The sequence below is a fragment of the Schistocerca americana genome, chromosome 6, assembly GCF_021461395.2.
Source record: "Schistocerca americana isolate TAMUIC-IGC-003095 chromosome 6, iqSchAmer2.1, whole genome shotgun sequence".
In the NCBI taxonomy this organism is placed as follows: Eukaryota; Metazoa; Arthropoda; class Insecta; order Orthoptera; family Acrididae; genus Schistocerca; species Schistocerca americana.
In genome coordinates this window covers 113,065,064-113,353,421 of record NC_060124.1, presented here as the reverse complement: position 1 = coordinate 113,353,421, position 288,358 = coordinate 113,065,064, and the positions used below count along the sequence as shown (strand labels likewise).

The following is a 288,358-nucleotide window of genomic DNA, read 5'->3' as shown; positions in this document are numbered from 1 at the left end:
TCATGCACTAGTAGCGACAAAAGCGCGCTTCGTGAGTAAATGTTTAACTCTGCCAGAACACCTTGCAAAACAAAAATTAATCTTTGCCAAACAAGAAACACTGTTGTAGTAGAATATTTAGTGACGAGATACGAAAAGAGGTGGATCCCTGAAACCCAGCCGCTCCTATTTCTGAAGACTGGCAGAAGATAAAATCGCTTCTTACCGTTACGGCTGGACATGTGTTCTGTAATCCGGAAGCGAAGTACCAGGATTGGTTCATCGAGAACGTAGATGTCCTGAAACCTCTCCTTGAGGCTAAGCGTCAGACCACTGTCATCTGATATAAAAACCTATGCAATTCTCCACGAAAGGAGCTAAGCGAAGCAAAGGCAGCTGTTCAACGCAGTGTCGGCAACTGCATCAATTCCTATTGGGAGCAACTTCGCAGTGGCATGCAGGAGTGTTTCAACGCTGACGACCCTGGTGGTCGTACTCGGGCATCAAACGGTCCATTGGACGCATTCCAAAAAAGACCGTACCACTCAAGGAAATAGGTGGAAAAGACAACACAGATCGATATCGCCAATCGCACCGCTGGGTAGAACATTACTCCAACCTCTACTCACATCCCATCAACACTAGTCAAAACGCAATAAATGAAATTCCTCAGATGGCGCCCTACTATGACTTGGATGTCACGCCTAATATGGAGCATCTTCAAAGAGCAATTGCACAGCTTAAATGTGGGAAATGCTCTGGCAAAGAGAACATCTCCACAGAAATTGTAAAACTTAAGCCAGTTTTTCCACTGCTTTTCACCCTCTTACTGGAATTTTGGGCTGAGGGTACCGTGCCGCAAGACATGCGCGATACCAATATTGTTACTTTATACTAAGATAAAGGTGATCGAGGAGATTGCAACTGTCACCGTGGAATCTCACTTCTGAGTATACCTGGAAAAACATTTGTCCGTGTGGTATTGGGCAGACTTCAGAAGCTTGCAGAGTACATACGCCCTGAGGAACAATGTGGGTTTCATTCCCAACGATCTTCAGTTGATATGATATTCACATTCTGGCAAATTCAGGAAAAGTGCCGCGAGCCCTCTGTTCATTGCCTTTGCCGTCCTAAACTAGGCTTTCCACACAGTAAATAAAGAAGAACTTTATGCAGTAATTGTGAAGATAGGGTGTTCTCAAAAGCTCTTAAAGATGATTATGGCCTTTCACGAAGATATGGATGATGCTGTGGTCTTCGACGAAACCACATCTGACCGGCTTGCTGTGAAAAGAGGGGTTCGTGAAGGATGCACATTGGCACCCATTCTGTTGACTATTTCTTTCGCAGCATTTCTCAAAGTTGCTTTTGGTGAGGCTAATCTGGGCATTCGTCTGTGTACAACAGGTGATTGGAAGCTCTACAACATTTCTCTACTGAGATCCAAGCGCTTCCGAGAAGACTTGCTGGTAAATAGCCTTTTACTTGCTGACGATGCTGCATTTTTAGAGCGTACTCAAGACGATCTCCAAGAGCTCGTGGATAAATCCTCTACTGCATGCATGCTGTTCTCCATGTCTATAAAGGCAAAGGAGACGGTTGTAATGGCACAACGATACATAGATCCTCCCTTCATCAAACTGGACGGCTCCTTGTTGAAGGTAGTCGATAAATTCTGCTGTCTTGGTTCAAAAGTGACAGATCTCTTCCTGGATGATGAGATAAATGCACGAATAGGAAAGGCTTCCAGTAGTTTCGGAAAGTTCCGCACACGAGCGTGGGACAATAAATATCTTACATTGTCGAGAAATATACTTGTGTATCAGTCATGTGTGTTGAGTACTCTCACGTGTGGAGCTGAGACTTGGACGTCGATGACAATTAGGAACAAAGGCTCAACGCCTTTCACCTGCGGTGCTCTCGGAAATATCATGGAAGGATCATGTGACAAAACTGGAAAACTACAGAGCATGACTGCCACGCGCAAGCAACGTTGCCAGCGGCGGTTAGGACATCTGCATCGTATAGACCACTTCCGGCTGCCACGGCGCACATTACTCAATGAAAGACCTTCACTACGCTTTAAAGATTGCGTCAAGCGTGATATGTGTTCATTTAATATTGACAGTGGCAAGTAAGGGCAACTCGCTGACGATTGCAGCAACTGGAGGAAGCTGATTGCAGATGGAAGCAAGATGCACGACCAAGTATGGCTTAACAACTTAGCTGCAAAACAATCGCGCAGAAATGAGCTTATGACTAATTCTCCTCATGGAGTGACTCATATTTGACTCGTTTGTGGGGGCCAAGTCGGCCCTCGCATTGGAATTCTGAGATACCTGCGAAAATGTCTCCAGGATGCCACTTGAATCTTCCGACAGAATGCACCAGGCCATTTTTTACTATCTGAAATCACCTGCACCAACTTGTTCCAGTGCCACACTGCCGTTCCGGTGCGTTCCGCACGAAATTATGCCCTGAATGGTGCACATCTGGGACCCTGTCGGATGCCACATCTATGCATACAAACTCCGCTATCATCAGTTCTTTTCTTCCCAATTAGCAAAACGCATTTATTAGATTAAGTATCTCATTTGGTAATTCACTTCCCTCAGCATCACCTGATTTAATTCGACTACATTCCATTATCCTGGTTTTGCTTTTGTTGATGCTCGTCTTATACCCTCTCTTCAACACACTGTCCATTCCGTTCAAATGTTTTTCCAAGTGCTTTACCGTCTCTGAAAGAATCTCAACGTCATTGGCAACCCTTAAAGTTTTTAATTCTTCTCCTTGGACTTTAATTTCTACTCCAAATTTACTTTTGTTTCCTTTACTGCTTGCTCAATATACACGTTTAATAACATCGGAGATGGGCTGCAACCCTGTCTCATCCCACTATTCAACCACTGATTATCTTTCGTGCCCCTCGACTCTTATAACTGCCATCTGGTTTCTCTACGAACTATAAATAGCCTTTCGCTCCCTGCATTTTGCCCCTGCCACATTTAGAATTTGAAAGAGAGTATTCCAGTCAATATTTTCAGTAGCTTTCTCTAAGTGCACAAATGCAATAAACGTAGGTTTGCTTTTTATTTACCTATATTCTATGAGACGTCATAGGGTCAGTATTGACTCGCGTGTTCCTACATTTCTCCGGAATACAAACTGATCTTCCCCGAGGTCCACTTCTGCCATTTTTTTTCCATTCTTCTGAAAAGGATTCGTGATAGTATGTTGCGGCTGTGGCGTACTGAACTGATACTTCGGTGATATTCACACCAGTCAGCACCTGCTTTCTTTGAAATTGAAATTATTATATTCTTCCGACGTCTAAGGGTATTTCACCTGTCTCATGCATCTTGCTCACCAGATGGAAGAGTTTAGTCATGGTTGGCTCTCCCAAGGCTATCAGTACCTCAAACGGATGTTGTCTACTTCCGGGGCCTTGTTTCGACTTACGTCTTTCAGTGCTTTGTCAAATTCTTGACGCGGTATCATATCTCCTTTCTCATCTCCATCTATATCCTCTTCCATTTCCATAATATTGCCCTCCAGTACATCTCCGTTGTATAGAACCTCTTTGTACTCCTTCCACGTTTCTTCTTTCCCTTCTTTTATTTGGTTAAATCCTAGAAAATTACAGCTACGAGTTATAATTTTTTAAAGATATAATTATTTTTCTATCATGTAGCAAAGGTATTTAAACTGCATACAAATCATATTTGAGTCAGGGAGCTAGAAATGTTCGAAAATCTTAGAGGTGGATGCAAATAATGTGCATAGTTGGTTGTGTTAAGATGGATGTTCTGGTGCTGTAACGTTCATTTAAGCGAGGTGCTCAAAGCATTTCCTGAATGCACAAACTCAATACACCTCATAAACCAGCCATTTTCGAGGTTAGTGCAAGAGTGTGCTTATCATCCGACACTGATTACAGTATGAAATCATGTCCCGATTATTGTTGTTGTTGTGGTCTTCAGTCCTGACACTGGTTTGATGCAGCTCTCCATGCTAATCTATCCTGCGCAAGCTTCTTCATCTCCCAGTACCTACTGCAACCTACATCCTTCTCAATCTACTTACTGTATTCATCTCTTGGTCTCCCTCTACGATTTATACCCTCCACACTGCCCTCCAATACTAAATTGGTGATTCCTTGATGCCTCAGAACATGTCCAACCAACCGATCCCTTCTTCTAGTCAAGTTGTGCCACAAACTTCTCTTGCCCCCAATCGTATTGAATACCTCCTCATTAGTTACGTGATCTACTCACCTAATCTTCAACATTCTTCTGTAGCAACACATTTCAAAAGCTTCTATTCTCTTCTTGTCCAAACTATTTATTGTCCATATTTCACTTCCATACATGGCTACACTCCATACAAATACTTTCAGCAACGACTTCCTGACACTTAAACCCATACTTGATGTCAACAAATTTCTCTTCTCCAGTAGCGCTTTCCTTGCCATTGCCAGTCTACATTTTATATCCTCTCTACTTCGACCATCATCAGTTATTTTGCTCCCCAAATAGCAAAACTCCTTTACTACTTTAAGTGTCTCATTTCCTAATCTAATTCCCTCAGCATCACCCGACTTAATTCGACTATGTTCCATTATTCTTGTTTTGCTTTTGTTGCTGTTCGTTTTATATCCTCCTTTCAAGACACTGTCCATTCCGTTCAACTGCTCTTCCAAGTCCTTACAATGTCATCGGCGAACCTCAAAGTTTTTATTTCTTCTCCCTGGATTTTAATACCTACTCCGAATTTTTCTTTTGTTTCCTTTACTGCTTGCTCAATATACAGATTTAATAACATCGGGGAGAGGCTACAACCCTGTCTCACTCCCTTTCCAACCAGTGCTTCCCTTTCATGCCCCTCGACTCTTATAACTGCCATCTGGTTTCTGTACAAATTGGAAATAGCCTTTCGCTCCCTGTATTTTACCCCTGCCGCTTTTAGAATTTGAAGATGTCCCGGTTAGTACAAATGTATTTCAAATCTAAACTTTTCGGAGTAAGTCCTCATGTTATTAGGCTTAAAGTCCGCTCATGTCCCATGATTGGAATTTCGTAGAAGGATGATGGGGCATCGGTAAATTTTACTGTTGATGCCAGACGACATGTGACGTGCCAGTATGGTGCAGGACAGAAAGGTCGCGCTGGGCTTTCCTTTGGCCTCCAGTAGTCAGTACGGTGCATTCTTGTGTCAGGGACCGTGTCAAAAATGGTGTACAGTAACTCCCGTGGAAGAAATGGAGTAGCGAACTGTTCAGTCTTGTCAAGATTTAGTGACCTAGTTATTTTGCAGGAAATTCACAACTCATTCCAGAGATGAGTTGAATATTAAAGTCAAAACCGAGAACGGAACGTGGGAGAACTTCTGCAAAAGATACGACAGTGCAATATAATATACGTATACTTTGCTGAAGCAAAACTGTATTTATTCTTAATGTAGGCTATCGTAGAAATTAGACCGCAGCTTTATCGTAAAGTTGACATTCCAAAACCATTTGTACTAACCAGGACGATAATGCATATCGTTGACGGGAACGTTACTTCTTCTATTATCGTATGCTTTCACGTCTGTTAGTTTTCGCCAATAATTATTAATCACGCTGTGTACATCACATTTTAGAAAAGCGGCAGTACGTAGCAGTAGAAGTTAGAGATCATTTATTGTCATACGGACAACGCAGTCTAGACCACTTTCTGTTGTTACCGGTAGTAAGGGAGTTAGGTCATTTTCAGATACAAAATTAAAAGAACAGGACGTTTCTGTGTGTGCGTGTCAGTACAATTATATCTGAAGATGGAATAATATGACATAAACCAGAAACAACTGTTAACGCATTGACATTTGGACTGGTCTGTTCATACAATTTCCGTATCGCTTAAGAGTCTTGAATAGATAATTTAACGTTATTTAACTTAGTTCTTTTCATATAGTGTGAGACATGATATGGACCGTGAACAAAGAAGATGCTATCTTGGAAAGCCATCAAAGTACCACACTTATGTTTCCCAGAAAGAGCTGGAGAGTTAGTTACTTAGTAAAGTTTCATAACTGGTAAAGCTACCAACTTTTTACAACAAATATTATAGTGCAACATTATCCTGAAGCCACGCCCCCTTGTCTATCATGTCAGTCACAATCCTAGAAGCTACGCCACATTGACGAAGTTCAAAAATTTTGCATCACTTTTAAGAGCATTTATCCAAAAAAATTATGTAAAGGGTGTCAACTTGAAGAGTAAGCGGCACTTGTGAACGTCCATAGATCGATCTCTGTTTCTTCACGTCATGTAAAGTACAACGGACCCTACAGTGAAATATTTCCACATTTAAATTGTACTACGAAACACATGCTGCTTGTTCACTTGTAACGTAGTTACTTATTCTAGGATTAGGAACAACTGTGTAAGGTGAAATGACATGTTTAATGTCGCAATTTTTAGCACAAAAATACATGCTCTTACACAGTTTTCAATTTAACAACATAATAAACGTTGTCAGGACAAAGCATCTCGCCAACATTAAAACGTTAAGGAGTCCTATACACCACAATATTAAATATTAAGTCTCAGAAAGAATATTAATCCTAAACACAACAATATAAATGTTTTTCCAAGTTTCTTCACAAAATTGCTCCTACACATACGTTATGATGTTGGTCACTGCTACTAAAATCGTCCGATTCCAGTTCAATATTCGGTACTATTTAGGATGACAATCAAGTCTACAGTGGACGGTTAGCTATATGAGAAATTGAGCGAAAGATTACCCAAGGCCTCTCTAGTTTACTGTAGGACGCAAGCTGGTGAACCAACAAAGTTAACGCCACTGCACGCGGTATTTACCTTAAGCTGTGACGAGCTGCCTTTCACTAGGCCACTCTCTTCAGCTGAAATTCCTATAAAACTAGTCAGACCTTTGCTAAACTTTCCAGCAGAAACTTTGCCTATATTTATCGTTATGCAAGAAAACGTGTACTCAGCCCTAGTCTCTGTAGGTGGCGATATACACTCGCATCTTTGGAGCAGCATGCATTATATAGTGCCCTCTCAGTTCTCACAAGAACAATTAACTAATTGTCTGGTTCGGTTCTCTACAGTTGAAGCTAAGCGTTGCTACAGCTAATTTCTAGCTGGATTTCAGCCTCTGTGAACGCAGTGTTCACATAAATTTCTTCTCTGTGTCGTACAGAGCGTTAAGCGCTCCGTTCTGCACTTGACGCCAGCTCAGAGTAGAGTCCCCAAATATTTCTCTCTTGTCTTACTCATGGATGAACTGCATCCCCCATCTGGGTTCATTCGTTCTTCACGCCACGGCCTTTTTCCGTCAATAGGAGCGTTCCTCTTATTTTGTGGAAACTCTCTCTACCAATCGCAATGTCCCTTCAATTAAACTGCGTCGAAACTTCAGTATTTCTCTCTTTCCTAGTACGTTTCCGCCAATCGGACGTTTTGCGCCCATTCTAGACGTCTAAATTACATTGACATTCATGTGTGTCACACTCACTGGACACGTGATCGAAATGCGTCACTGGTTTTGTTCATATCCCCCTGGAATTCCTAAACGCAGCTTTCTAAGGCTTTTTTTCTGTCCCTCTGCAGATGTGACACAACATACGCTTCTCCTGCTGAATCACCTGGTTGAGTCGTTGACTTTTCACCTGCCACCCCTTTAAGTGGTTTCTGAGGTAACCCCTGTGGCGCACCTTTGCTTCTGCCCAAGTACCTCTGGTTTCAAACTATATCACCTCGCACTGCTTGTTCAACCTTCCACTCCATTATATAGGAACGGTGTGTTAATTACCACTGATTGACTGTCATCCCTTTTTGCATTACATACCGATTGGCAAATTTGCTTGTAACTACCAAATTATGTTAGACATCGTACTCACCTTCTCATTGTGATGTATAAAGCTCTCATGTATTGTGCAGATCTGACCTTCATTTATTCTACCACTTTACATTTCCTCCTCCTTCCATCTTCAATTTTTTGCTGGGTCAGTCAATGGTTGAGAAATTGATTGAAGTCAGTGTAAAATTTGTTGCAACTGCTGACTGTAGCAACTGACTTAGTTAGTGACAACTTCCTATTTTAATGTTTTGTATAATTTAAACAGTGTTTTGATTCAGTCTGCTTCTACACATCACACTTGATTTTCTGATCTTTTGCACAATTCTATTGAACTAATCTAGGGATTTTTTTTTTTCAAATATGTTTGATTACATTTTAAAATTGCATTGAAATTCAGACAATGTGAGTATATATTTGAAAATTTGTATCATATCAAAAATTCCATTTTTTGTTTAGCCAATTTATATTAAATGATGATGGATATGTATTGAAGTTGAGGAAACCTTAATTTAATATTATCCTACCCTTTTATAATAAATGTTGCTTTGTATAGCTTTCGTCTTACTCATAATCGAAAACATGTTTAATTCTCACAATTAAGCTTTATAAGCTGTTAATCAACCTTTATCATGATCTTACAGGCATAATCCTATTTCTGAACCTATTTGTATTCTCCAAAAATATTAATTCTATGCATCATGACTTTACAAATATTATTTCACAAACACTGAATTTCTAATCCTAATTCTACTTCAAAAAATTTACACTGACATCATGGAATAGCTAAACCCATTCATATTTATCTGTCCTAAATATTTTAATGAACACATTACACTAGAATCTTAACCCTCCAAAATGATAATATTAGGTTTTCATTAACTGAAACATGTTGAAAAAATTAAATATAATAAAATATTATTGTCCTGTCACTATAAACTACCAAAAACATCGTTAATCAAGATCTATAGCTAACACATCTATAGGTAACACATATTTTTTAACACAATAAAATTTTAAATGGCTTCCCTTTTGTTCAGGTAGTAGTCTGTCACAGACGGTTCTTTCTCCTATCATTAACATGGTTCACTTTTTTCTTCAAGTGTTTCGACGTGTTCCCGTCGAACGTTGAATGATGGTCTCGCCGTGTGTCCGTTGAGCGTGGTATGACGCTTGGTACGCGTCTCGCCGCGTTTCCGTTGAGTATGGCACGACCGTCGGTACGTGCCTCGTCGTGTTCCCGTTGAGTGCGGAATGACAGTCTGTCTGTGCCTCGCCGTGTTCCCGTTGAGTATGGAATGGTGGTCGGCAGAGAGAAAGGTTTCTGAAGGTCTGAGCGTGTCGTGAATGGGCGGTAGCCTTTGTTCTACGATGCCTGTGGTCCTGTTGTGTTGGAGATCCATTTTTGGCAGCCTAAACTTTTCCGCTTCAACAATCGTCGAATCCTTATGCCGGTTCACTGTTGGTCATTTCATCTGTAAATTTCCATACGAGTCGTTCTCTCCCATTTTTGGTATGCCATCTGAAGGTGTTGCAATTTGCCATAATGAATATCGAATATTTATGCTGTTAGAACAGTTAAATTGTATTCTCGTTGGTAGTTAAATGCAATAATGGTCTTTTTGGGAAGGGATTTGAAAAGGTTTATTGATTTCTTCTGGTCCAGGCTCTTCTTTCTTCCAAATCTTCTGCGTTGTATCATTTGCTCTTGGTGCTTCTTGTTATCTTCTTACTTGTGTCTTCGTTTTTCTCTGGACCGGGAATTAGGATTGAAGATCTGTTTAACATCGTTATGATTCATCCGTTCTATGGCGTCTTCCTCGCAGTTGTTGTGTACTCTTCATTGTAGTCGGTTGTTCATCTAGATAAGTTGAGCAGCCTTCTAGCTTTTTCTTGCTTCGTCCCTTGTATGTTCGGGGATCGTTAGGCAGTTGTTGAATTTCGTATTGTCTGATGACAGTTTCCGCTATTCTGCACATTGAATTACAGAAAAGCGTTTCTTCTTCTGCCTGTGGTGAATCTAAGCCTCCGTTTGTACTCGCCGCAATAAGTCCGTCTCTGTCCCGGTTCGGTGGACATTCTTTATCTTTTCATATACTGCTTTGAATAGTTGGCAATAGAAGTGCCAAGTGTCGAACACTTTCGCAAAACCATTGTTATTACGCTTGTGTGTGGCTTTCGTATGAATAAAGCTCACGTCAGGGTACATGTTGATTGTATTCAGGCTGCGTTGTATCTCTCCAAACTTATATACAGAGGAGTTATCCACTGGGAACGTTGTTTCCACCAAGGCCTCTTCTTTTATTATCTCGTAAACTGACGTACCAGGCATTCGCACTCAGTGTTCCTTCCTCTCACGCCTAACCGCTCTCCTCAGTCTCGTCGTCGACCTGGCCGCAATGATGCTGCAGCTTGGCTGCTGGCTTCATATCTAATACAGAATCTCTCCCTTATGTGATAATTTTACTGTCCTTACATCCTTATCTATTTTCTGCTTTTTCTATTATTTTTCTTATTTATTTTAACTCTTACTCCCTCATATTATGCTATCAGCTTTACAAATATTAAACAACTTTTCTACATGACTTTACAAAAAGTATCATTAATTTTATCAAAAACGTTTTCCTATTATTAGCTTCCTCCTTTTTTCTCATGTAACGTAATTCTACTATAAGATAATAAGATAATATCCTCATCTTCATCACGATGGAGTGAGACTGATGATGATGACGGTTAGTACGTTAGTGAATATCAAATTATTTACTTCCTTTCTAGTTTTCTAATTACGAGTATATTATGTTGTTTTGAAAACTTTGTACCTTGACTTCGACTCCAGAGTATTTTTCTCTGTAATCTCTTCTTTTTGTCCTTAGCTGTAACAGAACTTCAAAATACACACTATCCCTACTATTGCCTTGTCTTTCAAAAGTCATCTCTATTGATCTGTTGTATTGTTTCGAAAGCCTTGCTGATGTTGTACTTGTCCCTTCCTCCTTTTTTCTTGATAGCAAACTTTTACATTCCTATCTTCCCTCATCGTACTCTTCCATATAGAAATCATTTCTGGGTTAACCTGACATCCTACTGCTTTACCTCCTTCCACAAAACAACATGTTTCTTGTTTAGCTTAATATTTCAATTCTCTTTCCTAATAATTACGTCTTAACGACTTCTTATACCTATTTCCCTCGTATTTCTATTTCAATTTAATATCGTGGTACCTTCCACAAATCCTGTATACTTCTCATATTCCCCAAAATATCTCTTCAATTATTTGTTCACTGCCCTCGTCGGAACAAAATTAAAATGCCTATCTCCTTATCCCCTAATCATCCATTTCCTACCTAATTCTTCACTTTTTTTCTCCTATGCAAATCAACTTCCTCCTCCTTCACACTACGTCTTTAAAAGAGAATCTACTGCTATTTCGTTAAACTACTCACATCTCTGTTTTTCTCTTTACGTTCAACTCTTTCTTCAGAACACATTTCACTTGCGGAACAGTTACTTTCGTTGTTACTTTCCCGTATTTTCATCATTATTATTCTTTCACCTTCTTCCGAAATTTATGTTATTTCACTAACTGAGATAAGTACAAGTTAAAAGTTTTATCTGTGCATATTTTGCTCTCTTTCCTACTCTTTGATTTCAGGAGATTCAATACAACTAAATTCTCTAGTGGACTCAATCTTTTTTTTCGTCTAACCTTTGTATAATTTTAAATGACTCACATGGTGCAACCCTAGGGCTTTTCCTGTCTTTGGGTTAATCAATTCGACAGCATTATCACGGTCTACTTTACTCACTTCCATGGGGCCTTCGTATACAGAAAAGAATTTATGGCTCTGGTGTTTTTTGTTGTTAGAGAGATGGTGTGTTTTTACTAGCACCTTTTGTCCCGGTAAAAATATTCTTGCGTTTGCCGTTCTGTCCGCTCGGTTCTTTCTCTTTAGCGGAGCAGCTTTCAGATTGCTCAATGCTAATTTTACTACATGGTGATGCTATACACGGGGTACCGGATGGAATTTAATTGTTTCATCTGATGCTGGTTTATTTATAAGAACAGTAATTGTGGGTAATAACGTACTGCGATGTGGCATTTCATTTATGACATCTTGGAAGTCAGACAAATGTCTGTCGCATGTATTATGCTGCTTACTGCAGTACGAAAGACAGAGCGTTTCTAAATCTTTCATCGTTCATTTAACTGGGTTGGCGCTTGGTTTGTTCCTGGAAATGTAAATAGGTTTAATTTTATGGCGTCGCAGAGTGTTTTGCCATTGTGCTGAACGATATTGCGGTCCATTGTCCGATAGTATTTTATCGATTCGACCAACTCGTCGAAGGGAATCTCGTGTCAGCGCTTTGCTTCTACTCCTGCCTGTTGCTTTCTTTAAGGGTGCAAATGTCATGTATTTTGAAGTTGATTCTAAGACTACAAGAATGAATACGTGACCTCTCTGTGTACGGGGTAGTGGACCCATGAGATCTGTTGCTGCTATGTGTCTCAAAAAATGGTTCAAATGGCTCTGAGCACTATGGGACTTAACATCTATGGTCATCAGTCCCCTAGAACTTAGAACTACTTAAACCTAACTAACCTAAGGACAGCACACAACACCCAGCCATCACGAGGCAGAGAAAATCCCTGACCCCGCCGGGAATCGAACCCGGGAACCCGGGCGTGGGAAGCGAGAACGCTACCGCACGACCACGAGATGCGGGCTATGTGTCTCAATTTCTCCGGAATAATAGGGAACATAGGTGATCTCGTTTGAAATGTTACGTGCTTAGCTCTCTGGCATTTCTTACGTTGAGCTAGAACCTGTCTGATTCTTCGCTACATATCTGCGAAGTGACAAGTCGTCTTCAATTAAAAAAAAAAAAAAAAAAAAATAGGTCCACAATGGCTGTTACTCAAATGAGTATACCAAATGTACTAGTTTATCAGTTCCTGTGATATGCATGCGACCCATAAACTTGTTTTTGTGTCACGTCTGTAGAATAAGACATTGTCCCTAATGAGATAAAATTGTCTTATGTCCCGTGATTCCCTGTTTTTCCACTTAATTTAATATTGGCTAGGTCTTGGTCTTCGTCCTGTTCCTCGCCTATCCGTTTCAAGGAATTGATGAAGTAGTTCTCAAAGGGCACATTTTTTTAGGAAACACATAAGTACTTGCTCTTCTTCCGTGTTGCTCACTCTGTTTTTGTTAACTCCTACTGGCAATCGGGAGAGGTTATCAGCTATGACATTTGAAGATCCAGGTATGTAAGTAATTTGAAAATCATATTGCTGCAGCATCAACATCCACCGACCTAGTCTCCCTGGCAATAGTTTTGCACTTAACAGGAATTCTAGTGCTGTATGGTCTGTGAACACACTGGTTTTTCTCCGAAACAGAAAGTATCTAAATCTACGAAACCCCCATACTACTGCCAACGCTTCTAATTCCGTGACTGAATAATTTTTCACATTTTGTGAGGACACGACTAGCGAAAGCTATTGTTTTTCTTACCCGCTGCCCGTCTTTCTCATGTTGTTGAAAGAGTACGACTCCCAAGCCTGTTTTTGCACTTTCAGTCGCCATACAGAATTCCATCTTAAATCGGGATGTGCTAAAATCGGTGTCTTTGCCAGTGGTCTTTTCAGTAATTGTAACTCCTGTTCTGCTTGGTCATCCCACACCCAGAGCATCTTTTTACTGGTCAACGCACATAGACGTGGGGTAGCAAAGAATTCTATCAAAATGAAACTTTTATAAAAGTTAATGAGTCCCAAGAAACTACGCAATGTCTTTCTATTATATGGCGTACCCATGTTCTGTATCGTTTGCAGTTTGTTAGGGTTAGGTTCAATCCCTTGTTCAGTGATAATATGGCCTAAAAACTCAATCCTTTTATTTGCAAAATTGGATTTCTTTATGTTTACGGTTACTCCATGTTCTTTTAACGTCCTTAGCAATTTATCAAGTACCTCATTATGGAGTTTCCATGATGGTTCAGCTACTAAAATGTCATCAACATAACAGGTAAGATGCTGTTGGACTTCTTTGTCCAACACCGTTCCTAAACCTCTAATAAAAGCAGCAGAGGACATGTTCAGACCGAAGGGGAGTCTTTTCAATTGATAACTGTGTCCAAATGCGATAAAGGCCATATACTTCTTGCCAAAAACTAGCTCGCAATGCAAGGGAAGAAAAAATCTTAACTGCATAGATCTTTTGTAACAGCTCTTCCAAATTTTTTGGGCGATCATTTTCAGGAATGATAATGGAATTTATTTGTCTTGCATCCCCGACTATCCTAATACTCCCATACTTCTTATCTACAATTTGCAAGGGGCTGTTGTTAGTATGTTGAAGTTTCAATAATGTCATCTATCATTTTGTTTAGTTTTGCAAATACCTGTTTGCTGTAACATAATGGAATAGTGTAAGGTGGTACTCTGAATGTCTTGTGTTCTTTCACTTGGAATTCACAATGAAAGTTCTTAATGACGCCGGATTTTGGTAGAAATATCTCGGAATTTTGTCGTCATATTCTTTCTAATTCGGCTGTGTCTTTTTCTGAAACATCTTTTACTTGTCGCAACTTATCATCTATCTCCTGATGAATTTCCATCATTACCTCGTCATCTACAGGTCTTGTTTCTTTCGTCCCCCAATACCGTGGATGTCCCTCCTCCGACTGATCTGCTCCTATTATTTTGAGTGCTGAAAGTTTCAGCACAGTTACCATATTCGCCTCTATTTCATGCCTCTCACGTGAAACAGTTACCCCAGTTTGCCTATTAATCACCGCAGACGCACCCACGATCGGTCCTTTGACTTTAACACGTTTTGTCCTTATAATTCTGGTAGTGCCTGTTCAGCGTTACATTTCTTAAAGTGTTCTTCTGAAATCACAGTCATTTAACTTCCTGTATCAAGAATGGAGTCTACAACGATCGGCTGCACCTCATGAGGAGATTTGGTTTCATTTTCGTCCATTACTGCCTCCTCCATCGAATCATACGTTAATATGCCAATGTGTTTGGCTTTATTTTCCCACCAGTCTGTTACCACTACTTTATTTTCGTCAGTACTTTTACCCCCGTCATCTTAATGTTTTGGGATGGAGGTATTTGCCATAATCTTTGTTAAACGCCTCTATTACTTTTTCATATGTCCGTGCCCTATATTTTTCATCTGCCTTAGGTACTACTACTGGTGTTGCCAGTGGTACATTACCCTCTTGGCATACTATCTCTCCCTCCGTTCCGTATAAGTACGCTATATCAAATGGTTCAAATGGCTCTGAGCACTATGGGACTTAACTGCTTAGGTCATCAGTCCCCTAGAACTTAGAACTACTTAAACCTAACTAACCTAAGGACATCACACACATCCATGCCCGAGGCAGGATTCGAACCTGCGACTACAGCGGTCTCGCGGTTCCACACTGCAGCGCCTAGAACCGCTCGGCCACTCCGGCCGGCTACGCTGTATCTTTCACAATTTGGTCCTCATCGGTCTTTGTACTACAGTCTATATTCGACGCTTCTAACTCCTTTTCCTCATTATCACTGGTCGATTTCCAGTCAATTGAATCCCAGCATGCTGGTGTCTGTATTCGATCTCCATTTAAACCTACTTCAAAATCTTGCTTATCGAAACTAAGTCTATTTACATGTTTGATTATACAATTAACTTCATTGCCCCATCGAATTACTTGTGGCTTGTCTTCGCACCGTTCAACTCGTCTATTTTGTCTTTTACTGGGTTTGGTGGCCTCACCTCGACTTCCTCTACCGGTTCATTTCGCATGGTTTGTCCCGCTAGAGCTTGATTTTTCCAACCTTTCTGCGTTCTAAACATCCCACTTCCACCTGAATAACCTGGATTTTGCTGCTGAAAACCTCTAAACCTTCCGCCTTCGTTTGCACGGGGATTGTACCTCGGATCATACACTCCTGGAAATTGAAATAAGAACACCGTGAATTCATTGTCCCAGGAAGGGGAAACTTTATTGACACATTCCTGGGGTCAGATACATCACATGATCACACTGACAGAACCACAGGCACATAGACACAGGCAACAGAGCATGTACAATGTCGGCACTATTACAGTGTATATCCACCTTTCGCAGCAATGCAGGCTGCTATTCTCCCATGGAGACGATCGTAGAGATGCTGGATGTAGTCCTGTGGAACGGCTTGCCATGCCATTTTCACCTGGCGCCTCAGTTGGACCAGCGTTCGTGCTGGACGTGCAGACAGCGTGAGACGACGCTTCATCCAGTCCCAAACATGCTCAATGGGGGACAGATCCGGAGATCTTGCTGGCCAGGGTAGTTGACTTACACCTTCTAGAGCACGTTGGGTGGCACGGGATACATGCGGACGTGCATTGTCCTGTTGGAACAGCAAGTTCCCTTGCCGGTCTAGGAATGGTAGAACGATGGGTTCGATGACGGTTTGGATGTACCGTCCACTATTCAGTGTCCCCTCGACGATCACCAGTGGTGTACGGCCAGTGTAGGAGATCGCTCCCCACACCATGATGCCGGGTGTTGGCCCTGTGTGCCTCGGTCGTATGCAGTCCTGATTGTGGCGCTCACCTGCACGGCGCCAAACACGCATACGACCATCATTGGCACCAAGGCAGAAGCGACTCTCATCGCTGAAGACGACACGTCTCCATTTGTCCCTCCATTCACGCCTGTCGCGGCACCACTGGAGGCGGGCTGCACGATGTTGGGGCGTGAGCGGAAGACGGCCTAACGGTGTGCGGGACCGTAGCCCAGCTTCATGGAGACGGTTGCGAATGGTCCTCGCCGATACCCCAGGAGCAACAGTGTCCCTAATTTGGTGGGAAGTGGCGGTGCGGTCCCCTACGGCACTGCGTAGGATCCTACGGTCTTGGCGTGCATCCGTGCGTCGCTGCGGTCCGGTCCCAGGTCGACGGGCACGTGCACCTTCCGCCGACCACTGGCGACAACATCGATGTAGTGTGGAGACCTCACGCCCCACGTGTTGAGCAATTCGGCGGTACGTCCACCCGGCCTCCCGCATGCCCGCTATACGCCCTCGCTCAAAGTCCGTCAACTGCACATACGGTTCACTTCCACGCTGTCGCGGCATGCTACCAGTGTTAAAGACTGCGATGGAGCTCCGTATGCCACGGCAAACTGTCTGACACTGACGGCGGCGGTGCACAAATGCTGCGCAGCTAGCGCCATTCGACGGCCAACACCGCGGTTCCTGGTGTGTCCGCTGTGCCGTGCGTGTGATCATTGCTTGTACAGCCCTCTCGCAGTGTCCGGAGCAAGTATGGTGGGTCTGACACACCGGTGTCCATGTGTTCTTTTTTCCATTTCCAGGAGTGTAGTTACCAGCGCAGTTTCTAGGACCAAATTCCCCATTGTAAATCCGCGGTCCCCAAAACAATAATGGTTATTTGCCCTCTGTGCGTTACCAAAACCATAGTTATTATTGTTATCCCATGGGCGATTACCACTCCTTCCAAAACCATTACCTTTTCCTACGCTATTATTACCATTGGAATTATATTTAAAACCTGATCCGTTGCTGTTATTGCTCCTACTATTGGTTTCTCTGATTGTACGCTGTTTCCTTGCGTCATCTTCACTGAATATGAATTCAAGTTCCCTCAACATACCTTTAATTTCTTGTATATTATCTCCTGCCCTACTAAATAACGACTGCTGATACCGTAACGGTAACTTCATCGTGCACATCCGTCTCACATCACTGTATGGATTATCTGAACACTGATTTTTCTTTGTCATATCTTCGAAAAATCTAACGGTTTTTTTCCCCGGAATTTCGGAACAACTCTTTCTGCAACAACTCATACTTTATTCTGTTTTGTGTTTCTGTGAACCATTATCGCTCCAAGAATGCAGATTTAAATTATTCATATGAATGACAGTTCGCCGCTACTCTTTGCATGATTTCCGCTATTGTGCCGTACATATGCCCACAAATGATGTCAAGTTTATGGCTAAGTGGCCAATGCTCTGGTAAACCGATCTGAAATTGATTTATAAACGTGCGTGGGTGTAAGCCGTTCCCGCTTTCTTTGTAATGTTGGAATTTTGTGACTGTCAAAGAGTGATCATTGTCAAAGTTTTCTCTTCCACCATACGGTGTTTGTGTTTTCACAACATTACCCGTTTCTTTCAATTTTGTCATATTCCCTTGTACTCGTTCTACCATATTTGGGTCTTGATATGAAGTATTTCTGTGACATTTAGCATCGTATCTAAGCAGTGGTGTGCAGTTGTCTACGCTGTACCGTTCATAGTGTATCTGGCTGGAAGATTCGTTTACATTTCCCTTTAGTGGTTCAGTGTTTTGCCTTTCTATTAGATTCACATTGATTTGCGGTCTGTAACCTGTTGTGCAGTAGCTTGGAAATTGTGGAATCGGTACATGTGTCGTCGCAATTTTCTCCGCTTTCGCGTCACCCGCATACTTTCAGAGGGTCGGCTGCCGCTCTGCTGGAATGCACGCATTTACCGCTTCTCGCTCCCTTGTCTGGTGTGACTGCACATCACCTACTTCGTTCCCCTGTGTTAACTGTTCATTTCCTATTTGCATTTGATTCGCTTCCGTAATTATGGACGCAACCTCCTGTGGATATAAGACTGGAATTTCTTGACGTTTTTGTGTTTCCGCTACTGCTACGAAGATTGCACAACTGACTTTTTTCTTTCTGGAATACTGTCCATTACTATGTCGGATGATATTACTCGTTCCGTAACCTCGCTACTACTATCTGTACGATTCTCGATACACTGTTTCAGTTCTGTGACAATGTCTTCAAACTGTTTCTGATTTTTCGAGGCTATGTTTTCAATACGTGTGTGGAATCTTTTTAATGCGGCTCGCATGACACGTATTCTGACATTGAGCTCTTCCACGATTTGTTGCGCCTTACCAGGAGTCTTACGTGCTAACTTATCCACTCTTTCATTAACGTTAGACACTGCATCCTGCACTTGGTCAACGTCAGAACGCATCTTTTTCTGGTCAGCCATTAACGTTTGTATCAGCTCACGCGAGTCTCTCTCCCCTCTCCGGATTTCAGTAATCAGTTCATTGACTTCTGTTCGTAATTTTTGCTGAGCTTCGCGGACATTTTTGAACCCAGCGAAAGTTTAAAATTAGAGCTTTGCAATTTCGATCTTTAAATCTTCTAGCCTTGCATTTGTAGTTTCACTCGTTTGCTTTACGACCACAGTGAGTTGCTTCAATAATGTGAATACACTATCAGACTCTTCGCCAACGTCACCTTTCACCATTTGATGAAAATTTTCCCGTTTGTGTCTTTCACGTGGCGTTTCAACGACTTCCGTGCACAATGCGGACGCACTTACACACATTCTTTCTGTTGAAAACTGCCCCGTTTGGTTCAAAATAATTATATTCAGTTCAACTTACTGAAGTAGCTCGTCCTCTGACTCCATTTTTGACCCACTAGGTCCGTGATTTGCCTGTTTTTGTGCATTCTAAGATTGTGATACCAATCTTGAAATTTGCGATACTCTCCATTCTTCTGCCATTTCCGATCGTTTAGCAAACCTTTGTTTTTCTAGATTTACGCCAGCTTGAACTCTCGTCAACATAAAGTTATATGATCTTACACGTTTCCAAAATATCATTGGAAGTATTTCAGATTACGTAAACAACATTAGCCACACTGTTCACTGTTTGTGGAATTTCAACCCAACTCAACCACGTCGTGAATAACTTCGCGCGTGCCAGCCAGGTCATGCACAAACTACTTCTACACAATGACAAATTTCATTCTACTTGTTAATACAACTTTTCTACCCTTTGGATCACACATTTACTGTATTCTGTCCACTATACATTTACATACATTGGGTAACCTCCTCACAAAACAACACGAAAAAACAATTTTTTTTCCTCAAAATTCCAAAATTTGTTGTTATTACTAATTTGACTAATTGCCATCCGAGCAAACCAATTGACATCCCAGGAGGGTTGCCATTTATAACGTGGTTACCTATTCAAGGACTGACAACAACCATGTAAGGTGAAATGACATGTTTAATGTCGTAATTTTTAGCACAAAAATACACGCTTTTACACAGTTTTCAATTTGACAATATAATAACAGTTGTCAGGATAACGCATCTCGTCAACATAAAAAAGTGAAAGAATCCTATACACCACAATATTAAATATTAACTCTCAGAAAGAATATTAATCCTAAACACAACAATATTAAAGTTTAATTGGAAGTTTCTTTACAAAACTGTTCCTACACACGCATTATGATGTTGGTCAGTGCTACGAAAATCGTCCGATTCTGGTTTAAAGTTAGGTACTATTTAGGATGACAATCAAGTCTACAGTGGATGGATAGTTATGTGACAAATTGAGCGAAAGATTATCCAAGGTCGCTCTAGCTTACAGTGGACCTATGCTGGTGAACCAAAAAAGTTTACGCCACTGCACGCGGTATTCACCTTAAGCTACGACGAGCTGCCTTCTGCTAGGCCGCTCTCTTCAGCTGAAATTCCTATAAAGCTTGTCAAACGTTTGCTAAACTTTTCAGCAGAAACTTTCCCTATGTTTCTCATTATGTTACTCAGCCATAGTCTTTGTAGGTGGCGATATACAAGCGCATGGTTGGAGCAGCGTGCATATTATAGTGCCCTCTCAGTTCTCACAAGAACAATTAACTAATTGGCTGGTTTGTTTCTCCACGTTGCTACAGTTAATTTATAGCTGGATTTCAGCCTCTGTGAACCCAGTATTCACATAAATTTCTTCTCTGCGTCATATAGAGCATCAAGCACCCCGTTCTGCACTTGACGCCAGTTCAGAGAAGAGTCCCCGTAAATTTCTCTCTTGTCTTACTCATGGACGAACTGCCTCCCCCACTTGGGTTCATTCATTCTTCATGTCACGGCCTTTTTAGACCAATAGGAGCGTTCCTCTCATTTTGTGGGAACTCTCTCTACCAATCGCAAAGTCTCTTCTATTAAACTGCGTCAAAACTTAAGTATTTTTCTCTTTTCTAGTGCGCTTCCGCCAATCGGACGTTTTGTGCCCGTTCTAGACGTCTAAATTACATTGACCTTCACGTGTCATACTGACTGGACACGTGATCGAAATGCGCCACTGGTTTTATTCGTATCCCTTTGGAATTCCCAAACGCAGCTTTCTAAAACTTTTTTTCCCGTCCCTCTGCAGATGTGGCACTACACACGTTTCTCCCACCTGAATCACCTGGTTGGGTCATTGACTTTCCACCTGCCACCCTATTAAGTGGTTTCTGTGGTAACCCCTGCGGCGTGCATTCCCTTTTGCCCATGTCCCTCTGGCTTTCAAACTAAATCGCCTCGCACTGCTTCTTCCACCATTCACTCAAAGACATGCATTATATAGGAACGGTGTGTTAATTACGGTTGATTGAGGAACGGTGTGTTAATTACGGTTGATTGACTGTCATCCCTTTTTGCATTACATACTGATAGGCAAATTTGCTCATAACCACCCAATTACATTAGGTGTCATATTCACCTTCTCGTTACGATGTATAAAGCTCTCATGTAAGGTGCGGATCTGACCTTCATTTATACTGCCACCTTAACACAGTGTCAAAACCTTATTTCCACGTCTAACAGTTTTCAAAAATACGTCATCAACACAAAAATATAAGTTCTATGTGCCTGTAACATTATTTCCATACTCACATAAATCATTAAAGTTGTGACATAAAACATGGCTGTCGAATCTCAAATTAAGCATCTCCATGGAATTTGCTTGTACATCTCATCTTATGCCTAAATAAGGCTATGTACAAAAATATATGTGATTAGGACTGTACATGCTCGCTAAGCTGCTATGATAAACATATAAGTGGTCATAGCTGACACAAACAAACAGGAAGTCTGAATTACTGTGAGCTACTGGAATAATGCAATTAAAGTTTAATTTACACTTAAGGTGTTACTTACATTTACTCAAGGCATGACTGTGAAGTCCTAACTTAATTGCTACAATTTTCATTACACAAATTAATTTCCACAATGCTAATTACATATCTAAAATGTTCTATATGTGTACAAAACGCATGAAGCTTGCTAAGCAGGCAATAAACATTTCATCCTAGGCTTGAATGACATTATATGCAAAAACAAACATGACCAACATCGATTTTAAATTGAAGGAAGATAATAAATCATGCTCTACACTAGATAAATATAATCGGTATAAGTGACTTGCTAATTTAGTTCTTTTTAATAACATTCTTATCTGTAACTGGTGTACTATACATCGACATCACGTTTTCCTACACTTAGCACAACAAACTGTACTAAAAAGAATGTGTTTTGACAAGATTCTAAAATCAGTATTTATATCATGAGGATCAAATATCGAACTATCAGTATGTAATGTTTTTTTACAATTTTTTTAGTAATGCATCACCTCAGTAAGTACCAGTTTATGGGGGAAGAAGATAATGCCTCATGTTATACTTGAGAAAAATATATTCAGTTACACTGACTGGCTAATACTGCTTGTAGGTAAATTTGGTCTAGGCCTATTTGAGGTTACATACAGAACAAATCTTCAAGAATTGCAACTTATTCCAATTGGAACAATGGCACCAAAGCTCTATAAAAGTTTATAGACTGTATTTCATTTCGTTTCCACAATCAACTACTAGGTAATACTAGTATCTCATCTGTTACAAAACATGAAATGTAAAAACACACAACATTGTCAAAGACAAACCATTCTACTAAGCCCCATTTTAGGAAGAATAGGGCGTTTTGACGATATCTTTATTGCAATCTATCACTTAAACTGCATATTTTTATATCAGCGCACACTCCACTGCAGAGTGAAAATCTCATCCAGGAAAAATCCCCCAGGCTGTGGCTAAGCCACGTCTCCTCAATATTCTTTCTTCCAGGAGTGCTGGTTCTGCAAGGTTCATGGAAGAACTTCTGTGAAGTCTGGAAGGTAGGAGACGAGGTACTGGCAGAATTGAAGCTTTGGGGACGGGTCTTGAGTTGTATTTGGGTAGTTCAGATGGTAGAGCAGTTGCCCACGAAAGGCAAAGGTCCTGAGTTCGAGTCTCGGTCTGACACACAGTTTTAATCTGCCAGGTAGTTTCGTATCAGCGCAGACTCCATTACAGAGTGAAAATCTCATTAAGGAGGGAATGGCTTGCCGTGTCATGGTGATGGCTTCACAGATAAGTGGACAGGGCCTGGGATTCCGCTTGGTGTTGTTAAGCTGCAATATATGTACCGAAGGGCTGGTAGCCATATTACTTCCACAGTTCTTTTGAATTATTGTTTTTATTGAAATGGCATGGAATGAGTTAATTCACAGGATATGTATCCACGATTAGTTTTAACATTAAGGAAGATATTTTTTGGTCCTACCCACCCAGTTACACTTAAAGCTAGGATATTTTAAAGCTATCTGTTTTAAATAAAGATTCGTCTGTTGAATGGAAATTGTCCAGTAGAAATTATCTTAGATTAGACTAAAAACTTTCTTTGCTACCTGTCAGATCTTTTAAATCACTGTAAAAACTATTTAAAAATTTAGTTGATGGATATTGTACTCGTTTCTGAGGTACTGAAGTTTTTTTATAGTAAAAGTGTTTCTTTTCATTTATCAATATTTATTTTACAGTCCTTATAGATATTACAAATTTTGGGTTCGTAATAAATGAAAGAATAAATCATCAAGCTTATTTGCGTAACTTTGTTGCGGGTAGAAGCTGAGTAGAGAGCATTGCAATCGCTCTTGTTATAAAATGGCGTGACGCGAGGAGCTGTGGTATCACAAGATAAAATGTCCAAGCACTGTGAAGCGAAATTTTCGAAGATGACGCGGAAGAGAAGCATCTGACAGCATTCATGCGTGGTACATGAAGTTAAAACAGTCTGACGTACCTTCCGCGAAGAGAGCAGCCCTAAGTCAGTAAACGATGTGTCGGAGATGATCTACAGACGTTCTTACGAAGCTAGGGATTCCTTTGACCAGAGCGCGAAGAACTCCGCACAAGATATTGTATCTGCGTACATGTAATGTACAAATAACACAGGCGTTACAACCAAATGATGAAACCTGTAGAGTAGCCTTTGCGGCTGAGATATTGGCATCACTGGACACCACCAATTATCTTCATCGAATTTGTTTTTCATATGAGACTATCTCCACATATCGAGTAGATTTAACAAGCACAATATAAGGATATGGTGTCCCGAAAGTCCACACGTTGCCTTAGATCGCATTAGGAATTCCCCTAAAATGAATGTGTCGTGCCGTTTAATGCACAACCGAGTAATTGTACCTTTATTTCTTTGTTGAAAAATCAAAAACGGCTAACATCTATCTGGATATGGTAGAACAGTTTGCGGAACCGCATCTGAGAGACTTGCAGTCTGATTTGATTTTTCAACAGGATGGTGCACCACCGCATTGGGGATTGGGTGTTCGAAATTTTCTTAACGCGACATTTCCTGACAAATGGATTATGAGTAATGATTCCATTGCTTGGCCCGCAAGATCACCCGACATAACGGCTTTAGATTTCCTTTAGTGGACTGCACACAAGTTTTTTCAAAGAAAATTCCGCACAGGCTGTATGAATGATTTTTATTGCAGATTTAATAAAAATCATTCATACAGACAATGCAGAATTTTCTTTAAAAATGTCGAAGTTTGGCTGTGGTTGCCCGCCCTACAAAACAACATACTACAAACAAGTGCCTGATCTGGATACATTAGGAAGGATGATAGATGGAGCTGCTGATATTGAACAAAGGGTGTTGTCAAACGTATGGAGTGAAATCGAATATCGATTAGATATTCTTCTAGCAACAAATGTTGAACGTGGTGAAGTTTACTGACATTGTGAAACGTCCCCTTATAAAAAATTATAAATGACTTTGCTTTAAACCTCTTATGTTATTAGCTTTTCAAACAGCTGAGCAAAACTGAATGTACTCAGACATTTCTCCCTTTACTTATTTTGATCAACAGTAAACACACACAATATATTTTTTAGCGCAACGCAGTCGGACTTTCAATAATCTCTACAAAAGAATGGCCCTGGCTAACAATAACCTATACCTTTCATGTATCACTTACCTCACAAAAATCTTCTTTAGTCGAACTATTGCAATAGTGCGAGCGCCAATACTGCCAGCTAAATGAGCGATTCTAACTACTGATAGGCATAGTTAGCAAATGAAAGATTTTGATAGAGAACAAGCAATATATTTACCTTAATAATGTTCAAAAGTCAGCATATATATATATATATATATATATATATATATATATATATATATATATATATATATATATATCATTTCATGATAGCTAGTACCACAAATTTACTCTTTCTGATGGACACACGTCCACATCGTCGGCTCTCAAAATTCTGCCATCTCTCTCCCCACATCCACCACTGTTGGCGGCTCACCTCCAACTGCGCAAAGCTACGTGCTCTTCACATCCAACTGCCCAACATTACAATAGCAAATTTTCCAAGAATGCAAGCCAGCCACAGACCACACACAGCACAGTCAGTGATTTTCATACAGAGCACTACGTGGTGTTACCAACATAAAAATCTAAACAGGCCTACTTACAATTGTAACAAAAGCTTCATGATTCATTCTTGAATTTGTCACAAACCACAAACCTGTGAATATATATAATATCACAAACAGAAAAGCGGAAGAAATTTTTGAGAAAACAGAAGAGTCCATCCAAGGCAATACGAAGAGAGAAACGTAGAGATGATATAAGCCGGCCTAAAGAAATTGAACAAGAATTTATCAAGAACAACACCAGAAATTTTTTCAATACTTTCAAAGAAAACCTAAGAAGTTATCAACCACCTAATCTGTGATTTCGCTGGCTCCGCGGACCACTGGAATCCAACCCTAAAAAGAACTGTCAAATTTTAGCTAAGTATTTTCACCCACTTCTCAACTGCGAGCCTCCGGCAGGACAACTAGGTTTCGAAAAACCCACATCCAATCCCGATTCAAATCTACCATCACTTAATGAGGTAAAGGGAATAATAAATTCTTCGAAGAACAACAAGTCTCCAGGGGAAGACGGAATCATAGCAGAAGTATGGAAATTAAGTGACAGTAATCTCACACAAGCAACCCACAGAATTATATCAAATATTTGGGAAACTGAACAAATACCTGCTGAGTGGAAATGTGCATTGATTCACCCTCTCCACAAAACAGGTGCAAAAACCGATGCAAATAATTACAGGGGAATTTCACTGCTCCCTATAATATACAAAATTCTTTCAAAGGCTCTGTTAAACAGACTAGAAGGACAGGCGAACCAGTTAATAGGGGAGTAGCAGGCAGGGTTTCGCAAAGGTCGATCTTGCATCGAACCCATATGGAACTTAAAAACAATTTTGCAAGTGAGAAGATGTAGAAATACTGTGGTAACCTCTGTCGATTTTAATAAAGCCTTGCGATTCAATAGATAGACAAACAATATTCCACACTTTAGAGGAGTTCAGGACTGACAGGAATACAAGGTCAGTTATTTAACAGGCATTAACAGATACAACCTCCAAAGTTAAATTCTTGGGAGAAATATCAGAAGCATTTCATATCCATACTAGTGTTCGCCAAGGAGGTGGAATTTCCGCCCTTCTATTAAACATGGTTCTCGAAAAAATTGTGAGGACATGGGAAAAAGAAATAAAAGGAATTCAACTTGGGATTAAAAATGAACAAAGAATTAGGGTGAAGTGTCTTTCTTTCGCAGACCATCTTGCCATCTTTCCATTGGAAAACTACACGAACTTTCACAGAATACTCGGCTACAAATCTCCTACGAGAAAACACGGTACACGGAAAACAAACCTGTAGATAATCTCCCCACAACTACTCAGTGCGGAAAAGTGGCAGAAGTTGCCCACTTCAGATATCTGGGAGAGATAATCCAACCATCAGGACTGAACTCAATAGCCAATGAAGATAGAATCTCCAGATTACAAAAAGCATATGAGCTCACTTGGAATCACTATAATAAGAATTATATTTCTGACAATGCGAAACTAAGGCGTCGCAACACAATATTCCTACCAGAAGCACTTTATGCTGCAGAAACTACTGCGATTCGTGTTCATACGAAGATCAGGGAGATTGAAAAGGAGGAAAGAAAAATTCTGAGGAAAATATATGGACTAGTGTTTCGGAAAGGAATTGGGATGAAGAGGCCAGCTATAGAGATTTACAAAGACATAGAAACAATAACAGACACCATTAGAAAGGTAAGGAAGAATTTTTATGGACATATAAGCAGGATGAATAAAAGCAGGCTCACAAGACAGAGCCCTGAGATAGTAAACAAGAACAAAAACAAGACGAAGTGGAACACTGAAGCAGAAGAAGGCATTAAAGAACTGGGGATCACACAAGACAAGATAAACAATAGAGAACAGTTTAGAAACATCATAAAGAAACACACACTTAAACAAGAACATACGGAGAACAGAACGGGACGAAGATGGTCGAATGAAAGCAAGAGAGAACACAGTGAACGTATGAAGGGAATTTGAGAAGAACGAAGAAAGGAGAAGAAATCATGACTACTCAAGTTTAACCACTCTCTTAAAAGGGAATAATTGAAAATAATAAATAAAATATCACAAACAACAAATCTGCGAAGAGACTAAAGAAGGTGCAGTTAAAGTGTCCAACTCCTTGAAGAAGTACGCACATGATAACTTAACTGTGGAAGAACACCTTATATTATTCTTATTGTTCGTTTTTGTGAACGGAGTACCTTTCTCCTAAGCTATGAGTTAGCCCAGAAAATTATATCAGAAGACTTTGAGTGAGAATGTGTGAAATACGTCAAGAATTTGACTAGTTTCTCGCCAAGACTAGCTATTCTAAGAAGAGAAAAAGCAGTACACATGAATTATTTGGGCAGCTCAGTAATAACCCTGTCTCAGTTCAACTTTTCACCAATATATATATATACCAAAAAGCTTGGAGCATTCTATCCTGTTAACTGAGTCCTTTTCATGTGCTACATGAATTGTTGGTAAGGTTCTGTAAGTCGTACAGAACTGAATATGTGTTCCTCGAAATTTAGGGAGAGTCCATTTACATAGAAGCGTCTGTTCATTCTTTGAAAAACATCATTTACAATTTCTTCTGTTCCTTTCTCTCTAGTGGGACTTGTTGTAACACTAGTGTGCAAAAATCACGGAATCTGCTTGGTGAATGTTAAGCAGAAGGTCATTCGTATGCAGATATTTCTAGAGGTGACTGCGGATGGCATACTGAACAACATTATATCAGTATCTACGTCATTTGCGTACTAGTAATTATAGCTGTTATAAGTCGTATGTTTTTAGTTTGGGTAGTACCTCCATTTACATATATCAAGAAGACGCTATTAATGCTTATTTTCTCCTGGGCAGCAGGTCGGGTGTTGGAGTGTAGACGCTTGAACGCAAAGTGGTTATTCTCAGAGGTATTGTATACTCAGTGGTGCAGTTACGACCGTGCAAAAATCAGATGTTTGTGAGAAGATCGTTCAGTACAGGGGAAAAACGATCGGCACAATGATGTGTTTACATGTAAAGTTCCCACTTACATAAATATATGCACTTACATCCGTTGCACCCTGTATACAGGTTGGTCCATTGTTAGCGACCGGGCCGAATATCTCACGAAATAAGAATCAAATGAAAAAAACTACAAAGATCGAAACTTGTCTAGCTTGAAGGGGTAAATCAGATGGCGCTACGGTTGGCCCGCTAGATGGCGCTGCCATAGGTCAAACGGATATCAACTGCGTTTTTTTTTAATAGAAACCCCCATTTTTTATTGCATATTCGTGTTGTACGTAGAGAAATATGAATGTTTTAGTTGGACAACTTTTTTCGCTTTGTGATAAATGGCGTTGTTATTAATAGTCACAAACGTATAAGTACGTAATATTACGTAACATTCCGCCAGTGCGGACGGTATTTGCTTCGTGATTAACCGTGTTAAATTGGACCGTTTACGAGTTGCGGAAAAGGTCAATATCGTGTTGATGTATGGCTATTGTGATCAAAATCCCCTACGGGCGTGTGCTATGTATGCTGCTCGGTGTCCTGGACATCATCCAAGTATCCGGGCCGTTGGCCGGATAGTTACGTCATTTAAGGGAACAGGAAGTGTTCAGCCACATGTGTAACGTCAACCACGGCCTGCACAAATGATGATGCGCAAGTAGGTGTTTTAGCTGCTGTCGCGGATAATTCACACATCAGTAGCAGACAAATAGCGCGAGAATCGGGAATCTCAAAAAAGTCGGTGTTGAGAATGCTACATCAGCATCGATCGCACCCGTACCATATTTCTATGCACCAGGAATTGCATGGCGACGACTTTGAACGTCGTGTACAGTTCTGCCCTGGACACAAGAGAAATTACGGGACGACGACAGTTTTTTTTTTTTTTTTTTTTTTTGCACGCGTTCTATTTAGCGACGAAGTGTCATTCACCAACAGCGGTAACGCAAACCGGCATAATATGTACTATTGGGTAACGGAAAATCCACGACCTCTGCGGCAAGTGGAACATCAGCGACCTTGGCGGGTTAATGTATGGTAGCCGGCCGAAGTGGCCGTGCGGTTCTAGGCGCTGCAGTCTGGAACCGCGAGACCGCTACGGTCGCAGGTTCGAATCCTGCCCCGGGCATGGATGTTTGTGATGTCCTTAGGTTAGTTAGGTTTAACTAGTTCTAAGTTCTAGGGGACTAATGACCTCAGAAGTTGAGTCCCATAGTGCTCAGAGCCCTTTTTTTAATGTATGGTGCGGCATTATGGGAGAAAGGATAATTGGCCCCCATTTTATCGATGGCAATCTAGATAGTACAATGTATGCTGATTTCCGACGTAACGTTCTACCGATGTTACTAAACGATGTTTCACTGCATGACAAAATGGTGCTGTACTTCCAACATGATGGATGTCCGGCACATAGCTCGCGTGCGGTTGAAGCGGTATTGAATAGAATATTTCACGACAAGTGGATTGGTCGACGAAGCCCCATACCATGGCCCGCACGTTTACCGGATCTGACGTCCCCTGATTTCTTTCTGTGGGGAAAGTTGAAGGATACTTGCTATCGTGATCCACCGACAACGCATGACAACTTGCGTCACCGCATTGTCAATGCATGTGCGAACATTACGGAAGGCGAATTACTCGCTATTGAGAGGAGGGTCGTTACACGACTGCCGAATGCATTGAGGTTGACGGACATTATTTTGAGCACTTATTGCATTAATGTGGTATTTACAGGTAATCACGCTGTAACAGCATGCGTTCTCAGAAATGATAAGTTCACAGAAGTACATGTATCACATTGGAACAACAGAAATAAAATGTTCAAATGTACCTACGTTCTGTATTATAACTTAAAAAAACCTACATGTTACCAACTGTTCGTCTAAAATTGTGAGCCATATGTTTGTGACTATTACAACGCCATCTATCTCAAAGTGAAAAAAGTGGTCCAACTAAAACATTCATATTTCTTTACGTACTACACGAATATGTAATAAAAAATTTGGGTTCCTATTTAAAAAAACTCAATTGATATCCGTTTGACCTACGGCAGCGCCATCTAGCGGGCCAACCATAGCGCCATCTGGTTTCCCCCTTCAAGCTAGACGACTTTCGTTCTTTGTAGTTTTTTCGTTTGATGCTTATTTCGTGAGATATTAGGCCCGGTGACGATCAATGGACCACTCTGTATAAGGAGTAGTAGTGGACTCAAAATGAAGCTCTATCGGGCTCACTTCTTCACACAAAGTATCTCGTCGTCACTCTGAAGATGTTGCCCATAATTCGTCACAACATTTTCGAAGTCACATCTGTGTTATGAACCGTGGTGGCAAGTGGGCAGCGAGTAAAGAGGCCTGATTGAACGAACTCTGAAGCCTCAGGAACAGAGAAGTAGTGTACTTGGGCCCCTGCGACTGCCTGGCGCAGCGAATTCAAACGTGAGGGGATCTTGCTCCGCAGCGACGCGGTAGTGCAGTGCAGCACGGCGGCTGGAGATCAAAGAGGCGCCACGCAGGTACGGCGTGTGCGCGAGAGGCACTCGCACTGCGACGGCATAGTGTAAAGGCAAAGAGCGGTGCCTGCCGGCAAACGAGGCCGATGGTGCATAGCTAACGCTCAGGCGACGGGGTCTGTGCAAGATGCAACCTGCGCCGAATACCCTTCTGCACGCCTGCTCACAGACGCAGGAATACTGGGGAGGTTGCGTCTGTTTCCTAATTAGAGGTGTAATTAAATTCGTAGCACTCGGTCTTACCGCACGCAGGTAGCTTGCATTTATCGGATATGTGCTGGCATTCAAACCGCAATTTACTACTTGCTCGTCGGTACTACAACATGCAACGTCCACCTTCCCCAATTCCCTAAAGAACTCACTTTGTGGACTGGAGTTGCGGCGAAAGATACCTACCTTTGTGAGAGCATGCTCTTACGTCACACAGTGAATACCACCACTTACAACGGGACAGTATTACTTCACATGGCTTATAGCGCGTTATAAAAATATAATATGATTGTTTTTGGAAGGGGTTTGCCATGAGCAAGATACATGTTTTTTTTCTGCTACGCAGACATGTTTTCCTGAAGTTATCATGAGATTTCATTTTCTTTTTGTTAAACTACAGGAAATATGCTCGTTACTACTTGTACACAGTTAAGGGGAGGTTTACTATCTTTGGCCAGAAAAAAGCGTGTTCTTTGAGAATTTTTTTCTCGGGATGTGTTATAGATATCATTTTCAAATTTGCTCTAAATGTTTGCTGATATCTCCTCTACAAACTGAATTTTTTCGACCGGAGATGTCGAAGAGCAAAGGCGGAAGTGCCGTCGGAACGGAACAAAATTTCGATGTAGACCTCCACGCGCGATATGTCACAGGTCAGCCGGCTCGTCTGAAATCAAAATTGAGTTGACATTAGCAAAGTATATAAGATTCTTTAGGAGTTGTACCTCGCCTAAGTTATTTGGACCATAGTAAACAAAATGGCGGCCATTTGAAAAAAAATAGGGTTTTTTTCATCGGAGTTTCGATTTCGTCGGCCGAGTCAAAATATTTACAATTGATGGATCGGAATGAAAGTGGTACAACTCTTAGAAAATGTAGTTAGCTTCGTCGGAAACAAAGAATCTTGCTAATCGGTTCAGTAGATTTGAAGTTACCATACCGAGCGATAAAAAAGAAAGTCATTTCGAGAAAAACGCGATTGAAATTTTGACTACATATAAATGTAATATTATGCAACTTACGTTCAGTCTGCTATTCCGGGTCCATAAACTAGTCCTTCTCCATAGAGGGCGTTCTGCTCGATCTGGGCCATCTTGCGGTGCTCCAGAGCCGCTCGTACGGCCGGTGACAAGCGGTTTTCGGCCGCTTCAATCCGGTGGTATTCCGAATGCTTGGCGAACTGCGTCGAATAGAGTCCCAGGGTGACGTCCGTCGTTGTCATGGTCTTCAGGATTGCTGAATACCCTTCGTTGAACTGTTCACTGCCAGGAAAGTCGCAATCTCCACAGTCTTCGCACCAGAATGCAAATGCTTGGCGTCTAATTCCCAAACACACGCTTTCAAACTTTCATTTGAATTTTGTGTATTTCCTTCCAAGCACCGGCACAATAACTCGTCCTCCGAAAGAGAAAAAAACTGGAGCTTGAAAAAGGCCGATTTAGGGCAGGAACATTTTTTTGTTCAACCGCGAATAACAAACATTTCCATTCCGTTTCGGAATAACCGATTCAGAGGAATATTCTAAACACTTTTATGGATCCAAAAACGCAATTAAAAAAAAGTCTATTTTTTTAACCAATAGATGGTGAACCTCCCTTTAATTTCTAGTTTTTAAGAAAGTATTAAAAATTTGACAAAAAGATAAAATTTTACGTATATGGCAACATCTTGTTAGCGTGTTTTGTGGTTTCCTGTGTTTTGTTTTGTGTTGCAGTGTTTTTCTTTCCGTAGTCTTCTGTCTTTGCAACCATGTCGAAATTAGTGTGGCAAAGTTGTTTTCCTCCCTATTTTCCGACTGAAAATGTTGTCGTTAGGCCCAGCATTAACTGATTCTGTGTATGTGTATGCATGTATGTTTGTGCCTGTGTATGCAGTAAAATTCACATAGCTTTTCCTCTTCATTTTCGCTGTGGAAAACTGCACTATTTAGGTTTCACCGTCACTGTTTACAATCTACGAAAAGAAGATGGCGGACAGCTGAATCTGTTCTGGGCGGAAATTTCCAATCTTTGTAAGGCGTATCTGCACAAACAAACACACACATGAAGGCAGACCGCCTCACAAAGATTCATAACTCCATCCCAGAACATAGTCAGTTGTTCAACTCTTCACCATCTTCTTTTCGTAGTTTGTTAACAGCGTCAGTTAAACTTATAATAGTGCAGTTTTTTCGAGGTAAGTAACTTTCCGTATTAAGTTCTATATGATTGCAGATGATTGTAAAAGGAAAACAACTGTAAGGCAAAACGTAAAAAAAAAAGAAAGCAGGAAAACCACAGCATGTGGTCACAAGTTATACCCCTATAAATAAAACGTTGTCTGTGTTCAGATTTGTTAATACTTTACTAAAAACTCGAATTTATATATGTGTACAAGTAGCTGCTTAATAGAAAGAAAATAAGATCCCACTGATGATGATGAAACTTCAGCGAAACATGTCTGGTTAATAGAAGATCAGAAGTAACTGTGTTCTGCTCAAAGGCGGACTCCTTCCAAAAGCAAATTTATTTCTAAGTGAACATGGACAGAAGGGCTTCAACCTCAAGATGGTGATTTGATTGATTTATGAATTTGTGTTGATGCTTAGAGAGAAAGTGCGATGTACTCATCAACTTGTGATCCTTATGATTATTTGATATTTAGTATTTCACAATTTTTCCCAGCTTAAGTATGTAAATGAACACGAAACGCCAATGATCACAGCTCATCCTAAGGCTAATCTAAATAGTTCTTATGTATAGTGCATGGATACTGTGGCATCCATTAGGCATGAGGGCGGCCAAGCCGATCCCTTATTCCTCCATTGTGAAAACCCCTTTTCTATGAGGGCAGTTATGATGCAGGATGTTCCGGTGGACAGCATACAGAAAAGGTGGCAGTTGTGACGTGGCGTTTTCCGTTTTGGGAACGCTTTTTTTTCAGCAGAAGGTATACCACAAACAGAGTGAGCTAGGCAAAGTAGACAGCTGGCAGTGATAACGGAAGGTCGTGTTGTGGTGCACTCTGGAAGACATGAAACGTCTGTGCTGACTTTGTGGCAATTGATGGCATTAAGTAACAACTAGAATCTAGGAAAATAAAAGTAGTTTCTATTGTATCGTTGGAGTGGATGCAAGACTTTTCCTGGAATGATTGGGTGCGGCAAATGTTGCGTCATATTGTTTCGAGTATGCTGATCAAAGATAGCCACTATGTTACTTCTTTATTAGAGACTTGAAAAATGTGCAGGAGTACATTAGCACCACGTTCTCACCTGCATTGCTTCAGTCAAGACAAACCTTAAACACCTAAATTAACGCGCAGTGCAAATTATCTGAGCTCTTTAGTATTGTGTAAGAGAGCCAGATTCATATTGATTTGACTGGTGTATTTTCATTTAATATACTAACTGTGAAAATGAAGGAGTATCTACATTTCATATGAAGCACCTTTTCATTTGTTTTAAATTTTATCTTTAAATTACTAGTCGCTGATTGGAAAGTTTCATCAGTTAAAACAATGGTGTTATTGCGTATTAATGTAATAAAAGGAGCCCCACAAATCTATGGTGGCCAGCATTATTTCACTCTTTGCTTGACTTTCATTGACACAAATTCAAGATTATAAACTTAGGCTGACCAAATATCAGTATTAAATTCAGATTTGTTAATGTGTTAACTGAGACTTGAGGGCGAAGTAACTTTAAGTTAATAAGTTTATTTCTCGTATAACTATTAATAACATTAATGAATATTAAATGCAGTAACTGTTCTAAATCCAATATTCGTCCTTCCAGGGCGTGGAGAACATCTATAGCAAGCAGCAAATCATTTTTCGGAGTGATTGTCACAAGATGAGTCAGTATTATTTCTGACCCAGTGGTGCACGCTATCGCTGGGCTTTAGTGGAAAAGTTATCTATCAGAACGCTGTTTTTAATTATTCGTTTATTTATTTAACATGTCAAGATTAGCGCCATCAGGCCTTGTCTTACACTTTAACCAGGCTTTCTACATACTTTGCATTGACTATTTTCCAGTAAGCGGGTTACACTAAACTTAGAAAAATGAAAGTTATAATAGTAACGAAGAAGAAATGCAGATGATAAACGGGTATTCATTGGACAAATATATTATAGCAGAACTGACATGTGATTACATTTTCACGCAATTTGGGTGCATAGATCCTGAGATATCAGTACCCACAACAACCACCTCTGGCCGTAATAACGGTCTTGACACGCCTGGGCATTGAGTCAAACAGAGCTTGGATGGCGTGAACAGGTACAGCGGCCCATGCAGCTTCAACACGATACCACAGTTCATCAAGAGTAGTGACTGGCGTATTGTGACGAGCCAGTTGCTCGGCCACCATTGACCAGACGTTTCCAGTTGGTGAGAGATCTGGAGAATGTGCTGGCCAGGGCAGCAGTCGAACATTTTCTGTATCCAGAAAGGCCTGTACAGGACCTGCAACATGCTGTCGTGCATTATCCTGCTGAAATGTAGGGTTTCGCAGGGATCGAATGAAGGGTAGAGTCACAGGTTGTAACTTATCTGAAATGTAACGTCCACTGTTCAAAGTACCGTCAATACGAACAATAAGTGACCGAGACGTGTAACCAATGGCACCCCATACCATCACGCTGGGTTATACAACAGTATGGCGATGACGAATACACGCTTCCAATGTGCGTTCACCGCGATGTCGCCAGACACGGATGCGACCATCACGATGCTGTAAACAGAACCTGGATTCATCAGAAAGAATGACGTTTTGCCATTCGTGCACCCAGGTTCGTCGTTCAGTACACCATCGCTGGCGCTCCTGTCTGTGATGCAGCGTCAAGGGTAACCGCAGTCATGGTCTCCGAGCTGATAGTCCTCGCTGCTGCTAACGTCGTCGAACTGTTCGTGCAGATGGTTGTTGTCTTGCAAACGTCCCCATCTGTTGAATCAGGGATCGAGACGTGGCTGCACGATCCGTTACATCCATGCGGATAAGATGCCTGTCATCTCGACTGCTTTGATACGAGGCCTTTGGGATCCATCACGGCGTTCCGTATTACCCTCCTGAACCCACCTATTCCATATTCTGCTAACAGTCATTGGATTTCGACCAACGCGAGCAGCAATGTCGCGATACCATAAACTGCAATCGCGATAGGCTACAATCCGACATTTATCAAAGTCGGAAACGTGATGGTACGCATTTCTCCTCCTTAACGAGGCATCACAACAACATTTCACCAGGCAATGCCGGTCACCTGCTGTTTGTGTATGAGAAATTGGTTGGAAACTTTCCTTATGTCAGCACGTTGTAGGTGTCGCCACCGGCGCCAACCTTGTGTGAATGTTCTGAAAAGCTAATCATTTGCATATGACAGCATCTTCTTTCTGTCGGTTAAATTTCGCGTCTGTAGCACGTCATCTTCGTGGTGTAGCAATTTTAGTGGCCAGTAGTGTAGATAACTTTGCTTCGCAACCATCCCTTAGCTTGTCCGCTAAAGTAAAATTGCCTAGTTAATTTACAAAGAGGTACAAACATGCTCAATTACATAAACAGTCTGTAAATACGAAAAAGGAGTGTTGAAAGCCGTGCGGCTCTAGGCGCTACAGCCTGGAGCCGAGCGACCGCTACTGTCGCAGGTTCGAATCCTGCCTCGGGCGTGGATGTGTGTGATGTCCTTAGGTTGGTTAGGTTTAATTAGTTCTAAGTTCAAGGCGACTGATGACCTCAGAAGTTAAGTCGCATAGTGCTCAAAGCCATTTGAACCAATGTTCAAAGTGATGATACTGCAGATTTATTTGCGAGTCTAATGTTATGTTAAGAAAGATAGCCAAACTGGGGGCAAGATCACGCTGTATTGCAGGCACAACCAAAAACACATAATATAAAGGCGATCTTAGAACATCATATTTATTTACAATCGGGAACTCTCGTAGGCAAGTGCGACCATCGTATTCGAAACTCTGAAGATTTCTTAGGTCGCCTGAAAATTCTTAGATTGCAAGCGTCGGAGCTCTTAGTAAGTTTCGACGATGTGTCTTTATTTACAGAGGTGCCATTGCAGGACTCTTTAGAGCTCATTTGCAAAAAGTTTGAGGACATAGTAGCATTATTTAAACATGTGCTTACTTTTACATACTTCTGATTTCTTGGCCAATATTTTAAACAATTGCACGGTGTCACCATGGGAAACCCTCTGTCTCCTGTGGTGGCCAAATATTTTATGAATGACTCTGAAGAAAAAGCACTACAGTCAGCCACGCTCAAGCCCTCTTGTTTCCTGCGGTATGTGTATGATACTTTTGTGGTGTGGCCACATGGACTTAATACTCTACCTGCGTTTCTTCAGCATCTGAATTCGCTACATCCAAATGTAAACTTCACAATGGAAGTGGAAAAAGATGGTACTTTACCTTTTCTTGATGTTTTGGTACAAAGGAAAGCTGATGGAACCTTGGGACACAGCGTCTACCGCAAGCCAACGCATACAGACCTATATCTGCATGCCACAAGCTGCCACCATCCTGCACAATGCGGTAGTGCATTACGTACTTTAGTTCATAGAGAACATGTGGTATCTGATCCTGAAAGCCTGTCGAGTGAAATAAATCATTTAAAGACAGTGTTCCAACAAATCGGTTATTTTGAGAGGCAGATACTTAATGCATTCAGGCTTAAGTGAGTTCAATCTATGGAGCAGAATGAAGATACGCAGACACCCACCGTTTTGGCTTTTTTGCCGTATTTTGGTGCCATGTCGTCATGAGTCGGAAGAGTCCTCGGAAGAGGTGGCGTTAAGTGTGTTTTTCGACCATCTGCAAAACTGAGAAACATGTTGGTTTCGTTTAAGGAGGATCTTGGCCTGAGGAAATGTAGTGTGTACAAGATTCCTTGTCAATGTGGGGCAGTATATATAGACCAGACATGTCGCACTGTACAAGGACGCTGCGATGAACGTCAGCGGCAGGCACGCCTTCGCCAACCGGAAAAGTCGGCAATTGCGGAACACTGTCTGAATACGGGACATCGCATCATTTATGAAAAGACGGAAGTTTTATCCCCGGCATCATCTTTCTGGGATTGCGTCACTAAGAAAGCAATACATGTCCGCATCTGGTAATCTCATCAACAGGGATCCAGGATTTCAACTGAGCACAGCATGGAAACCTGCATTGGCTGGTATTAAATCACGACGCGAAAATCAAGGTTTCTCGATAACAGACCCTTCATAACATTGGTCTAGTACGGTTTTTTGGTGAGTATCGTCTGGTCGCACTGTTAGTAAACACAGCGTAGAGAGGACGCGCCATAGAGCCGCTCTGCGATTTTCGGGAGAAGGCGTTTGAGTATTCCACCTTCTATCTGCAAATCATGGCGCATGCGTGATTTCCGTGCCTGCGCATTCTTCGGCGCGTTTTCTAGAAACTGGGCGCTGACGTTCGGCGAATTCTGTCAGTCGTACCTAGCCACCATATAGTTTGAACCACCGTTGCTCCGAGGAAGTATTGAGGAATTCGCACAACGTGATCCGGCGGCAAACCCGTGAAGATTGTTTACAACATATCCACAGGGAGAGCTTGAAAAGTCACATCAGGAAAGAGAGTGATAAGGTCGTTACACTCTATTCAAAGAGTAATGAGCTGCATGACGTTTTGACAACTATCAACATTTCGACAGGTGAACTCTGCTTCATTTTCAAGACACAGATGAAATGAGAGAGCTCAGTTGAAGGAAATTTAAACCCTCTGTAGGTGGAGCTATATCGAGCCATAACACATCATATCTAGCATACCCACACCGTAAAGAACTATAGCCACCACAAAACCAAAGATGACGAGCTTCATAAGTCGTTGATAATGTATATTAATTACTATCAACGGGTGAGCAAGTAGCGTTACTTCTATACCTCTTTTGTTTTACCAATTAGAGGGCATAAGTCCAAGCAGAATTTAAGCAAAAGCCTGCGTCTCTATTTATAAGGTCAACTGCTACCTTAATTTTCAGTTTTCTTAATAACGCTGTCTTAATAGTTGGAAATGCAGGGCGTAGTCTCTGTTCTGCTGTATTCCATAGGGTGACCGGTAGCTACGTTAATGTTATGTAAGCGTGCTTAACACTTATGCGGTCCTGGTCATCTGACTAATGCAAAACACGCCACAACTGCAAGAAATGCGGTAGACACGCGTTTGCGCAAATCAAGTCAATCTTTTACAGACCGTATGAGGGCCCCAATCCTAGATAATGATCGGCAAATACACTTCACACCGTGTTTCCCCAGAATACGACGAAGTCTGATGGTAATGCTTCATGAGTAAAGCAAAAACGCCTCAGACCTAGGCGCCAGCTCGTTATCTTCATCACTCACCGGATTTACGATTGGCCGATTGGGCAACGTGCGTTAGATATGTCTTTCAGCGTAGCCATCTAGCTGGAAGGTGACTTCGAGGTTGACTAACTTAGCTGACAAAGTATCAGGCCAGAAATGACGTGGCCCTATGAACTACGCATTATCAATAATTATGACTGTGGATAATTGCCGACACTGCTCGTCTTTGGTTGTGTGATGGCTTAGTTTATACGGTGTGTTTGGTGTTTTTTCTGCGTATGCCATACTATGGTTCTTGTTCGGCATATCCCCCTCGTTGCATTAGTGCCCTGAACATGATGAATGTTCACTCTTCGAAATATCGGAGGTTGTCGAGGGCGTCACCCAACTAAATTCCCATAACTTAAGTGAACATTTTATACGCATTGCATCAGAAGGCAACACTCGTCTAAATTATCGTGAATTTTAAAAGTGGTTGTAGTCTACATACATACACTGACGGAAATGGAAAGCCTTACACCATAAAGCACTAGTCAGACATCTGTCACACTTTGCGAAGACCTGAATCACGCGACAGATATCAAATGATTAATGTCCATTCCGTTCGGAACTGCCATCCATCACCAACATCAGTAAGGAATACGGCCCCCATGGGCACGAAAACACTCAAAAATCCTTGTGCGATGCAAAAAAATATCCTATGATCGTCAACTCGATGAATTTTTTACCATCCCTGAAACACATACTGAGTCACGTCATACGAAAGTACTTCGTTAGTTGTAAAGTGAGGTGACATAAGTCATTTGCGCAGTCTTGGGTCTCTTGCCACGGTTCGCGCGGCTCCCTCCGTCGGAGGTTCGAGTCCTCCCTCGGGCAGGGGTCTGTGTGTTGTCCTTAGCATAAGTTAGTTTAAGTTAGAGTAAATAGTGTGTAAGGTGTATGACCTATGCAGTTTGGTCCCATAGAAGTTTTTTTTTTTTTAAAAAAAAGCAAGAGTCATGGGATACCTCCTAACACCTTGTCGGACTTCCTTCTACCCGACGCAATGCATCAACTCGACGTAGCAAGTCCCCTTCAGAAATATTGAGCCTTGACCCATGCTGCCTACACAGCCGTCCATAACTGCGAAAGTGTTGCTGGTGCACGATTTTGTGCACGAACTGACCTCTCGATTATCCCATAAATGTTCGATGGGTTTCACGACGTGCAATCCGGGTGGCCAAACCATTTGCTCGAATTTTCCAGAACTTTCTTCAAACCAATCAGGAACAGTTGTGGGCCAATGACACGGTACATTATCATCCATAATAATTCCGTCTTTGTTTGAGGACAGGAAGTCCATGAATAGCTGCAAATGGTCTACAAGTAGCCGAACACTCAATGATCTGTTCAGTTGGACCAGATCACCCAGTCAGTTCCATATAAACACAGTCCACACCAGCTTGCAAAGTGCCTTGTTGACAATTTGGGTCCATGGCTTCGTGGTGCTTGCACCACACTCGAATCCTACCATCAGCTATAACGAAATGAAATCGGGTCTCATTTGATCTTGCCAAGGCTTTTCAGTCGTCAAGGGTCCAACCGATAGAGTCACCAGTGCAGAATAGGTGCTACAGGCGATGCCGTGATGTTAGCAAAGGTACTCGCTTTGGACGTTGATTTTTGCCTTTATCTCACGAAGTATTGCTTGTCTGTTAGCACTGACAACTCTATGCAAACACCGCTGCTCTCGGTCGTTAAGTGAATGCCGTTTGACCACTGCATTGCCCACGTAAGAGGTAATGCCTCAGATTTGATAATGTCGGCACACTCTTGAAACTGTGGATTTCGGAATATTGAATATCGTAACGATTTCCGAAGTAGAATGTCCCCTGCCTCTAGCCACAACTACCATTTCGCGATCAAAATCTGTTAATTCCTGTCGTGCAGCCATAATCACGTCAGAAACCTTTTCACATGAATCACCTGAGTACTAATGAGAGCTCAGCCAATGCACTGCCCTTATATACCTTGTGTAAGCGATTGTACCACCACCCATACATGTACATGTTGCTATCCCATGACCTTTGTCACCTCAGTGTAATTAAACTTTCGCTACTTGAGGGGGCCTCTGCGACAAACGCGTGATAGAAAGACAATGAAACTTTGTGAAAACATTTGTAAGGACACACAGAAGAAAAATAACTAATAAACCATTGAAAGAAACAAATTTTATTGTCCATATGAGATGGTAAATTTTTAATTACGTACCATATTCACGGTGTAGCTTTCATACGTTGCTCAATGTGACGATCATCTGAATCTATGATAGCTTGGAACTGCGCTGGAGATTGCTCTACTGCTGCCCTAAACAACGGTGGACCAACATTCTCAGCTATGGCAACAGTAACTTCTTCAACAATTTCTGCAACAATTGCCCGTCACCCTATCCCTAGAGCAACTCCCAAATCGCCAGTTAATTCAATCTTCTGAATCATGTACTTGAACTCAGTGCAGAAGGAGGACCCCTCCGTATTCCTTTAATGCATCGACACTGACCCGTGGCGCGGTCGCCCTTTCTTCAGCTATGATTGGGGTTCGACATCAGTGTTAGACTGCAGCTCGAATATTAGAGAAACTCTGGCCTGGCTAGTCTTAAAAGGGCGAGCTTGGTGGCAATAGAGAGACAGAGTAAGAAGAGGGTGGGAGAGTGGGACAGTGGGACAGGGGGAGGGGGGGGGGAGATGGGGAGAAGGGCTCAGGCAAAGCGGGGGAGAGGAGGAGATAGGCAGAGGGAGAGGGAGAGTGAATGTCTCCTCACATAGATAAGAGGTGGAGCCGCAGTGCAACTAGCTGTACGTGGTGTCCTGTGTGGACAGGCGGTTGTATGTGCCAGTAGAATCCTGCCAAGCTGAGTGGAGAACATGATGTCGCAGTGTCTTGAGGGTCTGCAGGCGGCGCTTGTTAGCTTGGCTCAGTTCCTAGAGTCGATCTCACTGACAGCAAAGCATTTGCTGTTTGCTTTCCATTGAAGGCAACGTTCTGGAGACAGCTTGTGGGACAAGTTGTCGGTCCTAGTGTGTGCAAGGCGCTCAGCTTAAGATAGGTCTCATAGCGTAGGTCATGTACGTGAGAGTGATGTTCCAGCATTAGCGACGAAGAACGCAGTGAATGTTTTACATTTGGTAAGCACTTATCCTGCTCTGAAAATTCGTACTAAGTGGAACCTGTGTGAAGCTCGCCACACTGATTACCAGACATGAATTTAGTTCCAGTGCCTCCGTAATAACGCTACAGATAGACCTACTTAAATTTAAAGAGTATAGTGCACCAAGCAACTGAGGTGTTTTTTATTAATATTTAAATTTGTCAGTTGAGTTTGTACAGTTTCTTTCACTGTTAAGTAATTCTTGGATAATTTAAATGCCTTGCTTTAAACTGCGTAAAGTAACTGATGTGCTGTGTTTGTTTCTAATATTTAAATTTCTTGGTGGTTTCGCAGTTAAGTAACATTTTTGGGTAAAAGCCTTGTCTTCAAATGAGCGAACTCCGACAATCTCTTTCTTCCTTTACAGTTTTCACCCCCTACAGCTTCCTCTGATACAATGTTATTAAAGGCCAAGATATTTTAGTAACTCTGTTTGCTAGTTATAAGTACTGAACAGTTGTTGTGTTGCACGAGCTATTGTTTCTACGTGCAGAAATCGTATTGATGTAAGGCCAAACTAACAACCATAGAGGGGCCATGTACGAAAGATACCAGCCGAACGCCCATTCTAAATTTTTCTCTTGTGTGTGTGTGTGTGTGTGTGTGTGTGTGTGTGTGTGTGTGCGTGTGTGTGTCATCAGTCTTCCGACTGGTTTGATGCGGTCTGCCATGAATTCCTCTCATATGCCAACCTCTCAACATTATTTTCTAGTTGTTTTCCAATCTCTGTCTTCCTCTCCAGTTTTTACCCTCTGGCACCATGAGAGTTATTCCTTGATGGCCTACCAGATATACTACCATCATATCCTTTCTTTCTGTCAGTGTTGTCTGTACATCTAAAGTTAATCCGCCATATAAACGAAGTTCCTATGTACGTGAAATCACTTGTTTTACAAGGGATTGACCTATTTGCCATTCCATCGCTTATCTTTCAAGTGATGTAATGTGTTGATAATTATGAATATTTATTTTATTAAAATTTATTGTAGCATTTACCTAAAGAAACTTTAAAATTGATGAAAGCTTTGAGCTTTTAAAGCTGATATTTCAATTTGTTGTAGATTTATTAAATTTTTTAAGATTTGATTTTACAGCAAGGCCTTTTGTAGATATAAATTTAAACTGTCATGATTTTGCAAGTAAAAGGAAACTTTGCCTAGAGTCCAATACGTGTCAGTAATTGTGATTTGAAATTACCAGCCTTTGAGTATTTAATAAAATATTACTTTTTTAATAGTGCTTAACGTTTATTGTCCCAGCACCTCTCGTACTCCGAAAGCTTGGAACTACTCATCTGGCCCATAAGTAATTAGCATCTCTCTAATTAAAACTGCGTGGAATAATTTGCACTACAATGTTTTTTTCTGAAGTATGGGATCAGGTAATTGCGGAGAGCAGCAGTAGTGTTGCTCTTGTTTTGAAAAAAACAGCTTTTCGAGTAAAGCCCTACTCACTTTGTCCAAACCCATCATGGCACTCTGCAACTGTAAGCACAACGATGCTTGTGTTTCAGCCTTACATCGCTTTACTAGTACTGGCACACTAACGCCACTAACAATTCAAATCCTGTCGCGCACAGTCTTAACGCCATACTTATAAAGTTGGATACTGATACCGTGAAGAGTTTTCCATCTACACTCGCTCGAGTTGCGATAATTTAATTAACCACTCTGAATAGGATTTCAGTCTGCCTCTGTAGCTGAGTGGCAAGCGTATATGGCTGCCACGTGAAGGGCCCGGGTTCGAATCGCTGTATTGCCAATAATTTCTCTTTGGTGAGAGAACCGTCACGTTGCGCAGAGTCCCGTGACGCCAACTATCAACCACTTGGCCGAGTAATAGCGGCTTCGAAGTCTGATAAGTCTGCATGGCCAGGGGAGTTGGGTGACAAACTATTCTTAATGACTTCCTATCCATCATAGACCTGATATATGGATGACAAGTGAAGCGATTGATCAGGATCGTCGTGGATCGGCACATTCCTCGAAGCGTCTGTTACGTCAACCGCTGTGTAGATCCTTTCACTATTCTGTTGGGATTAGCCATTTTGCACCCTGGTAATGGAGCGTATATCAGAGTTTACCTCCACTGCCGCATTCTTGGCCAGCATTCAGCCTCCCTTCAACAATTTCCATATCAATCCCGTTTTCATATTCAAAAATTCTCCACCATGATTTTGGGAGCTGTACAATTTTGCTTCCTATGACCATGTACCACGTCCTTTGCGGACACGTTGCTGTTAATCACATCGCCAGAAGCAGAAGTCAGACTTCGCTGAATCCTACACCGTTCCACTTAAGAACTCAGTTGACCCTAGCTCTGTTGTCTGTGGAATGACGTCAGTGGTAAACAACGCCTGACAACTCGAAATCTCATTCCAGTTTCTAATCTATTGTTCCCGACGGCTTGTACTGATATTGTGCCTAAATTCTTTCGAATTTCGTACGTATGTTCGTCAGAGCCTACGATCTCGTTACGTAGTCCTTCTAGAACGACTCGTGTCTGCTTTTCTTACCACGCCAATGCCTTGAGTCCATCTCGTCACCGTTGGTTCTACGTCATTTCACTAAATGGAATGCGCAGTCTATAGGGTATGATGCTCTAGTACCTCTCTCGCCAATGATCCGACCTTTCTCAAAGTCCAAGATATAGGCTGCATGCAGAAGTCCTGTTTGTGTTGCGATCTCGGCAGGGAAATATCCAATACAGTTAGACACGCCCAACAGCCACATTCTTCATCTGTAGGAAAGTCTTTGTCTGTAGTGAAAATACTGAAGTTATGCTCACGTACGGATGAAATTGTAGTCAACACATCCCAAAAGCATGAAGATATTGTAGTATGAGTATTGTAGAGTTTGATCAGGGCTTTCATGGTCCAACACTTCCCATTTCCGACCGTGTAGTTATCTTTTCACGCAGAGGGCTTCTGCTCCACATTAGAGGCATCAGTGCCATATCTTCACACTGTTTCATTCTTCACCGTCATAACTGTCATAATGTACGACTACTTTGTTAGAAGCTATGGAATTTGGGAGATTCATCCTCCCTGCTCAGACGTCTGTTGAACATAATTACGACACTGAACACTTGAGACAAGGTAAATAAATATCAGCAGAAAAATGCTCAAATTGAAATACAAAAAAGGCGAATATACTCCTGTTTAAAAGATTCGGACTGAAAAGTGGAGTATCAGCTGTCTCATTCTACCTTCCTCAGCACCTTTAAAAATTTCCTATAAATTTTGGCAGGAAAAATTATTCGTGCTCCTTAAAGATTCAACCGACTTGCAGACGCTTCCCCCCAAGTCATTCAGGCCATCCAGTCCCACATACTCACTCTCACTCACTCGTTAAGCCCAACTCATTGCCACTATCTCTTTATGTCTCTCTTTCACTGTCTTCTGTCTCACAGCTGCAGTCTCCTTCATTCAGTCCTACTGCTATTGTCTTCTCTCACTGCCACTGTCTCCCTCTTATTCTCTCTTACTGTTACTGTCTCATTCATTATTAATTCCTTCCCACTGTACCATCTCTTCTCTTCTCTCTCTCTCTCTCTCTCTCTCTCTCTCTCTCTCTCTCTCTCTCTCTCGTTGTCATTGCCATAGACTCTGTCTCTTATTAGTGCCTCTCACCCACTTCCACTTTCTCCTTCTCTTTATTTCCCTCCCACTGGCACTATCTCCTTCACTCTTTTCCTAGCACTGTTCCGTCACTGTCAACTACTTTCCGCTGCCAGTGTGTCCCTCTCTCCCAGACACCGTCATTGTCTTCTCCACTCTTTTTATACCATAACCACTGTCTACTATTTCAATTATTTATTATTGTTCCGTCTATTCCGCACTGCCACTGTCCCCTTCTCTCTCAGCATAAAAATGAGCGAATATTTTCGCATGTCAAAATTTTTGATGAAATTTTCAAGGATACTGAGGAAAGTAGAATAAGGCAGCTTATACTTCACTTTTCCGTCAGTCTTTTCGACAGGAATATAATATCCTTGTTATCTCCTGATGGCAGCATTTTTCCTCTCGTTCCCCTCTCTTCCCTTTTCCAGGTTGATTTACCTGCCTCCATTTACATCGGCTATGGCAACAGTTAATAACAGTGTGTGGGGCAGTTGAAGCTTCAGTCTTCATAAGCACGATAGTTAATGCATTTACTGCAGTTAATAATTGCCAATGATGGATAATCTTACGCTTAGTAAGGATGTTTCAGAAAAGATTTATCCGTTTTTACACGACTTTATGTACTACATAAAGATACAAACTTCGGGCATTTTTTAACTGACACCTAGGATTGTGAAGTTTTTATGCATATATTAATCATCTAATTTTACTGGGACATATCTTTTACAGGCATGCCTTACAATAGTCGCGTTTAGAATCAGGTACCTTCCACAGATATGCCGCCCACTCGAGTACTACAAACATCCAGACGATAGTCAAATTCGACCCATAATTTTGCGAACATGTGTGGAACTACTGAAGTCACAGCCATTGTTTGCAGCGTTGCCGGTCAGGCGTTCATCCCTGGTCCTTGGAAGTGGAGGCATTGGTAGGAAGCCTTTCACTAACCTCCCTCCTCCCCCACCTCTGCAAAAAATAGTCACAACCATCATATGGAAAATTGTGCAATATAAGTTCCGTTCGCCGCTTACACTGTAGGTGGAGCAGTGCCGTCCTCTCCACGAAAATCACGTCGTCCAATTGCAAAAGAATTGCGGCAGCTGAAAAGAAATATACAAAACGCCTTTCTTGGCTGTGTTATCTCTACTCGACGCACACTGTATAGACAACGAGGGATCAAGGGAGTCCTCTACCCATAACCATCAGATCCCGGAACTTAAAAAATTGCGGCAACATGAACTGTTAATTTCGGTATGTAAATCAAAACTTACCGAGGTATCTATCTTCATTCCTGATGAAGATACACGTTCGTGATTCGGTGTATATAGACAGAAGAAGTATGCGAAAATTTGTTCCATGGCCGGGAATTGAACCCGGGTCACCTGCTTATTAGACAGGTGCGTTAACCACTAAGCGACCTTGCCACAGCGGTTCATACAACTGCATGAATTATACTGTCACGCTTCCCACCTCAATCCAAATTCTCGCTGCCGCCCCAATCTACTCCTGCAATCTGTTCATGTGTAAGGGTGTAGCAGTGAGAATTTGGACCGAGGTGGGAGTCGTACCAGGGTAATCCGTGCAGTTTTGTGAACCGCTGTGCTTAGGTGGGTTAGTACTCACTCACCTGCCTAGTAAGCAGGAGACCGAAGTTTGACTCCCGCCCGTGGCATATACATAAAATCATACCTGTTATGGACTAGTGAAGTCTCTGACACTGCGTCATTTCATTTGTGTAAGTACCTGCACCTGGGTTTCAGGCTGGATCCACGGTCAATGCTGAGGTGCTATTCCAGAACGTAGAGAGCCTCGCCAATTCTGATCGTGTGTAATGGGGATTTAAAATAGATTGGGGCGGCAGTGAAAATTTGAATCGAAGAGGGAGGCATCACAGTAATCCCTGAAGTTGTGTAAACTGCTGTGACGAGGTGGCTTAGTGGCTGACGCACCTGTCTAGTAAGCAGGAGATCCTGGTTCGAATCCTGAACTTCGTACAAATTTTCATTCACCTCTTCAGTCCATATACAAAAAGTCATATAGGTATGAGACCAATAAAGTCTCAGAAATTGAGTCATTTCATTTGTGAGTCTGTATGATTTTTTTTTCAAACACCCTCAATTTATATTTAGGAAGGCATCGAAAGCATAAAGATAATGCCGCAATACAACTTCAGAACAAATTAGTGCATTCATTCATTCATTCTTTACATCGAGGTGTTATCTACTGCTATCATGTATTAAGTGCTGTGTAGTACTTACGTAAGTTTCTTTTAATCATTTGAATGTGGTGAAGGCTGAAGCAAAGGACCAAGTTTTAAAAAAAGGGAAGTCACCAATCATATTGACTAGACGGTCTCACTCAAGTTCAGCAGCATGGGATATCTGGCACATATATTTAACAGCTAAGGAGTTAACCCTATGTTACGTCTGACAAGCCCTACATTGCATTATACCCTACCACAGCTATGTCTGAAACACTTTTACCGGCAGCAAATACTGGAACTAGCCAGGACCCAGCCAGGATTAGGTAGTATAGGAATCAAGTGTCCTGACGCCAGTGGTGGGTATAATTGTACTCTGCAGGTCTTTGCATACACAGTTGGTTTTTCGTTAAATAAGTAGAATGCAGACACTTCCATGGAAATTACAGCAAATGAAATTATCACAGAATAGAAAAAGTAAACGCAGTTTGCAAGCGATGTTATAGTTATGTTATGATGATATTGTTGTTGTTGTTGTTGCTGTTGCTGTTGTGATCTTCAGCCCGAAGACTGGTTTAAAACAGCTCTCGACGATAGTCTATCCTACGCAAATCTCTTCTTGTCTGAATAACTAATGAAACTTACATCCATTCGAACCTTCCAACAGTACTCATGCCGTGGCCTACAATTTCTACTCACTACACCTCGGTCGATCACCAATTTCCAAACTTCTGGATGTCTCAGGACGTGTCCTGAGACCACTTATTTTATTCAAGTTATGGCGTAAATTTCTTTCCTCCCCAGTTATATTCCGTACCTCTGCTTTAGTTATCCACTGACCTTCAGAATTCTTCCGTGATACCGGATTTTACAAATTTCCGATCTCTTTATTTATTGTCCACGTTTCACCTCTGTACAAGCCCACGATCTGGACAAATACCGCCGGCCGAAGTGGCCGCGCGGTTCTGGCGCTGCAGTCTGGAACCGCGAGACCTCTACGGTCGCAGGTTCGAATCCTGCCTCGGGCATGGATGTTTGTGATGTACTTAGGTTAGTTAGGTTTAACTAGTTCTAAGTTCTAGGGGACTAATGACCTCAGCAGTTGAGTCCCATAGTGCTCAGAGCCATTTTTTTGGACAAATACCTTGAGAAAAGATTCGTAATACTTAAATTTATATTGATAACAAATTTCTCTTTTTCATAAACACTTTTCTTGCTATTGCCACTCTCAATTTATACGCTCTCTTCTTCGTCCATCGTCAGTTACTGTTCTACCCAAACCTTAAAAATTCATCTACCTTTTTAGTGTCTCGTTTTCTAATACAGTTCCCTCATCATCGTCTGATTTTATTCCTCTACGTTCCATATCAGTTATTTTAGTTGTTGCCCTTTCTTACAGGAGTTTTGGAGGACTGTAACTACTGCCTTGTCGGCATGAATAATTTAATTCCCCTGTATATAATATTCTTTATATATATTATCTGAATAATACATGTATTTTTAATATGCATTTGTTATGTAACGATTATGCTCAATAACATAAGCGATAATTTCTCTAACACCAAGTATTGTTGAAATTGTTTTCCTTGTACAATGCCTAACTGTTCATTTCACGTGACAAAATGCTCTGTATTTATTTTAACAGATATGTTCTCCTCTTTGCATTATATTGATTTTATCATCTTGTCCTATATCCTATGTTTGAAGCCAAATACCTAATGATGTCTCCCGAAACGCGTCATGAGGTGACAAATAAAATTATTTTGTCGATCAAGTCAAGAGGTTGACAATTTATTGATAATACAGTTGCAGATCTTAGACGCTATTTGTCTAAAGGATGGCGCATGAAATGATAGATTTGTTTTGACTGTTTGACTGATTTATTTTAGACTGTCAGTTGTAACTGTGTGTTATATTGGCAGTAGTGAAAGTAGCTCATGGGGATTAGTTTCCGAGTGCTCTGTTAGTGTAACGATCCAAGACGACTGACAAAGGAGGACTTACTGTTGAACAGCGCGTTAAAATTGTGTTATTTTTTTCATAAAACGAAAGACGGTTTCGTACACTTTTAAAACTCGATGGTCGCCTGCATTTAAAAGAATACGCAGACTTAATGAAACATTCACTGCTTGAGAAGAAGCACGAAACGTTTCATTCTCCAGACTTTCGAAGCTGTCACAACAGGGTTACTGAGAAGCCCAGGCAAATCAACAAGGAAACCAGCAGCATAGCTTGGGATTTCTAGACTATCTGTACAGCGATTTAAAAAAAAATGATTTGCATTTGTATCTATACAATATAATAGTATTAACAACGGTCAATAAACAGCGAAGAATAACATTCGTCGAATGGGCAGTGAATCAAGGTATGTTGCTAAACAATATCTGATATCCAGGAGAGGCACTTTCTCTAAAGAAAAAAAAAAGGCTCCGAGCACTATGGGACTTTACATCTGAGTTCATCAGTCCCCTAGAACTCAGAACTACTTAAACCTAACCAACCCAAGGACATCACACACATCCATTCCCGAGGCAGGATTCGGACCTGCGGCGGTAGCGGTTGCACGATTCCAAACTGAAGCGCCTATAACCGCTCGGCCACACTGGCCGGCGCACTTTTTCACCTTGACGGCGTTGTTAATAAATAAAATGTGCGCTTTTAGGCTTCCAAGAACCCAAACGTGCTTCATGAAAAGGTGTGTCACGTTCCAAGAATTACTGAATAGGCTAGATTTGGAGAACTGTGCTTCCTTTCGACCGTTTCCATCTGCTTGGCCATATAAAACGTTCTCGACATGAATATCGGATCATTCAGCTGCTTACAGTACACTGCGTCTACCAGGCAGCCTGCAACACGCAAGGAACACACAGCAAGTGGTCAGAGTAACTTTCGTTCGTCATCTACCTTGGCAACGATGCATTTCTGGACACATGTTGGTAGGACCTTTTTTCCTCTGTTTTCAGTCAGGAATCCGTCCCTGCAGTTTGTCAGTTTTATTAATGTTCATCTTGTCAAACCCCTGGCAATAGACATCTGTCCAGTATTCTTCGATTCTTCACGGTGCTACGTGGACCAGAAGACGCTGTAGAAATGACACGTTTGCATAGAGACACGACGGTTAGGAGATTTCTCTCAAAGTTAATTCGTAAACCGTCTTTGTTTCTTTTTTGTTTTGGCCAGTTTTTGCTGTCTGTGCGTGTGCCCTCGGCGGAGGGAGCCATTTCGCCACCCCTTCGCTACGGCTCTGCTTTGCGTCTGCGCAGCTGCTGCTTCCGCCATCCGCTAGCAGGCACGCGGCTCCCCTTTAATGTTATCCAGCAAAGAGAGAGTGAGAGAGGGAGGGAGGGAGGCAGGCAGGCAGACAGGCAACACGTGTGAGCTCCACCACGTCGCGCCGGTTCCCCTACCTGACTGGAATATCGCCGCGCTGGACGCAGTCTTCACATTTACTGCGCTGTTGGAAACGGAAATCTCATGCCTGGGAAATGACACTATCACGGTCTGGTAAGGAACCGGTCCGTAAGAGAAATAATGACCTGTGAGATAATATTTAGCTTTTGAATTAATGTACTTCATTACAACGTTAGTGGTGGTTTCGAGCACGTGAAATCGAATAAGTGTGGGTAGTTCTGACAAGCGATACAAAATGGGACGCTTAAGTAAAATCAATGTTAGGGAAAGAGAATTAAAGACTTTGATATGTTGTAAGTGTTGTTGAAGAACGTTATACCTTTGTACAAGAAATTGCATGCTTCTGGCATGATAACACATCGAACAAACAGCTAGGTATAGTCCACATGAAAGTGTAACAGAAATGCACGGGGAACTTGGAAGAAAAACGACGGTCTTGTATTTGAAGAAGACAGTGCGGCCGTTATGCCGTCACCTTCGGTATTTTCGTAGGGGCCGTGAGAATAAGATAAGAGACGTTAAGGCGCTCACAGTGGTATTTTCCCTTCCTGAATGCGTGAGGGGTACAGTAAGCAAAGGCAATAGTATTGGTAAGAAGTACCCTGCGCGATGCGCTGTACAGTGATTTGCGGAGTGTTTTGTAGATGCAGAATGTAGCCTACCGGTTAACGATCTAGCAAGATAGTAACAAGACGACGTTAACTGGTCTGCGTTGTTGAAACGCTCTTGGATTCTGACGGAAAATGTTAGTAATGAAGAAAACGAGTGTGAAATTCGAAGTATTAAACGAAAAAAATTAAGATTAATTCTATCAGACACCCTGGAAGTTGGATATTGATCACTAGTGAAAATATATGCCAAGATTTAGCATAAGGAGTCCATATTATTTCAGAGAGTACTAGTACTTAATAAAAAGCATGGGGCGAAGGTCTCGTTTACACGTGATTGTGACGAAAATAAAAGCAAAACATTAAATACTTAATGTATGTATGTATTGAACTGGGGACTTAGAAGCGACGGAGAGGCTTCGTCCCCGCCATAGCCCTAAGGGGTACAGAACCCCGCAACAAGGCGCAGCAATCCACTCACCCCACCGCCGCCCCCATACCGAACCCAGGATTACTGTACGGTTCGGCCCCCAATGGACAATGAACACTGGACCCCCCCCCCCCCCCCCCCCCGGGAACGTATCATTTCAGACGATTGTAACCCCAATGTTTGCGTGGTAGTGTAATTATGGTGTATGCGTACGCTGAGACAATGTTTGCGTAGCAATCGCCGACACAGTTTAACTAAGGCGGAATAAGGGGAGCCAGCCCGCATTCGCCGAGGCAGATGGAAAACCGCCTTAAAAACCATTCACAGGCTGGCCGGCACACCGGACCTCGACACTAACTATTTTCGTTGTGTTTGTACTGTGTGAAATCTGCAGTTTTCCGAAAAATGGACTTTCAGCTCGAGGAGAATCATTGGCGGTATCTGCTACTTATTATACAATTGCATGTTGAAATTTGGAATTACCTTCACGACATCCTGACTAAAGTCATGAACGTACTGTGGGTGAAATTCCATAGCACCTTCTGACTGCAACTTTGACTGACAAATCTTTATTACAGCAGCTTCATCCGATTTTAGAACTTCCAGGAGTGTTTCTGTAACACAAAGATTATCAAACCGTGAAGAGGCGTCTATCACTGCTGAATATACAGGATGACGCACTGGATGATCCATCATCTGTTTCTGTAATATAATTTTTATTTTAGTCGAAATACGTAAATATAACAGAATAACAATATACCTGAATGAAATTTTTACTGCAGCTGAGTGTACGCTGACACGAAAGTTCTTGTAAGATTAAAAATGTGTGCCCGACCGAGATTCGAACTCCCTACGTGAACAGGTAGTGGCGGAAATTAAACTGTGTGGAGGGGTCGTGAGTCGTGCATAGGTATCTCAGTCAATAGAGCACTTGCCCGCGAAAGGAAAAGGTCTCGAGTTCGAGTCTTGGTCCAGCAAACAATTTAATCTCCCCGGAAGTTTAATACATCTGAAGATTGTATTCTGATTATGACGTATTCAATATGACCACCATCACGTATACGTGTTTCTCCTATGTTCTGGATTACTCACCGACACATATCCTTTGTTATTTCAATGCACTCCTCAATTACTAGCACTCAGAGTTCGCACGAGACCCCTACTTGTATTAAACCTCCAGCAATGTCCCAGTTTACCCAGTGAATCCGTACAGGATGGTATAAGAGGCGTACAGTATGACTGGCCGTGGTTGTGCATCCGAGTTTTGAGAAGATTAAGATCCGTCCTTGGACTGTGTTAGTCATCATCTAGGATTCTTTCTACCTTTTTTGCCGAGAAGCTGATGAAGTTTGTGTCCCTCGCAGAAGAAGCAACAGGGCCGTAGGTAGGTTTCCATGTATAGGGCAATTCTAATACCTGAGATTCTGAGTGATGAAGCGATAAGCTATATTACTCAGAATAACGTTCAAAATGTATTCCACTAGGCCTACAATGTATTAATTTACTAAACACTGTGCACTGATAATACCGACACCAGTATTAATGATTTAACTGAGAACTAACAGTTTACTGAGAGCATAGTCTGACGACAGAACAGATCGGAAGCCATCCTACCGGCGACTGACGACTGGTCCGTTCGTACATTTTTGTTAGCTTAAACATTGTTTATTTATTTAAGATTATGGATTTCTGGCGTTGTAATATTGTTGTAAGAAGTTACTTGTGACTTGTAGGTTTCTGTATTGCAAAAGGCGACTTTTCTTAACAAAGACTTATTAAACTAGATTACTTGCGTTGAGCCAGAATAACTGCGCTTTTCCTACGTAACTCGTTACCTCGTTGCTGACGCAACGGGTATTCTCACGTCTAGCCACAGCGCCTAGCACCTCCGTCCACTGGCGACGTCATATGATTCACCGACTCCTTCTGCCAGCCTGGGAACTGAGATCTTACTGCCGACTGTGTTCGTTCCGCAGTACCTGGTTGCTACATGATATCTGTAGAAAGATACAAAATTGTAAAACTGGCAAGTAAGGAAGTAAAATGTGACTTGAACCTAAGGAGTACCTCAAACTGCCATCTCTGTACGAGGATGTTAAGGGAAAATGTTTTCCTTTAGAAATCCCCAATGGAAAAAAAAATCACACAGATTCAAATCAGGATTGTTCCGCAGCCAGTTTCGTCCACTCGCGAGATGATCAGGAAACCTTTTTCAAATGACATTTGTCTTAAAATCTACATGTAGTAAGTCGAAGACAACATTTATTGCATCCGGTTTGCCGCAGTACCCTCTGAATCATTAGTTTTTTAATTGATACCCTTTTTCAAAAAACTGAGGAACAAAATTATTACACAGCATATTGAGAAAACGTTGACTTTCACTGTGTGTTCAGAAAATAATGGCGTTACTACCGCATGACGTGAAATAGTGGCCCATACAGTAATTCTTGGAGCGTGACATTCCTTTTCATGAAGCACGTTTGGATTCTCGGAAGCCTAAAATCGGACATTTTATTTACTAACAACGCCTTACCTGAAGATCTAACATTGTTTAACATGTCTTGTTTCACAACCCATTCAGCGAATATCATTCTTCGATGTTTGTTGTTCGTCGTTAACACTGTTGTTTTTTACGGATACAAACGCAAAACAGTTTCTTTTTTTTAATTCGCTATTCAGATAATCTAGGAATCCCAAGCTATGCTCCTGGTTTCCTTGCTGATTTTTGCCTGAGTTTTTCAGTAACACTGCTCTGACAGCTTCGACATTATGTGGAGAACGCACATTGGCAAGCTTTTCGCGCTACCTCTCAAGCGTTTCCGGACACTAGTTCGTAGGACCTTTTTTTCTTCCATTTCCAGTCAGGAATCCGTGTGGTGTCACCGCCAGACACCACACTTGCTAGGTGGTAGCCTTTAAATCGGCCGCGGTCCGGTAGTATACGTCGGAGCCGCGTGTCGCCACTATCAGTGATTGCAGACCGAGCGCCGCCACACGGCAGGTCTAGAGAGACGTCCTAGCACTCGCCCCAGTTGTAAAGCCGACTTTGCTAGCGATGGTTCACTGACAAATTACGCTCTCATTTGCCGAGACGATAGTTAGCATAGCCTTCAGCTACGTCATTTGCTACGACCTAGCAAGGCGCCATTATCATTTGCTATTTGTCTTGTGATGCATGTACCGTCAGACCGATGTTCACCAATTATGGATTAAAGTTAAGTATTCCAGAAGCTACGTACCTTTTTTGCTAGTCTCAATTCCTTGTCAGTTTCCAGACCTCATGCCAGCCTGCGTGAGCTTAAACGCGTGCCTTTCGGCTTCCTGTCATAGTGGATTGGCGCTCTTGCCAGCCCACAACAAACCGTCCCTGCAGTTTGACGGTTTTATTAAAGCGCTACTCTCGTAGGCACTGATAAAATATGCCTTGATACTGATGTGCTGAATGTAATTACGCAGTGCCAACGAGAACGAAGTTCGTAACGCGATCTGACTCGAAAACACATGATAATAGTCACAAACCACGCGCTTACATGTTCTCTGCTCAGCAGAAAGAAGAATGGGCCTGTGCTTCGAAAATTTGATATTTAGTACAGGAATGAATAGTTTTTGAGGTAACGGGCGAGCTGTAGCGACCTGGAAATATTGTACGTTTTGAGTTGAGGCGGCCGCACAGGACGCTCGTCAAAGCCGGGGCTCGTTAGCAACCGCGTGATGCTGCACGATAGCTGGACCACGTGGTGCCAAACGTTAGCCGGACGAGAGGGGTAGCCCCAGAGCATGGTCCAGCCGCGTGGCTGGGAATTCCGCTGTGACGAGGACGGTGCTTTGTGTCGACGAAGGAGATGTCTATGCCGAGAGTGCCAAAGATGGTGGACTTTGTGAAACAATGGCAGACATTTCACAGTTCGTATAGAAATTAATAGTAGCCAGATGAATCATGATGCCTCAAAAAGAAACATGTACATTACTATTATTTTTGCTCCGATTCTGATGGTGTAATCAGATTCTCAATACCTTCATTAGTTTAAGGTTTACTATCTGACGGTAAATTATACAAGTAACACCCAGCAACGAATTTCTCAATCTAAACGGTTCTTCCGATTTCGTCGATCTGCGTGTGTTTAGAAAGTCATTAGTGTAAACCTGAATTGGTATGAATTACAGGCAAGTAATTTAAACAGTACATGAGATATTGGAGGTCAAAGTGGTCGATTACTATAGATAGCGTCAGACTATAAGTACTCCACAGTTACACGAAAAAAACAGTAGCAGCAAGCTTATAAATATGTTTATTCATCTATGTCTTTGGTTATATCAGATATATACTATTCATGAAGAAATTGGTTAAATATTTACTGTGTTTTAGAAAGCACAGAGACAGTAGGCTACTTGCTTACCTTTTGCTTCTTTTCTTTTGATATATCTTTATTCAATTGTTTATGTATTTAATAATGTATGTTAGAGCGTGTTTATGGTCCAGCCTTGGGAATATTTATTTAATTTCAAGTATTTAAATGTAGGTTCAGTATTTTGAATATGTTTCACTATGTTTGTGATTGTGCGTTTGTTTGAAGACAGGGCGGGAACGCTCTAGACAATCACAGCGCTCGTTAATGGCAAGACTGTATGGAATTGTGGTAGGAGCACCGTTTCGAGAGAGGACACAAGAAGTTCTGGCGGTGTGGGCAGTTCTGGAGAGTACAGCACAGGACGAGGAGTGGTGGACAGGACGGGACAGGACACGGTAAGTGCTGGACGGCGCGCGGACGCACAGTCCCGGGAAAGACTTGAAGTGGAGCAGTTTGCGCGTGATCGCGAGAGATAGAAATACTTCGGAGTGCCGACATGTACTCCTGTGTGATTTCCGTGGCTTCTGCAGTGAAGACGTAGTGTGCGTTTAGAAGTGAATGTCTCTCGAGCTATGTTGTTGTTCATAACTAATTACGTTCTGTAGGAATCTATTGTTTCCCTGTTATTCAACTTATATTTTATTTAATTGCTGGATCATCGACACCAATAAGTGTTTTGCAGAAATATACCGCATTCTCAAAGGTACTTCTACTATCGTACTCATCATTTAAAGTCATTAAGATAGTACCTGCAGATTTTATTTAATTGCAATCTTTCACTTTTAAATTTATATGTTGCTTTCATAATTCGCATTTGCGGAGTGATAGAAACCTTCGACCATTCGATTCATGTGAGTATTCATATCGTATACTGTAGACTCAGCAGTATTTGGCCTGTAATGCGGCAACTACGTATCCCAGCCCCTAGATAATGAAACGAGTAAAAACTTTTGATATTACAACTCCGAGTCTGAGGGAGCGTAGTTATCTGAAAGCCCGCGAGTTTCTTGAAGGAAACACATTAGGTTTTCAGATTACTCGCTTTCGGGACGAGCCCATACAGCCATCTGAATAGTGGAATGTCAATTATGACGATACGAACGTGACAACAACACAATACCCAGTCCTCGAGCGGAGGAAATCTCCGACCTAGCTGGGAATCGAACTGGAGACCATGACCGCGCAGCTACCGAGGCAGACGAATCGATTACCTTCAATATGAATTAGACTTCCGTTTGCAGCAACTAGTTTTGGCGTGTGGTAGTCTCCGACGTTGTATACACTCAACTTCAGAATGCAGAAAATAGTTAACTAAGATCATTTTGTAAAAGCCTAAGATCCTACGGGACACTTATCGCAGCAGTTCAGTGCAGCAACAAGTCCTAGTGTCCAGTAACACCTCATATGCAGTTGTACCCTACTTTAATCCTGAAAACTAACCAACAAGCATAAATTTTACTGATTATTATTTATAGCACTCAATTGTTACTCTGCATACAAGTGGCGATTCATTAGACTGTGAAAAGCGTATTTGACAACCGTAGCATGACAAAATGGCGACTTAATACCTGACACATATCAATAAAGCAAGTGTAAATGATCATGCTTTTCTGAGAAATGAGTTCACAAGACGAGGTTTTAACGAGGAATTATTGACATTTAAAAAGAAATTAAACACTTCAGAGCCTTGTAGGGATAACCTTGTCTACACATTTCTTACAAACCGAGACCACATCATCAGGTTACCTATCCATATTCAACAGCATAGAAAGTACTCTTACATTCTATGAAAATAGCGATAAATTTCTCATTGCACGGATTTCAATAAAGTCATCGATGATGTAGTAACTGGCTACTAAGTAATTATGAATTCACAACCTATTCACTGATACTCCACTGTGCAGAAACAAGCGATCGAAACCTCTGCAGGGAACGATACTAGTGAACATAACCAGCTAAACTCAATCGTAAAATTATGCTTCAGCTGAATATGAATTAGGTTGATCTTGTCAGAGTTCTTGTGCATCGTAAGGTCTGCTTACCAACATCGCTCTCCATCAAACAAAAGCGAATTCCATTAGAGAAGCACATGACCTCCAAAGTAGCTAAACAATGTACAACCAGAACCGAACTAGCAATGCACCCAACTAACTAAAAGAAGAAAACCAAGTAGCATGTAACCAACGAACGCTTGCTATTGATTGTGAGCAAAATCGACACCCAGAACACTACGTGGGAAACAATGACTTACGGTAGCAAACAGGGTGTGAAAAAGCTTGTATCGGTATATATTGAAACAGGATAGCGCAAGATCTCAAATGTTATAGCAAAATGAATATTGCGATTCACAATGAGGTAACATATACTGTGAGAAAATGAAAAATCCAAGAGCACCTTTCAAGGGCGATCAACGAATACTCGGTCAGGACTTTGATATTTATGGGTTCAACGGTGCTTTTATAAAAACGCTACCCAACATAGCGAAAAGGATACAAACATTACCGTCAGTGACTATTTCACCAAACGCATTGATATCAATACCGGAGTCCTACAAGGGAGTCCTCTATCAATTACGCTATACGTCATCGCGCTAGAACCCCCGCTAAAAAGACAACATGCTCAACTGGAGGGCTTAATCGCTTTAAACAAAACCAAAGCTGAAAACGAATGTGCTGATGATGTTGGCACTGTAATCATTAATGACGAAGATGACATGCAGCTAACCTGAAGTGTACAGATTTATTGTAAGACAACAGGTCCGAAGGTAAACTGAGAACTTCAACGGGCTCGAAAACGTACATCTGGAGTGGTAAAATTGTGTCGAACATCATATGACACCAGGGGTAACATTTTACAAATGTCCACTTAGAACAATAGCTGAGAATTGGGAAACTGTGTTGGATAAAATTAGAGTACGGTTATACCAGTTGAGAGATCCCATTAAAAAGAAGTTAAGAAACGGACGGGCGCAGCTACAGACCAATGTCGCTAACTTCTATCTGCTACAGGACCCTACTGAGGCTCATGGAGGAAAAATAGCCTTTCTTAAGGAATCAGCAGTAGTTCAGGAACAACTAGCGCGAAAGACAGCTTGCTTATTCACGATAGTTTGGAAATGATGGATGTAACTGAATAGGTAAACTGTGTCTTTTTAGATTTCCGATACATGAATAATGTCCTTCATTATCGACTAGTGTCTGAGATACGATCATATGGAGCATCTTACGATACATGCGATTTCACCAATAGTACCTAGTAAGTTATACTGAACAGCCAAAGTTCTCCGGAAAATATAAGTTTAACAGAAACGAAAATCGCATCGGGTGCCTCAAGGAAGCATAGTGAGACAGCTAAAACTCCAATCCTCTCATACAATCCTTAGCGACTGGTTCATATAACCTTCAGCAACTGGCGGAAAAATATATTTTCATTCCTTCCTGGATAAGTCTCTTTCTGCACCCTTCTGTTAACATAAATATAAGACATTTGACTAGACTGATAATAACGTAGTCCACAACAAAGTATTTTGAAACTCACCATTTATTTAAACAGAGTTGTTACAAAATAACCGGAGCGGACCTCTATACCTCCACTCAGTTCAATGTCCACTGGAAGACGAAAAAATACATGTGCCTCCTAATTTTCATTTATTCAAGACTACTGAAAATGAGGTGACGGTAGAAATAAAATTGCCCAAATGAGCGCCTGATGACAATAGAAGATACCTGACGAGAAAAATATAGGTGAAAACGCTACACAAAACCATGAAACCAAACAAAAAGAGTTAAGTCGCAGCCAGGAGACGTGTGATACATTGCAGTACACGATTTATCTGACGCCTCTCTGTAAATATGTATAAACGCAAGATAATGCCCACAAGCTTTGGTAAGAATCAGTTCCTGTCCGATTACAAGATTGGTGATAAACATCTGGTAACCTCGCATCGTCTAGACATCTTTTCCTCCTTCTCCTCTTCCGTCTTCTACTTCTGCTTCTTTTCTTCTTAACTTCATGGAGCAGTTTTACAACCAGTTCTGTCTTCGCTGAAGTCGTCTCTTGTTCCTTTGTTGTGCTGTATCTCTCTTTTCTGTTGGTTTACAATTGATTGCATGTGTAATTAATTTGTCTTTAACCGTGCTGTTGATATGTTGTTTCCATTTTATGTACCTTTGCTCTATTTTTGCATTTGTACATAATATATTAAGTTCTTCTCTCCTACTCTCTTTTCTTGTAATATTCCTTTGTATTTAATTTCTGAGACCATATCATTTAACTTTCCATCGATATTTAGTTTCAAGGATACTAAGAGATAATGCTGAAAGCGACATGAAATGGGACGTAAAATCTGTTTTTGGGAAGGAAAATGGAAGATTAGTGGAAACCAGATCGCATCTATAAAGTAAATATCATGAAGCCCAAAAAATGCTCCAGAGTTCGGAGTCCTTATCACTTACCAAGGAAGCAGGGGTCGAACGAATTCTGCGATGAGTTGCTAGGATCGTAACTTGCCGATATAGCCGATGGAAAACTGAATTAGTCCTAGTAAGAAAGCTGGCATTTACCTCGACGGACACTATCGATTAAACTTAGCAAACTGGTACATCAGGAACACTACGCAACCAGTCTGCTGTCAATAGCGAATACGCGGACAATAAAAGAGTGACTGATGTGCTTACAGAGGAACGTAAACATTCTGTTTCTATCGTCGGATACATTATTAAAATAGAAAGAAAACCACAAATATTCGCGGTTTATAATACAGTCCATTAAACTCTATCTGGGAGTGGAAAAGTCCATTAAAATTCTAAATGAGTCATGCTGCTAACGATAGCAGCCATGAAGCTATACGACATCGGCCTCTGCGAATCGTCGTCTCTGCACCAACGGATTATGACCGCCCGGTATTAAATCTTGTCATTCCAACGAGATTCTACCTGCCCACAACGCTCTCGACTGACCATTGTGTATAGAACCTACATGCACCACAGTTAACTTCTTCGGTCCGGCAAATCAAACACATCCACTTGTCATAATAGCTAGCAACATCTTCCATACTTTTATGAGTGACATTTAGCAATGGCCGTCTGTGTATGACACCTCTATCCTATCTAGCCATTCATTAGGTAGCAAATAGCTCGTGTATCAATATATGTATAGCATGCCACGTTTCAAATGGTACAAATGGCTCTAAGCACTATGGGACTTAACATCTGCAGTCATCAGTCCCCTAGACTTAGAACTACTTACACCTAACTAACCTAAGGTCATCACAAACATCCATGCCCGAGGCAGGATTCTAACCTGTGACCGTAGCAGCAGCGCGGTTCCGGACTGAAGCGCCTAGAACCGCTCGGCCACACCGGCTGGCTATGGCACATTTCTCGTCAAATTTAGCACATTGCGTTGCTATGGGTAGTTAAATTTTTTTTAACTTATTCGAAACAAAATAAATGAGACAACTTTTTGAAGGTATTCATCGTGTTTCATCCGTTCTCGACCTACAAGGATTTGAAAGTTAGAGTCTTCTCCCATTCTCAGCTCTTTATAAGTTAGACCATCTGGCGTACCCTTATGATCGCTAGTGTCTTCCAGGAATACGAGGAAACACTGTTACCTACACAGTAATTTTATCTGGAACATTAAATTCATCCGAATATCCCGCAATTGTTTAACTCGAATTTTTATATATTTGTATATGACCCGGGTATACAACGCTTTGTGCGTTCACGCGGTTCTTCTTTCTCCACACATTGTCACTCCTTTACCAAAGATAGACGAACTATAGGACAAATTTTGATCGATGCGACAGTCCATAAACGCTTTTGATTTTTCTATCGATGTTGACCAGTCAATTGTAGGTGAGTTACACCAAGCTGACAAATATGCTCCATAGTACCTAATAAAGTTGACAGATTTCTTTAAATAAGTGTATCATTACAAACATAAGTTTTTTAAGTACATTTATTTACTCACTACGCATTACTTACCTTGCTTCCCTGCTTCCATTAAACTTTCGTCTTGAGAGACAAAACTATCGGAACTGATTTACGGAAAATTTTTGTAAGTGAGAAATGTTATTTTCCAACCTCCAAGAAAGAGAAACCACGCAAATGAGAAAGTTCAGTCAACAAGGAAAAGTACTTGCTGCCAAGCAATCTCGCTTACACAGGCTCGATTATTCTCGTCATGTTCTCCTGTACACACTGGATATACTGGCGATTCACATAATTAAAAATCTGAACTTACTGTTGTCGGCGACTGAAAGTTTCTTGTTGCTTACGTTTTTAATAGGGATGCAGTATGTGGTTTCATTCGTTCAGAGCAACAGTAAGTGTAAAACTGAACTGGACATGTGCTGTTCCGGTATCGGTGTTTGAACTTAGATGGAAACGTAAACTGTACATTTTAGAAGCCACGACAGCCAGGCACGGCTTTTAGTTCAACTCGTACTAGTACTACGTCAGTAAAGTATCAGAAATTTTTGTGGCGAAAGACGACTATTTACTGAAGACACACACATAACAGACATATGTCTTGTAAATCAAAGAGTTGGGGAAGAATAGGAGGAGAGGAAGTTATATAAAGCGTCAACCAGGAACATAAACTGCGTAGAGATATAATCATGTCTTTCAAGTTTTTCACATAGATATACTAATAAGTTACCTTGAGACTATTAATTATCAGATTCTTCTTGCTTCCGTTGAACAAATATCATTGGTAGCAGCTGATATGGTATAACATTCAAGAGCACTTCTGTATTAAAATCTTCTTGTAAATATTTTTGTGTCATTTTATTATCTGTGCCAGTAAAATTAAAGATGTCCTCCTTATTAGCTATGATTCTTCATTGTTTTATATCGTTGTTTATGGAAGCAGTTATTAATGTATGTTCACATAAGTGTGGTTAAACTTCTCGTTCTGATTTCTGTATGTCTACCACAATATGTTAGCAATTGTTTCAAACAGATTCCTTGTAAACATGTCGGGAGTTAATGGCAATCGTAGAAATTTCAGGGGCCTAAAAGGACCCCTGAATTTTAAGCCTGTCACGTGCCTATTGTTTCTTTGTTAGCATTGTACTAACATAAAACATTCATCCGAGTAGGGCAGCCAAGATTACGAATGCTTTCAATCGAATATATGCCCTCTGAAGGACCAATCGAGAAGTTTATAAGCAAAGTTTTGAACAGCGTCCGATACGGCCTGATACCTAATTAAGCATTTCATTATTAATTCTGAGCGCTGCCAACGTTGCCCAAGTTTCAGCAGGTCCACGAACAATGTCTCAAAACTTTCCAGTAAGGCCATAAGTCGTCGAGATTGACTCGTTTGTAACCAGCTCATTTCGTTTCTCCGGAGACCGGCCCGTAATGGATTAACTTCTGCTACAAATAGCTTGCTGTTGCCTGCAGTAAGGGCCAGCTCTTCTTTCCCTTTCGCATCTGATATCCGTCCGGGAACAGGTAAACCTAGTACCACATTTAACGCAACGAGATGATGGTACTGCATTCTTAACTGAACTCATTGCTGTGCAACTGAGTTCGTATAAGATCTGCTAATAAACTCTTACAGTACTTACTACTTTCTATGAGCATACTTGTGAACAATGATACTGGACATATATAAAAATAGTTCTGTCTTGGTCTTCAGACCGAAGCGTACATTGATGCAGAACTCCACACGACCCTATTATGTAGAAGTCTATTCATCTCTGCATACTTAGTATACTGAAGCTTTGCTCTGCTACAGTTTTTACCCTTTGTCACTCCAGCTATTAACAAACTGACGATTTGATGTGTCAGAATATGTGCCTTTGACCTATCACTTTACCTTTTAACATCACATTTCAAAAGCCTCTACTGTCTACTTTAGTACAAGCCTACGTTTTAGACAATTACCTCAAAGAAATGCTTTGTAACACTTAAACTGTTATTCCATGTTAATCTTGAAACTTCTGTCTGAATGAAACCACGAGGTGTGGCTAGAAAAAAACCGGACTACTACTGGTGAAACAATAAAACGAATGCAATAAGGCTGAAAGTCGCGTGGCCTGTCACGTGACTCTCGCTCCGCCTACTGCTCGAGTTTCATCTGCCTCCTGCACTCAGTCTGCCCGTGGCGTCTGTTTTAAGCAGTTGACGTTTTGTCTGTGCGTCGGAAAATGTTGGGTGTACAGAAAGAACAGCGTGTTAACATCAAATTTTGTTTCAAACTAGGAAAATCTGCAAGTGAAACGTTTGTAATGTAACAACAAGTGTACGCCGGTGATTGTTTATCGCGAACAGAAGTGTTTGAGTGGTTTAAACGATTTAAAGATGGCCGCGAAGACACCAGTGATGACACTCGCACTGGCAGACCCTTGTCAGCAAAAACTGATGCAAACATTGAAAAAATCGGTAAACTTGTTCGACAAGATCGCCGTTTAACAATCAGAGCAGTGTCTGAGTTAACAGGAGTTGACAAGGAAAGTGTTAGGCAGATTCTTCATGAAAGGTTCAACATGAACAAAGTGTGTTCAAAAATGGTTCCAAAGTGTCTCACAATTGAACAGAAGGAACGCCGAAGAATGATTTGTTCTGACATCCTGGAAAACATTGAAAGTGATCCCACCTTCTTACAAAATGTTATTACTTGCGATGAATCGTGGTTTTTTGCTTACGATCCCGAAACTAAACGCCAATCAATGAATTGGAAAACTCCTGGTTCTCCACGACAAAAAAAAAGCACGAATGTCAAAATCGAAATTAAAGGCAATGATGATTTTTTTTTTTACATCAAAGGGATTGTGCACATTGATTGGGTACCAGAGGGACAAACAGTGAATCAGCATTACTACATTAGCGTCCTGGCTACCCTACGTGAGCGAGTACGGAGAAAACGGAACGATTTGTGGAGAAAAAAGTCATGGATCCTTCACCAAGACAATGCCCCAGCTCACAGTGCGTTGTCAGTGAAGACGTTTTTGGCAAAACACAACATTCCCATCTTAAATCATCCACCCTACTCACCTGATTTGGCCCCCTGTGACTTTTTTCTTTCCCCTAAAGTCAAGTCAGGTTTGAAAGGAAGTAGATTTGAGACTGTTGAAGCAGTAAAAGAAAAAGCGATGGAAGTAATGTATGGACTTACCGAAAATGATCTGCAGCATTGCTATGAACAGTGGAAAATTTGTATGGAGCGGTGTAGAGACCGAGGAGGACAGTACATTGAAGGAGATAACATGAAATTGTAAATAACTGTAAATAAATGTTTTTTCCAGCATCAGTCCGGTTTTTTTCTAGCCGCACCTCGTATGTTCCAGACTGTGACCCAAACCTGGGAGCCTTACCTTTGAAAACTAGGAGAGCAGGTGCTGATGAAAGTTGGGCTATGACGGCAGTCGTGAGTCGTGCTTGATGCTTGGATAGTTCAGTCGCTAGAGGACTTGGCCGCATAAGGCAAAGGTCCCATAATAGAGTGCCGGTCCGGCACATGGTTTCGACCTGCCAGAAAGTTTCGAATCGGGATGAATTGAAGATTCATTTTGGTGTTGCTATTGTCAATTTGCATTTTATAGCCTCACTACCTTACAAGTTATTTTTCTCCCTAATGTCAAACTCATTGCTCCTTTTAGTGTGCTATTTCATAATCTAATAACTTCTCTATCACCTGATTTAATTCGATCGCATTCCATTCTGCTTGTTTTACTTCTATTATTCGAATTTACATTACGTATGACCTCGTGTCGTTACAGTTCTGTGTAGGGTGAACCGTACTCTACTCATAAGCTTTGAGTGGTTCTCCACGAATTCCTCCTGAGTATTTTGGTACAAGGGTCGCCCGGTCGCCGGCGGCTCGTTATATAGTTATAGCATTTCGTTTCGTTTCTTACCCTGATTTGCTTTGTATACGTATTGAGGTGAAAATAATGTACAACAGTGTAAATGTCAACGATGTGCGCTGTGTGTCTTTCTTTTCGCTCGAGGTCCCTGCTGTCGACTACAGCAATGCCCTCCTTACCTCGCTGACCTCTAGTTTGCATTCAGTACTGCTCGTCCTGTGTAGGGTGTAGCATTGTTACTTGTGTGTTAACAGTAAAAAACAGCAGTCCAATGGACAAGTTTACTGATGAAGACATGAACCTCGAGTATGGATTTACTGAATGCAATGGAAGGGCGGCATACTGACACAATGTTGAGCTGATCCCCCTCCGACGGCAAACATGTCACTGTATTTTTGCATCTCCACACAAGAGTTCTTGCTTTACTCCGTGCTGTGCGTTGTACGATTTGGTTATTACATATTACAGGCTTCTTCACTCCTGTGGTACTTTCACAGAAACACAAGTGACTGCGGTAACAAACCGAATAAGTTACTCCTTAACAAGTCACCGGATACCGTGCCCTCATACCGAAACAGAATACTCCATGGCGAACCTCTGATAGTTTGTCGGTGATGGTCATGATCACCCTGTACATCTTTACAGCTTTTTTGCCGTTTCGGTAGGCCTTTACAATCCACAGGACGACGACTGTTTGCTACCGCGACAAGTAAATAAAAACACCCACAGTCGTCCTTATGATTTTATTTTATTTTGTCGCTACCAGTTTCAACGCTTCAGTGCGTCATCTTCAGGCTGTTTTTGATGCGATACAGGTTGATATGATCCCCATGCATGCCAAATCAGTTGCCAGCATTACTGGATACGCAGATAATGTGTCAGCACCCCAACCATCAACTGCCAATATGAATGAGTTAGGGTGCTGACACATTATCTGCGTATCTAGTAATGCTGGCAACTGATGTGGTATGCATGGGGATCATATCAACCTGTATCGCATCAAAAACAGCCTGAAGATGACGCACTGAAGCGTTGAAACTCGTCTTCATCGACGACAAGTAGCGAATCCTTCTTGCGCATCTTGTGAATGACATCCTTCAGAATTACGAAATCGCTTGACTAGAGTGGCCACCACGTTCTCCAGGCATGAACCCTACCGACAATGCCTGGGATAGACTGAAAAGGGCTGCTTATGAATGACGTGATCCATCACCACTCTGAGAGATCTACACCTAATCGCCGTTGAGGAGTGCGACAACCTGAATCAAAGTGTCTTGATGTGGATATTATGCCACGTCGAATACAGGCATGCATCAATGCAAGAGGATGTGCTACTGGGTATTAGAGGTACCGGTGTGTTCAGAAGCCTGGACCACCACCTCTGAACGTCTCACTCAATGGTGGTACAATATGTAATACTTGGTTTCCATGACGAATAAAAAGAGAGGAAATAATGTTTACGTTGATTTCTATTCCAGTTGTCTGTACAGATTCCGGAACTCTCGGAACCGAAGTGACGCAATATTTTTTTTCTTTTTGTGTGTGTGTATTCTCGCTGTCAGCAAATTACACTTGTGCCACAGCTCCTCTTTCCATATTATGTCATCGACTGTTCCATAACCAAAGATATTCCTATCGTAGTCTGCAACAGATTGTCTAGTGGCACATTCTCAGGCGATGTGGTCAAGTGTGCCCACCGCTCCATATTCACAAGAGTCTGTGATGTGTGGTTGTATTTTCTGCATTTAAGAAGGATATGGGCCATGTCCCGTCAGGTAGTGTGTAGCTTCCTTGGTCAGAAAGAATTATGACGTGTCAATCTTTCTTATATGTTAGGTTGGAAATGTTTAGTTCTCCTTCCTGTTTTTGCCTCGGCCCAGAAGTATTGCCATTTTCTTTTGGTGTATGCCTTCATTTCCTTATTCAACGTGGCTCTTGTGCTCAGTATCTGCTTTACTGTTCCATATTCTCACTTTCCGAACCAATACAGTATACCCTACTTTCATGTGGCTGTGTCGAGATTAGCAAGTCTAATATCACCAGGAGTACCTCATTCGGTATTGTTCTATACAAAACTCTGAGGCGTAGAAGCACGCTTGCCTGTGTTTCCCGTAGAGTGTGGGTGTCCTTAATTTTCTGGCTGTACGAGCCCAGACACTCAACCTTTACCTCACAACAGCGTTAGTATTGTTTTTTGGTATGTTCTTACTGCACTTAGATTCATATGAATATTTCTTTGGCCTGTTGTTCTTATTTTGTGCAGGATTTTAATGTCTCTCTGGCAGACGATATCTACATCTGCATGAATATCAAGCTTTTCCTCCATGTTTAAACCAAGCCACCTGTATATTACTTTTCTTTACATGGGTTGGTCATTTATTCTGATTGTGGGGTCCCTCAATTTTAACAATATTCCAAGTCCAAAGATACCCCTTCTCCAAAGACTTCGCTGATATCATCTTTCGTCAGTTCCATTAAAGAAGCTGTCGACGCTATCAGAGCATTCAGCTGAAGAAGTCAGACGTGAAAGCTGCCGAACAATTAGGAAACACAGTCCGCAAAGGAAGTAATGTTTCCAAGGAAGAGAGATTTGCGGTAAAAAAGCTGCGTGAGGATGCTGACACAGTCGTGCAGCCTGCTGATAAATGTAATGCCACCGTCCCTTTGCTCCAGGAAGTCCACGAGGATTGGTGCATACCGGAAGATTAACAAAGATCCTACCAACGACATGACAATATGAGACCTATAACGAGCGCTATTGGTTCACTAACGCATTTTCCCCCCAGGGGGTCCAGAACTCTTTTGTGGATATGTTTGCACCAGGACTGATGGGGATACTTTCACCAATACCAAACCTTTATTCTTTGTGGAACACATTGAAGACAAGTTTGGCGAAGTGGACTCCCTGAGCAAGATGCAGTCGGGTTCGTTGCTTATCAAAACTGCTTCAGCTGCCCAATCTGCGGCCCTTCGTGCTTGTACCCATCTTGGCACAATTCCTGTGTCCATTACCCCCCACCAGTCTCTAAATATGGTTCAAGGTGTGATTTTTCACAGGGAACTCATCCTTCAAACTGATGAAGAACTTCGGGACACTCTCGGACGGCGGGGTGTTCACTTTGTTCGGCGTGTTCAGAAGGGTCCTAAGGACAATCGCATTGATACTGGTGCCTTTATCCTGGCCTTTGAAGGGGATACCCTCCATGAGAAAGTAAAGATTATGGTTTATCGATGTGATGTGAAGCCGTACATCCCTCCTCCTATGAGGTGTTTTAAGTGCTTGCGCTTTGGACACATGGCTCCCTCTGTTCACAGGCCCCTCTCTGTGCTGACTATAGACGTCCACTCCATGAGGGGAGTCCTTGTGTTCCCCCTCCTGTGTGTGTTAACTATCATGGCAATCATTCTCCACGTTCACCAGATAGCCCAGTATATAAGAAGGAAAAGAAGATACAGGAGTATAAGTCCCTCGATTGTTTAACCCACACAGAGGCTCGTAAGAAGTATGCACGTCTTCACCCTCTGTCCATGACATCTAGTTACGCTTTAGTTACATCTTCACCCCTACCTCCCCCTTCCTTACCCCAATCCGGGACCCCTCTCATTCCCCCCCCCCTTGGCTCCCACACCTTCTCCTCTGGGCGCTGCTCCCCCTCCCCAGCCGGAGAAGTGTCCCACTCCTTCGGCATCTGCCGGTCAAGGGCGCCTCTCCCGGGATGCCCCTTCCCGGCACCTTCCAGGCCAAAGGTCTGCTGCCACGCGCCGACCGCGAGAGCCGCGGTCTGTCGGCTCCCAGGTCGCCCGGTCTCTTTCTGTTCCTGATCTTGCTGCAGCTGGCTCCTTTATGCCACACAGCCCTCCTCGATCTCAGCCTGAAAAGAAGAAGAAACATAAGTCCCGGGACAAAGAGCCTCTGGTGTCACCAGAGGTCCCATCCCCGGCTTCACAACAGGATTCTGACCTGTCTTCATGGATGTCGCCCCCTCCTTGACAGTGACGGGTGGGGACCCGGCGGTATGACTGGCTTTATCGTGTACAGCCTCCATTTAAACCATCGTTCTGTGGTTATCCAATGGAATTGTAATGGATACTATCGTCACCTTCCGGAATTGAGATCCCTTATTTCGTCTTACTCTGCAGCTTGCGTGGTTCTACAGGAATCTCATTTTACTGAAGCTCGCTCACCGACCCTCCGTGGGTTCTGTGTTTTCTGTCGAAATCGGGTCGGACCCCTGCGGGCTTCAGGTGGCGTTTGTACTTTGGTCCGTACAGACATTGCTAGCACGTGGATTCCTCTTCAAACTACTCTGGAAGCGGTTGCTGTTAGCGTCCACCTGGACTCTGAGGTCACGGTTTGCAATCTTTATCTCCCTCCTGACAGGACTCTTACACCTGCTGCCTTAACTGCCCTTCTTCAGCAACTTCCTCCTCCCTTCCTCCACCTTGGGGATTTTAATGCTCATCATCCCTTGTGGGGCAGTGCATTTCCAGTGCTAGACGAGGTCTTCTGATAGACCAGTTTATTGCAGACCACAACTTGTGCCTTCTTAATGATGGCTCCCCTACTCATTTCAGTGCCGGTTATGGTACCTTTTCTGCCATTGATCTTTCTCTTTCCTCTCCCTCTCTCCTCCCTTCATTACACTGGTCGCCACACGACGACCTTTGTGATAGTGACCATTTCCTGTCGATTCTCTCTCTCCCTTCCCACTCCCCAATGGACAGGTTACCTCGTTGGTCTTTCCAACGCGCCGATTGTCCTCTATACACGGCACAGATCGGGTTTTCTCCCTCTTTGTTGGGTTGTATTGATGACGTCCTACGTGACCTGTTTGACGCGATTGTTCGCGCTGCTAGCCTTGCTGTCCCGCGCTCATCTCGACCATTTCGTCGCCGGCAAGTCTCGTGGTGGAGTACGGCCATTGCCATTGCCATCCATGATCGCTGTCGAGCCTTGCAACAGTTTAAGAGGTAGCCAGCCTTACTACCTTTAAACGCCTTCGCGCTAAAGTCCGTTATTTAATCGAACAGAGCAATCGGATATGGTAGCAACGATTTGTTTCTTCCCTCGGTTCTACTGTCCCTCTGTCATTGATATGGGCTACACTTCGCTAAGGTTGCCATCGGCAGTCCACCCTCCCAGGCCTTCACCTCCCAGATGACCTTTGTATGGACCTGTTAGTTCTTGCGCAACATCTTGCGACCCATTTTGCGATGGCATCAGCATCAGCCTCCTATCTGGCTGCTTTCCTTCAGCAGAAATAGCGGGCCGAAGCTTCCACTTTATGTTTTACCCCTTGTGAATCAAAATCTTACAATGAACCTTTCACTGAATGGGAATTTCTTTCTGCACTTTCTTCTTCTCATGATACGGTCCCTGGCCTTGACTCCATCTATAACCAACCGTTTCAACATCTCAGTGCTCCACAGTGGCAATATATTCTTCGGGTGTTTAACTTTATCTGGCTCCAGGGTGACTTCCCTTCTCAGTGGAGGGATAGCATCGTGGTTCCTGGCCTTAAGCCTGGTAAGAAGCCCCTATTTGTTGACAGCTATCAGCCAATTAGTCTGACCAATATTATTTGTAAATTACTTGAGCAGATGGTAGCCTGTCAGCTCAATTGGGTCCTCGAATCTCGGTATCTATTGTCCCCTTACCAGTGTGGCTTCCGAGAGGGACAGTCTCCAATTGATCATTTACTTCGCTTGGAATCCGCAGTTCGGCAGGCTTTTTCCCAGCGCCGCCATTTGGTTGCTGTATTTTTTGACCTTTGCAAGGCCTATGACATGGCCTGGTGCCATCACTTCTTACATACCCTTCATCAGTGGGGTCTTTGGGGCCCACTCCCTATTTTTATCCGCCAGTTCCTGTTCCATCGGTCATTCAGGGTTCGGGTTGGTACTGTTTTTAGTTCTCTACGGACCCAGGAGACGGACATCCCACAGGGTTCTGTCTTGAGTGTCCTTCTTTTCCTCATTGTTATCGATGGACTTGTGTCCTCTGTCGGTCCTTTGGTCCCCCCTGCCCTGTATGTGGATGATTTCTGCATCTGGGTTAGTTCTTCTTCGATGGGCTCTGCAGAGCGGCAGCTATAGGGAGCTATATGGCGTGCCTCTGCATGGACCCTCTCACACGGGTTTCAATTCTCTCCTCTAAAATCGCGGGTGATCCACTTCTGTCGCCATACTATGATCCACCCTGATCCAGAGCTATATCTTGATGCACAACGATTGCACGTGGTCCCACAGTTTCGTTTCCTGGGTCTTCTTTTCGACAACAAGCTCACTTGGCTGCCCAATATCAGACTTCTGAGGGTAGGATGTTTCCGTAAACTCAATGTCCTTTACTTCCTTGCCACTCCTTTTGGGGCGCGGACCGTTCCCTCCTTCTGTGTCTTTATCGTGCTCTAGTTCTGTCTCACTTGGACTATGGTTGTCAAGTTCATGGTTCAGTTGCTCCATCCACACTCCACGTGCTGGATCCAGTCCACCATTGTGGTATCTGTTTGGCCACTGGTGCTTTCCCTACTAGCCTTGTTGATAGTCTCCTGGATGAAGGTGGGATCCCCTCCCCCGTCTCTGTTCGGCGGCCACAGCTTCTGGTGTCTTATGTACTCGCTGTCCGTTCCTCTCCCACTCATCCATCTGTCCTGTTCCCAGACCATGGACGTCGCCCACCCGATTCCCGCCCTCGGGCGGGTTTACCGGTTGGGCTCCGCCTTGCGTCTCTTTGCCGTAATTTTCAGTTTCCTTCTTTGTCCTGTCTTCCTCGATCCCTCCCCTCCAACCCCCCCCCCCTGGTTAGTTCCTCGGCCTCGACTTTGGATGGATCTCCACCGAGGTCCGAAAGATTCCATCCCCCCAATGGTGATCCATTTCTTTTTCCGCCAAATTCTTTGGGAGTTTTGGCATGATGTTGTTTTTTGCACTGATGGCTCCAAATCTGCTGATCATGTGGGGTATGCCTTCACGTCCTCTGTTGGAATGGAAAATCATCTGCTGCCACCTACATGTGGGGTGTTTACTGCGGAATTGATGTTAATTTCCCAGGCCCTTACCTTTATTAAACAGTCCCAACACAACCGCATTGTGTTATGTACGGACTCAATGAGTGGCCTTCTGGCTATTGACCCGTGTTTTTCGCGCCATCCCTTGGTCTCTGCCATCCATGACCATCTCGTTGATATTCACCATGCTGCTTGTTCCATTGACTTCCTTTGGGTCCCTGGCCATCTGGATATCCTGGGTAATGAGCTCAATGATCGTTTGGCTGGGGGAGCAGTCACTTACCCCCCGTTTTCTGTAACCCCTCATGCAGCAAATTTACAGCTTCACATCAAATCCCACTTTGCACAGTCATGGGCCAACTCTTGGGAGGCTACTCACCTGTCTAATAAACTTTGTGCGATTAAGGTGACACCAGGTCCGTGGCGTTCTTCCTTTCGCCTCTCCCGAAAGGACTCGACCACACTGTGTCGTCCCTGCATTGGCCATACCAGGCCGACCCATGGTTTTCTTTAGCGTGATGAGCCACCCCCATTTTGTGGTTCTTCTTCTTCATCTTCATTTATACTCCGCAAGCCACCCAACGGTGTGTGGCGGTGGGCACTTTACGTGCCACAGTCATTACCTCCCTTTTCTGTTCCAGTCGGGTATGATTCGAGGGAAGAACGACTGTCTGATAGCCTCCGTGCGCGCTCTAATCTCTCTAATTTTACATTCGTGATCTCCTCGGGAGGTACAAGTAGGGGGAAGCAATATATTCAATACCTCATCCAGAAACGCACCCTCTCGAAACCTGGCGAGCAAGCTACACCGCGATGCAGAGCGCCTCTCTTGCAGAGTCTGCCACTTGAGTTTGCTAAACATCTCCGTAACGCTATCACGGTTACCAAATAACCCTGTGACGAAACGCGCCACTCTTCTTTGGATCGTCTCTATCTCCTCCGTGAACCCAATCTGGTACGGATCCCACAATGATGAGCAATACTCAAGTATAGGTCGAACGAGTATTTTGTAAGCAACCTCCTTTGTTGATGGACTACAATTTCTAAGGACTCTCCCAATGAATCTCAACCTGGTACCCACCTTACCAACAATTAATTTTATATGATCATTCCACTTCAAATCGTTCCACACGCATACTCCCAGATATTTTAGAGAAATAACTGCTACCAGTGTTTGTTCCGCTATCATATAATCATACAATAATGGATCCTTCTTCCTATGTATTCGCAATACATCATATTTGTCTATGTTAAGGGTCAGTTGCCACTCCCTGCACCAAGTGTCTATCCGCTGCAGATCTTCCTGCATTTCGCTACAATTATCTAATGCTGCAACTTCTCTGTATACTACAGCATCATCCGCGAAAAGCCTTGTGGAGCCTTGCAGTCAGTAGCCCACATTTTGGTTGAATGCCCCTTTCTTTTGGCTCTGCGTGCTAAATACAGACACCCCACACTTTACCTTTGATGTTGGTTGACGATTCCCGGATGGTCTCTCTGGTTCTCGGTTTCCTCTTGGAAAGTGGTTTTTATTCTCAGTTTTAAGGTTTTCAAACTCTCTCTGGTGTTGGGGCAGGGCGGAGAGTGTTGTGGTATCTCCCACTGTAAGCCGTGTTTGGAGATTCCCGACTCACCTCCCTGACCGAGATCCTGTTTTCTTCCCCTTTTTCTCTGTTTTTACCCTTTTTTAAGGATTGGTTAGTCTCCTTTTACGTACTTCAGCATAGTGTTGGGTCCGTTTTCTTGCCGACTTCCCTCATTTTGTTTTTACCATTGATAACATGACTGCCCTTTTACATTTTTAGCCTTTTCCCTTTTATTGATCTGACTTTCCTGAGATGTTACACTAGCGGAATGGACCACATTGGAAACAAGGGACTGATGACATTGCTGTTCGGTCCCTTAAACCCCAAACAACCAACCAACCAACCAACCGACGCATTTTTCTGCCAAGTATTTAGGATCCCTATTAAAACCAATGGTAGGAAAATGTAGACACCACAACCATAATTATATGGATTTAATTCCATGGATTTAATGCTATGAGTTAAATTCAGAGACTTAGCAATGTCACGCTAAATAGTACGGATTTGCTGAATTGGTTCAAAATGGTTCAAATGGCTCTGAGCACTATGGGACTTAACATCTGAGGTCAACAGTCCCCTAGAACTTAGAACTACGTAAACCTAACTAACCTAAGGACACCACACACATCCATGCACGAGGCAGGATTCGAACCTGCGACCTTAGCAGTTGAGCGGTTCCAGACTGAAGCGCCTAGAACCGCACAGCCACACCGGCGGGCTTGCTGCTTTGTTTTGACGTTGTATCATTATGTATTAAAGTACCCTTAAAGGACTCTTTACCTCTTATCGGCCACCACTTTGAATAGAACATCACGACCTTGCTTGATCATGTGCTTTCGTCATCTTATTTTCATTTTAATGGTGAATTTTATTAGCAGATTGATGGAGTTGCTATGGGAAGCTCTCTCTCCTCTCTGGTGGCTAATTTATTCATGGAAGACTTCGAGGATAAGGCACTGGACTTAGCAAGTTTTAAACCACTGGTATTTGGATGTACGTGGGCGACACATTTGTAGTGTGGCCGCACGAGTTGGATTAATTACATCGATTTCTTGAGCATCTGAATTCTATCCATGCTAGTATTAAATTCACTATGTAAATAGAAAAAGCTGGCTGCCTCCCCTATTTAAATGTTGTCGTTCGGCCTACAGTTGATGCCACGTTAGGTCACGCCGTATATCGTAAACCAAAACATACAAATCAATATCTACACGGCAGCAGATTCCATCGCCCTCCACAGACCACAGGTGACCTTAAGACCTTAGTGCACAGGACGCACTGTATATTCGATAAAGATAATTTGCAAGAAGAGCTCTCATACCTTATGTGCTTTTTTTAAACCGAATGGATTTCCTTCGCAACCAAGGAATAGAAAAGCAACTGGAATCACTCAGCAGAGAAAAGTCCACTGGACCTGACGGGATACCAATTCGATTCTACACAGAGTACGCGAAAGAACTTGCCCCCCTTCTAACAGCCGTGTACCGCAAGTCTCTAGAGGAACGGAAGGTTCCAAATGATTGGATAAGAGCAAGGTAGGCCCAGTCTTCAAAAAGGGTCGTCGAGCAGATGCGCAAAACTATAGACATATATCTCTGACGTCGATCTGTTGTAGAATTTTAGAACATGTTTTTTGCTCGAGTATCATGTCGTTTTTCGAAACCCAGAATCTACTATGTAGAAATCAGCATGGATTCCGGAAGCAGCGATCGTGTGAGACCCAACTCGCTTTATTTGTTCATGAGACCCAGAACATATTAGACACAGGCTCCCAGGCAGATGCTATTTTTCTTGACTTCCGGAAGGCGTTCGATACAGTTCCGCACTGTCGCCTGATAAACAAAGTAAGAGCCTACGGAACATCAGACCAGCTGTGTGGCTGGATTGAAGAGTTTTTAGCAAACAGAACACAGCATGTTGTTATCAATGGAGAGACGTCTACAGACGTTAAAGTAACCTCTGGCAAGCCACAGGGGAGTGTTATGGGACCATTGCTTTTCACAATATATACAAATGACCTAGTAGATAGTGTCGGAAGTTCCATGCGGCTTTTCGCGGATGATGCTGTAGTATACAGAGAAGTTGCAGCATTAGAAAATTGTAGCGAAATGCAGGAAGATCTGCAGCGGATAGGCACTTGGTGCAGGGAGTGGCAACTGACCCTTAACATAGACAAATGTAATGTATTGCGAATACATAGAAAGAAGGATCCTTTATTGTATGATTATATGATAGCGGAACAAACACTGGTAGCAGTTATTTCTGTAAAATATCTGGGAGTATGCGTGAGGAACGATTTGAAGTGGAATGATCATATAAAATTAATTGTTGGTAAGGCGGGTACCAGGTTGAGATTCATTGGGAGAGTCCTTAGAAATTGTAGTCCATCAACAAAGGAGGTGGCTTACAAAATACTCGTTCGACCTATACTTGAGTATTGCTCATCATTGTGGGATCCGTACCAGGTCGGGTTGACGGAGGAGATAGAGAAGATCCAAAGAAGAGCGGCGCGTTTCGTCACAGGGTTATTTGGTAACCGTGATAGCGTTACGGAGATGTTTAGCAAACTCAAGTGGCAGACTCTGCGGGAGAGGCGCTCTGCATCGCGGTGTAGCTTGCTCGCCACGTTTCAAGAGGGTGCGTTTCTGGATGAGGTATTGAATACATTGCTTCCCCCTACTTATACCTCCCGAGGAGATCACGAATGTAAAATTAGAGAGATTAGAGCGCGCACGGAGGCAATCAGACAGTCGTTCTTCCCGCGAACCATACGCGACTGGAACAGGAAAGGGAGGTAATGACAGTGGCACGTACAGTGCCCTCCGCCACATACCGTTGGGTGGCTTGCGGAGTATAAATGTAGATGTAGATGTAGATGTAGAAATTCGTTGAGCATTCAATGCAAAACCTAGAATGCAGGTGTGTTATGGGAAAGAAGTTAGAAATTCCTTCAAAGCAAGTACTGTTTTCCCTTATTTGGGTGCTCTGACCTCGAAGATAGGCCACATTCTTGAGAAACACAGTGTTAACCTCATCTTCCCGCCTCTCACGAAGATTGCAGCTTTACTCGGTGTAGATTAGCTAATAACTTAGTAAACAGATATAGTGGTTTCAATTTGGACAATGCATGGAACCCTGCTCTTGCAGTAATTAAACTGCAGAGAGGTCGTCTTGGTATCACCCCTGCCGAACACACATCGATAAGCGACACCAATGTCTTTACGCCTTCACCAAAGGCGGCGCTTATATAAGCGTATCTTAATGCCGCTGACCAGCGTCTATGACTCGCATACGCAACATTGCCACGGTGGAGCATGTAATACCACACATAGCACATTGTCGTCAGTCTTAATGCACGCTCTGAGGACGGACGGACGATCCTCACCCGAACTAATGGCGGAAGAAATTTTATTTTCGTAGCTGCGTCCGAAATTTAGAGGACTAACATAAAGATTCTTTCGTGTGGTGATTTCGTTTAGCTGTTTTCTGTGCACAAATCACTTAGTCTTTCAATAACTTCACTAAAACCCTCGTCTAATTAGTGCTTGTACTGGCAGATACTGTGATTAGAAGATCATCTGGGTAGTCTGTGCAGCCTCTAGCGTCTGCTGTACTCTGAAGCTGGTTTAGTAATGACTCATGCGAACATTCCAGAACTCTAGACCCAAAGAGGGTCCTTCAGGCGGGCCTTTGGTGATATCTGTCACGATTTTGTTTCAAGAGCATTCCAGTTGCATTTGAATGTCTGTGCAGTAATTTCGTAGACTGTTATAGAGACATATGAGGCAGTCCACCTGCTTCATTCATTTGAACAGGGCACGGCACATCAATTATCAGAAGCCTTAGCTATACCAATCATTGTGCCTATAACGTACAAGTTGTCTGAGGTGTTCACAACATGTACTGGTTGATTTACCGACCATGTGTGGTTTTCTATTTCCTGAAACAACGCTGCACGGGATTCACGCCTATTACATTTCTGTGATCCCTCAGGCGGCAGCACAGAAGCTCTTCTATTTCGGCTAGAACACACCATGTTTTGCCCCTCACCATACATTCATTGAGGGGCGGAGCTGGAACTACTGTTTCCTTGATTACAGTTTCTCCCTGTACTGTATTCGAAGCGTATTATACGCTGCATTACTTCCTCCCCTCTCATTGTGACGTATTGTCTCTCGTCGTGTAAGAGATTCCACGCCGCGTCCTCATTTCTGGTGGCGCTCTTCGTAACTCGCTTCGCCCACCAGTTGTCCCGTCCCCTGTTCATGCGCGCAAAAGCCACCTTCGAAGTTGCCTTAACTTTTGTGACCCGTACCTCTACCTTGGGAATCTCTCCTCGCACACTTGCCTCGTTCTTCTCGCGCTCCGTCATTATACTTTTCGGCGGGAGAACGTTATCGCGCCGCTGAGGCTCTGGCTGTTCAGAACCTGTTTCTGTGATTTCGCTAGTTCAGGCCCCGATTCTTCTCATTAATATTGAGACCCTCCTGTTGTGCTATCTTTTCAACATCGTCATCATCTTCTTCTTCTCCTTCTTAGCGTAGTCGCATTGGAGCGTGGTCTGCTTTCTTGGTCAATATACACATTTTCTTACATTCTAACGCTACCTGTGGGTTTAGGGTCCTTGATCTTAGATGTATGTTTACAGTATCTATATAATGACGTTAAGGTCTTCCGAGTTGTCTGTGGCCTTCGAGAGTGAGACGATAGGCTAAGCTGATGACTAAAGTAGGTGGTATATGATGTGTCCATACCACCGGACGCTCCATTTTTGGATCTTTTCGTTGATTAGAGCCACTCCAGTTAGTTGTCAGATGGTTGTCTTGTTGCTGTGGTCCCGCGGGGAAATGGCTGATGGTCTTCTCAGTATCCGAAATTTTCATAACATGTAGTAAAACTTCAGAACTCCTGGGTGTGCGCCAACGCTCAGTACCACATAATGCAACTGTCTCCACGGTTGTGCTTTATATCTTTTATTTTATCCGGATGTGCCTGAATCGATCCAAATCACTGTGGTTCCTGTCGCTTATCTTCCTACCTGTAATCGAGAACCCAGATATAGAAACGTATCCTTCTTGCTAAGTGTTTCAATAACCATCCTTGTCTCCACCACATGCATCACATCGTCAGTATATTGCATTGGCCACGATACTATTTTCTATAAGGGGCTTGTTATAGTAAACATAACAGAAAAAAGAGCAAGTATGTAGCTGAATTAATTCATTATCTGTATCACAGATGATCACTAAATTCACAAAGGGGATATTGTCAATATGTGTACTGCAGATAGCGTCAGATAACACATGCTCCAAAATCACACACGAAAATTAAATAAATGACTGAAGGAGCGTAAATGAGTAACCATAAAATTTAACTGATACTCTTTGTTAACTCTTTAATGTTCACGTTTTTTGTAGCAACTCAGCGTACACAATATTTTGCTAGCCTACTATAAATGTGATCAACTTACTGTATTTATTTTTTAATAACTTTATTTTTGAGATATAGGACCAAAAACTATGTTGGTACATATATTACAATGCCATCTTTGTGAGGTATTTAAACTGGTGGTAAATGGATTGCCCACTTCCCTTTTGAGTGCTGTTATGTGTTGCCACTACATGTAAATTAAGTAATAAACAGTGCTTTCTGTTTTTATTTTATATTTTCTTTTATTTTATTTTGAAAATATTTGTTACCGATATTATTGTTTCCTTACCACAATATGAAAACAATCCTTGAAACTTTGTCACTGAATAAAGCTTCGAGCTGATACAGGATGCAATAAAGTATATTGCATGAGGGAAGCAATGCGTTCTAACAACACTATTAATCCCACGACATGCAGAAACTAATTGTTGTAGCAGTTTTTGTACACCTTGTGCAGTGTACTACCACAACTTGTCTGGCATACACAGTGGTGGTAAGAACTATTCCCAAATGTTTTTGAATACCCCTTAGTTGGTGCTAGGTATGCGTCCCAAGGACCACAAATAACAGATTAATTTTGCGGGAAGTATACTTCACAAGCCGCTTCCAGAAACTATGTTAGTGGTAACCAAAGTTCTCAATAAACATTACTACACCGCTTTTTGTTGGGATACATACTTCTCGCGATCCTGAAGGCTGTACTTCCCAACAAACTAAAACTACAGCTGGTGCAGGGGACTGCCACTAGATGCCAGGAGCGTACAGAAGTGGTAACACATATTCCCTTACGCCTTGTAAATACATGCTACAAGGGGAAGTACACCCTGCAAGGGTTAAAATAATCAAACAATAGGTATACATCATATAGGCTCTACACTAAGTGTGAACCTCTACCGAATTTTTAGAAATCTCAAAAAGATAAGGTTCCTATACACATATTCCAGCAGTGCATAAGTAACTTGAAATGCAAGGGACGATGATGAAATGGAATGCATTAAACACTAGACAGAACAATTAAAATACTTTCCTGTGGTCATGTTGTAACACGCGAGAAATAATCGATTTGTGAGGCTCTGCAATACCATTTCTCTGAACGCTAGACCGTGCCGGAAATAATCGTCACTTCGGGTCAGAAAACGATTACAGTTTAAATATGTAAACATCATAATATGTAAATTTCCAACGCATTGTGTACTACTGCACACTGCAAACAACTGTAACAGTCTCCCAAATCCCAACTGCAATATCATCCTATGATCAGTTTTAGACCTCATGACCACCACGTTCAAGATACAAGTACGAATTAAATTGAATTTGGCTAAATGACACAAGTGACCTGCCTAACACGTGACTGGCTGTAGCTGTAGGTGAATCACTGAACTTCACCGGTGTTTCGCAAATATATTTTTCAAAGAGCTTCGTGACCTATCGTTACCAACTATAAAACTTCTTAAAATGCAGGCAATATTTATTTCACTGTCTAAAAAAGAAAAAACTATAAAGAAATAAAAGTACTGTTTAAAGAACAACTTTCATAGAATTCTCCTTATACATAGGAGCAATTCGGTAATGTGTTCTGAAAAAATTCATTTCAAGACGTTAAACCTCATGCAAAACAAGAAAAAATATCCTTTATATTCACATAAAGAAAGGCAGCCACTTAGCAATAAATATTAAGTTTATGTGATAATACGGAAGCTAAGTTTGATTAATGGTAACATCAAGGTGAAGACTGCATGCTTGACATTATTTTAATCTAGTTCATGGGTACCAAGTTTTTAGTTCCATAATAACAATAAAATCAGTTTTACAATATTGCAAAACAAACCATTATTCGAAGATAAATATCAAAAAACGTTTTATTTAATTGTTACATACAAAACTGTTAAATGGTACAGTATCAGAATGTGGAGACTAAAGTTTACGTTAAAAGACCGATTAACCACAGTAATGCCAAGACATTTTACATATTGCGCCTTACCAAGTGGCGGGAGGGGGGAGGGGCGACATTGTGCCCACCCTGAAATTTTTTTAAAGAAATTTGTTAATTGTGGTTGAACGATATTAACAACATGCTTTTTAAAGGGCAACTGATATGCGATCAGTTTCCGGAAATTGAAAATACCTTTAGCACAGTCTTACCAATAGCAACACACTTTTAGTAACGTTTACTGCCGGTTTTATGAACACCACAAAAAATATAAAAAGGCAACTTACGTCATTGTTTTTGACGTTTTCTTTCTGTATACTTTTTACAGAGATACTGATGTGTAACTAAGGCCCACAACTTGGAAATACTGGAAACGACCTGCATTGTAGAAAGTGACATCTACTACCGAGACTTAAATTTTTCGTTTGAGATAAAAAGAAAAATGTAAAACATGCTAGGTGTATGAGTAAAGTAATGTTACTGATTTTTATCTGCCAATTTCTTTTTCGGGTATTGGCCCCTACGCAGTTATTTTTTTCGGCACCTTTACGTCGGTGTAATCGTTGTTCCCAGGCTTGGCAGCAGCGCCGAAAGGCTTTAAGTCGGAGGCCCTTCAATATGTCAGTCATGTTCTTTCGAATGTTTCCAGAGTCCCAAAACGACATTCTTTTAAGAAATTAGTAGCTTCACTAACAGAAAATACATTACAAGGACTCAGATCAGGCGAATAGGGTGCCTGTGGGACAACAGGAATGCTTTTTGTGGTGAAAAGATCCGTGATGGAAATGGCTGTGTTAAATGGGACGCTATCATGATTCAGCGTCCATTTGTCTGCATGACCAGTCGGTTTCACTCGATTTAATCTTTTCCTGAGCGTTAGAAGTACATCCTTGTATAACACAACGTTGACAGTTTGCCTTGAAGGAGCAAATTCATTGTGTGTGATATTCCTACAGTCAAAAAGTAAATACGAGCTGTTTTGATCATTGATTTACTCATTCGAGCCACTTTTGGTGGAGGAGATGTCTCAGTAAGCCACTCCTCACTTTGCCCCTTCGTCTCAGGATCACACTCAATAATCCTGGATTCATCACTGATGAATCATTCGCGGTTAATGGCAGTCTTCTTAAGAAGACAAACACACGTGTTTCTTCGATTGTTGTTCTGCTCAATTGTGAGGTTTCTCAGCACGATTTTGGCACAAACCAACCACATGTGCAAATCGTCAGTCACATCTTTGATTTAAGGTGGAAGTGGTCAAGTCTGACAGGTCACCCATTATCTTTACTGTGAAATGTCCGTCTGGTCGTGAGAGACCATGCACAGGTTCGACGTTGTCGTCGGTTTTTGATTTTGAAGGCCTCCCTGAGCGAGATTCATCTTAACCGTGCTGTCAGCCTTCCAAAAATGATTTGTGCCAGCGAAAAATTTGTGCTCTTGACAAGGAATGTTTCCCATAGGCCTCTTTCAACTTTTCAAGGGTCACACTCATTGATTACCCAAGGTTATTGATCTGTTGTTACCTTCTAAAATTATGACTGGTCATCAGCAGAGGAGAGTTCAAGCTGGTGGAAGCTCTGTAATGGTGTGGGATGTGTGCAGTTGCAGTGATATGGAACCCCTGATACGACTAGATACGACTCTGACAGATGACAAGTGCATAAGCATCCTGTCTGATCACTTGAATCCATTCATGCCCATTGTGCATTGCGATGGACTTGTGCAGTTCCAGCAGGACAGTGTGGTCCCCACACGTCTATAATTGCTACATAGTGCCTCCAGGGGCACTCTTCTGAGTTTAAACACTTCCTTTGGCCACCAAACTCCCCAGGCGTGAACATTACTGAACATATCTGGGATGCTTCGCAACGAGCTGTTTAGAAGCGATCTCCACCCTCTCATAGTCTTACGGATTTATGGACAGCCCTGCATAATTCTTAGTATCAGTTCCATGCAGCACTACTTCAGTCATTAGTCGAATCAATACTACATCGTGTTGCACCACTTCTGTGTGCTCCCGGGGCCCTATGCTCTATTCGACAGTTGTACTAGTTTCTTTGGCTCTTCAGCGAATAGTCCACTTGTAATCCATTCACTTCAAAATATTTATGAATGGAATCACAGTATACATCACCTCAGTTGATCAATAAACATATACTAGCAACATGTACATCACCTTCAAAACAATAATTAGTGCTATGTGTGGAGTGAATGAGGAGATAATCATTCCACTATTTACATACCAGTCATTACATTTTTCAAATATCTCTTTTACTTCTCAGCACGTCCCACAACCAGACCACCTTTATGGTCTTCATATCCAATTTTACTACATTTATTTCATTTTTTATGCCTGACAATTTTTTATTGATACACAGAACGTCTTCGAAAATTCTGTGCTAGACTTGTGGCTCATTGTAAAATCCCTCTATCGACACTAAGTAGAAAAAGAGAGCTAGCTGTATAGCAAAAATTAATCGAAAACATGCTAACAGCCAGGGAAATCATGTTCAGCGTGCAACAACACACACACACCAGCGAACTTTGTGTCACTGGATAGACTGAAAACATTGAAGAATTATGTTGCAGTAGACTAAATAAATTGCCTTTCACTAATTCGCATACCACTTCAGCACAGATACTCCAACTTCATATTTCTTGTGAAGTCCAAAGATCTCATTGGCTAATGATGTAATAGGACTGTGTGAACACCATACTTAGTTACGACATGCAACTCTTCCCTCATGCTTTAACATACCACCATTATACTTAAAACTCAATACACCACAGCCCAACGCCATCACTTCTTGGTATGTCAACAAAAAATCTGCCCTTAAAATCGTATCACTAGCCAAATTCCACACAGTTACTAAATTCAGATGGAGCTATAACCTTGACAAAAAAAATCAATACATACTTGCCTCTTCATCTCTGCTCCTTTTCTGGTAGTCATCCCATTCACTTGAGTGCACTATAAAGAAGAAATAGTTCATCAAGCTACACCTTCAGATCTGTGAAATGCTGACTCACTCAACCTAGACGACTGGCTTCCAACACCTGGAACACAAGGTAAAACAAATTGGAAAGCCTGAACTCTTCAGAGAATTGAGATTTTCTTGACTATCACTTACTAGTAGGCAACTCAAGCATACAAAAGTATATATTTTCAATTTCTCATAGGCATTTTTCATCCTGTTTTCAGCATGCAAATCAGCTGTACAAATCACTTGTCAATTATGTGGATATAGGGCTATGGGTTATCAACTTGCACATTTTTCTGTGGATAAGCTGATCGTACATCTACAAAATAGGAACTTTAGTTTCTGTCTAGTTAAGGTCAGTGACTATCATTCCCTTTACCACCTTGATTTTATGAAACAGTCTTCTAATCGAATCACTGTTACCACTCCCAAAATTATTGCTTTCATTGCAATCACATAATTCCTCCGATGCCTCCTATTCCCGTTCCCATATCTATCACAATATGTATCACATTGCCGGTGATCATTATTCCAATTCCTCTGTGGCCTCAGACTAGGATAACAAAACTTACTGTTGCTTCTACAACAACCATTCTCATCAGCATTGTCTTATTCTAATTCTTACAGCAAAATCTCAAAAGTCACTAACTACCCTTTCACCTGACCAGGAAGAGTAAACTGGCTCAACGAGGGAGTAAATCTTACAAGTCAATTGTAATTCAATTCAGTAGGACTGTAGGTATTCTTAAAAAATTTTCCACACCATGCACTCAAAGAATGAAACAGAACATATAAACTCAGTATTATTAAAATTTTTGATAAACAAGTACGCCAAAGATTCTGTCTTGCGCTGCCTCAGACCAGTCTCCTAACAGGAATATCTGATAAAACTCGTCATATAGCTCAAAGTTTTCACTCAATCTCAGTATTCACGTACTAAGGTCACCTACCAAACAGCCACATACAAACTCGGTTCTGTGATCGGCTGGACATGTGGAAGAAAATACATCATCAAACTCCTCTAGTCAAGCATGAGGATGAGTACAATTTTATGTCATTACAAAAAATTTAAATATTAGAACAGGCAAGAAAAGGTTATTTTGAAAACCATGCCTCATTTCACAGTTTTCAGCATCATGATTAAAATGACCATGGTTGTGAAGAATTCTCCTCCTTTGATAACGAGCTACAGGATCTCATTCATCTTCATGAACAGAATATAAATCACCATTATCTAGCACATGACCTCTACTGTAACAATGACCCCGAACTGTTTCAATTTTAGGAACTATTTCATTCAAGTACTGACCTAATTCTTTATTCTCCTGTTATTCTCCATTTGATATTCTCTGAAACTCCCAACGTCTGGACAGTTGCTTGGAAAATATATCGATTCCAAACTAAACTAGCAACCTCACATTAATCATGCCTTAGAGAGATATCAAGGCTATCCTACCTCGTACGGAAATTATCTGATCCAGTTAGAAATAAATATATTAGCATAGCTTAATTTGCCCTTTTCAGCTTCTCACACATATGGGCTGTTGTTATGTGGTCACTCATGTCATGTCACTGACGTAGTACTGATTCAGAAATAGGTGCTACAAATAATTGTAAGGTTAGTCCAAGGGAACAATGCAGTCCTTCGTTCACTAAGACAAAAATAATGACGATGATAAAAGTTCATGTCTTTTCCTCATTCATATTCGCTGAAAACAACATAGCAGAGTTTGACACCAGAAAGAACATACTCTGTCATACCAGAAACAAAAAGGGTATTGACATTCCTATATTAGAATCATAAAAATAGGTAACTTTCGCGAAGTAAACTGTTTGAACATTTTGAATAAACTGACATCCTCTCCAGTCAATATATCTTTCAACAATTTTAGAAGTAAGTTGTATAACTGGTTAATAAACAATCCATTCTACTGTTCAAGAGAGTTCTTCGAGAGTAGTAGTGTAGAAATTGGGTTTTATGATTATGAGTACAGTTCTGTACAATTGGTGAATATAGGATAAATCATTTGTATGTGTAAACAATAATCTTGTAGTGATTACTACTGAATCATGCCATTAATACAAAACACATTTCACTAAATGTTATCTATAGCTAATAAACACTCTGAATCTGAATAACGTCCTAACTTTTTCAGAATCATTTACACAAGAAGGTACAGTACCACTTGAACTCTGATCAGCATTAAGAGCTAGTTGAGCAACAACAATAGTGTAAGGAACCACCTTTTTTTTGTCTTCTGTAACTCCTTCTAATTCTCGCGCATTGATTCTGCAATAATATTTCGCACTTTAAAATTTGTTTTCAAACCTTATAATAATGTAGCATTAAGGGAAATAATTTTTTTAATCCAATTACTTCTTAACTGGGTAGAGCAATTAAACATTCTGTCAATCCAGTCTTTCTTTCACGCCGATTCTATGAAACTTGTAAATTTTCCTGTAACAACTTCTTCTGCTCAGTTACAGATCACTGCAAGATTACTAGACCCACTTCTACAGAAACAACTCTGCTATTTTTTTTCACAACAGAGAGCCTCTCTGCAGCTCTTACCTTAATCGAGTGGTAAGTGCACTAAATCTCCTCGAAATGTCTTCCACAGTGAATTCAAACTTCTGCACTAAATTGTAGAATAGCACTACCTCGTTGTTGACTGGGAACAGCCAGCAAGTTATCACTAAACCAATTGGTACTAGTCTGTAATTTCACTCTAAGTTCCTTTCCACTAGTTTTATTAAGCCCCTTAACATTAGACTCCTAACTGTCCCATAATTCTTGGAACGTTAGCATATTATTCATTTTATAATTGTGTTTTGAAACTGAATTACTTCTCTATTGCTCATCAACAGGGGCTATAGAATCATTTTCCAGAATACCACAATTAGTGCTAGATTCAGAAATTGTATCAAACTAAAGACGTCAGTGTAAACATTAATTCTGCTTTGGAATGATGTACTAAAAGTTACGTTATCGCTCCACAAACATTGATTATTCATTGGAAAACCTGCGTTGATGATCACAGAAGCACAAGGAGCCCTAGCTGACTGCCTCTGTGCACAGTCCACCTCATGCTCACTCCAGATATATAGTTTTTAAAGTCCAGATACATACTAAAATTAATGAAACAAATAATTTAAATAAAACTTGTTCTCTATCCCATTATAACCAACATGCTCTAAAAATACAAAAACAACCAGGACTCAAGTTTCTTCAGAATCTCACCCTGTTCAAACACAGGTGAGTGTAGAGGTGGTAGTTTGAAGAAAACTAATTTTCAAACACCAATTTATTAAGCAAACTCATGCTACTTTCCCCGCTGCAATAACATCATTTGTTGTAGAGGAACATACGTGCTCCAGATATGACTCCCTCTAATTGGATCTGAACTATTGGCTCCTATGAAGCAGGTAGAAAAACCACAACTCTAATCAATATAGAAAATCCAGTTATAATGAATAAGCAACAACATCTTGAAACGTAAATACCAGACAGTTGTGTACACCCGAATTAACAATAAAAATTGTTATATGTAGCAAGATTAAAGACCTCAAAAACAAAAAAATACTTTATCCTGTGTGCTGCAATATACGTCAAAAAGATAAAAGAGGAACCTCAACAGCACAAGGAAACCAGTGATCTCCGTACTGTAATGACCCGGCCTATTCCGCGTCGCTATGGATCAGGACGGGTGAGAGAAATGGTGAAGGAGCGGGCAGATTCAAATCCGAACTTGCAGTGAAACAGTCATACCACTGACACAGGTCTGTTGAAGCAGCCATACACAGCACTCCGTCTAGACTCAGGGCCACACTTTGTGCTTGAAAACTCAGCCGAACGCGGAATGCGCCTGTTATCCTGGGCCGCCGTGGCTGCAGCCGCGACGCCCTTGGGCCACCAGCGTCAAAGATGAGCGCTGGCCGTCCAGGCCCTCTGGAGTGTGACGGCTAAGCAGCCCCTCGATGTCGTTGTCCCCACTCGTGCGCTTGGGTGTGGCACTACACTACTGAATCTAAATTATCCTAAGGACAAACACATACACTTATTCCCGAGTGAGGACTCGAACATCAGCCGGGACCAGCCGCACAGTCCACGACATCAGCGCCCGAGACCGCTCGGCTAATCCCGCGCGGCAAGTGGCCAAAGACGTCTAGGTTTCTAGGAGACCGCGAGAGCGCATCTCTCCCAGCCAGACTGTAGACATCTGGTAGTCTGTCGGCCGAAGTAGCTCTGGGGATGGAGACTGGCTGGGCCCAAACTCCCCACATCATCGAAACTTTCCGCAAATCCCGCAGCCATCACGCCACAGACATGGTGTGCCTCGTTGCCAGGTTGCCAGCAGATTTCCATCACCAAGGCGGGCTGGGTCGTGGTTTCTCTGAAACACAAATGACATCATTCTCTCCAGTTTAATAAGCACACAGAATGGAGGCATTACTTCATGCTTTGAGTTCTATACGCTCGATTACTTATAACCATAGAGCTTCCCGTCCGACTTAGTACTATATTATAGGGATGTGTATGTTTATTTCGTGTTACTTGGCTTTCAGCTTTTCCTAGCTCGCTGTGCCCCGAGCACGGGTAGCAACACCAAGTTAAATCTGCAACGCATGAGTTTCTCGGGGTGCGGAAGTTTCTCTTACAAAACATCACCTCACTCTTGGTCATACTGTGATGCGGCATTGAGGCTACGTGGCTCACCCGTCCCTAGTGTAGCACCCTGTCTGGCCGAAATGTTTTGTCGTAATGTCAAAAGTACAGTCCAACGTCGTACTCTATTAGCACTTCGGGCAGGCTCCCCTCTACTTCCTACCCGTTTAAGTCATTCGCAACTCGCGCACCTAAGTTTTTCGGGGTGCAACACACATCCGCTCTTTCGGAAGATTCCTCCCGAATCTTCCAGGACCGAGCCTTCCAGTCCTGAGGTGCTCCACATGGGTCCTTCCTTATCCACTTCCAGCACGAGCTTACTCTCAAAGCGCGTTGTCAAGGAGCTTACTACAATAAAATCCTGAATGTAATGTTTATACCACCTAATACAGAACTTCTACTTGCATCAATCGTTCCCACGCCCCTTGCCGGCTAAACACTCGTATGGATACTGGTGTCTCGGCTGATATGTAGGCTGTGCCATTCTGCGATTATTGCATGAATAAAACGTGCAAGTACCTAGTAATAAGACGACTTAATGGTTGATGAAAATCATCTATGTAATCATGATTTGAAGATTTTCTTGAATGGTTTGGACATGATGTAACATCCGATCCACTAAAATTTTCTCCTGCTGTGATTCGATAAATCTGCCTAATGAATGTTAAAATTCAGGGTTGAGGGTGGCATTAAGGTTCTCTACATCCTGGAAGTGTAATACCGTTAATGGCATTGCTGGCCAATACAGGGAATTGCACGTTAGTGTAAAGACAGCCATACAAGTGAGTGTACTCCTAACACATAAAAACTTCCCAAGATGAATGCCATCCCAAGACACTCTTCATAGAAATTTTGTGAGACTGGTTGTACAGCCAACGAATGGATAATGTAATATCTAACCAAGTAAATGCAGAAGGTTGTACTTAATAATTCAAGAATTATAGTCCAGGGACATGAATCCCCAAGGATCAGACTTGTGTCTGCTATTGTTCACCACATATGCAAACGATCTTTGGTCTAATATACAACAAACAGAATTAGTTTTGGTTGCAGACGACACCGGCTCTAAAATCAGTACAAGCATACATACAGAAACAGAACAAATGGTAAATAATATTTTTAAAAGTGTCATTGACTGGTTTTCTGCGAGTGGTCTCGCTTTCAATGTTAAAAAGACACAAATGTTTTCAATAGTTTCGTTGACTGGTTTTCTGCAGTTGGTCTCACCCTCAATTTTAAAAAGTCGCAACATATTGAGTTCTGCGTATCAAGAGGTACTACACCAATGATAACGCTAACACACAGTAAGGAAATAATGAATAGGGTGAAAACTTCAAAATGCTTTTATGTGCATAGTGATGCGAATATAAACTGGGAAAAGCACATTTTGGAACTCCTTAAAAAGGTTAGTTCAGACACTTCTGCAACTATAAATGTTGCTGACCTTGGGGAGAGACAAATCAGTAACTAAATGTTTAGCATATAGCCTTGTTTACGATGTGTACGTAAAGGAACTCATTCCACATTACGATTTGTTATACAAGCTGACCCGTGAACATGAAGCTAACAAACTAACAAATCCATTCACGAAATCCATTACGAATTTACGGTAGTGGTTGGACAAACCGACGAACGACTGCATCTCTTCGGCCGGCCATGGTGCTGGAAAATTTTGAATTGCTTCTGTAAAAGGAACATCAGTCTGTATACTACGCTCACTAATTATGTGGCCCAGATTCTTAACTCGAGTTTGAGCAAAACGGTACTTCCCCATGGACGGCTTCCGACGTGCTGAATGTAGCCTATCAAAAACATTTTTTGGTAGAACGGTTGAATAGACAATTGAGTCATCTAAATGGATCACATAGACTTTAGGCTTTAACCGTCTTAAAACCCCGTCTAATAACGGCTGGAAATTAGCAGGTGAATTTTTTAAACCCAAAGGCATCCCCAATATTGATAATATCAACAGGGTGCGGTAAACGCAGTGTTTGGCCAATGTTCAAGTGCTACTTTTAATTGATTGTAACCGGTTTTGAGGTCCCCTGCGGTAAAATAACATCATTCACCCAAATTATCCTCGGATAATTCCGTAATATTAAGGGTTTAATAAGCATCTATAATCACAGAAATACATGTATTTCTTCTTCCCATCCAATCATTTCTCAGGGACAATTACAATATTTGTACTTTAGGGATTGTCACTGGGTTCTTGATTCTATCTCGTAGTGGCTGTCCAATGATCTCTTCTGTTAATGGTAGTAAGGGTCCCGTTGTACGATATTGTTCGCTATAAACTGGAGTTCCACCCCATAACTGTATACATGGCTGAGTTACTAGTGTTACTGTAACACTCCATCTGTATAAAACAAGTCGCTAAACTTCAATAATACTTTTTCCATGCTTGTACGATTTCTGTCCTACAAGTGACACAGTTCATTGCTTAATGATTGCTTACAGCTTCCACCGAAACACCACCAATCGATGTCTTTTCCTATCACTATATATTCTGGCAGACTAGCTTCAGATCTGTCAAAGTTAGCTGTGCTAACGGGAACCAAATGTTTAAATTAGCATTGCTCAGTGCGCTATGCTTCTGCAAACAAAACAATGTGAAACCTCAAACTGCCATTACTTGAGCTCAACCACATACAACCTTGCACAAGGTAAATCAGTACCCACTGCAACCCGCGCTTTCCTTCCCATACCTGCGGATATTTTATCCTGCTGATCGGTCTTTAACGAACTCGACTGCAGTTTATCTGGCATCACCTTCATGACACATAAGCCTTGCGATGTCGCTTCGTTTGCAACTGTATTACCCAAGTGAAACAAAGTTTCAGTGAGCTCGAGAGCTTTTCCAAAGCTCACCGACACGTGGTAAAACATCCATATGCTCTTTAAACTTAGTTTCCGTACTGGTAAACTGACATACCGTCATACCCAACGACTCAACATTTCTATCGCCAACCCCAGGTAACTTACATCGTTGTGGTCCCGCCGCCCCCTTTTTACCAGGTTCAGACTTACAACCTGTGACCTCTGTTCCACACCATCCACTACACCCACTAAATATCTTTCCGCCTGTGCACTAACTTGTGTAGAGTTACCATCTTTCATGACTGCATTCCGATGGTCAAAATTTTTCCAGTTTTAGTTTAGCGGCTGTTTGCAACAATGATGCTCCCTGTTCTTCCTCTGCCATCATACAGATACTCGGTAGCCCCCATTCCCACATTAATAACGCTCTAGTTGCTTCCAATATTTCGCCGGCTGTGGTGGCCGAGCGGTTATAGCGGTTCTAGTCCGGAACAGCGCTGCTGCTACGGTCACAGGTTTGAATCCTCCGTCGGGCATGGAAGTGTGTGATGTCCTTAGGTTAGTTAGGTTTAAGTAGTTCTAAGTCTAGGGGACTGATGACATCAGATGTTAAGTCCCATAGTGATTAGAGCCATTTGAACCATTTTTCCACTATTTGACTTCAGTAGGGAAAAAACAGTGAGCTACCCACTGCTTCATGACAAAATGTATTTCCTCAAATTGCGCCACAATCCTAAGAGCTGCAGCCTCCTGCGCTAACACTTTGTTGGCCTCTGCTTTGTGTAACGCACATATCTTGAGCATTACCTTCGCCAGTCCTGCCTGAAAATATTTCCACTGACTTACTACAGTTCAAATTAAAAATATTGAGCTCCTCGCGAAAAATTCCTATGGTATTTTGTTTTTGGTAACGCTGGCGTAGTCCAGCAGCCAACTGCTGAAATGACTGAGCCTTACTTTGGGTCTCATGGTATCCCCCATACGAATTGGCCTCTCATGTTAAACGCAAATTCAGTCAGTTGAAGTATTTCTTCCCCTCAGTGCTGCAGTAGCTGTAACATTATTAACCCATGCAATATCAAGGGGGGGGGGGCGGGGGGGGGGGGGGGTGGACGGAGGGGAGCGGTACTTTATGCCCACCTTTTGAAAATATTCAAATCTACTCAGGTACTTTATATTTTAAAATTTTCTAAGAAAATATTTATTGTCTTTAATGCAGTCTTCTTCCATATTCTATGACTGTTTTACGTTTTTTCGTTTAAGCTTAATCGGAAAATTTAAGTTTACGGGAGGTGGTCATAAGGTCTCCCCTGCTTGGTAGCAGATGCGACTTCCCATAACGATCGTCGTACTCCACAAATAACAGCATTACGTGACCTTGGAACACATGGACATTATATTTCTCTGGGTTCCAGCAACAATTATCTCAACAATGATTCTCTTTGGTTCTTTATTGTTTCCTGTTCAGTGGCACTTAGTCCAGTGTTAGATAAATCTGTGATTGAAATTGTATTCACAGTCACATATTGAAGGAGATATCTCACATATTTTGGAAGAATCTACACATTCTCAAATTGAATTTGCCGACGATTTGGGCCACTTTGTACCGGTCCATGCGGCATGTCTGAAGGAACAGATACCATCTTAGTATATATATAGTTAAGTCTCATTGGCCATTTGACCTTCTTCATCTTCAATGCGGATGCACAAGCAGTGCCCGAACTCTTACGGGAATCGGCAACGCCCCCCGACTAATGAGTTTAATGGGCGGGGCCACTACGAATGTAGTGCAGGACAATACTTTGAGAATGTGAGTTTCTCGGGATGCGGGCCAGAGATAAATCGCTGCAGTCGCAGTATCCTCTGTGTCCTCGGTGGCTCAGATGGATAGAGCGTCTGCTATGTAAGCAGGAGATTCTGGGTTCGAGTCCCAGTCGGGGCACAAAATTTCATCTGTCCCCGTTGACGTATGTCAACGCCTGTAGGCAGCTAATGGTTTTCATTTCACTGTAATTTCATTCTAACGAGTTGCATGGTCACAGGTAGTATCTGTTTTTTCGGACATGTCCGAAAGAACAGATAACATGTTAGTGTATACACAATCATTGGTCTTGCTGTGGAAAAGTATTTGCCTCTCAGTAGTCTGATACGATGTTATTTGAAGTGTGGTAGGCGAGGGACGCATTTGGTACTGCTTGGTTGGGTCAAATGGGACTTAACATCTGAGGTCATCAGCCCCTAGAACTTAGAACTACTTAAACCTAACTAACCTAAGGACATCACACACATCCACGCCCGAGGCAGGATTCGAACCTGCAACCGAGTAGGCTGCAGGTTCCTTGACTTGTGCCAAAGGGTGGTTATGTTTCGGGTTCCGCTGAATACGTCAGGTGTCCACTATACACAGGAGGCGGCTACTTGACTTGCGCCAAAGGGTGGTTATGTTTCGGGTTCCGCTGAATACGTCAGGTGTCCACTATACACAGGAGGCGGCTACATGGGCTGTGTGGCGTGGACTCGGCTGTTTCTTAGGTTAGAGCGTCTCGTGAAAACACAAGTATATATATATATATATATATATATATATATATATATATATATATATATATATAAGCTAGTGAACTTGCACAGAGCGACGGAATGACCACCAAACTTGCCTGATTCACACATTAAGATTACTACTGATTAAGCTGTTAGAGTTTCTTAGACGTTCTTTTTAACTTTGTACCCTTTTAAAATAATTGTTCACATTGAACCATGTGGTATGTAAGAGTTTGAATACAGTTTGGAAATTTTATTTAGGAATCTAGCTTAACTGCTACCTGCTTGCTGTTTCCTGTTGTGCTTTCGAGAAATCAGAAACAGTGTTGTCAAGATGCGAGGTAAGTGGAAACTTTGATTAGGGGCATATAAGTGTTTTATTTCGGATGGACTTGACTGACAAGAAGGGTAAGCAAACCAATGTGCACTCCGTGTGCTTACCGGGTGCTATCATTCCAGATATGGAAAGGGTCCTCCCGGACGCCATGAAGAGCACAGGGTGCAGCCATCTGCAGGTGGTTGCTGACATCGGTACCAATGATGTGTGTCACTTTGGATCAGAAGAGATTCTCTCTGGTTTCGATCAGTTAACAGAAGTGGTAAAGGCTGCCAGTCTTGCTTGCAAGATGAAAGCAGAGCTGACCATTTGTTGCATAGTCGACAGGACCCATTGCGGACCTCTGGTACAGAGCCGAATGGAGGGGCCTGAAACAGAGGCTCAGACGGTTCTGCGACCGAGTAGGCTGCAGGTTCCTTGACTTGCGCCAAAGGGTGGTTATGTTTCGGGTTCCGCTGAATACGTCAGGTGTCCACTATACACAGGAGGCGGCTACATGGGCAGCAGGGGCTGTGTGGCGTGGACTTGGCTGTTTCTTAGGTTAGAGCGTCTCGTGAAAACACAAGATGGGCTTCGGTCACAAAAGGAGCAGGCTGAACACAGGAAGAACGTAGATAAGGGAACGATTGGTATAACAGTTGTAAATGGTCGTAGTTGTGTTGGGAAACTACCAGAGCTTCAAGCGCTGATAGAAAGCATTGATGCTCAAATCGTTATAGGCACTGAAAGCTGTCTGAAGCCGGACATAAGCTCAGCCGAAAATTTTGCGAATAACCTAACGGTGTTTCGAAAAGATAAGCTAAACACGGTTGGCGGGGGCGTGTTTGTTGCTGTCAGAAGTAGTTTAACTTGTCGCGAAATTAAAGTAGATACTTCCTGTGAGTTGATATGGGCAGAGGTCATTGTTGGCAACTTTCATAAAATAATAATTGGATCCTTTTATCGACCTCCCAATTCAGATGATACAGTTGCTGAAAGGTTCAAAGAAAATTTTAGTTTCATTTCAAATACGTACGTGACTCATGAGGTAATAGTTGGTGGTGACTTTAATTTACCCTCGATATGTTGGCGGAAATACATATTTAATTCCGGAGGTACGCATAAAATATCGTCAGAAATTTCGCTAAACGAATTCACTGAAAATTATTTCGAGCAGTGAGTTCATGAGCCCACGCGAATACTAAACGGTTGTGAAAACACACTTTATCCCTTAGCAACAAGTAATCCTGAGTTAATAACGAGTATCAAAACCGATTCATGGACTAGTGATCACAGGGTTGTCGTAGCGAGATTGAATACTGTAATCTACAAATCCCAGAACAATAAGTGAAAAATGCACCTATTCAAAAGCAGATAAAAATTCACTTGACGCCTTCCTGAGAGATAATATTCACTCATTCCAAATTAATAAATGTAAACCAGATGTGGCTTAGATTCAAAGAAATAGTACCATCAGCAATTGAGAGATTTGTACCAAATAAATTAACAAACGACGGAGCCGTTCCTCGTTGGTACACAAAACGGATTATAACACTGTTGCAGAAACAACGAAACAAACTTGCCAAAAGATTGGCGATCTTCTACAGAAGCTCGAAATTTAGCGCAGATTTCAATGCGATATGCCTATAACAGTTCTCACAACGAAACGTTGTCTCGAAAACTGACAGAAAATCCAAAGAGATTCTGGTCGTATGTGAAGTATGTTAGCGGCAAGAAACAGTCAATGCCCTCTCAGCGTGATAGCAATGGAGATACTGTCGAAGACAGTGCTGCCAAAGCAGAGTTACTAAACACAGTCTACCGAAACGCCTATACAAAAGTAGACGAACTAAATGTTCCAGAATTCGAATCAAGAACAGCTGCCAACATGAGTAATGTAGAAGTAAATGTCCTCGGAGTAGTGAGCAACTTAAATCACTAAATAAAAGCAAGTCTTCTGGTCCAGACTGTATACCAATTAGGTTCCTTTCAGAGTATGCTGATGCATTAGCTCCATACTTAACAATCATATAAAACCGTTCGCTCGACGAAAGATCCGTACCCAAAGACTTGAAAGTTGCACAGGTCTCACCAATATTCAAGAAAGGTAGTAGGAGTAATCCGCTAAATTACAGGCCCATATCGTTAACGTCGATACGAAGCAGGATTTTAGAACATATATTGTGTTCGAACATTATGAATTACGTCGAAGAAAACTTTCTATTTTGACACAGTCAACATGGATTTAGGAAACATCGTTCCTGTGAAACGCAACTAGCTCTTTATTCACATGAAGTGATGAGAGCTATTGACAAGGGATTTCTGATCGATTCCGTATTTCTTGAATTCCGGAAGGCTTTTGACACTGTACCAGACAAGCAGCTCGTATTGAAATTGCGTGCTTATGGAACATCGTCTCAGTTATGTGACTGGTTTTGTGATTTCCTGTCAGAGAGGTCACAGTTCGTAGTAACTGTCGGAAAGTCAGCGAGTAAAACAGAAGTGATTTCTGGCGCTCCCCAAGATAGTGTTATAGGTCCTTTGCTATTCCTTATCTATATAAACAATTTTGGAGACAGGCTGAGCAGCCGTTTTCGGTTGTTTGCATATGACGTTGTCTTTTATTGATAGAAGATCAAAACAAACTGCAAAACGATTCAGAAAAGGGGTGCGAAACGTGGCAGTTAACCCTGAATAGGCCGGCCGGTGTGGCCGTGCGGTTCTAGGCGCTTCAGTCTGGAACCGCGCGACCGCTTCGGTCGGAGGTTCGAATCCTGCCTCGGGCATGGATGTGTGTGGTGTCCTTAGGTTAGTTCGGCTTAAGTAGTACTAAGTTCTAGGGGACTGATGACCACAGATATTAAGTCCCATAGTGCTCAGAGCCATTTGAACCATTTTTAACCCGGAATAACGAAAAGTGTGAGGTCTAAAAGGAACTCGTTAAACCTCAGTTACACGATAAATCAGTCTAATCTAAAAGCCGTAACGTCAAATAAATACCTAGATATTACAATTACGAACTAATTAAATTGGAAGAAAGACATAGAAAATTTTGTGGGGAAGGCTAAACACAGACTGCGTTTTGTTGGCAGGACACTTGGAAAGTATAACAGACCTACTAAGGAGACTGCCTACGCTACGATTATCCGTCTTCTTTTAGAACACAGAGTGACACAGAAAGGATATTGGATTTGGGCTGGAAATCGTGAAAAGAAAGGCGTTTTTCGTTGCGACGGAATCTTCTCACGAAATTCCAATCACCAACTTACTCCTCTGAATGCGGAGATATTTTGTTGACACCGACCTCCATAGGGAAGAACGATCACCACGATGAAATAAGGAAAATCAGAGCTCGTACGGAAAGATGTATATGTGTTCATTCTTTCCGCGCGCTATACGAGATTGGAATTGTGAAGGTGGTTCGATAAACCCTCCGCGAGGCACTTAAATGTGATTTTCAGAGTATCCATGTAGATTTAGATGTATATATAATATATCATTTCACTGTTGGTCACAACGTGTTGCGGATTTCACGGTTCTATGTGCCTCCCCTGAGTCTAGTGTGTCAAGCCATTTTCGCCAGAAAGTTTTAACGTAATGTCAAAAGTGCAATCCTACAGCTTACTCGATTAGCACATCGGCCGGGCTGGTCTCTACAGACTGGCCGCTTGTTCAAATAAAACGTTCAAAATATTCACAGCTGGGGCACCGAACTTATTTCCGGCTGCTGCACACCTCCATTCTTTCGAAAGATCTCCCGAACCTTCCAAGACCAATATTTAATTAAAATTATTATTAACCAAAAGAATTCTGTGCTGTGCTGATGACAACACCCAGCTGCAGCGCTGAGATGTCCCATATGAGTTTCTCCCTTATACACTTACCCTCAAAGTGCGGTTTCCAGGACCTAACTACAATACAGTCCTCAATCTAATGTTTATGCTACCTAGTATAGAGATTCTACTTCCGTCGGTTGCTCCATAGCCTATGCCGGTTAACCAGTCGGCTGGAAACTGGTGTGCCAGTTGTTCAGTAAACTCTATCGCCTTCTGCTTTTATTACAGAAATAAAATATGCAAATACCTAGTAGAAGCAGGCACAACTGGTAGACGAAATAATTATCTATATAACCTTGGGCTAAAGATTTTGTACATCTGCTCCATTAAAAGTTTCCCCTGCTGTGGTTCCATAAATTTGTCTAACGTACGCGTAAGTTCAGGATTGAGGGTGGCATTAAGGTGAGCTAAATTCTCGAAGGGTAGTGCCCTTAATGACCCTTCCGGCCAGTACAGTTATTCCGCGTCAGTGTCATGACGGCCATACAAGTGAGTGTAAACGGAAGAGGGAAATCCGCCCCGGGTTGAGTGCCACTCCACGGCAGTCGTCATAGATATCGCCGCTTTCTGAATGAGACTAAGTGAATAATTTAATTTCGGAATATCCACCTCAACTGGTGTGCCGAACAACATTTTTATTAATAATCTCTCCCAATTAACCAATCTCTTTTCCTCTTAAATATAGCCAGTGGTAAAATATCTACCAGCTGTGATAACTGTGCTCATAATTTACCGTAGATAAACTGAGAATAGGACAGCTCCCTTGTAACTCCCGAAATAACCGTCACTTCTCTGTACCTATTTAAACAATTCTGAAAGAAAATCTTCCAATCTCCGAATTTCAATTCTCATTTTAATATCCGCTGATGCCTCGTAAGGATTGCCAAGAGAACAACACAAATCATACCAGTTGTTGACCGACAAATAAGCGTTCTGCTCCACTCCCGATAACGTATGATAAAGCCAGGACAATTCCATCATCCAGGACGACATCATAAAATCGTCACCTGAGGAAAGGAACCGTCCATCATCGCACTCCTTCCAAAGAGAGTAACTAACGACAATCAGAAAGAAGAAACCATAGTAACAAGAACCTGACAATAATACTATAATAATAAAAGAAAAATATATGTTGCAATGATACGAAAACACTAAATCCACCCGAACACAACACAATGCAAAAAATACTCATAACGCAAATGTTAAGTATAAATCTAACACTAACCTAACATAGGAAATAATGTAACAGCGTAAGTAATTACATGACCTCAAAGTGTAAGGAATGCTTGTGTCTCGAAATGTCTAACCGATGAGGTTCCTTGATTTTGCTTACTGCACCCTACCGTATCGGGTACACAGGTAACTGTGGCACAGCATCCAAAGTACTCTTAAATGGTTTCACCAAACTGATGTGCACGACAGACATTTTGGTAGGAAACTGTACCTTTCCGCTAACCGACGAGTTCATCTCCACGACCAGATATGGTCCGTGATATTCGATCAAGATCTTCTTCGTCTTTCCTTCTGGTGTACTGGGATTAGTGACCAATACCCACCGTCGTACACGGTACTGTGGTAGTGTGCCCATTAGCCTATTCGGCGGTTCCTGGCATACCACAGCCTTCGTGTTCGTCTTTTGTACTTTTTCCACACCTCCCGATTTCTTCTCACAAACTATGTCACTGGTTCGCAGTTGGCGCCTAATTTAGGACTTGAAACGTCAAAGTGGAACGGCATTTTCGGCCCGTATACTACCTCAAGTAGTGACATTCTAACATTCTGCGTGGTTTCTGTTTGTTCTATATCGTGTCTCCCTACCACTTTGGCGCAAAGACGCTCTGAGCGTGTTCTTTGGGGAATTGACTAGTTTGAACCTGGGACCTGTTGCTGGTAAGGAGACGCCAGACCACACATGACATGTAGACTTCAGAAGAGTTCAGTGAGACTAGCGATGATATAACCAAATACTTAATGATTTCAGCGTCAGCTCCACTGCACTCCCTGTATAAGAATCTTAATACTAAATTTAGTGGAAGGGGTTCAAGGCTTTCCTATTTTTAGTTTGCTGGTAAAATAACGTCGAAAAAGCAGTGAAGTTTACCATTGGAAATTTTATTCTACTCACAAAACATTGTTTATAAATTGCACTATTGATAAAAGGAAATGTTTTACTACAGGATGGTAAAAACCAACTGCGTTCAACAAAAATGTGAACGAAAATTCCCTGAGTGGGTTTCCAAGTTCTACAATGGATCGAAGGATGACCTATGCCATATCACATCTATAATCTAGGTTTAAATTAAGTTTCAAAAATGAGAAAACTATCAAAATGGTCTACAGTGAACCTCAATTATCTTTAATTACTTATCTAACTTGTCGTACATTACAGTGGCTGATGTGGCTTCTCAATAACTATATAACGGAAAAATCATCGAGTTTCAGATTTTTAATTCAAGTGGCAAATGTGAACACCATGAGCTTTAATTGACGATCGACACTAGTATTACGCAAAAAGGGGATGTAACAGATGAGACTTCTGCAGTTCTGAGTGAAGCTTTATGCGCTGTTATGCGGCATCGCGTGCGTTCATTACCTTGTCGGTGTTCGTCAGGGGGGCGGCGGGCAGCGCAGCTCCGCTCACCTCTCCGTCTCTGAAGCAACTCTCTCCTAACTTCTCCTTACTACAATTTACCGAAGTTGGTTTAAAAAAAACTGTCTGGCTGTGTTTTCATCTGACCAATCAGGGTCTCAATGTTAACCTTAAGCTACGCCTACAAAAATTCTGTCCATCCAATGAGAAACGTTATACTTTTCGTAGTAGGGCAATGTTTTTAAAGTTTGCAACGTAAGAGAGACGCGAAGAAGTCTCGCGCTAAAACTTGCAGCTGGTGTGGTCCTTTTAGCGTTATCGTAAGATCTATACTGTTCTTCTGGAGGGCTCTATCTTTTAACATGGGCGGGGAGGGGGGGGGGTGGTCCTAACATAACAGAGACGCGGAAAAGTGTCACGCTAAGACTTGCGGCTGGGGGGGTGGCCCTTTTTGTGTTATCGTAAGATCTATACTGTTCTTGTGGAGGGCTCTAGCTTTTAACATGGGCTGGGGGGTGATCCTGACGTAACAGAGACGAGAAAAAGTCTCACGCTAAGACTTGTGGGTGGTGTAGCCCTTTTTGTGTTATCGTAAGATCTATACTGTTCTTCTGGGGGGCTCTAGCTTTTAACACGGGCTGGGGAGTGGTCCTAACGTAACAGAGACGCGAAAATGTCTCACGCTAAGACTTGCAGCTGGGGTGGTCCTAGTGGTTAGCTGGCGACGTGGGTGTCCAGTCCGTCCCTTATCGGAGGGCCTTCTAGCTTAACACGGTTCTGTTCTCGGCTTCTGTTCTCGTTTCTCCCCTCGGAACTGCGTCTGTCTCACGGTGGGAAGGTATGACATGAATTTAGGCATTCTTATGTTAGTCTGTGGTATTCCATTTGCTCACTCGTTACTCGTATTACTTTTGTTAATTAAATGTCATGCTTTATTCGGAGCTACTACTGGATTTGCTTATCATGTCAGGGTTTTCTTGGAAGGTATTGGATTTGCCTGACACCTTACAACATGACTGTCCCCGTGTGGACCTACGAGCTGCACGTGCAAACTATATATAGAAAATAGATTAAAGCTTTGTATTTTGAAAATGGTCTTACGCTGGAATTCCATTCTACTTTCGGTCTGTGGGTGGAACGGGCTTTTTCGTAACTTCCGAACGCGAGACTCAAGGGCCATTTGCCTCGTAGGTTCCAAAACTAAGCGCTTACACTGGTCTGCAATTAAGTTATCGGGGACTCCAATCTCCAATATCCAATTGTTAACTAATACTAGCGCCAAAGTTCTGGCCTGTTGATCTGGAATTGATATCATTACTAGATACCGCGAAACAGGTCGTATACCGTAAGCACATACGTACAGGTATTCTGTGGATAGCAAATGTCGAACTCAAGCATTTTAAATGGCTTCAACGCCTCTGTTAACCTCAGCGAAGGAATTCTCTAGTGCAAAGTATCCTCTCTCTCAGCGCATGGTACACATTCTTTGACATATTCCTCCTAGTCACGCTGCCTGTTCCTCCACCAAAACCATTCCGCAATAAGCCTATCTGTTGCTCGTCGGCCATCAGCAACAGACAACAGTTGGTCATGAGCCTGTTGTATCACTTCCTTTTGAAGAACTGTCGGCACCACGATGCATGGTCCCCATTTCTGGACTCTGTACAACAAATCTTCAAGTATGATAACGTGCGGCTGTGACTTAAAGGTGTGACAGTCTTTATCGTCTCTCTGTGCTCCCTGCCGTTCTAGTAAACTCTCGTCCAGTACACTAAACATGGCTATTTTACGACTTAGTGTATCCGCATTTGTGTGTCTTATTCCCGATAAACTCGTAATTGATCTCACTAAGCTTGAGAGCCCAACGTGGAAAACGAGTAGAGGGATCTTTTAGACTAAACAATCAGTTCAGTGAAGCATGATCAGTCACAACTTAAAATCTACCATTCAAAAGACATCAGTAATGTGTAATATCACATATGACCGTTAACATTTCCTTTTCGTTACTTTATGCCTTATTAAACCGCTACGATGCATAAACTACTGGATACCCCTGTCCATCAAGCATGTGACCCAAAATACAGCCGATTGGCTTATTTGATGCATCAAAGAGAGGATGAACTCTTTGTCAAAATCTGGAATAACTAATACGCGATCGGAAATCATTGTCTCCTCCAATTTCTCCTCCAATTTCTCCAATGTACCTGATACTCTAGCATCCACCTAAACTTTACTCTGTTTGTGAGTTATCTGGTTAAGAAAATTATACATTCTCTAAAACACAAATCTCATATGGTTCTGGTGATGTTCCCGATAGAGTACTAAAATTTGTTTCGATGTAATAAGTCTGGTCTTATCTGAAATATGCAATGCGTGGCTAACTCAAGGCTCTTTTCCAGTGAGACTGAAATATCGCGTTGCTAAGCTCCTCTTTAAGAAATGTGATAAGAGAGGTGTCAATAGGTACCGACCAGTTTCGCTGCTGCCATCAGGTAATTTGTTACGGAATAGTATCTCACCTTAGCGACAATAATATCCTCAGCAAATCACAGTTTGGCGTTCAGGGAACTTGCTGTACTGAGACCGCCATTTACATATTAATTCATCAAATATTAAGAACATTAATTGATAAAAAGCACCAGTTGGTATTTTCTGCGATCTATCAAAGGCGTTTGACTGTGTGAATCACAGTACTGCCCTAGACAAATCGCAGGTTTATGAAACTGGTGACACAGAAAATCACTAGACAATGTCATATGTAACCAAATGAATGCACAAAGCTGTACTTAATGATTCAACCAGCATTGTCCTGGGACGTGATTCCCCAAGGCTCAGTCTTTGGTCTACTATTGTTCCCTACATAGGTAAACGATCTTTAGTCTGATACGCAACAAGAAGAAATAGTTCTTTTTGCACATAACACTAGTATTATAATCAGTCCAAGCATACGCAAGAAACAGATGAAATGGTAAATGATGTTTTTAAAAGTATTATTAGTTTCCCGCGAATGGTCTCACACTTAATTTTAAAAAGGCACAATACATTCAGTTCTGCATATCTATGGGCACTACATCAGAGGTCAAGGTAACATGTAGTAAGGAAGAAATGAATAGGGTGAAACTTCAAACTACCTATGTGTCAGTACTGATGAGCATTTAAACTGGAAAAAGTACATTTCGGAATTCCTAAAACCACTAGTTTCAGACACTTTTGCAATTAGAAGCACTGCAAATCTCAGGGAGAGGCAAATCAGTAACTTTCTGTATACCACACACTTCAGTAACGTCGTATGGGATAATGTTCTGGGGCAATTCATCTTTGGAAAAGAAACTCTTCATCGCTCAAAAATGTGCTGTACGAATAGTATGTGGTGCTCACCCATGATCATCTTGCAGTCATCTTCTTAAGGAGTTGAGCATTCTGAGCATTCCGACAGACAGTAAAGTAAATTTCGAAAACAATCAGAAAAAGTTTCTTGTTGACACTTCTGTTCTGTTCTATGTTAATTGGTAGAAGTTGGTGGATAGGAATTATTAACTCATATCAGTAAATTTTACAAATTAATTTGCGATGTGTATTTGAAATGACTCATTGCACATCATTACTATTCGTTGTAGAAAATGATCCATGAAACATGAATCTAACTTACTAAATAATGTGTTCAAAGGTTCAGTTGTATTCACCAAGTCCCTTATGAATTTACTATAGTGGTTGCTCAAAGCGACGAACGACTGCACCTGCTTGTCAAATGAGCTAACTTAACCTACTAAAAGCATCCTCCAATCGTCACACATGTCCTGGTATAACCGCTGAATACACTATTCAGTCATACAAATACATCATGTATGGACCTTAGACTTTAACCCTCTTAAATCTCCGTGCAATAACCGGTGAAAAGTAGCAGGAGCGCTTTCCAAACCGTATGACATCCTCGTAAATTGATAATATCCGCATGATGCGGTAAACGCTGCCTTTGGCCTATGCTCAAGTGCTACTTCCAACTTATGATAAATCAGGAGTTCCACTGCAGTAAAGTAACGACACTCAACACTTATCGAAAATTTCCGTAAAATTAGCGATTGGATAAGCATCTACTATCTCTGAAAACTTGTATTCCTTGGTTCCATTCAATGATTTCTTAGGGGTGATTACGACATGTGTTATTCAGGTACTGTTACTTCATTCTTGATCTCATCTTGTAGTTGCTGTTCCATGAACTCCTCTATAATAGAGGAATGTCTGTAAATGTCCTGCTGTACGAACTTTTTGCTGTAAATTGGTGTACTACTTCAAATGCATACAGTTCTGAGTTACTAGAGTCGCTGGCAACACCCCATCTCTACAAAACAAGTCAATAAATTTCAATAATACCTTTTCCACGCTTGTACGACCACTGTCCTTCAAGTGACACAGCTTCTTGCGTAATGCTTGCTTATGGCTGCTATCCAAACATAACCAATCGATGTATTCTTCTTCTAGTATTGTCATTATACCTTTTATCAGATTAACTCCACCTCTCCCAAAATTATCTACGCTAACTGAAACCCTTATACTATCCATTAATATTCCTCAGTGCGCCACGCTTCTGCAAACAAAAGAATATGAAACATCCAACTTTTCATTACCCGAGAGAGACCCAACCACATACAGGAACTCACAAGACAACTCAGTACCCACTGAAACCCACACTGTTTTTCCGATACCTACCGGTATTTAATCCTGATGATCAATCTTTAAAGAAATCGACTGGCATCGCCTTCACGATACGTGAGGCTTGCGACGTCGCTTTGTTTGCAGTTGTATTACCAAAGTGAAACAAAGTTTCACTGGGCTCAAGCGAACATTACCAAAGGTCAATCGTCGCACAATATTTGACTAGAAAATCTAGTCCTAGAATCACTGAATATCCTTCACCCACAAATGGCAAAACTTCCATAAGCTCTGTAAACTTAGTTTCCGCAATGGTAGACTCACGAACCCAACTCAACGTCAACCCCATGTACTGAGACGTGGGAATTAGGGAAAGCAGGAAAAGGTGTGGACAGGGCCTAATCTGTTATCGTTGGTTGCACAGAAAACACATACAGTTAATTTTTTAAAAAAACAAGACTCTCAACATTCATTTTAAGGAGTTTACTAAACTGGCAGCTGAAAGTCTTATTAGAAGCCTCGCAAGTTATTGTCGGCTGAAGGCAACAAGCAATGTTACACACAATCTACGGCTGAAGGCCTGATTAAGAAGGTTCAAAATTATTCGTCGGCTGAAGGCGAGAAGCGGTTTCAAAAATACACCACTGCTGAAGGCCTGAATTACAAGTGAGGAAGGCATTGACAGATTAACAAATACTAACATATTTCCTTCTTAGCAATCACACAGTAATAAGCTATAGTAAAGGCTGAAGGCTTTATTAAGAAAAAATAGCAAATTGTTGGTCGGCAGAAACCCAGAAACAATGTTATACAGAATAAAATGCTGAAGGCCTGATTAAGAAGGTTGAAAATTATTCGTGGGCCAAAGGCCCCAACAATTTATAACTGTCGGTATCTTGTAAATTGGGAATAGTTTTGAGAATTTTTAGTCTCTTAATGTATTCCTTGAGAACTGATATTGTTTTATTGCAAATTATACACACTGACTTATTACTTCACTCAATTCCGAAACAAATATGTCCCCATTGCTCTTGGAAATTTCAGCAATCACTGTCCATCTTCCATGTCTTTTACATGTTTACACGAATCTGTACAAAAGAGACTTGAGTGCAACTCAAGCTGATTTCAATTAATAGTAGTGAGAGCAAGTTTTCTAAATAAAGAATTGGACTAGATTTATCTTCAAGGGGATTTTAATAAAATTAAAAATTCGCCGTTAAATATACCGTATTTTCACTAAGGCACCGCAGTCTTAAGGCACACTAAACTTCTATACTCTCCGGAAAACGTCATTATTATATATTTGATACTGTCAAGCACTCACATTGGTTATCGGCGGGGCAGTGAAATGAGCAGCCCGCATCTCGTGATCGTGCGGTATCGTTCTCGCTTCCCACGCCCGGGTTCCCGGGTTCGATTCCCGGCGGGGTCAGAGATTTTCTCTACCTCGTGATGGCTGGGTGTTGTGTGATGTCCTTAGGTTAGTTAGGTATAAGTAGTTCTAAGTTCTAGGGGACTGATGACCTAAGATGTTAAGTCCCATAGTGCTCAGAGCCATCTGAACCATTTTTGAAATGAGCAGGACACTTGCCCGTAAGTGCCAGCACAAACTGCGGAGTGATATTCACTCCCGATCTCCATGCCATAGATATCTCAATCACTGCCTGGAAGTGAAAAAAAAATTACGCGTAATTCAACACTACAGTAGTTAGGTGTAATGAACCAAAGTATGTCCTAGTTTTATTGAGCCACAGGTGATCGTAGGGAACGAAGAGGCAGCGAAAGTTGCCGACGCGTGGTGAGTAATGTTGTGGTGGGATGATATCATGCAGTGCTGATGGAATATGCAGATCGAGCTACGTTCTGAACTGCTGCTGCGATTTTAATGACGTACGGAAGTAACAAGGTTTCGCGAAAGTGTGTTACAGCAAGCCTCAGGAGTGGTTTTTATTTGTAACAATGTAATGAAGTTAAGGCCATATCTCAAGAACAAACAACAAACAGATCATTGTGTAATGAGTGCTGCAGTGTTACTCGGTGTCAGCCCGTAAGGACTGGCAGTAGTGGCAAGTGTCACGAAAACTTCTGCACTACATTGGGGATTTCCGAGCAGTACTAGGGTATCAGGCCTTCAGGAATGCAGATTATAGCTCGGTTCTAGACCTGGGGATTTAGTGCAAGAGCCGGTGTGGCCATCAGCCTAAAATTCTTGCAGATGCCGGTTCTATTTGGAAACGGATTAATGAGTGCCTCTACTGCTGGATCAAAAGTAGAAGAATCTACCTCCAACTCTGCCTTGTTTTCCCCTGACTCAGGCTGTGACTGAATCTGAAAGGTTTCCAAAGCCACAAGTCTATTAAGAAAGTCCTCATGCTCGAGCTTTTGGTGAAACTTTTCCTCTGTTAACATCCGAACTTGCACTGTTACAGCAGCAACAGATTCTGTAGAAACACCAGCACTTGATTTCACCACTAGCAGTACCAGGAACACAAATAACACACTAAAACACTACTAAAGAAAAACCTTAGAAATTACCTTTTCTCATGTGTCGTTACCCATCTACAGTCTGAACAATCGAGAGAAAATAATCAAAACGTGTACATGTAAAAAATGTGCCTGCTACAAACTTAGTGCACGGCAGTTCGCACCCTGCAAGGATGCAAAACAAACAATGACAAGATCACGGATTCACATGAATTCGCAAACATAACCTTATCATACTCTATCCAGTATTCCACATGTTGGGTCTCTTAACTGAGAAAAAATACTGAATTAAACATAAATAAAGTGTGGCTCAACTCACGCCATTGTAATGAACCAATACCAGTGAATTGGAGATATGCCGCTCGAATGTAATTTACTAAATCACTCAGTCTTACTGCCCGACTCTAAAAAACAGTGTTTGGGCTCAAGAGTTACCTAACAATGACTTCTCTCTGCAAACTGTACGGTTTGTATGCTGGAAAAACACTTCCCCAGACAACCTGCGTCGTGAAGCGTAACGACTACTTCATGACACCAACTGTAACAGTTCGGCCTATTCCTGACCTCTGCGCTTCATGATGGGTGAGATGGTGAGGGAGAGGGCAGATTACCGCGGGGTCGTATACTCAAACAGTTGTAGTATTGAAAGATATTTATTAAAGCAGCCTTATACTGCATTCCAGCTGTCCTCACGGACGCCCCTTCCTGTTGCTGACGTCTGTTGACCTGGGTCGTGAGTGGCAGCTACCGCGATGCTGAGCTGCCCAGCAGAAGTGAAGAACGAGGGTGTGCCTTAAGATCAGTCAGAACCTTGCTGTCTATGCACCCCAGCTCCTACTTGTGGTTCCATGTCACACGCCTGGGGGCAGTAGCGATAACAGATGCCCATTGCTGAGCAGTAATGCCCTTGTCAACTCCTCCTGGGATCACCTGGGGTGATGGCCGACTAAGTTCATGTCTCTAGGAGGCCTCGAGGTCGCACTTTCCCCATCCAGGCTGTAAACAGCTGGCTCTGCATTGGCCGCACACCAGCTCCCCACATCAGTGAAGTTCCCGAAGTCCCGCAGATACTACTCCTGGCCGGAGCTCGATGAGTCAGTCATTGAGCAGGAAGTCATCCGATCTTCATCAAGGGGGGTGGACTGTGGTTCATCTGAAATTCAGAAGCACATCACTCTCTTTGGTTCAAGAGGCAGACAGAATGGTTGTACTACTCAATGCTTTGAGCAACCAAGTTCGTTTCTTTATACGCTTACAGCTATGATTCTGATGTAGACCTATCGGACGGTGACGAGTAGGTTCTCTTTATATTACTTGTTCTGTTAGCTTTTTCTAGCTCGCTCTCTACTGAGCACGGGTTGCTATACCCAGTTAAATTTGCGAAGTGTTTGTTGGTAGCACGTACGTTCCCGAGTAATAAAATATTACTACACTCTTGGTCAGACTGTTCCAAGCGCGGCCGTTGACAGTTGTCGTAAACGCCCCTCTGCCTGGACTGTTTCATCATAGTGGCAACAATACCGTCGAGTGGCTTACTTAGTAACCACATAGGCCCGCGCCGAAATTTTAAAGGATGCAACAGGACAAAGTGTACTACACACTGCGGAAAACTGGTGCAGAAAAAAGAATATAAGTGACAAGCCCAAGGAAACAGATGTAGCACCATTTACGAGGAAGCAAATTCATCACATACATCGTATACTGGAATGGCAAGCTTCTTGATGAAACTCTACGAGCAGAGGGATGTGAAACTATCGTCGGTCATTCACATAAAGAATAAACATTTATAGGCAAAAAACACTCTTTTGAGCACTGAAAGGGCCATATGTAAAAACTAGGTTCTAAATCCCTAAGAACATATTCTGGATATTCACTACTGTAATAAGACCTATGACAAGTGATGGGGCTACAGTACGGCGAAATCAAGTAGAAGGTGGTTGTTAGGGAGGTTGGTAAGGTGCAGACACTGGACTGGTTAGCTATAACGGGGGGAAATAGTAGCACACCCACTGCTGGTATGGAGATCACGCTGGACATTGCATCTTTGGTTACAATGGAGATAGCGGCAGGGATATACAGTTAACAAATTAGAAATAACTTGATTCCTTTAGCATAACGAGAATTTCACACCAGTGTAGTGAATGTGGTAAATATAGGAACTGTATGTCAAATGCCGACTGGCCACACAATATATTTTTGCTACTTCATAAACTTTTCGACGTAACAACTGCAGGAAGGGAGCAGTGGAAGAATGAACCACAACACCTTTCAGGAGACGTAGTCTGGTATGCTGGAGGATCAAAAACAGATAAACCTGCTGGGGCCCCACTATACGGGGCACAACGTAGAAGAGAGAGAGCTGTCTCTCGAGGGATGTTGGCACAGGCGAAATTATCCGCAATCGGGGTGTGCACGGAGGAGCATTCGTGTAAGTGTTACGAAAATGGTAGCACCAATTTTTGTAAGGTGTTCATGTCGTTTTGATTTTTGTATGTGCACGTTAGAGAGAGAGCAATTGACGTTAAACAGTCTTTAGTCTTGTCGTGGCAAAGTATTTGCCTCCGGGCACTCTGATGCGTTATTTTAAGTAGGGTAGGCGAGGGACGTAGTTTGTAGTGCTGTGTTGACTTGTGATTGTATCTTTTAAATGAAGAAAGATGTGTTGTAAGGGACAACAAGGATGAATATCATCTATATGTTGAAAGTTTAAAGGAATACAAATTTTGAATAACTATTTTATTTAAAAGAAAGTGGAGGAGTCTGAGATACGACTGCAGCATTGAGCACCTAACTTGTAGAGATGATTATTGCCAGATAGTCAAAGTCGTTCACTTGCCCAGAGCTGAGAGAAAGACCACTCCACTTCCTTGATCATGATTTATCATTTCAGCTGATTAAGCTGTTTCATTTTTATAGAAATTCTCAGCAAGTTTTGTACCCCTTTGTGTCGTTGTTCACATTGCGCCATGAGGTACGCAACAGTTTGAATATAATTTGATAATTTCATTTTGAAACAAAAATCTAGTTTAGCTGCCGCCTGCCTGCCGTTTACTGTTGTACTTTCGAGAAATCTGCAAAAGTGTTGTCACAAGACGCTAGGTAGGTGGAAATTTTGATTAGGGCCTTTGTAACTGTTTTACTTGAGTTGCACATTTAATATAAAGAGATGTTGTATTCAGATCAGTTATATTTCAGTTCAAATTACCTTACACTTTGTTAAACGTTAGCATACTAGATCAAGGAGAATAACAGTTTGTAAGGACATAGTCTTGGTAATAAGTTTTTTTTTTTTTTTTTTTTTTTTTTTTGAGTGAAAGGTAAGGTAGGGCTAAATTTCAAGCAGAAACGGAAATACAGTGGGAAGGTTACTCATGTATTCAGATTGCTAACCAGCTGTGAGATATCTGTCAGCCCCTGGAACGAGATCAAAGATCATCGCAGAATGCAATGAAGCCCTTCGGAGACAAGGGGAAAGCAACAGGGTAAAATTGCTGGGGATCCGTGGTCACTCAGGAACTGATGGCAATGAACAAGCTAATAGAATGACAGGACAGGCGCGATGTGTCGATTTATTGGACCGGAACCTGTCATAACCTAAGGCGATGGTACAATCCAAACTACATAGTTGAACTAGAAGGCACCACGTAGAATATTGGTCCAAGACTCAAAATCAAAACTATGACATACCAATGTTGGCAAATCCATATTTCAAGACAAATTCTATAATGAGGAACTTGAACAGGAAGCAGATAAAACTCGTGGTAGAACTCATGACTGGCCAGGGAACTTCATGAAACATGAACACACAGTGGATACGGAAGGAAAGGCCCACTAAGTGTGGACTACGTGGTGAGGAGGATGAAACTGCATCACATATAGTCATCGAATGCGAAGCTTTAGCGGGCAAAAGTCACGGAATATTCGACTCGACAGAGCCTGAGGAAATCGCGTGTAATAAGGACCTAATGAAGCATATTATCCCACTTCTTAATGGTACCCGTTTGCTTTACTATAACAACAGGATGCGAAACAGCACAATGAATTCAGTTTTCGTGGGTTCAGCAGTGGGCTAAGACCATTACTGTTTTTATCTACCTGCATTAAACATATCAAATTGAGGGGTCTCTACATGAGCCTCTTCGTCATTTTTCTTAACATTTAACCTAATGTACGTTCCTCTAGCACCTGAAATCTGGGCGCAAACTGTAAACTAAATAAAAAAGGCTGAGACGCTGAGTGCGTCTATAGTGGCTACAAGATATATTATCTCTATTTCACTTCACATTTTACTAACTTTTGGTAACTGTCTGAGCACGACCACGCATATTCAATACATCTTTGTGCAAATGTACACTCAACAGCAAAAAAAAGTGGGTCACCCCTGAATTCCAACGTGTAGGCTGCACCTGAATGTATGCAACCATCATAGCGTATCTGTGTTGCACATAGTCGCAACCCTCCACAGTACAGTAGTTATAAGATACACAATGGGTACCGCTAGAGACTACTAGAGAACACCAGTCTTTATGACAGTCCGTCCAGATGTAAAGTAACACCACGATAGTACAGAAGAGATCAGACAGTCCTTAACGTTTGTAAACTAAACTTAATTACAATAAGTGAAATTTGAAATGTTATGGGACAACTAGTTTTGTCACATAAATCGTTCAGTAATCCTTAGGCACAAGTAAATATTTGAGACAATATATGGATTTATAAAGTTGTATTGCAATTGGAAACAAGTTCTTTGCTGTCTAAAAGGTTTACCCAACACATGCTGAACGTCGTTCAACGGTCAACTTTGTGTAATACTAAGCAGTTAAAAGAAAACGTGATTAACGGCTCAATCACTCTGCGGAAATCCCAACATTAACAGGGAATCGTAAGTAATATCATTGTTCACATTACTCATCAACAGTTACTTGTACACTTAGTTGTACTTTAAATGACATGACCAACGTCTTCGTTCTGGATCCGGATGCAAATCCAGACCGTAAATCCATTGTTAACCAAGCAAAGCTTTGTGCCTTATCGAGACTCAATCACTAGGCAGAAAGAGACGTCAAATATTGACGTTTGCACCAGTATCAGTTATCAATTCTCAACTTGAACGGAAATGACGATAATGTTTGTACGAAACCAGGAACCCTAACATGACAATTACCTTCTTTGTAATTAACCTCGAAAGACGTTGTATAGTGTTTCATTGACAAGGAATAAAGGATGCACATGTTTAAAATTGAAATGGCATCATGTAATGCTGGGGACAAGGATGCGAACCCATCACCTAATCGGATTGTTGAATAAGTACGCAAAATCAGAATGTAGATATCACAGTTTGTCACCAATAGTGGGGTTGGAACCTTAAATGACGACTGAAGTTGTATTGCTTGACCAAGGATCGAACCCGGCGCCTACCGTCGTCGTTGTCTAACCAGGAACAGACGAGAAATGTCCAATGTTGGTCCACCACCAGCGAGATGTGCACACGTTTAACTATAAATAAGGTGACGAAAACGTCTATGCTGACTGAGAGTCGAACGTCGCACACATGGTTATGAAGACACGTTAATAATCAACTTCATATTCAGTAGTAGCTAGGAGTAGCATGTTTAGTTGCAAACCTTCAGACCTTACTCATCCCTAGTAAGGTGTTGCCTAATATCTGCGATATCATGATGTTAATTTACAAGTGGATTGACTGCCGTAAAGAGCAAATGTTCTCTAGTAGTCGTGTATCATTGAGATGTAAATGAAGTGCCTCAGCAGAAAGTAATTTCCGTAGTGCAGCACGTATTGTTTCAGAGACACTGAGTACATGTTATAAGTGCACAAACCGTGTATTATATACTAAGTATATACTATTATTGACCAATGACCGTAGCAATCTGGTCCCTTTAATCCCACATATACTATTATTTGGAGAAGCTGCCGCCAAACCTGTTTACTTTTACATTCCGCTTAGTTGTCGTGGTTGAATACAGGTTTTCTTAGGGCTACATCTAATGCACAGCGCTTATAAGAAAGTATAGTTTCCTGCATCATGCTATTGCTAGCTAGGTAAAGTATTTTGTGGTAGCTATGTTTAAAATGAATGTAGTTTTGAAAGTATAGTTCGTCAAATATTTGAATAAATAGTCAACTGTAGGTGTGCCTGCACATGTTATAGCATGATAGCTGTAGCTGCGTTAGTTTGTACTACAGACTTGGGTAGGTTAGTTCTAACTTTTGATCCTTCAAGGGGTGATCGTGGCCATGCGGCCCGGGTCTGTACTAGCCGCGGTTCGCGAGCTACGGGCCAGCCAGGCTGGCCGAGGTGAGACGCAAGTGAGCGAGCTGGCGGTGCCGCTGGTGGGCCAACAGCCCGGTACGAGCCACCACGGCTACGCCGCATGCCTCTGCATCTGCCGCTCCGTTTGACGAAAATATGTTTACCTCCTCTCCTGGAATCAGTATAAGAGCGGCAAGCAGAAATACACATCAGGCCCCTCTCCCATTTCCCCTTCCTCCTCCTCCACCTCCTCTCTTGGCAGGTCCCCGGACTCGTACACGCTGAGTGGACATTCGCGCGCCGGAGATCATCGCCATCAGTGTCTCGTGAGTGCCGTCGTGTTTCGTGTTCAGTGTTCCCGTCATACTCCATCGTTCACCTGTGCCATCGCCATCTTCAGTGTTAGTGCGTCGTGACAACAGTTTGTAGTGAATTTTCGTCAAGTGTGAACGGCTCCGAGTTTGTCTTTCTGTGTCTACTGTTTTACTACCCACCGTTATGTCACATTTGTGTATTCTTTCTGTTCTATCTTTATCTCCTCTACGGCTGAAGAGCGGCGTACCATGCTGCTGACAGCCTGCCTGTTTGTACGGGTTTGAAAATAACAATAAAGAAAAAAAAAAAAAATAAAAAATACACATCAGGCTGTCTGCCGTAATGTCTCACTGGGAGAGGTCTATTCGAGGTAGAGTCAAAAAATGGTTCATATGGCTCTGGGCACTATGGGACTTAACATTTGAGGTCATCAGCCCCCTAGAACTTAGAACTACTTAAACCTAACTAACCTAAGGACATCACACACATCCATGCCCGAGGCAGGATTCAAACCTCCGACCTTAGCGGTCGCGTGGTTCCAGACTGAAGCGCCTAGAACCATTCTTATACTAGTTATTTATTTCTAGTGACGAAACAAAGCCTGTGTATGGTCACAGGACGCTTATTCCATCTTTCATTTGAGCTTCTGTACGTCGATTAAATTGGTTTTGAACTGGGAATGCAACTCAGACTGCCCTTGACGCGGAATTTGATCCCTTCGTGACAATACAGCTCGACTACAACTTGTTGTTTGCTCAAAACTGCAGATTCCTCAACATCTCCACATATTGCGCATAAATGGGTTGGAATCCTGGCCCAGCACTAAACTTTTCACTATGCGGCCGAGTGCCTCCTCAGCCCCTGAATTGTGTGCAAATACAAATTCTCCAGACACTGAAATTTCGATGGACGTCAGTGCCGTCATAGCTGACGACCTACAAGAGTCCCGCCAATCTACGGAAACAGTTGAAGTTCCACCGAAACAGGCACCTGCAACTGTAAAGGCAGCAGACCCGCCGGAAGTTGAAGACCGACACACCTTGCAGGAAAGCGACACTAACTTGGATACTGAAGACAGTCTGTCGAGAGGCAATTCTCCCGAAGGAAATAGGTAGCACCTTAAGCCAACAGATGTATAGCAACACGAAAGCGACACCAGTTTCTGAGGAGCGTTCCCCTTCTGCGCTGGAAAAACGAGACGTCCAAGGAAAGCCAACAAAGAAAGCATCCAACCACCCCCAAGAAACGAGTCACTCTCATGAAGCTTCACTCATCCCACCCACGACGACAACCTCAACCAGCTGGGCAGACGAAAGCGACCTTAACATGCCGACGAAGAAATGACAGAAGTTTCAGAAACAAAGAAAGACTGTAAGCTAGCCCCACAGGTGGCTGATTTCTTCAACGAAGACGTCTCCGCGAACGAACATTCTGAAGAACACGGACACACCACAGAAACATTTGCTACCGGTGAATATTATTAAAATGCGTTTTAAAGCTGAAGCTTGCGAGACAAAACAGAAGAATGTTTTTTGAAGTTAGATCAAGTAGATAGAAGAATGTCTGCCATACAAGCATACAAAATCGCGACAGTAAACCTTAATAAGATTCATAGTTCCTTTCAACTACAGATCTTATAAGATTTTATATATGCTTCTGACAGTGTCATTATACTTTTACAAGAAGTGACAGACATTGAGCTTGGTAACGTACCTGGCTCTCTACGCCATTACAAACCCAGGGCATGGAGCGGAAATGGGCACGGCTCTGCTCACAAAGGAGGGCATAATGGTCCAAGATGTAGTAAAACTACCAAACAGTAAAGGCATAGCGGCCACAATAAACAACATACGACTCATTAACGTGTATGCCCCTTCAGGATCCAGTAACAGGCACCGCAGAACGGAGTTCTTTAAAGAAGAAATTGTCCCACTATTTGGAACTCGATATGAACACCTTATCCTGGGAGGAGATTTTAACTGTGTTTTGCATGCCAAAGACCAAACCCCCAATTTCAACAAGTGTACTGAACTGGAACGTATAGTTAATGACTTAAGACTAACAGACTCATGGGAACATATGCACGGTGCAGCCCCTGGCTTCACCCACGCCACAAGTCACTCGGCGAGCCGTCTCGACAGGATATATGTAACGCACAATTTGAAACACCTCATTTTGCAGTCCGAAGTATGGCCTACCGTTTTTTTCGGATCATGCTGCATACATATGCACAATCAATCTGATAAAACAAAGACCTTCCGAGGTAGAAGCAAATGGAAGCTCAACGTGTCACATCTGGAAGACCATGCTTGTCAGGAGGCATTTTACAAGGTGTGGAGAGAGTGTGAAAGCACATTTAGCTGGTACAACTCTGGCACTGACTGGTGTCAAAAACATGCCAAACCTAAAATACGGAGGTTTTTCATAAACTACTCAAAAGACAAAACCTTTTGGTACAAATCAACTATAGAATTTTACTTTCAATGTGTAAGGGATTTGTACAAGTCCGATGCAACAGTTGTGGACAACTACGAAAGAATTAACAAAATTAAAGCAAATATTTTAGCACTACGGCGTAAACAACTGGAAGGCTACCAAATAAGGTCGCGTACCCAGAATATAGCACAGCACGAGGTCACTTCCATTGATCATGCCATTCGTGAAAGCAAAAGGACGACTAGCAAGATATTATCTGAAATAACAACTGATGATGGAAGGAAACTGACGAAGCAAAGAGAGATTAAAGAGGCAATCATACAGCATTTTGAATCCTTAATGTCTAGTCAACCGGTTGACGAGCAGCTTCAAGACGAGTTAATGATCAACCTCCAGGGCAAAGTACGCCACGCGGAAGCACAAACTCTCATCTCGCAAGTGACTGAAGAAGACGTCGAAGAAGCTATATTTGGAAGCACGAAAAATAAGGCTCCAGGGGCAGATGGAATTCCGGCAGAATTTTATCGCAGATTTAGTGGCCTCGGGAAAGGCAAGTTTACTCTCATCTGCAACGAACTGCTAAACCCTGAAAATGACATCCCGAAAGAATTTTGTGAGGGACTCATAGTGTTAGTGCCGAAACTACCAATACGAAATCTGTAAGCGCTCTGAGGCCAATTACGCTTTTAAACAGCGACTACAAAATCTTTGGCCGAATCCTCGCTCGCAGGCTGAAAACCACAATGACCAGCGTCACTGGCCCTTATCAAACAAGTGTGGGCAAAAACAGAAGAATTCTCCAAACCCTCTGTGATTACAGGGACCTAATCTCAACGGCCGACGTCTGCAAAATAAAATGTGCACTCATCTCACTCCACTTTGATAAAGCCTTCGACAGGGTTAATGCTAGTTTTCTCCTTCGCACCATAGGCGCAATGGGGTTCCCACCTAGATTCATTGCGGTAGTAAGAAATACATTAAAAACAACTCAGGCAGATTCGTCATCAATGGACACATTAGCCGCCCGATTGACGTCACCAGCTCCATTAGGCAAGGGTGTCCAATGTCAATGGCACTCTTCGCCATCGCCATCGAGCCCCTGCTTGCCTACCTTATGAAACATATACAAGGACTACAAATACATGGAGAAATGATCGTGTGCAAGGCATACGCTGATGATGTTGGCTTCCTAGTCGTGAATGGCGCTGAAGTACAGAGCGCACTACGAACAGTAACAAAATATGAACAGGCATCTGGTGCAAAACTTGATAGAACAAAGTCGGGGATTTTCAACATCGGTCGTGGAATTGGGACGCAAACGCAGAACCTGTTGGGCGAGCTTGTAACCATGAAATGTCTCGGCACAGATTTTAAAAGAAATATAAAGCACACTATTAATGCGAATTATCGAAAATTACTTAGCAGCATACGCGCCTCTTTACAAGCACATAGTATTAGGAAACACGATGAACTTCAAAAAGTAAGAGTGGCAAATGTATACATCACATCCAAAGTTAATTATGTAGCACAAGTTCTGCCACCACCTGCGACTTTGTTGAGAAGCATTGCATCTGCACTAGGACACTTTGTGAGCCGCGGACGTATTTTCAAAGTCAAATATGACATTCTGATGCTCCCTACGAAATGTGGTGGGTTAAATCTCACCGATGTCAGCAAAAAAGCGCAAGCCTTATACCTTGCTACCACATACAAACAATGTAAAGAGCCAAGTGGTACCCTTGCTGCACATTTGTTAAACGAAATAGCTCCTGCTGACGTCTGTGCACCTATAAATGTCCAACACATACCCAACGGACTATACCACTTGAAACACTTTTTCGTAGAATACAGCTACATACAGGCAAGGATTCCTGAAAAAGACATCATGAAAGTAAAAGAACTTTACAATAACTTGATGAAAGACAAACCCAGAAACGACGTAGAACAAAAGTATACTTCTTATAACTGCGAAACAATATGGGAAAATATTCACTGCCGGAACCTGCCAAAGTATGTCAAATCAACCTGGTACTTTGCTGTAAACAGAAAAATTACGACGAACTCTAAACTTCACACTATTCGATTGGCAGAGTCACTGCTGTATACATTATGTAATATACCAGATACCGAAGAGCATAGATTGCTGTGTGACAGGGTAAAAGAAATATGCCTCTACATAAGACAAAAGATAGCGAACGTCAGCAGAACTACGCCCAATGCCGTTACGACTGCTGAATTTTTAAACCCTGACGGTATACCTTACCCTGAAACAAAACGTAATGCAACTAACTGGTTGAAAGGCCAAACGATGCATTACATCCTAACAAAAGAATCAAGCAATAGGGAGGACTTCTGGATATACCTTACAACTGAGACCACAAGTTAATGTGTACTAAAAAATACAAAGAAAATTACGCAAATTTTGTAACTAAAACAATCCTGTCACCAATATAAATGCGTAATTTACGTTACACATCCAAGCATTTCGTATATTAGACGAACGATTTTTAGTTAAAGTTTGTACTTCACGTAGCAGGAGGAGAATTTCCAACAGAAAGTAATCAGAGAAGATCACCAGTATAGACCAGTTAAGCCAATGTGTATCTATTACTTTGTTTTGCGGGAAGCACAGTGATGAAACTGGTATACACCCTTTATTTAGTTTCTATCTTTCTTTCCTATTCTTTTCACAAGAAGACATATTTATGTTAATTATGTGTAAAGTCAAGCAGAAGAAGCCTATTTTACTTCGTTACCTTCTGATGAAGGAAATTTTACTTCTCAGCAATAATGAGTTTGCTCCTTCCGTTTTTCCACGCACGGAGAACGAAATTTACAGATGCAGTTACAGTTCCATAGCAATTATTTTTATTCAAGCCATGTTGCAAACAAAGGCAACAGAGGTGGCACACTTAGTTTGTCGTTCGGAAGAAGTGTGTTTCCACATCATCAAGTTACATTCATTCCTTACAGGCAGAGTAGCCGGGCCGAGAAGGTAACACTTGGCGAGCGTAAAGGACGGGTTGAAGGGGAGGAAGGAGACCCGTTTATAAAAAAAATAAAATAAAAAAAAATTAAAAAAAATGGCAGAGCAGGGCACTTTCCCGCGAAAGGCAAAGGTCCCGAGTTCGAGTCTCGGGCCGGCACACAGTTTTAATCTGCCAGGAAGTTTCATAATTGAACAAATATTTCGAACTTCCCTAATTTCGATTTCAGTTTCGAGTCCAGTTCCTACGTAACTTTGTAGTCTTAGCAAGTGTTACGTACGGATCTTAGAGCCCTAAGTCGGCAAATCGCCTCTCACAGTAATGTATCCTGTCCAATATGTTTAGCTATTCTGAATTTTACCACTCATTTTATGCAGAATTTTTGTTAGTGACGACCGCGAGTTCACACGTTGTGAGAGACGTTACATGTCACAGTTACTGATTTTCGGGGTAAAAGTTCCAAATTTGTTTCAAAACTTCTTCTGTGGTGCAAGTATTAACAGTTTATTCTTATAGATGAATTCTTCTTCACTTGCTACGTGCACTCAAGCCAAGTGAACGACCATTTGCCAACCACGTGCATACGGGTGAAGTTTTTGTTTATTCTTATAATCCTGCCGAATCTCTATTACATGCGTATATGTGCCTGAATGTCGTCATTTAAGGCTCCTCTGACCTTTCCATAATTAATAATGAAAGTTAAAATGTGGTGTGGTCTGCAAAACGCTGTTGTAAATGTAATATTGTAACTCACCCGAGAGCGTTATGAACAACAGCAACAATCACCCACTTGTTAATCGTTTATCTTATTAGTTTTTTTCCGTTGTGTCTTCAATAAGGGTGATATTTTTACTAGAGCACGTGCTTACGTATTCTCTCGCAAAACTTCCATTTTTACGTCCTACTGCTATCCGTTGGGCAATAGATAAATATGGCAAAGTTATTTATTTAGTATTTATTCAACTATCATAGATGTACAGATCCAGCGACCATTTCATTTAAACATTAACGGCTTGTCTTTCATGTACATTCAGATACCGACTCCGCATCCTCCAAGTTAACAGATACCTCATTAAAACGGACAAGTTCAACAGGAGCACCGATCCCCAGATCCATCGCATACATATACCCTTCAAAATCATGTCTGAGTTATGCAGGCTCGGATCGATCGCGATAGCCATGCGGAATCTTTTATGGTTTTCCGTGCTAGGCGTTTTGACAAGCACTTGGTGAGGCAATTGCAGATTCATAGGGAAAACTGAAACAGCAGCTGAGGGCGCGCGTGCGGCCTACCGCCTTTTAGTCCTGATATATTGAACTTTATCAGTCCGAGAGTGGTATTTTGTTCAAAACAACGTTTTTGTATGGATTAGGTCTATATCTGCCGAGATAGAGTTTAGTATGTTTTAACTGAACACCCTCACTTTTTTTTTTAATTTGAGAAACTTGGTCTCTTTGCCTGTGACGATATTGTGTACCAAGGGGCTGATAGGGTTGAGCATCTCCATGTTCTCTCATGGACCCACAAAGCAAGAGACCAACATAGAAAATATGGCTACGTTACCTAACCATGCCCGCAAAACATGGAAATGAAAACATGAACACCAACACTCATCCTGCATGCTTGGCGACCCTTATTATGGCGCTGTGCCTACCTGAAGTTTGCGAGCCCAGTATTTTTTCTGGCTCTCTTCAATTGTTGCTGTATGACCTCAGGTGTGACTTTGCCCGGCGAAATATCGTTCACAGACAGTAAAGTAGACAGTGGTGAATTCAGAGGTTAACTCCAAGTCAAGGAGATGGTTGTTGCCTTTCGAGTCCCGCGAAGACCTGAATTAAAGGCTGAGTTGAACCTCGTAATAGAAAAATTCCATTAGTGCAGAGATTCTGCGTCAAACGTGATCAGTGCTAATTTCAAATTACTGTTCATTGTTTCGGCAATCGAATGCCGAGGGCAGTATGGTAGTTTGGTGAACAGAAACACTTAAATTGACTGGACAAAAAGGCTCAGTACTTTCACCAACCACTGTCTGAAGGTGGGCCAAAAGTGGAGAATAGTCTAGACAACTGGAGCATGGTGAAGGCCATAGGCAGTCGACTTATAAAATAAATAAAATAAATAAAAAAAATGTTGTTATTTAAATATGTTAATTATTCTATCTGTATGATGGTGATTGTGATTGCAATTGTATTTGCTTATCTGGAACGTGGACGTTTAATTATTCGGTATCAGACGCTTGACAATGGCTTTTTCGTAAAGGCAATGTTACTCGTAGTTGACCGTGAAATAAAACTGAATAATCGGACTTCGTAATTAAATCGTTTCCAAAGACTGCTGCGGTAGGTGCGGACTCATAATCTAAATCTCAATATTACAATAATTTGCCAGCCATGCCAATACGTCGTACAGAGGTGATTGTCTACTAAACATAAAAAAGTTACACAGTTAGTTAAATCAGATATATTCAATGAATAAGCCTACAGTTCATAATCCTACTTACTTTTATAAATATAAATTCTTTACAGAATCGAGTGCCTAGTGTGGTTGCAACTCGCAGTATTCTTCTATAACATGAAATATGGCGGTGTGCCAGACAATAAAATAAAATACGTGTTTCTCGCACCACTTCAACCAGAGCTCTCCCTTCCTTAATCAAAACATAAGAGTAACGTAATTGTGCTTTTGTTTTATCAGCGACACAGCGCTGCAGTTGTGTGCCATAGGTTTTATTTATTTGTCACTGATTATTTATTTAATTAATATTTCGCGTTTCCGAGGAAACTCACGCTCGGCATGCAAATGTGCCTTTATATTGCCCCCTGAATTGTGAGGCGAAAGGACACACCTGCAGGCGAGCAATTCACCTAAAGGCACAAGAAAATCTAAGTTATCTACAACTATTTACATGACTTACATTACACATTATACACATTATATACAAAATTTGAATGACGCGGGTGCGCCGTAAAAGTTCTAATGTTGGCAGATAGAGTGCGCGCATGCGCAGAAGCGTCTGTGTAACTGCGGCACTGCCGTTACATCGTACAGTTAGATCACGCGGCACAATATTGCAGATCATATTGTTCGTGTGCGCGCGTTTTTCAGTCGTTGCACGAAGAAAATATTCAACCAAGATTACATATGAAGACTACATTCTATGACAGGTAACTTAGTTTTAAATTTACAATATTTGTTATAACACAATACAACTTAGATTGTTGAATGTTCTTAGTTACATAGTATTGTTTTGAAATACTTCAAAGAAAAATGTCCGTATTTTTCAGGTGCGTTGACCTATACACATCGTGTCGTTATTACAGTTCATATTCATCCGCTGCACAATAATTTTTTACAGGTTAGTATCGTCGTGGTAAAGTTTTTTGATCACAGTAACATCGTTGTATAACAACGTGATTAATACATAAGCGTGTCCATTTCTCATTTCCATTATAGTCGTAGTGATGCAGTTCGTTGTGACTAAAAGCATTGCTTATTACAGATCAGACGTGACCCGTCGAGTAATTGGTCCACGTGCAGTTCGCTTTTTACATTCCGTGGAAGCTTGGTTGCAGAACCTCGGACGGCACATAGCTAGCGTCGATCCTTGGACAGTCCAGGTAAGAGTGTCCGTCACATTTCGAGAACATTTCATTCCCTGAAGTTCCAACCAAAATTCTTCCACCCGTCGTGTTGTTTTCTGGACAGGCACTTTGTGTCCATTTAATCCAGTTAACATCTTGAAGTTGGGTACTGTAGTAATATCACTAGACGATGCACGAATTATGCACTTCACATTTTCAGTTTTTTGCTGAATATAGCTCACCTAAATGTTCGTAGTTATTAATCAAGGAAATCGTTCATCGCGTTCACATAGATACGCTGCATAATGAATGGCATTAACAGTTTCTTTCACATAGGTTTCCGCGTGGTTGCAGAGTTAGTAATGTTCGTTAATGTCCGTGAACAGTGGTTCATTATGCAATGTCTTCTTGGCACTCGTTTTGTTCAAATTTTTACATAGTAACAGTTGCACTATACATCAGTTAAAGAAAATAAGTAATTATACATACACACGTCACATATTTTCTTAGCATAAACATAATATAGTTGCACATAAACATGTTTACATCATCATTACATCGCTATAGGTTATTACATTGTGTCACATTTGATTACGTGAATTGCAGATATTTACATCCTCTTTACCGGTTTTGCTGGGATATTATCGATGTTTATTGTGATGTCATCTGAAATTAAGATAGGTTAGACACAACATTCATTACATCAGTAGGCAAGACCGACCAGGCGTTTTCACTACTCAATAAGTATTCAAAATAGTAAGAGAGAGAAAATGTTCAATTCCTCGCGTTTTGTGCGTGTGTGTAGAGTGTCTGTGTGGCCTTGACTACTGATAGATGCTTTTCGTGTTGAGAGATGTGCGTCTAATCTATTTCTCAAAGTAAAAGATCGCTTCACAGATGACGTCTGTCAGTTCGTCAGGTGTCACAGCAAGTCAGTGGTACCTTCAGTAACAAATGTTCCGTGAAAAATTAATATGTCATCCACTGCTACGTAATCATAAATTTTGCTTTAATATTCCGTCTTTCAGGTGGAGGCGCGCGCTGAAAGAAGAGTTCTTCTGTCTTCAACTGCGTCACTGGAACCGCTGAAATGAAAATTTCTATACTACTTATTATCTGTGTTGTAACAACAGAGTTTTTCGAGTTGCTTAGCAATATTTTGATGGGTATGACTTTGACATTATTCAGCATGAAATGCTCTAAGATCTCGGTGTGCGTATAGCCCAATAATTTTGTTAGTTCTAGGATGTTGTAACAGATACGCACCAGGATGCGGTATGTTAACAATTATATAAGGTCCTTCATATAGCAGACGCCACTTAGCGTTGCGTCGTTTGAGTGCTACAGATTTATGATGAGTACGAAGCAGTACAAGCATTCCTACCTCGAATTTTTGTTTTCTTTTTATTATGTTTCTGTGATGTTTGTTTCGTATTTGTGCGTGATGTGTCAATGTAGTCAATACTTCTTTTATTTTCTGTTCAGGTGTGATTTCCTTGTCTGACAACTTAGGTAATGGTTCTATCCACTGATCGTTCTGTTTGCAATTGAACATGATCTCGTTAGGTGTGTAATTCGTATCGTAAATATTTAAGTTATTGTGTACATCTTCGGAAAGACTTAGGTAGGACACCCAATTAGTATGTTTTGATGAAATATAGGTCCTCATGAAACGGTTTAATTCTCGGAAAAGTCTCTCAGTCGCGTTACATTGTGGACTAAACCTCGAAATAAATATACTTTTAATGTTATTGTCCTTCAAGAAATTTCTCCATTTGTACCCAGAGTAGTATGCTGCATTATCTGATAGAATTGCTTTAGGTTTTCCCACGTGCGTCAGGTAATCACTTGAGAATCTTTGTATTATAGCATTTGCAGTGGCGGATTTTAAAGCATAAAGTTTTACATGTTTAGAAAATATATCGTAAAAAGCTAAGATATATTTGACGCCTCCAGAGCTTGCTGGATGCGGTCCACTGATGTCAGTACACAGAATTTCCAGGGGTTTACTAGGTAAAATAGAATGTAAATCTGTTTTTGTGGATAAATTCTGAGGTTTTGATTTTTGACATATGACACATGTTTTTAGTTCCCTGTAAATTTTTCTTCTCATATTGCTAAAATAACAGTATGTACTGAGCTTTGCCAAACACTTTTTCGTCCCATAATGACCCCAAACTAAGTGTGTGTGCCAAATTAGATTACGTTCAGACTCTTTGGGAATGCATACACACCAGTTAGTAGCATTTGGATGTCGGCGGTAAAATAACACATCATTGTGTAACTTGTAATACTTAGTCAAAGGATGATTGTGTTTTTCTACCAGTAATGTTATTATCTTATACCAGTGAGGATCAGATTTTTGTAATTCAGCCATGTTTCTGCACATATCAATATAATATTGGTGATACTGCTTGTCTTGCTTTAAGAGAATCCTGTAGTCATTTATATTTTCTAAATCACTGTTGGTATCATTCATACCTTGTGGAAGTCTAGACAAAGTGTCTGCAATGGTGTTGTCCTTACCTCTTATGTACTTAATTTCAAAAGAGTAGTTCTGAAGTGTAACTGCCCATCGTGGTAGTCTAGGATGTACAAGTTTACAAGTTAACAAAAATGTCAGGGCCTGGTGATCGGTGTAAATTACTGTATGTTTTCCAAATAAATAATAATTGAATTTCTTGAATGCCCATACTATGGAAAGTGTTTCTAACTCAGTAGTGGAGTATGTACGCTCACATTCAGTTAGAGTGCGACTCGCAAACCCAATAATTCTTATCTGTTCCTCCTCTTTATTCTTTACAACTTGAAATAAGCAACAGCCCAAGCCAGTACGTGAAGCGTCACAAGTCATACAAAAATCTAAATTGAAATCTGGATGGCTCAATATGTTAGCATTCACTAAAGCATGTTTAATTGTATTAAAGTCATTCTGGCACTGTTCCGACCAGATCCAAACTTGATTCTTTCTGAGTAGATTTAGCAGATGTTTACTGTTCAAAAGTGGTTGTGGCAAAAAACGTCTGAAAAATGAACATAGCCCAAGGAATGATTTTAACTGCTTTTTAGTTCGAGGGCTAGGAAAGTTTCTGATAGCATCTAATTTACTGGGATCCGGACGTATGCCCTGTGAATTAACGATATGTCCTAAATACTTTATCTCACTGCAACCAAATTTTGATTTTCTTAGGTTGGCTGTGGCTCCAGCTTGTGCAAATTTTTCTAAAATTCTTTGAAGAGTGTCAACGTGTTCATTCCAAGATTGTGTAGCTATCAGTATATCATCTACATAGTGTGTGACTGTCTCAACTAAATCGTCGCCAAGCACGGTATCCAGGGCTGTAATGAATGCCCCAGAGCTGACATTCAGTCCGAAGGGTAGAACACAAAACTGATAGGTTCGCCCCCCGAACATAAATGCAGTATATTTCCGAGAATCAGGAGTGATACCCACCTGCCAAAACGAATTAGCGAGATCTATTGTGGAAAAATATTTTGCATCTAGAAATTTCTGTAATTGCTCTTCTAAATTTTCAGGTTTTGTGTGAACCGGTAAAATTATTTCATTAATAGCTCGTGCGTCTAACACTAACCTAATGCTTGCATTTGATTTTTCGACAAGTAGAGGACTACAATAAGGTGAGGTGGATGGTTCAATGACCTTCCAGTCTAACAATTGTTTTAATTCTTGCCACACAGCAGGTCGTTGAGATAACGGTACGTTATATGTCTTATGGTAGAAGATCTTGTGAGGCTTAACTTCAATCTTGTACACATACGTGTTGATAACACCTAATCGTTTGGTAAAAACGTGTAAATATTTGGATAACACTTCCTGTAGTTTTATACGTTCATGTACACTGAGAGCTGTAGCTTCACTTATGATCAAGCAATGTTTTCAAGTCCATTAGCTCTGTGTCAGATGAGTGTGTTTGCATGTCTTGAATGTCATTGTCAAGTACTAACTGAACCTTGTACCCTGTACAGTGTTTGTCATGCTTTAGAGTTCTCCTGTCCAAATCAATAATAATTACACTGCCTTTATCATTTAAAATACATTTACCTTTGGAGAAGTCTATAATGCAGTCCTTCTCGCTCGTAATATCTATTCCTAATATGCAATTTGTCACAAGGTTTTGTACAACCAGGAATGGCCATTGTACGGTTCCATTACCTATTTTAACGTTTACAAAAACTTGCTTCGTAACCCTACATGACTTATTACCTAGTGCAGTATTTATTTTACAGTTTTGGGCAGGAAACTCAGGCACAGGTTCCAATTCACACATCTTTTTATAGAAATTAAAAGACAAAATGCTCACAGCTGCACCTGTATCTAGGATAATAGTAGTTGGAATCCCACCTACTACACCAGTAGTAGATGCTAAAACAATTTCATTTGTGTTTAAACGACATTGTGTACTGTCTTGTAAAAGTTCATCTGATATATTGTTATTGTGGTTGTATCTTATAAATAAAACAGGTAGTTTTTGTTTAGAATTACTCGGCATATCATTATTCTGTTGTTCAAGTGTGGTGTCAAATAACTGATTAACATTGAAGTCGCCCCCCAGGAATTCTTCAGCCACGACCTGGGGCAAAGTAGTGACTGTTTCTAGTTTGTTGGATTATCATTTGTAATAGGTACTGACACAGATTGAGGTTGTGCATCAGGTGTCATTTCTATTATATTCACATTCGGATATTGCCTATTATGATCTCCAAACTTTTGCGGTTGTTGTTGCTGTTGCGCATTATAACTTACCTGTCGGTCGTAAGGTATGGTCCAATTTTGTCCTGGTGGCTGCTGTGGTAAAGCAGAGTTTGAATAAAAGTACTGATCGTTACGAGTCCAACCTTGATGCTGTCTTGGCTCGTAGTTATTATTATTTCTATTTCTGTTTGTGTTTTTGTTATTACCTTTGTATCCGTTGTTACCGTTGTAGTTATTACCGCGGTGCCTTTTGTATGGATTGCCGCATGAAATGTTATTACTGTTGTAACTATTGTTTGTATTGGAATACGCGTGTTGATTTTGATTTCCGTACTGAGACGGCATGTGAGTTTGCTGTTTTTGTTGTACCGCGTATCCAACTGTGGGCGCGCCAGAATTGTGTTGGCAAGCCTGCATGTTTTGCATACCACTAGTGTAAACATTGTGGCTGCTGTTTTGCCGCGCGAAGCGCTGATCTTCAAGTAACATGTCAACCGAATCTAAAGCTGTTAAAAAATAATCTGAGTCGTCATCCGGGATATGTAGAAGTTTTTCCTTAATGTTGAAAGGCAATTTGGCCTTCAACGCTCGGAGTATATCACGCGTTGCGACTGGTTCGTCTAAAAAATGTCCCATGTTCAAGTATTTTTCAAAATATCTGCGTAAGTTACCATTATTACTGTTAAAAGTTTCAGGTTCTAAAATTTGTCTTCTGAGTCGCTCCTGGACGGATTGCGACCAGAATTTGTTCAGAAAAGCACGCTCAAACTCACTGTACGTGGTACATACGTCAGCTTGACTGTATGCCCAGACAGCTGCATCGCCTTGGATGTAACCGACAATATATGAAATCTTTTTGCGGTCACTCCAAGTGCGTGGAAATGCGTTACTAAAAGATTTAAGAAAAATCACCGGATGAATGGTTCGTTTTTCTGGGATAAAAATCTGAAATTGCCTGTGTTTCATTAAGCTTTCATCTTCCTTCGCATTGTGATATGGATTTATTCCACTGTAATTACTGGTATGTTCAGCTGGCGAGTAATTACGATAATGTTGCTGTGGTTTACCATGATAATAGCTTGTGTTTGTGTTTCCACATCGTGGTATGTGTTGTAGTCGTGGTGTGTTTTGTTCTTGGGTATTTGTCGTGTGCGGAATGTGTGTATCACACTCGAATGTATATTGGTTTCTGAACTGTACATTTTGACTGATATTTTCGTTACATTCAGACTGTAGTTGATCGGTGAATTGTCTCATGGGTGCAGTGACGGATTGTACTGCGTCACTGATCAACTGTTTGTTATTAGTAATGTATTGCGCTACGGAGTCGTGCACAATTGTTGGTAAATTTTCACGTAAGCATCTATCAAAATGTTTGTCTTTGTTCTCAACCCAATCATGAAATTCTTTATTAATATTTTGAAAATGAGCTGTGGCATCTGATTGTAAGATGTCAGTCAGGTGTTGTTCAACATTGTCAAATTTATTCTGTACGTCAGTAATTCGTTTTTCAAGATTGTCATGTACTGAAGGATATGTTTGAATTTGTTCAGTAAGAACTTCACACGTGACATTAAGGTTTTTTACTTGGGTCTGTAAAAGTGCTACGTCAGTTGTAGTCTTTTCTTGTCTCGTATTGAGCTGGGAAAATTTAGTACTGAGTTCGGTCATCTGTTTGGTCAGTGTGGCGTCTATAAGTTCCACACGTTTACACAAAGTGTCATTACCTATCTTGATTGCTATGAGATCAGATTTGATTTCGTCATTTTGTGTTTTTAACTGTTCATTTTGTGTCTCTAATTGTGCCTTTAAGGTTGCCATGTTTTCTGCGTTTCGTTTCATTAGCATTTGTAACATGTCGGCAATGTTTACCGTTTGCAAGGTCTCTGCCCCCGCCGCGTCATTAGACGTGACGTCATGCATTAACATGGGCTCTGATTGAGATTTTGAAATTTTTGTAGTGGACGGCCTATTGTCAAAATTTTCGTCAACACTTGCGTCAATGTTTGATGAATCGTCACTACCGGTTGCTGTCGTAAAGTCATTTTCTAACACTTGTCTCACGTCCGTGTCGGATTGCGTCTGAATAGTACGTCCTTGCTGTTCCATTTTTGCGTATTGTTTTCTAATTATTACCATGCCACACGTGATATATGTTTCAAGAAAATTTTTGACACTGATTTTAAAATAAAATGTAGTTGAGCATGAATCGCTCGTAGCAACAATGGCTGTCTGTTAATTTAAAAATATAAACTGAATTTGAGATTATTGGTAATGGCTGCTGGCCATGTTACATGATATCGTACAGAAGTCGGCCATATTGTACACTCGTGTATTGGTATTGTTGCATATGTTATTGTTTAGGGAAAAGTACTGAGAATGAAATTTATCACTGAAACTGTTATGCAGAAAAGAAACACTACAGAATTTACTGAAAAGCTAATACACTGAATTATACGTCTGGTCAAGCCTGCTAATGCAAAGATGCTGCGTCTTACCTTATTTTGCTGGAAGTTTCATTGCGTCTTCCCGCAAAATTTCAGAATTGGAAAATATCTTCAGATTTTGTTATCTCTCATACATTGACGTCCAGGTCCAGAAAGTTGATTTTTTACATGAAACAAAGAGAACAATGTAACAAATGACAAAATAACAAGTCCGACACACAGTCGCCAATATAAAGTAAATAAAATAAATAAAATAAATATTGTTTTAAATATGTTAATTATTCTATCTGTATGATGGTGATTGTGATTGCAATTGTATTTGCTTATCTGGAACGTGGACGTTTAATTATTCGGTATCAGACGCTTGACAATGGCTTTTTCGTAAAGGCAATGTTACTCGTAGTTGACCGTGAAATAAAACCGAATAATCGGACTTCGTAATTAAATCGTTTCCAAAGACTGCTGCGGTAGGTGCGGACTCATAATCTAAATCTCAATATTACAATAATTTGCCAGCCATGCCAATACGTCGTACAGAGGTGATTGTCTACTAAACATAAAAAAGTTACACAGTTAGTTAAATCAGATATATTCAATGAATAAGCCTACAGTTCGTAAACCTACTTACTTTTATAAATATAAATTCTTTACAGAATCGAGTGCCTAGTGTGGTTGCAACTCGCAGTATTCTTCTATAACATGAAATATGGCGGTGTGCCAGACAATAAAATAAAATACGTGCTTCTCGCACCACTTCAACCAGAGCTCTCCCTTCCTTAATCAAAACATAAGAGTAACGTAATTGTGCTTTTGTTTTATCAGCGACACAGCGCTGCAGTTGTGTGCCATAGGCTTTATTTATTTGTCACTGATTATTTATTTAATTAATATTTCGCGTTTCCGAGGAAACTCACGCTCGGCATGCAAATGTGCCTTTATAGACTGCACGAACCAACTATATACACCCGGTAATGGCGTCCCCGTAGTCTAGCTGTAGCGACCTTGTGTAGTAATCAAAACGTCCTCGGTTCCGGGTGAGACACCCGCAACGACTTAATTTTTGATTAATAATGAATATTGGCGCCCGAAGACATCCGGGGTAAGAAGTTCCCCTCATTCTGCCAACGGCCTTGTTGAAGAGGGCGTAGGAGCAGACAGAGGTTCATCCCCCCACTCGTACTTTGGTTGGGAAAGTGCCCCTAAAGGCGGAAGAATCAGCAATGGTCAATGGCATGCGGATGCGAAAGGCCATGGAAACCACTGCATCAAAACACATAACGAATATCCAGAGGATATGAAGCCTGTAACTAAAAATGTTTCATGATGATCTCTTCATTGGCAATAGATTCCGGAAGAGTCCCCCTCTCGGATCCACTGGAGGGGACTGTCAACGGTAGGTGACCATGAGAAAAACATTGAATACTCAACTAAAGGATACAGGGGGAAAAGATTGAATAGTCAACTAAAGGATACAAGGGGAAAAGATTGAATAGTCAACTATAGGATAACGTTCTACGAGTCGGGGCGTGGAATGTCACAAACTTCTTCATAGAAGGGAAGGAAGAAGGTCTAAAAAGAGAGATGGAAATGCTCCATCTAAATATAGTAAGGGTCAGTGGAGTTATATGGAAATAAGTCAGGAATTTCTGATGAGATGAGTATAGGGCGATAACAATAATAGCAGAAAATGGTACAACGGGCTTAGGATTCGTTATAAATAGGAAGGTAAGGCAGAGTGTCTGTTACTGTGATAGGGTAGTTCTTATCAGAATCGACTGCAAACCAACACGGATAACGATAGTTCGGACATACATGCCAACGTCGCAAACTGAAGACGAAGAGATAGAGGAAGTGTATGAGGATATTGAAAGGGTAATACAAAACATAAATGGAGATGAAAATGTAATAGTCATGAGGCACTGGAATGGAGTTGTTAGGGAAGGAGTAGAAGTATACGGGATAGTCAAAACAACCTTCACTGACAGTAAAAGCAAAGGTGGTAACATTACGAGTGCATCGGGAATTCCACTGTTAAATGCAGAGGAGAGACCAGTTAGGTGGAAAGAGTACACTGAAGTCATCCATGAGGGGGAATATTTGTCTGATGTGATAAAAGAAGAAACGGGAGTCGATTTAGAAGAGATAGGGGATCCAGTACTAGAATCGGAATTTATAAGAGCTTTGGAAGACATAGGATCAAATAAGGCAGAAGGGATAGATCACATTCCATTAGAATTTCTAAATTCATTGGGGGACGTGGCACCAAAACAAACTATTCACGTTGTGTGTAGTAGAGTCTGGCGAGATAGCATCTGACTTTCGGAAAAATATCATCCACACAATTTCGAAGGCTGCAAGAGCTGACAAGTGCGAGAATTATCCCACAATCAGCTTAACAGCTCATGCATCTATGTTGGTGACAAGAATAGAATACAGAAGAACGGATAAAAAATTGGGGATGTACTAGATGACGATCAGTTTGACTTTAGAAAAGTTAAAAACACCAGAGAGGCATTCTGAGACTGCGGTTGATAATGGAAGCAAGACTAAAGAAAAACCAACACATGTTCATATGATTTGTCGAGCTGGTAGAAAACTTCGACAATGTAAAATAATGCTGGTTGTTCAAAAACCCGAGGACAATGGGGGTAAGCTATAGAGAAAGACCGGTAACATATGAACAAAAGCATTTGAGATGGGGTTCTACAGACGAATGTTGAAAATTAGATGGACTGGTAAGGTAAGGAATGAAGAGGTTCTGCGCAGAATCGGTGAGGAAAGAAATATGTGGAAAACATTGACAAGCGTAAGGTACCATATGATAGGACATCTGTTATGATATCAAAGAATTGCTTCCATAGTAACAGAGGGAGCTGTTGAGGGCAAAAACTGTAGAGGAAGACAGACATCCGAAAATATTCAGCAAATAACTAAAGACGTAGGTATGTTAACTTAAGGTTCAACTGATGTGGAACGTTAACGCATTCGCAAGTTCCTCAAAACGTTCCAACAGTCACAAAACTTTCACTTGTGGTAATTCATCTACCGCCTTTCAACCCTGACGTAATAAAATCTATATCGGCGGCTGGACATCTGGTCTGTACGAAGACGTCGTTTTGGCCAATTTTGAGGTGATAGTACACTCCATAAATTTGCCTCATCAAACCTTGATGATACCTTGCGTTCCCTTCGCTATTAATTCATGAAGTATTTCGGTGAGCTTGTTAAAGTAAACTACATTCTTGTCGCCTTAGCGTCGTTGTACTCCAGCCAGGTTCCCCTCAACTGTATCTCTGTATTTGTTGCCTGTCGTGGTTCATTTCAAAATAACTGACGCACAGTTCATTGGTGAAGATTTTTTTAATAGATGCTGCTATTTTCATTTAAATTATGACCAACTACTGATGAAACAGTTCTGGAGATTGAAATTTTGTCGTGTCTTTTATTTAAAAGTAGTGCAGTTTACCTTAAGGGGAGCTACCCTTTTCATTGAAATAATTCCGTGCAAGCTTTATAACATCTGTTTTGGGCATTTGAAGTTTGGCTGGTCTGCCAATAAAAATATGGAGATTCACTTTAATAAAAGCTATTATTTTCAGGTCGGTCATTAAGGGCATTCATATAGAAAAATAATTTTGGAGTATTGAAGACCTTCCTTCTCGCCTTTTACTGTAATTCTGGTGTTACCGTAATTATGGTCTTACAGAGGACTGTACAGCCCATTGTAATTCTGAGTTGCGCCTACAGATAGTTTGCTTACGATCATGAGTAATCTTGGGCAGATGTTTTTACCAAGTTATGTTGGGTTGCATTGTCACCATATAAGCGATGTCTGAATTGTATTCATACAGCTTCGTCTTATTCTAAACTTACGTCGCCAACGGGCGTAACGCATTTGTTTTGTGTTTACTACTAGTTTGCGGTGAATTTTAATAGCATTATTTAAATTTTATATCCAAAGTCAGTCTAACGAATTTCGAAGCCCTAAAAAAAGGGTAATTTTCGGTCATTGCCAAAGTTTTATAAACAAAAGACGGTTTTAGGTAATATGGAAAATTTTTCTTGTAAAAAACTTGGCAAAATTTTTGTTTTTTTCTTAGAAAAAATAGGGGCAAATGAATTTGTGTTAATGTTCTATTGAATAAAATAGCGTTGGTGCTGTCAACGGCGAATGCTCTTCGTTGTTGTCTGGCCCAGTCGTAAGATGCAACAGCGTATCAGGGTGGTTGAAGGGTCTGCAAGACATCGTAATATCCATGCTGTGCAAACAGTAAAGTTGTGCAGTTGAGAATAATGATAATTCCGGTGGCCTCGGGATACTTATAATATATTAATATTTTTTGTCTGTACATACTTCGCTTATACTTTTTGTTTATTTATTAATTCAGCTAATCAGACTAATTAAATTTCGCCACTTAGTGCAGTGCTGTTACTTATGTGGCTGTAGGAACACTTCTGCGTACGTCAACTCTTCTAGTGTTCAGTATATGGTATGTGTGAATATTATCCTTCCTAAATGTTCAATAGGCCGCTACTGAGTGTACCTCTTGCGGCATTCCTAGTTACTACGTGTAATGGATTCATTTTTGCCTTTACGATAAATGAATGTGAATGGACTGAATTAAGTGTGTGTGTCACTAGTCTTGAGTAACACTGGAAGCTCCGCTCGACACTTCCAAATCAGAAACTACATTTACTAATGATTGATTAAAAAATGTGACTCTTTAACCCCTAGGCACCATGTAATACCAGAAACTACCATCAGTTGCTTGTAGGAAATATTAATTTTATTGACGTGTAGAACAAATTACTGAGTTGAGAGGAGAGCAGAACAAATCACTGAGTTGAGAGGAGAGCAATGGAGTTTTAAGCAAATCGTTGCCCGCTTTAGTTCCTCGCACGTTTCAATCGATGTTCAGTTTGATCCTCCTCTGTTTCCACTTCTCTTCTGTCGTAGGCGTTCGAGCGAATGACACACTTTCTCTCACAGCTGTGTTATAATGTTATATGTCTATTTAATTTCCGTTAGGTCAGGAAGAAAGGCATTTATGTAAAAATACAACTGTACTGAGCATCAATGCAGACAGGCAAAATGGACTAGATGTATAATTAGTTTGACAGTTGGTCGTAAACCAAATGAACTGACTTTTATTTGTCATTTGCATGATGAAGAAGAAAATCCTGTCTACCGATAGTTACGGCAGTATCTGTATAATATGGCTGTGGCAGATGGATACCTAAAAAGATAACGTTCTCAAATATTTGTCTAAATGCAGTCACACATGTAAGGAGAGAGAAATAATCGTACATCTTTGATAGAAATCATTAATTTTATTTTATTGTTTGTTTAAATGGAGTTCAGTGACATTTAAGTTTAATTAACATTCCTTTACAAGGGTACTTTTAAAGTCAGAGGTCGAAGATATTTTATTAATTCATTTAATAATTCATTCACTTTAAATATCTGTGAGTAGGTGTCCCCATTCACTTTTCAGACAAACAAGAGATTTAGTCCTCATTATCTCCGCCCGAACCACCAGCACTGTCTCTGATGACGAAGCATCAGTGGGATGTCCTTCTGAGCTACTGTACTTGGTTTCACATGAATATATTCATTGGCTAGTGAGCAGTCACTCCTCCACTTTGCACACGGGCAAGAGTCCAAGCCCTGACATTCTCCATCCAGCACCACTATCACCTTCTCCAATAATGAGGCATTGATGATATGCCCTCCTCATACACTGTTCTAAGTTCATCATCAATATGTTCACTGGCTAGTAGAAAAGCTGATGACACCACCCAATTTGCAGTCACTCAAGAGTCTTAGCCGTGACATTCTCTGGCCAGTATGTCTAACACGTCCCCAACATTGAGGCATTGTTGGGATATCCACTGTAATCATTTCCTCACGAACATGTCTATTGGTTAGTGAGTCATTATCCCTGCCCAGTTCGTACACGCACAACAGATTTGCACTGATGTTTTTCACCCAGCACCTCCAACGCCCTCTCTGACGACGAGGAACTGGTGAGACGTCCTCGTCATGAATACGTTTAGTGGGTAGCGAGGCGGTGTGCTCGACCACCGTGAGGGCTCACGATGGTCTTCGCCCCGACTCTCTCCGCCCAGCACCTCCGACACCCTCTCCGGCGGCGAGGGATCGGCGGGATGTCCTCGTCACACTCCACCACAGGCGGCTCGTGGATCTCGGCAGCCGTCACAATCATCCAGCCATCGTTCACCTGCACAGAAAAGCAATTCTTCCCTTTAAAATAAATAAGACTTTCTTTGTGCTACAACAATAGCAATAATTCTACAAGATGACTCGTATGGACAAAGCGTGTATTAAGAGAGAACAACTTTCTATTTTTGTGTGTGATCGAAAGAAAGGCAAGAGTTTTCATACATAATCATTAACGGTGACAAGGATCATATTTGTTATCTTCCAGGATGAACCAAACATGAGCCACTTTATATTGGTCTCAGAAAAGGGTATGTTGTATGTAATAGACTCATCACTTAATAGCGAGTTATCAAAGAGGTTGTGTCTTTAGTGCCGCCTTACCTTCCCGATGACTTTGCCGCAGGCTTCATCAATGGCAGCAGGCGGTGGCCGGGACTTCTCCGCCTGCGCTGCCAGCAGAACCAACTCGTCCACGTCTGAGCGCAGCCGCCAACGCGCGGCGCTCATCCTCTGTGGGAGATTTGTTTGTTACAAGCACGTTTACACGAAGCCACAAAAGAAAAGTTGTTATTCTGTGATGGTCTATTTGTAACTTCGAGTAACTAAGATAGATTAACTAAATCCAGAAAGCATTACAGTAATCAGTGATGTAAAGTAATTATCTTAGTGAAAATGTATGCATCTAAGAATAATTTCAGTTTTTCCAATAAATCTCCGTATTCCTCACCTCTGGCTTTCCAATCAAATCGACGTCTATCAGGTCTCCGTAGAAGTCTTCCTCTGCCTCCCTCCCAGAACGGAAGCAGAACACGCCCAAAAGCCTTCGGAACATCTGCGAAGAAGAAAAATAGATATCACATGACGTACTGACCAGACAGAATTACTGCGTGTCCCTTATGGACTCCTGGACAGTTAGAAAGATTGCAATGGGAACAGGGCCAGTGTCCTACGAAGATTTCTTACTAATGAGTATGCACATATGGAGACAACACCACCAGAAACGCCGATATCTCTCATACTGTAGGATTTTAACGAAATTCAAATATCAGTTCACGAATAATTTGCAAATTCTGATCAAAGTAGCGGTATAGATAATAGAATAATACATGTAAACCCAACATATTCTAAGAATCAAATCTATGATTCAAGCCCAGTCTCGTTGTGGGGGCGTACAGTGCCAATTAAAACAGGGACACAGTTTTCGAAAATGGGTTGTGATACGTGATGTAAAGAGTGAGGAGCTTCAGTGTACATTTTGGAACAATGTACGAACAGTACACATGATATCATGCGACAGAACTTAGCATTATAAGTTACGCGCGTGGTACGTTTTTCTTTTTCTTTTCCGTTTCTTTCTCTGTTCTTCAAGTCAACTGACACCACAATTCCAAACAATGGTTCACACTAGTTACTGTTGCCCGACTTATTTGCTCTCTGTGCAAATTTCCACACATTCTTTGCCTTACCATTTTAATGCCACTTCTACATGTAAAAAGGTACCATTAATTTGCGAATAAATGGCACCAAAAGAGTGCGAGATACTTGTGGCAAATGGCCAAACGTCCAGCATGTAGCGGATACCTTGTACTTTGGACAAGAAGGAAGAGTTGAGTGATTTAGCATTGAGTTATTTGCGCTTTATGTGGCTGTAAATGAATTAAAATTACCGTTCAGCTACGTCCAATGATTTTTTTAAGTTGTTCTAAAGCCATTTGCTGATGAGAAATATGAAATGTGGCACGTGAAAAGAAAATTGCGACTTACTGCCACGTCGTTGTCCTGCTCGTCCGCTGTCGATGTTGTATACTCAGTTTCCCTTTGTGATGTCAATACTTGAAAATATAGACCTGAGTTCCAATAAACTCTAAAAATTCTCATAACCAGATGGTAATCGTTTAAGACTGTAAGCGACGGATGCTCACTAGTAACTGAGTTGCTCAACTTTGTTCCTTACTGAAGCTAGTAAAACCACCTTCTTTTGGAGGTGGAGTAGCAGAGAGAGCAACAATATTAACATATCATGCAGTCATTGTTTCACTTGGGACAGAATGAAAAGTGTTGACGTTTAGAAGCAAGTGTCTTTCGATTACTCCATTCACACTGAGAGGCCTGGTTTAATTAGTTTCACGTGCAGTGCCTCAGACAGAATGCGTTGCTCACTTGGCAGTGAGTTGAGACTCATCACCTTCTCCTACTCGCAGATGCAACCAAATATGCGGTGCTGATGTACACATAACTCGCAATGGCGCTTAAATGTCGAGCACGACAAGAAAAGAAGAAAGTGAGAAGAGAGAGAGATAGAGTAAATGATCCACCTTCATTTCCTACAAACATAGAAGTAGCTACCTCTATTTGGAAAGGACACTCCCAGAGCAGAGTAGCAAGACCACAGTCTTCTGACTAATAAAATACAGCACGTTATACTGTTTTTTGAATTTTCCACAGAAAATAAATTTGCACCCAATTTCCGAAGGAAGTGTAGTGGGACGTCTAATAATCTCTTTCTACACACAAGGTTTATCACGAGATATCTACGGGAATGCAATAAATTGGTTGACACTGAAAATGAACCTGAAATATATCACACGTTGTGATCTTACCAATTTTTTAAATCGACTGTTAACTTTGACACATTCACAAGAGAAAGAAGTAAAAGATAATTATTTAAATAAAATTGAATTTTGAATATACCACATCATTACATAGGACTAGAAAGTGTAAAATAATTTCTCACAGTCCTATACATATTCTTATCCTTATTAACATAATGCTGCAAATTTGTAATTGTGAACTTTTAGTATCCATGGTAGTTCTTGTAAGATTAAAAACGAAAAACGTGAATCACATACAATATAGCTTCACGTTAGTCAGCAGGTGAATTATCCATGCATCAGTTATGTATTGCGTGTGCTCCACGTTTTTCGTTTTAAATGTTTCAAGTATTTTCATAGACATTAAAAATTCACGATGACAACTTTCCAAGACATTCTACATGATGTTCGTAATCCGTATGGAGCTATGAGAAATCATTTTATACCTTTCAGTCAGATTTAAAACAGTGTTACACGAAAAAGTGATTTTTCGCCTCAGTAGTTGTTTTCTGTTACATACTCTTCGGTTGGTGAAATTTTATCAGTTGATTTCATACGTTTTGATGAGTTTTCAACGGACTCTGTGATATATTTCAGGATTAATTTAGTTTATGGTAACCTGACTTGAAAATTCTGTAGATTTCTCCTACGTTTATCTTAGGATGTTACCGTGTGGGAAAGAACATCTGACTTCACACGGAGTCTTACCACCTACCGTTCATTCCGCGGTCCATTCGCGACTGGATCAGAGAGAGGGGGAGATGTCAGTGGTGCATAAGTGCATAAAATACACTCCGCCGCATACCAGGCAAGACAGTGAGTTAATATTGCATTGGCAGACATGTCTGAGCTACGCTGGAAGTTTCAATACTCTAGGTCACCTTTAAATTTATTTGGAATCAATTTCTAAATCTGCACCGAAGAGACTGACAGACAAGGAATCGAACTAACAGGAACGTGCTTGAAAGTAGCGCATTTATGGTGATGTGATGTTAAAGATAAACCCTAAGAAACCATGAACCGAGCACAACTCAACATTCAGATAATCAGTAAGTTGATAAATACGTCTCAAATCAAGTGTAGAAGTCTAAAAACTAAACTCCATCCGAACAGGCCAGGAAGTCCCAAAGTTACCGACCCACCGCCGTGTCATCCTCAGCTGACAGGCGTCGCTGGAGTCGGATATGGAGGGCTATGTGGTCAACACACCGCTTTCTCGGGCGTATGTCAGTTTACGAGACCGAAGCCGCTTATTCTCAATCAAGTGTCTTATCAGTTTGCCTCACAAGGACTGACTGCACCACGCTTGCCAACAGCGCTCGGCAGACCGGGTGGTCACCCATCCAAGTGCTAAACCAGCCCGACAACACTTAACGTCGGGGATCCGAAGGGAACCGGTGTTATTTGGTCCCTGGGAAGAAAAAGTATCACCAAGGATGACGTTTCCTTTCTCTTACGCTCTGAATCAACTTGTAATTCATTCTTAATATCTACATTTCTGAGGCGATATATTCTGCTGCACACTATAACACTACGGACAATTCCTATTTATCCTGCTCAAATCCTTTTGTGTGGAAAATCAAGTAAGATTCATGGAACATAGTAAGTACTGCCATGACTTTCTCAACTACATCTTTCTCTCTTTCGTCGTTTGTTTTTGTTGCGCTTTTCTAGTTGTTCCACAGTTTGCGCTACATTTTAGGATGCTGGTATTAATTTTATTCATTAAACCTCGTCATTCGATCATTTTCTCTGTTTACCTTTATGCCGTAGGTGATACTGTGTTTCCAAGCACTGACTAGGTCATCCACGTAGAAACTGAAAAGAGGTGGAGACAGGTTACATACTTGTCTAATTCTCTGTTTTCTTGTTACTTATTTAAACAAGTTCTTTATTCTCGATCATAATTTTGGTCTCTTTGAAACAGCTTCAAAAGACTTGAAGCCATTTTTTGCATTACTGACTCATCACACGTCTATTGCCTTTCTCAACAGCATTTTCATAATCTATAAACATTATAGCGTCTCTAACTTAAATTCTTTCCTCTTCTTTAACCGGTGCCTTACCCTAAAATAAACCCTCATTACAGGATAGTTCTCTTCTAAAGCAAAAAATGCACATGCATCAATACTCGCTGTTAAATACAATAGTAAATAGCTAATGGTAAACGCGTTTTTGTGCACTATTTCTACTGGAACAAAACGTGATGTGCACGAACAGACAATGAACATCATTTTACTTGCAAGTGATTTGGTAGCAGTTGGAATTTTTTTATCCTCTGCTGCTCTTACGGGGCATTGAGAAGGTTGTAGTGTTTTTTGTTTCCGTTGCTCGTTACCACTTGGCTACCGACATCCGACAGATGTTTGGTCATCTTCGCTTCGCTTCATTGACCACTCAGTTATGAACTTCACAACGAAACCTAAGAGCTCGGAACACTGTAACTGTATTTGTACACAAAGTAAGCTACGTAATCTAGATACACAGGCATACCCTTTAAAGGCGATCATATCCTCGGCCTCTTTATCGGAAGTTGAGCGACATGCTACACTTGCAAGGAGTATTAAACGTAAAATGAAGCAAAAAGTCTTAAGCTGTGTACTGCTGACATATTCATACCCATGTATATGCCTTTTGGCGACTAGGCCCCTATTAGTTGAATAAATGCTTAACTGCATTAGCGTCAGTGGGAAAGAGTGTAAGACCGAGGATGACGTTTTCATCCTGCAACGAAATGTGTTTGAGGGAGAGAGAGATACAGATAGACAGCCAGCAAGAGACCTAATAAATCCATCGTCAAAAGTGGCGGCTTTTAGTGTAATGACTCGTGGCATAGTAGGGTAGAGAGAGAATGGGGAATCGGCTGTCCACTCTTCAGTTTGCAGACTAACGAAGAGGGAAGAGTTTGACCACATGCCAGTGGCCTGCGTTCCCTCACATGTGTACCATCCACCCACACTCCTCCACCCTGTTACAGTACCAGAACATATTTTATCCCTTTACATCGTTATAATGCACTTAGACGTGGAACATCCATTTAAGAAGTTCCTTTATCCACTTCGTTTAACAATAAACGTTAATTTCAGAACGCAAAATATTATTTTCAATAATCTACGATTTATCCAACCGCTGCAACGCTAAGAATATTTGGTCTCCAGAGAATTGAATAGGACAATTTCCTTAGGAAATTTAATGCAGCTGAACTGAACACTGGATTGCATTTTTTCTCAAAGCAGTCCGCCTGTCTGGACCATTAACATAATATTCATGTCAGTCCCTCATACTACTATTCAAATTTAACAACTATAAGATTTTTTTTTCTTGATACGACCTATCTGATCTTCGTTGGCTGGGCTATGAACAGTATACACAATCTTGATAATAAACAGAAGATGTATGACATAACATCATTCACTATGCTAATACAACGCAGAATAAAGTCAGCACAAAACCAGTAAATCATCTCGAAAATGAAAATAAAAAGCTTCCTGAATTTCAAGAATGTAAAGAACTCAGCAGGCTACATCAGTTACCGAAATCATGCCCACGATATAGTGGAAGTACTTTCCTAGATTGAATCTCAAGTCGCATTGGAAAGGATTTCTTCTGTCTTTCTCGTTAAAATGTAGCTGATGTGATTAAACATCCAAAGTAAAACCAAATACAAGCGATCTGATGCGTGAGCTGCAGCGTTCAGCAAAAAAAAAGGTTCAAATGGCTCTGAGCACTATGGGACTTAACATCTGTGGTCATCAGTCCCCTAGAACTTAGAACTACTTAAACCTAACTAACCTAAGGACATCACACACAATCATGCCCGAGGCAGGATTCGAACCTGCGACCGTAGCAGTCGCGCGGTTAGGGACTGAGCGCCTAGTACCGCTAGACCACCGCGGTCGGCTCAGCGTTCAGCAGCAGTAGATTACAGTGACATCAACAGCAAAGGATGTTAGCGTGGGTAAGATATGACCGAGAGAAGATGTTGACTGATCACTTACGATTCCGTACTGCGTCAATCCAACACTGGCTTTGTAAGTTCTTTTGTGGGAAGACTTCCCGACAAGCCCTTCAGATATTCAAATAATGAACTTCTCTCACGAAGAAGAAGCTCTAAGGCACAAAGAACAGCACAACAAAAATCACCTAAGCACAGACAATATGTTTACGCAATACGATTCGCTATCGCAATGTCCACCAAATGTTGTGCGACATTTCATTGTTGACAAATCTGTCTGGGACCTAAGTGAAATAGCGACGATTACTTCCGACTGTAGCCGGACAGTTTACTAACCATACATGTAATATGTGACTGATCTGCCAAGCCCACAAATTCCCAGATCAACTGCAATTCAGAAGTGCATGTACTATAAACTATGAAATTTGTCACTTTCCCTGCTGACCATGTTAGTATCGGCTTTAAACTTCTACCCAAAAATTCTTTGTTGCCTATTAAGCGAGATAAAGGAATACCATATATTGAAAATATTAATTTTAAATTAACAACAGCCTCAGTTACAGTGTTACCTAGATTTATCTATGTTTCAGTTGGGATAACCCAACCTTCTTCAGAATAAATGGAACTGCGATTTGTCCATAATGGACAACGTCAAAAACTAAAAACTGTAAATAGTAATACATCGTCATATTGCTATAACTTATCTGGGAAACAGCTTCGGCCCCAATTCGCGATCGCAGTACGGCAGCAACGGATAAGCTATTGCAATGTGGCGATGTATTACTATATTATAGTTTTTAATTTTTGACGTTGTCCATTATGGACAAATGGTTGTTCCTTTTATTCTGAAGAAGGTTGGGGTATCCCAAATGAAACATAAGTAAATCTAGGTAAATACTGCAACTGCGAGTGTTGTTAATTCAAAATTAATATTTATATAGTTGCTGACAGGGCCGCGAAATGTTGAAAATATTGAAAATACCCCAAAATGAAGCTAATATGCTGGTAGAAGCCGCTAACTTTCCGATCACCTACGCGTTGGTGCCTGAATAACTGTGTAATTATTTTGCTACAAAAAGAAGCAGTTGACTTACACACATTATTTACATATTTCTTCGATGATTGCAACGTGTCTCTTTGGCCTCAGGAGTACCTGAATTCATTTTTTCATGTACTGTGAAATGATGTGGCAACTACTAATGAATGTGAACATATCCGAAAATTCACTTCTTTTCAAGTTTGAATAACATTGGGAATGCAGTTGGGGGAAATATGTTTGCATCAGACACTTAACACGAAATTTTGACATTTATAAGCCGACGCCCTGAGTGCGTCTGTGTTTCGTTGCGATGTGCAGATGACCCATCCTTAAAGCCTGAATAAAATTAATATGGAGTCCGAATAGGGCGAGCATTGAAAGAAACTAAGAAATAAGATGCGATTATTTCAAGAGGCAACTATAATTCTCAGTTACGACACATCTAATACAATGACAGACATGAAGAGGGTGCGGCTGCGTTTCGAAACAAAATCGAAATGCGCGTGCGTCAAAAAATATTGCGTCACCTAAGAGCATTAAGATCATTGCTAAAAAAGATGTACACACACGTTTGTATGTTTAGAACGTGAAATATTGTGTGATCATACGAAATTGTTAGAGACGTGGGACTTTGCACACAATTCGTAGGTCAGTTGCGTATACCAAATATTCGGAAACCAGGGACAGAGTGGGACACATCGAGGTCACCGAAGCGCTTCCTAAAACACATTCTAAGCAAATTATCCGTACAATATTTTCCGTAGTTTCTACAAAGATAAATATTTCACGAAAACCCTAATTACTTGAAAATTGTCAAAACATCTACAACAGGAACACGTTTTTGTGCATGGATTCTACTCGAACAAAATGTGGTGTGCGCGAACAGACACAGAACATTATTTTCCTTATTAGCAGGTCGATTTCATTTTACTCTGTCCAGCCCTCATGTTGCATTGTGAAGTTTGCAATTTGTTTCGCTTTTCTTTTCGTTGCTCGTAGGTGGTCAACCGCCGACGTCCAACCCATGTTTGGTCGCCTTTACTTCACGTCATTCACTACTCAGTTACCAACATCACAACCCAATCTACGAGCTACCTACACTGTGAATGTATCTTTGTACCAAAGAGGGCAGATAATGTAGATACACAGACAGACCCTTTAAAGGAGAACACATGCTCGTCCACTTTATCGGAACCTGTGCGACCCCTTAGAGTAGCATGCACTGAGAAATGTATAATGAAGTCAAATTTTAATGCTGTTCACTGCTGACATATTCGAAACTAGGTATATGCCTTTTGGCGACAAGGCCTCTTTTAGCTATGTAAATGTCTCCCTCTCATTGTGCAAAGAACTGTCTGTAAGTGTATGAGGGTGAGAGAGAGAGAGTGAGAGAGATACAGATAGAGAGCCAGAAAGCGATCTAATAAAACATTGGTCAATACTGGCGGTTTATATTGTAGCTTCTGGTGACAGAGTAGAGTAGAAAGAGAGGGGAATCGCCTGGTAGCGCTTCAGTTTGCAGGCTAACAAAGAGGAAAGAGTTTGATCAAATACCAGCTAACTGCATTCCCTCACGTGTGTGCCATCCACACACCCACCACCACAATGCTACAGAGAACTGAATAGGACAACTTTCCTAACTAATTTAATATAGGTTACTGATTACAGGAATATGTTTTTGCTTCAAGCAACCCATTCCGATTTATTTAAGAGAAGTAAAAAATTCATCTTTAACCCAACTACCCCCCCCCCCTTTTCCTCGGCACATCCCATCCCATCTCCCTCCCATACTTTTTAGCTCACATCACACCGGTCTGGACTTATAAGTACAATATTCATATCAGTCCCTGCTACCACTAAGCACAAATTTTCAACAATATAAATTTGCACCCACATTTTTGGTCTTCGTTGACTATGAACGATATAAAGAACCTTGGCAATCTCCGGAACATGTAAGACATAAAAAGCGATACGTTATGGTAATATGACACAGAATATAGCCGACACGTAGCCCCTAAACCCTCTTGATGGTGGACATATACACCTCTCGGAATTTGAAAGGTATAAAGAGTTCGCCGGCCACGGTGGCCGAGCGGTTCTAGGCGCTTCGGTCCAGAACCGCGCGACTGCTACGGTCGTAGATTCGAATCCAGCCTCGGTCATGGATGTGAGTGATGTCCTTAGTTTAGTTAGGTTTAAGTTCTAGGGGACTGATGACCTCAGATGTTAAGTCCCATAGTGCTCAGAGCCATTTTTTTTTATAAGGAATTCAGCAGGGTGCAACAGTTACCGAAATCATGCCCACGATTTTGTAAAACTGCTCTCATCGGCTGAAGCTCAAGTCGGATCACTGGAAAGGTTTCCTTTTCCCTTTTTCATTAAAATGTAGCGTGGCCGTTAAACATCCAAATCAAATCAAATACAAGCGATTTCATGCGTGTGCTAAAGCGCGCAGCAGCAGTAGTTGACAGTGACATTAACGGCAAAGGATGTTAGTATGGATAAGAGATGACGGAGAGAAGATGTCGATGTTCACTTACGGTTCCGTACTGCGTCACACCCAACGCTGGCTTTCGAAGTTCTTCTGTTGGAAGACTGTTCTCGAAAAGCTGTTCAGATATTCAGTTAATGAGCTTTTCTCACCAAGAAGACACTCTAGAGCACAGTGAATAGCACTACGAAAATCACGCAAGCACAGACAATGTGTTTACGCAACACGATTCGCAATCGCAATGTTGCTACGCAACTGCCCTCCTGATGACGTAGGATATTTCATTGTTGACAAATTTCCCTGGTACCCAAGCTAAAGAACGACGACCTCCTCTGACAGTAAAATAGTACCGTACTAACTATACAAAATAAGTGACTGCAACGTTCATTCGCAGTATTATACTTTCCTCTTAAGTAAAATTTAATAATCATCTCTCTTTGAAAAGTCTGTCAATGAAGATGATGAGGTGATATAAGCTATTATAAACGAGAACAGCTGCAAAAATATGTGCGATGAATTGGGGTAATAAGTTTTTCTTAATGTCACGTAGTCCACTATCGCTATTGTTTTATATTTCGCTGACGACACCACGTTGTTTTGGCTTACCTTACTGTTACGGTAGATCATCTTGTTATGAGCTGTGTAGTGGTGGTGAGGGCTACTTCTGAATGTGCACAAATTTGAAACATCTGCTTCTTTTGAAGTTTGGATAACACTTAATTTCTAGTTCGACGAAATATGTTTGCACCAGACACTTACCACAACATTTTTAGATTTGTTGGCCGACGCACTTAGTGTATCTGTGGTTCGTTGCGGTGTGTATATGCATCTTATTGATCTTGAAAAAAGTTTCTATAGTATCTGAATCATTTGGGCGTCAAAAGAGACTAAGAAAACGATGTAATGGTTTCAAGTGCCACTGTACTTCCCCATCATGACAGTTTCAGGACGATGGAGAATATTCTAAGAACAAATTCAAGTAGCGTGTAAAGTTCCGGTTCAAAACGGTTTCAAAAGTCATATACGGTAGTAAATACTGAGTCCCGAATGAGAATTACCCTCTATAGTAGAGACCACGTACACACACACGATTGAGGGTTAGGAAAGCGAAACATTATGTAGTGGTATGAAGTGAGAGCATATGGCGCTGTGGTCACCACCGTCTGGCGGTTGCGTACGTTAACCACTGCTGCCATGGTGGTGGTATTAGGAAGGAGTAGGCTCCTCGTCAGCGCTGAGTACTACACGGTCATCTCCATACAGTTCGACACATGACTTTTATGTATTTGTTTTTACTCATTTGTCTTGTATTTTCCTTTAGTCTTTTATCTAAATACAAAAGTAAACCAGATGTTGTACATGAAATGACATGAAGATAGCACGTAATGTTTTAACATAATTTCAGATGTGTTAGTGTAACTAATCATCGTAGTGTTTAAGTTGCAAAAAATCTACATTAAATATCTGCATAAATTATTGATTAGAATTCTGTTTGAAATATGTATTTCAGTAAATAATAAGTCTGAAAACCAAATCTATTTTCTAATCAGTGCCTTCAAACATGGTTCTTATGGCTCTACGCTCTATGGGACTTAACATCTGTGATCATCAGTCCCCCAGACGTAGAACTACTTAAACCTAACTAACCTCAGGATATCACACATATCCATGCCTAAGGCAGGATTCGAAACTACGACCGTAGCAGCAGTGCGGTTCCGGACTAAAGCGCCTAGAACCGCTCGGCCACAGCTGCCGGTTAATCTTTGGCCATTTGCCACATACATATACAACGTACAATAGTCTGGAGTCCAGAGGCACATGCTACTGGCCTGTTGTACTACGCTGCTTTGAGACATCAAAAATTTTGTAATTTGATTCATGACAAAGTTACTATACAACACTACACTTCGCAGCACTATACTACATTAAAGCCACACTACATTAGACTACTTTAACCGTTGTCAGAACCAAGCTAGATTTTTCATTTGTCTGGATAGTTAACCCCTGCCACTCAAGTTGTATAGATTGGGACGTGACTGTCAGGGACTACTCCCCGAGGCTTATTTCACCTCACCTTGTGAAAGGTTGCTCTAGGTGGATGTTCTGCTATGGTGCAACTAGTCGTCTTTAGGTGTGGCCTTTTCCTTGTTGTCTCTAGCCAATGTAGGCTTGCAGTTCATATGCTAATACACATATCAAAAAAAGTTTTCCATCACCCCAGTTCCCAGAAATCCTGAAGATACACGTTCGTTGTGGTTTCCGTATCGCAGATACAGTCCCTTTGACTGTTCAGAGATGTCACTAAACCCGCCCAAAGGTGTAAAAAAACATGCATGAGCTGCTCCTATTAGACGAAGGGGGATCGATAGCCGATCAGATCCAGTCATTCCGCCAGGAAGGAGGTACAGGGCTCATGTAGTCTGTAGTTCCATCGTGCCTAGACGGTCCATACCGCGGTTTGATCGCGTCCGCATTGTTACTTTGAGCCAGGAAGGGCTGTCAACAAGGGAAGTCTCCGGGCGTCTCGGAGTGAAACAAACGATGACTTTCGGACATGGAGGAGATACAGAGAGACAGGAGCTGTCGATGATATGTCTCGCTCATACCTACGGATTATGGCTCGGGAGAACACTGACAGCAACGCCACCGTGTTAAATAATACTTTTCGTGCTGCCACAGGACGTCGTGTTACAACTCAAACTGTGCGCAATAGGCTATATGCTTTCAACCTGAGAATCGTCGGAGACATGTTTGGAGGCAACCCGGTCACGCTGAACGCCTTGGACACACTGTCCAGCGACTACAGCAACGTGGAGGTTCCCTGCTGTTTTGAGGTGGATTATGTGGGGCCGACGTACGCCGTTGGTGGTCATGGAAGGCGACGTATCGGTTGTACGATACGTGAATGCCATCGTCTGACGGATAGTGCAACCATAATAAAGGGCAGCATTTTGCGAGGCATTCGTCTTCATGGACGACAAGTAGCGCATCCTTCGTGCACATCTTGTGAATGACATGCTTCAGAATAACGAAATCGGTTGACTAGAGTGGCGACCATGTTCTCCAGACATGAACCCATCACGACTCTGAGGGATCTACGACAAATCGCCGTTGAGGAGTGCGACAACCTGAATCTGCAGTACGTTGATGAACTTGTGTATATTATGCCACGACGAATACAGGCGTGCATTAATGTAAGAGGATGTGCTACTGGGTACAGAAATTTGGACCACCACCTCTGAACGTCTCGCTATCTAGTGGTACAATATGCAATGATTGGTTTTCATGAGGAATAAAAAGAGGGGAAGTAATGTTTATGTTGATTTCTATTTCATTTTTCTGTACAGGTTCGGAACTCTGGGAACCGAAGTGACGCAATTGGTGTCTCTTTTTTTTTTTTTTCGCTGTGTGTTTTCGCTGTCAGCAAATTCCCCTTGTGCCACACCTCCTCTTTCCTTATTATGTCATCGACTGTTCCATAACCAACGATGCTCCTATCGTAGTCTGCAACGTTTTGTCTAGTGGCACATTCTCAGACGATGTGGTCAAGTGTGACAACTGCCACATATCCACTAGGGTCTGTGATGTGTGGTTGTATTTTCTGCATTTAAGAAGGATACGGGCCATTTCCCGTCAGGTAGTTTGTAGGTCCCTTGGTCGGGAAGAATTATGACATGTGGATCTTTCTTATATGTTAGGTTGGAAATGTTTAGTTCTCCTTCCTGTTTTTGCCTCGTCCCAGAAATATTGCCATTTTCTATCAGTGTATGCCTTCATTTCCTTATTCGATGTGGCTTTTGTGACCAGTATCTCTTTTACTGTTTTAAATGGGACGCTATGATGGTCCTGCGTCCATTTCTGTGCGTGTCCAGTCGGTCTCAATCGATTTGATCTTTTCCTGAGCGTTTGGAGGACATCCTTGTATGACACAAGGTTAATAGCTTGTCCTGAAGGAACAAAATCAAAACAATGGTTCAAATGGCTCTGAGCGCTATGGGACTCAGCTTCTGAGGTCATCAGTCCCATAGAGCCTACAACTACTTAAACCTAACTAATCTAAGGACATTACACACATCCATGCCCGAGGCTGGATTCGAACCTGCGACAGTAGTGGCCATGCGGTTCCGCACAGTTGCACTTAGAACTCCTCGGTCACGCAGGCCGGCGGAACAAATCCATTGTGCATGATATTCCTACAGTCAAGAAAGTAAATACGAGTTATTTTGATCTTTGATTTGCTCATTCGAGCCTCTTTTGGTGGAGGAGATGTCTCAGTATGCCACTCCTCACTATGCCCCTTCGTCTCAGGATCATTCTCAAAAATCCTGGATTCGTCACTGATGATCACACTACTCAAACATTCGCAGTTAATGGCAGTCTTCCCACGAAGACCAACACACGTGTTTCTTCGATTGTTGTTCTGCCCATTTGTGGGGTTTCTCAGACTCAAACCTTCCACATGTGCAAATCTTCAGTCAGATCTTTGATTTAAAGTGAGAGTGAACAAGTTTGACACGTCACCCATTATCGTTATTGTTAAATGTCCATCTGGTCTTGAAAGACCATGCACACGTTCCATGTTCTCGCCGGTTTTTGATTTTGAATGCCTCCCTGAGCGAGATTCATCTTCACCGTGATAGCAGCCTTCCAAAAATGATTTGTGCCAGCGAAAAATTTGTGCTCTTGACAAGGAATGTCTCCCATAGGTCTGTTTCAACTTTTCAAAGGTCACACTCATTGATTACCCAAGTTTAACAATAAACCTGAACGAATAATGTCGTTCTAAATTCCGCTGATCCATTACTGTAAACACACACCGAAATCTCAACTTCACTGATGGGTTCTCTCAAATATCACGTGACTGATGTTAAGAGTTGAAAACTCAGACTGTCAAAAAGGGACGATCACGCCAGTGTATATCGCACTGCCAGATCTTTCGCAGTGCTGTCTGCGACATTACTTTTCTCACACCACACACATATGGAATCTGGTAGAATAATTCATTAAAAAGAAAAATATATTTCTCAAAGTGTCAGCGTGCAAACCTTTCAAAGAAAGACCATCGATTTGGGCTTTTGGAGCGAAGGCCCACTTCTGTACCCTTGATGACTGCACGACACAATACTTTACGCTTTGGCTAGACCAATCAACACCTCGTTGGACTGTTGATCACTGGAAAAATTATGCCTGGTCGTCAGCAGAGGACTGTTCGAGCTGGTGGAAGCTCTGTAACGGTGTGGGATGTGTGCAGCTGCAGTGATATGGACCCCCTGGTAGGACTAGATATGACTCTGACAGATGACATGTGCATAAACATCGTGTCTGATCACCTCAATCCATTCATACCCATTCTTCATTGCGGTGGACTTGGGAAAATCCAGCAGGACAGTGTGATACCCCACGCGCCCAGAATTGCTGCATAGTGCCGCCAGGAGCACTCTTCTGAGTTTAAACACTTCATTTGGCCACCAAACTCCCCAGGCATAAACATTACTGAACATATCTGGGATGCTTTGCAGCGAGTTGTTCACAAGAGATCTCCACGCTCTCATACTCTTACGGATTTATGGACAGCGCTGCATAATTCATAATGTCAGTTACCTGCTTCACCACTTCAGACATTAGTCAAACCCATACCACGTCTTGATCCGTCACTTCTATGTGCTTGTGGGGCCCTAGGCGATATTCGACAGGTGTACCAGTTTCTTTGTCTTTTCAGCGCATAATCCACGCGTAATCCATTCACTTCAAAATATTTATGAATGGAATCACAGTATACATCACCTTAGTTGATCAATAAACATATAATACCAACATGTACATCACCTTCTAAACAATAATTAGTGCTATATGCGGAGTGCTTGAAGTGATAATCATCACACTATTTACATAACTGTCATGAAGTTTTACAAGTATCACTTTTACTTCTCAGCACGTCCCACAATCAGGCCACCTTTATGGTCTTCATTTCCAGTTTTACTACATTTATTTAAATTTTTATGCCGGACCATTTCTTATTGATACACAAAAATGCTTCGAAAATTCTGTGCTAGATTTGTGGCTCATAGTAAAATCACTTTATCGAGACTAAGTAGAAAAAGAGAGCTAGCAGTACAGCAAAAATTAATCGAAAACATGGCAACAGCCAGGGAAATCATATTCATAATGCAACAACACACACACAAAAGGACTTTGTGTACATGGATGTACTGAAAACATTGAAGAATTATGTCGCAGTACACTAAATAAATTGCCTTTCACCAATTCGCCTAAAACTTCAGCACAGATACTCCAACTCCATATTTGTTGTGAAGTCCAAAGACCTCTTTGACAAATGAAGTAACAGGACTGCGTGAACACCATACTCAGTCACAACAGGCAACTCTTCCCTCTTGCTTTAAGATACCATCATTATACTTGAGACTCACTACACCACAGCCCATGGCCATCACTTTTGGTATGTCAACAAAATATCAGCCCCTAAAATCGTATCACTAGCCAAATTCCACACAGTTAATAAATTCCGATGAAGCCAGTACATTGACAATGAAAATCAGTACCTACTTGTCTCTTTTCTAGTAGTCATCCCTTTCACTTGAGTCCACTGTAAAGAAGGAATAGTTCATGAAGCTACAACTTCCGATCTGTAAAACGCTGACTCACTCAACCTAGACGACTGGCTTCCACCACCTGGAACACAAGGTAAAATATATTTGAAACGCTGGACTCTTCAGAGAACTGAGATTTTCTTGACTTTCACATAGCAATAGGTAACTCAAGCATAGAAAAGTAAATATATTCAATTACTCAAAGGCATTTTTCATCCTGTTTTCAGCACTCTAATCAGCTCCACACATCACTTGTCAATTATGTGGCTATGGGGCTATGGGCTATCCACTAGAATTTTTTCTGTGGACAAGCTGAGCGTATCTCTACAAATAGGAACTTTAATTTCTATCTTGTGAATGTCAGTGACAACCATTCCCTTTACCACCTTGATTTGACGAAACAGTCTTCTAATCCAATCACTCCTGAAATTGTTGCTTTCATTGCAATCACATAATTCCTCTGATGCCTCCACTTTCCGTTCCCATATCTATCACAATATGTATCACATTGCCGGTGACCATTATTCCAGTTCCTCTGTGGCCTCAGACTAGGATAACAAAACTTACTGTTGCTTCTACCACATCCATTCTCTTCAGCATTGTCATATTCTAATTCTTGGAGCTACAAGTCAATTATCATTCAATACAGTAGGACTGTAAGTATTGTTAAAAAATTTATTTTTCCACAGCATGCATTCAAAGAATGAAGCAGGATTTATAAAACCACTATTAATAAAATTTTTCATAAACAAGTATCCCAAAGATTCCGTCTTGCGCTGTCTCAGACCAATTTTCTAACAGGAATATTTCATAAATTCGTCATTTGGCTCACAGTTTCAAGTCAATCTCAGTATTCACATACTAATGTCACCTACCGAACCGCTACATATAAACTCAGTTCTGTATTCGACTGGCCATGTGGAAGGAAATACAAAATCAAACTGCTCTAGCAAAACATGAGGATCATACTGAACCAAGTACTCAAAATCATAAGCAACGATCCGCCCTACACACGCATCGCGGACCTCACCGGGAATGCCTGCTAGATACCATCTCGCAGGTATTCCAAAAACTCTCCACACGACTGTACAATAACACGAGACACTCGCGTAACCCGTTTATTCTTTCTCTGGGTAACTTGGACCACAACCATAGATGGAAGCATAACAGACTAAAGACACTATTGGCTAGGAACTAAACATCTATGGTCCATATAGCACGCTAACACGACAGTACTGGCGGGCTCCTGCAACACAGCTACTACTGGTAACCCCAGATGCTCGACCAGCCTAAAAACAGGCAACCGCAGGGAAACTGTGCTGTACACAGCACGCAAACCCACCACACACACCCTACACTGTCTGTGAGCCCATCTATGACCGATCGCCCACTAATGTACAGTCGTGCTCAAAAGTATCCGAACGACCTGAATTGAATTTCTCCTGATTCGCATGCAACCTACATAACACAGCTGTCTAGCTCCTCCTCTAATCGCTCCTTCGCTCCTTGGTACAGTCGTTTGACTATTGAAAATGGTTCCAACAACACACCACTAGAAAACACTGCTCTGCATCGCAGTAACTAAAGATGAAAAGTAATACCACGATTCTAGAAATATCAGGGAACACCTTATCATTGATAAGACTGTCTTTAAGGCTTGTCAGGTCACATTTATTGCAATAAATGACATACCTGAAATGTCACCAATCTCATTATTACGTCAGACAGGTAACGCACGTTGTAAGCTCGTCGTATTCATGATTTTCTCTTCAAAGTAACATACCGTACTTGTTATTTAACACAAACTGACATTAAAAATCTATGTTATTCACGAGCAGCTAGTTGAGAATATATATGAACTTCAAATGACACGACTAACCGTCTCGTTCTGCATATGGATTCAAACCCAGGTCATGCAGACTAAGATTTCGTGACTGACGGAAAGCAACAGTCATTCCTGACTAGGCATACAGAAAGTGATATACCTCGATTTTGGACAGTATCAGTTAGCAAATATCAACTTGAAATTACATAACGTAAAAATTTTTAACGGACGCGAGTTCCTACACGGCATCTATTGTCCCTGTTAACTAACTACGAGAGATGTTAAATATCGCTTCTTCACAAGTCACGTGCTTGAAATGCCGTGAGCTAAAATTATGTGTTGGACAGGGATTCGAACCCAGAACCTAATCGGATACGGAGGTGACAATAGGGCTTTTGGTGTGGTCACCACGTTGGTGTGGGCGTTGTGGGCCCCATCCTTTGTGAAAAAGACGTGCAGGATAGACATTGGACGTTTTGGTAGGAAAGAATACCTTTCCGTTACCAATTGAGGTCATATCCACCACCTGGTACGGCTCGTGAAATTTAGTCAAGAAATTATTTATCTTTCTCTTTGGTATATAGGGGCTAGTAATTAACACACACTGCACTCTACGATACTGCGGCAGCCTGCCAGTGCGCCTATTTCGCTGTTCCTGGCGTTCCAGAGCCTTTGTGTACGGGTTTTGCACGTTTCTTCTCTTATTCATTGGTTCGCTATTCGCTAGTAATTTAGGACGCCAAAAAGTCAAATTGAGTCGGCCTTTTCATCCCGTACCTCAAATAGTGACATGACTGTTCCCGTATGAACCTTTAAGTTGTTCGTGCAAACTACATATGCAAAGTGGGTATCCCAGTTATCGGATCTGGCTTTCACATAAAAGCTTAGCAGTTTAGAAATGGCCTTAGGCTCACGCTCCATCCTGCTTTCACTTTGTGGGCAGAAAGGGCTCGTTCGTAACTTCCGAATATGCAGCACACGGCATAGCTGGTTGTAGGTACCGAAACTAAGTTCGTACCCTGGCCTATAACTAAGGTATCAGGCACTCCAATCTTCATTGTCCAATTGTTAATAAATACTTGTGCTACAGTACTGGCCTTTCGATCTGGAATTGCTATCATTACTAGATACCATGAGAAACATTGATGACCGTAATCTCATACGTATTCTTTATAGGTGTTCTGGTTATGGTTAACAAATCTCTAGAACAAGCATTTAAAATGACTTCGACGCCTCTGGTAACCTCTGCGAAGGGATTTTCTAGTGCAAAGCATCCACTCTCTGAGTACATGGTACACGGTCTTTGACATATTTCACGACGCCCCTCTTCCTGTTCCCCACCAAACCATTCCGTAATGTGCCCATCACTTCATCGTAGGTCGCCACGATGTGAAATAATATACTCATGAACCTGTTGTAACACTTTATTTTCGAATTGTGTACCGAATATCCTCATGCGTGATAAAGTGTAGTTTGACATAAAAGCCTAGCACTCTCTACTGTCTGACTGTGCTTGCTGCTGTTCCAATATAATCTTGTCCAGAGTACTCAGAATGGCTACTTTGCGACTTCATTTATCTGCATTTGTGTGGACAACCACGTAATCACACTCACTGAACTTCAGAAGCCAGCGTGGCAAACGAGTTGATGAGTCTCTTAGGCCGAACAACCATTTCAGTGACTCATGATCAGCCTTAACTTTAAATCTTCTACAACACATGAAACACCAGAAGTTAATATTATCGCATACGACCGTTAACACTTCGGTTATTGAGTGGCTACGTTACGCATTATTTAACTGCCCCTGTCCATCAAGCAGTTGACAAAAAATACATCCGACTAACCATTACAAGCATCATAAGAGACAATGGACCATTTTCTAAAACCTGAAATAACCAATACGATATCGGAACTCATTCCTTGCTACAGTTTCTCTGATACTACCTGACTCTCCTCCTTCTACATATTTGTTTCCATATAATAAATCTGGTCTTATCCGAACTACGTAATGCATCACTAACTCAGCTATAGATCTGTTTCACTGCTGAAATCATTTGAAAAAATTATCTGAGAGGGTTATTTATTCTAGAATAGTATCTCACCTTAGGAATGAAAATATCCTCAGAAAATCACAGTTAGGGTTTCAAAAGAGGTGGTCTGTTGAGAAAGCCATTTAAATGTTAACTCGCCAACTTTTACAATGGTTAAATTATGAAGTAACATCGGTTGGGCCTCTGACCGTATGAATCATTATATTCTCCTAGTTAAATAGAAATTTTGTGAGACTGATTGTACAGCCAACCAATGGATAATGTCATATCTAACCAAGTAAATGCAGAAGGTTGTACTTAATAATTCAATAATTATAGTCCAGGGACATGAATCCCCAAGGATCGGACGTGGGTCTGCTATTGTTCCCCACATAAGTAAACGATCTTTGGTCTAATGTACAACAAACAGAATTAGTTCTGGTTGCAGACGACACGGGTGCTAAAATCAGTCCAAACATACATACAGAAACAGAACAAATGGTAAACAACATTTATAAAAGTGTCATTGACTGGTTGTCTGCAAGTGGTCTCGCACTCAATATTAAAAAGACACAAATGTTTTCAAAAGTATCGTTGACTGGTTTTCTGCGAATGGTCTCACCCTCCATTTTAAAAAGACACAGCATGTTGACTTCTGCGTATCTAGAGGTACTACACCAATGATAAAGGTAACACACAGTAAGGAAATAACGAATAGGGTGAAAACTTCAAAATACTTTTATGCGCACAGTAATGAGAATATGAACTGGAATAAGCACATTTTGTAACTCCTTAAAATGGTTAGTTCAGACACTTCTGCAATTATAAATGTTGCAGACCTTGGGTGAGACAAATCAGTAACTCGTCGTCTTCTGCGTGTTTTCATTCAATAACGTCATGTGGAATAATGTTCTGTGCTAAGTCATCTTTAAAAAAGAAACTCTTCATTGCTTAAAAAACGTGCTGTAAGAATAATATATTATTCTCGCCAGTGATCACCTTTAGACGTCTGTTTGAGGAGTTGAGCCTTGTGACTCATTTTACACAATTTATTTATTCGCTCTGTAAGACTTTTGTAAATGCTTCACTACACTTCAAAAGGAACAACGATGTACATAATTACAATGTCAGAAGGAAAAATGATATTCATTATTCCATGTTAAGGTTGCCGTTAGCACAAGAAGTGGTGCAGGATATTGGAACAAAAGTGTTTGATCACTTGCCTAGCAATACAAAATGTCTGACAGAAAGCAAATTAAAATTCGGAAACAAACTGAAAAAGCTTCTTGATGGCACTTTCTTCTTTCCTGTACGAAAATTTCTATTGTAACTTGTAAAAGATGATGGGTAGGCACTACTAACCCACATATTTATATTACATATTTATATTTTAGCCAAAAACATAAAGCTATAAATGTTTAGCATATAGTCCTATTTACGATTTCTACGTAAAGTAACTCATTCCACATTCCGATTTATTGAACAAACTGAACCGTGAACATGAAACTAACCAACTAACTAATAAATCCTTTCACGAAATCCATTACGAATTTACGGTAGTATTTGAACAAACCGACGAACGATGCATCTGTTCGGCCGTCCATGTAACTGGAAAATTTTGAATTGCTTCTGTAAAAGGAAGATCAGTCTGTATACTACGCTCACTAATTATGTGTCCGGGATTCTTAACTAGAGTTTGAGCAAAACGGTACATGCCCATGCACGGCGTCTGACATGCTGACCGTACCCTATCAAAAAAAGTATTTGGTAGAACGGTTGAATAGACAATTGAGTCATCTAAATCGATCACATTGGCTTTACGCTTTTAACACTCTTAAAACTCCGTCTAATAATAGCTGGAAAGTAGCAGGAGCATTTTTTAAACCCAATGGCATCCCCATATATTGATAATGTCAACAGGGAGTGGTAAACGCTGTCTTTGGAAAATGTTCAAGTGCTACTTTTAATTGATTGTAACCAGTTTTGAGGTCCCTCCAGTAACGTGTCGACATTCACCCAAATTATCGTCTGATAATTCCGTAATATTAAGGATTTGATAAGCATCTATAATCACAGAAAGACATATGTTACTTCTTCCCATCCAATGATTTCTTAGGGATGATTACAATATTTGTGCTTCAGGGACTGTCGCTGCGTTCTTGATCCCGCCTCGTAGTGGCTGTTTAATGATCTCTTCTGTTAATGGTTGTAAGTGTCCCGCTGTACGATATTATTCGCTATAAACTGGAGTTCCACCACTTAACTGTATATACGGCTAAGTTACTAGTGTTACTGTAATAACCCATTTGTATAAAACAAGTCGCTAAACTTCAGTAATACTTTTTCCATGCTTGTACGATTACTGTCCTACAAGTGACAGAGTCCATCACTTAATGCTTGCTTACTGCTTCTACAGAAACTCCACCTATCGATGTCTTTTTCTATCATTATACCTTCTGACAGATTAGCTTCAGATCTGCCAAAGTTAGCTGTACTAACGGGAACCAAATGTTTAAATTAACATTACTCAGTGCGCTGTGCTTCTGCACACAATACAATGAAAAACATCAAACTGTCTATTACTTGAGCTCAACCACATACAACGCCACACAAGGTAAATCAGTACTCACTGCAACCCGCACTATCATTCCCATACCTGCGGATATTTTATCCCTCTGATCAATCTTTAACGAACTCGACTGCAGTTTAGCTGCCATCACCTTAATGACACGTATGCCTTGCGATGTCGCTTCGTTTGCAACTGTATTACCAAGTGAAACAAAGTTTCTGTGAGCTCAAGAGCTTTTCCTAATCTCACCCACACGTGGAAAAACATCCAAATGCCCTTTAAACTTAGTTTCCGTAATGGTAAACTCACGTACTGTCATACCCAACAACTCAACATTTCTATCACCAACCCCAGGTAACTTGCATCGTTGTGGTCCCGCCGCCCAGGTTCAGACTGATAAAGTGTGCCCTCGTGTCTACAAGAAACCTCTGTTCCATACCACCCACTACACACACTAAGCATCTTTCCGCCTGTGCACTAACTTGTATGCTGTTAGTATATATCAGGACTGCCTTCCGATGGTCAAAGGTTTCCCGATTCTGTTTAGCGGCTGTTTACCACAATGATGCTTCCTGTTCTTCCTCTGCCATCATACAGATACTCGGTAGCCCACTTCCCCACATGAGTAACGCTCTAGTTGCTTCCACTATTGCGCCGGCCGTTGTGGCCGAGCGGTAATAGCAGTTTTAGTCCTTAACAGCACTGCTGCTACGGTGGTAGGCTTGAATCCTCCTTCGGGCATGAACGTGTGTGATGTCCTTAGGTTAGTTAGGTTTAAGTAGTTCTGAGTCTAGAGGCCTGATGACTTCAGATGTTAAGCCCCATAGTGGTTACAGCCATTTGAACCATTTTTCCACTATTTCTGTGTATGGACCTTGCGCCCACACCTGTAGCACCTCACCTCAGAAGGGGAAAAACAGTGAGCTCCCCATTGCTTCATGAAAAAATATATTTCCTCAAATTGCGCCGCAGTCCTAAGAGCTGCAGCCTCCTGCGACAACACTTTGTTGGCCTCTGCTTTGTCGAACGCACATATGTTGAGCATTAACTTCGCAAATCCTGCCTGAAAATATTTCCACTGACGTATCACAGTCCAAATTAAAAGTGTTGATCTCCTCGCGAAAAAATCGTATGGTATTTTGCTTTTGGTAACACTGGCGTAGTCCAGCAACCAACTGCTGAAACGACTGTGCTTTACTTTGGATCTCTTGGTATACCACATACGAATTGGTCTCTCATGTTTAATGCAAATTCAATCACACGAAGTATTTCTTCGTCTGATTGACCCCTCAGTGCTGCAGTAGCTGTAACATCATTAATCCTTGCGATACCAAGGGGGTGAACGGAGGGGAGTGGTACTTTATGCCCACTTTTTGAAAATATTGAAATATACTCAGGTACTTTATGTTTTAAGATTTTCTGAGAAAATATATTATTGTCTTTAATGCAGTCTTCTTCCAGATTCTATGATTGTTTTACGCTTTTTCGTTTAAGCTTAGTCGGAAAATTTACGTTTAAGGGAGGTGGTCATAAACTCTGCCCCACTTGGTAGCAGATGCGTCTTTCCAGAACGATCGTCTTACTCCACAAATAATAGCATTACGTGACCTTAGAACACATGAACATTATATTTCTCTGGGTTGACATCAACAATTATCTCAACAACGATTCATTTCCGTTCGGTTCTTCATTGTTTCCTGTTCAGTGGCACTTAGTCCAGTGTTAGGTAAAGCTGTGACTGAAATTGTATTGACAGTCACACACTGAAGGAGAAATATCACACATTTTGCAAGAATCTACAGATTCTCGAATTTGCAGCGCGGCATGTCCAAAAGAACACATACCATATATATATATATATATATGTATAGCTAAGTCTCACTGGCCACTTTCCCATCTTCTTCATCTGTGCGGATGCACAAGCAATGCCCAAACTCTTACGGGAATCGGCAACTCGCCCCGAGTAATGAGTATAATGGGCGGGGGCACTGCGAATGTAGTGCGGGACAATACTTTGAGAATGTGGTTTACTCGGGAGGCGTGCCAAAGATAAATCCCTCCAGTCTCACTATTCTCTATGCCCTCGGTGGCTCAGATGGATAGAGCGTCTGCCATGTAAGCAGGTGATCCCGGGTCAGGGCACAAATTTCCACCTTCTCCTTTGACGTATGTCAACGCCTGTAAGCAGCTAAGAGTTTTCATTTCATTGTAATTTCGTTCTAACGAAATGTATGGTCACCGATAGTATCTGTTCCTTCGGACATGTCCGAAAGAACAGATACCATCTTAATATATATACAATCTTTGGTCTTGCCGTGGAAAAGTATTTGCCTCTCAGCTGTCTGATACGTTGTTATTTGAAGTGTGGTAGGCGAGGGACGTATTTGGTAGTGCTGTGTTGACTTTCGATTGCATCTGTTGGATGAAGAAAGATGTACTGTGAAGGACAGCAAAGATGAATGTGAGGTATATATTGAAAAGTTAAAGGAGTATAAATTTTGAATATATGAAGGTCTTATTTCAATAGTGTTGCAAGTCCGCTTTGTTCACTGTGAGATACAGAGTCTTAAAGTTAAATGAGCGCTGAAAAATCTGCAGCTGAGATACCAGAATTATTGAAGCATATGGCTTCATGCAAGAGATGAACCTTTCTTTCTGTTTATTTGGATCATTAATTTCAGAAGCATTATAAGCTGAAAAGTGGAGGTAATGGACTTGTACCAATATTGAAATAAGCCCTTCATATATATATATATATATATATATATATATATATATATATATATATATATATATATATGTGTGTGTGTGTGTGTGTGTGTGTGTGTGTTAGTTGAAATGTTATTGCATGAATCTCTCTCTCTCTCTCTCTGTCTCTATATATATATATATATATATATATATATATATATAATCAGCTAGTTAACTTGTACAGAGCTGGGGGAATGACCACCACACTTGCCTCATTCACGCATTAAGATTTCAACTGATTAAGCTGCTAGAGTTTCTTACAAGTTCTTTTTAACTTTGTACCCTTTTAAATGTATTGTTCACATCGCAGCATGTGGTATGTAAGAGTTTGAATATAGTTTGGAAATTTTACTTAGGAATCTAGCTTAGCTGCTACCTGCTTGCCGTTTCCTGTTGTGCTTTCGAGAAATCAGCAACAGTGTTGTCAAAATTTTGATTAGGGGCATATAAGTGTTTTATTTCGGATGGGTATTTGATTTTGATTTAAAGATAAGTTGTACTCACACCACTTACAGCTCAGTTCAAATTTGGTTTTTTTTTTTTTTTTTTTTTTTTGTCAAAGGTTAGAAATTGAGTTTAAGGGGGATAACAGTTCATAAGTACATAGTTTTCTTAAAACGTATATTTTTTCTATAGAGTGGGAGGTAAAAGAGAGCTAAATTTCATTATAAATTTGTGGCGATGTTATTCATTTACCCAGGTTGCTAACGAGCTGTAAAATGTCTATCAGTCGCTGCAACGACATGAATCCCTTGGCAGAGTACGGGAAAGCAACGGGGAAACCTGCTGTGGGTCCCTGGACACCCAGGAATTAATGGCAAGGAACAAGCTAATAGAACGACCAGGACAGGCACAATGACTCGATTTGCTGGACCGGAACCTGTCATCACGTAAGGTGACAGTACCACCAAAACTACGTAACTGAAACAGAGGGTGGAACGGTTATTGAACTATGAGCCAAAATCAAAAATATGGCAAGTCAGTGATGCCGAACCTTTCTAATAGGAGTTCTATAATAATGAACTTGAACAGAAAACAAATGAAACTCGTCGTAGAACTTATGGCTAAACATGGAACTTCATAAATCATCTGCACTGGATGGATACAGAGTAAAAAGCCGCTACGTGTGAACTATGTGATGAAGAAGATGAAACTGCACTACATCTAATCTTCCAGTGCGAAACTCTGGCTGCCAAGACTCTGAATAGTCGAGTCGGTAGAGCCGGAAGGAAACGTGTCTAATAAGGACGTAGTAAAGCGTCTTCTACTACTTCTTAATCGTACCGGTTTGCTTTACTAGAAATACTGGGATCGAAATACCAGGATAAACTCAGTGGGTGCAGCAGTGGGCTAAGACCTTGTTGTTTCTATCTCTCTGCATTAGAAATATTAAATTGAAGGGTCTGCACATGAGCCTCTTCATCATTTTGCGTAACATTTAACTTAATGTACCCACCTCTGGCACCTCAGTTCTGGGAGCAAACTGCAAACTGCTTAAAAAAGACTGAGCAGCTGAGTGTGTCTGTAGCGGATACAAGGTATATTACCTTTATGTCACTTCACATTTTACAAGGTTTACGGTAATTATCAGAGCCCCACACCCACATTCAATACATTTATTTATGCTCTGTCAGTACATACGTCCTTCCCTGCTCTCACATGAATCAACCAAGAGCATGAATGACAGTGCACAAGATAAATTTAAGTGAACAGTTACCAGTTCAGAAGCCTTCCGTTTGGCTAAATATATCGTCAGCTGCTTGTATTAGATGCCCGCACGGTATAATTCCTGCAGACTTACGATCAGACATAGCACTCTATGTGGATGACATTCTCGTGGCAGTGAAGTCATGGGCTGCCCACAATGAAGTGGTGCATCGGTTATTGGAAGCCTTTGAACAGGTGAGAGTGACTGTGAACTTAGACAAGTCACAATTCGGCAGAAAAGAAATAAGATTCCTGGAACTCATTGTATCTTCAGATGAAATGCAACTTGACCCGGACAAGAGTTGTGCGATTGCAGAATGCGCAACTCCAACCAATAAAAAACAAATACACAGTTTTCTCAGACTATTAAATTTCTACCAGCGCTTTGTGAATCCAAACTTGGTAGCCGTGCGGTCTTAGGCGCCTTGCAACGTTTCGCGTAGGACCCCCATTGGAGGTCCGAGTCCTCCCTCGGGCATGGGTGTGTGATGTGCTTAGCGTAAGTTAGTTTAAGTTAGATTGAGTATTTTGTAGGCCTAGGGACCGATGACCTCAGCAGTTTGGTCCCTTAAAAACTTACCACAAACTTCCAAAGAAAAGAAAATCTAGCTTTACCTCCAGACTATGTCTTCGTGCCCCGACAGGAAAAAATATTCCATAGATCTGGGACCAGCAGACGGAAACGTAATGAGGCATTAATCAAGGCACCGTTTCTTGCACACCCTGACCTGTAGCAAGATATCTGTCATGACTGACAGTTCATTCTCTGGTTTGGGCGTCATTCTGTTCCAACCAGAGGACATCACCGATCCATCCTCATGGAAAATGATTTCTTTCGCAAACCGGGTGCTCACTCTCTGTAAAAGAAATTACACTCACACGGAATTTTTGGCACTCGCAATTGTGTGGATGTTTATCAGATTCTAATGTTACCTTATTGGTCGAACGACAAGGGTATTTATTTACCACCACGCTCTGCCATTTTTAAAGACATCTAAGCCATCCCACAACAGACTGGCACGGTGGGCACTGTACCTCTAAGAATTCCGATCTAATGTGGTGTACATTCCTATAGATAAAAACATCACGGCAGACGCCCTCTCACGTGTACGTGCAGGATTAGTACGTGCAGAAGATGGTGGTGATAGAGACAGAAACTTCAGCTTCTTATATCTAAAAGGTGAAGCTGGAGAAAATGCTGTTAATACCTGCCTCAGGAACAATACACACAAGCAGGACAGAGATGAGGTGTTGATAGACGTTAAAGAAAAATGGGACGATCGCGACAATGCGTCGATTCGTCATTTCTACTTAGTAAGACACGGAATTCACTTTAAAATTCGTAGTCCAGACGACACACGGTGACAACTCGCCAGTCCAGGCGTACTCATGGACAATTTAGTACGGTGCATACGCTTGAGATATGGGAGTTTTCGGCGGAAAGAAGCAGCTTCAAGAAACTCCGCGAGACATTTTACTTTTACGAAATGCTCAGACGAATACGCCGCGTCATTTGAATACGCCATTCCAGCGAGCCAAACTAGCCGCAGTGATGTACGCTGCAACTCTCCACCCAGTACTCCCCACAAAACTGTGTGGCATCGCCGCTATCGACATGTGCAGGCCAGTAATCCGTACTAGGTCAGGCATTCCTTATGTACTGGAGGCTGTGGAACCAACGTGTAAGTTTGTTTCCCTTACACATAAGAGGATGGCAAATGGGAAACTAGTGGTGAATGCTTTCGTTAACAATTTTAACGAAGAGTAGGACCGCAGAAGCGGGTAGTTTCAGACAATGGGTCGCAGTTTCGCTCCAAAGAGTGGTCACAACTTCTGAGGCGTCGGAAAGAAAAGCCGTTACTCATTTCAGTGTGCCAACCGAGCTGTAATACAGCGAAACGCTTGTTTAGGGAACTTGTAAGACTTACTGTCACAGCAATCACAAAATCTGGATCACGCACCTTAAATCGTTTCAGGACATACTCAACAAAACATCCATCATGCTACCCCAGATCTCGGTACTGAAACACAAGCCGAGTTGCTGACTCATCGCTCTCAGCTTCAGGCTGTGATGGCTTCAGTTACACATCTTGCGGCTGCAGTAGATGGGCACCACTGTTGTGGGAGACCAGTGGGGATCCAACGGAGGGCGAAGCAGGTGGCGAAAGACTTCCCAGGCTGCCGCACGTAACGGTTCCCCAGTTCGTCTGACGAACAGGTTCCAGGATCTGACTGTGGCTGACACATTCGCTGAGCCAGATGCTGCTGCCTGTCCTGTTTCAGAGAAAACCACTCGGCCTTCAAGATCTGGGGGTGGGATTATTGGCAGTTGGGAGCTCCGACGTTAGGTACGTTATGGGGCCCCTTAGGGACTTGGCTGGCAAGAAGGGTAAGCAAACCAATGTGCACTCCGTGTGCTTACCGTGTGGAATCATTCCAGATGTGGAAAGGGTCCTCCCAGATGCCATGAAGAGCACAGGGTGCAGCCAACTGCAAGTGGTTGCTCACGTCGATACCAATGACGTGTGTCACTTTGGATCAGAAGAGATTCTCTCCGGTTTCGATCGGCTAACAGATATGGTAAAGGCTGTCTGTCTTGCTTGCAAGATCAGAGCAGACGTGACCATTTTTAGCATAGTCGACAGGACCGATTGCGGACCTCTGGTACAAAGTCGAGTGGGGGGTCTCCGTCAGAGGCTCAGACGGTTCTGCGGCCGTGTAGGCTGCAGATTCCTCGACTTGCACCAAAGGGTGGTTGGGTTTCGGGTTCCGCTGAATAGGTCAGGTGTCCACTACACGCAGGAGGCGGCTACATGGGTAGCAGGGACTGTGAGGCTTGGACTGGGCGGTTTTTTGGGTTAGAGGGTCTCGGGAAAACACAAGAAGGGCTTCAGTCACAAAAGGAGCGGGCTGAACACAGGAACAACGTAGTTAAAGGAACCATTGGTATAACAGTTGTAAATTTTCGTAGCTGTGTTCTGAAAGTTTCAGAGCTCCAAGCGCTAATAGAAAGCAATTATGTTCAAAACCGTTATAGGCACTGAAGGCTGTCCAAAGCCGGACATAAGCTCAGATGAAATTTTTGCAAAGAACCTAACGGTGTTTGAAAGGATAGGCTAAACACGGTTGGCGGTGACGTGTTTGTTGCTGTCAGAAGTAGTTTAACTTGTCGCGAAATTGAAGTAGATACTTCCTGTGAGTTAGTATGGGCAGAAGTCATTGTTGGCAACCGGAATAAAATAATAACTGGATCCTTTTACCGACTTCCCAATTCAGATAATACAGTTTCTGAAAGGTTCACAGAAAACTTGAGTTTGATTTCAAACCCGTACCCGACTCATAAGATAATAGTTGGTGGTGACTTTAATTTATCGTCGGTATGTTGGCGGAAATACACGTTTAATTCAGGAGGTACGCATAAAATATCATCCGAAATTGTGCTAAACACATTCTCTGAAAATTATTTCGAGCAGTTAGTTTATGAGCCCACGCGAATAGTAAACGGTTGTGAAAACACACTTTATCTGTTAGCACCAAATAATCCTGAGTTAATAACGAGCATCAAAACCGATTCAGGGATTAGTGAACACAGGCTTGAATATTGTAATCCCCAAATCCCCGAGAAATAAGCGAAAAATATACCTATTCAAAAAAGCAGATAATAATTCACTTGACGCCTTCCTGAGAGACAATCTCCACTTATTCCAAATTTATAATAAAATTGTAGACTTGATCTGGCTTAAATTCAAAGAAATAGTATCGGCAGAAGTTGAGAGATTTAGACCAAATAAATTAACAAACGACTGAGCTGATCCTCCCTGGTACACAAACCGGTTTACGACACGGTTGCAGAAACAACGAAACAAATATACCAAATTTAAACAGATCCAAAATCCCCAAGATCGGCCATCTTTTACAGAAGCTCGAAATTTAGCGCTGACCTCAATGCGAGATGCCTATAACAGTTTCCACAACGAAACGTTGTCTCGAAACCTGACAGAAAATCCAAAGAGATTCTGGTCGTATGTGAAGTATGTTGGAGGCAAGAAACAATCAATGCCTTCCCTGCGTGACAGCAATGGAGATACCAACGAAGACAGTGTTGCCAAAGCAGAGTTACTAAAAACAGTATTCCGAAACGCCTTCACAAAGTGGACGAAGTAGTGTAAGTAGGCTGTTTAGGTTTTCTTATTGGTAACGCCACGTAACGCTCTGTATGAAAATCACTGGCTGTGCTGTGTGCAGTCTGTGGGTAGTTTGCATTGTTGTCAACCATTGTAGGGTTGGGCAGCTGGATGTTAACAGCACGTAGCGTTGCGCAGTTGGAGGTGAGCCGCCAGCAGTTGTGGATGTGGGGAAGTGAGATGGCGGATTTTTGAAAGCGGATGATCTGGACGTGTGTCCATCAGAAACAGTACATTTGCAAGAATGGATGTCATGAACTGCTATATACATTATGACTTTTGAACACTACTAAGATAAATACATTGTTTGTTCTCTATCAATATCTTTCATTTGCTAACTATGCCTATCACTAGTTAGTGCCTTTAGTAGTTTGAATCTTTTATTTAGCTGGCAGTAGTGGCGCTCGCTGTATTGCAGTAGTTCGAGTAACGAAGATTTTTGTGAGGTAAGTGATTTTTGAAACGTATAGGTTAATGTTAGTCAGTGCCATTCTTTTGTAGGGATTTGTGAAAGTCAGATTGCGTTGCGCACAAAAATATTGTATGTCAGTTTAAGCACAGTCATATATAATTTTTCTAAGGGGACGTTTCATATGTCGACCCTTAGCCGAGGATACCTCACTGGAATCTTCTGATTTTTTCTTGTAGTTTGTGTAATTAGTGTAGCTTTTGTTTATTGCTAGTGTGTAATTGTAGAGATAATCACCTTTGCAGTTGCAGGCTTTCATTGTTGTACAGTAAAACAGTTGTGGCATGCATGTAGATTTGCACCAAGTATTTCGCAGCTGCGCTTGCAATTAAGTAGATATTAATTTCAGTGCTATGTTAATGTGTTTACTTATTTTGCTCTTCAAATTGTGCTTTTCTGTGTTATCGTGTGAAATATGTGATAATTATGCCATGTGAAAAACGTAACACTAGGCTCCAAAGGAAACTGAGAAATAATAGTGACGACGAGCGTAATGAATTAACAGACATTCAAAGTAGTAATTTGGTAATTGTGCATAGGGTAATGGAGCGGGCGGCAAATAATAGCGTAGACAGTGAAACAAATAGTGAACAGGGAAGCACTACCGATCGATCGGTCGGCATCAGCTCGCCTCAAGAATCCGAAATGACAGGGCACAATCTTGCAAATACTGTAGATTCAGGTTTTGCGTCCTCGCCGTTTTCTCAAATAATTCAAGACACATTTTCTGCTTGTCAAAATGTGAATGTTGCCGGTGCAAATTCACTACCGAAAAGCACTGAGGAACATGATTCAGACACCAGTGCATTGTTATTACAATTAATCCAACAAATGGAACAAAAGCTTCAAAAGTTAGACACAATGGAACAAAATCTTCGGAAGTTAGACACCACGATTGAACAAACACGTCAAGATTTAACTACTGAGTTACATAACATTGAATCGAAATGTCAAAAAGTCTGTAATGATGTAAAAACACAAATTTGTGAGCATTTTCAACCTATTTTTTCGCGGCATGAAAACGCAATACAGAATCACGAAGCAGCCATAAAAGAACTGCGAACTATTGTTCATGAAAATCATGAGACCTTGCAAGCTAAAATTGACTCAGTTGCATCTACCAATTCGGTTACGCAACTTGCAAAAACTCAGGAAAACTTAAAGGACACAGTAGATACTCTGAAAATTGGTTCAGAAAGACACATGGAGGAAATTATTTCATTAACAGAGAAAGTAGTTGAACTTTCGGATCAACTAAATAATTTATCTACGAAGGTAGATGATAATCTGAATGACACAAAACCGGTAGTCTTTAATGGCACAGAAGAGTGCGAACAAATTAGGAAATTCAAACAAAATCAGAATCAAATTAATACGCAACACCAAAGAGAAATCCGGGAAGTACAAGATCAGCTGACACAGGTGATACAAGAATTACGTATTTCAGAGGACACTCGCACTCCAATACGGGAAGAGGGACATAGAAATACGGAACAGCCACAAAATAATAACACGGGGTACTTCGGAAATTATGAAAGAAATTGGCAAGGTACACCGAATGTTGAGATGGAACAGCCGATATGCGACTCGCCGACATGATGATTATGACTATAAGCAGTTTATTACCACACGTAAATTCAAAATATTTAAGAATTCCGGCAACGACATTCATACACAAGCGTGGCTTCATCAATTCTCTCATTGTTTTCCTCCCAACTGGTCATTAGAGCACAGATTAGAATTTATGTGTGGCTATTTAGAGAGTGAACCAGCTGTAAGAATGCGATCGGTCATTCACGATTGCCACAGTGAAGGAGAATTTTGTCATGCCTTCCTCTCAGCATATTGGTCTCAAGCTACACAAGACTGAGTAAAACATAGCATCATAATGATGAAACATTTCGAACAATCTGAATTCTCCAGTCTTGTGAAATATTTTGAAGACATGTTGCACAAGAATCAGTACCTGTCAAACCCATACAGCCCCTCAGAACTTATCCGCATTTGCTTAATCAAATTACCTGAACATTTACGACATATTATTTTGGCAGGGCGTTGCAAAGACGACACTGAAGTTTTTCAGGGACTCTCACAAGAATTAGAAATTGACACTGACAATAGCGGAACGCGAAAACAGGAACACAACAATTGCAGGTCACATTCGTCGCAATTCTGCGATGAAAGAAATAGTAACTGGACACGACAAGGCTATTCTCTTAACACAAATCGCGACCAAAACAGGCACCACCCATATGACAACCGTTGGCAGAGTAGTAATAATTACAGGGAAGGATCACCTCTCCGCGACAGAGACTGTCACAGAGACAATCAGAGAAACAGACAATAGGGGAACCAAAATAATTATTATCAAGGGAGACAGAATAACTTTAGACGCAACGTTCCAGCGCGCAGTTACGATTCAGGGAGACATTCTCCACCACATGACCGACAAGAAAGAAACTATGGAATCTACCGACATGACGACAGACGATATTATCGTAACGACAGACCTGAATTGCATCAGAACTGGCGGGATTCAAATAGGGCGGGGCCCTCTCGACAAGGTGAATTTGTAGAAGTTAGGTCTCCAAATCCCAATAACGACGCGCGCCAACAAAGACACAATAGGCAATGACTCATACCGCCGGCAGCCACAAAACGTACTTATGAAACTGACGACGCAGCTGCCGTAGCTAGTAATTACGTAAAAATGGAAAACATTAGGGACATCTTACTCCACGAACACGACGTAAAACATAACAACATTGCATATCCTGTGATTCACCTTACTGTAAATGACGTAAAATTTACGGCAGTACTTGACTCTGGCAGTCCCATTTCAGTAATTAGTGAAATAGACTTTAGTAAATGCAACAAATCGAACGATTGCCCCACACTTCCGTTACGTAAGATTTAATTACAAGGTGCAATCTTTGGGAAAAGTGTAGATGTATGCCAACAAACCAATTTAGAATTCTCTTGCCAAAGCCACAGCTTCTCTACGAACTTTCTTATTGTTCCATTATTGTCGACGGAAATTATATTGGGAGTAGACTCTTTGAATGAATACAAAGCAATCTTAAACTTTCACGATGCAGAAATAAGTTTAAAGAAAGAAGGTAAGTCAATAGCTTTGAAATTTGAAGATTGGCTCTCAAACCATGAAGAAGAAATTAATCGGCTTGACCTCCCGTTAGACAACAGTTTGGAATTTTCGACGGAACTTGACACTAACAATCACTCTGGAAGTACTGACAGGGATGATATCGACGGCGCATTTGATACTAATGAGTTAATTCAGAATAAAATTCAAACAATTGAGAATTGTAATGACACTGATAGGCAGGACCTTTTTGAGATTTTGCAAGCATGTTCCACAGTTTTTACTCACAAAACAGGAACAATGAAGGGATTTCAATACCAATTTCATGTTCGTGAGCATACTAAATTTTGTGTTAGACCATACGTAATTCCGGCACATTATAGGGACCGTGTTAGAACAGAAATACAATCTATGCTTGACGAGGGCATTATTGAGGCTGCAGTAAGCTCATACAACAATCCATTACATGTTGTTGAGAAGAAAAATGGATTGATCAGGCTTGTCTTAGATTCGACACAAATCAATACTATCATTATTCCTGAAACAGACAGGCCGCAAACGTTGGAAGAACTTCTTCAAAATTTTAATGGTGTAAAAGTGTTGTCTTCTATTGATCTTAGATCCAGCTTTTATCAGATCGAACTTCATCCAGAATGTACAGCTTTCCTTTGTTTCGGCGTTTGTTATCAATTTCGGAAACTTCCTTTTGGTTTGAACATTTCTTCGGCAGCGTTCATTCGCGGGCTAAATTCCATATTACCTGATTTCTTAAAACGTCACATCATCTTATATGTGGATGATATGCTAATAGCAGAAGCCTCATGAGAACAACATAATCGCATCCTCAACAGCTTGTTACGTAGTTTTGCAGAATCTGGAATTACAGTTAACTTGGAAAAGTCTGAATTCGGTAGGACAAAGGTGAAGTTTTTGGGATATATTATTTCTTCTGAAGGCATTCAGCCGGATCCTGAAAAGTTAGAAGCAATCATAGCCCCCATGCTCCCCACAAAAAATTTTACAAATTGTTCCAGAATTCGAATCAAGAACAGCTGCCAACACGAGTAACGTAGAAGTAAATATCCTCGGAGTAGTGAAGCAACTTAAATCACTTAATAAAAGCAAGTCATCTAGTCCAGACTGTATACCAATTAGATTCCTTTCAGAGTACGCTGATGCATTAGCGCCATACTTAACAATCACACACAACCGTTCGCTCGACGAAAGATCCGTACCCAAAGACTGGAGAGCTGCACAGGGCACACCAATATTCAAGAGGGATAGTAGGAGTAATCCACTAAATTACAGGCCCATATCTTTAACGTCGATATGTACCAGGATTTTAGCACATCTATTGTGTTTGAACATTATGAATTAAATCGAAGAAAACTGTCTATTGACACACAGTCAACATGATTTTAGAAAACATCGTTCCTATGAAACGCAACTATCTCTTTATTCACATGAAGTGATGAGTGCTATTGACAAACGATTTCAGATCGATTCCGTGTTTCTGGATTTCCGGAAGCATTTTGACACTGTACCACATAAGCGGCTCGTATTGAAATTGTGTGCTTATGGAATATCGTCTCAGTTATGTGACTGGATTTGTGATTTTCTGTCATATAGGTCACAGTTGGTAGTAACTGACGGAAAGTCATCGAGTAAAACAGAAGTGATTTCTGGTGTTTCTCAAGGTAGTGTTATAGGCCCGTTGTTGTTCCTCATCTATATAAACAATTTGGGGGACAGTCTGAGCACACGTCTTCGGTTGTTTGCATATGAAGCTCTAGTTTATCGACTAATAAAGTCATCAGAAGATCAAAACAAACTGCAAAACTATTTAGAAAAGATACCTGAATGGTGCGGAAAGTGGCAGTTGACCCTCACTAACGAAAGGTGTGAGGTCATCCACATGAGTGCTAAAAGGAACTCGTTAAACTTGAGTTACGCGATAAATCAGTCTAATCCAAAAGCCGTAAAATCAACTAAATACCTAGGTATTAGAATTACGATAAACTTAATTTGCAAGAAAGACATAGAAAATTTTGTGGGGAAGGCTAACTACAGACCCCGTGTTATTGGCAGGACACTTAGAAAATGTAACAGACCTACTAAGGAGACTGCCTACACTACGCTTGTCCTTCCTCTTTTATAATACTGCTCCGCGGTATGGGATCCTTACCAGATGGTATTAATGGAGTACATCGCGAAAGTTCAAAGAAAGGCAGCCCGTTTTGTATTATCCCGAAATATGGGAGAGAGTGTCACAGAAATGATATAGGATTTGGCTGTAAATCGTTAAAAGAAAGGCGTGTTTCGTTGCGGCGGAATCTTCTCACGGCATTCCAATCACCAACTTTCTCCTCCGAATGCGAAAATATTTTGTTGACACCGGCCTACATAGGGAGGAACGATCACCACGATAAAATAAGGAAAATCGAGCTCGTCCAGGAAGATATAGGTGTTCATTCTTTCCGCGCGCGACACGAAATTGGAATTGTGAAGGTGGTTTGATAAACCCTCTACCAGGCATTTAAATGTGATTTACTGAGTATCCATGTAGATGTAGATGTAGATATAATACATCATTTCACTGTTGATGACAACGTGTTGCGGATTTCACGGCTCTATGTGCCTCCCATGAGTCTAGTGTGTCAAGCCCTTTTGGCCAGAAAGTTTTAAAGCAATTTCAAAAGTGCAATCCAAAAGCTTACTCGATTAGCACATCGGCCGGGCTGGCCTCTACAGACTGGCCTCTCGTTAAAATAAAACATTTGAAATATTCACAATTGGGGCACCGAACTTTTCTTCCGGCTGCTGAACACCTCCCTACTTTCGAAAGATCTGCCGAATCTTCCAAAACGAATCTTTAATTAAAATTACTCTTAACCAAAAGAATTCTGTGCTGTGCTGATGGCAACACCAAGCTGCAGCCCTGAGATGTCCCATATGAGTTTCTCCTTTATGCATTTAATCTCAAAGTGCGATTTCCAGGACCTAACTACAATACAGTCCTCAATCTAATATTTATGTTACCTAGTATAGAGATTCTGCTCCACTCCCGATAAAGTATGATAAACCCAGGACCATTCCATCATTCAGGATGACATCACAAAATCATCACCTGAGGAAATAAACCGCCCATCATCGCCCTCCTTCCAAAGAGAGTAACTAACGACAAGCAAAAAGAAGAGACTACAGTAACTAGAATCTGACAATAACACTATAGTAATAAAAGAAAAATATATGATGCAATGGTACGAAAAATCTGAATCCGCCCGAACACAACTCAAGGCAAAAAATACTCATAACACAAATATCAAGCATAGATTTAACACTAACATAACACAAGAAATAATCTAACAACATAATTAATTACGTAACCTCTAAGTATAAGGCATGCTTGTGCCTCGAACTGTCTAACGGATGAGGTTCCCTCGATCTGCCTACTGCAGCCTATCGTACTGCGTACACAGGTAACCGTGGCACTGTATCCAAAATACTCTTCAATGGTTTCAGCAGACTGATGTGCACGACAGACATTTAGGTAGCAAACTGTACCTTTTCCACGACCAGATATGGTCCGTGATATTTGATCAAGATCCTCTTCGTCTTTCCTTCTGCTGTATTGGGATTAGTGACCAATACTCACTGCCGTACACGGTACTGTGGTAGTCCGCCCATGCGCATTTTCGGTGCTTCCTGGCATACCACAGCCATCGTGTTCTCCTTTTGCACGTTTCGCCACACCTCCCGATTTCTTCTCACATACTACTTCACTGGTTCGCTGTTGGCGCCTAATTTAGGACTTAAAACGTCAAAGTGGGACGGCATTTTCGGCCCGTATACTACCTCAAGTGGTGACATGACTGTTACCGTGAGGACCTTCGAGTTGCACGTGCAAACTATATATAGAATATAGATATCCCAGTCGTCATTAAAGCCTAGCAGTTTGAAAATGGTCTTATGGTGACGCTCCATTCTACCTTTGGTTTGCGGGTGGAACGGGCTCTTTCGTAACTTCCGGATACTCAACACATGGCACATTTGCTCCGTAGGTTCCAAAACTAAGCTCTTACCCTGGTCCGCAATTAAGTTATCGGAGACTCCAGTCTCCAATATCCAATTGTTAACTAATACTAGTGCCACAGTACTGGCCAGTTGATTTGGAATTGGTATCATTACTAGATACCGGAAAAACTTCGATTACCGTAAGCACATACGTACAGGTGTTCTGTGGATAGAAAATGTCGATCTCACGCATTTTAAATGGCTTCAACGCTTCTGCTAACCTCAGCGAATGGATTCTCTAGTCCTAAGTAACCTCTCCCTGATCGCATGGTACACATTATTTGACATATTCCTCCAAGTCTCGCTGCCTGTTCCTCCACCAAAACCACTCCGCAATAAGACTATCTGTTGCTCGTCGGCCATCAGCAACTGACAACAGCTGGTCATGAGCCTTTTGTAGCGCTTCATTTTGAGGAACTGTCGGGATCACGATACGTGGTCCCCATTTCGGGACTCTGTACAACAAATCTTCAAGTACCATAAAGTGCGGCTGTGACTTAAAGGTCTGACAGTCTTTATCGTCTGCCTGTGCTCGCTGCTGTTCCAATAAACTCTTGTCCAATACACTAAACATGGCTATTTTTCGACTTAATGTATCCGCATTTGTGTGTCTTATTCCCGACAAACTCGTAATTAAAGTTACTAAGTTTGAGAGCCCAACGTGGCAACGAGTAGAGGGATCTTTTAGACTAAACAATCAGTTTAGTGACGCATTATCAGTCACAACTTTAAAACTTCTAACATTCAAAAAACATCAGTAATGTCTAATATCACGTATGACCGTTAACATTTCCTTTTCGTTCGTTGAGCCGTTACTTTACGCCTTATTAAACCGCCACAATACATAAACTACTGGATGCCCCTGTCCATCAAGCATCTGATCCAAAATATAGCCGACTGCCTTATTTGATGCATCGTATGAGAGTATGAACTCTTTGTCAAAATCTGGAGTAACTAATACGGGATCGGAAACCATTTTCTCCTCCAATTTCTCCAATGCTACCAATCCTACCTCATACTGCAGCATTCACTGTAACTTTACTCTGTTTGTGAGTTGTCTAGTTAAGAAAATTATACATTCTCTAAAACATAATTCTCATATGGTGTTCATGATGTTTCGGATAGAGTACTAAAGATTTGTTTCCATAAAATAAGTTTGGTCTTATCTGAAATATGCAATGCGTGACTAATTAAAGGCATTTTTCCAGAGAGACTGAAATATCGCGTTGTTAAGCTCCTCTTTAAGAAATGTGATAAGAGAGGCCTCAATAGGCACCGACCTGTTTCGATGCTGACATCAGGTGAATTGTTACGGAATAGTATCTCACCTTAGCAACAATAATATCCTCAGCAAATCACAGTTTGGCTTTCAGAGGAGTTGACTACTGAGAACGACATTTTCATGTTAACTTACCAAATTTTAAAAACATTAAATGGTAAAAAGCACTAGTTGGTATTTTCTGCGACCTGTCTAAGGCGTTTGACTGTGTGAATCACAGTACTGCCCTAGTGAAATCGCAGGTTTATGAGCCTGGTGACACAGAAAATCAATCGATAATGTCATATGTAACTAAATGAATGCAAAAAGTTGTACTTGATGATTCGAACAGTATCGTGCAGGGACATGATTCTCCAAGGCTCAGTCTTTGGACTACTGTTGTATCCAATATATTTAAATGATCTTTGGTCTGGTACCCAACAAGAAGCGATAGTTCTTTTTGCACATAACACTAGTATTATAATCAGTCCAAGGACACGCAACAAACAGATGAGATGGTAAACGATGTTTTTAAAAGTATCATTAGTTTCCCGCGAATGGTCTCACACTCACTTTTAAAAAGGCATAGTATATTAAATTCTGCATATCTATGGGCACTACATCAGAGGTCGAGGTAACAAGTAGTAAGGAAACAATGAATAGGGTGAAACTTCAAAATTCTTATGTGTCAGTACCGATGAGCATTTAAACTGGAAAAAGTACATTTTGGAATTCCTAAAACAATTTTGTTCAGACACATTTGCAATTGGAAGCATTGCAAATCTCAGGGAGAGGCAAATCAGTCACTTTCTGTGTACCCCATACTTCAGTAAAATCATGTGGGATAATGCCCTGGGGCAGTTAATCTTAAAAAAAAAAAAAAAAAACTCTTTATCGTTCGAAAACGTGCTGTACGAATAATATGTGATTCTCACCCATGATAATCTTTCAGTCATCTGCTTAAGGAGTTGAAGATTCTGAGCATTCCGACAGACAGTAAAGTAAAATTCGAAAACAATCTGAAAAAGTTACTTATTGACACTTCAATTCTGTAAAAGAATTTCTATTTCAATTGGTAAAAGTTGATGGACAGGAATTACTAGCTCATATTTGTAAATTTTATAGTTATAAATGATTACCATGTAGCCATCCTTACAAATTAATTTGCGATGTGTATCTGAAATGACTCATCACACATCATTACTACTTGTTGTACTAAATCATCCATGAAACATGAATTTAGCTTACTTACTAATGTGTTCAAAAGTTCAGTTGTGTTCACAAAATCCCTTCTGAATTTACTATAGTGGTTGCTCAAAGTGACGAACGACTGCATCTGCTTGTCAAATGAGCTGACTTAACCTATTAAAAGCATCCTCCAATCGTCTCACACGTTCTGGTACAACCGTTGAATGCACTATTCAGTCATCCAAATATATCATGTATGGACCTAAGACTTTAACCCTCCTAAAACTCTGTACAATAACCGGTGAAAAGTAGCAGGAGCGTTTTCCAAACCGAACGACATTCGCTTATGTTGATAACATCCGCATGATGCGGGAAACGCTGTCTTTGGCCTATGCTCAAGTGCTACTTCCAACTGATGATAAATTTGGAGTGCCACTGCAGTAAAGTAATGACACTCAACACTTATCCAAAACCTCCGTAAAATTAGCGTTTGGATAAACATCTACTATCTCAGAAAACATGTATTCCTCGGTTCCGTCCAATGATTTCTTAGGGATGATTACAGCCTGTGTACTTCAGGGAGTGTTACTTCATTCTTGATCTCATCTTGTAGTTGCTGTTCCATGAACTCCTCTATTAATGTCTGTAAATGTCTCGCTGTACGAACTGTTTGCTGTAAATTGGTGTACTACTCCTAATGTATAGAGTTCTGAGTTACTAGAGTCGCTGGCAACATCTCATCTCTACAAAACAAGTCGATAAATTTCAATAATACTTTTTCCACGCTTGTACGTTCACTGTCCTACAAGTGACGCAGCTTCTTGCGTAATGCTTGCTTATGACTCCTATCCAAACCCAACCTATCGCTGTATTCTTCTTCTTGTATTGTATTGTCTTCTTGTATCAATCTTGACAGATTAAGTCCACCTCATCCAAAATTATCTACGCTAACTGAAACCCTTATACTATCCATAAACGTTACTCAGTGTGCCACGCTTCTGCAATCAAAACAGTGTCGAACATCTGAGCCAGATCGCTGGTGGATCATCAGCGATCGGCTTTTTGTCTTTGGCGGGTCCCCGGGCATGGGTGTCTTTGCGTTTCGGCTGGGGCACGCGGGACGGTTAGAGGCAGTCGGTTTGGGTCGGCCGGTGAGACTGGTGCAGTTGTGGGTCGGCGTAAGCAGATGTGCGATGTCTGTTACGCTAGGGCTGTTCGCTAATGGCGAAACTCCTGCGGCGGTTACTGGTTGCCTGGAAGGCATGTCATACGAACTGTGCCAAGCCTCGCAGTGCGAGGGGAGTCCGGAGTTGGTGTTGGCCTAGGTTGTACAAATTGAGGTGCCTGTGTGAGAAGCACGGCGTTTCCTGTTGGTTGCTTCGTCCTTCTGGCAGCCACCGTAAGCGAATGTACAGCCGAAATGTCTACAGTTTGTGGTGAGCATAGTGTGAACAAGTTCTCGTAGGATGTGCTCCCAGCCTGATCCTTAGCCTGTGTTATTTGAGGGTGCCGACCCGTTGTCAGTTACTGCTTCCAGGTGTCCTGTAAGATTTCAAAGCAAAGCTGTGTTTTTGTGGCATTCTGTGTTTCTGGCTCAGCCTCCGCCTAGAAAGGGGAAATATGTGTGCCTTAATTGAAAGGGGGGTTCGATTGAACATCTTTTGTAATTCCTTAATGCTGCAATTTAACCATACAAAAAAAGTTGTTCTTTCAGAATAAACGCCTGTTTCTTTGGGACACTGCAGTTCAAACAGAAATGCATTCACGACAGATTGGAATCTATACGAATTTCACCGCGTGCCCTTTGGTTTAGCGACCGGAGCCGCGGTTCTCTCTAGGCTTCTTGACTCTGTTTTGGGAGACGTAAGGTTCAACTGGCTCTGAGCACTATGGGACTTAACTTCTACGGTCATCAGTCCCTTAGAACGTAGAATTACTTAAACCTAACTAACTTAAGGATTTCACACACATCCATGCCCGAGGCAGGATTAGAACCTGCGGCCGTAGTGGCCGCGCGGTTACAGACTGTAGCACCTAGAACCGCTCGACCACCCCAGCCGGCCAACCTGATAGACTCCACTTGTAGCGGTTGGCCACATCGACCCTGGGAGCAGCAACAGCGAGATCTCAAACAGTGGAGATTTCAGTACTGGACACGGTCACCCAACTTCAAACGTCCTGGGTTCGGTCGTCGGCTACACCCCCTCGGTCTGACAGTGCCTGCACGCCACCAGCTGTCCCGGCCCGCCATAGCGCTGCGGACCTCCTCGCTGTTCCGTCCGAAACCGAACTGATGTCCGTTCGCCACCCTTACCAAATCCAGTACGCAGACAGCATTAAAATAACTGCTCATTCAAAACCACAAGATACACACGGCCCCTGTAGAACAATTCCACCAGCAACTCACAACACTAAAACCAGTCACTGTGAAACAGGACGGACGAATTATAAGTCGGCACAAACACCGATAAGCCAGACGCCTTCGGAAGACCAAATGCACGTTGTCCGCTGCGACGACCGACAAAACGACCAACCAACGGTCGTCTCAGCTCAAGTCACGCTCGGGAAAGATACCAGTATAAATTGTGGACTGACAACTTATTGCCATGAGGTCACTTCGGTGGGCGGACACACACACACACACACACACAAACACTAGTGAAAGTGGCACTACTCGAATATCACGGTCCATTCAACTAAAAGTCGCTGAGTCCGGTCCTTGACGTGGTCGTGCACTCCCGCGACCACATCCTTCCGTGGACAGTGCGTGTGTGCCGCCAGCGGTCGGGCGAGTACTGGCTGTCCGGACCTCACTACTGCTCCGTCCCAACTCACTAGCTCGACCCTCGACCACCCAGAAATACTAGAGGCTGCTCTAAAGATGGTACCACAGTATGCGCCATCGACAAGCGCTGTTGCTGCCACTCACGGACAGACAAAGCAAGCAAACGTAGTGGCGCCAGTGAACACACTAAGAAAACGAGACAACAGTATCGCTATTACAAAATGTCAACCTATGAACGGCATCAACGTGAGACCCACGCTCATGGACCTTATATCGTGGTGGCCCTGTCACCTCCTGTTTACCTGGTCCAGACTGATAACCTACACATGTGCCCATGTGTCTACTAGAAACCTCTGTTACACATGGCCAACAAGTCCACTGAGAAGCTTTCCGTCTGTGCAATAACTTCTCCAGTGTTACGACCTATCTGGACTAGTTTCTGACAGTCGAACCGTTGCGTTTCATTGTAACAGCTGCTGCTCCCAAAGGTGCTTCCTGTCCTTCTCGTCTGATATTTAGATGCTTGGTGGTCCAATGCTTGGTGGTCCACTTCCCCACAAGAGTAACATTCTGGATGTTGACACCGTTTCTGCATATGACGCTTGCGTCCACGCCCACAGCAACTGACCTCAGAAGCGAATAAATGGTGATCTCCCTCTTGCTTCAGCAAAATATATTTCCTCCAATTGCGCCTTAAATCTAAGATATGCCGCCTCCTGCAGTAACATTTTGTTCGCCTCCGCATTGTGGATAGGCACGTAGATCTGAGCATCGGCTTTGCCAGTCCTGTCAGAAAGTGCTTCTATTGACTCACTGCAGTTCAGACTACTGAGTTCTCGCAAAAAGTTTTGTATGGTATTTTGCTTTTGGTAAAGCTGAAGTAGTACATCAGCCAACTGCTGAAACGACTGTGCTTTACCTACGGTCTTGAAATGTTTCTCTTTGAATAATTAATAAAACATGCCCCAAACGTTTAATTCCGGCTGAATTTAAGGAGACTAAAATCATTCATGATCAAAAAAAAAAAAGAAAAAAAATATATAGGAACAAAGATTTAAATAATTTTCCTCCAATTTCACTGCTGAATTCTGGTTATAAATTAATAGCTAGAATAGTAAACAAGACAATTTCATGCCTTACAGATAAAATTATTAGTAAACGTCAGAGCTGAGCGCAAGACAGAACCATTTTTCAGAATCTAGCAGAATACAGAGATATAATTGCAATAATTTCTGTAACAAACGTAAAAAGTGCTTTATTATTTTTTAGGATTTTATAAAGCCTTCGATGTAGTGAATCATGAATATCTTCTACAGACGTTGAAGAATATAGTATTCAAAGATAACGTCATACAGTTGATAAAGAACATAGCAACTGGAATAAGTGTAAAAACAACTGTGAATTGCCAACAAGCCCGGCCGATACAAATAAAACGAGGTGTTCTTCAAGGAAGTCCTCTGTCCATGTCGCTTTTCGCCATTGCACTGGAACGTTTCCTCCGAAATGTCCATGCTAGATTAAAAGGCTTAACATTATCAGTAAATAAAACAGCTATGAGAGCCTATGCTGACGATATAGGGTTCATTATAAGGGATAAGGAAGAGGTAACGACGCTAGCAGCAGTGACTGATGCTTACTGTAGGGTATCTGGAGCCAACGCAAACGAAAGAAAAAGTAAGATGTTAAATCGCGAAGGTATCGATAATATCAGCATCGAGTGGGCAAAATTTGTCCGACAACATAAAACACTTGACAGCATGCCCCATGAAAATGACGGCTTTAAATCGAAAAGTTGCAGCAGATAAAGTGCACGGAGCCATTAAAGAGAATTTAACTCCATCTATGATCCAAGTTCAAACAACAATGCATATCAATTCATGCATCCTTGATAAAACTTATTATATTGCCCAATTATTTCCAATACCGAGAACGATAGCGAGGAGAATAATGTACAAAATCACAAACATTTTGTGGAAAGTTGAAGTGTTCAGAGAATCTGCTAAAGTGGTCACTTCAGAGTCTAAAATTGGTTGACTAGGATTAACTTATATAACGCCTTTTATGAAAAGGCAAGTTAATGTAATAATGTAATCCAATAATGTAATAAGAGAGTCGCTAGAAAGCATAACCAGCCAACATTTCGAGATCATAAACCTCGGAGCCTGCCTCCCCCGACTGACGAGCGGAATGTCAACGGAAGTTTGCAGCATGTGAGGGTTTTCTATGTTGAGTTCATTGATGCAAGTGCAGAAATGAGACAGTCATGACACTCAGCATCAAGAGCCATAATGCAGTAACGAAAAAAAGCGTAGGAAGGAACAAAATAGAACGACAGTTTCCAAACAATGATTGGACTGAGATTTGGAAAAACATTAGTTCTAATGTGCTCACGTCTAATATAATAACGTCAAGGTGCAAGACAGTTAGCAATGTAATTAGCACCTATGAAAGATTGTACGCATTCGGACCCTGTGAAACAAATTTAGGTCAACAATTCCATCTAGTTGACACAATAATTCGTAGATATTTTGCAGTGAACACATAGCCCGTAGTGGAGCGATCACTCTGTTGACAAAATAATTCAAAGGCCAAGATCGCTTAAATACTGTTTACTGCATAACCGGTTTCAACACATGCAAAGTGCCATCATCAGATCTGTGAAGATATAACATGTCACGTTTGAGGGAGGGATTACATGAGTTACACTACATACATTACTATTAGTACAGTATCACATACCTGAATGTAGCTTAACATTTATAATCCATCTGAAGGAAAGGCATTATCCATATTAGCGCCTTACAAAACTCCATATGGCGCCGATATGGATAATACATTTGCTTCAGATGTTTTTACTCTGTAATTGACGTACTTTGTAGTTTGTGTAGTATACATAGCATTTATAGGATGTACAGTTAGTGTATGCTAAAGTGTTCTTTGCAAGGGTATTTGATTAGCAGTAATAGTAAAGTTGTAGTAGTAATTACTGGTTATACCATAGGACTGTGTGAGCACTGCTTGGACAGCGCTATCTAGAGCCCAGTTGTGAATCACTAGAATCGCAGCACGTAAACCGGCGCGGAATAAGGCAGTGTGATGCCGACCGTTGTTAGTCGAGCGGCGGTCATGTACCAAATAGTTTTATGTTGTGACTTCGGTTTTACATAACTGATGGAAAAGAATGACAATGAGAGCAGCTTTTTTTTTCTTGTGACAATCATTTTATGTCAGCTGGTCTGCCTCAGGTTTCGATATAACCAAATGGTTAATAAACCTTAAGCTACATTCAGATGTGTGGTACTGTCCTAATAGTAATGTATATAGTGTAACTCATGTAAGCCGTCCCTCAAACCTGATCTCCACAGATCCGATGATGGCGCCCTCAGTGTGTTGAAACCGGTTATCCTGTAAACAGTATTTAAGCGATCTTGGCTTTTGAATTATTTTTAAATTCGTAGATACACTTGCAGCAGTCACATTAATAGTTCGAAGTGGATCCAAGAGCAAATAGCTCAGATTACAAGGACATACCCTGAGAGTATATTGCTCTCATTGATACACCGGCCTGAAGCACGCTTTTTCCCAGAGGCAAAACATAACAATGTGCACTGGTTGCTGGGAAATTTTGTTAATTACGTCATTAAAAAACTAAGATCCGACAGCACCATAAACTTCAAGGTACCCATGCTGTGTGAATACCACAACATTAGAAGGTATTCGAATCACAAGAATAAGTTCGGTAATATGTTAAATATTATATTTGATAGAATGGGCATTGGTTAATATAAAAACGAAGACTGTGTTGATAGTGATGTATTGTACTTACATTAAGGATATTACTTAAATTTTTAGTGTAAACTTTTGGTTTGTATTTTTTCTACTTCAGAAAGTAGTTTTTGAAATTTTGTAAGATAATGTACATACCTTATGTGACAGTCAGATTGTTTGTCTAATAGTGTCAAAACACAGAACAATATAGCTGCATTAATGGTTTACGGTATTAATGTAAAAATTGACAGTTTTTATGGCAATGTCTTTATCGATTGGTTAAAACCATAATATTGTATCTAATATAATGCAATATTCATTTGCTGGCTAATTGCCCTGTTCGTTTTTGCACTGTCATGTGTAAGTCAGTTTTCCAGTGAAAGATCTATTACATAGGTCTGATCACTTCAGAAAATTACCATTCCATTCATGTGCAGAAAGTGTAGTTTGGAAGGCTAGACACTTTTAGAACGTCTCTTCTCCTCCATTCTCAGGTATTTAAGAGATTGTATAATACGATTATTAAATTGCTTTTATGTGCGATGGGTATAAATGTTCCATATTCTGTGCAATTTTTAGTGACTTCCATATAATCGTCTGAAATTCTCATAGCTAATCTGACTGAGCTGAGAAGGTTAAAGTTGAGTTTCTTCCCTTGACGTGTCTCTCACGGAGACGAATTCCTCTTGTACATTAATATATTAAAAGTATTCCAAAAAACTTGCTGAAATCCTTCAGTGCTATTTATGCTTGTGTAAAGATTAGAGCACATGTAATTCAAAGTGCAGTTTTTTATTTATTCACGTATGAAGGAGTCTGAATGACTTTAAAAACTTTTCTTGATATTCAAATTAATTCTTTCTGGTAATTTAGTCAGTAACACAAACTTCTGTTTATTTCTTTAACATCAGTATAGCTGCAATGATCAAACGGTTTTTGTTTAAATGATTTCCTATATAAATGTTTGCATGGTTAGTGCATCTAATTACTATATATTTGGAATGTGTAACATTGTTCCTTTAATAAATGTTTTAAAAAAATAAGTTGCTAGAGGTGCTGCCTCTGGATCAAGGGGACCCGAGTTCGATTCCCGGCCTGGTTGGGGATTTTCTCTTCCCGGGGACTGGGTGCTTGTGTTGTCCCTCTTATTTCATCATCATTTTTGAACGTGTCTGAAATTGGACTCTATAGAGATTGGGACACTGTACGGGCGCTGATGACTGCGCAGTTGAGCGTCCACAAACGCGAGACGGGGCAACGACTAAGTGTGACTGTGCCTATTCGCAGTTAACTCTTTACCTTATTTTTGTAGATTTCAGCTCCAGTAAAAATTAACGTCTTGCTTTCATGGTTCATTGCTCGTTGAACGGTATATGGAATTTTTCGTGCTAATTTCGGAACATTATGAACAGTTCCACTTATCCACCCATGCTAGCTATTGTCCTCTTCCCCCTTTTCGAACACATGGCGTGTGATATATCTTCTCAGTTCACCCTGATTTAGTAAGTTGTTGATCTCACAAGAATAGCATAATCGAACAGCTTTCTGAAACTTCTCTAATTTCGATTTCAGTTCATTATCTAGTTCCCACGTGTCTTCGTTGTCTCAGCATGTGTTAAGAACGGATCTCAAAGCCTTACCTTCGCAGATCGTGTCTCACGGTAATATATCCTGTCCAATTTGTTTAGCTATTCTGAATTTTACCACTCATATTATGTGGTGCTACAGAAGAATGCTGAAGATTAGATGGGTAGACCACATAACTAATGAGGAAGTATTGAATGGGATTGGGGAGTAGAGACGTTTGTGGCACAACTTGACCAGAAGAAGGGATCGGTTGGTAGGACATTTTCTGAGGCATCAAGGGCTCACCAATTTAGTATTGGAGGGCAGCGTGGAGGGTAAAAATCGTAAGGCAGACCAAGAGATGAATACACTAAGCAGAATCAGAAGGATGTAGGTTGCAGTAGGTACTGGGGGATGAAGAGGCTTGCACAGGATAGAGTAGCATGGAGAGCTGCATCAAACCAGTATCAGGACTGAAGACCACAACAACAACAACATTATGCAGGATATTTGTTCATGACGACCACGTGGTCGTGCATTGTGAGAAACGTTACATGTCACAATTACAGTTTCTTGGGGTTAAAGTTCCAAATTAGTTTCAGAACTTCTTCTATGGTACAACTATTTACAGTTCATTCTTACTGATGAATTCTTGTTAACATGCTTCGTGCACTCAAGCCAAGGGGACGACCGTTTGCCAACCCCGTGCATACTGATGGAGTTTTTCTTTATTCTTATATTTGTCCCGAATCTCTATTGCATGTGTATATGTGCGTGAATGTCGCCATTGAAAGATTCCTCTGACCCTGACCTCATTAATAATTAATGACTAATCTCGACAGGGTCACCAACATGCAGTTTTTATTTTGTAACCCAGCCGAGAGAAATATTAAGAAAAGCAGCCATCACCCATTCGTTAGATGTTTAGTTTACTAGTTTGTTCAGTTGTGTCTTTAATAAAAGTGATATTTTTACCAAAGCAAGTGCTTACATATACTCTCGCAAATTTTCATTTTTATGTCCTACTGCTTTTTGTTGTGCAAGAGGTAAATAACGCGAAGTTATTTGTTTAATATTTATTCAACTATCTAAAATGTGCAGATCCAACAAGACAGTTCTTTTAAATATCAAAGGTTTTTCTTTCCTGTACAATGAAAAGCCAGAGAAACTGGTACACCTGCTTAATATCCCGTAGGGCCCCCGTGAGCACGCAGCACTGCCACAACATGACGTGACATGGACTCGACTAATGTCTGAAGTAGCGCTGGACGTAAATGACACCATGAGTGCTGCAAGGCTTCCTATAAAACAGCAACAGTAAGAGGGCATGGAGATCTCTTCCGAACAGGACGTTGCAAGACATCCCAGATTTGCACAAATATGTTCACGCCTGGGGAGTATGGTGACAGCGGAAGAGTTTAAACTCATAAAAGTATTCCTGTAGCTACTCTGTAGCAATTCTGTACGTGTGGGGTGTCATATTGTGCTGCTGGAATTGGCCAAGTTTGTCGGGTTTCACAATGGACATGGAGGGATGCAGGCGATCAGACAGGATGCTTAAGTACGTGTCACCTGTCAGACTTGTGTCTAGACTTACCAGCGGTTCCATATCACTCCAACTGCATACGCCCTACACCATTACAGAGCTTAGAGCTGTTATATTCTTTTAGAAATTCTCTGTCATCATAGTACACTTTGTAAATCATTATTCACATTGCACCATGAGATACGCAACAGTTTGAATATTGTTAGGAAATTTCATTTTGAGATAGAAATCTAGATTAGCTACTGCCTACTTGCCGTTTGCTGTTGTGCTTTCAAGAAATCTGCACCAGTGTTGTCACAAGATGCGAGGTAAGTGGAAATTTTGATTAGGAGCATGTTGTTTCACTACAGTTGCACATTTAGTGTAAAGAGAGATTGTATTCAAACGAGTTATGATTCAGTTCAAATTATGTTATGTTTTGTGATAGGATAGCAAGCGAGTTTAACTTGGGTAACACATTGTAAGGACATTGTTTTGGTAATATGTACATTATTTTTTTGGTAATACGTACATTATTTTTTGTAGAATGGCAGGTAAAGTAAGGATAAATTTCATACAGAAACAAAAATATAGTGGGAAGGTTACTCATTTATTCAAATTGCTAAGCAGCTGTGAAATATCTATCGGACAAAAATATAGTGGGAAGGTTACTCATTTATTCAAATTGCTAAGCAGCTGTGAAATATCTATCGGACCCTGCATCGAGATCAAAGGTCTTTACAGAATGCAATGAAGACCTTCGGGGACTAGGGGAAAGCAATAGAGTAAACTTGCTGTGGGTCCTTGAACATTCAGGACTTAGTGGCAATGAACAAGCTAACAGAATGGCCAGGAGAGGGGTGATTGGACCTGTACTTGCATGATCTAAAATGGTTCAAATTACTCTGAGCACTATGGGACTTAAATTCTGAGGTCATCAGTTCCCTAGGAACTCAGAAATACGTAAACCTAACTAACCTAAGGACAGCACACATATCCATGCCTAAGGCAGGACACAGAGGAGAAAGCCGCTAAATGTGGACTACGTGGTGAGGAAGACGTAACTGCAACCATTTGATTTAAACATTGAAGGCTTTTCTTTGATGTATTTCCAGATACCGACTCCGCACCCTCCAAGTTAACAGATACTTCATTAAAATGGACACCTTCAAGAGGAGCACCGATCCCCAGATCCATCACGTACATATATCCTTCAAAATCATATCTGAGTTATGCAGGCTCGGATCGATTGCGATAGCCATGTGGAATCTTTGATGGTTTTCCGTGTCAGGCGTTTTGACAAGCACTTGGTGAGGCAATTGCAGATTCATAGGGAAAACTGAAACAGCAGCTGAGGGCGCGCGCGCGGCGGACCGCCTTTCAGTCCTGATATATTGAACTTTATCAGTCCGAGAGTGGTATTTTGGTCAAAACAACGTTCTTGTATAGATCAGGTCTATATCTGCCGAGATAGAGTTTAGTATGTTTTAACTGAACACACTCACTTTTTTTTTTTAATTTGAGAAAATTGCAACTTGATCTCTTTGCCCGTGACGATATTGTGTACCAAGGGGCTGATAGGGTTGAGCATCTCCATGTTCTCTCATGGACCCACAAAGCGAGAGACCAACTTAGAAGCCGGCCGAAGTGGCCGTGCGGTTAAAGGCACTGCAGTCTGGAACCGCAAGACCGCTACGGTCGCAGGTTCGAATCCTGCCTCGGGCATGGATGTTTGTGATGTCCTTAGGTTAGTTAGGTTTAACTACTTCTAAGTTCTAGGGGACTAATGACCTCAGCAGTTGAGTCCCATAGTGCTCAGAGCCATTTGAACCAACCAACTTAGAAAATATGGCTACGTTACCTAACCATGCCCACAAAACTTGGAAATGAAAACTTGAACACCAACTCTCACCCTGCATGCATGGCGACAGTTATTATAGCGCTGTGCCTAACTCCAGTGTGTGAGCTCAGTATTTTTTCTGGCTCTCTTCAATTGTTGCTGTATGACCTCAGGTGTGACTTTGTCCGGCGAAACATCGTTCGCAGACAGTAAAGTAGACAGTGGTAAATCCAGAATGTGAATCCAAGTCAAGGAGATGGGTGTTGACTTTCGAGTCTCATGAAGACCCGAATTAAAGGCTGAGTTGAACCTCGGAGTAGAAAAATTCCATTAGTGCAAATTTCAAATTACTGTTCATTGTTTCGGCAGTCGAATGCCGAGGGCAGTATGGTAGTTTGGTGAACAGAAACACTTAAATTGACTGGACAAAAAGGCTCAGTACTTTCACCAACCACTGTCTGAAGGTGGGCCAAAAGTGGAGAATAGTCTAGACTATTGGCGAATGGTGAAGGCCGTGGGCAGTCGACTGCACGGAACCAACTATATACACCCGGTAATGGCGTCCCCGTAATCTTGCTATAGTGCCCTTGTGTGATAATCAAAACGTCCTCGGTTCCGGGAGTGACACCCGCAACGACTTAAGTTTTGATTAATAATGAATATTGGCGCCCGAAGGCTTCCAGGGTAAGAAGGTCCCCTCATTCTGCCAGCGGCCTTGTTGAAGAGGGCGGAGGAGCGGACAGAGGTTCATCCCCCCCCCCCCCCGCCCACTCGTACTTGGGCTGGGAAACTGCCCCTAAAGGCGGATGAATCAGCAATGGTCAATGGCCTGTGGATGGGAAAGGCCATGGAAACCACTACATCAAAACACATAACTAATATCCAGAGGATATGAAGCCTGTAACTGAAAACTTTTCATGATGATTTCTTCATTGGCAATAGATTCCGGAAGAGTCCCCCTCTCGGATCCCCTGGAGGGGACTGTCAACGGTAGGTGACCATGAGAATAAGACTGAATACTCAACTAAAGGATACAGGGGAAAAAGATTGAATAGTCAACTAAAGGATACAGGGGGAACAGATTGAATAGTCAACAATAGGGTAATGTTCTACGAGTCGGGGCGTGGAATGACACAAACTTCTTCGTAGTAGGGAAGGAAAAAGGTCTAAAAAGAGAGATGGAATGGCTCCATCTAAATATAGTAAGGGTCAGTGGACTTATATGGAAATCAGTCAGGGATTTATGGTGAGATGAGTATAGGGCGATAACAATTATAGCAGAAAATGGTATAACTGGCTTAGAATTCGTTATAGATAGGAAGGTAAGGCAGAGTGTCTGTTACTGTGATAGGGTAGTTCTTATCAGAATCGACTGCAAACCAACACGGATAACGATAGTTCGGACATACATGCCAACGTCGCAAACTGAAGACGAAGAGATAGAGAAAGTGTATGAGGATATTGAAAGGGTAATACAATACATAAATGGAGATGAAAATGTAATAGTCATGAGGCACTGGAATGGAGTTGTTAGGGAAAGAGTAGAAGTATACGGGATAGTCAAAACAACCTTCACTGACAGTAAAAGCAAAGGTGGTAACATTACGAGTGCACTGGGAATTCCACTGTTAAATGCAGAGGACAGACCAGTTAGGTGGAAATAGTACAATGAAGTCATCTATTAGGGGGAAGATTTGTCTGATGTGATAGAAGAATAAACGGGAGTCGCTTTAGAAGAGACAGGTGATAAAGTACTAGAATCATAATTTATAAGAGCTTTGGAAGACGTAGGATCAAATAAGGCAGAAGGGATAGACCACATTCCACTAGAATTTCTAATATCGTTGGGGGACGTGGCACCAAAACAAACTATTCACGTTGTATGTAGTAGAGTCTGGCAAGATAGCATCTGACTTTCGGAAAAATATCATCCACACAATTTCGAAGACTGCAATAGCTGACAAGTGCGAGAATTATCGCACAATCAGCTTAACAGCTCATGCATCCATGTTGGTGACAAGAATAGAATACAGAAGAACGGATAAGAAAATTGGGGATGTACTAGATGACGACCAGTTTGGCTTTAGAAAAGTTAAAAGCACCAGAGTGGCATTCTGAGCCTGCGGTTGATAATGGAAGCAAGACTAAAGAAAAACCAACACATGTTCATATGATTTGTCGAGCTGGTATAAGACTTCGATAATGTAAAATAATGCTGGTTGTTCGAAAGCCTGAGGACAATAGGGGTAAGCTATAGAGAAAGACGGGTAACATATGAACAAAAGCATTTGAGATGATGTTCTACAGACGAATGTTGAAAATTAGATGCACTGGTAAGGTAAGGAATGAATAGGTTCTGCGCAGAATCGGTGAGGAAAGAAATATGTGGAAAACATTGACAAGCGTCCATAGTTACAGAGGGAGCTGTAGAGGGCAAAAACTGTAGAGGAAGACAGACATTCGAATATATTCAGCAAATAACTAAAGACGTAGGTATGTTAACTTATGGTTCGCCTGATGTGGAACGTTAACGCATTCGCAAGTTCCTCAAAACGTTCCAACAGTCACAAAACTTCTCCCACTTGTGGTAATTCATCTACCGCCTTTCAACCCTGACGTAATAAAGTCTATATCGGCGGCTGGACATCTGGTCTAGCCGAAGACGTCGTTTTGGCCAATTTTGAGGTGATAGCACACTCCATAAATTTGCCTCATCCAACCTTGATGATACCTTGCGTTCCCTTCGCTATTAATTCATGAAGTATTTCGGTGAGCTTGTTAAAGTAAACCACGTTCTTGTCGCCTTAGCGTCGTGGTACTCCAGCCAGGTTCCCCTCAACTGTATCTCTGTATTTGTTGCCTGCCGTGGTTCATTTCAAAATAACTGACGTACAGTTCATTGGTGAAGATTTTTTTAAATAGATGCTGCTCTTTTCATTTAAATTATGACCAACTACTCATGAAACAATTCTGGAGATTGAAATTTTGTCGTGTCTGCTATTTAAAAGCAGTGCAGTTTACCTTAAGGGGAGCTACCCTTTTCATTGAAATAATTCCGTGAAAGCTTTACTGCATCTTTTTTGGGCATTTAAAGTTTGTCTGGTCTGCCAATAAAAATATGGAGATTCACTTTAATAAAAGCTATTATGTTCTGGGTGGTCAATAAGGGCATTCATACAAAAAAATAATTTTGGAGTATTGAAGCCCTTCCTTCTCGCCATTTACTGTAATTCTGGTGTTACCGTAATTATGGTTTTACAGAGGACTGTACAGGCCATTATAATTCTGAGTTGCGCCTACAGATAGTTTGCTTACTATCATGAGTAATCTTGGGCAGATGTTTTTACCAACATATGTTGGGTTGCATTGTCTCCACATAAGCGATGTCTGAATTGTATTCATGCAGCTTCGTCTTATTCTAAACTTACGTCGCCAACGGGCGTAACTTATTTGTTTTGTGTTTACTACTAGTTTGCGGTGAATTTTAATAGCTTTATTTAAATTTTATATCCAAGGTCAATCTAACGAATTTCGAAACCCTAAAAAAAGGGGAATTTTCGGTCATTGCCAAAGTTTTACAAACAAAAGACGGTTTTAGGTAATATGGGAGATTTTTCTTGTAAAAACTTGGCAAAAGTTTTTTTTTTTTTTTTTTAGAAAAAATAGGGGCAAATGAATTTGTGTTAATGTTCTATTGAATAAAATAGCGTTGGTGTTGCCAACGGCGAATGCTCTTCGTTGTTGTCTGGCCCAGTTGTAAGATGCAACAGCGTATTAGGGTGGTTGAAGGGTCTGCAAGACATCGTAACATCCATGCTGTGCAAAAAGTAAAGTTGTGCAGTTGAGAATAATGATAAGTCCGGTGGCCTCGGGATACTTATAATATATTAATATTTTTTTTTGTACATGCTTCGCATATATTTTTTGTTTATTTATTAATTCAGCTAATTAGACTAATTAAATTTCGCCACTTAGTGCATTGCTGTTACTTATGTGGCTGTAGGAACACTTCTGCGTACGTCAACTCTTCTAGTGTTCAGTGTATGGTATGTGTGAATATTATCCTTCCTAAATGTTCAGTAGGCCGCTACTGAGTGCACCCCTTGCGGCATTCCTAGTTACTACGTGTAACGGATTCATTTTTGCCTTTACGATAAATGAATGTGAATGGACAGAATTAAGTGTGTGTGTCACTAGTCTTGAGTAACACTGGAAGCTCCGCTCGACACTTCCAAATCAGAAACTACATTTACTAATGATTCATTAAAAAATGTGACCCTTTAACCCCTAGGCACCATGTAATATCAGAAACTATCATCAGTTCCTTGTAGGACATATTAATTTTATTGACGTGTAGAGCAAATTACTGAGTTGAGAGGAGAGCAATGGAGTTTTAAGTGAATCGTTGCCCGCTTTAGTTCCTCGCACGTTTCAATCGATGTTCACTTTGATCGTCCTCTGTTTCCACTTCTCTTCTGTCGTAGGCGTTCGAGCGAATGACACACTTTCACTCACAGCTGTATTGTAATGTTATATGGCTATTTAAATTCCTTTAGGTCAGGAAGAAAGGCATTTATGTAAAAATACAACTGCACTTAGCATCAATGCAGACAGGTAAAATGGACTGGATGTATAATTTGTTTGACAGTTGGTCGTGAACCAGTGAACTGACTATTATTTGTCATTTGCATGGTGAAGAAGAAAATTGTGTGTACTGATAGTTACGGTAGTCTCTGTATAATATGGCTGTGGCAGATGGATACCTAAAAAGATAACGTTCTCAAATATTTGTCTAAATGCAGTCACACATATAAAGAGAGAGAAATAATCGTACACCTTTGATAGAAATCATTAATTTTATTTTATTGTTTGTTTAAATGGAGTTCAGTGACATTTAAGTTTAATTAACATTCTTTTACAAGGGTACTTTTAAAGTCAGAGGTCGAAGATATTTTATTAATTCATTTAATAATTCATTCACTTTAAATATCTGTGAGTAGGTGTCCCCATTCACTTTTCAGACAAACAAAAGATTTAGTCCTCATTATCTCCGCCCGAACCACCAGCACTGTCTCTGATGACGAGGCATCAGTGGGATGTCCTTCTGAGCCTTTGTACCTATTTTCACATGAATATATTCATTGGCTAGTGAGCCGGTATAGTCGTCCACTTTGCACACAGGCAAGAGTCCCAGCCCTGACATTCTCCATCCAGCACCATTATCACCTCCTCCAATAATGAGGCATTGATGATATGCCCTCCTCATACACTGTTCTGAGTTCATCATCAATATGTTCTCTGGCTTGTAGAAAAGCTGATGTCACCACCCAATTTGCAGTCACCAAGAGTCTTAGCCGTGACATTCTCTGGCCAGTACGTCTAACACGTCCCCAACATTGAGGCATTGTTGGGACATCCACTGTAATCAGTTCCTCACGAACATGTCTATTGGTTAGTGAGTCATTATCCCTGTCCGATTTGTACACGCACAACAGATTTGCACTGATGTTTTTCACCCAGCACCTCCAACACCCTCTCTGACGACGAGGAACTGGTGAGACGTCCTCGTCATGAATACGTTTAGTGGGTAGCGAGGCGGTGTGCCCGACCACCGTGAGGGCTCACGATGGTCTTCGCCCCGACTCTCTCCGCCCAGCACCTCCGACACCCCCTCCGGCGGCGAGGGATAGGCGGGATGTCCTCGTCACACTCCACCACAGGCGGCTCGTGGATCTCGGCAGTCGTCACAACCATCCAGCCATCGTTCACCTGCACAGAAAAGCAATTCTTCCCTTTAAAATAAATAAGACTTTCTTTGTGCCACAACAATAGCAATAATTCTACAAGATGAATCGTATGGACAAAGCGTGTGTTAAGAGAGAACAACTTTCTATATTTGTATGTGATCGATAGAAAGGGAAGAGTTTTTATACATAATCATTAACGGTGACAAGAATCATATTTGTTATCTTCCAGATTGAACCAAACTTGAGCCACTTTATATTGGTCTCAGAAAAGGGTATGTTGTAAGTAATCAACTCATTACTTAGTAGCGAGTTATCTATGAGGTTGTGTCTTTAGCGCCGCCTTACCTTCCCGATGACTTTGCCGCAGGCTTCATCAACAGCAGCAGGCGGTGGCCGGGACTTCTCCGCCTGCGCTGCCAGCAGAACCAACTCGTCCACGTCTGAGCGCAGCCGCCAACGAGCGGCGCTCATCCTCTGTGGGGGATTTGTTTGTTACAAGCACGTTTACACGAAGCCACAAAAGAAAAGTTGTCACCTGTGATGGTCTATTTCTAACTTCGAGTAACTAAGATAGATTAACTAAATCCAGAAAGCATTACAGTAATCAGTGATGTAAAGTAATTATCTTAGTAAAAATGGATGCATCTAAGAGTAATTTCAGTTTTTCCAATAAATCTCGGTATTCCTCACCTCTGGCTTTCCAATCAAATCGACGTCTATCAGGTCTCCGTAGAAGTCTTCCTCTGCCTCCCTCCCAGACCGGAAGCAGAACACGCCCAAAAGCCTCCGGAACATCTGCGAAGAAGAAAAATAGATATCACATGACGTACTGACAAGACAGAACTACAGCGTGTCCATTATGGACTCCTGGACAGTTAGAAAGATTGCAATGGGAACAGGGCCAGTGTCCTACGAAGATTTCTTACTAATGAGTATGCACATATGGAGACAACACCACCAGAAACGTCGATATCTCTCATACTGTAGGATTTTAACGAAATTCAAATATCTGCTCACGAATAATTTGCAAATTCTGATCAAAGTAACGGTATAGATAATAGAATAATACATGTAAACCCAACATATTCTAAGAACCAAATCTATGATTCAAGCCCAATCTCGTTGTGTGGACGTACAGTGCCAATTAAAACAGGGACACAGTTTTCGAAAATGTGTTGTGATACGTGATGTAAAGAGTGAGGAGCTTCAGTGTACATTTCGGAACAATGTACGAACAGTACACATGATATCATGCGACAGAACTTAGTATTATAGGTTACGCGCGTGGTACGTTTTTCTTTTTCTTTTCCGTTTCTTTCTCGGTTCTTCAAGTCAACTGACACCACAAGGACAAACAATGGTTCACACTAGTTACTGTTGCCCGACTTATTTGCTCTCTGTGCAAATTTCCACACATTCTTTGCCTTACCATTTTAATGCCACTTCTACATGTAAAAAGGTACCATTAATTTGCCCATAAATGGCACCAAAAGAGTGCGAGATACTTGTGGCAAATGGCCAAATGTCCAGCATGTAGCGGATACCTAGTACTTTGGACAAGAAGGAAGAGTTGAGTAATTTAGCATTGAGTTATTTGCGCCTTATGCGGCTGTAAATGAGTTAAAATTACCGTTCAGCTACGTCCAGTGATTTTTTTAATTTGTTCTGAAGCCATTTGCTGAGGAGAAAGATGAAATGGCGCACGTGAAAAGAAAATGTCGACTTGCTGCCACGTCGTTGTCCAGTTCGGCCGCTGTCGATGTTGTATACTCAGTTTCCCTTTGTGTTGTCAATACTTGAAAATATAGACCTGAGTTCCAATAAACTCTAAAAATTCTCATAACCAGATGGTAATCGTTTAAGACTGTAAGCGACGGATGCTCACTAGTAACTGAGTTGCTCAACTTTGTTCCTTACTGAAGCTAGTAAAACCACCTTCATTTGGAGGTGGAGTAGCACAGAGTGCAACAATATTAACATCTCATGCAGTCATTCTTTCACTTGGGACAGAATGAAATGTGTTGACGTTTAGAAGCAAGTATCTTTCGATTACACCATCTACACTGAGAGGCCGTGTTCAAATAGTTTCACGTGCAGTGCCTCAGACAGAATGCGTTGCTCACTTGGCAGTGAGGTGAGACTCATCACATTCTCCTTTAAATTGCTTCACAGCATATCTCGTTTTTAACGGTTTGGGTCCTTCGGAGATTCCATTGAATGATATTTGATTCACAGCTACTGCTACTAGAAAGCTCTCAAATGTAACACTCAGGCTCATAGGAACGCACTCGCAGATGCAACCAAATACGCGGTGCTGATGTACACATAACTCGCAATGGCGCTTAAAAGTCGAGCACGACAAGATAAGAAGAAAGTGAGAAGAGAGAGAGAGATAGAGTAAATGATCCACCTTCATTTCCTGCAAACATAGAAGTAGCTACCTCCATTTGGAAAGGACACTTCCAGAGTAGAGTAGCAAGTCCACAGTCTTCTGACTAATAAAATACAGCACGTTATACTGTTTTTTGAATATTCCACAGAAAATAAATTAGCACCCAATATCCGAAGGAAGTGTAGTGGGACGTCTAATAATCTCTCTCTACACACATGGTTTATCACGAGATATCTACAGAAATGCAATAAATTGGTTGACACCGAAAATGAACCTGAAATATACCACACGTTGTGTTCTTACCAATTTATAAATGGACTGATAACTTTGACACATTCACAAGAGAAAGAAGTAAAAGATAATTATTTAAATAAAACTGAATTTTGAATATACCCCATCATTACATAGGACTAGAAAGTGTAAAATAATTTCTCACAGTCCTATACATATTCTTATCCTTATTAAGATAATGGTGCAAATTTGTAATTGTGAACTTTTACTATCCATGGTAGTTCTTGTAAGATTAAAAACGAAAAATGTGAATCACACGCAATATAGCTTCACGTTAGTCAGCAGGTGAATTATCCATGCATTAGTTATGTATTGCGTGTGCCCCACGTTTTTCGTTTTAAATGTTTCAAGTATTTTCATAGACATTAAAACTTCACGATCACAACTTTCCAAGGCACTCTACATGATGTTCGTAATCCGTATGGAGCTATGAGAAATGATTTTATACCTTTCAGTCAGATTTAAAACAGTGTTACACTAAAAATTGATTTTTCCTCTCAGTAGGTGTTTTCTGTTACTTACTCTTCGGTGGGTGAAATTTTATTAGTTGATTTCATACGTTTTGATGAGTTTACAACGGAGTCTGTGATATATTTCAGGATTAATTTAGTTTATGTTCACCTGACTTGAAAAATCTGTTGATTTCTCCTACGTTTATCTTAGGATGTTACCGTGTGGGAAAGAACATCTGACTTCACACGGAGTCTTACCACCTTCCGTTCATTCCGCGGTCCATTCGCAACTGGATCAGAGAAAGGGGGAGATGGCATTGGTGCATAAAATACACTCCGCCGCATACCAGGCAAGACAGTGAGTTAATATTGCATTGGCAGACATGTCTGAGGTACCCTGGAAGTTTCAAGACTCTAGGTCACCTTTAAGTTGATTTTGAATCAATTTCGAAATCTGCACCGAAGAGACTGACAGACAAGGAATCGAACTAACAGCAACGTGCTCGAAAGTAGCGCATTTATGGTGATGTGATGTTAAAGATAAACCCTAAGAAACCATGAACCGAGCACAACTCAACATTCAGATAATCAGTAAGTTGATAAATACGTCTCAAGTCAAGTGTAGAAGTCTAAAACTACACTCCATCCGAACAGGCCAGGAAGTCCCAAAGTTACCGACCCACCACCGTGTCATCCTCAGCTGACAGGCGTCGGTGGAGGCGGATATGGAGGGTCATGTGGTCAGCACACCGCTCTCCCGGACGTATGTCAGTTTACGAGACCGAAGCCGCTTATTCTCAATCAAGTGTCTTTTCAGTTTGCCTCACAAGGACTGACTGCACCACGCATGTAAACAGCGCTCGGCAGACCGGGTGGTCACCCATCCAAGTGCTAAACCAGCCCGACAGCACTTAACGTCGGGGATCCTACGGGAACCGGTGTTATTTGGTCCCTGGGAAGAAAAAGTATCACCAAGGATGACGTTTCCTTTCTCTTACGCTCTGAATCAACTTGTAATTCATTCTTAATCTCTACATTTCTGAGGCGATATATTCTGCTGCACACTATAACACTACGGACAATTCCCATTTATCCTGCTCAAATCGTTTTGTGTGGAAAGGCAAGTAAGATTCATGGAACATAGTAAGTAATGCCATGACTTTCTCAACTTCATCTTTCTCTCTTTCGTCGTTTGTTTTTGTTGCGCGTTTCTAGTTGTTCCACAGTTTGCGCTACATTTTAGGATGCTGGTATTAATTTTATTCCCTAAACCTCGTCATTCGATCATACGCGTATAGAAGAGTATTAAAACATTTTCTCTGTTGACCCTTATGCCGTAGCTGATTCTGCGTTGCCAAGCACTGACTATGTCACCCACATAGAAACTGTAAAGAGGTGGAGACAAGTTACATACTTGTCTAATTCTCTGTTTTCTTGTTACTTATTTAAACAAGTTCTTTATTCTCGATCATAATTTTTGTCTCTTTGTAACTGCTTCAAAAGACTTGAAGCCATTTTTTGCATTACTGACTCATCACACGTCTATTGCCTTTCTCAACAGCATTTTCATAATCTATAAACATTATAGCGTCTCTAACTAAAATTCTTTCCTCTTCTTTAACCGGTGCCTTACCCTAAAATAAACCCTCATTACAGGATAGTTCTCTTCTAAAGCAAAAAATGCACATGCATCAATACTCGCTGTTAAATACAATAGTAAATAGCTAACGGTAAACGCGTTTTTGTGCACTATTTCTGCGGGAACAAAATGTGATGTGCGCGAACAGACAATGAACATTATTTTACTTGCATGTGATTTGGTAGCAGTTGGAATTTTTTTATCCTCTCCTGTTCTTACGTGCCATTGAGAAGGTTGTAGTGTTTTTTGTTTCCGTTGCTCGTTACCACTTGGCTACCGACATCCGACAGATGTTTGGTCATCTTCGCTTCGCTTCATTGACCACTCAGTTATGAACTTCACAACGAAACCTATGAGCTCGGAACACTGGAACTGCATTTGTACACAAAAGAAGCTACATAATCTAGATAGACAGACATACCCTTTAAAGGCGATCATATCCTCGTCCTCTTTATCGGAAGTTGAGCGACATGCTACACTTTCAAGGAGTATTAAACGTAAAATGAAGCAAGGAGTCTTAAGCTGTGTACTGCTGACATATTCATACCCAGATATATGCCTTTTTGGGGCAAGGCCCTTATTAGTTGAATAAATCCTTAACTGCATTAGCGTTAGTGGGAAAGAGTGTAAGACCGAGGATGAAGTTTTCATCCTGCAACGAAATGTGTTTGAGAGAGAGAGAGATAAAGATAGACAGCCAGCAAGCGACCTAATAAATCCATCGTCAAAAGTGGCGGTGTTTAGTGTAATGACTCGTGACATAGTAGGGTAGAGATAGAATGGGGAATCGGCTAGCCGCGCTTCAGTTTGCAGACTAACGAAGAGGGAAGAGTTTGACCACATGCCAGCGGCTGCGTTCCCTCACGTGTGTACCATCCGCCCACACTCCTCCACCCTGTTACAGTACCAGAACGTAATTTATCCCTTTACATCGTTATATTGCACTTAGACGTGGGACATCCATTTAATATGTTCCTTTATCCACTTCGTTTAACAGTAAACGTTAATTTCAGAACGCAAAATATTATTTTCAATAATCTACGATCTATTCAACCGCTGCAACGCTAGGAATATTTGGTCTCCAGAGAATTGAACAGGACAATTTTCTTAGGAAATTTAATGCAGCTGGACTGAACACTGGATTGCACTTTTTCTCAAAGCAGTCCTTCTGTCTGGACCATTAGCATAATATTCATGCCAGTCCCTCATACTACTACTCAAATTTAACAACTATAAGATTTTTTTTTCTTGATACGACCTCTCTGATCTTCGTTGGCTGGGCTATGAACAATATACACAATCTTGATAATAAACAGAAGATGTATGACATAACATCATTCACTATGCTAATACGAGGCGGAATAAAGTCGGCACAAAACCAGTAAATCATCTCGAAAATGAAAATAAAAAGCTTCCTAAATTTCAAGAATGTAAAGAACTCAGCAGGCTACATCAGTTACCGAAATCATGCCCACGATTTAATGGCTTTGTAAGTTCTTTTGTCGGAAGACTCTTCTCGACAAGCCCTTCAGATATTCAAATAATGAACTTCTCTCACCAAGAAGAAGCTCTAGAGCACAAAGAACAGCACAACGAAAATCACCTAAGCACAGACAATATGTTTACGCAATACTATTCGCTATCGCAATGTTGCTACGCAACTGTCCACCAAATGTTGTGCGACATTTCATTGTTGACAAATTTGTCTGGGACCTAAGTGAAATAGCGACGATTACTTCCGACTGTAGCCAGACAGTGTACAAACCATACATGTAATATGTGACTGATCTGCCAAGCCCACAATTTCCCAGATCAACTGCAATTCAGAAGTGCATGTACTATAAACTATGAAATTTGTCACTTTCCCTGCTGACCATGTTAGTATCGGCTTTAAACTTCTACCCTAAAATTCTTTGTTGCCTATTAAGCGAGATAAAGGAATACCATATATTGAAAATATTAAATTTAAATTAACAACAGCCTCAGTTACAGTGTTACCTAGATTTACCTATGTTTCAGTTGGGATAACCCAACCTTATTCAGAATAAATGGAACTGCGATTTGTCCATAATGGACAACGTCAAAAACTAAATACTGTAAATTATAATACATCGTCATATTGCAATAACTTATCTGGGAAACAGCTTCGGCCCCAATTCGCGATCGCAGTACGGCAGTAACGGATAAGTTGTTGCAATGTGACGATGTATTACTATATTATAGTTTTTAGTTTTTGACGTTGTCCATTATGGACAAATGGTTGTTCCTTTTATTCTGAACAAGGTCGGGTTATCCCAATTGAAACATAAGTAAATCTAGGTAAATATTGCAATTGCGACTGTTGTTAATTCAAAATTAATATTTATATAGTTGCTGACTGGGCCACGAAATGTTGAAAATATTGAAAATACCCCAAAATGAAGCTAATATGCTGGTAGAAGCCGCTAACTTTCCGATCACCTACGCATTTGTGCCTGGAGAACTGTGTAATAATTTTGCTACAAAAAGAAGCAGTTGACCTACACACATTATTTACATATTTCTTCGATGATTGCAACGTGTCTCTTTGGCCACAGGAGTACCTGAATTCATTTTTTCATGTACTGTGAAATGATGTGGCAACTACTTATGAATGTGAACATATCCGAAAATTCACTTCTTTACAAGTTTGAATAACATTGGGAAAGCAGTTGGGCGAAATATGTTTGCATCAGACACTTAACACGAAATTTTGACATTTATAAGCCGACGCCCTGAGTGTGTCTGTGGTTCGTTGCGATGTGCAAATGACCCTTAATTAAAGCCTGAATAAAATTAAGATGGAGTCCGAATAGGGCGAGCATTGAAAGAGACTAAGAAATAACATGCGATTATTTCAAGAAGCAACTATAATTCTCAATGACGACACATCTAATACAATGACAGACGTGCAGAGGGTGCAGCTGCGTTTCGAAACAAAATCGAAATGCGTGTGCGGCAGACAATATTGCGTCGCCTAAGAGCATTAAGGTCATTGCTAAAGAAGATGTACACACACGTTTGTATGTTTAGAACGTGAAATATTTTGTGATCATACGAAATTTTGCACACAATTCGTAGGTCAGTTGCGTATACCAAATATTCGGAAACCAGGGACAGAGTGGGACACATCGAGGTCACCGGAGAGCTTCCCAAAACACATTCTAAGAAAATTATCCATACAATATTTTCCGTAGTTTCTGCAGACATAAATATTTCACGAAAATCCTAATTACTTGAAAATTGTCAAAACATCTACAACAGGAACACGTTTTTGTGCATGGATTCTACTCGAACAAAATGTGATGTGCGCAAACAGACACAGAACATTATTTTCCTTAGGAACCGCGCGACTGCTACGGTCGTAAATTCGAATCCTGCCTCGGGCATGGATGTGAGTGATGTCCTTAGGTTAGTTAGGTTTAAGTAGTTCTAAGTTCTAGGGGACTGATGAGCTCAGATGTTAAGTCCCATAGTGCTCAGAGCCATTTTTTTTATAAAGAGTTCACCAGGGTGCAACAGTTACCGAAATCATGCCCACGATTTTGTAAAACTGCTCTCATAGGCTGAAGCTCAAGTCGGATCACTGGAAAGGTTTCCTTTTCCCTTTTTCATTAAAATGTAGCGTGGCCGTTAAACATCCAAATCAAATCAAATACAAGCCATTTCATGCGTGTGCTAAGCGCGCAGCAGCAGTAGTTGACAGTGACTAACGGCATAGGATGTTAGTGTGGATGAGAGATGATGGAGAGAAGTTGTCGATGTTCACTTACGGTTCCGTACTGCGTCACACCCAACGCTGGCTTTGGAAGTTCTTCTGTTGGAAGACTGTTCTCGAAAAGCTGTTCAGATATTCAGTTAATGAGCTTTTCTCACCAAGAAGACACTCTAGAGCACAAAGAATAGCACTACGAAAATCACGCAAGCACAGACAATGTGTTTACGCAACACGATTCGCAATCGCAATGTTGCTACGCAACTGCCCTCCTGATGACGTGGGATATTTCATTGTTGACAAATTTTCCTGGTACCCAAGCTAAAGTGCGACTACCTCCTCTGACAGTAAAATAGTACCGTACTAACTATACAAAATTAGTTACTGCAACGTTCATTCGCAGTGTTATATTTTCCTCTTAAGTAAAATTTAATAATCATCTCTCTTTGAAAAGCCTCTAAATGAAGATGATGAGGTAATATAAGCTATTATAAACGAGAACAGCTGCAAAAATATCTGCGATGAATTGTGGTAGTAAGTTTTTCTTAATGGCACGTAGTCCACTATTGCTATAGTTTTATATTTCGCTGACGACAACACGTCGTTTTGGCTTACCTTACTGTTACGGTAGATCATTTTGTTATGAGCTGTGTAGTGGTGGTGAGGGCTACTTCTGGATGTGCACAGATTTGAAACATCTGCTTCTTTTGAAGCTTGGATAACACTTAATTTCTAGTTCGATGAAATATGTTTGCACCAGACACATACCACAACATTTTTAGATTTGTTGGCCGACGCACTTAGTGTATCTGTGGTTCCATGCGGCGTGTATATGCATCTTATTGATCTTGAAAAAAGTTTGTATAGTATCCGAATCATTCGGGCGTCAAAAGAGACTAAGAAAACGATGTAATGGTTTCAAGTGCCACTGTAGTTCCCCATCATGACAGTTTCAGGACGATGGAGAAGATTCTAAGAACAAATTCAAGTAGCGTGTAAAGTTCCGGTTCAAAACGATTTCAAAAGTCGTATAGAGTAGTAAATACTGAGTCCCGAATGAGAATTACCCTCTATAGTAGAGACCATGTACACACACACGATTGAGGGTTAGGAAAGTGAAACATTATGTAGTGGTATGAAGTGAGAGCATATGGCGCTGTGATCACCACCGTCTGGCGGTTGCGTACGTTAACCACTGCTGCCATGTTGGTGGTATTAGGAAGGAGTAGGCTCTGCGTCAGCGCTGAGTACTACACGCTCATCTCCATACAGTACAAACATGACTTTTATTTATTTGTTTTTACTCATGTATCTGGTATTTTCCTGTAGTCTTTTACCTAAATACACTCCTGGAAATGGAAAAAAGAACACATTGACACCGGTGTGTTAGACCCATCATACTTGCTCCGGACACTGCGAGAGGGCTGTACAAGCAATGATCACACGCACGGCACAGCGGACACACCAGGAACCGCGGTGTTGGCCGTCGAATGGCGCTAGCTTCGCAGCATTTGTGCACCGCCGCCGTCAGTGTCAGCCAGTTTGCCGTGGCATACGGAGCTCCATCGCAGTCTTTAACACTGGTAGCATGCCGCGACAGCGTGGACGTGAACCGTATGTGCAGTTGACGGACTTTGAGCGAGGGCGTATAGTGGGCATGCGGGAGGCCGGATGGACGTACCGCCGAATTGCTCAACACGTGGGGCGTGAGGTCTCCACAGTACATCGATGTTGTCGCCAGTGGTCGGCGGAAGGTGCACGTGCCCGTCGACCTGGGACCGGACCGCAGCGACTCACGGATGCACGCCAAGACCGTAGGATCCTACGCAGTGCAATAGGGGACCGCACCGCCACTTCCCAGCTAATTAGGGACACTGTTGCTCCTGGTGTATCGGCGAGGACCATTCGCAACCGTCTCCACGAAGCTGGGCTACGGTCCGGCACACCGTTAGGCCTTCTTCCGCTCACGCCCCAACATCGTGGAGCTCGCCTCCAGTGGTGTCGCGACAGGCGTGAATGGAGGGACGAATGGAGACGTGTCGTCTTCAGCGATGAGTGTCGCTTCTGCTTGGTGCCAATGATGGTCGTATGCGTGTTTGGCGCCGTGCAGGTGAGCGCCACAATCAGGACTGCATACGACCGAGGCACACAGGGCCAACACCCGGCATCATGGTGTGGGGAGCGATCTCCTACACTGGCCGTACACCACTGGTGATCGTCGAGGGGACACTGAATAGTGCACAGTACATCCAAACCGTCATCGAACCCATCGTTCTACCATTCCTAGACCGGCAAGTGAACTTGCTGTTCCAACAGGACAATGCACGTCCGCATGTATCCCGTGCCACCCAACGTGCTCTAGAAGGTGTAAGTCAACTACCCTGGCCAGCAAGATCTCCGGATCTGTCCCCCATTGAGCATGTTTGGGACTGGATGAAGCGTCGTCTCACGCGGTCTGCACGTCCAGCACGAACGCTGGTCCAACTGAGGCGCCAGGTGGAAATGGCATGGCAAGCGGTTCCACAGGACTACATCCAGCATCTCTACGATCGTCTCCATGGGAGAATAGCAGCCTGCATTGCTTCGAAAGGTAGATATACACTGTACTAGTGCCGACATTGTGCATGGTCTGTTGCCTGTGTCTATGTGCCTGTGGTTCTGTCAGTGTGATCATGTGATGTATCTGACCCCAGGAATGTGTCAGTAAAGTTTCCCCTTCCTGGGACAATGAATTCACGGTTTTCTTATTTCAATTTCCAGGAGTGTACAACAGTAAACAAGATATTGTACGTGAATTGACATGAACATAGCACGTAATGTTTTAACGTTATTTCAGATGTGTTAGTGTAACTAATCATTGTAGTGTTATGTTGGAAAAATCTACATTGCATATTTGCATAAAATATTAATGGAAAGTCTGTATGGAATATGTAAGTTTGTAAATAATAAGTTTGACAACCAAATCTGTTTTCTAACCTTTTGCTTAGAACATGGTTCAAGTGGCTTTAAGAATTATGGGACTTAACTGAGGTCATCAATCGCCTAGAACTTAGAACTACGTAAACCTAACTAATCTAAGGACATCACACATATCCATGCCTGAGGCAGAATTCGAAACTACGACCGTAGCAGCAGCGCGGTTCCCGACTAAAGAGCCTAGAACCGCTCGTCCACGGTTGCCGGCTACCTTTTGGCCATTTGCCACATAGATAGAAACCGTATATTAGTTTGGAATCCAGAGGCACATGCTACTGGCCTATTGTGCTACGCTGCTTTGAGACATCAAATATTTTGTAATTTGTGATTCTTGACCACATTACCATACAACACTACGCTTCGCAGCACTATACTACGTTAATGCCACACTACATTTGACCACTCTAACGGTGACAGAACCAAGCTTGATTTTTCATTTGTCTGGATAGTTGACCCCTGGCAGACTGAGGCACAGCTCAGGTTTGACAGGGACCCTGCTACTGCCACCCAAGTTGTGTAGATTGCGAGGCGACTGTCTGGGACTAATCCCCGAGGCTCATTTCCCCTCACCTTGCGAAAGGTTGCTGTAGGTGGATGTTCTGCTATGGTGCAACTAGTCGTCTTTATGTGTGGCCTTTCCCTTGTTGTCTCTAGCCAATGTAGGCTTGCAGTTCATATGCTAATACACACATCAAAAAAAGTTTTCCATCACCCCAGTTCCCAGAAATCCTGAAGATACACGTTCGCTGTGGATTCCGCATCACAGATACAGTCCCTTTGACTGTTCAGAGATGTCACTAAACCCACCCAAAGGTGTAAACAACCATGCTTGAGCTGCCCCTATTAGACGAAGGGGGATCGATAGCCGATCAGATCCAGTGATTCCGCAAGGAACGAGGTACACGGCTCTTGTATTCTGTAGTTCCATCGTGCCTAGACGGTCCATACCGCGGTTTGATCGCGTCCGCATTGTTATTTTGAGCCAGGAAGGGCTGTCAACAAGGGAAGTGTCCAGGCGTCTCGGAGTGAAACAAACGACGTTGTTCGGACATGGAGGAGATACAGAGGGACAGGAGCTGTCGATGATATGTCTCGCTCAGGACGCCCAAGGGCTACTACTGCAGTGGACGACAGCTACGTAGCTACCTACGGATTATGGCTCGGGGGAACACTGACAGCAACGCCGCCGTGTTAAATAATACTTTTCGTGCTGCCACAGGACGTCGTGTTACAACTCAAACTGTGCGCAATAGGCTATATGCTTTCAACCTGAGAATCGTCAGAGACATGTTTGGAGGCAACCCGGTCACGCTGAACGCCTTGGACACACTGTCCCGCGACTACAGCAACATGGAGGTTCCCTGCTGTTTTGAGGTGGATTATGTGGGGCCGACGTACGCTGCTGGTGGTCATGGAAGGCGACGCATCGGCTGTACGATACGTGAATGCCATCCTCCGACGGATAGTGCAATCATAATAAAGGGCAGCATATTTGGGAGGCATTCGTCTTCATGGACGACAAGTAGCGCATCCTTCGTGCACATCTTGTGAATGACATCCGTCAGAATAACGAAATCGGTTGACTAGAGTGGCCACCATGTTCTCCAGACATGAACCCATCACGACTCTGAGGGATCTACGACAAATCGCCGTTGAGGAGTGCGACATCGTGAATCAGCAGTACGTTGATGAACTTGTGTATATTATGCCACGACGAATACAGGCGTGCATCAGTGTAAGAGGATGTGCTACTGGGTATTAGACGTACCAGTGTGTACATAAATTTGGACCACCACGTCTAAACGTCTCGCTGTCTAGTGGTACAATATGCAATGATTGGTTTCCATGAGGAATAAAAAGGGGGGAAGTAATGTTTATGTTGATTTCTATTTCATTTTTCTGTACAGGTTCGGAACTCTGGGAACCGCAGTGACGCATTTGGTGTATTCTTTTTTTTTCTTTTTTTTTTTTTTGAGTTGTGTGTTTTCGCTGTCACTTAATTCTCCTTGTTCCACACCTCCTCTTTCCTTATTATGTCATCGACTGTACCATAACCAAAGATGCTCATATCGTAGTGTGCAACGTTTTGTCTAGTGGCACATTCTCAGACGATGTGATCAAGTGTCACAACTGCCACATATTCACTAGGGTCTGTGATGTGTGGTTGTATTTTCTGCATTTAAGAAGGATATGGGCCATTTCCCGTCAGGTAGTGTGCAGGTTCCTTGATCGGGAAGAATTATGACATGTGGATCTTTCTCATATGTTAGGTTGGAAATGTTTAGTTCTCCTTCCTGTTTTTGCCTCGTCCCAGAAATATTGCCGTTTTCTATCGGTGTATGCCTTCATTTCCTTGTTCGATGTGGCTCTTGTGCCCAGTGTCTCCTTTACTGTTCCATATTTTCCCTTTACGAACCAATACAGTATACCTTACTTTCATGTGGCTGTGTCCAGATTAGCAAGTCTAATATCACCAGGAGTGCCACATTCGGTATTGTTCTATACAAAACTCTAAGGCATAGAAGCACGCCTGCCTGTGCTTCCCGTAGAGTGTGGGCTGTCCTTACCTTTCTGGCTGTACGAACCCAGCCACTCAACCTGTACCTCACAACAGCGTTAGTATTGTTTTTTGGTAATTTGTTACTGCACTTAGATTCACATGAAAATTTCTTTGGCCTGTTGTTCTTATTTCGTGCAGGATTTTAATGTCTCTCTGGCAGACGATATCTACATTTACATGAATATCAAGCTTTCTTCCATGTTTAAACCAAGGTACCTGTATATAACTTTTCTTTACATGGGTAGGTCATTTATTCTCATTGTTGGGTCCCTCGATTTTAAAGATCTTCCTAGTCCAAAGATGCCCCTTTTCCAAAGACTTTGCTGATATCATCTTGCGTCACTGCCTTTGAAGAAGCTGTCGACGCTATCAGAGGATTCAGCTGAAGAAATCAGACGTGAAAGCTGCCAAGCAATTAGGAAACACAGACCAGAAAGAAGTAATGTTTCCAAGGAAAAGAGATTTGCGGTATAAAAGCTGCGTGGGGATGCTGACACAGTCGTTCTGCGTGCTGATAAAGGTAGTGCCACTGTCCCTTTGCTTCAGGAAGTCCACAAGGAAAATATATGTGGTAAACGTAGTTCTGGTGCATACCGAAAGATTAACAGAGATCCTACCAACGAGATGACAATATGAGGCCTATAACGAGCACTATTGCTTCACCAACACATTTTTCTGCCAAATATTTTAAATATTCATATTAAAATAAATGGCAGGAAAATGCAGACACCACATATGTAATTCTATGGATTTAATTCCATGGATTTAATGCTATGAGTTAAGTTCAGAGACTTAGCAATGTCATGCTAAATAGTACGGATGTGCTCGTTTGTTTTGACGTGGTATCATTATATATTAAAGTACCTTCAAAGAACTCTTTATCTCTTATCGGCCAACACTTTGATAAGAACATGATGACCTTGCTTGATCATGTGCTTTTCTCATCCTATTTTCAGTTGAATGGTGAATTTTATTAGCAGATTGATGGAGTTGCTATGGGAAGCTCCCTCTCCTCTCTGGTGGCTAATTTGTTCATGGAAGACTTCAAAGATAAGGCACTGAACTTAGCAAGTTTTAAACCACCGGTATTCAGAGGTAAGTGGACAACACATTTGTAGTGTGGCCGCAGGAGATGGATTAATTACATAGATTCCTTGAGCATTTGAATTCTGTCATGCTAGTATTAAATTTACTATGGAAATAGAAAAAGATGGCTGCCTCCCCTATTTGGATGTTCGCCCTAGAGTTGACGGCACATTAGGTCATGACGTATATCGAAAACCAACCATACAAATTAATATCTACACGCCAATGGATTATATCGCCCTTCACTGACCAACGGTGTCCTTAAGACCTTAGTGCACAGGGCGTAATGTATATTCGATAAAGATAATTTGCAAGAAGAGCTCACATATCTCAAGAGCTTTTACAAAGCGAATGGGTTTTCTCCGCAACAAATTCGTAGAGTATTCAATCAAAAGCCTAGAATGCAGGTGTGTGATGGGAAGTAAGGTAGTAATTCATTGAAGTCAAGTACTGTTTTGCCCTATTTGGGTGCTGTCTCCTCGAAGATAGGCTATACTCTTGAGAAACACAGTGTTAACCTTATCTTCCCGCCTCTCACGAAGATTGCAGCTTTACTCGGTGTAGATTAGCTAATAATTTAATAAACAGAGATAGTGGTTTCCGTTTCGACAAAGCATGGAACATTGCTCTTGGGGTAATTAAACGGCGGAGAGGTCGTCATGGTTTCAGCTCCCCCGAACATACATCGATAAGCGAATCGAATGTCTGCACGGCTTCGCCAAAGGCGGCGCTTATATAATCGTATCTTAATGCAGCTGACCAGCGTCTGTGACCCTCATACGCAACACCGCCGCGGTAGAGCATATAAGGTCGCACATATCACATTGTCGTCAGTCTTCCTGCAAGCTCTGTGGACGGCCGGACAATACTCACCCGAACTATCGGCGGAAGAAAGTTTATTTGCACGGCTGTATGTTCGAAATTTAGAGGGCTAGCATAAAAACTGTATTGTTTGATGATTGTCTTGTTAATGTGGTCCACCAGGGAAATGGCTACTGGTCTTCTTAGCATCCAAATTTTCATAACATGTAGTGAAACTTCAGAACTCCTGGGTGTGCGCCAATGCCCAGTACCACATAATGCAACTGTCTTTACCGTTGTGCTTTATATCTTTTATTTTATACGGATGGGCATCTTGTTCGCACAAAGAATACCAGCGATGTGCCTGATCGATCCAGATCACTGTGGTTCTTGCTCGCTCATCCTCTTACCTGTAGTCGAGATCCTAGACATAGAAATGTGTCCATCTTGCTAAGTGTTTCAATAGCCTTCCTTGTATCCTCCATATGCATCACATCTTCAGCACATTGCAGTGTCCACGGTACTATTTCCTATAAGGGCCTCATTATGGTAAACATTACATTAAAAAAAGAGCAAGTATGTAGCTGAATTATTTTATTAACTGTATCCCAGATGCTCACTAAATTCACAGAGGGGGTATTGGCAATAGGTATAGTGCAGATAGCGTCAGATAACAGATGCTCCAAAAACACTCACGAAAATTAAATAAATGACTGAAGGAGCGTAAATGAGTAGCCATAAAATTTAACTGATACACTGTGTTAACTGTTTCGCGGGCACAATTTTTGTAGCAACTCAGCGAACATAATATTTTGCTAGCCTATTAGAAATGTGATCAACTTACTATATTTATGTTTTAATAACTTTATTTTTGACATATACGACCAACATATACCTTCAGGCCTACTATGTGAGGTATTTAAATTGGTTGTAAATGGATTTCCCACTTCCCTTTTGAGTGCTGTTATGTGTTGCCACTACACGTAAATAAAATATTGAACAGTGTCTTCTGCTTTTATTTTGTATTTTCTTTTATTTTGTTTTGAAAACATTTGTTACCGATATTAATGTTAACTTACCACAATGTGAAAACAATCCTAGAAACTTTGTCACTGAATAAAGCTACGAGCTGATACAGGATGCAATAAAGGATATTGAAGGAGGGAAGCAATGTGTTCTGACAACAGTATTAATCCCACGACATACAGAAACTAATTGTTGTAACAGTTTTCGTACACCTTGTGCAGTGTACTACAACATCATGACTCGCATAGACATAGGTGGTAAGAACTATTCCAAAAAGTTCATGGATACCCCTTAGTTGGTGCTAAGTATGCTTCCCAAGGACCACAAATGACAGATTAATTTTGCGGGAAGTATACTTCCCAAGCCGCTTCCAGAAATTATATTAGTGGTAAACGTAGTTCCGAATAACCATTAATACACGGATTTTTGTTAGGATACATACTTCTTGCAGTCCTGAATGTTGTATTTCACAACAAACTACATCTACAGCTGGTGCAGCGGACTGCCACTAGATGCCAGGAGGGTACAGAAGTGCTAACACATATTCCCTTGCGTACTATAAATATACACTACAGAGGGAAGTACACCCTGCAAAGGTTAAAATAATCAAACAATAGATAACATCCCATTGGCTCTACACTAAGTGTGAACCTATACCAAATTTTTAGAAATCACAAAAAGATAAGGTTCCTATACACATATTCCAGCAGTGAATTAAGTAACTTGAAATGCAAGGGAGAATGTTGAAATAGAGTGCATAAGACATTAGACAGAACAATTAAAATACTCACCTGTAGTCGTGTTCCAACACACGAAAAATAATCGATCTCTGAGGCTCTGCAACACCATTTCACTGAACGCTAGACCGTGCCGGAAAACGATTATAATTTAAATATGTAAACATCACTTTATGAAAATATACAACACACTGTGTATTACTGGAAAGAACTGTAACGGTCTCACCAAATCCCTAACTGCAATATCATCCCATGATCAGTTTTAGACCTCATGATCACCCCATTCAGGACACAAGTACGGATTAAATTGAATTGGCTAAATGACACAAGTGACCTGCCTAACACGTGACTGGCTTAAACTGTAGGTGAATCACTGAACTACAATAGTGTTTCGCAAATATATTGCTCAAAGAGCTTCCTGACCTATCGTTACCAACTATAAAACATCTTTTTGAAATGCATGCAATATTTATTTCACCGTCTAAAGAAGAAAAAACTCTGCTCATAAATAGGAGCAATTCTGTAGTGTGTTCTGCAAAGATTGATTTCAGGATGCTATAAACTCATGCAAAACAAAAAAATATATGTACTTTATATTCACATGAAGAAAGGAAGCCACTTAGCAATGAATATTAAGTTTGTGTGATAACACAGAAGCTAGGTTTGATTAATGGTAAGATCATGATGAAGACTGAATGCTTGACATTATATATATCTAATTTATGAGTACCAATTTTTTAGTTCCACAGTAAAGGTAAAGTCACTTTTACAATATTGCAAATCAAACGATTATTCGAAGATAAATATCTAAAAAGATTTAATTTAATTGTTACATACAGAACTGTTAGAAGGTACAGTACTTGATTGTAGACACTCAAGTTTACGTTAAAAGTACGATTAACCCCCGTAATGCCAAGACGTTTTACATAATGTGCATTACCTAGAGGAGGGTGGGGGGCGATATTGTGCCCAAGCTGAAAATTTTATTTTAAAAATTCGTTAATTGTTGTTGAACGATATTAACATCATGCTTTTTAAAGTTCAACTGATATGCGATCAGGATCCAGAAATTGAAAATACCTTTAGCTCAGTCTTAGCAATAACAACACACTTCCAATAAGGTGTACTGCCGGTTTTATGAACAGCACGAAAAATTTAAAAAAGCCAACTTCGGTCATTGTTTTTGACGTTTCTCTCAGTATTCTTTTTAGAGAGATACTGATATGTAACTAAGGCCCTCAACTTGGAAATACTGAAAACGATCTTCATTCTAGAAAGTGACATCTACAACTGGGACTTAATTCTTTCGGTTGAGATTAAACTAAAAATTTAAAAATGCTAAGTGTATGAGAAAAGTAATGTAACTTATTTTCCATCTACCGAAGTTTTTTTTCACCAACAGTATTGGCCCCTACACAGCAGTTTCTTTCGGCAACTTTATGTCGGTATAATCGTTGTTCCCAGGGTTGACAGCAGCGCCGAAAGGCTTTAAGCCGAAGGGCCTTCAATATGTCAGTCACATTCTTTCTAATGTTTCCGGAGTCCCGAAACGACGTCCTTTTAAGAAATGCGTGTCAAGGACTCAGATCAGGTGAATAGGGAGCCTGTAGGACAACAGGAATGCCTATTGGGGTTAAAAGATCCGTGATGGAAACGGCTGTGTTAAATGGGACGCTATGATGATCCTGCGTCCATTTCTGTGCGTGTCCAGTCGGTCTCACTCGATTTAATCTTTTTCTGAGCGTTTGAAAGACATCCTTGTATAACACAAGGTTGACAGTTAGCCCTGAAGGAATAAATTCATTGTGCATGATATTCCCACAGTCAAAAAAGTAAATACGAGCTGTTTTGATCTTTGATTTACTCATTCGAGCCTCTTTTGGTGGAGGAGATGACTCAGTATGCCACTCCTCACTTTAAACCTTCGTCTCAGGATCATACTCAAAAATCCTGGATTTGTCACCGAAGATCACACTACTCAAACATTCGCAGTTAATGGCAGTCTTCCCAAGAAGACCAACACACGTGTTTCTTCGATTGTTGTTCTGTTCATTTGTGGGGTTTCTCAGCAAGGTTTTGACTTATACCTTCCACATGTGCAAATCTTCAGTCAGATCTTTGATTTGAGGTGAGAGTGGTCAAGTTTGACACGTCACCCATTATCGTTATTGTTAAATGTCCATCTGGTCTTGAAAGACCATGCACACGTTCGATGTTCTCGTCGGATTTCGATTTTTAATGCCTCCCTGAGCTAGATTCATCTTCACCTTGATAACAGCCTTCCAAAAATGATTTGTGCCAGCGAAAAATTTGTGCTTTTGACAAAGAATGTCTCCCATAGGTCTGTTTCAACTTTTCAAAGGTCACACTCATTGATTACCCAAGTTTAACAATAAACCTGACTGAATAATGTCGTTCTAAAATCCGCTGATTCATTACTGTAAACACACAACAAAAACTCAACTTCACCGATGGGTTCTATCAAATATCACGTGATTGATGTAAAGAGCTGATAACTCAGACTGTCAAAACGGGACGATCACGCCAGTGTATATCGCACAGCCAGATCTTTCGTAGTGCTGTCTGCGACATTATTTTTCTCACACCGCACACATATCGAATCTGGTAGAATAATTCATTAAGAACAAAAATATATTTTTCGAAGTGTCAGCGTGCAAACCTTTGAAAGAAACATCATCGATTAGGGCTTTTGGAGCGAAGGCCCACTTCTGTACCCTTGATGAATGCACGACACAATACTTTACGCTTTGGCTAGACCAATCAACACCTCGTTGGACTGTTGATCACTGGAAAAATTATGCCTGGTCGTCAGCAGAGGACTGTTCGAGCTGGTGGAAGCTCTGTAACGGTGTGGGATGTGTGCAGCTGCAGTGATATGGACCCCCTGATACGACTAGATATGACTCTGACAGATGACATGTGCATAAACATCGTGTCTGATCACCTCAATCCATTCATACCCATTCTTCATTGCGGTGGACTTGGGAAAATCCAGCAGGACAGTGTGATACCCCACGCGCCCAGAATTGCTGCATAGTGCCGCCAGGAGCACTCTTCTGAGTTTAAACACTTCATTTGGCCACCAAACTCCCCAGGCATAAACATTACTGAACATATCTGGGATGCTTTGCAGCGAGTTGTTCACAAGAGATCTCCACGCTCTCATACTCTTACGGATTTATGGACAGCGCTGCATAATTCATAATGTCAGTTACCTGCTTCACCACTTCAGACATTAGTCAAACCCATACCACGTCTTGATCCGTCACTTCTATGTGCTTGTGGGGCCCTAGGCGATATTCGACAGGTGTACCAGTTTCTTTGTCTTTTCAGCGCATAATCCACGCGTAATCCATTCACTTCAAAATATTTATGAATGGAATCACAGTATACATCACCTTAGTTGATCAATAAACATATAATACCAACATGTACATCACCTTCTAAACAATAATTAGTGCTATATGCGGAGTGCTTGAAGTGATAATCATCACACTATTTACATAACTGTCATGAAGTTTTACAAGTATCACTTTTACTTCTCAGCACGTCCCACAATCAGGCCACCTTTATGGTCTTCATTTCCAGTTTTACTACATTTATTTAAATTTTTATGCCGGACCATTTCTTATTGATACACAAAACTTCTTCGAAAATTCTGTGCTAGATTTGTGGCTCATAGTAAAATCACTTTATCGAGACTAAGTAGAAAAAGAGAGCTAGCAGTACAGCAAAAATTAATCGAAAACATGGCAACAGCCAGGGAAATCATATTCATCATGCAACAACACACACACAAAAGAACTTTGTGTACCTGGATGCACTGAAAACATTGAAGAATTATGTCGCAGTACACTAAATAAATAACCTTTCACTAATTCGCCTACCACTTCAGCACAGATACTTTAACTCCATATTTGTTGTGAAGTCCAAAGACCTCATTGGCAAATGATGTAACAGGACTGCGTGAACACCATACTCAGTCACAACAGGCAACTCTTCCCTCTTGCTTTAAGATACCATCATTATACTTAAGACTCACTACACCACAGCCCAGGGCCATCACGTTTGGTATGTCAACAAAGTATCAGCCCCTAAAATCGTATCACTAGCCAAATTCCACACAGTTACTAATTTCCGATGAAGCTATTAGATTGACAATGAAAATCAGTACCTACTTGTCTCTTTTCTGGTAGTCATCCCTTTCACTTGAGTCCACTGTAAAGAAGGAATAGTTCATAAAGCTACACCTTCAGACCTGTGAAATGCTGACTCACTCAACCTAGACGACTGGCTTCCAGCACCTGGAACACAAGGTAAAATATATTTGAAACGCTGGAATCTTCAGAGAACTGAGATTTTCTTGACTATCACTTAGCAATAGGTAACTCAAGAATAGAGAAGTAAATATATTCAATTACTCATAGGCATTTTTCATCCTGTTTTCAGCACTCCAAAAAGCTGCACACATCACTTGTCAATTATGTGGCAATGGGGCTATGGGCTATCCACTAGAATATTTTTCTGTGGACAAGCTGAGCGCATCTCTACAAAATAGGAACTTTAGTTTCTATCCTGTCAATGTCAGTGACTACCATTCCCTTTACCACCTTGATTTGACGAAACAGTCTTCTCATCCAATCACTCCTGAAATTGTTGCTTTCATTGCGATCACATAATTCCTCTGATGCCTCCACTTTCTGTTCCAATATCTATCACAATATGTATCACATTGCCAGTGACCATTGTTCCAATTCCTCTGTGGCCTCAGACAAGGATAACAAAACTTACTGATGCTTCTACAACATCCGTTCTCTTCAGCATTGTCATATTCCAATTCTTGGAGCTACAAGTCAATTATAATTCAATTCAGTAGGACTGTAAGTATCGCTAAAAAAATTATTTTTCAACAGCATGCACTCAAAGAATAAAGCAGGATTTATAAAATCACTATTAATAAAATTTTTCATAAACAAGTATCCCAAAGATTCTGCCTTACGCTGTCTCAGACCAATTTTCTAACATGAATATCTCATAAACTCGTCATTTGGCTCACAGTTTCTAGTCAGTCTCAGTATTCACATACTAATGTCACCTACCAAACGGCTACACATAAACTCAGTTCTGTATTCGGCTGGCCATGTGGAAGGAAATACAAAATCAAACTGCTGTAGCCAAGCATGCGGATCACTACCATTTCATATAATTATAAAAATTTGAAATTTTAGAACAGGCAAGAAATGGTTATATTGAAAACCATGCCTCATTTCACAGCATCATGATTAAAATGACCATCGTTGTGAAGAATATTCCTCCTTTCATAACGAGCTACATGTTCTCATTCATCTTCATGAACAGAATATAAATCACTACTATCTGGCACATGACATCTGCTGTAATAATAACCCCAAACTTTTTTTCAGTTTTAGAAACTCTCTTATTCAAGTACTGACCTAATTCCTTATTCTCCTGTTACTCTCCATTTGATCTTCTCTGAAACTCCAAACGTCTGGAAAGTAGCTTGGAAACTATATTGATTCCAAACTAAACAGGCAACCTCACATCAATCATGCCTTAGAAAGATATCAAGGCTATTCTACCTGGTACGGAAATTATGTGATCCAGTTAGAAACAAATATCTTAGCAAAGAATAATTTGGCCTTTTCAGCTTCACACACATAGGGGCAGTTGTTATGTGGTCACTCATTTCATGTCAGTGACGTAGTACTGATTCAGGAATAGGTGCTACAAATACTTATAAAGTTAGTTCAAGGGAACAATGCAGTCCTTTGTTCACTAAGACAAAAATAATGACGATCATAAAACTTTAGCTCTTTTCGTCATTGATATTCGCTGTGAACAAAATAGCAGAGTTGGACACCAGAGAGAACATACTCTATCATGATACCACAAACAAAAAGGGTATTGACATTACTCGATTAGACTCACAAAGACAGGTAACTTTCGCAAAGTAAACTGTTTGAACTTTTTGAAGAACTGACATACACTCCAATCAATACATCCTTCAACAATTTTAGAAGTAAGTTGTATAACTGGTTAATAAACAATCCATTCTACAATTCAAGAGAGTTCTTCGAGAGTAATAGTGTGGAAACTGTGATTTAGGATTATGATTACAATTCTGTACAACTGGTTAATATAGGATAAATCATTTGTATTTGCAAAGTGAACAGTAATTTTGTAGTGATTACTACTGGATCCTGCCATGAATATAAAACACATTTCACTAAATGTTATGTAACACTACTAAACAAAAAAAATGTGAATAAATTCCTAACTTTTTCGGAGTCATTTACACAAGAATATACAGTATCACTTGAACTCTGATCAACATTAAGAGCTAATTGTGCAACAACAATAGTGTAAGGAGCCACATTTTTATTTCTCTTCTGTACCTCCTTCTAATTCTTGCACATTAATTCTGCAATATTATTTCATTCTTTAAAATTTGTTTTTAAACCTTCTAATAATATAGCATGAAGGGAAATAAATTTTTGAATCTAATTACTTGTTAACTGGGTAGAGAAATCAAACATTCTGTCAATCCAGTCTTTCTCTCACCCTGGTTCTTTGGAACCTGTAAATTGTCCTATAACAGCTTCTTCTGTTCACTTACAGATCACTGCAGGATTACTGGACTCTCTTCTACAGAAACAAGAGGAGAGAGCTTCTCTGCAACTCTCACATTAAATGAGTGGTAAGTGCACTAAATCGCCTCAAAATATCTTCCACAGTGCATTCAAACTTCTGCACTAATTTGTGAATTCGCCTTCGTAGTAGAATACCACTACCTCGTTATTGACTAAGAACAGCCAGCAAGTTATCACTAAACCAATTGGTAGTAGGATGTAATTTCACTCTAAGTTCCTTTCCACTAGTTCTGGGGCGAACATTTAATTAAGCCCCTTAACCATAGACTCCAACTTGCACCATAATTCTTGGAACATTAGCATATTCTTCATTCTATAATTGTGTTTTGAAACTGAATTAATTCTCTATTGCTCATCACCAGGAGCTATAGAATCATTTTCCAGAATACCAGAAGTAGTACTAGATTCAGAAATTGTATCAAATTAAAAATATCAGTGTTAACATAAATTCCTTGTTGGAAAGATCTACTAAAAGTTACACGATCGCTCCATAAACATTAATTATTCACTGGAAAACCTGCGTTGATGATCACAGAAGCACAAGCAGCCCTAGCTGACAGCCTCCGTGCACACTCCAGACATATGATTTTTTGAAGTCCCAATACATACTAAGGCTAATAAAACCTAATTAAACAAATAATTTAAATAAAAATTGTTCTATATCTCATTATAACCGACATGCCCTGACAACACAAAAACAACTCGAGACTCATACTTCTTCACAATATCACCCTGTTCAAACACAGTTGAGTGTAGAGTTGGTAGTATGAAGAAAATTTTAAATTTCAAACACTAATTTATTAAGCAAACTCATGTTACTTTTCCCACTATAAAGACACCTTTTGTTGCAGACTACCATACGTACTCCAGATATGACTCCCTCTAATTGGATCTGAATTATTGGCTCCTGTGAAGCAGGTAGAAAAACCACAACTCAAATCAATATAGCAAATCCAGTTCTAAAGCATAAGCAAAAACATCATGAAACGTAAATCCCAGACAATTGTGTACACGAATTAACAACAAAAATTGTTATATGTAACAAGAATAAAGACCTCAGAAACAAAAAAACTTTATCCTGTATGCTGCAATATACGTCAAAAAGGTAAAAGAGAGACCTCCTCATCAGCACAAGGAAAACAGTGATCTCTGTACTGTAATGACCCGGCCTATTCCACGTCGCCATGCATCAGGACGCGTGAGAGAAGTGGTGAAGGAGGGGGCAGATTCAAATCCAATCTTGCAGTGAAACAGTCATAGCACTGACACGGGTCTGTTGAAGCAGCCATACACAGCACTCCGTCTAGCCTCACGGCCGCACTTTGTGCTTGAAAACTCAGCCGACCGCGGAATGCGCTGACGCCTGTTATCCTGGGCCGCCGTGGCTGCAGCCGCGACGCCCGTGGGCCGCCAGCGACAAAGATGAGCGCTGGCCGTCCAGTTCCTCCGGAGTGTGATGAATAAGCAGCCTCCCCCCGCCCCCCTTCCCCCCCCCCCCCCCCCCCCCGCCGTCCTCGTTGCAACCTCTCGTGCGCTTGAGTGTGGTTGCTCCGACAGTAAACGTCCTGATGACGATCAGCGATGCCCTAGACGAAGACGGTGGTCAAATGTTCAAATGTGTGTGGACCCTTATGGGACTTTACTGCTAAGGTTCAAATGATTCAAAAGGCTCTAAGCACTATGGGACTTAACTGCTGTGGTCATCAGCCCCTAGAACTTAGAACTACTGAAACCTAACTAACCTAAGGACATCACAGACATCCATGCCCGAGGAAGGATTCTAACCTGCGACCGCAGCGGTCACGCAGTTCCAGACTGTAGCGCCTAGAACCGCACGGCCACTCCGGCAGGCAACTGCTAAGCTCATCGGTCCCTAAGTGTACACACTACTTAACTTAAATTATCCTAATGACAAACACACAAACCCATGCCCGTGGGAGGACTCGAACCTCCGCCGGGACCAGCCGCACAGTCCTCGACTGCAGCGCCTGAGACCGCTCGTCTAATCCCGCGCGGGCGGTGGCCAAAGGCGTCTAGGTTTCTAGGAGACCGCGAGTTCGCATCTCTCCCAGCCAGACTGTAGACATCTGGTAGTCCGTCGGCCGAAGTAGCTCAGGGGGTGGGGACTGGCTGGGCCCAAGCTCCACACATCATCGAAACTTCCCGCAAATCCCGCAGCCATCACGCCACCGATATGGTGTGCCTCGTTGCCAGGTTTCCATCACTAACGGTAGGTCGTGGTTTGTCTGAAACACAAATACCATTATTCTCTCCAGTTTAATAAGCAAACAGAATGGAGCCATTACTTCATGCTTTGAGAGCCTACGCTCGATTACTTACAACCATACAACTACGCGTACGACTTAGTACTATTATAGGGGGACGAGTATGTTTATTTCATGTTACTTGGCTTTCAGCTTTTCCTCGCTCTCTATGCTCCGAGCACGGGTTCCTACACCCAGTTAAATTAGCAACGCGTGAGTTTCTCGGTGTCGAACAAGTGTCTCTTATAAAAAGTCACCTCACTCTTGGTCATACTGTGATGCGTCCCTGGCGTATCAACGCTGTCTGGTCGGTATGTTTTGTCGTAATGTCAAAAGTACAGTCCAACGGCTTACTCTATTAGCACTTCGGGCATGCCTGTCTCTACTACCTAGTCGCATGTGGGAATAACACGTTTAAGACATTCTCAACTCACGTGCCTAACTTATTCTGGGTGCAACACACATCCAGTCTTTCGAAAGATTCGTCCCGAATCTTCCAGGACCGAGCCTTCCAGCCCTGAGGTGTCCCACATGGGTCCTTCCTTATCCACTTCCAGCATTTGTGTTTCTTTTTGGTATATAGGGGCTAGTAATTAACACACACTGCCCTCTAATATACAGCGGCAGCCTGCCACTGCGCCTATTTCGCTGTTCCTTGCGTTCCAGAGACTTTGTGTACGGGTTTTGCCGATTTCTTCTCTTATTTATTGGTTCGCTATTCACTAGTAGTTTAGGACCCCAAAAAGTAAAATTGAGTGGGTATTTTCATCCCGTACCTCAAGTAGTGACATGACCGTTCCTGTATGAACCGTTAAGTTGTTCGCGCAAACTACATTTGCAATATGGGTATCCCAGTCGACATGTCTGGCATTCAAGTAAATTATTGGCAGTGTAGAAATGGTCTTAGGTTCACGCTCCTTCTTCCTTTTAGTTTGTAGGTAGAAAGGGCTCGTTCGTAACTTCCGAATATGCAACACACGCAGCAGCTGGTTGTAGGTACCGAAACTGAGTTCGTACTCTGGTTTGTAACTAAGGTATCAGGCACTCCAATCTTCAGTGGCAAATTGTTAATAAATACTTGTACTACAATACTGGTCTTTTGATCTGGAATTGCTATCATTAATAGATACCGTGAGAAGCATTGATGATCGTAAGCACATACGTATTCCTCACAGGTGTTCTGGCTATGGTTAGCAAATATCTAGAACAAGCATTTCAAATGACTTCGACGCCTTTGGTAACCTCTGAGAAGGGATTTTTCTGGTGTAAAGCATCCAATACCTGAGCACATGGTACACAGTATTTGACTTATTTCACCACGCCACTCTTCCTGTTCCCCACCAAAATCTTTCCGCAATACGCCTATCTGTTGACCGTAGGTCGCCACGATCTGAAGTAACATGCTCATGAGCCTGTTGTAACACTTTCTTTTGGAATTGTGTACCGAATATCCTCATGCATGATAAAGTGCAGTTTGACATAAAAGCCTAACACTCTTTACTATCTGCCTTATCTTTACTATCGGCTAACAGAAGTGGTAAAGGCTGCCAGTCTTGCTTGTATGATGAAAGCAGAACTGACCATTATCCGCATAGTCGACAGGACCGATTGCGGACCTCCGGTACAGAGCCGAGTGGAGGGTCTGAATCAGAGGCTCAGGCGATTCTGCGACCGAGTAGGCCGCAGATTCCTCGACTTGCGCCAAAAGGTAGTTTGGTTTCGGTTTCCGCTGAATAAGTCAGGTGTCCACTATACGCAGGAGGCTACACGGGTGGCAGGGGCTGTGTGGCGTGGACTGGGCGGTTTTTTAGGTTAGAGGGTCTCGTGGAAACACAAGAAGGGCTTCAGTCACAAAAGGAGCAGGCTGAACACAGAAAGAACGTAGTTAAATGAACCATTGATATAACAGTTCTAAATAGTCGTAGCTGTGTTGGGAAAGTACCAGAGCCCCAAGCGCTAATAGAAAGCACTGATGCTCAAATCGTTAAATAACTGAAAGCTGTCTAAAGCCGGACATAAGCTTATACGAAATTTTTGCGAAGAACCTAACGGTGTTTCGAAATGATGGGCTAAACACGGTTGACAGTGGTGTGTTTATTGCTGTCAGAAGTAGTTTAACTTGTCGCGAAATTGAAGTAGGTACCTCCTGTTCGTTAGTATGGGCAGAGGTCATTGTTGGCAACCGGGACAAAATAATAATAATTCGATCCTTTTACCGACTTCCCAATTCAGATGATACAGTCGCTGAAAGGTTGAAAGAAAACTTGAGTTTGATTTCAAACACGTACACGACTCATACGATAATAGTTGGTGGTGACTTTATTTTACCCTCGATGTGTTGGAGGTACGCATAAAATATCATACGAAATTGCGCTAAACGCATTCTCTGAAAATTATTTCGAACAGTTAGTTCATGAGCCCACGCGAATAGTAAACGGTTGTGAAAACACACTTTATCTCTTAGCAACAAATAATCCTGAGTTAATAACGAGCACCAAACCGATTCAGGGATTAGTGAACACAGGGTTGTCGTAGCGAGACTGAGTATTGTAATCCACAAATCCTCTAAAAATAAAAAATTAAATTTACCTATTCAAAAAAGCAATTAAAGATTCACTTGACGCCTTCCTGAGGGACAATCTCCACTCATTACAAATTACTAATATAAGTGTGGAAGAGATGTGGCTGAAATTCAAAGAAATAGTATCGGCAGCAATTGAGAGATTGAGACCAAATAAATAAACAAACGACAGAGCTTATCCTCCTTGGTAAACAAAACGGGTTAGAACACTGTTGCAGAAACAACGAAACAAACATGCCAAATTTAAACAGATGCAAAATCCCCAAGATTGGTGATCTTTTACAGAAATTCGAAAATTAGTGCGGACTTCAATGCGAGATGCCTAAAACAGTTTCCACAACGAAACGTTCTCTCGAAACCCTACAGAAAATCCACTGAGATTCTCGTCGTATGTGAAGTATGTTAGCGGCAAGAAACAATCAATGCCTTCCTTGCGTGATAGCAATGGAGATACTATTGAGGACAGAGCTGCCTAAGGAGAGTTACTAAACAGAGTCTTCCGAAACGCCTTCACAAAGGTAGACAAAGTAAATGTTCCAGAATTCGAATCAAGAACAGCTGCCAACATAAGTAACGTTGACAAAATATCCTCGGAATAGTGAAGCAACTTAAATCACTTAATAAAAGCATGTCTTCTGCTCCAGACTGTATACCAGTTAGATTCCTTTCAGAGTATACTAATGCATTAGCGCCATACTTTACAATCACATACAACCGGTCGTTCGACGAAAGATCCGTACCCAAAGACTGGATAGTTGCACAGGTCACACCAATATTCAAGAAAGACAATAGTATTAATCCACCAAATTACAGGAACATATCGGTAACGTCGATATGTAGCAGAATCTTAGAACATATATTGTGTTCGAACATTATGAATTATCTCGAAGAAAACTGCCTATTAACACACAGTCAACATGGGCTTAGAAAACATCGTTCCTTTGAAACGCAGCAAACTCTTTATTCACATGAAGTGATAAGTGCTATTGACAAGAGATTTCAGATCGATTCCGTATTTCTGGATTTCCGGAAGGCTTTTGACACTGTACCACACAAGCGGCTCGTATTGATATTGCGTGCTTACGGAATATTTGTGATTTCCTGTCAGAGAGGTCACAGTTCTTGGTAACTGACTAAAAGTCATCGAGTAAAACAGAAGTGATTTCTGGCGTTCTCCAGGGTAGTGTCAAGGCCCTTTGGTGTTCGTTATCTATGTAAACAATTTGGGAGACAGTCTGAGCAGCCGTCTTAGGTTGTTTGCATATGACGCTATCGTTTATCGACTAATAAAGTCATCAGAAGATAAAAAAAAACAATTGCAAAACGATTTAGAAAAGATAATTGAATGGTGCGAAAAGTGCCAGTTGACCCTGAATAACGAAAACTGTGAAGTCATCCACATGAGTGCTAAAAGGAACCCGTTAAACTTCGGTTACACGATAAATCAGTCTAATCTAAAAGAAGTAAATTCAATAAATACGTAGGTATTACAATTACGAACTACTTAAATTGGAAGAAACACACAGAAAATTTTGTTGGGAAGGCTGACCAAAGACTGCGTTTTACTGGCAGGACACGTATAAAATGTAACAGACCTACTAAGAAGACTGCGTACACTACGCTTGTCCATCCTCTTTTGGAATACTGCTGCGCGGTGTGGGATCCTTACTAGATAGAAGTGATGGATTACGTCGAAAAAGTTCAATGAAAGGCAGCACGTTTTGTATTGTCGCGAAATATGGGAGAGAGTGTCACAGAAATGATACAGGATTTGGGCTGGAAATCGTTAAAAGGCGTTTTTCGTTGCGACGGAATCTTCTCACGAAATTTCAATCACCTACTTTCTCTTCCGAATGCGAAAATATTTTGTTGACACCGACCTACATAGGGAGGAAAGATCACCACGATAAAATAAGGGAAATCAGAGCTCCTGCGGAAAAATATAGGTGTTTATTCTTTCCGCATGCTATACGAGATTGGAATTGTGAACGTGGTTCGCTGGACCCACTGCCAGGCACTTAAATGTGATTTGCAGAGTATCCATGTAGGTGTAGATGTAGATATAATATATCATTGCACTGTTGGTCACAACGTGTTGTGGATTTCACGGTTCTATGTGCCTTCCCAGAGTGTAGTGTGTCAAGCCTTTTTGACCAGAAAGTTTTAAAGTAATGTCAAAAGTGCAATCCAAAAGTTTACTCGATTAGCACATCGCTCGGGATGGCCTCTACAGACTGGCCGTTTGTTAAAATAAAACGTGTATAATATTCGCAATTGTGGCACCCAACTTTTTTTCCAGCTTCTGCACACCTCCCTTCTTTCGAAAGATCTCCCGAATCTTCCAAGACGAATCTTTAATTTAAATTATTCTTAACCAAAAGAATTCTGTGCTGTGCTGATGGCAACACCCAGCTGCAGCCCTGAGATGTCCCATATGAGTTTCTCCTTTAAACACTTACTCTCAGAGTGCTGTTTCCAGGACCTAACTACAATACAGTCCTCAATCTAATGTTCATGCTACCTGGTATAGAGATTCTACTTCCATCAGTTGTTTCATAGCCTATGCCGGTTGAGCAGTCGGCTGGAAACTAGTCTGCCAGTTGCTCTGTAAACTCTGCACCCTTCTGTATTTATTACAGAAATAAAAGCATGTACAACTGGTAGATGAAATAACTATCGATATAACCTTGCGCTCACGATCTTGTGCATCTGCTCCATTAAAATTTACCCCTGCTGTGATTCTATAAATTTGTCTAACGAACGCGTAAGTTCAGGGTTGAGGGTGGCATTAAGGTGAGGTAAAATCTCGAAGGGGAATGCCCTTAATGGCCCTTCCGGCCAATACAGTTATTCCACGTCAGTGTCATGACAGTCACACAAGTGAGTGTAAACGGAAGAGGGAAATCCGCCCCGAGTCGAGTGCCATTCCATGGCACTCGTCATAGAAATCACCGCTTTCTAAATTTTGAATAATTTAATTTCGGAATATCCTCCTCATCTGGTGTGCCGAACAACAATTTTATTAATAATCTCTCCCAAGTAACCAACTTCTTTTCCTCTTAACTAGAGTCTGTGATACAGTATCTAAGAGCCGTGATAACTGTGCTCATAATTTGCCATAGATAAACTGTGACTAAAACAGCTCCCTTGTAAGCCCTGAAATAACCCTCACTTCTCTGTATCTCTTTAAACAATTCCAAAAGAATATCTTCCAATTTCCGAATTTCGTTCCTCATTTCAATATCCGCTGATGCCTCATAAGGAAGACATCCAACTGTCTAGAAAAAAAGAGAAATCGTACCAGTTGTTGACCGACAACTAAGCGTTCTGCTCCACTCCCGAAAATGTATTACAAACCCAGGACCATTCCATCATCCAAGATGACATCACAAAATCGTCACCTGAGGAAAGGAACCGTCCATCATCGCTCTCCTTCCAAAGAGGGTAACTAATGGCAAGCAGAAAGAAGAAACAATAGTAACAAGAACCTGACAATGACACTATAGTAACAAAAGAAAAATATCTTTATCAATGATACGAAAACACTAAATCCACCCGAGCACAACTCAATGCAAAAAAACTACTCATAACACAAACATCAGGTATGAATTTAACACTAACAAAACACAGGAAATAATCTAACAACATAATTAATTATGTGACCTCAAAGAATAAGGAATGCTTGTGCCTAGAACTGTCAGACGGATGAGGTTCCCGTATTCTGCCTCCTGCAGCCTATCGTACCGGGTACACGGGTAACTGTGGCACAGAATCCAAAATACTCTTAAATGGTTTCGCCAGACTGATGTGCACGACAGATATTTTGGTAGGAAACTGTACCTTTCCGCTAACCGGCGAGTTCATCTCCACGACCAGATATGGTCCGTGATATTTGATCAAGATCTTCTTGGTCGTTCCTTCTGGTGTACTGGGATTAATGACCAATACCCACTGCCGTACGCGGTACTGTGGTAGTGTGCCCATTAGCCTATTCGGCGGTTTCTGGCATCCATAGCCTTCGTGTTCGCCTTTTATGCGTTTCTCCACACCTCCCCATTTCTTCTCGCAAACTTCTTCACTGGTTCTCAGTTGACGCCTAATTTAGGACTTAAAACCTCAAAGTGGGACTGCATTTTCGGCCCGTGTACTACTGCAAGTAGTGACTTGACTGTTCCCGTGTGGACCTTCTGGTTGTACGTGCAAACTATATACAGAAAATAGATATCCCAGCCGTCATTAAAGCTTAGCATTTTTCAAATGTTCTTACCGTGGTGCTTCATTCTACTTTTGGCTTGCGGGTGGAACGCGCTCTTCCGTAACTTCCGAATACGCAACACATGGCACATTTGCTCCGTAAGTTCCAAAACTAAGGGTACTTTGAAAGAGGTCACGATGTTAGAAATAACAACTGGAAAGACTAGAGCGCGAAAAATTACCGAGGAAATTATGGTCCACAGAGACAAGAACAACAGACTAAAGAGAAACCAGATGTAGAAGTTAGGCCACCGAACACTGCAAAACGTAAACATTGAATTGAAAAATGCGGAAAAGGTTAGACAAACTAACGTCCACCCTATTTATACTAACCACTAAATAAAAGTTAAATTAATAGATCAACAAAATAACACATTAAATAAAAAAAGAGAGACACAATACACACTAACAATATCTTGTAGTATCAGGTACACTACAACATACACACAAACAATAAATGGTACACAACAATTAAAAGAATGAAGAAGTGATAGGACATAATTCTAATAAAGAACTCTATATCTATCTAATAATTTTTGCCACTATCAGAAAACTTTTGCATTATATAAAATCAGAGTTTTTCTTGTAAATAACAAATATATGTGAAACAACAATTGTAAATATTTCCACGCACCAGAGGGACATCGCCACCAACACCAATCACCAGCTCCCTTAACACCAGATGCTTCGAGATAGCGACGGAGAGGGTACAGACAGGTTGAGAAAGCACTTAGGGCAATAACAACATCATGAAGACACTTGAAATGGAGGTTGCAGCCAGGTTGGATTTCGGGAGGACAACGCGCAGCATGGACATTTCATATGTCACGACACTGCTACACAACGGAAGAGTGTGGGGAGAATCATAATACGACGAGACGACATTGAAGGTACAAAAAAATTACTAAGTTCTACAAACTCATCAAGTAACAGTTGGAAACGCAGTCAGACCCTACAAATCCTATATCACTCCTACACTAAAATTCACATATTCCTACCCCAAGACGAACAGAAGAATCGTCAAACAAATACAAGCGAATGGCAAACGGAATATTAAGTAGTACCAACCAACATTATCTAAAAATAGATTCAGCAAATTGAACAGTATTCTCCCTACCACATCATCAAATCGCCATACCGAACCAGGTGTGAAGTACCAAGGCGTCACAGCACAATATTGGGTGACGATCGTCGGTAGTCAACTACAATCATCGAACTGTCATACCGTCCCAGATGTGACAAGAAAGGAGTACCAAGACATCACTGTTTATGCAGTAAACCACAGTCATCATCGTTGGTTAAAAGTATCACTTCATGATGACAATGTCATCAAGTAAGACCCGGCATCGCATGCTAGAATGCTTCTCTGATGATTTGTGACACCCATACAAATTAGTCGACGACTTCCAGTATTTCAGTGGAGATCGTCGAGCACAGAAACTGACGCAGCACAAAACGAAACAAAAAATTGATAAAGTACGAATGTAGAGTTTAGAAAATGATATTTTGGGGTAATTATAGTAATACCAAGGATAGAATTAAGAGGAAACGCTTCTTCATTCTTACAAAAAAAAAAAAAATATACAATGACACATAAAGAAAAAGATAATGCCTAAATAAATAAAACAAAATAAGACAACAGAGCTTTTGCGTACATTTACGCAAGCTTAACTAAAGAAAAAATATAACCACACAAAAACATAGTACACTGTACACTTAAAAGTTTAGAAAAAATTAATATTGTAAAAACAAATTTTTAGAAATGAAAAAGACAAACAGAGACACGTACTGGCAACGACAAAGAATAACAACCTTTGTAAAGCCTATATTTGCCTAACAACGAAACATAAATTGTAGAATAAAGAAATAGAAACAATAGCTATAAAGAAATCATTAGAAACAATTGTTAAGAATGGCTGAGAATAGTTTATTGGAAAATCCAAAAGAACAATTTTTGCCTGACTGTCAATGTTTTCCTTGGCATTGACAAACCTCAGACAAAAATTTTGTCAGAAGGAGTGAGGTATGTAAGACGTTGTGATCTCCTGACCTTCATTGCTTACATATCCCTTCCTCACAATCGTGTTCCGCACATCAAGACACTTCATTCGAACCCAAACTCGATAAAATAAAGTCAATGTTGTATGAATTCATGTAAACGATATGCAGTTGACAAGTGAGCGCACCATGGTTGAAATACTCGAGGCTGGCGTGCACACATACATTCCAGACACGACGGTCACAGAGGCTTTTAGTTCGGGAGAGAGGCCGCACACTGGGACGCCAGGCCCTTCAGAGGACGACCCAGCCCATGTCAGCCGGTGACCGCCCATACCGGACAGCATGGGTTCGAGTGAAAAGGGTCAACGACCCCATGTTCGGCTTAAAAGCAAATTCCGCCACATTGTGTGGGAGTGGCCAGCCGACGCATTCTTTACACATAGCACACAGTCTCAGAGATTTTCACAGGGAGACAGCAAACACCAAACCCCAAAGCTATAGGTTTCCGGATCGGTCGCCTTAAACGAAACGTCATTTAGAAGAGCAATGCTGATTGGCAGACGATATTTCTGACGCCTTGGGCTGAAGGAATAATGGAAGATACCGAAAGATTTACCCCTTCACGTCTGGCGTGGAGAGGCTCCATTCCGTTGTCGCTCTTGGAGCGAGAACACGTAACGAGAGCGTGCGCGCTCGTGCATGTACTCGAAAGAGCGAGGAACAAGTCTCTCTTCAGTACTTCACTGGGAGAGCACCTCTGTCGAGAGCGAATCAAAGGGCGACTCTATATTGAGTCCTTGCGATTAAGCGTTGTTCACTGTGTTCGCCGATACACTTATTGTGCGGTGTGAATGGACAGTTACAGTTAAACGCCTCCGAGCGAATTTTGAGAGGCATCGCGGTGGTCTGGTTATCTGACCGGTGTACCACGCTAATAGTTAGACTAGGGGCGAATAGGAATCCTTGACTTCATCAAGGCATAAGGAGAGTTTGATTGGCGAAGGTCAATTCAGATAGAATGAGAGTTATCTTATTTGTCAGCAGCGAGCGGTGCAGACAGCAGTCATCGCAGCTTATGGTATTGTGCACTACAACTATTGCGAGCCCCATATTTCCTCCACAACAGTACACTTCACTGCATTTCACACGCGACAGCCTCGACCGTGCTTAGCAACATTCTAAAGTACAATTATTCAAGTTGAGTAGGCGCGCCTCTCAGCCATTCTGCCAAGGCAACAAGCATCTTAAAACTTGTGTAGAAATTTCATTAGCGAATCCTATCCTTGATAGGTAATTTCACATCCCAAAAAGAACCAGGATATAACTAGTTCAGTTCATAACTAAAAGTTTCATTGTGATTTCTCAGAATATTTGCAAAATAAATAATAACTTTCGTTAGTTCCAGGTTTTTCTTACACTAACTAGCACTACTCCAACACCCAAGTATCCCACTAGTTACGCAAGAAATTTTGTAAATTTTTGTGTCATTTTCTTACAGCCAGCGACTCCAGAAGATATTTATTGCTGAAATTTTTCCAGGCATTTCTCTTTACAACGTTAGGAGCGTCTGTCTGACTTCTGTAGTAGTCTGGGGGTGGAAATTGCATCTTGCACGAGCCACAGGGTAAAGGGTACATCTCAGATTAATTCGTTGCGCAGAATAACAGAATAACGGATGAAACCCACACCTCAGAACCGTAAGCACATATTTGCAGGTGTTCTGTGGATAGCAAATGTCGAGCTCAAGCATTTAAAATGGCTTCGACGCCTCTGTTAACCTCAGCGAAGGGATTCTCTAGTGCAAAGTATCCTCTCCCTCAGCGCATGGTGCACATTCTTTGACATATTCCTCCAACTAACGATGCCTGTTCCTCCACCAAAATCATTCTGCAAGAAGCCTATCTGTTGCTGGTCGGCTATCAGCAACTGACAGCAGCTGCTCATGAGCCTGTTGTAGCACTTCCTTTTGAAGAACTGTCGGGACCACGATACATGGTCCCCATTTCGGGAGTCTGTGCAACAAATCTTCAAGTATGATATCGTGCGGCTGTGACTTACAGGTCTGACAGTCTTTATCGTCTGCCTGTGTTCCCTGCTGTTCCAATAAACTCTTGTCCAATACACTAAACATGGCTATTTTGCGACTTAATGTATTCGCATTTATGTGTCTTATTCTGGACCAACTCGTAATTAAACTTACTAAGCTTGAGAGCCCAACGTGGCAAACGAGGAGAGGAACCCTTCAGACTAAACAATCAGTTCAGTGACTAATGATCAGTCACAGTTTTAAATCTTCTACCATTCAAAAAACATCAGTAATGTGTAATATCACGTATGGCCGTTAACATTTCCTTTTCGTTCGTTGAGCCATTGCTTTACGCTTTATTAAACGGCCACGATATATAAACTACTGGATGTCCCTGCCCATCAAGCATCTGACCCAAAATACAGCCCATTGCCTTATTTGATGCATCATAAGAGAGGACGAACTCTCTGACAAAATCTGCAATAACTAATACGGGATCAGAAATCATTGTCTCCAATTTCTCCAATGCTACCATTACTACCTGATACTCCAGCATCCACTGAAACTTTACTCTGTTTGTGACTATCTAGTCATGAAAATTATACATTCTCTAAAACATAAATCTCATCTGGTTTTAATGGTATTCCCGATAGAGTACTAAAGATTTGTTTCCATATAATAAGTCGGGTCTTATCTGAAATATGCAATGCGTGACTAACACGGGGCATTTTTCCAGAGAGACTGAAATATCCTTTTAAGGAATGTGATAATACAGGTGTCAATAGGTTCCGACCTGTTTCTCTGCTGACATCAGGTGATTTGTTACGGAATAGAATCTCACCTTAGCAACAATAATATCCTGAGCAAATCACTGTTTGGCTTTCAGAGGAGTTGATCTACTGAGAACGCCATTTACATGTTAACTCACAAAATTTTAAAAACATTAAATGATTAAAAGCACCAGTCAGTATTTTCTGCGACCTATCTAAGGCCTTTGACTCTGTGAATCACAGTACTGCCCTAGAGAAACCGTAGGTTTATGGGACTGGTGACACAGAAAATCAATCAAAAAAGTTATTTTTTAACAAATGAATGTAAAAAGTTGTGCTTAATGATTCAGCCAGTATAGTCCAGCGAAATGATTCCCCAAGGCTCAGTCTTTGGTCTACTATTGTTCCCTGTATATGTAAACTACCTTTGGTCTGATACCAAACAAGAAGAAATAGTTCTTTTGGCACATAACACTAGCATTATAATCAGTCCAAGAATACGCAAGAAACAGATGAAATGGTAAACGATGTTTTTAAAAGTATCATTAGTTTCCCTTAAATTGTCTCACACTCAATTTTAAAAAGGCACAGTATATTCAGTTCTGCATATCTATGGGCAGTACATCAGAGGTCAAGGTAACAAGTAGTAAGGCAATAATGAGTAGGGTGAAAATTCAAAATTCTTATGTTTCAGTACTGATGAGCATTTAAACTGGAAAAAGTACATTTTGGAATTCCAAAGACAACTTGGTTCAGACACTTTGGCAATTACAAACATCGCAAATCTCAGGGAGAGGCAAATAAGTAACTCCATATAACCCATACTTTTATTCAGTAACGTCATATGGGATAATTTTCTGGGCCAATTCATCTTTAAAAACGAAACTCTTCATCGCTGAAAAACGTACCGTACGAATAATATGTGGTGCTCACCCATCATCATCTTGCAGTCATCTGTTAAAGGAGTTGAACATTCTGAGCATTCCGACAGACAGTAAAGTAAAATTCGAAAACTATACGAAAAATCTTCCCGTTTACACTTCTATTCTGTAAAAGAATTTCTATTTTAATTGGTAAAAGTTGGTGGACAGGAATTACTAGCTCATATCTGTAATTTTATAGTTATAAATGATTTATTTCAAATGACTCATTACACATCATTACTATTTGTTGTACAAAATGATCCATGCAATATGAATCTACCTTACTAACTAATGTCTTCAAAGTTTCAGTTGTATTCACCAAATCCCTTATGAATTTACTATAGTGGTTGCTCAAAGCGACGAACGACTGCATCTGCTTGTCAAATGCGCTGACTTAACCTACTAAAACTGTTGTGTCTAGACAAGACAGCCCAGACACAATGAGAGGAAGCCGAAAGGCACGCGCTAAGTTAGAGCAGGATGGCGTGAGGTCTGAAACAGGATACGTAATGAATGCTATAAAGAAAAGTACGTAGCTTCTGGAATACTTTACTTTAATCCATCCTTTTGGTACATCTGGAGAATGTGGCGATACAAGTGAGACTCTTTAGATACATGCAATGTTACTAATGGCGCCTTGCCAGGTCGTAGCCATTGACTTAGCTGAAGGCTATTCTATCTGCTCGGCAAAGGAGCGAGGTTTCGTCAGTGTAGTCGCTAGCTACGTCGTCCGTACAACTGGGGCGAGTGCTAGTCCGTATCTCGAGACCTGCCTTGTGGTGGCGCTCGGTCTGCGATCACACAGTGGCGACACGCGGGTCCGACATGTACTAATGGACCGCGGCCGATATAAAACTACCACCTAGCAAGTGTGGTGTCTGGCGGTGACACCACAAAAACCATCCTCCAATCGTCTCACACGTTCTGGTATAACAGCTGAATACACTATTCAGTCATTCAAATTGATCATGTATGGACCTTAGGCTTTAACCCTCCTAAAAATCCTTCCAATAACCGGTGAAAAGTATCAGGAGCGTTTTCCAAACCGAAGGCCTGATTAAGAAGGTTAAAAATTATTCGTCAGCTGAAGGCGAGAAGCAATTTCAAAAACACACCACCGCTGAAGGCCTGAATTACAACTGAGGAAGGCAGTTACACCTTAACAAATACTAACATATTTTCTTCTTAACAGTCAAACGGTAACAAGCTATAGTAAAGGCTAAAGGTCTGATTAAGAATGTTGAAAATTATTTGTCGCCTGAAGGCCACAAGCAATATTACAAACAATTAAAGGCTGAAGGCCTGATTAAGAAAGGATTCAAAATTATTGGGGTCAGAAGGCCACAAGCGTTTCTCGGAATACGCAATGGCTGATGACCTCAATTATATGTAAGGAAGGCAGTTGCATGTTCAAATACTAAAACCTTTCTGAAACAATCTTAACGAACCATAACAGGCCATAGTGACGTCTGCAAGCCTTATTAAGAGAAAATTGAAAATAATTTGTCGGCTGAAGGCCACAAGCAGTGTTACGAACAATTAACGGCTGAAGGCAGGAATTACAATTGGGGAAGGCAATAACACGTAAAAACATTAGGGTAAATTTTAAAAAATTGTGTCAACTTGTCCAAATAAGACGGAGTGATCTACAGACAGTGCTCCCTGGATCGACCCTAGGAAGGTGACAACAGCTGTATGAGCGGTGATACAGACAGCCAAGAGTTGTACTCACGTAACAATACGGCAAATCACACTAGGGGTAGATTAAGCACCCACTGACCGACTAACCAATCTGCCTAACGTCCGATCACTGGTACAACGATGGAATATTTTTAAACAATGGCGAAGAGATGGACAGCACCACGTCTTCAGAAACACACCAAAGGCCGATGGAAACAATGGAACCAAGGTATACCTCCCAAAACATGTTCACAGTACAGTTCAAGAGGTTGTCGCACTACATGCATTGTCGGACAGCATCAATACGACAAGGAAAGGTACACCGCCAGAAAAGTACGCTAACCTCCAGGGCAAGTAACTGGGCAGTTTGCTTCCACAAGGCAGGAAATACCGCTGGTTGCACATCAGTAATAATAATAATAATACTAAATCCAAACTAACATTAAGGAGTAGAATTCGGCTAATAGCTTCTGCCATCCTGACAGATTCCACTTGTTGCGGTTGGTCTCACCGACCCTGGGAGCAGCAACACGCAAACAACAGCGAGATCTCAAACAGTGGCGGTGTCAGTACTGGACACAGGTCACTCAACTTCAAACGTCCTGGGTTCGGTCGTCGGCTACAGCCCCTCAGTCTGACAGTGCATGCACGCCACCAGCAATCCTCACCCGCCCCCACGCTGCGGATCTCCTCGCTGCTCCGTCCAAAGCCGAACTGATGTCCGTTCGCCACCCTTACCAAATCCAGTAAGCAGACAGCATTAAAATAACTGCTCATTCAAAACCACAAGGTACACACGGCTGCTGGAGAACAATTCCACCAGCAACTCACAATACTAAAACCAGTGACTGTGAAACAACACGGACGAGTTATAAGTCGGTACAAACACAGAGAAGCCAGAAGCGGTCGGAAGACCAAATGCTCGTCGTCCGCTGCGACGACCGACAGAACGACCAACCAACGGTCGTCTCCACACAAGTCAGGCATGTGAAAGATACCAGTATAAATTGTGGACTGTCAGCTTATAGCCATGACGCCACTTCGGCGGGCGGACGTTTACACACACACACACAAACACACACACACACACAAACACAAATGAAAGTGACACTACTCGAATATCACGGGCCTTTCAACTATAACTCGCAGAATCCGGTCCTTGGCGTGGTCGTGCACTCTCGCGACCACATCCTTTCGTCGGACAGTGCATGTGCGTCGCCAGGGGTCGGGCGAATACTCGCTGTCCGGACCTCACTACTGCTCCGTCCCAACTTACTAGCTCGACACACGACCACCCGGAAATACTAGAGGCTGCTCCAAAGATGGTACCACAGTATGCGCTATCGATAATCGCTGCTGCTGCCACTCACGGACAGACAAGGTGAGCAAACCTAGTGGCACCAGTGAACACACTAAGAAAGCGAGACGCCAGTATCGCTATTACAAGATGTCAGGCCATGAACGGCATCAACGTGAGCCGCACACTGCTCATGTACCTTATATCGTAGTGGCCCTGTCACCTCCTGTTTACCTGGTCCAGATTGATAACGGACACATGTGTGTCTAATAGAAACCCCTGTTACACATCACCCACTAGGCCCACTGAGAAGCTTTCCGTCTGCGCACTGACATCTCCAGTGTTACGGCCTATCTGGACTACTTTCTGACAGCCGAACCATTGCGTTTCAGTTTAACACCTGCTGCTCCCATAGGTGCTTCCTGTTCTTCTCTTCTGATATTCAGATGCTTGGTGGCCCACTTCCCCACATGAGCAACATTCTGGATGCTTACACCGTTTCTGCATATGGCCCTTGCGTCCACGCCCACAACATCTGATCTCGGAACCGAATAAATGGTGATCTCCATATTGCTTCAGCAAAATATATTTCCCCCAATTGCGCCATAAATCTAAGAGCTGCCGCCTCGCGCAGTAACACTTTGTTCGCCTCCGCATTGTGGATAGGCACTTAGGTCTGAGCATCGACTTTGCCATTCCTGTCAGAAAGTGCTTCCACTGACTCACTGCAGTTCAGAGTCAGAGTACTGAGCTCTCGCAAAAAGATTTGTATGGTATTTTGCTTTTGGTAACGCTGAAGCAGCCCAGCAGCCAACTGCTGAATCGACTGTGCTTTACTTAGGGCATTGAAATGCTGCTCTTTGAATAATTAATAAAATATGCCCCAAACGTTTAATTAATGTTGAAAAACATTATTAATTACATTAATTTCTGTCAAGAATTCTTAAAGAAAACATCAGAAATTAGCTTCCTCAGTTGGTAGTAAACTCATTATTTCAAATTAACTCCCTCACCCCCAAAAAATCGTTACATAATATTTAAATATTAGTAATATTTTAGTCTTATGATATACTGAACATCTCTCGGCCTCTCCTGTTAAACTAAAGTACAGTCACACTTCGTACGACCAACTGCTCATTAGCAGTAGCTGTAACATTATTTATCAAAACCGACAGACCTTTCGTTGTTCAGGTGTCTCCACACTACATCCCGCGGGCCAACACCATCTACGGTAACGCGTCGGACATGTATAGTACCCAGTCTGCAGTAATGTTTCTTATTGCACTCGAATATTGATTATAGAGCACCTCCCATAAGACGTGATTCGCACAATAAGTAGAAGAAAATGTAATAAAACGACTAGCTTACCGAACGATGTTTCGCATAAAGAATCTGTTTCGTGGTTGTTTTGTTTCAGTCTTTAATGACCATTTTAATAAAAATTTTAGGAACAGCGAACAAAAAAATTTTAAAAAAAATTTCTTTTTAAAATTCATAAACCACCTTATGGCCTGGACCGGTCTTCTTGGTCACTAGAAATGAATAATTTTTAAGTCACACGTTCTCCTGTAAACTCTGCACTGTAAAAGTAGAGCCTGCGACAGTGCTCTGTGCAGTCATCTGTAATGCCCGAGCTTCCGCGACGAGTTTGCAATTTCTCTTCAACAACGTTGCAAGGTCTTTTTCTTCGTTGATGCATCGTAAACCTTTCCCTTTCAGTATCTGTTTATGAATCGAATTCTGATTTGTCGTCGTTTACTAATACGAATTCATTAAAGATACAAGTATGGTAGTTGCTATGCTCGCTACAAATTATATTAACGATGAAGGTATGTCTCTTATTCGACACATTTTAAAGCACAGGCTAGAACAAATATCTGTAGATAACTTTCTTCTAAAACAGGATGTATTGTAGTACAAACAAAAAATTACTATACTGTATTATAAAACTCATGGAGTATCTGTTTTATTCGGAATGGAAAGAATTGACTTATTCTACATTGACTCCTAGTGAAAACAAGTGGTTCTCTTACGAGGGTTAGTTACGAGAAAGTTCAGGGATGAATCCGGCTCATTACGCAAAGTAACACTGTACAGTGCAAAATTTACAGTGCGAATAAATCATACAAAATACGTACAATAATCAGTTATTTTTATTTATTAAAATTTAAGACAAACATTAACTGACGTATATAAAGGAACTGATTGCTTTAACTGTAAATACTTATATGATCTTTCTTGAAAATTTACCAAAACTAAGTGACGTACGTAGGCAGTTCACATAATTAGATTAAGTATTTTAATTATAATTAATGAGATTTACTTCGCTGCAACTTCCCTCATGCAATTGTTTCCAGTTGGTGGTCTCACTAGGGGAAATTATCAGCAGCGGCTTCAAATACTCGTCGGCTTTTTTAGACCTTTAATACTATTGTACAGCTCATTTTTTTCACAAAGATAACTAGAACGAAAAGTGGAAAAAAGTCACAAGCAAATACAGTGTGAGTGGAAGACATAAAATGTCAGCAATGACGAATACAATCATTTATCTCTACAAAAATCGCTACGTCGCAAATCAACCACTTCCATTTGCAATTCTGAGGCAACAGTTTCTATATCGGTATTAAAAGGGTTTTGAATAATCTTAATATCGTTTGTACCAAAATCTGAAACACAGGACTCAAAATTTATTTTTCAAGAATTCGAAGTTTCAGTTGGAAAAGCAAGCGGCAGTGGAGTCTCTGACTGCTTAATGAATTTTGGTATGTATTAAAATACATGAAACACTTTATGTTGAATTGATACTGAAACAAAATACTTTTTTGTTGAAAGGATTTAATATGAGTGTGCAAATCAGGCAGTAGTTATTTTTCGCCTTGTAATTTCAAATTACTGTTGTTCACATGTTTAGTTAAAGCTGTACAAAATAATAACTTCCATAGCTAATCAGCGTTGTGTGACAGCAGAGATCGATTTCTTTAAATCAGAAAATTTCAATTCTTGCTAGGAGTCCATAAACCGAGTCAGAGCTTTTCCACATCTAAGCCAGCGCACTGGTGCATGATATGGTAAATCACTTTCTTCAATCTCTTCAGTAAACTCGTGGAGTTGACGGTGACTGAGAGTATGTGGTCTTTTATACAGCGGATATGAGTGTCTTTAAGACTTCTGATATATCGAAGCATTTTCCACACAGGAACTGTTGCTGAATGGTGGAATGTGCGATTAATAGTGTCGATCCACTGACATTTTCTATCGCCTTTGAGACGATAGCAATGACACTTGTGTTTTCTCCACAAATGTTTTTACCACCATCAGTTTTGACACACCTTAAGCTTTTTCGTTGAAGACTGTTTTTCTCAACAGCATTTTCTTCTCTCGTGCCAATGCCGTGAACGCTATGAACGTCAAGAAACTGTTGATAAACTTCATAATTTTTGTTCATACATTCAATAAGATTTAACACCTGTGCACTATCCGATACACACGTTGACTCATTCAGAACCAACGACAACCGCTCTTAGTGTTGAGTTTTCTCAGAAAACTGAGTTAATGTATTTAGATTTGAGCTGCAGTCCTTGCAGAAAAACAGATGTTTTTAAATAAATTAGCTATTCCTGGAGTGCAGTGCTGGTGGAATATGCAGATCGTGCTACGTTCTGAACTGCTGCTGCGATTTTAATGACGTACAGAAGTAACAAGCTTTCGCGAAAGTGTGTTACAGCAAGCCTCACGAGAGGTTTTTATTTGTAACAATGTAATGAAGTTAAGGACATACCTCAAGAATAAACAATAAACCGATCATTGCGTAATGAGTACGTGCAGTGTTACTCGGTGTCAGCCCGTAAGGTCTGGTAGTAGTGGCAAGTGTCACCAAAACTTCTGCACTACATTGAGGATTTCCGAGCAGTACTAGGGTATCAGGCCTCCAGGAAGGCAGAATATAGTTCGGTTCTTGACCTTGGGATTTATTGGGAGAGCCGGTGTGGCCATCAGCCTAAAATTCTTGGAGACGCCTTTACTATTTGTAAAGCGATTAATGAGTGCGGTTACTGCTGGATCAAAAGTAGCTGAATCTACCTCCAACTCTGCCTTATTTTCCTCTGACTCAGGCTGTGACTGATCCCGAAAGGTTTCCAAAGCCACAAATCTATTAAGAAGGTCCTTATGCTAGATCTTTTGGTGAAACTTTTCCTCTGTTAGAGCAGCAACAGATTCTGTAGCAACACCAGCACACACAAATAAACCACTAAAACACTACTAAAGAAAAATGTTATAAGTAACCTTTTTCTCGTGTGTCGTCACCCATCTACAGTCTGAACAATCGAGAGCCAAATGATCAACACGTGTACATGTAAAAAATGTGCCTCCTACAGCCTTAGTGCAAGGCAATTCGTGCTCTGCAAGACTGCAAAACGAACAACGACAAGTTCACGGATTCACATGAATTCGCAAACATTACCTTATCATACTCTATCCAGTACCCCACAAATTGAGTTAACTGAGAAAAAAATACTTAATTAAACATGAATAAAGTGTGGCTCAACGCACCCCATTGGAATGAGCCAATACTAGTGAATTGGAGATATTCCGCTCGAAAGTAATTTACTAAATTACACAGTCTTACTGCCCGGCTCTAAAAAACAGTGTTTGGGCTCAAGAGTTACCCAACAATCACTCACCTTGGCAAACTGTACGGTTTGTATGTTGGAAAAACACTTCCCCAGACCACTTGCGTCGTGAAGCGTAACGGCTACTTCATGACACCAACTGTAACACCTGGTCCTATTCCTGACCTCTGCGCCTCACGATGGGTGAGATGGTGAGGGAGACGGCAGATTACCGCGGCAACGTATACTCACGGACGCCTCTTCCCGTTGGTGACGTCTGTTGACCTGGGTCATGAGTGGCAGCTACCGTGATGGCGAGCTGCCCACCAGAAGCGAAGAACTAGGGTGTGCCGTAAGGTGAATCACAGTCTTGCTGTCTATGCACCCCTGCTATTACATGTGGTCTCCACGTCACACACTTGGGGGCAGTACCGATAGCAGATGCCAATTGCTGAGCAATAATGCCCTTGTCAACTACCCCTGGGATCACCCGGGGTGATGACCGACTGAGTTCATGTCTCTAGGAGGCCTCGAGGCCGCATTTCCCCCATCCAGGCAGTAAACAGCTGGCACTACACTGGCCGCACACCAGCTCCCCACATCAGTGAAGTTCCCGAAGTCCCGCGGCTACTACTCCTGAACGAAGCTAAATGAATCAGTCATTGGGCAGGTAGTCAACCGATCTTCATCAAGGGGGGTTCATTGTGGTATCTCTGAAATTCAAAAGCACATAATTCTCTTTGGTTCAAGAGGCAGACAGAATGACAGTCCTACTCAATGCTTTGAGGAACGAAGTTCGATTATTTATACGCTTACAGCTATGATTCTGATGTAGACCTCTCGGAGGCCAACGAGTAGGTTTTCTTTATATTACTTGTTCTGTTAGCTTTTTCTAGCTCGCTCTCTACTCAGCACGGGTCGCTATACCGAGTTAAATTTGCGAAGTGTGAGTTTCTTGGTAGCACGTACGTTCCCGAGTAATAAAATATTACTTCACTCTTGGTCAGACTGTTTCTTGCCCTCGGCCGTTGACAGGTGTCGTAAACGCCCCTCTGCCTGGACTGTTTTATCATAGTGGCAACAATACCGTCGAGTGGCTTACTTAGTTATCACATAGGCCAGGCACGCCTCTACTGCCTGCAGGGCGTAGGAATAAAATTCTAACAATTCACAAATCCCGTGCCGAAATTTTACAGGACGCAACAGTACAAAGTGTACTACACATTGCGGAAAACTGGTGCAGAAAAAAAGAATATAAGTGTCAGGCCCAAGAAAACTTATCTAGCTCCGTTTACGAGGAAGCTAATTCATCACATACATCGTTTACTGAAATGTCAAGCTTCTTGATGAAACTCTACGAGCAGAGGGTTGCGAAACTATCATGGGTCATTCACGTAAAGAATAAACATTTATAAGCAAAAACCACTCTTATGAGCACTAAAAGGGCGAGATCTAAAAACTAGGTTCTAAATCCCTAGGAACATGTTCTGGATATTCACTATTGTAATAACACCTATCACAACTGATGGGGCTACAGTATGGCGAAATGAAGTAGAAGGTGGTTGTTAGGTAGGTAGGTAAGGTGCAGATATTGGACTGGTTAGCTATAACGGGAGGAATTAGCAGCACACCCACTGCTGGTATGGAGACCATGCTGGACATGCCACCATTGCATCTTTTGGTTACAATGGAGACAGCGGCAGAGACATACAGTTAAAAAATTAGAAACAACTTGATTTCTTTAGCATAACGAAAATTTCACATTTGTGAATGCGGTAAATATAAGAACTGTTTGTGAAATGCCGTCTGATCATACAATAATTTTTTGCAACTTCATAAACGTTTCGACGTAACAAATGTAAGAAGGGAGCAGTGGAAGAATGATCCGCAACACCTTCCAGGAGACATAGTCTGGTATGCTGGAGGGTCGAAAACACATAAACCTGCTGGGGCCCGAATATACGGGGCACAGCGTTGAATAGAGAGAGCAGTGTCTCGAGGGAAGTTGGCCACAGGCGAAATTATACGATCGGGGTGTGCACGGAGAAGCATTTGCATAGGTGTTACGAAGATCGTAGCACCTATTTTTGTAAGGTGGTCACGTCGTTTTGATTTTTGCATGTGCACGTTGGAGAGAGAGCAATTGACGTTAAACAATCTTTAGTCTTGTAATGGCAGAGCATTTGCCTCTGTGCACTCTGATACGTTATTTCAAGTACGGTAGGCGAGGGACGTATTTCGTAGTGCTGTGTTGACTTGTGATTGTACTTTTTAGATGAAGAAAGATGTGTTGTATAGGAAAACAAGGATGAATATCATCTATATATTGAAAGTTGAAAGGAATATAAATTTTGAATAACCATTTTTTCTTAAGTGGACGACTCTGAGATACGACTGCATCATTGAGCACCTAATTTGTAGAAATGATTATTGCCAGATAGTTAACTTCGTTCACTTACCCAGAGCTGAGAGAAAGACTACCCCACTTCCCTGATCATGAATTAAGGTTTCAACTGATTAAGCTGTTTCATTTTTATAGAAATTCTCTGCAAATTTTGTTCCCCTTTGTGTCGATATTACATTGCACCATGAGGTACGCATCAGATTGAATAGCGGCAAGTAACTCTTTTGCTTCAGTTGCACATTTAATATAAAGAGAGGTTGTATTCAGACCCGTTACATTTCAGTTCAGATTACGTTATACTTCGTTATAGGTTAGCATACGAGCTCAAGGTGGATAACAGTTTTTAAGGACATAGTTTTGGTAATAAGTAATTTTTTTTTTAATAGTGGAAGGTAAAGTAGGGCTAAATTTCACGCAGAACCAGAAATACAATGGGAATGTTATTCATGTATTCAGATTGCTAACCAGCTGTGAAATATCTATCAGCCCCTGGAACGAGATCAAAGATCATTGCAGAATGCAGTGAAGCCTTTCGGAGACTAGGGGAAAGCAACAGGGTAAAATTACTGGGGGTCCCTAGTCACTCAGGAACTGATGGCAATGAACAAGCTAATAGAATGATCTGAACAGGCGCGATGTGTCGATTTATTGGACCGGAACCTGTCATAACCTAAGGAGATGGTAAAAACAAAACTACATAATTAAATCAGAAGGCAGCACGTAGAAAATCGATCTAAGACCCAAAATCAAAAATATGGCATACCAATGTTGCCGAATCCATATTTCAAGAGAAGTTCTATAATGAGGAACTTGAACAGGAAACAGATCAAAAATCGTGGTAGAACTCATCACTGGCCGGGGAACTTCATAAAACATCAACACACGATGGATACGGAAAGAAAGGCCCACTAAGTGTGGAATAAGTGGTGAGGAGGATGAAATTGCACCACGTATAATCATCAAATCTGAAGTTTTAGCGGGAAAAAGTCACCGAATATTCGACTCGACAGAGCCTGAGGAAATGGTGTGTAATAAGGACATAGTGAAGAGTTAATGGCACCTGTTTGCTTTACTAGAACCACAGGGGGCGAAAGAGCACAATGAACTCAGTTTCCGTGCGTTCAGCAGTGGGCTGAGACCACTACTGTTTTTATCTACCTGCATTATGCATATTAAATTGAAGGGTCTCTACATGAGGCTCTTCGTCATTTTGCTTAACATTTAACTTAATGTTCGTACCTCTGGCACCTGAAATCTGGGCGCAAACTGTAAACTATATAAAGAAAGACTGAGTCGCTGAGTGCGTCTATAGTGGCTACAAGTTGTATTATCTCTATTTCACTTCATATTTTACTAACTTTTGGTAACTGCCCGAGCACGACAACGCATATTCAATACATCTACGTGCAATATGTCGGTATATGCATCCTTTCCTCATCTAACCTGATGAATGAAAATCGAGAATGAGAGTGTACAAGACAAATTTCTATATCTAGCTCTGTGAGAGTAAAAGTAATCTGCTAGTGTGGCTGGATAGCCAGTCCCATAAAACACATATCAGGTAGCAAAGAGGTTGTCCGCAGCTCGTGGTCTAGTGGTAGCTCAGTTTCAGCCGCGCTAGCGAGTGGACATTGTTAACTGCTGCGCTGCAATTCCGTGTTTACATCGCTGTACTTGAGCTTCGCTGAGTGTTGTCCGTCCGTTAACCTCCGTGTTCGTTCATATTCCTTGCGATCTGATTGCTCATTCTGGTCGTGCTGATGCTAAGTGGAATTTTGGGTGTTTAACTGAAATTTTGTCGCTGCATTAACCATAGATACAAACCTCAGGAAGAATACTCAGGTATCTGCTTTTGATAAGGTGTCCCGTCCTGTTCAGCCGACATCCCTGGAAGTAGTTGACTGGATTACACAGGTAATTGCCGTCGTGAGTGGCTGAGCGGTTCTAGGCGCTTCAGTCTGGAACTGCGCGACCGCTACGGTCGCAGGTTCGAATCCCACCTCGGGCATGGATGTGTGTGTGATGTCCTTAGGTTAGTTAGGTTTAAGTAGTTCTAAGTTGTAGGGGACTGATGACCTCAGATGTTAAGTCCCATAGTGCTCAGAGCCATTTGAACCAAGAACAAAGATGAAGAATCCCATGTTTCCCCACAAAAAAATTCGGAGGCATTAGTTTACAGCATGCCCACGTAGTTTACTATCTTAGCAGCACTTTTCACACGTAAAACTGACCACAGCAAAAAGCGCAACGTAGTGAAGAGTTACTGTTGCTGTCAGCATACTGTAAGAATCGCAGAAAGCAAGTTGCGAACAGTGGTTTAACATATCTGACTGCCTCTCAAAAACGGTTTCTTTTACTCTCGAACGACCGATTAACGTTCTCCGGAAATCTGCTACAGCTGAAAATCATCACAAAGCTCGACTGCTCACACATATCTGAATGTAGCTTAACATTTATAAACCATCTGAAGCAAAGGCATTGTCCATATTAGCGCCTTTCAAAACTCCATATGGTGCTAATTTGGATAATACCTTTGCTTCAGATGTTTTTACTCTGTAATTGACGTACTTTATAGTATTTGTACTATATATAGTATACATAGCACGTATAGTACGTACAGTTAGTGTATGCGAAAGTGTTCTTTGCTTGGGTATTTGATTAGCAGTAATAGTAAAGTTGTATTGTGGTAGTAATGAGTGGTTATACCATAGAACAGTGTGTGCACTCCTTGGACAGCGCTATCTAGTGCCCGGTTGAGAATCACTAGAAACGCAGCAGGTAGCCCTGCGCGGAATAAGACAGTGTGATGCCGACCGTTGTTACTCGAGCAGCGGCTGCGTACCAAATAGTTTTATCTTGTGACTTCGGTTTTACATAACTGATGGAAAAGAACGACAATGAGAGCAGTTTTTTATTTACTTGTGCCAATGATCTTATATCAGCTGGTCTGCCACAGGTATCGTTATAACCAAATGGTTTATAAACGTCAAGCTACATTCTTGTGTGTGGTACTGTACTAATAGTAATGTGTATAGTGTAACTCATGTAACACCCCCCCACCCCCCCCCCCCACCCCCCCGTCAAACCTGTCATTTTATATCTTCGCAGATCCGATTATGGCACCTTCAGTGTGTTGAAACCGGTTATCCATTAAACAGTATTTAAGCGATCTTGGCTTTTGAATTATTTTTAAATTCGTAGATACACTTGCAGCGGTCACATGAATTGTTGGAAGTGCATCCAAGATCAAATAGCTCTGATTACAAGGACATCCCCTGAGAGTATATCGCTCTCATTGATACACAGGCCTGAACCACGCTTTTTCTGGGGCGCAAAAAATTACACTGTGTACTGGTTGCTAGAAAATTTAGTTAGTTACGTCATTAAAAAATTAAGATCCGACAGCACCATAAACTTCAAGTTACACATGCTGTGTGAATACCACAAAATTAGAAGGTATTCGAATCACAAGAAACGTTCGGTAATATGTTAAATATTATATTTGATAGAATGGTCATTGGTTAATAGAAAAGAGGAGACTGTGATGACAGTGATGTATTGTAGTTACCTTAAGGATATTATTCAAATTTTTAGTGTAAACTTTTGGTTTGTATTTTTTCTACTTCAGAACGAAATTTTAGAAATTTTAAGAGATAATGTACATACCTTATGTGACAGTCAGATTGTGTGTCTAATAGTGTCAAAACACAGAACAATATATCTGCTTTAATGGTTTATAGTATTAATGTGAAAATTGACAGTTTTTATGGAAATGTCTTTATCGATGGGTTGTTGTTGTGGTCTTCAGTCGTGAGACTGGTTTGATGCACCTCTCCATGCTACTCTATCCTGTGCAAGCTTCGTTATCTCCCAGTACCTACGGCAACCTACATCCTTCTGAATCTGTTTAGTGTATTTATCTCTTGGTCTCCCTCTACGATTGAAACAATCCGCGCTGCCCTCCAATATTACATTGGTGATCCTTTCATGCCTGAGAATATGTACTACCAACCGATCCCTTCTTCTAGTCAAGTTGTGCCACAAACTCCTCTCCAATTCTTTTCAATTCAGCCTCATTAGTTATGTGATCTACCCATCTAATCATAAGCATTCTTCTTTAGCACCACATTTCGAATGCTTCTATTCTCATTTTGTCTAAACTATATATCATCCACGTTTCACTTCCGTACATGGCTACACTCCATACAAATACTTTCATAAAATACTTCCTGACACTTAACTCGATGTTAACAAATTTCTCTTCTTCAGAAACGCTTTCCCTGCCATTGCCAGTCTACATTTTACATCCTCTCTACTTCGACAAGCATCAGCTATTTTGCTCCCCACATAGCAAAACACATTTACTACTTTAAGCGTCTCATTTCCTAATCTAATACCCTGAGCATCACCCGATTTAATTCTACTACATTCCATTATCCTCGTTTTGCTTTTGTTGACGTTCATCTTACATCCTCCTTTCAAGACACTGTCCATTCCGTTCTGCTGCTCTTCCAGGTCCTTTGCTGTCTCTTACTGAATTACAATGTCATCGGCGAACATCAAAGTTTTACTGTCTTCTCCATGTATTTTAAATCGTACTCGGAATTTATCTTTTGTTTCCTTTACTGCTTGCTCAGTATAGAGATTGAATAAAATCGGGGAGAGGCTACAACCCTGTCTCACTCCCTTCCCAACCACTGCTTCCCTTTCATATTTCTCGAGTCTTATAACTGCCATCTGGTTTCTGTACAAATTGTAAATAGGCTATCGCTCCCTGTATTTTACCCTTCCACCTTCAGAATTTGAAAAATAGTATTCCAGTCAACATTATCAAAAGCTTTCCGTAAGTCTACAAATGCTAGAAACGTAGGTTTGCCTTTCCTTAATCTACCTTCTAAGATAAGTCGTAGGGTCAGTATTGCTTCACGTGTTTCAACATTTCTACGGAATCCAAACTCATCTTCCACGAGGTCGGCTTCTACCAGTTTTTCTGTAAGAATTCGTGTTAGTATTTTGCAGCGGTGGCTTATTGAACTGATAGTCCGGTAATTTTCACATCTGTCTGCCTCTGCTTTCTTTGGGATTGGAGTTATTATAGTCTTCTTGAAGTCTGAGGGTATTTGCCTGTCTCATACATCTCGCTCACCAGATGGTAGAGTTTAGAAAGGGCTGGCTCTTCCAAGGCTATCAGTAGTTCTAATGGAATGTTGTCTACTCCCGGAGCCTTGTTTCGGCTTAGGTCTTTCAGTGCTGTATCAAACTCTTAACGCAGTATCATATCTCCCATATCATCTTCATCTACATCCTCTTCCATCTCTATAATATTGTCCTCAAGAATATCGCTCTTGTATAGACCCTCTATATACTTCTTCCACCTCTCTGCTTTCCATTCTTTCTTTACAACTGGGTTTCCATCTGAGCTCTTGATATTCATGCAAGTGATTCTCTTTTCTCCAAAGGTCTCTTTAATTTTACTGTAGGCAGTATCTACCTTAAACCTAGTGAGATAAGCCTCTAAATCCTTACATTTCTCATCTAGCCATTCCTGGTTAGCCATTTTGCACTCCCTGTTGATCTCATTTTTGCGACATTTGTATAATTTTTACCTGCTTGATTTACTGTATTTTTGTATTTTCTCCAATCATCAATTAAATTCAGTATGTCTTCTGTTACCCAAGGATTTCTATTAGCCTGCGTCTTTTTACCTATTTGATCCTCTGCTGCCTTCACTCTTTCATCTCCAAAAGCTACCCATTCTTCTTATGCTGTATTTATTTTTCTCATTCTTTTCACTAAGTCCGTTATAATCTCCCTGTAACTCTCTACAACCTCTGGTTCTGTCAGTTTATCCAGATCCCATCTCCATAAATTCCCACTTTTCTGTAGTTTCTTTAGTTTTAATCTACAGTTCATAACCAATAGATTGAGGTCAGAGTCCACATCTGCCCCTGGAAATGTCTTACAATTTAAAACCTGGATCCTAAATCTCTGTTACCAATATATAATCTATCTGAAACCTGTCAGCATCTCCAGGCTTCTTCCATGTATACAACCTTCTTTTATGATTCTTGAACCAAGTGTTAGATATGATTAAGTTATGCTCTGTGCAGAATTCTACCAGGCGGCTTCCTCTTTCATTCCTTACCCCTATTCCATATTCACTTGCAACGTTTCCTTTTCTTCCTTTTCCTGCTATCGAATTCCAGTCACCAATTACTATTAAACTTTCGTCTCCCTTCTCTAACTGAATAATTTCTTTCATCTCATCATACATTCTTTCAATCTCTTCGTTATCTGCGGAGCTAGTCGGCATATAAACTTGTACTACTGTGGTAGGTGTGGGCTTCGCGTCTATCTTGGCCATAATAATGCGTTCACTATGCTGTTTGTAGTAGCTTACCCGCATTCCTATTTTTTATTCATTATTAAACCTAATCCTGCATTACCTCTATTTGATTTTGTATTTATAACCCAGTATTCACCTGACCGGAAGTCGTGTTTCTTCTGCCACCGTACTTCACTAATTCCCACTGTATCTTACCTTAACCTATCCATTTCCCTTTTTAAATTTTCTAACTTACCTGCCCGATTAAGGGATCTGACATTCCACGCTCCGACCCTTATAACGCCAGCTTTCATTCTCCTGATAACAACGTCCTCCTGAGTAGTCCCCGCCCGGAACTCCGAATGGGGGACTATTTTACCTTCGGAATATTTTACCCAAGAGGACGCCATCATAAGTTAACCATACAGGAAAGCTGCATGCCGTCGGGAAAAATTACGACTGTAGTTTCCCTTTGCTTTCAGGCGTTCGCGGTACCAGCACAGTAAGGCCATTTTGGTTAGTATTACAAGGACAGAGCAGTCATTCATCCAGACTGTTGCCCATGCGACAACTGAAAAGGCTGCTGCCCCTCTTCAGGAACCACACATTTGTCTGCCCTCTCAACAAATACCCCTCCGTTGTGGTTGTACCTACGGTACGGCTATCTGTATCGTTGAGGCACGCAAGCTTCCCCGCCAACAGCAACGCCCATGGTTCATGGGATGGATCGATTGGTTAATACCATAATATTGTACCTAGTATAATGCAATATTCAATGGCTGCAAAATTGCCCTGTTCATTTTTGCACTGTGATGTGCAAGTCAGTTTTCCAGTGAAAGATCAATTATATAGGTCTGTTCACTTTAGATAATTACCATTCCATCCATGACCAGAAAGTGTAGTTGGAAGGCTAGTCAACTTTATAATATCTCTTCTCCGCCATTCTCTGGTATTTAAGAAATTGAATAACACGATTATTCAATTGTTTTTTTTGTGCGATCGGCATAAATGTTCCATATTCTGTGTAATTTTAAGTGAATTCCATATTATCGTGTGAAATGCTCATAGCTAGTCTGACTGAGCTGAGAAGGTTAAAGATCAGTTCCTTCCCTTGGCCTGTCTCTCACGGAGACGATTTATTTTCGTACATTAATATAGTAAAATTATCCCAAAACTCGTTGATATCCCTCATAAAGTACTGTTTATGCTTTGATAAGATTGGAGCACATGTAATTCAAAGTGCAGTTTTTTTCTTTATTTATTCGCGTTTGAAGGAGTCTGAATGTCTTTAAAAACTTTTCTTGGTATTCAAATTAATTCTTTCTGGTAATTTAGTCAGTAACACAAACTTCTGTTGTATTTCTTTAACATCATCATAACTGCAATGATCAAACTGTTTTTGTTTAAATCATTCCCGGTATAAATGTGTGCATGGTTAGTACATGTAATTAGTATGCATTTTGAATGTGTAACATTATTCCTTAAATAAATGTTTAAAAAAATATGTAGCTAGCGGTTCTGCCTCTGGATCACGGGGTCCCGTGTTCGATTCCCGGCCTGGTAGGGGATTTTCTATGCCCGGGGTCTGGGTGTTTGTGTTGTCCCTATCATTTCATCATCATTTTTAACGCGTCTCAAATTCGACTGTATAAAGATTGGGACACTGTACGGGTGCTGATGACCGCGCAGTTGAGCATCCACAAACGCGAGACGGGGCAACGACTAAGTGTGATTGTGCCTATTCGCAGTTAACTCTTTATCTTATTTTTGTAGATTTCAGCTCCAGTCAAAATTAATGTCTTGCTTTCACCGTTCATTGCTCGTTCAGCAGTATATGGAATATTTCTTGTTAGTTTCGGGCCATTATGAACAGTTCCAGTTATCCACGCATGCAAGCTATTGTCCTATTCCCCCCTTTTCGAACACATGACGCGTGATATATCTTCTCAGTTCAGTCTGATTTAGTTAGTTGTTGATCTCACAGGTATAACATAATTGAACAGGTTTCTGAAATTTCTCTAATTTCGATTTCAGTTCATTATCTAGTTCCCACGTGTCTTCGTTGTGTTAAGTAGGGATCTCAAAGCCTTACCTTCGCACATCGTGTCTCACGGTAATATATCCTGTCCAATTTGTTTAGCTATTCCGAATTTTACCACTCATATTATGAAGTATTTTTGTTTCAGGCAACCACGTGTTCGTGGATTGTGAGAGACTTTATATGTCACAGTTACTAATTCTCGGGATAAAAGTTCTAAACTAGTCTCAGAACTTCTTATATGGTCCAACTATTAACAGCTCATTCTTACTGATGAATTCCTGTTAACTTGCTTCGTGCACCCAAGCAAAGGGAACGACCGTTTGCCAACCACGTGCACCCTGATGGAGGTTTTCTTTATTCTTATATTTGTCCCAAATCTCTACTGTATTTGTGTATGTGCGTGAATGTCGCCATTGAAATATTCCTCTGACCCTGACCTCATTAATAATTAATGACAAACCATGACAGGGTCTCCAACATGCAGTTTTTATTTTGTAGCCCAGCCGAGAGCAATATTAAAAGAAGCAGCCATCATCCACTCATTAGTTGTTTAGTTTACTAGTTTGTTCAGTTGTGTCTTTAATAAAAGTGATATTTTTACCAAAGAAAGTGCTTACATATTCTCTCGCAAACTTCCATTTTTGTGTCCTACTGCTTTTCGTTGTGCAACAGATAAATATGGCGAAGTTATTTATTTAATATTTATCCAACTATCATAAATGTCCATATCCAGCAACCCAGTTCCTTTAAATATCAAAGGTTTTTTTTCCTGTACACTAAAGGGCCAAAGAAACTGGTACACCTGCTTAATATCCTTTAGGGCGCCCGTGAGCACACAGAATTGCCGCAACATGACGTGACATGGAATCGACTAATGTCTGAAGTAGCGCTGCAGGGAACTGACGCCATGAATCCTTCAAGGCTTCCCATAAATCAGTAACAGTAAGAGGGGATGGAGATCTCTTGCAGGGCATCCCATATATGCTCAAAAATGTTCATGTGTGGGGAGTTTCGTGCCAGCGGAAGTGGTTAAACTCAGAAGAGTATTCCTGTAGCTATTCTGTAGCAATTCTGGACGTGTGGGGTGTCACATTATCCTGCTGGACGTGCCCAAATTTGTCGGGATTCACAATCCACATGGAGGGATGCAGGCTATCAGACAGGATGCTTACGTAAGTGTCACCTATCATACTTGTATCTACAATTATCAGGCGTCCCATATCACTCCAACTGCATACGACCCACACCATTACAGAGCTTAGAGTTGTTATATTCATACAGAAAATCGCTGTCACCATTGTACACTTTGTAAATCATTATTCACATTGCACCAAGAGATACGCAACAGTTTGAATATTTTTTGGAAACTTCATTTTGAAACAGAAATCTAGTTTAGCTGCTGCCTGCCTGCCGTTTGCTGTTGTGCTTTCGAGAAATCTGCACCAGTGTTGTCACAAGACGCGAGGTAACTGTAAAATTTTGATTAGGACCATGTTCTTTTACTACAGTCGCACATTTAGTGTAAAGAGAGGTTGTATTTAAAGCAGTTATGGTTCAGTTCAAATTAAGTTATGTTTTGTGATAGGTTAGCAGGCGAGTTTAAGGTGGTAACAGACTGTAAAGACATTGTTTTAAAAATACGTACTTTATTTTTTATAGAGTGGGAGGCATAGTAAGGCTAAATTTCATACAGCAACAAAAATATAGTGGAAATGTTACTCATTTATTCAAATTGCTAAGTAGCTGTGAAATATCTATTAGAGCCTGCATCGAGATTATAGGTCATTACATGATGCAATGAAGACCTTCGGGGACAAGGGGAAAGCAATAGGGTAAACCTGCTGTGGATCCGTGGTCATTCAGGAATTAGTGGCAATGAGCAAGCTAACAGAATAGCCAGGACAGGGATGATGAATGGATTTATTGGACCTGTACTTGCATAATCGAAGATGGTTCAAATGGCTCTGAGCACTATGGACTTAACTTGTGAGGTCATCAGTCCCCTTGGAACTCAGAACTACTTAAACCTAACCAACCTAAGGACACCACACACATCCATGCCCGAGGCAGGATTCGAACCTGCGACCGTAGCGGTCGCGCGGTTCCAGACTGTAGCTCCTAGAACCGCTGAGCCACTCCAGCCGGCAAGCGAAGATGATGACACAATCAACACTACGTAGCTGAATCAGGAGGCAGCACGTAGAATATTGGACTACTATACAAAATCAGAAACTGGCAAGCGAATGTTGGCAGATCCATATTTCAAAAGAAGTTCTATATTAATTAACTTAAACAGGAAACAAATCAGACTCGTAGTTGAACTCATGACTGGCCACAGAACTTCGTAAAACATCAGCACAGCACGCGATGACACAGAGGAGAAAGCCGCTAAATGTGGACTACGTGGTGAGGAAGATGAAAGTGCACCACATCTAACCTTCCAATGAGAAGCTCTGGCGGGCGAAAGACACAGAATCTCCGAGTCTGTAGAGCCTACGGAAATCGTGTTTAATAAGGACCCAGTAAACAGTCCCCTACCACATCTTAATGGTACCAGTTGGCATTACTACAATCACAGGGAGCGAAACAGCACAATCAATTCAATTTCCGTAGAGACAACAGGGGTCTAGTGCCATTGTTGTTTTTATCTCCCTGCATTAAACATATCAAATTGAAGGGTGTCTATCATCTCAAATCTGGGCGCAATCTGTAAACTACATAAAAAAGAATGAGCAGCTGAGTGTGTCTATAGTGTCGACAAGATATGTTATTTTTATTTCACTTTACATTTTACTAAGCTTTTGGTAATCGGAGCCCCACGCGCATATTCAATAGATCTATTTTCTAAATGTCAATATATACACCCTTTCCTCCTCTCGCCAGCTGAATGAAAAACATGAATGAGAGTGTACAAGATAAATTTCAGTATCTAGATCTGTGGGAGTAAAAGTAGTCGGCTACAGTGGCAGAATAGCCAACCCTATAAGTAAGTACCAGGCAGAAAACAGGTTTCTGTTCACCTTAGACGAAGCTCTTGTACAGTCTGTCACCACAAAGCAGGGAGCTCTCGGGGCACTTCTGGGCGAACGGCACGCGTAGCTTCCAAAATAGCTCGCTCAGCAGTGTTCCGGGAGGCGGGAGACGGGCGTCATTCAGAGTGAGTGTGCCTATTCATAGTTAACTCATTATATTGTTTTTGTAGATTTCAGTTCCAGTCAAAATAAACGTCTTGCTCTCATCGTTCATTGCTCGTTGAATGATATTCGGAACATTTCTTGCTAATTTCGGTACATTACGAGCAGGTGCACTTAGCCACGTATGCAAGCTGTTGTTATACTCCACACTTGTTGAAACATGTGGACATGTGATATATCTTCTCAATTCAGTTGGATATTACTTAGTTGTTCGGTCTCTCGAGTACAGCATAATTGAACAAATTTCTCACACTTTACTGATTTCGATTTCAGTTTCGAATCTAGTTCCTACGTATCTTTGTTGTCCCAGCACTTGTTAAGTACGGATCTGAGAAACTTAAGTTCGCAGATCGCCTCTCACAGCAATGTATCTTATAACTGTGGCGAATCTCTATTATATGCGTATATGTGCCTGAATGTCGTCATTTAAAGATTCCTCTGTACTTTCCATAATTAGTAATTATTGATAAATCGTGGTGGAGTCTGCCAAACGCCGCTCTAAATGTAATTTTGTTACTCAGCCGAGAGCGTTATGAACAACAGCAACAATCGCCCATTTGTTAATTGTTTAGTTTATTAGTTTGTTCCGTTGTGTCTTCAACAAGTGCGATATTTTTACCAGAGCACATATTATCTCGCAAAACTTCCATTTTTACGTCCTACTGCTATCCGTTGTGTAACAGATAAATATGGTCAACTTTCTGGCTGTACGAGCCCAGACACTCAACCTGTACCTCACAACAGCAGTGGTATTGTTTTTTGGTACGTTGTTACTGCACTTAGATTCATATGAAAATTACTTTGGCCAGCTGTACTTATTTTGTGTAATATTTTTATCACTCTCTGGCAGACGATATCTACATCTGCATGAAAATCAAGCTTTTCTTCCATGTTTAACCAAGGTACCTGTATATTACTTTTCTTTACATCGGTGGTCATTTATTCTGATTGTGGGGTCCCTCGATTTTAACGATCTTCCTAGTTCAAAGATACCCTTCTCCAAAGAATTCGCTGATATCATCTTTCGTCACTTCCATTGAAGAAGCTGTCGACGCTGTCAGAAGATTCAGCTGAAGAAATCAGACGTGAAAGCTGCCGAACAATTAGGAAACACAGCCCAGAAAGAAGTAATGTTTCCAAGGAAAAGACATTTGCGGTATAAAAGCTGCGTGAGGATGCTGGCACAGTCGTGTTGCGTGCTGATAAAGGTAATGCCACCGTCCCTTTGCTACATGAAGTCCACAAGGAAAATAAATGCGGTCAACTTAGTTATTGTGCATACCGGAAGTTTAACAGAGATCCTACCAAGGAGATGACAATATGAGGCCCATAACGAGCACTATTGGTTCACCGACGCATCTTTCCGCCAAATATTTAGTATCCTTATTAAAAACAATGGTAGGAAAATGTACACACCACATGTGTAATCCTATGTATTTAATTCCATGGGTTTAATGCTATGAGTTAAGTTCAGAGACTTAGTAATGTCATGCTAAATAGTACGGATGTGCTCGTTTGTTTTGACGTGGTACCATTATATATTTAAGTCTTTTTAAAGGCTTCTTTATCTCTTAGCGGCCAACATTTTGATAAAAACATCACGACCTTGCTTGATCATGTTCTTTTGTCATCGTATTTTCAGTTGAAATGGTGAATTTTACTAGCAGATTGATGGAGTTGCTATGGAAAGCTCCCTCTCCTCTCTGGTGGCTAATTTATTCATGGAAGACTTCGAGATATGGCACCGGACTTGGCAAGTTTTAAACCATCGGTATTCGGAGGTACGTGGGCGACTCATTTGTGGTGTGGCAGCACGAGATGGATTAATTACATCGATTTCTTGAGCATTTGAATTCTGTCCATGCTAGTATTAAATTTACTATGGAAATAGAAAAAGGTAGCTGCCTCCCCTATTTGGATGTTGTCGTTCGCCCTAAGGTCGATGGCACATTGGGTCATGCTGTATATCGTAAAACAAGAAATACAAATCAGTATCTACATGCCAGTAGATGTCATAACCCTTCACAGACCACAGGTGTCCTCAAGACCTTAGTGCACAGGGCGTACTGTATATTCGATAAAGATAATTTGCAAGAAAAGCTCACATACCTAAAGAGCTTTTTCAAAGCGAATGGATTTTCTCCGCAACAAATTCATAGAGTATTAATGAAAAACCTAGAATGTAGGTGTTTGATGGGAAAGAAGATAGTAAATCCTTCAAATCAAGTACTGTTTTGCCCTATTTGGGTGCTCTCTTCACGAAGATAGCCATATTCATGAGAAATACAGTGTTAACGTTATCTTCCCGCCTCTCACGAAGACTGCAGATTTGCTCGGTGCAGATTAGCTGATAATTTAATAAACAGAGTCAGTGGTTTCTGTTTGGACGACTCTGTGGACGGCCGGACGATACTCACCCGAACTATCGGCGGAAGAAATTTTACTTGCGCGGCTGCATGTCCGAAATTTTGAGTGCTAACATAAAAACTGTTTTGTGTGGTGATTTCGTTTAACTGTTTCCTGTGCACCAATTACTTAGTCTTTCAAGAACTTCACTAAAATCCTCGTCTAATATAGCACTTGTGTGGGCAGGTACTGTAATTAGCAGACGATCTGCGTAGGCTATGCAGCCTCTAGTGTCTGCTGTACTCTGAAGCTGGTTTATTAATGACTCTATGCAAACATTCCAGAACTCTCCACCCAAAGAGGGTCCTTCAGGCAGGCCTTTGGTGATATCTGTCACGATTTTGTTTCAAGAACATTCCAGTTGCATCTGATTGTCTCTGCAATAATTTCGTAGTCTGTTATAGAGACATATGAGGCAGTCCATCTGCTTCATTCATTTGAACAGGGCACGACACCATAAATTAGCTAAAGTTATAGCTATACCAATCATTGAGCCTATAACGTACTTGTCGTCTGAGGTGTTCACTACATGTACTGATTGATTTACCGACCATGGGTGGTTTTGCATTTCCTGAAACCATGCTGCAGAGGATTCACGCATATCACATTTCTGTGATCCCTCAGGCGGCAGCACAGAAGCTCTTATTGTATTTTGGCTAGAACGCACCTTATTTTCCCCCTCACCATACTTTCATTGAGGGGCGGAGCTGAAACTACTCTGTTTCCCTGGTTACAATTTCTCCCTCTACTGTTTACGAGGTGTATTATGCGCTGAATTACTTCCTCCCCTCTCGGTGTGAGGTATTGCCTCCCGTCACGTATAAAGATTCCACGACCCGTCCACATTTCTAGTGGCGCTCTTCGGAACTCGCTTCGCCCACCAGTTTCCCCGTCCCCTGTTTACGCATGCAAAAGCCACCTCCGAAGTTGCACTTGGTTTTCGTGACCCGTACCGCTACTTTGGGAATCTCTCCTCGCACACTTGTCTCGTTCTTCTCGCTGTCCGTCATTAAACTTTTCGGCGGGACAACGTTGTCGCGCCGCTGAGGCTCTGGCCGTTCAGAACCTGTTTTTGTTATTTCGCTAGTTCAGGCCCCTGTTCTTCTCATTAATATCGAGAACCTCCTGTTGTGCTCTCTTTTCAACATCATCTTCTTCTTCTTTTTTTTCTTCTTAGCGTAGTCTCAAAGGAGCGTGGTCTGCGTTTTTGGTCAATGTACACCTTTTCTTACGTTCTAACACTACCTGTCGGTTTAGGTTCCTTGATCTTAGATGTACGTTGATAGTACCTATCCAGCGCGGATAAGGCCTTCCGTGTTGTCTGTAGCCTTCAAGAGTGAGACTATAGTCTAAGCAGATGACTAAAGTAGGTGGTATATGATGTGTCCATACCACCGAGCGCTCAATTTGTGGATCTTTTCGTTGATTGGAGCCACTCCAGTTAGTTGTCAGACCGTTGTCTTGTTGCTGTGGTCCTGCGGGGAAATGGCTGATGGTTTTCTCAGCACCCGAATTTCCATAACATGTAGTGAAACTTCAGAACTCCTGGGTGTCCACCAATGGTCAGTACCGCATAATGCAACTGTCTTCACCGTTGTGCTTTATAACTTAAATTTTAAGCTGATGGGCATCTTGTTCTCACAAAGAATACCAGTGATGTGTCTGAATCGATCCGCATCACTGTGGTTCCTACTCGCTCATCTTCTTACCTGTAGTCGAGGACCTAGATATAGGAATGTGTCCATCTTGTTAAGTGTTTCAATAGCCTTCCTTGTATCCACCACATGCATCATGTTCAGCATATTGCATTGTCCACGATACTATTTTCTATAAGAGACTTGTTATGGTAAACACTACAGTAAAAAAGTGCAATTACAGGTAATCGAGCAAGTATGTAGCTGAATTATGTTATTATCTGTATCACAGATGATCACTAAATTCACAAAGGGGATATTGGCAATAGGTATACTGCAGATAGCGTCAGATAACACATGCTCCAAAACCACACACGGAAATTAAATAAATGACTGAAGGACCGTAAATCAGTATCCATAAAGGGTGTTGCCTCTTTCGTGGGCTCATTTTTTGTAGCATCTCAGGGAACAAAATATTTTGCTAGCCTATTAGACACGTGATCAACTTACTGCATTTTTTTTTTAGTAACTTTATTTTTGAGATATAGGACCAAACACTATGTTCGTACTAATATCACCACGTCATCTTTGTGAGGTATTTAAATTGGATGTAAATGGATTTCCCACTTCCCTTTTGAGTGCTATTATGTGTTGCCACTACACGTAGATAAAATAAGGAACAGTGTTTTCTGTTTTTATTTTATATTTTCTTTTATTTTATTTTGAAAATATTTGTTACCGCTGTTAATGTTCACTTACTACAATTTGAAAACAGTTCTTGAAACTTTGTCACTGAATTAAGCTACGAGCTGGTACAGGATGCATTAAAGTATATGGCAGGAGAGAAGCAATGTGTTCTGACAACAGTATTAATCCCACGACAGAAACTAATTGTTGTAGCAGTTTTCATTCACCTTGTGCAGTGTACTACCACAACATGTCTGGCACAGACAGAGGTGGTAAGAACTATTCCCAGAAGTTTTTGGATACTCCTTAGTTGCTGCTAAGTATGCTTCCCAAGGACCACAAATGACAGATTAATTTTGCGGGAAGTATACTTCCCAAGCCGCTTCCAGGAACTATATTAATGGTAACCATAGTTCCCAATAACAATTAATACACCCCTTTTTGTTGGGACACAATCTTCTCGCAGTCCTGAAGGCTGTATTTCACAACAAACTAAAACTACAGCTGGTGCAGCGTACTGCCACTAGATGCCAGGAGGGTACAGAAGTGGTAACACATATTCCCTTACGCACTGTAAATACACACTACAGTGGGAAGTACACCCTGCAACGGTTAAAATAATCAATTAATAGATATACATCACATAGACGCTACACACAGTGTGAACCTGTACTGAATTTTTAGAAATCACAAGAAGATAAGGTTCCTACGCACATATTCCAGCAGTGCATTAAGTAAATTGAAATGCAAGGGAGAATGATGAAATGGAGTGCATAAAACATTAGAAAGAACAGTTAAAATACTTTCCTGTTGTCCTGTTGCAACACGCGAAAAATAATCGGTCTCTTAGGCTCTGCAATATAATTTCTCTGAACGCTAGACCGTCCCGGATTAATCATCACTGCAGGACAGAAAACGATTACAATTTAAATATGTAAATACCCAACGCATTGTGTATTACTATGCATTGCAAATAACTGTAACGGTCTCACCAAATCCCTAACTGCAATATCATCCTATGATCAGTTTAAGACCTCATGACCACCACGTTCAGGACACAAGTACGAATTAAATTGAATTGGCTGAATAACACAAGTGACCTGCCTAACATGTGAACTACACCAGTATTTCGCAAATACATTGCTCAAAGAGCTTCATGACCTATCGTTACCAACTACAAAACATCTTTTTGAAATGCATGCAATATTTATTTCACTGTCTAAAGAAGAAAAAACCATAAAGAAATAAAAGCACTGTTTAAAGTAGAACTCTCATAGATTTCTCCTTATACATAGGAGCAAATCTATAATGTATTCTGAAAAGATTCATTTCAGGATGTTATAAACTCATGTAAAACAATGAAATATCCTTTATATTCACATAAAGAAAGGCAGTCACTTAGCAATGAATATTAAGTTGTGTGATATGACTGATGCTGGGTTTAAATAATGGTAACATCTTGGTGAAGACTGCATGCTTGACATTATATAAATCTAATACATGAGTACCATCTTTTTAGTTCCATAATAACAATAACGTCACGTTTACAATATTGCAATACAAACGATCACTCGAAGTTAAATATCTAAAAAGAATTTATTTGATTGTTACATACAGAACTGTTAACAGGTATAGTATCAGAATGTAGACACTAAAGTTTACGTTAAAAGACCAATTAACACCCGTAATGCCGAGACATTTTACATAATGTGCATTATCAAGAGGAGGGTGGGGGGCGACATTGTGCCCATGCTGACTTTTTTTTTTAATTCGTTAATTATTGATGAACGATATTAACAACAGGTTTTTTAAAGGGCAACTGATATGAGATCAGGGTCCAGAAATTGAAAACACCTTTAGCACAGTCTTAGCAATAGCAACACACTTTCAATAAGTGTACTGCCGGTTTTATGAACACCACAAAAAATATAAAAAGCCAACTTCGGTCATTGTTTTTGACGTTTCTTCTCAGTATACTTTTTAAAGAGGTACTGATGTGTAAATAAGGCCCTCAACTTGGAAATACTGAAAACGACCATCATTGTAGAAAGTGATACCTACTATTGAGACTTAAATTTTTCACTTGAGATTAAATGAAAAATTTAAAACATGCTAGGTGTATGACAAAAGTAATGTGACTGATTTTTTATCTACCAAAGTTTTTTTTTTCGAGTATTGGTCCCTACGCACTAGTTTCTTTCGGTAACTTCACGTCGGTAAAATATTTGTTCCAAGGCTTGGCAGCAGCGCCGAAAGGCTTTTAAGTTGTAGGGCCATCAATAAGTTAGTTACAGTCTTTAGAATGTTTCCAGAGCCCTAAAACGACGTCCTTTTCAGAAATTTCTATTTTGCATGGCAATGGGACGCTACAATCATTCAGCGTCCATTTGCTTGCATCCAATCGGTCTGACTCGATTTAATCTTTTCCTGAGCGTTTGAAGGACATCCTTGTATAACACAAGGTTGACAGTTTCTCCTGAAGGAACAAATTCATTTTGCATGATATTCCTACAATCAAAAAAGTAAATACGAGCTGTTTTGATCTTTGATTTGCTCATTCGAGCCTCTTTTGGTGGAGGAGATTTCTCAGTATGCCACTCCTCACATTCTCCCTTCGTTTGAGGATCATGCTCAATAATCCTGGATTTATCACCGATGATCACACTACTGAAACATTCGCAGTTAATGGCAGTCTTCTCAAGAAGACCAACTCACTAGTTTCTTCGATTGTTGTTCTGCTCAATTGTGAGTTTTCTCAGCACGATTTTGGCACAAACCTTCCACATGTGCTAATCTTCAGCCAGATCTTTGATGTAAGGTGAAAGTTGTCAAGTTTGACAGTTCACCCATTATCTTTATTGTTAAATGTCCGTCTGGTCTCGAAAGACCATGCACACGTTCGGCGTTGTCATCGGTTTTTGATTTTGAAGGGCTCCCTGAGCGAGATTCATCTTCACCGTGCTATCAGCCTTCCAAAAATGATTTGTGACAGCGAAAAATGTGTGCTCTTGACAAGGAATGTTTCCCATAGGCCTGTTTCAACTTTTCAAAGGTAACACTCATTGATTGTCTAAGTTCCACAATTACTGTGACTGAATAACCTCTTTCTAAATTCCGTTGCTCCATTACTGTAAACACACAACGAAAACTCAACTTCACAGATGGGGACTCTCAAAAATCACGTGATTGATGTAAAGAGCTGAAAACTCAGACTGTCAGAAAGGGACGATCACGCCAGTGTACATAGCACCACCAGATCGTTCGCAGTGCTGTCTGCGACATTACTTTTCTCACACCACACATATATGGAATCATATAGAATAATCCCTTCAAAACAAAAATATATTTTTCAAAAAGGCAGCGTGTGAACCTTTCAAAGAAACATCATCGGTATGGGATCTTGGAGGCGAAGGCCCATTCCTGTACCCTTGATGACCAAATGACACAATAATTTAAGCTTTGGCTAGACCAATCAACAACTCATTGGTCTGTTGATCACTGGAACAATTACGTCTGGTCGTCGTCAGAGGACTGTTCAAGCTGGTGGAAGCTTTGTAATGGTGTGGGATGTGTGCAGTTGCAGTGATATGGAACCCCTGATACGAAAAGATACGACAGTGGCAAATGACAAGTGCATAAGCTTTCTGTCTGATCATCTGAATCCATTCATCCCCATTGTGCTATCCGATGGACTTCGACTATTCCAGCAGGACACTGTGATACCCCACACGTTCAGAATTGCTACATAGTGCCCTCAGTTGATCAATAAACATATAATTCCAACATGTACATCACCTTCTAAACAATAATTACTGATATATGCGAAGTGCATGAAGAAATAATCTTCACACTATTTACACACCTGTCATGAGGTTTTCCTAATATCACTTTTACTTCTCAGCACGTCCCAATTTCAGACCACGTTTATGCTCTTCACTTCCAGTTTTACTAGATTTATTTCATTTTTTATGTCTGAGAAATTTTTATTGATACACAAAACTTCTTCGAAAATTGTGTGCTATACTTGTGGCTCATAGTAAAATCCCTTTATCGACACTAAGTAGAAAAAGAGAGCTAGCAGTACAGTAAAAATTAATCGAAAACATACTAACAGCCAGGGAAATCATGTTCATCATGCAACAACACACACACACAAAAGAACTTTGTGTCCTTGGATGCACTGAAAACATTGAGGAATTATGTCGCAGTACACTAAATAAATTGTCTTTTACTAATTCGCCTACCACTTCAGCACAGATACTCCAACTTCATATCTCTTGTGAAGCCCAAAGACCTCATTGGCAAATGATGTAATAGGACTGAATGAACACTATACTGAGTCACGACAGGCAACTCTTCCCTCATGTTTTAACATACCATTACAATACTTAAAACTCACTACATCACAGCCCAAGGCCATCACTTCTTGGTATGTCCACAAAATATCAGCCCCTAAAATCGCAATACTAGCCAACTTCCATACAGTTACTAAATTTGCATGAGGCTATTACCTTGACAAAGGAAATCATTACCTACTTGACTCTTCATTTCTGCTCCTTTTCTGGTAATCGTCCCATTCACTTGAGGAACAGTGTATAAAGCTACACCTTCAGATCTGTGAAATGCTGACTCACTCAACCCAGACGACTCACTTCCAACACCTGGAACACAAGGTAAAATATATTTGCAACGCTGGACTCTTCTTAGAATTGAGGTTTTGTTGACTATCACTTATCAATAGGTAACTGAACCATACAAAAGTAAATACATTCAATTTCTCATACTTATTTTTTTCATCTTGTTTTCAGCACTCAAATCAGCTGCACACGTCACTTGTCAATTATGTGGCTATGGGGCTATGGGATATCCACTTGCACTTTTTTCTGTGGATAAACTGAGCGTACCTCTAAAAAATAGGAACCATAGTTTCTATCTTGTCAATGTCAGTGAGTACCATGCCCTTTACCACCTTGATCTGACGAGATAGTCTTCCAATCCAGTCACTATTACCACTCCTAAAATTGTTGCTTTCATTGCAAATCACATAATTACTCTGATGCCTCCACTTTTCGGTCCCATATCCTTCACAATATGTGCCACATTGGTGGTGATCATTATTCCAATTCCTCCGTGACCTCAAACAAGGATAACAAAACTTACAGTTGCTTCTAACATAACCGTTCTCTTCAGCATTGTCATATTCTAATTCTTGGAGAAAAATCTCAAAACCCACTAACTACCCTTTCATCTAACCAGGATGAGTAATCTGGTTCAACTTGGGAGTAAATTTTACAACTCAATTATAATTCAATTCAGTAAGACTGTAAGTATTGCTAATAAAATTATTTTTCCACACCATGGATTCAAAGAATGAAGCAGGATTTATAAAATCAGTATTATTAAAATTTTTCATAAACAAGTATGCCAAAGACTCTGTCTTGCGCTGCCTCAGACCAATCTTCTAACAGGAATATCTGATAAAAACTCGTCGTATAGCTAACACTACATGTACTAAGGTCACCTACCAAACAGCCATGTACAAACTCAGTTCTGTGATCGGCAGGCCATTTGTAATGAAATACAAAATCAAACTGCTCTAGACAAGCATGAGAATCAGTACCATTTCATATAATTATAAAAACTTGAAATGTTAGAACAGGCAAGAAATGGTAATATTGGAAATCATGCCTCATTTCACAGTTTCCAGCATCATCATTAGAATGACCATGGTTGTGAAGAATTCTCCTCCTTTCATAACGAGCTACAGGATCTCATTCATCTTCATGAACAGAATATAAATCATTGTTATGTGGCATATGACCTCTGCTGTAACAATGACCCCAAACTTTTGTCATTTTAGAAACTCTCTCATTCTAGTACTGACCTAATTCTTTATTCTCCTGTTACACTCCGTTTGATATTCTCTAAAACTCCAAAGTTCTGTACAGTTGCTTGGAAAATATATTGATTCCAAACTCAATTGGCAACCTCACATTAATCATGCCTTAGAAAGATATCAAGGCTGTCGTACCTCATACGGAAATTGTCTGATCCAGTTAGAAATAAATATCTTAGCACAGCTCAATTTAGCCTTTTCAGCTTCACACACATATGGGTTGTTGTTATGTGCTCACTCATGTCATGTCATTGACGTAGTACGGATTCAGAAATAGGTGCTACAAATAATTGTAAGGTTAGTCCAAGGGAACAATGCAGTCCTTTGCTCACTAAGACAAAAATAATGACGATGATAAAACTTTATCTCTTTTCGTCATTGATATTCGCTGAAAATAACATAGCAGAGTTTGACACCAGAGACAACATAATCTATCATGACACCAGGAACAAAAAGGGTATTGAAATCCTAGATTAGACTCACATAGATAGGTAACTTTCGCAAAGTAAACTGTTTGAACTGTTTCAATAAACTGTCATGCTCTCCAATCAATACATCTTTCAACAACTTTAGAAGTAAGTTGTATAACTGGTTGATGAGCAATCCATTCTACAGTTCAAGAGAGTTGTTCGAGAGTAGTAGGATTATGATTACAGTTCTGTACAACTGGTTAATGTAGGATAAACCATGTGTAAGTGCAAAGTGAACAGTAATTTTATAGTGATTACTACTGGATCAAGCCATTAATACAAAACACATTTCACTAAATGTTGTCTATGGCTAATAAACACTCTGAATGTGAATAAAGTCCTAAATTTTTTCGGAATCATTTACACCAGAAGATACAGTTCCCCCTTGAACTCTGATCAGCATTAAGAGCAACTGTACAACAACAATAGTATAAGGAGCCACCTTTTCATTTGTCTTCTATACCTCCTTCTACTTTCGCACATTGTTTCTGCAACAATAATTCATTCTTTAAAATTTATTTTTAAACGTTATAGTAATGTAGTATGAAGGAAAATAAATTTTTTAATCTAATTACTTTTTGACTGGGTAGAGCAATCAGACATTTTGCAATCCAGTCTTTCTTTCACGCTGATTCTTTGAAACCTGTAAATTTTCCTCTAACAGCTTCTTCTGTTCACTTACAGATCCCTGCAGGATTACTGGACTCTCTTCTACAGAAACAACTCTGTTATATTTTTCACAGCAGAGGGTCTCTCTGCAACTCTTACCTTAACCGAGTGGAAAGTGTACTATATATCCTCGAAATGTCTTCCACAGTGAATTCAAACTTCTGCACTAAATTGTGAATTCGCCTTTGTAGTAGAATACCACTACCTCGTTGTTGACTGGGAACAGCCAGCAAGTTAACACTAAACCAATTCGTACTAGTCTGTAATTTCACTCTAAGTTCCTTTATACTATTTCTGGGGCTAACATTTAATTAAGCTCCTTAACACTAGTCTCCAACTTGTCCCCTAATTCTTGGAACATTAGCAAATTATTCATTTTACACTCATGTTTTGAAAGTGAATTACTTCTCAATTGCTCGTCAACAGTAGCTATACAACCATTTTCCAGAATAGCACAAGTAGTACTAGATTCAGAAATTGAATCAAATTAAACACGTCAGTGTAAGCAATCAACGTTTGTAGGTAAGATGTACCAAAAGTTACATTATCGCTCCCGAAACATTACTTATTCTTTGGAAAACCTGCGTTGATGATCACAGAAACACAAGCAGTCCTAGCGGACAGCCTCTCTGCACAGTCCACCTCATACCGTGTGTAGAGATATAATTTTTAAAGTCCAGATACATACTAATATTAATGAAACAAATAATTTAAATAAAAATTGTTCTATATCCCATTAAAACCGACATGCTCTAACAATACAAAAACAACTCAAGACTCAAACTTCTTCACAATCTCACCCTGTTCAAACACAGGTGAGTGTACATGTGGTAGTTTGAAGGAAACTTTAATTTTCAGACACTAATTTATTAAGCACTCTCATGTTACTTTTCCCACTAAAATGACATCATTTGTTGTAGAGTACCATACGTACTCCAGATATGACTCATTCTAATTGGATCTCAACTATTCGCTGCTATGAAGCAGATAGAAAAACCACAACTCTAATCAATATAGAAAATCCAGCTCAAATGAATAAGCAAAAGCATCATGAAACGTAAATCCCAGACAATTGTGTACACGAATTAACAATAAAAAATTGTTATATGTAACAAAAATAATAACCTCAAGATCAAAACAAAAAATATTATCCTGTATGCTGCAACATACGTCAAAAAGGGAAAAGAGAAACCTTCTCACCAGCACAAGGAAAACAGTGATCTCTGTATTGTAATGACTCGGCATATTCCGCGTCGCTATGCATCAGGACGGGTGAGAGAAATGGTGAAGGAGCGGGCAGATTCAAATTCGAACTTGCAGTGAAACAGTCATAGAACTGACACAGGTCTGTTGAAGCAGCCATATACAGCACTCCGTCTACCCTCAGGGCAGCATTTTGAGCTTGAAAACACAGCCGACCGCGGAATGCGCTGACGCCTGTTATCCTGGGCCGCGGCGGCTGCAGCCGCGACGCCCGTCGGCCGCCTGCGACAAAGATGAGCGCTGGCCGTCCAGTCCCTCCGGAGTGTGACGGCCAACCAGCCCCCCCGTACTCGTTGTCCTCACTCGTGCGCTTGGGTGTGGCAGCTGACGGTAGATGTCCTGATGCCGACCAGCGATGCTCTAGTCATCCGCCAGAGATAGACGAAGACGATGGCCAAATGTTCAAATGTGTGTGAAATCTTATGGGACTTAACTGCGAAGGTCATCAGTCCCTAAGTTTACACACTACTTATCCTTAAGACAAACACACACATCCATGCCCGAAGGAGGACTCTAACCTCCACCGGGACCAGCCACACAGTCTATGACTGCTGCGCCTGCGACAGCTCGGCTAATCCCGGGCGGCCGGTGGCCAAAGACATCTAGGTTTCTAGGAGACGGCGAGTGCGCATCTCTCCCAGCCAGACTGTAGACATCTGGTAGTCCGTCGACCAAAGTAGCTCAGGGGTTGGAGATTGGCTGGGCCCAAGCTCTCCACATAATCGAAACTTCCCGCAAATCCAGCAGCCATCACGCCACAGATGTGGTGTGCCTCGTTGCCAGCAGATTTCCATCACCAAGCGTGGGTCGTGGTTTCTCTGAAACACAAATGACATCATTCTCTCCTGTTTAATAAGCAGACAGAGTGGAGGCATTACTTCATGCTTTGAGTTCCTACGCTAGATCACTTATAACCATACAACCACAAGTCCGTTAGTACTATTTTACGGGGACGAGTATGTTTATTTCATGTTACTTGGCTTTCAGCTTTTCTTAGCTCGCTGTCTCCCGAGCACGGGTTTCTACACCCAGTTAAATTTGCAACTCGTGAGTCTCTGGGTAGCGTGCAAGTGTCTCTTATAAAACATTACCTCAGTCCTGGTCATACTGTGATGCGGCATTGAGGTTCTACGTGGCTCGCTCGTCCCTAGTGTAGCAACCCTGTCCGACCGGAATGTATTGTCGTAATGTCAGAAGTACAGTCCAACGACTTACTCTATTAGCACTTCGGGCAGTCTTGCCTTTACTGCCTAGCCGCGTGTAGGAATAACAGGTTTAAGACAGTCGCAACTCGTGCACCTAACTTTTTCGGGGTGCAACACACATCGCCTCTTTCGAAAGATTTGTCCCGAATCATCCAGGACCAAGCCACCCAGCCCTGAGGTGTCCCACATGGGTCCTCCCTTATCCACTTCCAGCATGAGCTTACTCTCAAAGTGCGTTCTCCAGGAGCTTACTACAATACATTCCCGAATGTAATGTTTATACCACCTAATACAGAACTTCTACTTCCATCAATCGTTCCCACTGCCATTGCCTGAAAAACACTCATCTGGCAACTGGTGTCTGTAGGTTGTGCCCTTCTGCGATTATTTCATAAATAAACTATGCAAATACCTAGTAAAGACACTACATATTAGTAGATGAAACTCATCTACGTAATCATGTGTTGACGATTTTCTTGAATGGTTTGGATATGATGTAACATCCGCTCCACTGAAATTTTACCCTGCTGTGAATCGATAAATCTGTGTAAGGAATTTGTAAGTTCAGGGTTGAGGGTGGCATCAAGGTGCTCTAAATTCTGGACGTGTAACACCCTTAATGGCCCTTCTGGCCAATGCAGTGAATTCCGCATTGGTGTAATGACAGTCATACAAGTGAGTGCACACCTAAGACACAAACCCTTCCCAAGATGAAAGCCATAGCACCTCACTCTTCATGTAAATGACCGCTTTCTGAAAATGACCAGGTGCATCGTTTAATTTCGGAACTTATCGTAATATGTTATCGCAGACAACGTTTTTATTAATTTATCTCCCGCATTTAACCAAGTTCTCTTCCTACAAACAACAGGTTTTGGACAACATATATTATCTGCGATAATTGTGCTCTTAATTTACTGTTATTGTGATACTGCTTCAGCACCTCCCTAAGAAACCTCACTTCCCTGTGCGCCTGTATATCAATCCGAAACAAAATCTAGCAGTCTCCGAATTTCATTTCTCTGGTCTGTTGATTTAAATGTCCACTGATGCTCATAAGGAAAGCATCCAACTGCCTAGAGAAATATATGCCTCAAACAAACGTTTGAACCACAGCTAAGCATTCTGTTCCACTCCAGATGATGTATGGCAAACCAAGGACTAGTCCCATCATCCAGGATGTCATAATGAAGTCGCCAACTGTGGAAAGGAACCATCTATCACCCCCATCATCCTTATGAAACGAGTAACTAACGACAGATGGCAACAAGAAGAACAGAACAAATACCTGAAAATGTCCCTACAATAACAAAAAATCTCATATGCCAACAGCATGAAAACAATAAATTCCCTGAAAACAACACTATACAAAAAATACCCATAACACAGATATCAAGAATAAACCTAACACCAACATAATATTTCATGTCATGTAACAACAGTGACGTCGGACCATAGGCATGCCTTGTGCTTTAAGCTGTCTAGACGATTAGGTTTCTCCTTTCCACCAGCTTCACCCAATCGTACCGGGTCGGTCAAAGCGTCCAAAGTACTCTTAAACTGATTAACCAGACCGACGTGCAGGGTAGACATTGTACGTTTTGGTAGGAAACTGTACCCTTCCATTAACAGTTGAGGTCATATCCACAACCTGGTACGGTTCGTGATATTTAGTCAAGAAATTATTTGTTTTTCTCTTTGGTATATAGGGACTAGTAATTAACACACACTGCCCTCTGTGATACTGCGGTAGCCTGTTCCTGGCGTTCCAGATCCTTTGTGTATGGGTTTTGCATGTTTCTTCTCTTACTCATTGATTCGCTATTCACTAGTAATTTAGGACACCAAATAGTCAAATTGAGTGGGCATTTTCATCCCACACTTCAATTAGTGACATGACTGATCCCGCATGAACCTTTAAGTTGTTCACGCAAACTACATATGGATGTGTGCGCCGCCATCTTGGCGAGTGACCTTGAACGAGTTTCGCTCGGCCGCGCTAGGCCTCGGAGGATCGCGCTAGAGTTTTAACTAAGCGCGATCCGCTGGAAGATTCAGCTTCCGGTCCGCCATGTTACTTTATCGGCGCGCTACTTCCTGCCACGCCCAGCTTATCTGTGACGTATAATCTCAATGCAGGCAGCTGCACGCTCATTTGACTCGAGGCAGCCACAACGAGCACACAGCCATGCCGTACAGGAGGAGGAGATATACAAGAAGATCAAGATTGTCTGTTTACAAGACCGTCGATACATTTACTCTTACTCCTAGTAACGTAGCGCAAGAAGAGCTACTCAATGGATCTATTACTTTTGTAGGGTACCGAATATCCTCATGCATGATAAAGTGCAGTTTGACTTAAAAGCCTAGCACTCTTTACTATCTTCCTGTGCTTGCTGCTATTCCAATATGATCTTGTCCAGGGTAATCAGCATTGCTACTTTTCGAATTAATTTATCTGCATTTGCGTGGACAACCTCGTAATCACACTCACTGAACCTGAGGAGCCAGGGTGGCAAACGAATAGATAAGTTTCTTAGACCAACCATTTCACTGACTCATGATCAGTATACACTTTAAATCTTCTACCAGTCATGTAACACCAGAAATGTATAATATCGCATATGACCGTTAACACTTTGGTTATTGAGTGGCAACGTTACGTACTATTTAATTGCCCATGTCCATCAAGCATATGTTACAAAATACATCTGATTGACCATTACAAGCATCGTAAGAGACAACGAACAATTTTCTAAAACCTGAAATAACCAATACAGTATCGGAACTCATTGCCTCCTACAGTTTCTCTTATACTACCTGACTCTCCTCCTTCTACTGTAATACATATTTGTTTCCATATAATAAATCTGGTCTTATCCGAACTATGCGATGCATCACTAACTCAGCTATCACATGTTTCACTGCCGACATCATTTGAAAAAAATATCTGAGAAGGTGATTTATTCTAGAATAGTGTCCCACCTTGTTGTTGTTGTTGTTGTCTTCAGTCCTGAGACTGGTTTGACGCAGCTCTCCATGTTACTCTATTTTGTGCAAGCTTCTTCATCTCCCAGTACCTACTCTGACCTACATCCTTCTGAATCTGCTTGGTGTATTCATCTCTTGGTCTCCCTCTATGATTTCTACCCTCTATGCTGCCCTCCAATATTAAATTGGTGATCCCTTGATGCCTCAGAACATGTCCTACCAACCGACGCTTCTTCTAGTCAAGCTGTGCCACAAACTACTCTTCTCCCCAATCCTATTCAACACCTCCTCATTAGTTATGTGATCTACCCATCTAATCTTCAGAATTCTTCTGTAGCACCACATTTCAAAAGCTTCTATACTTTTCTTGTCTAAACTATTTATCGTCCATGTTTCACTTCCATACATGGCTACACTCCATACAAACACTTTCAGAAACGACTTCCTGACACTTAAATCTATACTCGATGTTAACAAATTTCTCTTCTTCAGAAACGCTTTCCTTCCCATTGCCAGTCTACATTTTATATCCTCTCTATTTCCACCATCATAAGTTATTTTGCTCCCCAAATGGCAAAACTGATTTACTATTTTAAGTGTCTTCTGTCCTAATAGAGTACCCTCAGCATCACCCGACTTAATTCGACGACATTCCAATATCATCGTTTTGCTTTTGTTGATGTTCATCTTGTATCCTCCTTTCAAGACACTATCTATTCCGTTAAACTGCTCTTCCAAGTCCTTTGCCGTCTCTGACAGAATTACAATGTCATCAGCGAACCTCAAAGTTTTTATTTCTTCTCCAGGGATTTTAATACATACTCCGAATTTTACTTTTGTTTCCTTCACTCCCTTCCCAAACACTGCTTCCCTTTCATGTTCCTCAACTCTTATAACTGCCATTTGGTTTCTATACAAATTGTAAACAGCCTTTCGCTCCCTGTATTTTACCCCTGCCACCTTCAGAATTTGAAAGAGAGTATTCCAGTCAACATTGTCAAAAGCTTTCTCTAAGTCTACAAATGCTAGAAACGTAGGTTTCCTTTCCTTAATCTAGCTACTAAGATAAGTCGTAGGGTCAGTATTGCCTCAGGTGTTCCAATATTTCTACGGAATCCAAACTGATCTTCCCCTAGGTCGGCTTCTACTAGATTTTCCATTCGTCTGTAAAGATTTCGCGTTAGTATTTTCCAGCCGTGATTTATTAAACTGATAGTTCGGTAATTTTCGTATCTGTCAACGCCTGCTTTCTTTGGGATTGGAATTAATATATTCTTGTTGAACTCTGAGGGTATTTCGCCTGTCTCATGCATCTTGCTCACCAGATGGTAGGGTTTTGTCAGGACTGGCTCTCCCAAGGCCGTCAGTAGTTCTAATGGAATGTTGTCGACTCACGGGGCCTTGTTTCGGCTTAGGTCTTTCAGTGCTCTGTCTAACTCTTCACGCAGTATCATATCTCCCATTTCATCTTCATCTACATCCTATTCCATTTCCATAATATTGTCCTCAAGTACTTCGCCCTTGTATAGACCTTCTATATACTCCTTCCACCTTTCTGCTTTCCCTTGTTTGCTTAGAACTGGGTTTCCATCTGAGATCTTAATATTCATACAAGTGGTTCTCATTTCTCCAAAGGTCTCTTTAATTTTCCTGTAGGCAGTATCTATCTTACATCTAGTGAGATAAGCCTCTACATCCTTACATTTATCCTCTAGCCATCCCTGCTTAGCCATTTTGCACATCCTGTCGATCTCATTTTTGAGACGTTTGTATTCCTTTTTGCTGCTTCATTTACTGCATTTTTACATTTTCGCCTTTCGTCAATTAAATCAATATTTCCTCTGTTCCCCCAGGATTACTTCTACCCCTCATCTTTTTACCTACTTGATCCTCTGATGCCTTCACTACTTCATCCCTCAAAGATACCCAATCTTCTTCTACTGTATTTCTTTCCCCCATTCCAGCCATTTGTTCCCTTACGCCCTCTCTGAAACTCTGTACAACCTCTGGTTTAGTCAGGTTCCATCTCCTTAAATTCCCACCTTTTTGCAGTTTCTTCAGTTTTAATCTACAGTTCATAAACAATTGATTGTGGTCAGAGTCCACATCTGCCCCTGGAAATGTCTTACAATTTAAAACCTGGTTCCTAAATCTCTGTCTTACCATTATATAATCAATCTGAAATCTGTCAGTATCTTTAGGCTTCTTCCATGTATACAACCTTCTTTTATGATTCTTGAACCAAGTGTTAGCTATGATTAAGTTGTACTCTGTGCAAAATTCTACCAGGCGGCTTCCTCTTTCATTTCTTAGCCCCAATCCATATTCACCTACTATGGTTCCTTCTCTCTCTTTTCCTACTACCGAATTCCAGTCACCCATGACTATTAAATTTTCGGCTCCCTTCACTATCTGAATAATTTCTTTTCCACTCCTGGAAATTGAAATAAGAACACCGTGAATTCATTGTCCCAGGAAGGGGAAACTTTATTGACACATTCCTGGGGTCAGATACATCACATGATCACATTGACAGAACCACAGGCACATAGACACAGGCAACAGAGCATGCACAATGTCGGCACTAGTACAGTGTATATCCACCTTTCGCAGCAATGCAGGCTGCTATTCTCCCATGGAGGCGATCGTAGAGATGCTGGATGTAGTCCTGTGGAACGGCTTGCCATGCCATTTCCACCTGGCGCCTCAGTTGGACCAGCGTTCGTGCTGGACGTGCAGACCGAGTGAGACGACGCTTCATCCAGTCCCAAACATGCTCAATGGGGGACAGATCCGGAGATCTTGCTGGCCAGGGTAGTTGACTTACACCTTCTAGAGCACGTTGGGTGGCACGGGATACATGCGGACGTGCATTGTCCTGTTGGAACAGCAAGTTCCCTTGCCGGTCTAGGAATGGTAGAACGATGGGTTCGATGACGGTTTGGATGTACCGTGCACTATTCAGTGTCCCCTCGAAGATCACCAGTGGTGTACGGCCAGTGCAGGAGATCGCTCCCCACACCATGATGCCGGGTGTTGGCCCTGTGTGCCTCGGCCGTATGCAGTCCTGATTGTGGCGCTCACCTGCACGGCGCCAAACATGCATACGACCATCATTGGCACCAAGGCAGAAGCGACTCTCATCGCTGAAGACGACACGTCTCCATTCGTCCCTCCATTCACGCCTGTCGCGACACCACTGGAGGCGGGCTGCACGATGTTGGGGCGTGAGCGGAAGACGGTCTAACGGTGTGCGGGACCGTAGCCCAGCTTCATGGAGACGGTTGCGAATTTTCCTCGCCGATACCCCAGGAGCAACAGTGTCCCTAATTTGCTGGGAAGTGGCGGTGCGGTCCCCTACGGCACTGCGTAGGATCCTACGGTCTTGGCGTGCATCCGTGCGTCGCTGCGGTCCGGTCCCAGGTCGACGGGCACGTGCACCTTCCGCCGACCACTGGCGACAACATCGATGTACTGTGGAGACCTCACGCCCCACGTGTTGAGCAATTCGGCGGTACGTCCACCTGGCCTCCCGCATGCCCACTATACGCCCTCGCTCAAAGTCCGTCAACTGCACATACGGTTCACGTCCACGCTGTCGCGGCATGCTACCAGTGTTAAAGACTGCGATGGAGGTCCGTATGCTACGGCAAACTGGCTGACACTAGCGGCGGCGGTGCACAAATGCTGCGCAGCTAGCGCCATTCGACGGCCAACACCGCGGTTCCTGGTGTGTCCGCTGTGCCGTGCGTGTGATCACTGCTTGTACAGCCCTCTCGCAGTGTCCGGAGCAAGTATGGTGGGTCTGACACACCGGTGTCAAAGTGTTCTTTTTTCCATTTCCAGGAGTGTATTTCGTCATACATTCCTTGAATTTCTTCGTCATCTGCAGAGCTAGTTGGCATATAAACTTGTACTACTGTAGTAGGCGTGGGCTACGTGTCTATCTTGGCCACAATAATGCGTTCACTAAGCTGTTTGCAGTAGCTTACCCGCATTCCTATTTTTTTTTTCATTACTAAACCTACTCCTGCATTACCCCTATTTGACTTTGTATTTATAACCCTGTATTCGCCTGACCAAATGTCTTGATCCTCCTGCCACCAAACTTCACTAATTCCCACTATATATAACTATAACCTATCTATTTCCCTTTTTAAATTTTCTAACCTACCTGCTCGATTAAGGGATCTAACATTCCACGTTCCGATCCGTAGAACGAGAGTTTTCTTTCTCCTGATAACGACGCCCTTTTGAGTAGTCCCCGCCCGGAGATCCGAATGGAAGACTATTTTACCTCCGGAATATTTTACCCATGAGGACGCCATCATCATTAACCATACAGTAAAGCTGCATGTCCTCGGGAAAAATAACGGCTGTAGTTTCCCCTTGCTTTCAATCGATCGCGTACCAGCACAGCGATGCTGTTTTGGTTAGTGTTACAAGGCCAGATCAGTCAATCATCCAGACTGTTGGCCCTGCAACTACTGAAAAGATTGCTGCCCCTCTTCAGGAACCACGGGTTTGTCTGGCCTCTCAACAGATGCCCCTCCGTTGTGGTTGCACCTACGGTACGGCTATCTGTATCGTTGAGGCACGCTAGCCTCCCCACCAACGGCAATGTCCATGGTTCGTGGGGGATATCTCACCTTAGCAATGAAAATATCCTCAGAAATCACAGTTAGGGCTTCAAACGAGGTGCTCTATTGAGAAAGCCATTTACATGATAACTCGCCAAGTTGTACAATGGCCAAATTATGAAGTAGCATCGGTTGGTATTTCCTGGAACCTACTTATGGCCTCTGACCGTATGACTCACAATTTTCTCCTAGAGAAATAGACATTTTGTGAGACTGATTGTACAACCAACTAATGGATGATGTCTTATCTAACCAAGCAATGCAGAAGGTTGTACTTAATAATTCAAGAATTATAATCCAGGGACATGAGTCCCTAAGTATCAGACTTGGGTCTCCTATTGTTCCCCACATATGTAAACGATCTTTGGTCTAATATACAACAAACAGAATTAGTTCTGGTTGCTGACGACAACGGTATTAAAATCAGTCCAAGCATACATACAGAAACAGAACAAATGGTAAACAATATTTTTAAAAATGTCATTGACTGGTTTTCTGCGAGTGGTCTCGCACTCAATATTAAAGAGACACAAATGTTTTCAAAAGTATCGTTGACTGGTTTTCTGCGATTTGTCTCATCCTCAATTTTAAAAAGACACAACATATTGAGTTCCGCGTATCAAGAGGTACTACACCAATGATAACGGAAATACACAGTAAGGAAATAATGAATAGGGTGAAAGCTTCAAAATGCTTTTATGTGCATAGTTAAGAGAATATAAACTGGAAAAAGCACATTTTGGAACTCCTTAAAAAGGTTAGTTCAGACACTTCTGCGACTATATATGTTGCTGACCTTGGGGAGAGACAAATCAGTAACTCGTCGTATTCTCCGTGTTTTCATTCAATAACGTCATATGGAACAATGTTCTGTGGCAAGTCATCTTTAAAAAAGAAACTCTTCATTGCTCAAAAAACGTGCTGTAAGAATAATACGTTATTCTCACCCGTGATCACCTTTAGACATCTGTTTAAGGAGTTGAGCGTTGTGACTCCTTTTACACAATTTATTTATGCGCTCCTGAAGAGTTTAGTAAATATTTCACTACACTTCAAAAGGAAGAACGATGTACTTAATTAGGATGTCAGAAGGAAAAATGGTATTCATTATTCCATGTTAGGGTTGTCGTTAGCACAAGAAGTGATGCAGGATGTTGCAACAAAAGTTTTTGATCACTTGCCAAGCAATACAAAATGTCTGACAGAAAGCAAAGTAAAATTCGAAAACAAACTAAAAAAGTTTCTTATTGGCACTTTCTTCTGTTCTGTACGAAAATTTCTATTGTATCTTGTAACAGATGATGGGTAGGCATTACTAACTAACATATTTATATTTTACGGTAAAACATAAAGCTACAAATGTTTAGCATATAGCTCTGTTTACGATGTGTACGTAAAGGAACTCATTCCACATTACGATTTATTGTACAAACCGACACGTGAACATGAAACTAACTAACTAACTAACAAATACTTTCACGAAATCCATTACGAATTTACGGAAGTAGTTGAACAAACCGACGAACGACTGCATCTATTCGGTCATCAATGGTGCTGGAAAATTTTGAATTGCTTCTGTAAAAGGAAGATCAGTCTGTATACTACGCTCACTAATTATGTTGCCCAGATTCTTAACCCGAGTTTGAGCAAAACGGTACTTGCCCATGCACGGCATCCGAAGTGCTGACTGTAGCCTGTCAAAAGCATTGTTTGGTAGAACGGTTGAACAGACAATTGAGTTATCTAAATGGATCACATTGGCTTTAGGCTTTAACCCCCTTAAAGCTCCATCTAATAATCGCTGGAAAGTATCAGGTGCATTTTTTAAACCCAATGGATCCCCATATATTGATAATGTCAACAGGGAGCGGTAAACGCTGTCTTTCTCCAAGGTTCAAGTGCTACTTTTAATTGATTGTAACCAGTTTTGAAGTCCCATGCCGTAAAGTAACGACATTCACCCAAAGTATCCTCGGATATTTCCGTAATATTAAGGATTTGATAAGCATCTACAATCACAGAAAGACATGTATTTCTTCTTCCCATCCAATGATTTCTTAGGGAAAATTACAATACTTGTGCTTCAGGGACTGTCACTGGGTTCTTGATCCCATCTCGTAGTGGCTGTTCAGTGATCTCTTCTGTTAATGGTTGTAAGTGTCCCGCTGTACGATATTGTTCGCTATAAACTGGAGTTCCACCCCATAACTGAATTACTAGTGTTACTGTAACACCCCATCTGTATGAAACAAGTCGCTAAACTTCGATCACACTTTTCCCAGGCTTGTACGATTACTGTCCTGCAAGTGACACAGTTCATCGCTTAATGCTTGCTTACGGCTTCTATCGAAACTCCACCTGTCGATGTCTTTATATATCACTATACCTTCTGACAGATTAGCTTCAGAACTGTCAAAGTTAGCTGTATCAACGGGAACGAAAGATTCCCATTAACATTACTCAGTGGGCTATGCTTCTGCACGTAAAACAATGTGAAACATCAAACGTTCCATTGCTTGAGCTGAACCACATACAACGTCCCACAAGGTAATCAGTACCCACTGCAACCCGCGCTTTCATTCCCATACCTGCGGATATTTTATCCTGCTGATTAATCATTAACGAACTCGTCTGCAGATAAGCAGGCATCACCTTCATGACACGTAAGCCTTCTCATGTCGCTTCGTTTGCAACTGTGTTACCCAAGTGAAACAAATTTTCAGTGACCTCAAGAGCTTTTCCAAAGCTCACCCACATGTGGTAAAACATCCATATGCTCTTTAAACTTAGTTTCCGTAATGGTAAACTCACGTACCGTTCTACCCAACGACTCAACATTTCTGTCACCAACCCCATGTAACTTACATCGTTGTGGTCCCGCCGCCCCGTGCTTTGCAGGTTCAGACTGATAACGTGTGCCCTCGTGTCTACAAGAAACCTCTGTTCCATACCACCCACTAAGTATTTTTCCGCCTGTGCACTAACTTGCATAGCGTTACGATCTATCAGGACTGCCTTCCGATGGTCAAAGTTTTCCCGTTTCTGTTTAGCGGCTGTTTACCACAATGATGCCTCCTATTCTTCCTCTGCCGTCATTCAGATACTCGATAGCTCACTTCCCCACATGAGTACCGCTCTAGTTGCTTCCACTATTTCACCGGCCGTTGTGACCGAGCGGTTATAGCGGTTCTAGTCCGGAACCGCGCAGCTGCGACAGTCGCAACTTTGAATCCTCCCTCGGTCATGGACGTGTGTGATGTCCTGCGGTTAGTTAGGTTTAATTATTTCTACGTCTAGGGGACTGTAGACCTCAGATGTTAAGTACCATAGTGGTTAGATCCATTTGACCCATTTTCCACTATTTCTGTGTATGGGCCTTGCGCCCACATCTGTAGCACATCACCTCAAAAGGGAACAAACAGTGAGCTACCCATTGCTTCATGACAAAATATACTTCCTAAAATTGCGCCACAGTCCTAAGAGCTGCAGCCTCCTGCGATAACGCTTTGATGGCCTCTGATTTGTGGAACGCACATATGTTGAGCATTAACTTCGCAAATCCTGCCTGGAAATATTTCCACTGACTTATCACAGTTTAAATTAAAGGTATTGAGCTCCTCGCGAAAAATTCCTATGGTATTTTGTTTTGGGGTAACACTGGCGTAGTCCAGCAGCCAATTGCTGAAACGACTGTGCTTTGCTTTGGCTCTCATGGTATACCACATACGAATTGGCCTCTCAGGTTAAACGCAAATTCAGTCACACGAAGTATTTCTTCGTCTGATTGACCCCTCATTGCTGCAGTTGCTGTAACATCATTAATCCTTGCAATACCAAGTGGGGGGGGGGGGGGGGGGGAGGAGCCTAAGGAGAGTGGCACTTTATGCCCGCCTTTTGAAAATACTGAAATCTACTCAGGTACATTATATACTAAAAAATTTTAAGAAAATATTTATTGTATTTAATTCAGTCCTCTTCCAGATTCTATGATTGATTCACGTTTTTTCGTTTAAGCTTAATCGGAAAATATATAAGTTTAGGGGAAGTGGTCATATGGTCTCCCCCGCTTGGTACCAGATGCGACTTCCAATAACGATCGTCTTACTGCACAAATAATAGCATTACGTGACCTTAGAACACATGGATATTATATTTCTCTGGGTTGACAGCAACAATTATCTCAACAATGATTCATTTCCCTTTGGCTCTTTATTGTTTCCTGTTCAGTGGCACTTAGTCCAGTGTTAGATAAAGCAGTGATTGAAATTGTATTGATAGTCACATACTGAAGGAGAAATATCAAAGATTTTGGAAGAATCTACAGATTCTCAAACTGAATTTGCCACGTGGTCTGGGGCACTCTGGGGCACTTTGTTCCGGTCCGTGAGCATGCCCGAAAGAACAGATACCATATATAGTTAAGTCTCACTGTCCACTTGACCATCTTCTTCTTCTGTGCAGATGCACAAACAGTGTCCGAATTCTTGCGGAAATCGGCAACGCGCCACGAGTAAAGAGTATAATGGGCGGGGGCACTACGAATGTAGTGCGGGACAATACTTTGAGAACGTGGGTTTCTCGGGAGGCGTGCCAGAGATAAACCCCTGCAGTCGCACTATCCTCTGTATCCTCGGTGGCTCAGATGGATCCACAGTCGGCTCACTGCCGTGTTAGCGTGCGGAGCTGCTCCGCGCGCCGTCCGAAGCTCCGCTCTCGGCGGTGTTTACTTCTGCGTCGCGGTGTTTGTGTCTATCGAGTCCAGTACTAACGTACTTCATAACGCACTCGTACCCACGTGCAGCGATCAAAGTAACGTTTCAGGCCGAACATCCACGACCCTGAGCTTTCGAAGTCGAACAGTTCATACGAGAGGATCTACGTTTGAACCCCCAGGACGTAATCGGCATACATTTTTCCATCACTGGAAGTGTTGTCAGTAGATATTATATGGGGCTTTTGAAACACATTGAGGACGTATACGTACCGTCCTTAGCACCGTACCTCCCCGTGACATCACTACTGCTCGCTGCTTGCTCTTGCAGCTCTCCAGTGCAGATGTTACGCACGTGCGCACACATACACACACACACACACGCATTTACACACACACACACATACACACACACACACACGCACACAAAATCAGCATGTACTATGCATTTTTTTTTCTTTTTACAAATTTATCTAGCTGTTGTGTGCATTGCTGAATCCAAGCCACTTTACCAAAGCTTTTCTTCCTCTCTTACGTATTATTTTCTCAACAATATGTGACGATTGATACTTAGTTTTTTGTAACTCTTCAACATAGAAAGCTCCAGCTATGGGCTGTGATTTGTAGTCTTCAAGGAGATACGTTCTCGGATTGGTCTCTAGCACTTTGCGTATTTTGAAAATTTCCGTGGACCAATTGGCGGTGTACCCTTTATCAAAGACTGTTTTCTGTTTACTAATTCTGACGTAATCACCAACTTTGAGTTTTGACTGGCGTGGATCAATCATTTTAATTTTGTTATACACAGTAGATAGAAGGCTATTATCTTTTACATCCAATGGTCGAATTTTAAACGTTCTGTGTGTCATGTGATTATACTGTTTGACCAGATCTTGTACAGTGTTAATCCATTTGTAGGAGCCCTGAGCAGTAAATTTTCGGAACATAAGACTCTTGAGAGTTCTGTTAAAGCGTTCAACTACGGAAGTATTTATATTTGAAAAAGTGGAGTAGTGATTAATTCTGAGTTTCTGCATTAACTTTTTAAAACTAGTGTTGTAGAATTCTTTTCCTAGATTAGTTTGTAAATTTACTGGGGCCCGCTTACGTTTTATATATATTTTTTTAAGTGCGTTTGCAACTGCAATTCCAGTTTCAGTCTTTAGAGCAGCGACCCATGCATATTTTGAATAAACGTCAGTTACTGTTATCAAATACTTATACCCAGAATTCCATTTAGAATATGCAATCATATCGACTAAGTCTGCTTGATGGAGATCATCAAGTCCTTTCGTGATAACTGACCGCCTGGTGTACGTTCGGCGAGCAGGACGATGAAGCTCATCAGCAATGGCAGCTTGCATCTTCTTTTTTTATTCTAACTTGCTACTTACTGAAGGCAATATGCTTTTCAAAATGACAGAGTTGTGATAAAAATGTTTGCTTATATGGAGCTGGAAGGGGGGGAGACACGAGTAGGAGAAAGAGGAGCAAGGGAAAAAGAAAAAAAAAGAAAGGTAACACGTATTTTAGGAAGACGTTTTATTTTCAAAATACCATCGCATAATTAATCGTACCCTAGTCTTTGCTAAACATCGATCATTTTCTTCATCAGCAATATTGAAAGATTTTTTTCAGCATTTTCAATGATGGACAGTCCAGAGATTGCATGTTAACTACTCTGCCATGATCTGTGCCCAATAAAGTCGTCGTCCAATCTGCTTTTCCTAGACCCATTACCATAATGTAGTCACAAGATTTGCACAACTCCCACAACGTATTTTTCGCAGTAAGTAGCGACAATCCATCCATTCCCCACTGCTGATGAAGGTGATTGCGTGTCACCCACGAGTTTATCCTCTGAGTTTTTTCTGATAAGGTGTTGAATGCTAAAACTTGTGCGATAGTGACAAACTGCTCTGCAATAACTTGATTGCCGTCCACGAGGATAGCAGCAGCTTGTTTAGGCACAAAATTATTTGCATTGTCTTTGAATCCTTGCAGGTCTACGAAAGCTATCTTCATTCTGTCATGTTGTGAGAAGGAAAAAAAATTGATGAAGGTATCGTCTAATTTCGTTTAATGTTGCTAGTATCATTGTAAATCCTCATCCATCACCGACTTATCTTACCTGACAAACAGATAATGTCTCTCTCTCTCTCTCTCTATAGACGATAATGGCGATGATAAGAGGAGGAGGATAAAAGGAGCAGCCAGCTCGGTGAAACGTAGACTGATAGCAGTTCTCTAAAAGCATCTCATTTTATTTGCTATTTTTCAAATCAGAAGTTATTACGTAAAAGCCAAAATATGGGTGTAGAGGATGCTGTATGACAATAATAGCAATGTTAGCAACAGCAGGAGGTTCGCAGCTGTCCAGGAGGGGCTTTAAACACCAGCTGTGTTAAAGGAAGAGAAGAAGACGAAGTCGGCTGGCAAAAAATTTTTTTTTCATTGTGAAAGGTCATAGTGAACATCTGCGCATGTGATAGAGGCTGGCGGGACGTACCGTTTTTTCTTGTTCTCATCCATCTGGCGTAATCAGTTGCATCATTGCCCTTGCTTTCGGGCTGGCGGTCATTGTCATCGTCCAACAGATGATGTTATGTGAACGCATAAAGCGAATGCATGATACTGAAGGGTGGGAAAAGAAAAAAAGCCTCTCTCTGAGGATATGGAGGGACATTATCTGATAACATGACTAGCAAATAACACGGTAATATGATGCAGCACGCTGAGAGAAGAACCATACGAGTCTCTGCCAATAGCCTTTCGCTCTGCAAAGATTTGTCATATTTGTAAGGAAGCCTTTGAGGCAGGCGATGTGAAGCATCGTGACCATTGCCATTTTACAGGTGAGCACCGCGGTGCAGCGCATGCTAGCTGCAATGTAAACTACAGACTACAGACCTCAGTTTGCAGTGCCTGTCGTATTCCACAATCTGTCCAATTATGATAGTCATTTCGTAATTACAAATATTTGCGAGCAAATAGTGAATGAGAACTGGAGGAGGAAAACTAAATCAAATCCAGGCCGCGT

General features: G+C 41.3%; 1 protein-coding gene and 1 non-coding gene across 2 annotated transcripts in view; both read left to right on the top strand.

Moving 5' to 3' along the window:
• The window catches only part of LOC124619998 (craniofacial development protein 2-like), a 555-nt gene extending 446 nt beyond the window's left edge, over positions 1-109 (top strand). Inside the window, exon 1 of the mRNA XM_047146663.1 lies at positions 1-109. This exon is cut by the window's left edge and continues 446 nt beyond it. Coding sequence (XP_047002619.1) covers positions 1-109 — 109 coding nt within the window.
• A 95,324-nt stretch (positions 110-95,433) lies between these two features.
• On the top strand, positions 95,434-95,507 carry Trnat-ugu. Its single transcript has one exon. It is a non-coding gene; the product is annotated as a tRNA-Thr (tRNA).
• Positions 95,508-288,358: the final 192,851 nt, after the last annotated feature.